This window comes from Lichenostomus cassidix, chromosome 13, assembly GCF_008360975.1.
Source record: "Lichenostomus cassidix isolate B80296 chromosome 13, HeHo_3.0, whole genome shotgun sequence".
NCBI classification, from domain to species: domain Eukaryota; kingdom Metazoa; phylum Chordata; class Aves; order Passeriformes; family Meliphagidae; genus Lichenostomus; species Lichenostomus cassidix.
In genome coordinates, this window is record NC_139494.1 from 7438112 (window position 1) to 7726469 (window position 288358).

Below are 288358 nucleotides of genomic sequence, written 5' to 3' on the forward strand. Positions count from 1 at the left end.
TGAGTCATATTGTCACCAGTGTTTAAATACTACTTCCTTGTTTTCCATCTGGCACGTTGGGGGGATGAGTGGGTGGAGCGTGTGCATCCTTTAACATGTCCAAGTTAAGCTTGGTAGATTAAAGATCCCCGGGGACAAAAAGAGAAGCATGTTGAGAGAAGAAATTGAGGGGAACATCCTTTCAGACAGTGAAGAAATAGAACTAGTTTCCATCTATGTTCTCACACCACACTGGGATGGGATTGATTAATAGGGTAAGAAAGAGTGTTTCAGGTGATTAAAATTTCCTTCATTGAGCCTTAGATGATGGTAATTTATCAGAGAGTTCAGGTTCGTTTTTAGTCATTCTATGAAACTTTTTTTCTTCCAAAACAAAGGAAGAACACTTGAAGAAGGAGAGGGGAGAAAGTAAACACAAATTAATCAAGAGGAAAGACTAAGAGGTAAGAGAACCCCCCTGAAAGCAGCAGACTTAAGTATCAGCTGCTGTAGGTGCTTTTGTTCCAATGCAGTCTTTTAAGACATAAGGCACAAAGATTTAAAAAAAAAAAAAAAAGGGAAATGCAGGAAGGAAAGTGAGTTGAAGATACGAATTTAACGAAAGAGTACATGAAGAATGAGGGTGTATCAACTACTATAATTTGGAGAACAGCTGAATTTTCCAATATCTTTTGTGTATCTAGTCCTGGAGAAATTTAATATTAAAAACTTAAATTATGTTTTTATTTACAGTATTCACATAGACTTAATGTCACTTATTTTAATAGTGTTTTTTAACTGCAAGATTTGTATCAGTGCTACAAAACATATCATTTTGCTTTGTTTATTGAAACTATAATATTAAGACATCATTATTTGGGATTAAACATTCACTGCCTGCTGTGTCTTTGAGAATTTCTTCTCAGGATTGCTTCATGTGAAAGCTTACAGTGGAAATAAACCTCCCTATTTACCTTCATCCAATTAGGGCCAACAAGATTTCTTTTCTCTTTAAGAAAAGAGTATCTAGCTACTTTTTCAGTTTGCTCGGATAGCTGCTTTCAGGACGTTATCTTTTAAGTGCTGAGATATGTACAGGTTAGATCCAGTAGCTGCCATAGAGAGAGATTATAAACTCTCATGGTTACTGACGCACACGGTAATTCAGAATCTCTTGACCTTCAAGTGTGCTGGAAAGCCCATCTGCTTGGACAGGCTTTTGCCTGATAGGGGGCCTCCTTTGTCTAATTTCAGTGTCATCCCTTTTGTCATGTTAACTAAAATAAATAAATTTCATATGCATCCGTGTAGTGTTGTTCAGTGGGTGACACTGTTTTCCTCAAGTCCTGTCCCCAAAAACTTCTTGTAACTTTGAATGCAATACATGTCTGTCTCTGCTACTGACTGGAGACCATGTCGCTAAAACTGTCTTCCTAAATGCAGGCTAAGGGAGAAATTTTGACAATTCCACTGTCATTTCACTCTTTTAATAGCTTTACTATTGGCTGTCCCAATGCATTAATTTAGAATGAAGCTGAACTGAATTAGTCATATCTATAAAAGCTCTTCAGGGTTGCACTTGTTGTACTAAACTGAAGGATTTCCAGCTGGTATGGCAGCTTGTGAGGCTTTTTTGGCAGAAATGTCATGTAATTTACCAATAGGTACAAAATAAGAGTTACTTCCAATTTGTTTTACAGGTTTTTCTACATCAGTGGTAAGTGCAGTTGCTCGAGGAGGTTGGAAAAGATGCTGCTAATACAGTTCCCACAAAACACCATGTTCAGCACCTTGCTGTACCCATCTGACATGGAAAATGGAACGTACCTCAGACAGCCTTTTATGTAACGCTTTCTCCCATGCATTTTGGTAAACAGTTAAAGATAGTAAACCCCTAGAGATGTGAGTGATTTCTTAAAAAAGAACTTCTTAATTCTTTGAGTTGCATATAGAAAACAGTGAATCCAGGAATCCATGCCTGTAACCTTACATGGTGAATGAGAGTTATGAGCCTGAACCATCACCCCTTAAACTAAAGTGCATAAACTGAGAGTTTTTTCATTCAGCCTGGTCAATGGATGAATTCTGCAGTGATGAAAGCAATAAAGAGTGATTTTGAGAGTTGCATGATCTCAGGCCAGGCTTTACCCTTTTTAAATGAAAATCCTTGAATTATTTTTGTTCAAGTATATTATGTAGCTCAATGTTGTGTTAAGGACATTAGAAGTCACTGTCCTTTGGTAAAGGACACTTTGATAAAGGACAGAGCCTTGCACAGGCTCAGATTACAAGGTTTTCATTCCTGATGTGTTAGGAAGAAGGATATTTAAAAGTCAGTAATTATTTTCCTCAACAAAACTTTTCACTTATTCAAAACTGGATAAATAACTTGCCTCCAAAACGTCTCTGCCAGTCAACTAAAAAATGGCAAAATTTTCTACTTGAAAAGAAATCTCCTTTAAAATATGCCCAAAAAATTAACTTAAATATTTTGCCAGTCTATGAAAAGCTGAATTTAGGTATCTTTACTTAATAAAAAAGACTGTCTGAAGACAATAGAGCACTAGGGCCTGAGATATTATGTGACCAAATGGGAAGCACAATAAAGAATTTTAAGTTTTCTCTAGAGATCTAGTGAACCATCTTCTCCACAAAATACAATCTCTCTGCCTTCAGATCCTTAGCAAGAGGTTTTCCCCCTCCCTTTTCTTTATGTGTAGTAAAACGTTGGTTATTATTCTGACTGGATTAGATGTTTTATAGTATGAAATTATCAAATACAATTTTAATTATATCAAAGGGATGTATTCTTTTATATTCTAGTAAAAAGTCCTTAAGTAGCCACAAAGAAATCTTGATTTCCTGGATTTCCAGGTACTTAAATCATAATTCCTACTTTGTTATAAAGATTTAATACACCATATCTTTATCTTTAATTTATAATCTTTAATAATTGCAGTGGGTTTTCACAGATACTAGTCTGCGGATTGCAAATTTGTTCAATTTTTGATATTGGCTTTATTTTTTTCCTAAGAAATGTTGGCATTTTCCAGGGTTCTCAACCCAAAAAACTCCCCTTTTCTCTTTTACAGAGTTTGAAATATTTCAAACATTCAGTGAAAGATAAGAACATGAGATGCTCCATGCATTTCTGGCTTATGTGAAATGAAAGTTTTCCACTTGAAGTAGAGCTCATAAGAGAGAGCTGCAAAAATTATTCCTATTTTTCCCTAGTATCTGATTAATTGTCCATTTCAGGGGTTTTTTTCCTGAATTCACTTCGGGGTTTTTTTTCCTGAATTGACTTCAAGGTTTAGCCTTCCAGTGTTAGAGCTACATTATCTCTTCCTGCACAGTATCTCCACTATTTTCTCTTTTATTTCCATAGTTTTTATCCCCTTGTTATATGCTGTTAAATCTAAGAATATTAAGTCCAAAACTTTTCCTACCAGTAAATGTTTTCTTTTCTATAAAATGGATTCATAGACTGAATTTAACATATCTGCATCTTTTCAAGGTACTGAGGAGGCTTTTGTGAACTTAGATCCAGCATTTCATCAGGCTTAAATATTTTTAGGAGGTTAATTTTGAAAATGCAAGGACAGAGATCAAATTCTGGCCTCACAAAATTCCATGGAAGTGGAATTTAATTCTGCTGTTTCAACTCTATGGAAACCCTTTTCTTTCCCATTCATATATTAATCAAGTTACCCTCATGAAATCAGACCTGAAGCGCACTATGACCAGCCAATATTATAACATAATAGTTATAATTTAGTTTCACCTCTTTCACAGTTTCACTGAAAGCTCATTTTCTAGTAGAAGATCTGAAGTTAAAATGGGTCAGCTGGCATAATAAAGATATAATAAGGTGCTGTTAAAAATACCTGAAAATTTCAGTTCTGAACAGAGCTGTAGGCTTCTTCCTTCCACTTTCACAATATAAATAAGTTATGTTATCCAGGTGTGATGAATATCAAATGATCTATGGAGGAAATCATATCAAGAGACTTCTTTTCTTATTAGAATGACTGCAGGGAATTATGGTCAGTCACTTGAGTGAAAGGTATGTAGGGTAAAATAATAAAATATGGAGATTGGACAATACGTCATTTCAATCAGGTCCGAAAGCAATAAACATACAGGAGCTAAGAAGTCAACACTTGGACTAATTGAGCCTTGAATTTTCCTCCTTATTTCTTCTTATTTCTTCCTTCTGCTGGACACATAAAATCGCAAACATCATGTCATTCTGTGAAAACATATTTATACACTGAGAGAGATATCAACTTTACTTTTTACCTTTAGCATTCACCTTGAATTGTTGAAGGATGTCAAATTAGAGTGCCCTCAGATTAATTTGACAAAAATATTATCCTACCATTTTATAATATTAAATATAACTCCATATTAAATAACCATATTAAATATAACTAAGTCAGTGTTGTTTTGACTTGATGGCTACTAAGCAGATTTACTTTCCAAGGAAAGATAGTCTGATCTGTAGTGCATAAAAGGTAACATTCTGGGGTTTTCCTCCTCATCATTTGTCTCTAGGAAAAATTCCTAGAGCAGGATGAAAAACAGTTTTCAGAACATGCTTAATCCTCTGACTCTAGTGTTTTGATGTGTGTTACATAAATACTGTATAATTCATCATTGAAATAAAAGGGTTATTTGGTACTGTAGGGGCAAACTTTAAAATCTGTTCTGATCCTTGCCTCTGAAAATAATGCTCATATACAAGTGCTTAACAACAACTTCAACCTGCTTTGTGGCTGCTTAAAAATCTGTCCCACAGAAAGTTTACTAGGTTTAATTACTGTTATTAAAGACTAGATGTACCTAAGATATACTTAATTTCGTATTTTTTCTTGGTTGCAACCTGTCTTTTGTGCCCTTTTGTTTAACAGTTTCTTTCTCTTTTTTTAACTCAAAAAGTTTTATTTTCTTTGTTAATTTGTTTTTTTTTCCACAGCCTGAAGAAAACTCTAAATAAAATGGGAAATATTATTAGAATTGTCACTTTGAATCAAAGTTCCCATTCCCCAAAAGCATTTTTAAGGTGAACTTGATTTTTATTTCTCTTACTGAGCTCATTTTATCCAGATAAGAGAGAAAAAGAGCTTGGTGTCTTCTTTTTCAGTTCAGAGTAGTAATAGCTTACAGGAAGCCAAAGTGAAGTTCCAAAGTATTCTGTCCTAACTGGACCTGTGCTGGTGGCAGATCAAGAATGGCAAATCCTACCCCACCAGCTGAACAAATAAAGCTTTATCCAAGTCACTGGAAAGTATTTAAGGATGCCATATGATAGAACAAGTGGTTTATTGCTAAAAAATTATCAATGAGCTGAAAAAATATTTGGGAGGAGGTTGTGTTTTTCTTTTTGTTTTGGTTTTTTTTTTTTCCCCAAAGAAATAACAGCTCTTAATAGAAGCATGTTCTATATGTGTTTTCTTCAAAAGTTGACTTGTCCTCTTTCCAGTCAGGAGGCTGAACCCTCTGTCCTGAGGAAATGTCTGGGTGTGGAGGGGGCTGTGTTTTCTACTCCTGCTCCAACCTGGATTACAGCTCTACAAAGCACATATATCTCTTGGTCTCATTTTCTTTCCTCTCTGAGAAGGTGACTCTTACATTACAGGCTGTTCAACATTTCATCTCATTCTGGCAAACCAGTTGTCTCACTGGTGTAAGTATATGAAATAGAAAACATTCTATCCTTACCCTTTTTGTGTCCTATCCCTTTGTAGATTGGACCTGAGAATGGCCCATTCTTTTTCCTATGTCTTTATCTCTATACCTTTGCCTTTATTTCCTACTACCTTATATTAAGGCAGCAGTTGAGCTTTTAAATGGGAAATAAAATCTCATTTTTGAATGAAAAGGGCCTAAAATATCTGGAAAACAAAGCCTAGGAGAATGTATGAGCCTATTCTGAGGATGTCCATCAATGCCCTCATTTTACCTAAGGCCTCTAACAGTTGCACCTTTGGATTGAAAATAGAGCCCATTCTTCCTGAACAATCAGGGTGAGAGCTGCACCAGGAAATTCACTCTTGCAGAAAGATGTTTGAGATCATCAGTAATGTGGTTCAGGAATGCATCATTAAGGTAGTTGTTAAGGTAACTTTGCAGAATTGATCTTTAAAAACTGAAGTTAATCAGGTATTTGGCTATTTTGAAATGTATAAAAAAAGAAAAAGGTGGGGTTTTTTGGTTGTTTCATTTGTTGGGGTTTTTATCTTTTTTTATGTTCTCTAGCTATATAATAACACAGAATCTAGAGGAAAAAAAAGGAGGAATTACATCGATGTCCAAATTGTCTTGAATGACACCACATAAGACTAAGGCAATAAAAAAGATAGCAAAATAGAAAACCACATAAACATAGCAATTTAGTCAATCCAGTCCAGCTTCCCTCTTCTGTTAATATTTATCCCTTCACAATAAATATCCACAAAAAAGATCATCTGTTTTCTGTTTTCTGGTCACAAATTAATGTTATCTTTTCACATAAATTACCAGGTGAAGACTACAAAGCTCTGGAGTCACAATGGAAAACTTGTGAAGCTGCTGTCCTATATTTTCGAGTGTTACAACACCTACACGCACACTGCCATCATGTTCTACTGTCAGAACACACTAAAACAGTGTCATTTTTAGGGTTATTTTTGCTTCTCTTAATACCAAGGAGAACTGTCCTTTTATTCATTAGTTTTACTTTAACAACCCAAACAGGCTAGCTGGGGGATGAATTCATAGCCCACGTGGGCCGTCTGTTTCAGTGCTTAGCAATCCCTGCTGTCTTCCCTGTCCAGCTAGAGACCTTTGGGGTGTTTTTAATCTTGTCTGTGTTGGCAGGAAGAGCAGACTATTTTCTTCTTTTCAGGCACTTGCTGTGCATATGAAGTTTTATACTGCACCTCTTCTCCCTGTATTAAACAAATTCAGTTTCTTCAAACCATATTATATCTTATGTTTGCAGGTTGTTTATTATTCTTGCATTCCCTGGGTTTGTCTCCAGTCATTCCACCTATTGCTTAAGTTAGACAGTCTGCAGCTGAGATATTACAAGTACCATATGCAGTGAATTGATTACTTTGGTTTTCCTGTCCCACAATGTTCATTTTTCTCTCAGAAGTGCAATATTCTTGATTTTTCTCTAGTTGAGATCAAACACCTGTTTTGAAGAAATTGCCTATTGACAGAGAACTTGCATTTATAAATATCAGATTGCTTCAATAATATTATAATAATTTGTTCTAATCCTGTCTTCTGATATGTTTTTCAGACTTCAAAGAGTGGCGTTGTTTTGGAACTTAATAAATATATGCATTCATCACTCAGGTTTTCATCATATTTTAAGACAGGCTGAGGAAAAGAGCTCTAGCTCAGTCACTCCATCTTTTCAAATAAATAGTCCAATTTTGAAACTGCTAATTTCGACAAAAATTAAAATCAGTGATAGGATTTAATAACAATGCTTGGGTGACCTGGTGGATAAGATTCATAAGGGCTAATGATAGGATAGCAATAATAATTTTTTTATTAGTGGTACATTCTTCACATACTTAACAACTTTACCACTTATATGTGTTTGTAAGGGTCTTGTGAAACAGAGCCAAAAAAGAAGTTAATGGTAGTCCAGCAATAACAACATTGACTTAGGGTTATGCATCATCACAGGCAACATTCAGGTTGTGCTCACAGTGGGAGTACAGTCAGTACTGCAGCAGGTCATTCAGCTGCCTGATCTATCTCTCTAACAGTCTTAGGAGCAAAATATGAAAGGTCTCTTAAAAGTAGCTCCTTAATTCATAAACAGAAATGTTTTGAAGGAATAGATGATAAACGGCTCACTGGTTTGAGCAGTGTCACTTAAGTACGAGTAAAATAAGCTGAACAAACTGCCACTTAATGTCTGATCTCCCTAGACAGAGGCTCTGTTTGTTCTTCTGGATAGCCCAGCATGCCTTAAGATAATACACTTTTAATTCAAATGATGGTAGGCACAGACCTTCAGTCAAAACAAACATTGGGAGTAGAAATGCAGAGTGGTTGGCTGTAGTTCACTTTTCAAATAGGCAGCTGATAAGAGGAGCTGAAGCCAGCAAAATGAAAAGAAAATATTAGAATGGAGGAAACAGCAAACACAGAATATGATGAATTATACAAATCAGCTAAAGTAATAAAGCAAAGGAGGTCATAGTAAAAGCTAAGATTACAGCTACCAGTACTGAATAATGCAGCAACTAAAGAGATCAAAGTTCTCAGCTGTAGAATGCAGGCGGTGTGATAAAGGGAAAACAAAAGTAAGAGAAAAACCTGAGAGCTCACCTCAATCAACTCAACTCTTAACAAAAAATAGCAGAAGATCTCCCAAAGGAAAAGGTCATCCACTGGGATAATCATGGTCTTCGAGTTCTTTAATTAGCATTGAATTGAATACCCAGAAGCATTTCCAGAGTATCAGAAGACAAACGAAGAGAAAGGGAAAATCTGCTTTAAAGTTCATGTGTGATTGTCACCAGTAGAGATTGCTATTTCATGAATTGTTAATATCAAGTGAACATTAAGACTGATTTAAGGGTGCAGACTCCATTAGTTAACAGTTCACAACTGTAATATTCCCAGGAAAATCCTAAGACACAACTAAGATAATATCTCATACAGAGATAATATCTCATACAGAGATATTATGTGCAGGCCAAGTCCTTCACTTTAGTGAATGTGATTAATTATGATTCTGTGAATTCTGACTTATGACTCAGAATATGTCTTTTTTTGCCTTAAAACTCAAGTATGGGTACTGGTAGCTATTTAAAAGTATCATCTTTCCAAAAATAAATAAAAATGAAAAATAAGTAAGGTCATAGACATTACAGTGCTACTGAACCTTTGAAAATGTGACTGTAGCTCTCTGACTCAGGGTTTGAAAGAAAATTAAAAACAAAGGAACTGTAGTCTTTAATAAATACTCAGAAATCTTTAGGGTGGACCTCATGATTCTTCAGTGGGAATATTGGTAACACTACTATATCAATTCATTAGTATTTATTTCATTTTAGTTCCCAGAAACTACTCATACATCAGAGCACCTCAAGCTGGGCACTTGAATGTCCATGGCGAAACAGATGCAGTGTAATGAGGAAGTCAGTGGCCCGCTGGAGTGGCCTGTTAGCCACCCTCAACATGAGCTATGTAAATTGTTGTTCTCTTTATTATATTGGACCACACTGAAGTGATCAGACCATGATTCACATTCATCCTCTCTGGTACTGAAAAGCAGAATACATCCCTTTGAACTGCTCCAAGCAAAGGCAGTGCAGAAATAAATCTGAAACACTTTTGTTCCTGTCCTCAATTTGGTTTTAATCACAGATGGCTAAAGTTGCCTATCGGCAAGATAGGACTTGGTGCCTGGTGCTGGCAGTTTGTTCTACACATACCTCAGATCTGGGCAGGCTTGAGACAAATGGTTCAAGCTATGGGAGGATCAGCAGCATCGAGTGGCACACTGTGCCACAATCCCTGAGCCAGTGAAGGATGAGCCCAAGGTCAGATCTCATTAGTAATGTAGGCAATAGAGCTCTCTTGGTTGTTTCTGCTGCTTCCTGACAGGCGATTCTTTCCCTGGGGAAGCGAACATGGAACTGCATAAAGTATTTACTCTTACATAATTTGTTAACATATTCTTGCCTCTTTAACAAACACACACAGTGTTCTGATAGTTTTGTAAATATTGCATTGCAGGCACAAAAACAAATTTTAAGGTTTGGGTATGTATCTCTAATCTCTGTCCCTGCAGGGTGTCGTACTAATAATGATGCTTGGAGGTTAATTAAGAAAAAGTTAAGCTTTACTTACTTGTGTTCTTACAATTAAATGCAAATAGGTTTAAAAGAACCTGCTTGGCTATGCATAGCTAAATAACACTGACAATCCAATGAAAAAAAATTTATAAAAAGGCAGCTTAACTCCTAAACAAAGAAGAGGCAACAAGCCACCCAACAGGCTGGTTTGTGTTGATTTGCAGGGACCGAAGTGGTGGATAATAATTAACTTTAAATCTCATTCAAAACAATAGATACTAAAAAGTTTTCCATCTTAATCAACTATCTTCCTGGTCATACAACCAGCTAACTGTTCATATTGCCACAGGTCTTTTTTTAGTGTATTCACTGCATCTGGTATATTTTACATTTCTTTAGCTCATTTTTTCTTAAGCAATTCTCAGATTGTTTTCCACTGCTTGTTGAACCTACTCATCCATCCAGACCATCATATTTGAGCTGATCCTGAACAAGTGAAGTATGAATATACGTTCTACCATTTTATCTGTCCTTAAGTCATGATATGTAGCACATTATCCTACACACAATTGCATATGCATGCAAATGTCTCATTATGAAAGTAATGAGAACTAGATGAAAATAAAGCACAGTTTTAATATTCATTAAATTATTCATGTGAATACCTTGCATTAGCAATTCTATCACATGGAGAAGTGTTATCTTAAGAAGTTTCTCTAAGGGAGCATTGAGGCTTTCAGTACAATTTTGTGTCCCTTTTCAGCTTAGTACCCTTGGCATGTGTGTATTCTCATCAAGATAAATCAGACTGTGACTAGGGCTGGGGAATTACTAAATCAGGGTTTTTCAATGGAATTTTCAGGTGTACCAAAGGAATTTTGAAAATCCAATAAAAGGCACTATTTCCATCACATCTGATTCCTGGCTGAATGTGCATGACAGAAAAGGCCTATAAGCATGATGAGGGGCTTTTGTGAATATTAAGAGACCCTTTTGGTGCAGAGGAATCAAATACAATCAGTTAGCATGTGTGAGTCTGTTTGAATGTGATAGGAAAAATGTATCTGATCCACTAGAAGAGTAATTTTGTTCATTTTCTAGATTAAATATAGCAAAATCAGTTCAGAGAGATGTCCGTTTCTCAATTTTCTTGCTGTATGCTTGCAGATTTATTATAAAGTTCAGGCACCTGTGCCTTTAAATGACAGTGAAAAGATATCATTGATGTGAATGGGAGAGTCCAGGGTTTTGCTTCAGTGACAGTCTATTACTAATTATTGCTGAATATTTTGCCTCCAGTTTATGACTCAGAAGTTACAACTGGTACACACCAGACCACGACATCAGAATGTGTTCTATCTATTTAACCATAAATGAGCTACAGCAACAATAAGAAGAAAAGAAATCCTGCAGGTACCTTTTGCTTGGTGTCTTTTGTGATGAGGAATATTCATGACCATTTCACTTATTTCGACACTAAATACAATGAACTTTAGATTAAGCATGAAAGACTGAAACCTCAAACTTAGGTTTACTGTCAAATATAACTCTGAAATGTGCCACAGGCATATCTCTGAGATATTGTTATCATAAAACTTCAGGACCAATTTAATACTAGTCAAAACAAATGATGATTCTGAATGCAACAATTTCACTGTGGGACACCTAATTTTCCTCTATAATAGCTTGGAGACAAAATACTGACAGTATTGGGAAGTCTCATGAGTTTCTGACTATGCCAGATGACAGACTAGTTACTAACCACTGAACCAAGAGCAGGCTGTATAATTTTGCATCCTGAATGGTAGGAGATAACTTACTGAAAAGAGCTGCTCCCAGGAAATTATTCCAGATTGAGGGACCCTGAGTTAAGTCCATTTAAAATTAATAGAAAAGTAAGCTGAGTGGGTTACTAATTACAGTATTTTAATTATTTGAAAAGGGCAGGCTTTGAGAAATTAAGGGAGCTCATCAGAGAATTCAGCTGTGCTGAAGAGCTCGAACTCTTCAGTGTCAATGAGGCTTGATGTTTTTGAGGTTGTTATTAATCAAAATTGCACAGCTTCCCAGAGTTGACTTTACAAACTTTTGAATTTCTTGCAGGAAATAGTTTCAAACCTACTGGGTGAATGACTGCTCAAGAGAAGAATATTACAATTATGCAGAGAACCTGTAGGGAACGGAGAGACAGATTGATCAGCAAACAAATGTGATTCAGAAGTCAGAAAGCTTATTAAAAAAGGTAAGAACTGGCAAAAGAAATAGTATTCTGGTAAAATGAAAACAAATAATGAAAAATTTATGCAGTAAAAAATAATATCTAGCTTCAATGGAAAAGATGTTGCTTGTTTTTCAAGGAAGGCAGAGTTCAAGGGGGAGACAGGTCATTCCATGACAAAAATAATCAGAAGAGCCCTGAAAAGTTGCTACACTGGGGCAAAAATGAAAAGGTTTTTTTTTAGACTAAAAGACTTACTGCATGTTGTGGCATGTGCTTGGTAGGAATTTGTAATGGGTGTTCTGCTTTAGAAATGGATGTAGAGTTTCCCTTAACACTGTGACCCACGGCACAGATCTGTGCAGTGGCCATCTTAATCAAACAGTCAAACAGTGTGATTTATTCTTCATCCTGTCTAGAACTTTAATTTCCTGGTAATCTAATGATCACAGGCTTTTCAGAGTGTGCTATTCCTCAGTGTTCTTGCAGCTTCTCTCATCACTTCTGGGAAACCTGTTTCAAGGGCATTGTAACATCACAGCTATTTCAGGCAGGGAAAGACCAGCAAGGCTCCCAGGTGGTTTTGTTTGCATGCGTCAGCCAAGGGTTCCAACATCTACCTGTTTATTACTTTGATTCCTGGTGTTCATAGATGACATTTAACCTTCTGTCATAACTCACTGTGTGGATGGGTACAGAATGTTCTAAATTTAATATAATTTTATAATATTCTTAAATTCTTGCCGTTTTACATGTTGCATATAGAAAACCTTCCCCTTGTTTTTTTCTGCCTTAATCAGGGACTAGTAATTGGCTTGTGAAACAATTAAGTCCCATGCCCCTGTCAAAACAGAACCTAGAGTTTAACAAAGGCCCTTAGTTGATATCCTTTCTGAGTGTGGATTTATCTGTGAGTTTTAATGGAGTCCTTCATGCTGGAAACATCTTTGGAGACAAGTGAAAATAGTCTGTCAGTTGCCATGGACACATCTGTGTGCAAACCGTATATTCCTCTTTTACTGTCTGACTGCATACTGATATGTGTTATATGGAACAGACTGAGTGTCTCCAGCCCGATTCCTAACATGCACTGTGACTTTTCTGCAGCTCCCTACACAGCTAATTTACACAGCTTGATTTCGTTGCAGTCTGTATCAATTTTGGCAATTTCTTGCGAGAGACGTGGCACCACAAGCTCGGTGATAGCTCATAATAAGCCAGCATCTTTTCTGTAAAGATAACTGTGAACATCATTAAATGAATGCTGTGCCAGGGGGAATGGGTATCCTTCCAAGAAAGCTTTTCATTTATCCTGTGGTGTCAAGCACAACAAACAAACTGTAATCAGCCTGAGCTTCTTGGGATTTCTGCAATTCAGTGCATTCATACATGAGGACAGCAGTGCACCCTCCACCTTCTGGTAGCACCCTAGAAGCCCTAAGCTAAACCTAGTTTGCTATTTGCTTCAAAAATCCAGCCAGATGCTACCATATTGTTTTATCATTTTAACAGTGTTAAAAATTGAGATGAAGGGGTCTGGGGGCATGCTGATGGATGGGAGCAATGTAGAAAATGCATTTTATCTCCTTAAAATTTTTCTATAAAATCCTATTATAAAGGATGCAGGTTATATATGGGTTATACATGTTATAAATCCAGTATAAATAAGAAATGAAATGGAAATAAACTGAGAAAATATTGCTGAATGTCTCTTTAATAAGTTCATTTACTATAAAAATTATTTTATGAGGACATAACAACAGTTTTTTTCTGAAATGTCCAGCTGACAGGTCTGCTGTGCCATTCATCAGACACAGCCTATTTAGTGCAATATGGGAAAAGTCTATGTTTAATTCATATTCATATTTGTTCTGGGCTAACGGCAAGATTCAAGTAAAAATGCTCAGAGCTCTTCTGAGGCCTTTGGAGGGACTGAGGGGTTACATTGGAATAGTAGTGTTTCCTTAAGATTCTCTATAAGCCAGGACTTTAAAGAGGAGAAAGTAAAGACCTTGTGAGCCACATACATGTACAGCAATGCCTCATTATTCAAGTCACTGACTGCCCACATACAGCTAATGGCAGTAATAATCTCTCATTGAAGCACACAAAAGAACAACATTGTTGATTAATTCTACTCTATGAAATTAAAAAATTCATTTAATTGTATTTCTGTAAAGAAAAATTCAGCTTCCAGTACTGAAATTATTAAGAATAGAGAGAAATAAAGAAACTCTCTGTTGAAAAATGGGAGACAATATGCCATCCTCTAGCTCATCCTATGTGAGAACAAGAAGTTTTTATGGTGACAAAGGAGAGTCCGCAGAGCAAGAGGAATGTTTTTGTACTTGCCTAATCGTAAATGATGAGATACTGCAGCCAGCTGGGCTGCTCAATGTTGATGTTGTTGCAATGGCCTCATTAGGAAAATTGAATTGCCATAATGTGAGTATATTTGCCTCCATCTGCCAGGAGATTTCCTGAACCTTTAGTGAGAGCACGGGGGTGTACTCCAAAGTCCAGTGTACTGTCTGACTTGGATCTACCTGCTAAAGCACTGTGCTCTGCTCTGTGGGTCACTGCCACCACTGAGACTGGCACTAACTAGGTTTGCAGCAGATACAGGGAAAGGCTCATGCCAAAGCTGTGGGAAGCTCACATTCCAGGGAGGACAGCAGCATTAGTGACCCTGGAGGCTACAAGTGATAGGGTCATGAAGGCAATAACTCAATATGGCTGCAGTGCTGGGGTGATTTCTGGAAAAGTTTCATTACTAAAGACAGCTCAGTGTGGAAATATCTGCTCCTGGCTGGGTACATTTGTCTGCTTATGGCTTTATACATTTGCAGCTAGAGGTGCTTTCCACCCTTTGCCATTTGGAGCGAGATAAGAGAATCAGATGCCTGCTGCGATGTATTAGAAAAGAGAATGTTCTAGATATGGTGTTGTGATTACCTAGATAAACTGTTGTTAAATTAAGGCAGTATTTGTAATAATTCCAAGACTATGGTATGAAAGAAGCGTTCTGGATTTGTTAGTGCTTTTCTTTGCTGCAGTTCAAGAGCAAAAGAAATCTCTGCAGGCATTTGGGGAGTTCACTCCTGTGGTAGAGCTGGTGTATGGAACACTGCAATCCATACAGAAATCTTGAAGGGCCCCTAAAATGCTAATTCCAGTTCATTATGTTGGGTTTGGAACACAGAAGGCCAGGAAGAGCAAAGGTTTTTGTCCTGTGTATCAGGAGAGGTGGGGAAAGGAAAATGCAGTAGTATGTATGTATCTCTGCTCTGAAGTCAGTAAAGGAAACTGCTAAATAATATAAACAAAAGTACAAAAGTAGTAGGCAGATCTTCAATGAGCTTCTTGCTTCCTCTGAGTGATCCTCAAAGCTTCCAGAAACTCAGTGGGATTCATCATATCCTTCTTCTGCCAAAGCAAAAGATTTACATCAGTTTATGTAATAATATGATAATATTGTGCCTATTAAAAATAGATTGCTACCAAAAACATCTCTCAGAAATCACTCTGTACAGGCTGAGCTCTTTTCATGACATTATTGAAGAATTTTTTGAAAACTCAGATTATATTTTAAAATCAAATGGAATTGTTTCACACCAAAAGTGAACTAGCTTTATAAGTTAAAAAAAAGTCATTCTAGAATTAGTATTTTATAATTTTAAACTTTTCTGGGGAAAAATATTTTTAATTTGAGCTTTTTTAAAATACAGATGAAATTTCTTGGTCAATTAACCATTACTGATGAACAGACAAGGAATTCCTTGAGCAAATTCATGCATAACATGTTGGTGTTTAATTCAGTGCAGCCCTAAGGCATATGGGAGAAGGGATGGAGCCATCTGGAAAAGGGGCAAGGTGGGAACCTCCTGAGGGAACTCCATACTCACCAAGATAAGTGGCTAGTAGATAAGAAGCTTGTCAGCATCGTGTAATTCTACCACTTCAATGCATTGTGACTGCACTGCTTAGAAATAATCATTGGAAGGAAGAGTCAGCTTTACCTACCTGCCCTGGGGTTAATCCAGAAGCAGGAGCAGCTCTCAAGTCCTTTTGTCATTACGATGCAGAACTGTAGATCTCTGAGTCCAAACCAGATCACTGCCATCCTTTTCCTTCCCCTTCTTTAACCACCACTCTTCTCACAGGAGAAAGGATCCAGGCAATGTCTAGGCAATTCAAGCTCCTGTCTCCCTGCCTGGACTGGTTCTGACCCAACTACGATAGGGTTTACAACTGGAATTGAGCACCCAAATTCCACATTAGGTGAGAATGGAATGGTATAGTAGTTATGAGATAAACAGTCTGATCAGGCCAAGGTCAAAAAATACTTTTGAAAATAAACTCTGCCTCTTTTTTGTATTTCAGAGAAATTAAAATAAAATGAAGGACTAGATAAATTGAAATTCATTAGTACTTTTGGTACTTCTTACACAAACTGGCAAACTGGAGGCTTCTCAAATTCAAAATGAAGTGGCCACAATCTCAGAAGAGAGTGATTAAGACATTAAGAGGAAATGTTCTGCCATTAATATATGCTCACATGTCTAACTGCAGCACCTGTTTTTAAAATGAGTATTGGTGCATAAAAAAGGGGAAGAAGTGGGGGAAAAAAACCCTTAAGCAATATTATAAATACTGAAATTTAAAGAAAGAGTAAGCCTTGAGGAAGTTGAGAGGTTTAATCAAACATTAATCCCTAAAAGCAAGCAAGAAAAACTCAGATGGGCTGAGTAGTAAGAATAATGTTTATGTTATAACTGCAAGGAGGGTGAAAGAGGGATAAAGATTTCCCTAATAATGGTGATCAGAAGCCAACAGCCATCTTACTTTTCAATGATGCTTTTGTTTGCTGACTTCAACCAATTACTGGACTGGTGTCGATATTGAGAAGTAGATTCTATACCGGTATTCACCAGCAGAAGAATATATCCTTAGTGCTCCCACAGGCTCAGTTTATTGAATTTCAGTATGTATATAATGTTGCAAGGGTACATTTTCCATAATTTTATATTCTATTTTCACTGTTTTTTCTTTTCTTAAAAGAAATCTCAACATCTTTTTATATTCACTGCCTCTATCACATCAGGTTGTCATGGTAATGCTGCAAAAATATTCAGAATCACAAGACATTCATGAATCATTCTAGCCAGGTTTCTGAAATTAAAGTTAAAACAAGTAACTTAAAAGTGACCCTGATGCTCATGTTCCACGCCCTGAGATTGGTTTCCAGGACCAATTTACAGCTGTATGGATATACTGTGCATTTCTATGTGATACAGGTGCTCATACACTCATTATATTTTAGGGGTTTTCTTCCCTTCTCCCACACCATCCCCCATTATTAAAGAGAACAAGGTTTAGTCACAGGTTTCTTCAGTCCCAACTCAGTTTCTGTACAAAAGACAAGCACCAAAAGGTCATCTTGTCTCCTCTCTCCCTGGCTGCAGGCATTGTCAGCAGTGCTGTGCTCTCCTCACAGACTCTGTAGGTCATGGAGTTTCCGTGAACGGATGGAGCTTCAGCTTTACTGGAAGTCCCACGGAGACATTGTTCTTACTGCTTTTTTCCTGATGTCCCACCTGAGTCATTCTTTCTGAAATTTATTGCTATTATTTCTTCTTGTGTTCTACCAAGTGACAAGAAGACATTGCTCCTTACCGCTCCCCAGCATTCTTTTATAAGGCTTCTTAAAATATTTTCCTTGTATCTGTTCAACTCCCTGTGCAAGAAATTTAACACATTTAGGACCTGCTTCTAAATCTTGTGTCATTATCCCTGTTCTTTCTGGGTATTTCAACTGAGAGTGCCTGAAATCAGATCTAAAGCATCAGCTGGAGTGTTTTCAATGTCAGTACAAGAGCAGAAAAACAACTTCATGTTTGTTACAGATCTGTTTCTATATCATAATCCTGTGGCTGATTTTACCTATTATCATGGCATATGTTCAACTGAGGCTCCATAATAGTCCCTAGTAAATCTTTTGCAGAATTGTTGCTCACACTGGCTTTAACGTGCCTTAAAATTCTTGCTAGGTATAACAGATTTATCTTACTCTTTTGAATAGCATCTTTTTTTTCCAGACCAAATCTCCCTTTTGTCGAGATCAATATGAGTTCTGAGCCTATCTTCCTAACTACTGGCAATCTCTACTAGTCTGCAAATTTAATAAACCTGATCTTTATTTTGTCTGGCAGGACAATATGAAATTATGGACTAAGAAAACGCACTTGTGAAAACCCATTCCCATGCTTCGCTTTGCTTTGACAATGCTTATTTGTTCTTTTTTAAAATTAAATGGAGAAAACCTCAAAATTACAGAGGACTGGCTCCAGTGCCTAAGAATATTGTATATTGTATATCTGCCAGCCTTGAGTTTTACTGAAAATAGGATTTAACATTCCTGCATTGCTCTGAAATATGTGAAATAACTGAGGCTTCAGTTTTGAAGAATTGCTTCAGATGTGGTAGCATGGAGCTCCAAGGGGGATAGTGTGGAGAACCAGACACTTTCCATGGTACCTGCACTGCCCTGGTCAGTCTGCTCTGGCAATCTGAGCTGTACAGAGAAGTGAAGTTATTCAGGCTGCTAAGAAAATAAGGAGCTTTTGAAATCTTTGCTTTATGACTGTGAGTTCTACAATGTCCATGAAGTGAAATTCAATATATTGTAACACAGACTTTGCCAAGCTGTATCCAGGAGAAAATGTAACACTTTCACAATCTTCTCTGTCTCAGGTGTCATCTACAGTAGTTTAATGGTTTTGTGGCTGAGTCAGCTTTTCTTTCCTCTTGTCCTGAGCTGTATAAAAATCTTTTACGCCCACCATGGAATATGCATTCCCTTTCAGCACAGTATCACATGGCAATATTAATTTTGTCTTAACAGAAGGAGAAACATGAGTTATTCCCACTGAAATTAGGAGACCCCCAAGTTATTTCTGACAGACCTGTGGGATGTGTGTGGCAATAGAACATAGAGAATACAGCCCAGTGTGCTGCAGGTGCCTGCAGCAGTTATAGCAGAAAATTCTGAAAACCAAAATTTAGAATAAACATTACAGGCTCTGATGAATCACAACATTCTTTCTAAACCAGGGTCAAAATAAGTGCTTTAAACATAAATGAAGGTTAGTTTGAAGTCAGAAAGGATGAAATTACAGGAGATGCTGAGGAAACATCACCTATTATGTTCAAATTAGTTACAGTTTTCAGCACAGCTCCTGAGATGTTCTTTTCCAGACCAGGTTTCCATTACAGTTGAGTTTGCCACTTTTCCCATCACTGTTTTAATGATGTTTTTAAGAAATCTTTTATGCAATCCAGTAGAAAATAGTTCAGATGAACTAATGAGCTGCTACAGAGCTCAACTATTTCAGAGGAGCCTTTCCTATTGTGCTCGTCTGGAGGAGTCCTTCAGACCTGTGCTGGAGAAGCAGCTGTACCTTCAATAAGGTTGTTTTTCCTGTTGCTGTGTTCCTGTTGTTTTTCCTGCTGTTGCTGCTGTTGCTGCTCTGCTCCTCTTTTAGCCAGTTCACTTTCTTTTTGAATGTGCATGTGTGCTTTGTTAGTCTTGAACTCTGCTCATGGTGTGACTCAGGATCACATGCATATTGAAATGCTGCTACTTCTTTATAAGGTTGATAGTCTTGCCTTTAACTTCGGTGAAAGCTGCTCTGTTGACTTTTTTTGTGGATCTATTGCCAATATTTCATATGTTAATCATCCACTGGAATGCCAAGAAAAATTAACTATAGAGGAAAGGAGATTACAGTAGATGAAAAGCAGTAATTATTAGCAAAATTATGTTAACTTGCAATTTTAAACCTGAATCACAGCTGATCAAATGCATTTATTTGAAAAGCAGAAGAAAGCTTTGTTTCTTCTTTCTTATTCAACATTCTACACCAATTTTGCAATTTTTGAACTATATTGCAATTGATGGTTTCTAAACAGTATTTGATAGGAGTCTAAATTGGAATTAATAACTTTATTATAAGTGGCATGGTCCATGAGGAAAAAGCTTCTCAAAAGGAAAAAAACTCAGGGGACATCACCATCTTGTAAAATCTGCATCATGTGTTAATTATGTTTTAAAAAAAAACCCACCCTGATTTAGAAACAATTCAAGAAAATAAAAACCTAGACACAAAGTTTTAGTGCAGGCTTTCTTAACCCACTCCTTCATAAAGAGAAATTTCAGTTTAAGACTCCAGTGGAACAATCTTTATGAGTTTGGTTTTTTTTGTGTGTATTAACACAATGAATAATCATTACAGCTGTAAAATACTGGGAAAGGCAGGTGACACAAAATTAATTGTTTCTGAATGTTTTAAGAACATAAACTTCTTTAGAGAATGTATTAAAGATGTTGTAGCTGAATGCAAGTCTCCAAAATACGTGATGTAATTAATTGAATGAATTATTGAATCAACATCTCACTAGGATGTCTGATGCTAAAGTTGGTCCCTACTTACCATCAGGGAAATAAATGAATGCTTTCTTTAACAGTTTATTTTAAAGTATGTGTAAGTCTAAGTAGACTTATTGAAAATGTGCACTATCAAATAGTTATAGTTAAAGAACTGGCTTTTGATGCATATAGAAAGGCTGGGATTTAAACAAAACTGTGACAGGAAATATGTAAAATTATGTGGAATCTTGATCAAAACACATCATTCTCTTACCCAAGAAAAACTTCTACTCAAACTAAATAGGAGTGTATGCAAAAGACATTATAATTTCCAGAAACCTATCAAATGTATTTATATACTCCATGAAAAGACAGGGAAAGAGGAAGAGCAAATTGAGAGTTCAAGGACTTTTGAGTGATAAATAGCAAGTAGTGCTGTTTTAATAGGATTTTATAATTTGTAAATTAATTTTGTAGTTAATATTATGCATAATATGCATTTGTTTTGTAAGCTTTACCTTAGTTGCTTCATCCACAGACATTATCTCCATCAAGTCCAGCTTCTCTTTCATCACACGTTGCTTCTACTGCTACTTGGCCAGAAGTACAGACATCATCATTTCTCAGCCCTAAGATATGCTTCTGTTCTAAATGTCTTTCTTGCTTCCATAATCCTTCATTAATTTAATTTGCTGCCCTTTAGACTGTCCTCCAAATGTCAGCCTATTGTAAATTTCTTGTTATTTAACAGGTGAATTTGGGATCTCTGATATTTGCCATGCTATAAGCTTTTTTTCCCTGTTCTCTAAACTCTGATTTCTCCTGTTTAAATCTATTAATATGTCATTAACCTGAAAGCTAACTGAAAAAGAATGAAAAAATATGTTATGCTATATTCCAAATACTGCTGTGTGCATTTATATGAAGAAAAATTATGCTACTTATTTTTAAAATTACATAAAAAATGCACATAAAACTTCAATTTAAATATTTTGTCAGGGCAGACCAAAAAAAGAGGCAAAAGCACAAGATGAGGAGACTAACAGGCAGTACCTCAGAGGCTGAGCAATTCCTGACAGGCAGTTTTATTTACTCTCCTGACAAGAGAAACAACAGCCACCAATGTCATGATACTTCCAGAACATTATCTCCTTGAAGGGATATAAGCATAGCCCTGATATATTTGGCCAAGTATTTAGCTAAAATTGCCGAGAGCAGCTGTAAATGTCTTCAATTTCAGTGATTGGTAGTCTTTAAATGCATTGCTATTTTGTCTCCTCAGTGGAAATGGTTTGTTCTTTCAGCTCCCCAGTGAAGCTGGAGCTGATGTTTTTAAAATTGGGCTGATTTTTTATTATCCTCTTTAAAAACAGGTTCAAGACCCTACCTGTGTGAAAACTCACACTGACATCCCAAATTCTGAGAACGTCATAACCTTCATCTCACTTTTCTTATAAGATCCAATTTGGTGGATAAAGAGTAAAATACTTCAGTTTTCCTGCATATCCCCCAAAACTGACCTGCATTTGCAGTGGTTTATTTGATTTGTTTCTTGACTTAAAAGTTACCCTTGATGCCATAATGTCGTGTCTTTCAACCAGACCCCACAGAACATTTTCGGGTATTCTGGCATAGCAAAGGATAGGTTACATCCTCTCTTCTGTTTGCTGGTGTGTGGCAAGCACAAACTCTTTCCCATGGGAATTTTTCTCTTCTTCTTCCTGTGTTCTATAAACAAAGATAAAGTTTGGATGTTATTGAAACAGTCTCTGGAAAGACAGGCGGTTCAAGCGTGGCCAATCGGCCTAGGGGGAGGTTTTGAATTGGCCCAATCTGGACGACCTTTTGAAAGTCTATATATTAGAATGAAATAATAAAATCACAAATTTGCCATATTTGACACATTCTGGTTCTTGCACTCTGCTAGCAGTTCAACAGCAACACCAGTGCAACATGGCTTCAATTATTTATTCATATATCCGTAAATTCAGCTAACACACAACTGAGTTTGACCCACTGGGTACCTTCCACAAAATTACTGCATTTTAATTGAAAACAATCAAAACAGATTCTTCCTTCTTATCTAATTTTTGAGGCTTTGGCAGAAGTTTGCAGAACTCTGCAAGAAATCTTTTCATATGGTTTCCCTTTTCCTTTCCCCTCATGAATGTTGTATTCAGCCTCTGAACTGATGCAGAATCTTTCCTCTGCAGCAATGAATTATGTTCTGGACTTAACGGACATTAATGTACAGAAATAAAACTAAATTTGGGCACAAAGAATGAAGTTATAGTAAACATTAATTTAATAAAAAATATTAAAATTTGACACTTCCAATATTTCACAAGAAAAGAGCCAAGGAACACGACTGTAGATTCAGTATTTTCTAAAGAGCTATAATAAAGTTAGCTGAGCACACAACAGTTACAAATTTGAAAACCCTTGGGGAGCTGAAAATGTACATTTTCCATTTTATTTTAGCATTATAAAATGTAAATGTTTCAAGTGAGCTGCTTAGCTTTATGTTTTCACCAAAAGCCTATGGAAAGCCTCTTACTCTGTTGCAATTAAATTGCTTTTAGTATTGTGCGATTAAGAAAAGTTTTCTTGCTTGTAAGTACCTCTTACTAATGATTTCCATATTAAAAAAATAACTTTTTCAGCCTAAGCTTTACCTAATTTTCAGAGACAAGTTATCTAGCAGACTGCATGCATATTTTCAACATTGAGAGGCAAGATGCTAAAAATTGTAAGAAATCAATTTTGCCTGCCTGACTTGGAATCCTTTCAGTGTGGGAGGATCTAACTTTATTCAGAATGTGCTCAATACCAGCCCACAGAAATCTGGCTTGAAAATAAAAGTTGCTTTAAAAAGAAAACCCCACCATAAATATATGTCTTTCTGTTTAAATTTATAAGATTCAACAATATAGATCTGCTTTTGTTTTAGCCAAGAAAAAAGAATAAAAATCAAAATAATAATATTTCTCAAAAATTTTGCTAAATGCATTGCAAAGCATTAATTATCTGGCAAGCCTTTAAGGGTCTGATCCAAGCACATTGAAGTGAGTAAGAAAGATACTTTAATGTTCTTATGCAATTCAAAACTCACAGGATCAATTCACAATATAGATCAAAGATTCTTTGGGATGTTTCAAGAAGTTCCTCCCTGTTCCCATCCCCCTTTTTCTCTCTATGCTTTAAGCTTACTGCTTTACTTTGCCTTATTTTTCCCCTTTTTTTAAATGCAAACTGATGATTCATGGTGAGGAATAAGGATATACTTTATTCCTCTTTAAAATGACAGCACTAGATTCTGAAACCCAGCGTAACTGAGAGTGGTGTACTTGAACAGAATTTAAAAGCAACTGCAGATCTCTGTACTGTGCAGTGGTAGGGCTTTTTTGGTGGTTTGGTTTTTTGCGTCCCACTGCCTCAAATAGTCTAATATTTTTATTGCCAAATATGATTAAATTAACTTTCTTACTGTTGAGGAGAAAATGAGGATAAAGCAGAAATGCAAATGGAGTGCTTTCTTCCTTTAATTCTAAAGTCAAATGGGGATATATTAAGAAATGCTGCCTGAGTTTCTGATTGTTGGTTTTTACCTTTCTAATATTAATGAAGAATATTTTATAGAGCTACTTTCACTCTCATCACATCATTAAATTGTGAACCTTGTGGAATCAGCATTTTAAAATTAAAGCCATGGATTTGGATACTGAAGCATTAATCCATCATAGTCTATGTCCATAGACTGGGAAATTCATTCATAAGGAGCTCTAGAAAGTAAAGGGTCTTGGGTTCAAGCATCTCTAATGCTCCTTCACCCAGTCACCATATTCCTGTTGAGATTTTCTGTTTACTTTTATTTTAAAAAACTGATATGATGGCACAGCCTTTAGGTTTCTGAAAAATACTGTGGCCTATATGTCTCATTTTATCCTCCCTGTTCTGTCGTAGCAGCTGTTTTATGGTATGCCGAATAAAAAAAAAACCAACTTGATTAATAGAATTGTCACGATATACAAAGTGCTTGGCAGAAAGAAAGAGTTCAAGAGGATACAATCAAATTTTCATGAACAATTCTTTTTTCCCTCAGATTAGGGTTATTTTAATTCCACTTCTACTGAAGGGTAAATAATAAAATTACCAGATTGTGCCATTCCAGGGAAATTCTGTCTGTTGCCTTTGTGTACCTTTAGTCTTCTTTCAAATGCCAGTATATCTGAATGTCACAGGCAGAATCCTCTCATGAAATGCCACTTCAGCAATTATCATTTGCAAAGAAGTAGGTGCAGAGAAGGAAATGAAAACTGCAAATCAGTTTGGTTTTATGTCCTAATTAAGATTTTGATCAAACATCCTGCTATTTTTCCTGATCCCTGCTGCTAGATAGAGAGGGCGAAAAAGCCTTGATGTGATTATGGGGAAAGGCTCTTCCCTTGGAGATTACAGAAAGGAGCAGGACCCCTGCTCCTGAGGGACTGAATCCCCTGGAATGCCAGGCTGCTGCATCCCAGGTTGTCCCTGGTGCAAACCCCCAGCTCCCAGCCTGGAGCCTGGCCTGGGGCTGTCTGTCCCTGGACAGCACTGACCCATCCTGCTGTGCTTTAACCCTCCTGCCTTCATTATCCCTTCAATTCTCTTCTCCTACCATGACACTGCATGAGAACACAACCCTTCTGAGACAGGGGCTCATGAGACGGTGGGACTGACCCAGCCTGACTTTCTTTCTCTCACACCTGGAAATCCTGACATGATCAGAGATCTGCAATTTCCCCCATATTTTTACTTCCTCCACATACCTTGTAGCACATGATCTTTGAAGCTCCAAGATTTAAATTTGGATGGTCCTCAGTTGCCTTAGATTCTTTTATGTTCCTCAACCCAAATATTCAGACACAGCATCAGCTTTCATATCTCTCCTCACAACAACCTATAAGATTCAGTAATTATGTTATTTTCAGCTTCTAAAAGAAAAGTATAAGGAGGTTAAATAGAAAATTCACTTGGATTAATTATATGCTTTTAAAACTCCCAGCAGTAAACAGTAATAGGTGTGAGGATTTTGACAGAATTCCAAAGGGCAGAATCTCAGCCTGCATGTGCAGTCCAAGGTCAGGTGGTAAGTCTGTGATTTACATGCACACTCTAATTTCTGGACAGGACTTTCCAATTCAGTAATTCCAGCAGAAAACTGGAATTAAGCCACAAATATACCTGGCAAGTGAGGCTAGTTACTTTGGCTGGAACTGATGCAGAGGACCTCATCTATTGAAAGGCAAATGCTCATAGTTAGCAAGAACAAGCAAATTTTCATGTTCTGTTACTTAAAATTTGTGCACAAATGCATGATTTTATGGTAGCCTTTCCTGACACCTGATGTTTATAAAATCTTTTGGAAATGTATTTCACTGCATTTGTAGTTCCCCACTGATATATTTCAGCTGTGATAACATTTCTGAGATAAAAATGAAAACTTATCTGAATAAGTTTCTGTTTAAAAGCCACAATAATATTAGGACATGCTAAAGAGAATCTGGTAGAGGGGCTCTGAATGAGTATTGCCCATGATTGTACAGAGTCAAAAAACAGCTGCTCTGTTCTAGTAGAGCACTAACAGGTTATGCTAAAAGCAAATGTCCATTTTGTTGTCCTGGGTCACTAAAAAGTTACAGCTCTGGCCAGAACATCCTGTCCTGCTAGTTTATGATACTAGACTGTAGGCTGAAGTCAACAAACCCCCAAAATCTCAAAACTGAAGCTTTGAGACTTCCTTTCAGTATCAGAGTCCATAGCAAGCTCCATGTGACGTGCTGCAAATGCAGACCTGAATCTGTGCTCAGGTCTGGCACATCTGCAGGGATGGAGGAGGAAGGGAGTTCCCTGTCTCTGTAATGAGACCAAAACAAAGTTCCCAAGTCTGGAACTCAAGGCACAGCTTCAAAGTTCTGTGTTCAGGCTGTGGGAGGCCAAGGATGCCCAGTGCATTTGACTCCTGTCATTTTTAAACACAACCATTTCTGTAGATCAGGGCTCATAGCAATGCTGTGGTTTAAGACCATTTTACAGCAATTCAGAAAAAAAAATTGGACAACTTTAGCTCTTGTTTACCCAGAGATGAAAGCAGGAGATCTATTGATGTTGGCAGTTCCATACATTGATTAGAAAAGGACCACTCCATTTGTCATTTCTTAGAAGTGGCACAGGGCAGATTTGTCTTAGTCACAGTCTGGTTGGATAATGTGACTAAAAGCACAGCACATTAGAATATTCACCCCCTTAGAGATTTTATGTTTTCTGGACCGTTTTTAGTGTTAAGCTATATTTAGGATGCATTTTACTGTGTATTCATGAGGATCTGCTGATGTATATGAGGGTTTTGCCCATGTACTACATTTGAATTCATTAGGAAACGATTTTCTATCATTTTGAAACTATCAACAAACAAAAGAATTATAAAAGCTATTTAAAATTTATTCATACGTCGAATCAAATGAATGCTACACATGAAACCACAATAAAAAGGTTATTTACATGACTTTTGAGGTAAGCTATTAATTTGCAAGTAAGTGTCTCCCATGTGAGGCTTTATTGTCTATTAGAGTGGTGAAATAAATAGGAGAGATATTAATCTAAAAAGATTTGAGGTTAATACCGGCTTGTTGCTTCTTGTAGAGTGTTTATAGCAAATAGCATGCCATTTATTAAAAACTTTAAATAATGCCTTTGTACTGTGAAAATTCAAATTATATCTAGAGTTTCAATCACATTGTTATCAATTACTATCAATAATTTATATTTCAAAACCCATGGGAACAAATGTCATGACAAGATAAAAGCAATCACCATGTTTGTGAAGGTATTTCATTCCAACTTATGCAGAGTGCAATACATAGTTTGAAGATCTAGTCTTATTTGGCTTCTGAAGGGGAGATGTTCTTTCAATAGCAGATAATTTAAGCAATTCCTTGAAGTGGTCATTTTTCAGCATCAAGCTCTCAGTTGGACTTGGCCAAGCTTTTCTAAGCAAAATAATGCTTTAAATTTATTGATGTGACAAAGTCCCTTTGGAATTTATATATCTAATTTATATTGGAGTACTGAGCCATGAGTATTCTCACACCATAACTGAGTGTGCTTTTAGATTCTCTATATGCTGTAAGTCACTCCTATATATATCAAATATACAAAGACAGGTCTTTTAAAACTGTGGCAATACCCTCATTTGGCTTACGTGGCTCATTTGGTAAAGGATTAACTGAAAAACAAACAGCATTCCTATTTTAAAACATTGGTCTTGACAAAACCACAAAATATCAGTTTTGTTTCCTGAGTTCTAGCAAATAATATCCTTACCTAGAAAAGGAATTGCACTGCATTCGACTAGAGATACTGGCATTTTATTCCGGCAACTTGTTTCTATCCACGTATGGCAGAACTTCATGAATAGTAAGTCAGATTTGCTTTAAATTTCAGAATACTGAGTACACAAAGCAATTATTTCACTCCTTCATTGCATTACAAGCTGCAGTGATAGCAAACTCACCTTACCGCAGAATGAATATGAAATATGATTCAGTCCTATCTAGAGCTGAAAAGTTTGAATACTTGAAGTATTCAAGTTCAACAGGAACTTGCATATTTTATATAGTTGTTCTGAGGGTTTTTTGTATGCTAAGAGAATATTTTCTCTGAAATGAAAATAAATGGACTGACAAAAGTGCCTGATAACATTCCAGGCATTGTATGAAATGTATTCCATCCTGACTCACTGCAAAGCTTGTTTGTAGTCCCTTTGTCATGCCTGTTTAGGTTCTTGGCTTATCTACCAAAGCGTTCAATCTGTGTTCCAGTTAATACCATTAGTGGTGTGGTCATGGAGATGTGGAGTTGCAGCGGGATTCTTCACAGAACACCTACACTGTCAGTCTGGTTTTTTGTTTTGCTCCTAAGATCTACTCTCCTAGTGTTATGGAGTCTGATTTGCCCGCAGGGTTCCCTCCTGAGCAGCTCAGTGTGTCTGGCAGTCTGCACAGCTGCCCACAGAGGCTCCAGGGCTCTCCAGCAGTGCCCACATTACTTTGGCTCCCCCTGAGCTGGTTTCCTCAGAGCAAAGCTGCTCCAGAGTGCTCACACACCCTCCTGCCTCAGAGCTGGGCTGTTAACCACCCACTCAAAGAGCCACCCTAAACAAATATTTTTACAGGCTATAATGGGGAACCCTTGCAATTTTAAGCAATTGACCTAAATAAAAGAGCAAAAGAATAGTTCTCTTTTTTTAGGCCATGGGAATGACGTGGACACAGCCACAGCTTCTCAGGAAAATAATAACTATAGGCAAGGTGAGCAGAAGACCATCAAAAAAAAAATTGCTCTGGCACAATGGACTTGATAAACCAGATCTCTTCAAACACCTGGATCCCCCTCTCTCAAATTTTCCTTTTTGAAAGAGAGAAGTGAACTCTCTGCTGAAGTCACACAGTTGGATGACAGCACAAGCAAACTCTCTGACAACCTGAAGCTGCCACTTGACTCAATTTCACTGAGAAGCTGAGAGAAAATCAGTAATGTTATTTGGTCAGGCTAGAAGAGGCTTGAGACATGGTTTTAAAGTAGTTAGGGATTCAGTTAAGGAGACACTGACAGTTTTGATACCTGATGGAGAAAAGATTCCAAAGAAGGGCAAATAGAGTATCAGAAACAGATGGATAGAAAATGCCACTAAGAGAGTGCTAAAGTAACTGAAGAGCATGAGGGAGAAATGCAGCTATTAGTAGGCTGAAGACAGATGACAATTGCTGAATTTTGAACTGTCCATGAAGAAGAAAAGCCTAAAGACTGTACAAGGGTTAATGATATGGATATAGACCTGAAATGACGTTGTAGAAATCCTATTGCCAGAGCCTCTAAAACAGACCATTATATTTCCATGAGAGTACTGTTTGAAATGCACCAGAGTACTGAAAGAAAAAGTTGAATTTTTTGCTAGATGTAGAGTAGTATATGAGAAGCATCAGCTTATAATGACACTGTGACAAGTATAAACAATGTCATACTAGTGAAATGAAATCAGTTAAAGTCAGTGGGACAGTGTTGGATCGGAGTCAGGCCCCAAAAGTACAGCTGAATTCTAAATCCCATTTTGAAATATTCTAGAAACTTAAGAAAAGCCAGATTCATTGGACTGTAAGTTACATCAACACTTTTAATGTGGGAAATTTCCAAATTATTCCAAAAGTAAATGGAATGCTTTTTAATTTATAAAACGATTCAAGATATGATTCCAGTCACATAAGTCTGCAGAGTATGAGACTGGAATAAATTAGGTTAAATTAAAGAGAAATTTTAAAATGGTCCACATTCCTTGACATCCCAGAGATTTGTCTTGCTCCCAGCAGCCATTCCTACAAGCTGAGGCTGCAAGGCTGGTGTAAGGGATGCCTGGTTACAGCTTCTGAACCAGACAGGGGTACACAACCCATCCTACTCGGTAGTCTGCTTTCCAGTTACTGTTATCCAGCTTTATGTAAGGCAGCACAGTGTTGCACACTTAGACACTCTCTTTTCTCCAATGAATTTGGGGTGAAATCCAACTGTCATGGAAACTGCTGTTGAAATCTAAGGTTTATATGCAAAAAAAAAAAAGCAATATTGTGGCAGAATGAGGAATTTTCCCTTTGGATTCCTACTATGCATTAAACTCATTAGCCAATGCTCACATTCTCTAACACTTGCTAGTTTCAAAGCTGGGACATGTGTAGGAATACTACCTTTAAATTCTTGGTCTAAAATCCAGATAGTTATGTAGTCACTCCAGAGTTATGAGTTCATCCAGAGTAAGGTCTGGATTTTTCCCCTTTCCTCTGTCTCTTTCCCCCCACTGATTTCATGTACTGTTCCCTGGGAACTCATAATTTTCATTGCCCAGTTTCTATATCCCATTTTAATGCTGGCATTAGAGGCTCAGCAAGACTTAATCATTTCTACAGTAGTTGGAGCTGGAAGAATGGCTCACTACTAAAATCTGACAGCTGAACTGTCCTTTAGAAGTGTTTGTTGCTTCAGACACCTCAGTTACCTGCCTGAAATCAGTATTGTGAATGCTGTGCTTTGGTCCCTATTGCAAATCTGCTGTTTTCTTCTTCCACTGCCATTAACAGAAGAACTTGGCTTCCATCAATCAAACCTGAGACAGTCTGGAGCAGAACACTTAGAAACCTTGGAATGGTTAAATGCCTTTTGGCATTTATGGTTGGAATATTATGTCAGCTACTAGGCCACTTTAGAACCTCTCATTTAGGTGCCATTTAATATTGCATTTAGCTGTAAAAATAAGTCATTAGTGAGCAAGACATTGGCACTCTGTGGCCTGAAATTCCTTATGCAGGAATATTTTCAACATTTTTAATTGTTTCTGAGTGACTAATAAGGGTAATTGTATTTCCATTTACATTTCCACTGTAATGAACCTGTTTATCCTGTGAATTCACAGAACCACAGAATAAGCTGTGACCTCAGTAGATGCTATTAGTAATACACTCCTTCACCATATTTATAACTGTGAACAATTCTTACTATTCTTTTATTCTTTTGCTCCTAATAGTCTTTTCTGTATTATAGACGAAAAAAACCAACAAAAACTTCAGGACAGTAAAGTTCAGCCATCCACATGTGACAACGCTGGAAACTTTGAACCAGTTGTTGGTGCAGATAAGACCAGGCAGGCTGGAAATGTCATTGAAATATGGCCATTGTCAGTGTGACATACAAAGATACAAGCTGAGATTTTTTTTTTTTTAATCCCTGCTCTTTTTTGAAAAGTCTAATATGGATGCACAGATTTTGCCAATAAAGTCACAGTTTATGCCACAAAGAGCCCATTTCTATCAGTTATATTTTCCTCCAAATAATGCTTTAGCTTAGAGAAGAAATAAAGCTACTTCAGTGAAAGAGATATGGAAAAAAGATGGACAAAAATTGAAACACATTTTAGACAAAGAAACCCTTTTTTCCTCTTCCAACAATTTCTGTGTACTATATGTGTGCTTAAACTGTTCTAGAGCATGTATTTCCAGCAGTTCTCCTATGGAATCAAAAATGGATCAAAAATGTTAGGTAGAAGGTAAGATGGGGGAGCTTCAGGAGAGTAGAGAAAGTTCCATTTGAAAGGAATGCAGAAGTTTTAGTACAGAAGTTTTCAGGCTTTATCTCTGCTGGCAGCTGTGATATAGAAACACAGTGGGAACCCATAATGAAATACCTTTAGGGGTGGAACACAAACTTCTGTGGCCATGGGATCAGTCTGGCATTTCTAATTCACGGATGAAGTGCTCACACTTTCTGTCTCTCACGTGGTTGTGAGCAGTGAGCAAGGGAAGCTCTTTGTGTCACAGCTGAGGGGAGCCAGCTGGCCAGGCTTGGTCACTTGGGCGTCCAGAGCTTCACGTGCATTCCTAAGTCTGACGCAGCTGAGCTTTCCACAGAGAGAAAATCCTTGGGTTGGGTCTTGTGACAGCCTTCAGTGTCTGGAGGCAAAAGTCAGTAAGAACTGAGTGGGTTTTTAGAAGGTATAATGTCTCTGTCAGTGCTTCACCGAGTGTGGAAGCATAATGGGAACATTTTAGCTGCTTTTCTGTCATTGTGATTGGACTCCAGTCCCCATTGTGCAGCAGCAGTGACTTCAGTAGGTGCAATTTTACTCCATTTCTAGAGTACTTATCTCCAAACTGATAATGCAGAACTTTTAGGATGATTTTGTTGGCTCATTAGATCCTCCATGCACTTTACTTCATCTGTAGCAGCCCTTCTGACAGAGATATCTACTTGTTCAGGATGTTTTTGTAGTTACTCCTTTCTCTCAAAATTTTGCATGAAAGCATACACATATACAAGTAATTTTTCTTGTACATTAAGGCCATAATACTTTTCCTCTCAGCTAGATTTGATAAAGTAGGCTCAGAATTTTTTTTTCAATATACTTCTTGTTTGACAACTGTCTTTTAACGTTTTTTGACATTTCCTATGGAGTTATCTAAAGAAATGTTACATGAAGTCTGAAAACCACCCAGCAGTTTCTTGCTACCAGGAAAGTTTTCTTTTCTAGCAAGTTCTTTTTTTCAGGGACTCATTTTATTTTCAAGTTTAAGGAGTAGAGAAAATGAATTCTGAACAAGTTGAAATTCCATAACCTCCAAGGTTGTATTTGTAACTAATTCTGCTTCAGTGCTTTCTCATTTCCAATTGGCCTTCATCAATTAAACTAGTCAGTACTCTGTTCCCTAATGATTTTTTAATTGAAATGTATTTATGGATTTATGTCTTTTCTAGACATGCACAAATGAAGCCTTTAGTCTGTAGATTATGTGATTTTTACTGAGCCCTAAGGATTTCTAATTTCCCTCTTCATGTGACCTGAAATAAACCAGACCATAGTAGATTGAAGCATAACTGAGGATTTTGCTCTTTTATGTTTAATAGATAGATGTCAAGATATGATTGAATATTGGATTTCAATTCCAACAAGTCTGACAATAGACCAATTTCCTTTCTGCTTAAATTACAAAAGGATTTCCTGCAAAATAAACTTACTGAAATGTTTAATTATCAGTTGAGTGAAAATATGTAAGTTTTAGGAAATCTCTACCATAATACTTTATTAAAAGCTGATGAATTTAATGTGTTTTTGTGAGATATTTGGGGTCTGTGTAAACAACAATGCACAACAGTTTAGAGAAAGTGCAGCCTTCCCTTCCCTTCAGGAATGAATTCCCCACTTGTGCAAAGAGTTCCCCATCCATAAGGGATATAAGAACTTCTTCCTTTGTATGCTTTCTAGTGCTTCCAAGGAAATCTTTTGGCATAGGATTCTTACACAGACATGAGTTGAAAAGATTTCCATCTCCATTTCATTTAAAGCTGTTAGGATATTTGCATAAAATTATGAATTGCATTCTCTTCTTTTGAGAAACTGCCCATACCACAGGATGGGAAGAGCTGACTCACTGTTCTAATTATAAATCTAAAGACTAATTAACCTTCCATGACTAAATTAAATTCCAAAATAAAAAGAACAGACAGAAGCCTTTAAAGAAAGTTTTAAAGCCCACTAGAATATAAAGTACCAAATATATTCTGGAGGCTGTTTTTGAATATGACATTGATGAAGTTATACTGTATTTGAAAATGGTACATGCAACACAGGCATGGGAAACAGGCACTGAGGGCTTCCCAGCTGGGGCAAACACTGTCACAACTCAAGTGTTGTACTGCAAGGAGCTCTGTAAATCCATAGCAAAACACTTTCCTGCAACATTTTTTCAGATCAAGATCTGTTTGTTCATTAATTAAAATCAAAATGGATTCATCCTATTTTTCCTTTATTGGAGGGGAAACCCCAAAGAACATCCAATCCCTGGCAACATTTTTTCCTAAATTAAACAAAACTGCCTTTTTGTGGCAACATTTTTGAGAACTGGGCTACGAAATTCCACTTCCCTCACTGGAGCTGAATCAACATCATAAGTCCAAAGAGCAATAAAATTTTCAATCTGTCAAAAAAAAGTAAATAGACCTGATTCTGAGTGGATTAATAGAAGGCCATTTGTGGCGTATTTTTGTAAGTACATATTCCAACAGAACCTTAATTTTAGATTTTAGTAAGTCTCTGAAATAAGGTCATGAATAAATTAATAATGGGTTGAATGATTACTTCATTGGTCTTGTCTCCAAGTTTTTATTTCCAGAGATGAGCAAACACCAAAGATGTAATGCTTTGCCTCTGAGCCACTGCCTGTCCTGAGTACTCGATTACTTGGAGTGGATGTTCTGCATGATTCCTCTGGATAATTTGTTGTAGGACTGCCAGACAATATAGATTTTCCCAGCAAGGAACTCATGTGGGAACAACTCAGAAAAATCACATTCACATTGCTAATCCATGACTTTTGGTGAGTTCTTTAAGAGTCAGACATCGAGAGGGAAGGATTGAATATTAATTTTGCTGTTCTGAATCAGTACAAAGCTTTGGTGGCATTGCGATTCTAAGAATGTTAATGGCCACAAAGGGTTAACTTCTTGAATGATTTGGCTCAAATATGTGATTCTGCTTTTCTGATAATGAATTTAAATGAAATTTTGAGATTTTTAGTAATAACTGTTGCAGTACAATGGGCTGATGTTTTTTTTCTGAGCTGCTGAGAGATCCTATGAAAAACCATCTTTCCACAAGTGTCAAAATCAGATACTCTTTACAGAGAATGATTTTTTTTAATTAATGTGGACAATGTAATGTCTACTGCTGAGTACTGCTTGGGACCTTACACAGTGTTGTAACCATGACCATTGCAGTGTTGTAAGAGGTTGAGAGTAGGCACTCCTCAGCTGTGGTTAGGACTTCCAAGTCTCAATCTGGAAATCATGGGTTGCTTCAGTATTAGTCTGCTGTGTTGCTCAATACCTCAGAAAGTCAAATTAATAATAAAAATTCATAATTTTAATATAGGATTGGAATAACAGTGATTACAACAGTCTGAAATTCTTTTGCATTGGCTTTCACACACCTGAATTGTATCAGAGAAAAGCAGAAAGAGAGAATTCAAGCAGGTGACTCCAATGAAACATTAATCCCACCTGACTATAGAGGGGAGGGTAATTGGCTCTTTAAAAGACAAACAAACCAGCCAACCACCCTCTGCTGAGTTTAATGTTCAGGAGGAATAGGAGAGAGGAAAAAAAAAACAAGCCGACAGTAAATTTGTATTAAAAAAAACCCAAAACTATATTAATAAAGAATTGCACGAACTCTTAATGTTACAGAGGAGGAACTATTGCTTAACAAGAGCTATATGTAGTCTAATGTTTGTCTTTCTGGAAGATACTTCACTTGCTCGAGAGATAAGGTAAGTCAAGCAAAGTTTCTTGAGAAATTTTTAGTATAGACTGTTAAGAATCCCAATTTTTTCCCTGGCTTTTGTTTAAAAGGAGGGTTCAGAGTATCTTTATTACTCCAGGGCTGGTACCAGATGCTTGTAAATGTAGAGTTAAAGTTGTTGAAATACTTGTCTTTTGGGTATATAATACTTTCATTTTGGATAGGAAAATAATGTATAGATTTTCTCAAGTGTTTCATCAGAGCTGCAAGTGGAGGAGGCTAAATGCTTTAACTCATCACACTAGCTTATTTTACCCTATTTTCTTGCTTCTTTTCCATTGTGTGGTGTCTGTTCTTGACAACGTTCTACATTCCTTGCTAGCAGATAGTGAGTTAACAGTTGGCAGAAGCTATAAAGTATCCTATGGGTGGAATAGATGTTTATTTCTCATGAAGAAAACCATTGTTTGAAGAATTTAGTGCAGTAGCAAGAGTTCCTGCACAGAGAATCCTTAGTTAACTAATCTGCTAGTCCTGTGCCTTGGGGGTCTTGTCCAGTTACAATCTTTTTTTCAGTGTCCACATTTTATGTATCTTGTGTACATATAGAAAATGTTGGGTTTTTTTTTGATCGCAAGCAGAGGCTCCAACTAGTAAAAAAAAATCCAACCTAGTAAAAATCTAACATCCTTCTAAACACAAGCTGTCAAAGTTTCATTGCCTTTGCTAGAGCTTAGGCTGGGTCAGTCTGCACTGAATTTGAGAAAGAATACCTGAGCCCTGAAAAGCTCTGTGGGTGCATGTATGTTAAAATGTGCATTTATCATCAAGGTTGTACAGCAGCTTTACTCCCCTCTGGATGCTCTAAGCTGTGACTGATGCTGGCCAGAGCATGCTGTGTTTCAATAAGCTTTGCTTGTAACCTGCTCAGTGATGACTTCCCATTCATCTGCAGGATTATAGGATTATGAAGCTGATAACTTCTCTGAAGCAGCCTTCACTCAGCAGAGCTGAGAGCTACTTTGACTGAAATGCTGTTTCCTAAAAGGGATAGAATTTGTGGTCTGCATGTGTAAGGTTTTTTTGCATCAAGCTGTAATTGATGGGAGGCTATATAACTTGACAGACTTGGAAACACCTAGTTACCAAAAAGAAATGTTGTATGTGTGACACCAATTTTTTTCTTTCTCATTTTTAAACAACAAATAGAAATTAAATATTTAGGGATGGGATAGTGAAAACTTCACCCTCAAAGACACAGAACTTTTCTATTTTACACCCAGAAAAAGATATTAATTTATTTTGGAAATTAGCATAACTGGGAAAAAACCTACTATGAAGTGGAAAAGGAATAAATCTTAACTGATCATATCTCCAGCTTGGTATGAAGTAAAGGTTTTCATTTTATGTCATTGCTTTATATTGCTAAAAATAGCTCTTAAATTTACAACATGTAAACATACAGGTGCATATCTGAAATATTCAAAATTAATAATATTTAATAACAGCTCTTACTCTCTGTGAGTCAATCTGAGGATCCAGCAATATATTCTATTGCTGGACTGAGAAAAAAGGGGTAGTAATAATGTTGTCTGTTTAGCAGCTTTTTTGCTCAGAGCTCAGAACAATGTTAAGGTCAGAAGCCACCATGAAAACATTGCTTTGTCTTTTGATTATTCCATCCAGCTTTTTTTATGTTGTATCTCCTTTAGTTTTAAGATTTTTACTTTTTTTTTTTCCTGTGGTCTTGGTGGTTCAGAAGCCACTGGGATGATGCAAAATAGTGAGCTGAAATCTAATGTACTGCCTTGTGCAAACCATCCAAACCATCAGAGAACTCAAATGTTTACTTCAAGTGCCTGTGTTAAGAAAATGTATCTTAAATTTTTTTAGCTCTTAGTCTACTTGAACGTACAAGCAATTACAAACAATGGTCTGAGAATTTCATATAGTAAAGTCTGCCATGCCCTCTTTGCACTCAGAATGTACCATATATTTGGAAAATGTCTCCCAGGCAGTTTCACGAATAGTTGTTTTTTTGAAGGAGAGTGTGATGGGAGAGGAGAGAGAAAAGTTTTAAATATACACTTAAATATTTAACAATAGATGTTATAATCTCACAGGATTGAATCTGCAAAACTTGGCAGGAAAAACTTCTTGTTCATACTACAATTACTTTCATGATCCCCTCTGCACAAAAAATAGTTTGCTAAAGTGTCTGGTTGGTTTTTTTTTTCTTTTCAGGCTGGTCACCTAACTACTATTCTCATTTTGTCATCTTACACATCTCATATATTGTTCAGAATATGGTTCTCTTTCTTCAGAGAGTTTTTCCATTTAAGTCACTCATTTGTAATCATTTCCATTATGCTGCACAAATGTGCATGAAATGCAGCCTATGTAAAAGTAATGTTTATTCAATTACTTACAAGGCACTGCTCTTCACTAGAAGCATTCTCGGTAGTTTCAGTAACTACCCAAATGTGAACTCAAGTGAAGTGAGATTCTTGCAGAGCCCTGGCTACACTATGAAACAACAGTAAGTGACAAGATTATGGCTGTCAGTGGGAACTGATGACTTCATACAGCACACACTACTTAAGTAAATCTTTGGCAACATTCTGTGTTTTCCCAAATGAGCTTGGCATTTCACTGCCTCTGAAACACTCATGTTTTGACAGTGGCAGCTGGAAGGAAATGAAGAGACCAAATCTTATGCTATAGGTACTGTTGAAAGGCATGAACTCTAACTACAAAACTGTGAAAAACACAGGGTACTCTTGTAGCACGAAAGTACTTCAATGATTGATTTGGCGTTCAGAACTGACTGAGAGAAATATTTCTATTGTTGGATAGTCTCCATTAAAAGGCAGAGAGAAGACTCACAGCTAGAACCATCTTAGCATAGGATCAAGATTACAAAAATACTTTAGCTCTCCCATGGGCATAGGGAGGCAGTTAAGTGATGCATCCTTTTCCTTTTCTAGCAGCACTCCCACTAAATTATCATCTGTAAAATGTGGTGTAGATCAGATCATTGGGAAAGAATACAGTATTTTCTTCTAAACAGCATTAGTTCAAAAGAACTGTTTCTCAGAAAAATGAAGCACTTGATGCTTTCTACTAAGAACTTGAAAGGCAAGATGCTATAGCTCCAGGCTTGAGGTCCATTAACTGGGATGTAGGGGTCACTTACATGCTGCATTTAGCTTTAGATATCTTACTGGTCAAGCAGATTTTTTGGAGGAATTCTACATGAGATTGTTTCAATATTAAAATGATACATACTTTGCCTTAAGTTAAAAGATATTTACATTATATCATACGTACTTATGTCAATGCAAACCAGTTTTGTAGGCCTCTGGTATTTTTCCTCCAAAGAAAATGCTTTGCTGGGTATCTGAATAGCAGTTTAAATAAAATGAAACATGTTTAGCTTACTCTATAACACTTTATTCACCATGACAACCAGTGCATTTCTATTTTATTGCACCTGACCCTTTCTAACCTCTATTCATCATAGTATTGTTCAAGAATGAGTTTATATACATACTATATATACATAAACACTGTTTGGGTTTTTTTGTAAATTGCATTTGGTAACAAAGCACATTCTTGTGGGCATTGAGATATGTGAGCCCAAACTAGTATATGTTTAAGGCAATTTTGTTGGTTTGCTTGTCTGATGAAATGGAAGATTATTAAGATTCAAGGAAGGCTAGAGAAACTTAGCAGTTGATCTGCAGAGATCTGAAAATTAGATTGTCAAAATCAAAGCCTGTTGTGAGGCTTGGCATTTAAACAACTTCAGTGGCTCCTGTCATGTATTAGAGGAAAGCTACTTCTTGAAAGGTTAGTGCAAAGGCACTACATGGCATGCCAATGTGATTTATTTGGTAACAGGAAAAATCTCAAGACAGGAATGGGAACTAGTCATTCTACTGAATGAATTATCTGCCTTTTTCTTGATTGAAGCCTGCTGGTAAAGATTAATCATTTCATACTGAAAACACACATTGAGTGAATATCTACTCCATGGAGACTTATCAAAACCAGTTAAGCTATGTCTCATAAATCCCAAGTATCTGCAATATTGATGTAATATCAAAAATGTCGGTAGGTGTTTTTTGTATATGCTCTGAAGGCATTAGTGGCATGGGTTTTTTTGAGCCATGGTTGGTATTTTTCCTTTCTTAAGTGAGTTGCCTGCTAATTAAAATTGTTAACTGGCACTCATTTTTCTTGCTAGATAAAAAGATGCAAAACTTATTTCAAATAACTGAGAATACAATTGCTTTAGCAAAAAAAAAAAAATTTAATTCTAAACTTCTCTTTAGAGGCTAATGCTGAGCAATACATCTTTTCCCTAGGGGAAACCACAATAGTGCATAGGGGCATCAGTCCATCTTAACCCTCTCTCCTCATGTTCCACCCAGTTAGTAATTTACTCACGATCCCAAGGTCAGTAATGAATGTGTGTTTAGGAAAACCTTCGTGACTGTAAAGTGGTCATAGATCCTGAGTGTGCTCATTTCCCAAGTACCTTAACAAGCAAAACAATTAGAAATACAGTATCTTTCTGTTAGAGCCTGCTTGCACTTCAGTCAAAATTGATGTGATTTTAATAAATGTGTTCTTAGGTGAATCTCTTATTAATGTAATTTTTAATACACTGGAGCTGAACAGTCTTACAATTTCTTGATATTTAGCTCCTATTTCTTCTCTCAGGAAGTAACATATTTTCCTGTCAGTGAGCTTTTCCCTATATATAGCCTGCATTGTCTTTGACATAATCTAATGCTGCTGTTTCTAGTTATGCATTGTGTACCATACTAAATAATCCATTCCCACTTGGAAGCTAATAGCCTAAAGATATGTTATGCCTGATATATAATTCATTCTTAGTCATCACTTACCCAAACAAGTAGCTTGTGGTGTTTTTCTGGTTTTATTTTTTAACCTCCCTTAATCCTCTCAAGAAAAAAGTTGGTTTTTTATTTTCCAGCTTACTTATTTTTTTTCCTCCAAACTTCCTCTAGTTTTTAATGTGTCTTTTTAATCAAATACTGTCAAAAGTAATTGAAATGTCTTCCAGAGTTAAGAGAATATCCTTCAATTTGTGGTAGGCAGTTTGAAGTCATATCTTTGCCTTGTTTTGGAGGCAGATTACATGGCCCACAGATGCTAAATTTGCTGTCTGTCATTACTTGTAAACTTTCATCTTGCAATATGTCTGCTTTGACTGGATATATACACTGAAAATTATTTCCCTTTCAGAGTTATTAACTTACATTTTTCTCTAGTGGCTCTCCTTTATACATTTCTTTTTTAGAGGCCTCAATGCAACTCCATATGAAGGCATAAAACCAGATATATTTTTGATGGTCAATATGTTCATCCTTCTTTTAGAACACTTGGAATTTAAGGTGGAAGCTGAGTTGTCATTTTGGCTTTACCTGCCAAAGACTGAACATGCAATTGAATGATATGAAAGGTAGCCCTGTGTTTTGGTTTGGGTTTTTTTGTAACAAATTATTCTAAAATGGGGGTTTTTTTCCAAAACACAGAAATGTTTTTGCTTCAGATACTGCACATTTTCCTTCAAAAATATTTCAGAAGTTGCCCACATATGTCTGGTTTGATCAGCATATTTTATTTAACAAATAACAAATAGCAAGGATGATTACTTACTCTGTAGTGTGGGGCTCTTTACATGAGAGCTGCAAAGACAAAAGAAAAGATATAAAGAGCTGAGGAATATTTGAGTTTAAACCAATGAGGCTCCTTTACACTATTTATGAAAAGAGTAATAATTCTAAAAATTTAAGATATTGAGACCTTAACACTAAAAGACGGTGGCTCTGGTTGGCAAAGCCCTCATCCCACGTACTTGGTATTTTGTCCCTATCGGGGTTTCACTCTGACTAAATGCCAGGCAATTTGACTCTCCTTTGCTACAGAAAATAACTGTAAAAATACACACTAATCTCATGAGTTAAATGAGATAGGACTCCTACCAGTGTGCTATCACAGAAGAAAAAAAGAGGGCAAATAGGCTCTAACTTAAAGTTGCAAAAAGTGATTTAATTACTTAATAGAGTTGGAGGATAAAATGCAAGGCAAAAATAAACTTTTCATACGTTATTTTGTTCACTCTCCCCCCTTTCTCTTACAAACTCATAGTATTCACTCTTTCTTCTTTTACAACTAACAAGCTCAGGTAGGGAGGCAGAGTGTGAGGTATTTAGTTTACAGAGCAGATTTATAAATCTATTTATCACTACAATTCTTCTACTACAAATACTCTTTATTTTTACTTATTTCTCTCTCTCTCTCTCTAGACAGTTTTTTCTGCTCTCACTTCTACTCTCTCAAGAAGCAGTCTCTCTGCTCACCCCCCTTTTTTCTTTCTAAACTAGCAACATGGGCAGGGTAGAGGTTTTTTGGTCAGTTCAATCAGGGAGAGGGGTTCTCTACTTAGCCATGGGGTCCCTCCCACAAGGGACAGTCTTCTGGGAACTTCTTTGGTGTGAGTCCAATCTCACGAGCAACATCCCACCTGAATTCTGCTGCAACCTGAGTCTCTTTGTCCATAAGGTGCTGTGCAGACTCTACTGAGCCGAGGCCAGGCTGCTTCCATCCCAGGAGCAAGGAAAAGGCCTTTCTCTTCCTTGCAAGGCCTTTGCAGCTTTAACTTTTCGATGAGACTCCCACTGGTTTACAGTCTTTTCCAAGCATCCACCTGCTCCTCTGGAGTGGGCTGTGGGTGGATTTCTGCATCCTTATGGACTCCATGGGCTGCAGAGGGACCTCCTGCCCCCCCATGGCCTTCACTGTGGCTAGCAGAGGGTTTTCAGCTCCAGCACTGGGAGCCCCTCCTCCCCCACTTTCTCCACTGACCTTGGTGTCTCCATGCTGTTCTCCCTCCACGTATTTTTACTTCCCACCACCTCCTCCTCTAACTACAAAGAAGTGCGTGCCTGCTTGTTTTGATTTCTTCTTAAATATGTTTTCACAGAGGCGTAACCAGCACCTCCAATTGGCCCAAACTTGGCTGGAAGCATGTTCATCACCTTCAGAGCCATCAGAGATTGGCTCTGCTGGACTTGATGTAAAAACTTCCAGAACTTTCACTCAGGACACACAGGAGCCATCTTTGTGCCACTCCCCAGCCCTCAGACACTTCCCCAGGTCTACCACAACAGCCTCTGAGGAGTCCAAATTTCTCTTAGATGTTAAAAAATACTTTACTGATGTTTTGGGCCAATCAAAACCACCACAGTCCCCTACAGGTATCTCCCTGTTCCCTGTGTCTCAGCAATGTTATCATAACTAATGCTAACAATAATTAGATGCATATGGGGATTCAAAAACCATTTTATGTTAGCAATTCACAGGAAACCATTCAAGACTACTGAAAGGGTTATTTTGTATCAGATATGATCAGTTAAAAAATAATCATTAAATTTACATCTTTGTAACCTGGGTACTTTGAGTTAGGGAGTTACTTTGGTTCTTTTATGCCTTTTTTCCAGGACATTATTCGCTAATTGTTCATTCTTTCGTGCACATAATATGTAAGGATTTGTGTGATCCCAAGTCAACAAACATTATCTTAAGTTCATGAAAAGTCACAGATGTTTGGCTAACAAGGTGCAAATTTAGGAAGTGTCAAAAGTTTCTAATTATCTGATGAAATTATTTTGGAACTGAACCTCTGAAGGAAATGACCACTGTGGTAGGTTGCTTATGTTTATATGTGAAAATCCAACAAATTATCAGGTTTCCTCTGCCTGATAACAACAATCCTATCAGAGCCTATCAGGTTGTCTTGAATGCCAAGCCTGATAACAGTAATTACTCATAATCCAAAAATCATTGGAGGGCCATGCTGCATAATAATGGAGTTTTCCCTAGTCTTTTGCTCTAAACATATAAATACATGGTTTGTGTGTTTTAGAACATGAGGCAGTTTTCAGCATTCCAGAAAATCCAATATGGGGGTTTTTTTTAATATCTCATATTCAGCGTAAAGTGAAACTTTCTTTTTTTCATACATTCTCACTGCAAACACCCTTGTTATGTTCATTGAAGCAAAACCTTTAAAGTGTTGAAAAGAAACTTTTGCACTAGGAAAGAAAATTACTCAGGTTGCTCAAATTTGTGTTCTGTATGTCAGGACTAATTAATTCTCTTTCTGGATTTGAAAAGTTTACTGTAATACTAAAATTAATGGGCAAAATGAAGTGGGTTCCTCATTATATTAACAAGGAAAGACTTGTAACTTAGATCAGCATGACTTTACAAGTTTGAGTTATGCCTTTACAGGTTAACACAATCTGTAAGAATTATCTTCTTATCTAGGCCTTCACTTTTCATTGTGAAATTCCTTGTGCAAATAAGTCACATCAATGCAAACAGGTCTAAACTGTTTTCATGCTTATTCACATCCTTATTCATATTTAATGCTTATATACACAAAATGAGGGGTGAAAGGCAGTGGAAAACAAGATTTTCATTCTATAGAAATATTACTATTGTGGGGGAGATAAATAGGAGAACTTATTCCTCCATTGCTTTCATTGACTGTTGTTTAGCAGATGGAATCTTAAACCAGTGTGTTGGGTGGTTCGGGTTTTTTAATGCAATTTGTATTTCCTCTATAGAACTCATTGCAAACTATATTCTGTCAGGGGGAAAAAAGAGTTTGAGTCTTTCAGTAAATATATACAAAAGAAGTTCACCTGTGGCTATAAAACCATGATCTGGATGCATCCTCCATCTCGGGAATTGCTGCACAATCAATGCACACAGAGAGAATATACCGGAGATGAATCACTCCTTTATTGACTTGTTATTTATGCTCTTTGCCATCTATTATTGATTCAGGTGAAAACTAGGTCTCACTTTTTTTTCTGGCAATTTTTGTGTTCCTTACAATATAAATACAAAGTCATCTAGCTACACTGTGGTGATGCAATGGTATTAATCCATGAATTTGAAAAGAAGTTAAGACTCAGAGATCTGAGCTATTGAGTAGAATGTTAGCTTTGGTTGGAAAAGTGTGAAAGAAAATGACTAATAGTGGCTGGTGTGTCACACAATCTATGTGAGGATTTCAAATGTGTCTAAGGACCTAGAATTTAAGTCCAGTGTCCATATTGGCCAGATAAATAGAAATTAATGGACATGGAGATGAGTACAAAAGAAGGGGAGAGCTGGCAGAACATGAAAAGTGTAGTCATGGCTCAGAGAAAATCCATTTACATTCGGTGAGCTGCCAATAAAGTTGGCATGGAAGACCCAGCTAAGGTAGTCTGGTTTGAGTGCTGAAATACATTCTACAAAGTTCTCCCCAACAGAACCTCTGGCTAAGCTGTCGCAAGACCAGAAAAGTCAAGTGGTCAAAGGATTGGATAAAGAAGCAGCAGCACAGTGAAAAACTAATGATCAGTTTTGTTGGGATGAAACGTTCTCAGCAGAGAGCCACTGTCACCTGTGTTAAAGGGTATGACTGACAAAGCATGTAGCAAAGAAAAAAATCTTTCACGGTGAAGCAGAAATGTTTCCTTTCCCAGTAAGAGCAAGAGTCCTCAAATAAAATAATGGCTAGTAGATTCAGACCAAAATTAAATTCTGCTTCATGCAAAGAGTAGTTAAACTGTAGAAATTTCTGTTAAACTGCCACTGCTGGGGAGCAGAGCACCAGTGGACCTCTGACCCTCTGGCAAAGCTCTTCTTAGGTAGAATAATGCCAAAAATGGCATAGGGAGGGGAAAATTACTAATTATCAATTTTCCTAATTTTAAAAGAAGGAAGCATCCTTTAAAACTCCTTGCATTGAGATTTATATCTGCCAATATAAACTTTCAAAGCATAAGCTATGGATCAGATTTTTTTTTTTGGCACTGTAATGATGTCTGAGTAGTTTATCTTTAGAAATAATCTTAACTACTTGTCATGGCCAAACATGACTTGATTGCTGAAAATTTGCACTTTGTTTCTATTCTTGTGGACTCTATGATATTCTTTTAAGTCAATGCTTATTCTCTTCCAGTCTTTCTGAGATTTTTTTTATCTGAGCCTTGGATTTATTTCCCAAAGTTTGATTTTTTATTTTTTTTTTTTTGTTATGGATGCAGTGGTTGTCTCTACATTGTCTCTAAAGCATTCCAGTCCCCTCTTCATTAAGAGGGAAGATCAGGCCCCTTTTTGGGATAAGTTTGCTTCTTTGTGAGGATGTTTTCCAAGTACATATCATCTCAAGTCTAGCAAACATGTACCAAGCGTTTCTGTTGGACCTAACTTGAATTTAACTGTGAGGAAACACAAACACAGATGTCATACATAGTCATAAATAGTTTGTTTTCATGCTAAGATACATCTTTTCTCTGATTTCAGGACCATATAATACTGTAGCTTCTTTATATAAAGTTCACTGTGGTATGTTTATATCAGCCTTGTTATTTATTTGCTGCTTCATACACTGTTTACCACAAGGAATACAGAGGAAACAGTAGAATGAATATTAAAAATTGGCATTCTTTGTTAACTGATGAGCAACTGCTCTGTACTTACATTTTTAGTAACTAACCCCTGCTCTAAGAGGTTAATTTTCAGTGGTTTTCAGGGCTTTATTAAATACGATGGTTGTGTAGAACACTATTCTAAGAAGGCTTCTTAAGATTTAATTGAAGGTATGGTTCAGCTAATTAGTGACCATATTTGCCATTTTTAGCTAAGGAATCTGAGGTTATTAAAAGGAAAACTGTTAACTTTGTTACAAATAGTTAGGCTAACTCAGTCCAATTACTCAAATCCACCTGTGTTGCAATTATTTCCTGAGGTTATACAGTAACCTGAGAAGTAAAATTTATTTTCCAGTTATTGATATTGATCTAAACTCATGTATTTTCATACCTTGCATTGTTATAACCCTGGCCTTGGAAGAATCTGAGTTGTAAATGTCTTGAATGTTTTTCAAAGATTCCTTAAATAATTGGATAATGTTGAGTAGAAAAATTTATTGCTTGATACAGTTAATTTTTCTAGTTATGTTCACCCTTGGAGCCTGTTATTACTTATTGTGTCCCAAATCTAAGTAATCAATTCCACTAAGTGCTTAGAAAGATTTTGGTCAAATCTGACTAAATGCTTGCAACTAACGATAAAATTGTGACAAAGTATTGGATTTTGTTTGGTGTTTTTTTTAATTTTCTTTTAAACCTTGCCCTATTCACCTGAAGAGAAGAGATGCATGTTTCTCCCCTAGCATCATATATAAATGTATGTTTAAAAGTTATCATCGCCTTAAGTATAAAAAAAATACATACTTAAATAATTTAGACAAGCTGTTTCCAAGCTGTAAAATATTCAAGTGACTTAGGCAAGTTCTAGGATCCTGCAGCAGCTGATGGTGTTGTAATGTGACTGAAGAAGAGCAGAACCACATAATGCCACTGTAAGTGCACACTGTGTCTGACCAACTGTGGTTTCTCACTTTCGAGTTCAGGCGGCACGCCCCGAAGCCACACAGAAAGGGCGAGCCGCCACGCCGCCGCACCTGCCGGGTGTGCCCTGGTAGAGAGGCTCACTGACCGGTCTGCGGAGTCCCTGGGGGACGGAGGCGAGCGGGAAACGAGGTGGGGCAGAAGAATGTACAACACGCAGTCTGCAGGCTTCCAGGGATTTATCTGAGGGTCTTTGGGTGAGGGTCCAGGGACGGCAAGAAGGGACGGAGAGACGGGGATGGGCTGAAGGCTGGAAGTCCGGAGGCTGCGGGCCCCGAATAGCCAGTGAGAAAGGGTTATATGGGGAAGGAAAAGGGGAGTGGTTTGGTGCACAGACCAACCGGGACAGTCAGAGGGAAGAGGGACAGGGACACAATTCAAATGAACCAATGATACACAACTCAAGAGGGAACAAAGGAGAAGTCTCTAGAAATAATTTCTTCAACCGCAGGGGCTCATGGTTGGTTTCCACAGGTCTCCAGGACCTAAAGAGTCCAGGCTGTCACAGCCCCCTGCAGCTGGTCTCTTGAGCACTAGAACTTGCAGGCATGCACCGCAACAACCAACCATCCTAAAACCAATCCAGTTCTCCATCTCCCAGTCTGCTTTATTCCGTTCTTTTGCTGCAGGTGCAAAATGAAAAGACTTAGCAGATGACATTGATCTGTTGTTTATCACACAATGCTTTAAAGTAAAACAGTGAAAAATTGGTGGTGGTCACTACTTTAAGCTGTGTGCCCACTCTGTAAAACACTAACTCATTGGTTCCAGAAGAGCTGTATAATGAAGTGGAAAATCTGAGGTTCAAGGATAGTAAATTACACCTGGGAAATGCCAATACAGCAGATGAATTGTAATTAGGGTTTTAAACTCTGAGCTAATTTTAAATAAGTCATCTGTTCTCCACTAAAACTTTTTGCCTTAACATCCTAATGGAATTGTTATAAACACACAGCATGCAATTCAGGAAGGTAGAACTATTTGTACTTTGTTGATAAAATATGCTCCTGTGTATAAAAACAGTGCAAGCTGTCAAGCAGCAAATGCTGCCATTTGTCTCCTTAGCGCCTGGCTAATGATCCATGACAGAAATATCTGAGCTGAGTGATAACTGTACAGTGATACAATCAGGTGTCATGGCACAAATTTCACACCAAGGGCTTCAGTGATGTGGTTTAGCCACTTTGCTGTTGAGGACTAACATTGAAAGGACTTTCCTGTCCAAATAAATTTGTCTGGGTGACAGAAACAATTTACAAAGCTCTAAATGTGTTGTTTGGCCTATTATTTGTAAGATCTAACTGTGGAATATTCAACATAAATAACATTCTGGAAGGTATCATTAGGAGTGTGTCTGATTTAAACCTGCCTATAAAACTCCATGATTGATGGAGAGGAGTTTTCTCCACACTGTTCTGTCAGGCAATAAAAGGTAACCAGATATGGCTCATCATGATTTTGAGATGCCTCTGATACCATGTTTGCTTAGCTTTCTACCCAAGTTCTTGTCACCTCTCAGAGACTAATAAAGCTTGTAATTAAGTAGTTAATTTCAGAAGAGCAGACTCTGCCAGAGGATATGACTGTGGTGGAATAGCCTTCTGTGTATGAATGTTCTTGTTCAACGAATGACTTTTTGGAAAAGGAAAAAAAACCCAAACAAAAAAGCCACACCCAAGACTAAGGAAAGCCCTCAAGTCCCACCCAGGCTTGTCTGTGTTTTGCTAGAATTTAATATTTTAAACAGTATTTTCTAGCAGATTTTGAAACAGGCCCTTTTTAATGGTAATCCTGTGACAATCCAGCATCTCATCAGGGACAGCACTGCCAAGCTGCTTGCTCTTGAAGACAGCACTTATAAGGGCTGTGTTTAAATATGCCAAGCAGACAAGCTTGACCCTTTCAGCCACAATGATTACCTGTTCTCCTGAGATAACGCTGACAAGTGACTGAGTAACAGAGGCCAGACCAGAGAATCAATTCTGTGCTAATGAGCATGCAAGGCTATCAGGGAAGCAAGTAGCACACAGTTGGTTAAAGACAATATTAATCTACTCACAGTGAAAGGAAGGATTGATCCTGACCCTGTGAAGTGTGTTGTCCAAGTTAATTTTTTTGTGTATTTATTTTCCATGTATTAAAAAATTTTGGTCTTAAAAGTTATGGCATCCCTGAATTATTCACAAACAAATTTGTCTTCCATGCATCTTGGTGGAGCTCCTGCAGTTCCAGAGTATAATCTTTTGTTGTGTGGACCAGTATAGACTGACCAGAGATATTACTGTCAAGTTAGTTCCTAAATTAATAGCTTGGTTGAGAAACATCCCTTTCCAATAATGAGGATAAATGAAGTCCTGTTGACCAGCTCCATTTGTACTACAGTGATCTTAGACATTAATTCTTTCCTAGACAGTGTGAAGGAGATCTAGATGTTGTAGACTGACATTCCAAAGTTGTGGGATAATTTAGTTTTCACTTACTTTCTTGTAAAATACCTCAGAGTGCATTCATCTTGTTTGTGCTCCCAGTTCATACACCTGTATTATTCTCAGAAGCAGTTCCAGTATTCCATCGTGACTACCGAAAGATACAAACAGTGTAGGTCCCTCTGGGTGAAGGGCAGGCTGCAGATCATGGATATTGAGGGAGTACAGAATGGGGCTCTCTGCAGGGATTGTTTCTTGATGTTTTCAGGTGGTGTTTGCATGTACATCTCTAATAGAAGATGGGAGACTACAAAGAGGGATTCAGTGCATAATAACACTTCTTGTTTCATTTGCTGTGCCGATCCCCACTCCAAATCTGACATGCTGATTTTTCTTTGGCAGTGGTCAGTTTCTAAAAATAATCACAGCACCTGTCTCTGAACTGTTGGCAGTGCACTCCCACAGTTCACCTGCTTAATTGACTCATGGCTTCCTTGTAAGGTGAGAAATAACCTTGCTTTCACTAATCATTGGTTAAATCATCTTTTATCTGTGATAAACTTTTATTGCCTTGACTGAAGGGACAATGACTTGATTTAAGACCTAGAAACAGCTTTCCAGCTTTGTGTGTAGTGTGGTGCTGTGAACATAACTCAAAAGTGCAGTCTGTGAATGCCGAACAACCGACTGCTATTATCTCTCATAAACTGACATAATTAGTCTTGCAAACATATCCCGTTGTCTGTTAAATACACATTTGTATTAACAAAAGTTCCAATTATCCCTGTTTCCCTGGCTTGTAGCCTCAACCATGGCTTTAGGACATGATCTTGTTGAAGGTCAGGGATAAGGTTTCAGAGAGTGCAAAGATGCTTGACCGTAATTCAGTTTTCGCCACGTATTCTTTGTTTCCCTGCTATCAATCCAGTTATTTTCAGCTGTGTTAAGCAAAATTATGCATTTAAAAGTTATTTCATATGCTTGATTTCTGTTCTGTTTTGTTTGTTTTTCCGAAACTTCAGATATATGGAATTATAGGGGAGACAACTTGTGAGTTGTTAAGATCATTACAGATGTTTAGAGAATTATAGAAACATTTAATTTACTTGGAACTGTTTAGCGCAGTGTTCCAATCACAGATGGGAAATCTGGATTTTGCCACTCTACCATTACTTTGCAGTGAAGTGGGCAGGAACCTCCCCTGGTGTGTATGAAGAGCACGAGAGGCTCTCTGCCTATGTTTTGCAGAGTCACCAGTGCTTATATAATACGCTATTTTAAAAGAGCTATCAAGATAGAGAAACAATGAGGACAGAAATCTTTTTTAAATAAAGAACATAAATGGCACAAAGGGCATAAATGGCATAAATGGCACTTTGATGCTCTCAATCTGCAATTTGAGGTCAGTTAGCATGAAGTGCATTCATCTCCCCACTGTACTGCTTCCCTGTCTGTGCCTTCACTTAGATCAATCAACAGTTGAGACACAATTCTCACAATCTTCAGGCAAATATCACCTGCACCTCTCCAACATCATGCATTTTATCATAAATGTTACCCTGGAGGTTTTGTTAATCCTTTACAGCTGAGCAAACCAAAACCCTGTGGACCAAATATAATCAATTCAGTGTTACAGCTTTTCCTCTACTGAGTCAGAAAGCTTCCCTCTATGCTGCTGATGTAGCTGTTTTCTAAATTTAAATAGGGTGGTTTCAATAGCTGAATAAGTCCATCTAAAAATATCTCCTGGTCCTAGTTTCTAATCTACTACTTATTAGATCTGTATACAAATTTATTTCATTATTTTGAGGGACCAAAGAGGGAAAATGGAGCAGGTGTAGAAATGGACATGACACAACAAGTAATGGGGAGAATAAAAGCTCTAGAAATAATGTTTAAACTATTATGCCATAACTATTGGTTAGTACATTACCCTCAGCCATTTTTCTATAAAGGAATAGGAAAAACCTGTTTAATGTTTGTGTGGATGTAGCAGTCTTAGTGCAGTCTCTAGTGTTGAGTGCTGTGCTGTGTGAATTGGCTTTGAAGCTGTTTATGGGGCTTTGAGACCTCTGGTAGATGGATAGGATCTAAGGTCATTTGCTGCAACACAAGAGTATTTAGCAGGACAGGACAGATTTCATCACTCTAGTAAAACAGAAGGAAATAGTTACTTCATGCTTTAGAAATTTATCCTTTACATTTAAAGTTAATGATTTGTTTTAATTTATTATGTCTCAAAATTGTTAAAGAATAGGAAGGGTTATTGGAGAAAGTGATGTTATGGCGTCTCTGCCTGTTCTCACCACACCTGCAGACAAAAAAACAATGTTGTGGCTAGTACAATAGGAAGAGCTGAAATTCAGATAATCCATGGAGTTGGTTTAACAGTTTGAAAATTGCCTTCCAGTAGTGAAAATGTAGAAATGCACGTAACACAACCCTTAACAAGAAAATTGCTTTCTGTTGACTGTTAAGAGTCAGCTTGGGCACATCCCCCTCACTTCCTCTGTCTTGTGCTCACAAGTGTTAGGGACTTCATCCCATGACAGTTGCACTTATCCCAGCCCCAAAACCCAGATTCCATGATCAATGCATCTGGAGCTGTGCAGATTCAGTATCTCTCTATACTCACTGAATGGCTGCAAGCTTTTTACTCCTGCTGTGAGCAAAGCTGGTTTGCAGAGGTCAGATATAATTTCATTAATGTTTTCATCGTGGTTTTGGTCACAGAAACCAAAGATATTGAATTTAACTCTATTTAGAGAAAGCCAATGTATTAGGCACCATAATATTACTTCTTTAGAAGCTTCGATGCAATAACAAGTAGTTACAGATGTCCAAGCACATTAAATTGCATTTTCTGTATTACAGAGCTTTTTTAAAACATAAATATTTAAAAACCTTAGTTAAATCGCTACTGAAAGATAACTTTTTTTTATAACTAAATTTGTTGCTAATAGTTTTTTTTCTTCATTATAAATAATTTTAACAGGTATTTTCAACATAAAATGTTTCAAAACTCTCATATTAAACTATGTTCAACTCTAACTTTTCCGTTTTTTTTTTTTTTTGGCTTACACTGTATTTCTGCTTTTAAGTACCTGGAAATAGAATGTGAACATCAGAATTTACTCTTTCACTTTGTCTCTCCTGTTAATCCAATGAGTACAAAAATCCATTATTCCTCATTTCAAGTATTATCACTCCAGGAGACAACCTAAACCAGAGAACTTCAAATACTTCTGTAGCTTTAATCTGTGAAAGAATTATACTCCCTGGCTATCCAAATCTTTGTTCACATTTCCCATATTGTGGCAAAAGGGATGCTGTGCCTCTGCCTTAATAATGCTCACTGCTAATGAAGGTGTATTTTGGGTACTAATGTGCCATAAAGCCAGGGGGTTGGATGTGTGTGTTTCAAAATTATTTTGACTTATAGGAGATTAAGAGTTGCAAAAAGTGTACAAATCAACAATAGAGCTAACCAAATATGGAACTTGTAGGTAGTCAAAACACTTGTTTACACAAGCTGACTCAATTCTGATTTGAAATATATCATAGGGAAAAAAAGCTTTTCATGGAACATTCTCTTTAGTCCAAGACCTGTGGTACTTTCTGAGTAAAATGTGCTGCCTGGGAGGTGGTGGCTGGAACTGATGTGCCTTCAGCCAGTTTTATTAGAGTCTAAAATAAATAGCAATGTTGAGACTAAGTAGCCCTTGATATCTATTTGTTGTACACAAAGCCATTCATTTTGCACCTCTATTTTCAACTATTGACTTGTTCCATGGAAATATTAGCTGACTTGAAGGTACTCCTGGGGTGCATTTTAGATTAATCACCTTTCTCAGATGTTTTGTAATTCTCTTGACAAAAATAATGTTGCATGCAGAACATCATATTTTTGTTGCAGTGTATCTGTAAGAGACATATCATGCAGAAAAGGGGCAAGATAATTATTCAGCTCTAATTGGCAACAGTTAATCCCTAGTTGAAACACTGAGGTTTTACTTTCCCTCCAAAGTTTAAGAAAGCAATTAGATTTACAATAAAACAACATAAATAAGATGGAAGACAGACTCTGTGAAGGAATTTGAGTTCACATATGCTCTAAGAATGATAAAACTCACTGATATTGCACGCTCACCATCATTTGATGTCAGTAGGCAGCTTTAAACGAGGGGAAGAGGACAGTGATGCAGTAAAGTGAACCATCAGGATGCCTATTTTGCTCATGAATAATCATAGAAAGCTATCTGGGTGTTGGTCATGTGTCTGAAATGGACAACTGCATCAAAGTAAATTCCCAAAATAGTGAATTTGATCATTTGTGTCAAAAAAAGAGTCATCCTGCCCTTGGAAACCAGACTAAAAAAGAAAACTATCTTTGCACTTGAGTTCCTGTAAAGGAAGAATGAACCCAATCTAAAAGATATGAGAAAAAAGAGAAGGAGAGAAGTGCCAGTTGTGTTCATTCTTTGCACATCAGATTTCTAAACTAATCTTTGAAGCAACACTTGCTTTTATTCCTTCTGACTGAAGCTAATGGGATGAAAATAGCTTCAGAATATACCATTTCTTTTCCAATTTCACATATCCTTTATTAGACAGCTATGACCTTCAAGGCTCCAGTAAATATTTTTTGTCTTTTAAATTTGCCTTAAAGCAGATACTTAGTTTGGTGTCACTCACCACTACATAGAGCATGATGATTAGCTCTTAATTAGTTAACACAGGAATATGCAGAATGGTACTCATTTGAATAAAGATGCTGACCTTTTTCAGCCTGCCTGGAAGGGCAGTTTTGGTTGTCTGTTACTTGTTACCCAGATAAAATTCCTATTTGGAAAAGCAGAGATGCAAATGGAGGTGGTTTGTTGGGAGGGTTTTTTGCTTTTTTTCATAAAAGAAGTGACAGTGCAAGTTGCTCAGAGATAATCATCTCGAGCGGGTGTGGGTTGGGGTTTTTTCCCCAGTATTCCAGTGAGGAATTGTCCCAATTGAGTGACCACATTTCCCAGCCTCTTGCTGCTCTGGGCTGGCAAACAGGGCCTTCTCAGCTTGGCTTCTCAGAAACTCAGATCCTTCTCTTCTGCTGGTTTTGGGTTGAGACCTGAAACCATTTCCCAAAACAAACCCTTGCTCTTTTTATTCCAAGCAGTAATGCAATGCCAGTGAGGGCAGTCCCAGGGCTTGCTCTGGCCCAGCCAGCAATGCCATCAAGCCCAGAGGCAATGCAAATGGACTGAACAGGTGGTTCTGCCTGTTTGAAATTCAGCTGCAGGGAGTCCTTCAAAAGTAGAGTGCAGGAGAAATGTAAGACAAAAAGTGCTGAACTTCTGGCACATTCCATAAATTCCTCTAACCAACAGCAAGCAAGGCACAGAGAATGGCTGTTCATGAGTCCGAAAGGATTACCCTGGGGGAAGAGGACAGTTTCTTCAAGGTCTTCATTAGCAACATGTAGTTTTTCTCGTTCTACCATATACACAAATTTAGCATAAATGATTGTGCTTTAGTAACATTTCTCTATTGTGCCACATACACACCTCAACCCCCCCCAAAAATATCCTTTCTAGAGGCCTGACCCATCAGCCCTTTCCTTCAGAATATTTTTCTTAGGGTTTATATCAAGTGTGAAGCAATCCTCAAGCCTCTCTTGCTTTCATATTCTGTAATGACAGCTTAATTTCACTGAGAGTTATATTCTGTTTGCAAGTATGCTGTAAACACTGAAACCTCATTTTCCAGCAGCATTTGGATGATTCTCTAGAGGGATATCGTTTTCAGGAATTAGACTGACTTAACTGCTTTAGTAAAACTTGGTTTATATCTCCTAAATAGGTAATGGTCATTCAAATCGCTCGCAGAAGTATCTGATGTGTGTTGTAGGCAACAGCATGAAGTGCAGACAGACCCATTTGGCCAATCATTAAATGCAAATGCATTAGTTAATTTTCTTCATAAGTAAACAGAATTTGTGGGCTGAGAAGCTTAGAGTTTATATTGATGTTATTTGATTAAGTAGTCTATTTTTTTGAAAATCAACAGATACACCTTGCTTTGCTACACTGGAGATAAAAACCAGGAAATTATTCTGAAGAAAGTCTGCACATGCTTCAAGCTGCTCATAAGCTGGTTTTTAGTACACTTTGAGATGCTGTATGAATAACAGGATAGATTTGGGCTCTAGACTCGAGACAGCAGCAGAGTCCATGCTGTGGTTATTGCAACATTACAGTAATCAAAGCACGATTCCATGGGCTGAGAGTAGCAGAGTATCCCACTGGCTGCTGAGGGGAGCCAAATGCTGGGAGCACACTAAAGGGATTGCCCAGAAATATCTGGGAGGTGAATAAATGTGTATTAGCACCAACATGCCTTGGATCTAGAACATTCTCCATCCCTCTCCCTCCAAATTATCTATGAGGACAATGCAATGAAATATTTCAATGATAGGAGTGAAGGGTTGGAAGGAAAGCAAGGGATCCCTTTAACTTCCCTTGAGAACCAAATTTCTCATTTGAAAATAACTGCCTTTCTGATAATGTGTTCCACCTGAGAAGAACTTCAGAACTCACAAAGTTTCTGAATAATTCTGTCTAAATATTCTGTATTGTTACTGGTTTTATTAAAAAAAAAAACCAAAAAAAACCCAACACTGTCCCTTGAAAACAGACGCAAGTTAAAAATACCCTATATTTTTTACCAGTTAGAAAATAGTTCCCTATTATTCCTATTATTGCCCAAATATTAAATACAGGGGTTTTTTTTAAAAAAAAGCATGCAAGCCAGTTCTCCAGAACTGTTTTTCCTTGATAAGCAAACAGGATTTTACTCTAAGTTTCTGAATGCCTAATCCTTCCTATTATTCATTATACTCTCTCTGTTAGGGATAAAAAAGGAGAAATGCATCCAGTTTGTATTCAGAACACAAATTGAAGTGCATAATTAGTAAAGCTCAGTAATGCTGATTATCTTAAATAGCTGTCATGAAACAGAGTATGTAGTCATCTAAGTCTCTGATGCCAAATTCTGGGGTTGTTTTTCACATTTTTCTAGGCAATGTGGTTGTGTGTAACCTATTCCAACTGGGGAACCTTGTCAGCAGGTACTTGGATGAGAACTTATGCAGCATAAGGATGTTATTTCAGCAGTATTAGAACATAAATACCTCTTTTGCTCTGTCTTGGATTTATCCAGCCCCTCAGAATATAAAAAGTTTTCGCAGAAAAGAGCAGGGACGTAATTTCTTGGGCCACAGTGGATGGCAGGGTCTGTTTTCCTTGCTCTGATTGGTTCAAGAAAAGGATGAAACAGCAGAGAAAAGGAAGATTAAAAAATACAACAAAAAATCAGGTAATTGACCTGGGTTGGTTTTTTTTTCTGTTAGAGCTTTGGCTTGAAAAACCTTTATTTATATATGATTTCTGGATTGGTTTGTAGTCATGACTTATATTAAGGGATTTTCCCGTTCTAATGATATTTTTGCCTGTCCTTTTGTTCTGTCATCCTCATTGTTTCTTCCCTCCCAACCCTCTCTGGAGTGCCTAATTTAGGTTCAGGATGTACACAGATGCTGTCCAGATGAGCAGAAGTACGAAATGCTCAACAAACAGCAGAAATGCTCCAGTGTTTCAGTCAATGGTAGCAATGGTAACCCCTAATAGGGCAGGGAGAGCTCACAGCAGCAAGAAAGATAAGTTAATTTGGTGTGGAGGATGTGCTCCCTTCCACATTTTGAAGGTAATGTCTAATGTTTCATAATTCTGACTTGGTCTCATGGTTCAGTGCGCCCCTGCACAGGCACAACAAAGGTGTCCAGCAGCAGATTCTCAGTTTGGTGTGTTTCTGTGTGAGGATGTCTCACCAAAACCTGGCAGACGAATACAGGCTGTTTCACATGTGATTCTGTGGAGCTTTGTTTTTAACTATGGCACATGAAAACTTCTCCTGTGAAATGTTGTAGAGAACAGTTTCAAAAGTGGGTGGGGACAGATAAAAGAATGGGCTAATGTTGGTTGACTGGAGTATTTTTTCAGTCTAGAAAAGAGAGCTTGATATATGAACTGGGCCAAATTGTGCTTACTATTACAAGAGCATTTTCTTTCAGTTTTAACTTTATCACTGACATGTTACACATCTCTCAGTATTAGCTCTACACATGGAAGGATTAATATAATGGGAATCATGTCAGGGCATGATATGTCCTTCATAGATGTCATAAATATATTTCTTATGATGGTTCTATTCTTTCTGGGCACAAAAATTTGAGGAGGGAAAGTAAGGAGAAATTGGTAATGTTCATTATTTTATTCCTTAAAGCATATGCTCAGCCCTCTGTAAGCAGTGCATTCAGCTGGAGAGTCAGAGGCATTTCACAGTGATTGATTGCTTTTGCAAGTCTTGAGCCAAATCAAACCAGGCAGTTATGCATCAACACATTACACAGGGCAAGTCTGAAATTTTATTGTGTAAATTTCAAACAAAGCAAATCTGTTCCTGGTTTCATGCTAATAAAAACAATCTCTGCTGTGGGATGTCTGCATTTTGATTTTTTGTGTGGTTTTTTTTCAAGGGATCTAGTTAATGCTTTTGGTAATTTGTGCCACTGAAAGTAAATTTTTTTCCTAAAGTTTTGAAATCATAAAGTAGTATGAACTATTATATGGTATCTGCTTTGAAATTTTAGTATATCATGCTGTACTATAGTGAACTCTAATTTTGTTTATAGCATTTGATTATCATGTCAATATACATCCAGTGTAGAAGAAATTGGCTGGATATCAAGCAATAAATTTTAATAGGTTCACCATCTGCATCATTTGGTATAGCATTCAGTGATTTTTGTCCTGATGTGGCAAACAAGTTATCATTCTTAGGCACTGCTGCTCTTCAGTTCTGCATGACTGAGCTAACTGCATGTTGCTCAGTCCCTGATGTCTGATCCACACATTAGAACAACCTCTCAGAGGCAGACATGACATGAAATACCAAAATGGCACAGGTAGACTCTGCAAGTGCTGCCATTCCCAAAATCTGTGCTGTGTTCAGAAGTGACACAAAAGAATGTATATCAAGAGCCAGTTGCCTGATGGCTGTTTATTAGTGGTGTTTAGGGCTTTGCACAGACTGAAAAATGTGAAGTGATAGAAATTGTGTATCATGATCAATAAACCCAAGAAAATGGATGGGATTGTAGTGCCTGTGTCAGATAGTCTCACATTTTAGGGTAGAAACAAGCCCAGTTTGTGAGAGTTTGAGCGAGGGACACTCCTTGGCAGTGCAGTGTGGTCTGAAATCCCTGATGCCCTGCAGGGTGCTGGGGCCAAAACAGGGTTTGAAGGCAGCCATGGCAGACAACATCAGCACTGATGCTGTGTCTATAGCAGGCATCCTGAGGAGCTCCCTGTGCAGGATGGTTTTGTCTGTTCTGCATCAGCACTGGTCCCTTGGCTCTGCCTGGAGGCCCTCTGGGGTCCTTATAGGATGTTGATGCCAACATACCTGAGAGAAAGGAAGAATCACCATCTCTTGTCAATGTCCTTGCAAACTGTGTCTACCTACTGCCCATGGCCAGCTGGCATCTTGCAGCTTTCCTTTGTTTGCTGTCAGAGGGGGAGTGCATAACCTCCTGGGGAAAAAAAAAGTCATTAAACAGCCTGAACTGCAAATCTGTTTCTCCAGATTGAAGTAACCTTTTTTTTATTTTTTGGTGACCCAGCACTGCCAAGACAAAAGGTATATGTTTACAAGTCAGACAGTTATCCACAGTGCTTTTCTTTGTTCTTAAATAGACAGTGTAAATTCCAGCTGTGATGCAATGAAAGGGTTAGGTTTTGATCTTGTAGCACTGAAGGGAGTCAAGTGCAAAGAATTTCACATGATTAATACTATTGAATAATTTCTTTGTGTTAATGAAGAATAATAATAACACAACTCATTCTCCTAACAAAAGTTTTTGAGTGGCATAGACATATACAACATCAAAGAGATCTGCCACAGGTTGATATAACTCACTAGGATCAGTGTTATTTGTTCCAAGCAGGCACATAAAGAGATCCAATTTTTTTTCAGTTAGATGGGAAATGAATCTTCATTTAAAATTTTTACATACACAATCTGGTATCATTACATGAAGAGCCAAAATCTGCCAGTAGCTTACACCTATGAGTTTTTCCTGAGGTCTAGAGCCCCTGTAGATTCTTCATGGCAAAAATATATTCCACTGTCATCATAACACCTTGATTGCAAGTTCTTGATAGTTAAAAAGTTGAGTGAGCCTGGTCCTATTAATTCCAAAAATCGAGCAAAGGGGTTGAATATTTTGCTAGATTTTAAGCTTCTAGTCTTTCCTTTTCTCCCTGCTTTTTCATACTCTGGCCAAAAGCAGTATTAGGCAGTAATTACTGTTATTTGCTGTGAGAGGCAGGGAAGGGGGACAGATAAAATCAAGCATGGACATGGCAACGATTTCTTCTCATTATGCTGATGACTGCAATTCAGTTTCTGTTGCATGGTCCTCTTCCTTTTACCTTAACTCCTTGGGTTCAGTTTTGGAATAAGAATATGGGGGATATATATTTTTTTTAATTGGGGTTTTTTTCTTCAACATCATGTTTTGGATTTAGTCTTTTTAGTATGGCTACTAAAGATGTTTTGGGGAATCTTATGCAAGCTGCTAAATGGTCAAGATTTTTTTTTAAAAAACTATTTATACTGTGGAAACATGTACAAGAATGAGCCATTTCCTTTCTGCCCACTGTGCTAGGTAAAAAGCAAAAATCTGTCTGAGCTTACAAATGCTTAATAAAAATTCTTCATGAGTAGGATATAAACTGTAATGATTTAATTGGACTGGTAAGAATATAATCATGATATTTTCTTAGTTAAGAGTGTATGAGAGACATCTTGGATCAGAGCTGCTTCTGAAATGCTATATACCCATGATGCTTTTAGAAACAGGAAAATTATAGTTAGCACTCTAAAAATGGCTCAGTTTTGTCAGGCTGGGAAACTTTTTCCCACAATTGTTACTTACAATAACTTACATGTACAAACACTAATCAGTTTTGGCTTCTGGATTCTGCATAAAATATTCCATCTTAGACACTTCATCAGTGCTGACTCTACCTGTTTTTAACTTGGGGAAAGTAATTGCTGCTCCTGGCACAGTTTCCCTGGGGCTAGGCTCCTGCATTTAAATTACTGACTTGCCTAACTCTTGGTGGCAGATACTTGCAGTAGGCAATATTAGCAGTGCAGTTGCTGAGTACCCTTCTGATACCATTCTTTTTCTAGAGATTGGAAAATTCATCAATTAATTTCATGTAAATAAGATTGAGTTGGCAGGTTCTCCAAAATTAATGTTTTCCTATTATCAATATGGAATTATTGCTTAGATCTTTAAAATCTGTCAGCTACAATGATAAGAAAGAGTGCAAGAGAGTGGCAATCTTGGTGAATTTATGTACTTCACCTAATTTGAGAACACTTTATATGAATATTTCACATATTCATGTTTCTTCCTATCTGAGCTGTATTTTTTTTATAAGGAATTTTTAGTTTCTGTCAGCAAATGAGCTGACAACAATTTCCAGAAGATGATACTCTCTCATTTCTGTAGAGGATATTCTCACTCTTTACAATTACTCACAAACTTCAGCTTTCAACAACCCAAAGGAATAAGCAAAACAATATAAAATTTGATAGAATGCCCATTGCAAGGGTGTTGTAACCTCCACCTCAGTGTGTTTCTCTTCTGTGTCTGTGTCACAAATGTCTGTCTCTCCTCAGAATGAGAGACTCCTCAAAAATAAAAATGCTCAGAGGTTTCTCTCTGGCAGAATAAACAATGACATCTATTTGACAGTCAGCTGCTGCATACTGTGATTAAGAGAAAATGCTCATTTCTCATGAGGGTGTTGACTTTCCCCCAACTTTAGCTCATATGCTTGTTTGCTGATTATATTCTAATGTGCTGAAATTCTTTTTCCCAGGATTTCTGTATTTAGAGATAGTGGCTAGGAGAGGGGGGAAAAAGGCTTACATGTTTTTTATAAAACAGCAATTAGTTGTGATTCTCTGCTAAGATACCAGTGGGAGTTCTTTGGCATTGAGTGGCAATTCTTATCAACATAACCTGGTCCTGTCATGCTTCGCTACTATATTCTTTGTTTGCACTGATGACTTTTTGCAAGGTATTTACAAGAGAAGGAAAATGTAATTGTTTAATGTAAGAGAGAGGCACCAGTATGAAATATTGACCAGAGGGGCATATAAACATGCAGTTGTAAATGGTAAAAGACTTGTGAAATAGTACCAGAAACATGACAATGCTTTCAGAAGAGTTGTAAGTGTTCTTGCTGAAAGTAAAAAATGGTGAAACACCAGTTTGTAGTCTTATGGTCAAAGTGAACTTTGTGGCTTTCTCTTTCCCTTTCCCTTCTTTGGGAACTTTCTGTGTTTCCCTTCTGTGAACTTTCTCTTCTTTCCCTGCTCAGTTCAACAATATTCAATCCTTGAAGACTTAAGGGAGAAGGATTTTGGTTTACAGAGAGGCCCAGTACAAAACTGAGAAGCAATGATAAATGCTGCACTGAAGTAAACATGATTTCCTGTAACAAGCATGTGTAGGATTGCTCATCCTCGTGGAGCCAAATAAGCCTTTCACAGATCACCAGCTAAATTGACTTGCATCAAAACCACTGATTAACACAGGTACTTTTCGTTGTGTTTAGTTGGATGAAACATTCTTACTCTTTTCTTGATCTGCAGAGAATTTTAAGAAAAGTCTCTTATATAAGTAGAAATTTGTTGAAGTGATACATGGTCGATGTGCATATGTTTTTAGGCAAAACATAACAAATGTAATGTAAAAGTGGATCAAAACTTAAATAAGCATGTTCAATATATTCCTTGGAGAAGAAGGGGAGAAAGATGAGGTAGGATCAAAATTCACATTGCAAATTCTGCTGCAGGGCTGAGGTGCAAGTGCAGCACTGACTTTGAGATGCACAGATAAATCTCCCTCTCTTAGGCTAGAAAATGTCCCTCTGCTAAATGGGCAAGACAATATATCTGTTCAAAACCTTTTTTCAGAATAACTTTGTCCACTCAAAACATGGTGGGTTGGTGTTTTGTGCAGTTTTGTTTGGGTTTTTTTATGAAATGGCAGCTGAGAGAGAGAAGTTGTTTTGTTCAAGATGTCTCCCAAAGAAAAGGTTTTGTGAGGAATCAAAGCAGGAAGCAGGCGCATGATTGTTATAACTATATATTGCTCTGTAGTTCTTTCATCTGGGAGATGCTAAATTGGAAATAAATGAACTCTTATTGCTGTAGTTGAAGGAGATTCAGGAGTGTGGGGCATACCTGGGGATTTTTTTCTCCTTCTGGTAGGCTGGAAAGGAGCAATGTCTGCTAGCCAGACGAGAGCTGAAGGAGCAAAGTCTAATATTACCAAATTGAAAGAACATCTGCACTTCAGAAACAATGGCTGGTTTGTGTACTTTGTGGTAAAAGGGGGGGGCAATTGCAACTTGAGACAAATGAAATTCAAAACTTTCAGCCTCCCTGTCCTAAAAGCTCCCAAGCCCAGCACAATGCTCTGTTTGAGTCCAGTGCTGTGCTTTAAAGCCTGTTCAGTGTTTCAGGATGACTAGTTTTCTGAATGTTATCTCTTAATCTTGGCAAGAGTTTAAGTATAGCAGGAAAGGAAAGAGCAGTGATTTTGGTCATCTTGGTTTGACATATTTGAAAATGAAATAATGTTGAGGCAGATCACAAAAATAAAGGCAGCTCTGCTATGTTTTGTGTGTTTACAAACTTGTGGAAAAGCCCTAAGACAAATAAAAAGCCACAAAAAAATTAAAAACTCAAGGCACCAGTGTTGCAAGTGGTGAAATCACTCTTTTGGAAATGCATCTTAGAAATCAACCTGTGTTATGTTTCCAATAAATGATGACTGCTTAACTTTGGGAGATTCCTCTGCCTTTGCTGCAACAGCTCTGCCCATTCCAGAGCAGCAGGCAGTGACTATGAGCATTCTGAAGGTGAGGGATCCTGACTTGCCTGGCCATAGTGCTGCCTGTGGAACTTTATTGAATCAAGCTGTTAAAAACTCTTGCTTTTTGTTTGAGAGATCAGAGTCACCATTTCATTCTGGAATGCTGTTGGGCATATCACAGATATGCCAGTTCTATGTGTCCCCATGGTGTCCTTCAACATGTCATGAAAACCCTTCAAGCAGTTCTATCACCCACAACAATACAACAAAATTAAAGCGTGTTTTCATGTGTTTGTTTCCAAATATGCATTTCCCTTAGGAAATTGTGTATGGCTGACTGTTGCTTAATTCCAAAAAATATATATTTGTCTGGGCAACAACTGGAACATGATACTCAAACTTGCTGTAGGTAACTGAAATAATGGTAAGACATGAATACTGAAATAGCATTGTTTTATTTTATTTATCAGTCATAAACAATACAGACAGGCGGTGAAGGTTATGGGAAAGAGTGAGCCAGAAAAATCAGTGGTATAGTACAGATGGATAAAATATTACCTGTTTTCTTGTATGAGATAAATTTTCTGTGTGCCATAACAGTGTAACTGAACACTTTCCCATGATCCATTAGAAATATTAGACAAAACATAAGGGATAAAAAGAAAACAAGAATGATTTAGAATGAATTGAACTTAAGGAAATCGGGCTAGATTTCCCATGTAATTTTCTGCAACTATAAAGTTATGGTTTAAAAACACAAGAAAAAACTTATAGCAGACTGTCTGATTAATAAATTGCAATCAATTGCAATGCCTAATTACCTCCTTAGGAGGTTTGAAGAGATAGTAATGGATGAAGCATGCTTTTCTCTCAGCATGAGGGGAGCTGCCTAGAACAGCTTCAAGGCTTAAAATAAACAAACCTTTGCTACAAGTGAGAAAAGGACCAAAGCCTTAAATGAAAAATGTGCAGCTGATTTTCTTGTTTGAATCAGGCAAAGCCAAGAGCATGATGTTTGTGTAGAAATAATTGAAACAGTGGTTTAGAGAGAAATGTCTTCAAATTTCTCTCATAATCCCAGTAGAGTTTATTTTTCTGTACAATATATGGGAGTGGGGGGAAATTCGGGAGTGGAGTATTAGGGAGTCCTTCATGAAGTTTGATATATGCGGTAAGTGGCTTCTAGTTCCCTGTGGTATAGATGGAACTGTTCAAGGAGTCTAAGCTCACAGTCCCAGAGAAAATATCATCAGGTTTTTAACGTCATTCATTGTATGCTTGCTCTATAGGAAAAAAACCTCCAAGTTTATTCTCTCTTGTTAAATTCAACTGGCTTTACCAACACTTTCTCTTTTTTCTCCTTCCCAGCTCACCAAAAGGGGAAGTTCTGAGCTTGAGAATAAAACCCTACTTCCTGTGTGGTTTAAATTTACCTGTTTTGTTTTGGCTTTTCCGGCAGCTTTGGAGTAGATGTGGGCAGGTCTCTTGTGATTGACTCATTTGCAAACAGAGAAAACAGAAGTATCTGAGTGCTCTTTGGCACAGCAGTCCAGGGGGCAGCTGCTGGAGGCTGCTCTTGAATGCTATGTGTCTTCTGTATGAGACAGAGTTCAGTGAGGTGCAAGGTTTGAGCTTGGAAAAGGAAGGAATAAGAGGCTTATAAATTATAAGAGAAATCAGGGATGTAAGAAGAGTGAAAAAGCCAGGTTAGGAGGTTTGTAAAGGTGATAAAATTATGGGCTCAGTCAGAAGAGAAATGGGAACAGGAGAGAAGCAGTGCTTTGTGAGTAAATACAGCCTTGGTGTGCTCAGCTGTAGGCAGATTTGTTTTTTGTGTCTTCAGAAAGATTTGATGGAGTTAGAAAAAGTGCAGGGAATGGCAACTGAAATGTGAAAAGATGTGGACGCTCTCTTGTACGGAAACTAAAAAAAAAAGCTGGGACTCTGCAGTCTGGAGAAAAAATGTCTAAAACAGGGGACACAGCCAAGGTTTACAAAATCATGAAACTAAAGTGAATGAAAAACTGGCATTCATCAATCCCTTGGTGCTAGAACAAACATGGACTGGTGGCAGGTTGGTTTAAAACAAAGGATGTACTTTTTAATGAAGATGTTTGTGAATTTAATGGACTGTGTTGTCACGACAGGCTGAGGTGGCAGCTGAATGGTATTGGGCAGCTGATCTTCTGTTCTACAGTATCAGCAAGTAGGGGAAGGAATAGGACAAATTTCTTCTGTAAGAGAACTAAATTAGGGATTGCTCATTAAAGAGAACCTTGCAGCAACGTGTGCTCTAGATCCACCAAGGCAGCACGATGGGGTGCCAGGGAGCAGCAAGGCCGGGGGTCTGAAATAAATGGAAAAGCCTCTTGGTTCTCTTAATTACAAGACATTTATTGTAGGGCAATATCCAGAGTAGACCACAACACCGAGCAATGTCTTACTCAATAGGCCATTCCTTCTGTTCTTGTGTAAGAAAATGTGGCTTAATTTCTCATAAAAGGTTACCACGAACTGTGAAAGCTTTCTTGCCTAGTTAACTTTGAATGAGAGCATATATTTTGACACATCTGCTCCTTTAGAGCAGAGCCTGGGAACTGGATCTGTTTCAGATCCTTTTCTTTCAGTTCTAGTAAGTTATCTCCTTGCTTCCAAATTCTGAGTGCACCCTGATTTTTTTTTTTCTTAATTTTCTAAATTCCTTGAAAAATTCCACAAGAGTCCTTGCTGAATTTTTAATTATTTTTCAGCAAGCTGAATAATTCTGGCACATTAAATCTGCAGTGATAAGCATGGATTAAAACCATATTTAAAACATAAGAGACTATGCTTTTTCATCCTAACGGGGGTTCTCATGCCTGTACAAATCAGACCCCCTTTTCCTGCATCCAGTGCTAGCAGAAGATGTTGAAGTGACATTATATAAGGCAAAACATGCTGATAAAAAACAAAGAACACAATAAGTCAACTTGGGTTTTGAAGAAATTCTTATTTCAATGGAATAAAGATTCTAATCATTATTTACCCTGTGCAGATGGAGTATATGACTTGTATTTGCTTTTTCCCAGACAAAGATAGAAGTTAAAAAACACTAAAAACTCGAGCCACACATAGACATTGAATAATGGCAAGAGTTAAATATTTCCTGAAATCTGTATTGATGTCTCTGACAATGAATCACCTGTCTGCATCTTGCCATTTGAAAAGTTTTTGCTTTTCATAACAAACTTCTCCTTCAGCATTTTCTGTTTGCTCAGATACCAACCATTTAAACTTTCAGCCATTCATCAGGTTTGCCATGTTCACTCTATGAATGCTCAAGTGCACTTATTATGTAACTCCCCAAAAAAGCCTTTTGTAAGGATCTGTTAACAGATTACCTTTTTTTCCTGATACCTCTCACTGTCTTATCTTGTCAGAACAGCTTTACGCTCTTTTTGATAAGCTTCCTATTCAGGACACACAAAGGATCCTGCAAAGCTCTATATATTGCTTACATCGCAGCTTTCCCTGCCCCATTCTCTCTCTCTTCCAGAAGCTCCCTTTAAACCTTTCCCCTTACCCCTACTCACACTTTTTAATCTGAAATCTTGATTGGCAAAATATTCCAGCTAAAGAATTGATGGCTCTGTGCCCAGTTGTCATCTAATTCTTCTGTCTCCTCGCAGTGCTGTCCTCTGTCAGAAGGTCACACTTCTCCCAGCTCCTCTGCTGGTTGTAGTGAGAGGAAAGGAAGACAGAATGATTGTGGAGAAAGCTTCCTGGAAATAACTGCTCAATAAATGTAGCCAAGCACTACATTTATAGGAGAGGAGGAGGGAGTGTTGGATTTTATTGCTTCTTCTCAATAGAGACAACAGTAGGTTTGAGCTTTGATTTTTTTCTCATTTTTTTCTCCTTTTTTTTTTTTTTTCTACACCTCTTCACATTTAGTTTGGGCCAAAACTACATTTTCAGATTTTGCCAGTGTTGCTGTAGGTTTTGCTTCTTGCAAGGGAAGGGAAGAAAGTTTCCCCCCCTCGGATTTGCTTTTATCCCTTAAACTGGGGAGGTATTGTCTGACTGGGGAATTCAGCTGTGTCTCTACTTTCAGGAGCTGTGTTTCTATATCATGATGAAGTCTCTCGTGGCCAGTGTAAATAAAAAGTCACAAATTTATTTCACTTTCAACAGGCCTCCACATGGTATATTTTTTCTTCCCTCTCAACCCTAAATAAGAAAAACTTGTGTGGATAAAACAATTTGCTAGAAAAAGCAGCAAAACAATGCATGTTTCTGCCAAACTTGTGATGTCAGCAATCCGAGGCTGTGCAGGGAAATGTCTCCTGGCAGGCACCCAAGGAGTGCACCCTAAGGAAAACTCAGAAATGTTTTAACACCACACTTTTCAGATGATCAGTATGGGGCATCAAAGCTTAAAGCAGATATCTGTGTGCACTTGCACATGTATTCTGAATGCTGCTAAAATGAGCTCCCTTGTACTCATTCACATACTTCACTTTGTATTTAATTTTTGCAGAATATCTATTGCTTGTATTTCTAATAATAGTTTGTTTTCTACTCTTTTAATGGATACAAACTGTGAAATAAACCATGGACTTTGATCATTTGGTTTTTACTTTGCCAGAATTTGGAAACCAATTTATAAATATCTAAGCAGATGTTGGGAATTCTTGGAAAGAAAATAAAAAATTCATAACTTTCCAGGCTGCTTCTCATTTTATGAGAAGTAAAAGCAGAAGAAAAGGGCATATGCATTGATCCTAATTTCAAATAAACTTATAAGAGATATGGGGCAATGTAAAACTACATGCAAGGTATTTCTAGCAAAATTAAATATCAATATATTAGATGTTATAAGAATAAATATTTTAAAGCAGGCACAGATGCATTTAATCAAGACTAAAATATGAACAGAGGAGAAAATAACAAAATTTTAATGAGATCCTGGGAAACAGGTGGAAGAGAGGAGGTTGCTAAGGAGATAGTATAATTTTTGTCAAAAAAATTAACTGAAAATATTTTTTATTTATTCAATTCCACAGAAACAAAAAAAGCATTCAGCAGATATTAAAACTACTAATTGACTTTAAAACAAGATAGATGGCTGTAAAGAAAGGGCACAAATGGGAGGCAGTGGCTTTTCACAGGCACTGATGACACTGAGCTGCAATATGCAGTTTTCAGTGTTTCAAGAGACAACTGTTTGCAAGGAGCTGAAATGGGACAGATCCACACTGAGCAGAGGAAAAACAGACTTTATGGACACTTAAGTAATGAACTGCATTGAGGATGTTTAGGATGAGCTCAGTGAATTGTCACTGAATTCCTGTTGTGATGGATATGGCTATTAGCCTTGCCAGCTTAGGCAGGACTGAAAGTTTGCTGATGCCTGGAAATGCTGGAGAGCTAAACACCATGAAAACCAACAGTGACGCTCAGGATTGTGTGGGACTCTGAAAAACGATGACAGAAGATATTAAATGATCATTTAAGACTCTAAAGGGATCATTAAAAAGCAATAGAGATGCTAAATAGAACTTGGATTTCTGCCTCTCCTCTCTCTCCTATACCATGAGATGACAGAGGCATTTAAGGCCAGAAATTATAATGAACAGATGCTTTAAATTATACTTTTACAAAGATGTGTGAAGAAATAGATCTTCCCAATCCTAGTAATAGGAGCTACTTCACATCTACCCACACATCAAAACTGTGATTAACCCTGCACCACCCCAAACATCTTCCTTGTTCCAGCTGCCCCCACTTGCTGCGAAGCACGGGGTGGTGTTTGTTTTTTAAATAATAAAGGCACAAAAAGCATAAAGAAAGAGAGAGAATTCCATAAACTGCCATAACCTGTTGAAAAGATTGACTCTGAACTGAAAACACAGACAGCTCCTCCACCATCTGTTATACCTGGAGATATCTGGCATGTAGCTACAGCAGCGTCAGGTGGAAAAGCTACAGGAGACATTCTAAGGTCATAGGTATGATAAAAACAGAAAGACAGGATGCTGCGTAGGTGTTTGGTGCCAGAAATGGTTTCCTGATAAATACCAGTTTGAGGGGGGAGAAATGAAGGGACTCCCATAATGCTGAAAGGAAATAGAGGGATTAAGAAGGAAAAGGGAACTTGAGGCTCTGAGGTGACACAGGGACAGCTGCCAGCTGCCTGGATGTTGACAAGGGAGGCCGCTGATTCCTGCAATACAGACTGAGAGTTCTAAACAGCTTCCGTGAGGCATTTGTAGAAATTTAAAGGTCTATGAATCTCTGGGGACTTGGGCTTGGCATCTACTCATCAATGACATGCTACCAATTAATTTAGCCACAAGACAGCCAGTTTAATCTTTTGTCATTGAGTGGGCATCCTGAAAAAATTAACTATTCATATTCTCTCAGTCTGCTGCCATTTGAAGCAAGCTCTGTATTTGTTTAGAAAGCACTTGAACAAACACTGGCTTGCTTTACCTGTGTGCTTGAGTTTGGGATGTTGTTTACACAAACTTAGGGCCAGACCCCATCTTAGGGGTAAAGGATAAGGTCATCACTATATGCCTAATACTTGAAGATATTGAATTACATACATTACAATCTCTCAAAAGGAAAAAGAGGGCTTTATTTTAATAGTGAGTTCATCAAATGTTAAAATAATTCCTTTAAATTCAATAGTAGTAACAGAAGAAGGTGAATTCTGGAACATAAAGTAGAGGGAGAAGCATTGTAAAGCTGAATTAGAAAATATGAAAGACGGCAAGAGGGAGAGATTTATTTAGCTAGAGTATTTTTCTGACTAATAATTACATTTGAAAGGCCAAAGAACACACACTCCGTATGGTCTCTGTGATTGGAGAGGATATGAAAGTATTTGGAATTTGACTTGATGAGTAATTTCTAAATGCAAATCTGTAGTGGTAGAAGCTCTCAAATTAGAGTGAGGTCAGCTGGGCTCTACTAATTCACACCAACTGTGAAGCACATTCAAATTAGTTTCCATCAGCTGTGAACCTGGGTAAAAGCTCATTTTACTGGCAGAAATCTCTGTGGAAAGGACCCATAAGTCAGCAACAGACAGGTAGTAAGAAAACTGTTTTGATCTAGTTATGGCAGAATTGAAGGAACCTGGGCTTATTCCTGCAACCATGTAATGGTTAAGAAAATCCTCGAGAAGATTTAATGCATGATTATGCAAATTTTACTTTGGTTTACCAGAACAAATTTTCTTTCCATTCTGTCCTAAAGCACTTGATGGATGAAGCTGGACAAATTTTGCTTTAGTAATCAAGTAGTCTTCCTAGATTTGCTGCATTTTTTTTTCATTATACCAGAGTAATTTTCAAATATTTTTCTCTGAATGTGATATTTTTCTTAAATCTCTCCTTTTGTTGTTTGTGTGTTGCTCTTTGTAGGTTTAGGAACTCTGGAAAATACTCTTTCCTGTTCTAATATTGAGCACTGAATTACTTAACTTGCTGAATTAATGGTAAAGCAGTTTGATTCTGTAATACATATTACCTGATTTTTGTTCTGCTTTAAATCAGTTGACTCTTTCATATGAATATTTGTACAAATATGGGAATAAACAGCCAGATACCCTTACTGGCAGTAAAATCTGGTGGGGCTGTTTCTTGTGGAGGAAAATATCTGTAAGACACCTTCTGATTTGTTTCGATCCTATCTGTTCTCCCCTTTGTTCTGTGTAATAAAACTTGTATCTTTATTATGTAAATCTAAAATTACTGTGTGATATTACCTGAATTAGCTTTTATCCTGCTTAGGCCCTGATTTCATGTAGAGAAATGGGTAGGTTTTCTTCTGAACTCTCTGATGACAGAGGTCAAATCCAGAGTTTTGGGGTGATTGATTTGGATGGACTGAAGGTGCAGTGATTTGTAATCCAGCAATGACCTTCTCAGGTTTTTGCAGACATTTTCAGTTGTGGCTTAATGGCCATAACCATGCACTAGGAACAGCAGGGTGTGGGTTAATTTTACATTCATTTGACACCGTTGAAAATGGATTTTTATGTAATTAAGGATAAATATGCCACAGCAAAATAAATATCATAGTATTGACATCAGTGAGCCAGCTGGAACTCAACCCTCAATGCTTTGCTAATATTCTGTATAGGGAAGCTTGTTCAGATAAGCATTCCTCTTATCTCAGGCATCATCTAAGTGTTGTGTGAGTCACAAATTACCTACCCTCTTCTGGGGCTCCAAGGAGCTGCTATCTCTTGTTCTCATTGATTAAGACTAGGAGGAAGTCTTGGCATCACTGTCTGCATGAAAAGGGAAAGAGAAGAAAACACAAGCAGTTATTTCAGTTTGCAGAATGGAAGAATTTTGAAAAGATTTATGTAAAAGTGCAAACAGTAATAATCCAAAAGGAACCTCTGAACTTTTCACTCATAGCTGCTATATGTGGGTGTATACTTGAAGATTAAAGGCAACTGCTCCAATGTACTTTTTGCTTCATCACTTTCTTTCTTCTCTACTCAACTTTCTTACCTCATGCAGAAAAATGAAAACCCTGAAGTGCTTTTCATAAAAAAGGCCAGTCAGAACAGATCACAATTGCAGTGCAAGTAGTGTTTATTTAATTTGATTTTCACGTAGCCTTCATCATCTACTATCTTTTCCATTCTCATTTCCATCTGGAAGGCTGGGAAGGCAGCTGGCTTCCCAGCAGACACCAACTCCACAATTAGGGAGCTGGCATGCAGCTCCTGCTTCCCTGTTTGTGGAGCTTGTCTGCCTTGCTGGACCTCGTAGCACTCTTACCCAGTCTGATCCATGTGCACTGGGAAGCTGGCTGCACCTACCGGCCCTGGCTCAGGAACAGGAAGGGTTCAATATGCTCTGCAACAGCAGAGACATTGTGTATGACCAGGAATTAGCAAACATATGGACTGGGGTGATTTGAAGCCAGCTTGCTGGGTTTTCAGTACTCGTGTTGGGTATTTCTTTGGGGTGTGCTCAGGCTGTCTCATCAGCATGGCACAGCAAGGTTTTTCTTGTCCTGCTGACTGTAAATCAGAAACATCCTCCTGAAACTGTTCCTTGCACACCTTGCTGGTGAGAGGTTCCACACTGCCTGTAACCTGTGAGCAGCAGTAATCTTTGAGGCTACTTTTAGCCTGTTCTGTTGTTCTCATCCTCTCTGTTGCTTTAGGTTTGCATAACTCAGAAATAGTTGGGCTTTAGGTGTTGCTAAAGATGTTTCAGGTGTTCAAAGCCTCTTGAAAGTTTTACTGCATTTTTCTTGCTTCTCTGAGAACCAGCAGAGCATGATCTGTAGCTTCTTGTTCTGCTGTTGGCTTGCCTACAGGTTAGAGAATCAAAAATTTACTGCTTGAAATTAAGGGAGCTGCATGGTTTGAAATCTAGATGTGAGTAAACAAAACACAAGTGATAAGCTTAGATAACAGACACACCTGGAGTGCGACTGTATTATATAACACAGTATCTCCCAAGCCAAAAAATTTTCACAGAAATTGAGACAGAGGTTATTTTAGAAATTATAATTGTGCCTCTCATTGGAATTCCTAGTTCAGCAGTTTTATTTCTCTTTTCTAGCAGCCTATGTCCTTTCCTTTTCTCCTCCTGCTTTCCTGTGGTATTGCAGAGCTGTCCAGCACTCTGTCAAAGGCACCAGATTCAGATTTAGGGATTTCTCTTACTGACTGTGCTTCTCTCCCTCAGCCACATCCATCCCCACAAAATAGTTTGGAGATCCCATGGCTATCCACAATATCACCAGCCCTGTTACCTTTGTTATTGAACCAACTGAGATTTATCCAGTGTTCCAAGAGAGGAGCTCCCTACTCCATCACAGAGAGAGCATTTCCTTAGCCCTAAAAGTGTATCATGATGGAATCTGCCAGGTGATGATGTTAAAAGCTAAACCTTTTGGTTTTACTACATTTTTGACTCAATAACAATTGGGAGCTTCATGATTTTGCCACCTAGTAAATCCAAGACCAAATTTAGACTTTTTTTCCATCTTCACTTTCTGGAGGTTTACAAGAGTTATCTAAAGAGAATACAACATTTGTACACATCAGTTACTGACACCAGTTATTTTTATCTTTTGCTTTTCCCAGCAAACAAGGCTTGTTATCTTCCTTGCACAGAAAAGAGCTGCAGTCAGGGGAAAGAGCCACCTTGGAAAATTCAGGAGGTGCCAATCTGCATCTTCCAGCTGCCCTATAACCAGATAGGTCTGATCCAGGGATGGGTGACTGACTCCATCCTGCAGTGTTCAGCCTTGCCTCACTCACTGTCCTTCCAACTGTTTTACCTCTCCATAACAGGAGCATCTTTTGTTGGTTTGTTTTACAGTGAAGGGGGAGTAGAAAGAGGGAAGATAGCAAGTTGAGTCTAGAATCAAATCTCAGTTAATTTTGAGCACTAATAGAGACCATTATGCCACTAAGGCCAGCTACTCTTTAAACAGCGTAGGTGCAGATGGGGGTTTTGTGTTACAGCGGAAGTCCTCCTGTGCAGTGTTTAGTTTTCAGAGCATCTGATCTGTTTTCTTCATTTTCGACTCTGCAGAGCTAATCTACAGCTAAAATCTTAAAATAAATATTGTTTCATTTAATCATAGTGAGTAAGGTCAGAACCAGTTTCTGTGGCTATTTTATCACTTCTGGAAAGTGTAATGAAATGTAACATATCAAGAAAAACTTGTTAAAATTATTATATCCTTGGTGACAATTTTTCCAACTTATTTTTCTACACTTCCTGGAGCCAGGGGTCACCAGGTCATTCTCATTTGACCATGTGAGCAGGTCACACACCAAGGTGTTCTAATCTTTTTGTGCAGAAGCTGGTTTTAATCTCCTTCATGGCTGAGAAAGAGCTGGAGGGGGTTTGCCACATCCTTTCTGCAGACATGCTGTGTGTATCCTGCAAGTGGCATCCACCTGGTGTTAGGATCAGTCTGGTTAAGTTTCTGGCTGTTGCTGCCATCCTCCAGCTTTGATATTGCATCTGCTTAGCAAAAGGAGCACTCCAGGTGTTACTTGACTTCAGATTTTGTTACAAGGTTTTTTTCATTGTCCTGTTGCTAATTTGAATGTCTTGGCCACATTCCAATGCAAGTAATTACATTCTGTCTGTCTAATTTTCCCTGCAGTTCCCATTGCAGATGTTATTTGTCACTGCTTGCAAGAGTGACGCTGCTGTGGAGTTTCCAATGCATATATGGGTAATGGAGAAGAAAACTGTGAATGGAGTCCAAAAGGAGTTTGCCTTTCTCCCTTTGAGATTAAATATCATATTATCATATTAATAATCTGGTTTTGAGTGGGTAAAAAAAAAACTAACATATTTGGGTCTGATAAGAATGGTGCCAAAAATGGCCTACAGAAACTTTAGCTAGCAATGTGTTCTTTATATCAATTCTTTAATTACCACAAACAAGCTGGATGTAGAGTTATTACATTTGTGATCCAGACGTCCAAGATTTCAGATTCCTGTCTAGTTTAAACTGATAGGTCCCATTTAATTTGCCTTAGTGCAATTGCATTTATATCAGATAAGACCACAACTTTCTAGGACTCCACATTCAGTTTTCATGATCTCTGTAGCCTCTGCCCTTGAAGACCATGATCTCTAGGAATTAACTTTTATTTCACCAGCTGCATAGTAGAAATGGATTAATAACTATGTTTCAGCCATCACAGAGGTTCTTTTACATATATCTGGGTTCTGGTATGTGAAATAATTCAGGAAAAATTACCTTTAAGGTGATGTGGGAGATCAGTAGGCACAGAATATATCTTTAAACCTTTATGAATTTGTTGGGTTATCTTTCTTACTCGTGATTTTATATAATTTATCATGATAATGTTTAATATGGTCAACATTTATTATGATCTCTCTAAATTAGCTTGTTTTAAACAAATTATCTTTTTTGTCTAGATTAGTTTAATCTATACATGTCCTACAAGTGGTTAAATCTGAATAAGCAGACATCAGCAAGGTGTAGTATGGCTTCATGAAATTCTATTAAAGATGCTTCTCTAGAAGCTTCAGAACTTAGAATTTACTGCAAGCTTAAAAGCTTCAGCCTCTTGCACTAAACATGGTTTCATTCCTGTCGTTTCTTAAATTATTCTACCTGTCTAGATAAAGAAATAGACTGGTAAACCTTAAACATCTGTTTAGAAGAGGACAGAACAATTTTTAATTTTTTTTTCATATTTCTCCTTGAGAATGGAATATATTTTCACTTTTGCCATAAAAGCCATTTTATACCTCAGTGGCACAAGAACAGACCTGCTGGCTAATTGACCCTATGTTATATAAGGTCTGGGGGAAGACAAGGCATGTAGAAATTTGGCATAGACCAAAAAGAGTCCTGATCTGAGGGAGTCACTTTCCCACAGGTACTTGGGATGTTTTCTTAGTAGCTGAGTCCACACAGATCTTTCTGGAGTTAACATCCACCTGCTAAACAAAGCCAGGATACTTCATATCTTTTCACGTTATATTTCATTTAATACATGTTTTGGAATACTTTGGGTTACCTTTCTGACTCCTTAAAAATGGCACTTCTCCAGTAGTTATTTTTAATATCTGTTGTTCAGATAGCCTTTGGAAAAAAAAAAAACAAAACTGATATAACCACCAGAGTTATAGAAGTGTTACTGTATCCTGCTGTTTGCTTCTGTCTTTAAAAGATGTTTTTTCAGCAATACCATGTCAATAGCTAATTCGAACTACAGAGGGAAAGTGCCCAGTACATGAACTGTGCTGGTGTGTTCCTGTACCTTCTGCCAGAGCCAATGTCTCAGAAGGAAATATAGTACTTGCTGGCTTAAAGGCTTACAGGAGCAGCCTTGTGCTCCTTGCTTATGTAAGTACTTGCTGAGATACTTGTGATATAACCATTCTGCTTCCCAAGGCATTAGCTGTTCTGCTGAGGTGATATTGCATTACATTGTGGCATGGAATGTTTCTAAATAATAAAACCAATATAATTTTGGTAGTCTTCTCTTGGATATTAGACTGCTCTACAGGGTATTGATTAACATATGAGAGTGAAGCCCAACTGGTTGCTCAAGCTCCCCTTCTTTGCTGTTTTAAGCCAGATTGTTTATATCTGTAATTCAATGAAGAACTTGCATAAAATTAAATCCCTGTGCCTTATTAGTTTTCTCCTGCACCTGAAAGCCCTTGTGAGAAATGCTTTAATTAAAGAAGCATCACCATGGCTTTAGTCTCACTGGTTAAAACTTTAGAATTGACATGATATTCTTCCCTGCTCTGTAAAGAGAAAGGGAGAATAAAAAGTGCTGAGAGCGAGACAAGAAAATATTCTCTTCCTTTGTCAAAAATGATAGAACAGATTTGCAGCAAGTATTGCTTTGTACTTTTGCTCCTAAACATCCACTTTCATAAAGCACAGCTCATGTTATTGCAAACAGCTACTTTGAGAGTGAGGATATGTGGGTAGATGTTTGCCATTGTTGGGTTAGGAGATCTCACACCTTTCTGTGCCATTTGTATTATAACTGGAATAGTGCCCATAAAGTGTTTCTGTTCTCTGTAGCCATGGTTTGTGAGATTGATACAATTTAACTTTTGTCAAACAGGTTTACCACTCACTGGGTGAGCACAGTACTTCTGCATTAAATATTTTCCTCACTGTATAACACAACACAGCTGAATTCTACCCTGGAATAGCATCAGCATTCTGACTCAGTCCTGCAAAACCCCAGAAAGTCAAAAGTAGGACGAAAATTAGCGTCTGAAGTTTCAGTCTTTAACGCACGCCAGAGTGCAGCTAGATACTCTGAAGTGGGGCTGATGGCTTTGAGATGAGACACATCAGAGGGTTAACCAGGCTTTCAGATTTCTGCCCTATTCCAGCCAAGCCCTCAGGCTGGAGTCCTGCAGCAATGGAATGTCCAAGGCTGTTTTGACTGTGTAGATAACCAGCCACAGCTGACAGAGAAAGCTTCACTTTCTAGCTTACATCTTTTATTGCTCAGGGCTGATCAAATAAATACACAGATTATAGGTGGGAAATTATTCAAACTATTTTATTTATTAAGTGATCAACCCTGGTATGTTCCTAGCTTGAACAAGAGTCACAGTCATACCACCTCATCCTTGAGACTCAGAACAAGCACTTTGCTGTGGTGTATAAATGATGTGAGGCTGTGTCACTCCTGTGCTGTGTTCAGATCCTGGACCTCCCTGTTGGACCATCTTCCCTCTATTGCTGATCATGAGTTCACTGTAGCATTCCAACAGAGAGCTGTGCTGCAGCCGCAGTGTAGTGAATTAATATTTGCAAAATATATATGGTAGGGGCTAGCAGAATTGATGCTCCACAAATTTACTGTCACTCTTCAGCTTCTGTTTTTAAGGAACAATTACAGCTAAGGTACTTTCCAGTTATGTTCAAGAAGATAAAAATGCAAAAAAAACAAGGGGGGGGAAAAAACCTCACACCCAAACTGCTTCCCCCAACCTGTTTTACTATTTTTTTTTCTAATTAATTATATCCTAGTGAAAATTTTAACTGTAAAATTTCTTTCTGTCATAGCATCATTTAGACTTTCATTTGCTATTTTAACAATTTCCTCTATAAAAATTGTGTTTGTAGTTGTATTCTGGGACAAAGATCACTATATGATGGAAGAGGCAGTTTCCTTTCTTGGTAGAGTTGCTATGAGACTTTATTAATTACTGTTTGTAGATAAATCGGAAGTTGCAAACAGAAGCTGGTAGGGATCAGCAGGAAACTGTCATTTTTTGGTACTGTAGGAAATAAATCCTGGAAATACTGTTCTCTGCTTATCTTGCTATGGACAAGTTTGTGGGATTTGTCCCCTGAATGCTCCTGGAGCAGCAAAAGAAGTGTGTTCACTGAGGCTGCACTAAATGACAACAGTTATGAGCAATTGTCTTGAAATCATTCTCACAGGCCATAGCTTTCAGAAAGATATCATATTGCATTTCTTCAAAACAAAGAGCCCCAGTAATTATTTATCTTTATTTTACCAGGCTGGTTAAATGGTTCAGTGGCCTGATTCTGGGAGAACAAAGCCAATGGAATAGAAATGTAATCATATATTTGCACTACAGTTTGGCCATGCTCTGAGTTTCTAGAAAATTTAATGCCTGTTAAAAGCATCCATCCTGATGCATATGCAAACAGCTGTGGCTCTCTTATTGTTCTGAAAGGTCCTATTTGTCATGGTACTGTAAAAATATTCCAAAAAAACCCTAGACAAAGTTCTGCTCTCCAGTGCTCTGCTGGTGTTCCATCCATTCTCAAACTTGCTTGGCCATTATAGACCAATGGGTGTGACAAGAATACTCTGTTTTAAAGCTACATATAGTCAGTAGGTGTCTTTTTGAGAAATCAGTAGAAGCTAAAACTGTGCAAGTTCTGTCTCTGCTACAAAGGATTTTCTTTCTTAGTACAAATAGCAGAGTATTCAATGTGCAGATCTGATTAACTGCATTGACTGATGCAAGCAGGCAGCTCTATTCACATCCTAATCATTCACACAAGACTTCTCAGAACTCAGCCGGGGCTTATGTGAGCACATTCATTGATCTTTGATGGAGACCTCAGTTAAGAATTCTTGTTTGATTAGTAAAGGAAAATCATTGCTCCTGGCTTTTGAAAATCAAACTGAATATTCTACAGTAAGGATGACTTTACAATCCACCAGCTTAAAATGGTGAAAACTTCCAAGTTTTTATAGAAACTCACTAATTTGGAGATATTTATATGACAGGAGACTTCAGGATAGGCTGTCAGTTTTAAGAACCTGCTGTTCTTCCTACATCTTGCAGACTTCACCCATTTTCCAGAGCCAAATCTCCTTCAGAGTCCTCTCTTTTTTCCTTTCTCTCAAGCAATCTAATAATAGGGTTATCATTTCTCCAGGATTTTTTGGGAGGATGGGGCAGAGTCTTTTTTTTTTTTTGTTGGTTGGTTGGTTTTTTTCCTAGACTGTCTCTGCCTTCTTCCAGAAGTGTTTGGACATTGCTCTCAGACACATGGTGTTATTCTTGCGGGTATCCTGTACAGGGATAAAAGTTGGACTTGATGATCCCTGTGGGTCGCTTCCAGTTCAGGATATTCTATAGTTCTATGATTCTTATTTTGAAAAAAAAAAAATGGAGAGGTTTGTTCAGCTTTTCACACTGTAAAATGTATCTGTTGGGTTGGGTTTTTCTTCTTTTAAATACAATACTATTAATATAGTTCTGCCTAGTTAATGTCAGGGAGCAGAAATTTTTTGGTTATTACAGCATTAACTGGGTTCTTTTGTTATGAGTTAAATTCCCCAGGGCTCTGAGTAGACAATAACAAGTTAATGTGAGGAGGCCAACAGTCCCCAAAGTATTTGCTTCCACCCACCAGCTTTGGACAGAGAACTCCAGTGTAATATCATTAAAAAAAAAAAATTAAGAAAGCCCTTGGTGTAACATTCTTGCTGAAGCCCACACTGATCCTTCTGTGACATGCTGAAATGTGGGATAGCACAGCCTGCCCTTCTGTAGGGCCTCAGCAGCCACGCAGATCATAACCTCCCCTTTATCTCATTCCTTGGGCCAAGAACCAGAGAGAAGGAGCTGTCAAGCATTATTTGAGCTTGGCTTCAGGGGAATGGGGAATTCCAGGTGATGAATTGTTTGTAGCCACAAATAAGGACTTCAGTCCATTTAGCATCTTTTGCTTTGCTTGATAGCTAATAGATAGAACAGAGGCTAAAGATATCAAACTTCTCAGCTCCTCCTTTCTTCCCTCCCAGACACAACACACCACTTTATAAACAAGGGGAACCTTTGCAAAGTATCCTAAGTTTTATCTTTAGCTCAACTGTTCCTTCTGGGCCTCTCAGGGGAAAAAGAACTTTCTTCTTTTGTTATCTCTGAACAGCTAAGGAAGCTCTCTTCAGCCCTGCTTTGCTTTCACATTCTAATAAAGTAAATAAAGCAGGAATAACTTGTGAGTCTGAACCAAGTTTGTCTGCCCTTGCTAACTGTGGATCAAGGTTTCCCTTCAAACAGCATCTTTTCTTGCCAAGTGCATGCTCCAAGGAGGTAAGAAATTACTCTTGTTACCTTCTTATTTCTGTTTGTCCTGGTATTTAACTGTGGAAGTGCCAAGGCTGGTACTCTAAAATATGTGGATTTTTCCATGTCTAGAAAGGGCTTCCTTTCTTTTCAGGGTGCTCCAGGTCCCCCAGTTGGAACTGAACATGGAGCTTTATTTTGCATTTTGCAAAATGTTCTGGGTTTCCTTTTACTGCAACTTGGTGCAGCTGCTTAATTAACTGTTTCCAAAATCTAAGAAACTATCAATCTTCATCCCAGCAGGAACTGCATTAATGTTCTCAGCAATGAAAGGCAAACAAGATAGTGTGTCACAGCAGGATGCCTCTTTCTATAGGGACAGATATTTCACCACCTTATTAATAGCAAAGTTTTATGGGACTAGTATAAACATAGTTATGTAGAAAAGGGAAATGGTGTTTGTTAATTTATTTTTGAGGTAAATATTTATATTACTTAAAAATTTTCACAGATCAAAATCAATGATGGCATCCCTCATTCAAGGAAATTACTATCACAGAACACTGAGGATTTGAATTAGATCAGAAAGACAACACTTTCCAATCAAAATTTAAAATAGGCTGCAATGGTAGAAATATTGTTTGGGGGGTTTTAAATTAAAATATTACTAACACTTCCTCCCCAGACATGTAACTATTTGGACTAGTGGTATAAAATAAGAAGTCTTGAGGAAGACCTTAGTCATTACTTTTAAATCCAAATAAAGTACTTCAGTAATCTAATACTGTGAATCTTTTTAACAGTGTCAAAAAATCTTCCATTGTTTGTAGGTAAAACACCAAGTTCTTTTTTATTAGTATTATTATTTAATTCATAGGAGTCGGTATTCCATCAATTCCCCAAAAATATATTCTCTGGGGCAATTCTACTGTTTAAAAAAATGAAATAATATGCAAATACCTTCATAGGCTGTCATATTTTTGTGTTCAGTACAAACCTCTGTATTCTAAGGAAAATTTCTGCATTGTTTCAAGCTTCCAATGGTTTAAACCTCTGTAGCCAAATTTTAATCAACTTACTATTTAAAAGAAGATCAAAATTGGGCTGAGGTCCTCCCAGTTGACATGGTTGTTCAAAAATATCTGAGAAAATTTTCCAGAATATTAAGAATAGTCAGGGAAATTATGACAAAAAATGAATTGTTTTCTCTCCTATGGTGACAATTGTTTCCCTTAAGTTTACTTTTTCTAGACTTTTACATTTCATTTTCCGTAGACCTGATCCTTACCATTTTTGGGAATGATAAGGAGGGTACAAGGATCCCACTGTTAACTACAAATCTAATTTATTTGTATTCTCACTATTGCAGAGGAAAAAAAAAAATCAAGAGACTGTGACTCTTTACATCTTTTTTATTTCAGGCACCCCTGGCAATATGGAAATTCCCCTTTGCCCCTTTAGTGCAAGCATAAAGGCTGAAGTTTGGAAGGGCACTGTGTTTGTGGGATTGCCCATGGAGCAGCTGAACAATCCTTTCATTTTATGGTGGTGACACCTGAGGCACCTGGGGTGGGCAGCTGTCCAGCCTGCCCCAAGCTGCTGCCCTCAAACCACAGCCTGTGCTGCAAGCACTGCAGCCCTGTTCAAGCCACCAGAGCTTGGCATCTCTAAAAGTTGTGCCAGGATGGTTTCCTGTGCATAGTAGTACTTAAGGAAAAAGTATAGGGATTCTCCCTCTTCATTCCAGCAAGGAATCTGTTTTATCACTCATTTCTGTCATGTTAGAGGTTATCTCCAAGGTGAGTCTTTGCATATCTTACATTAAATAATATTTGCTGGTTAGCACCTAGAATCGATTTTGGGAAAGCCTTCTTTAGATTTCTTGATAAAGTATTAAATGGGAAGTGCTTTATTTTGGTTAGGCTACCTTTTTTTCTTTTTTGTGGGCTGTTTTTCATACATTGCAGTTTTATCACCCAGAGTACATTTGTATGGGTTTCAGGACATATCTAGCTTTCGGCTTACTGGTATTAACTCTGCCCTTTTGAATTCAATTGGAATTGGCTAAATGGATTAAGAAGTAAAAATCCTTACCTTAAAACCAGCTTAAGGCCAAGGAATGAAGATTCCTGATTCTGCTGGTTACCCCTGACACACTTGCTTGCCTTTAGCATTTCAACTACTCAAGATGAAAATCTTAGCAGGTGAGAAGCAGAGGCAGTTTGCTCACTATTTGCAGATTAGAAGCTTGATTTTCAAATTGCAGCTGTATAAGTTGTAAGCTGCAGAATGGTTAGGAAAAGCACAGTCTATAGATGACTTCTAAGCCTCTAAGCAGTTACAAATTCCCTGAACCAATTCTGATAACGAAAATCATTTCCTGTAGAGTAGTGATGTACACTGACTACATTTCACCTTGGCTTCTTACTGCAGACTGTAGTAACAAAGCAACTTTTTAATAAATTCAAATTAACCTAAGGCACACAAAAGTATGATTTAGTCTAGTCTCAAAGTGTCTCTCTTCATTCATATGTCGCAGGTGCTGTTTCACAACAAGCCACATGTTAATGATTTTTTTCCCAGTATTACCTTTGAGAAATGATGAAAATTATTAATAGAAACTTGCTGGGACAAAGTTATTGGACTGAGAGTAATAGGAAATTACCAGAGCTATTTTTTGTTTAATTTGTGCAGCAAGAATTTGTTGCAAGTTACTTTACTGAGATCTTGCCTTAAACATATGGATAATTAAGACTATTTTGTGCAAGTTTCAGTTCCCCTATCATTATGATGGTTATGATATAAAATAAGGGATTACCCAGAATTAACTTCCTGTTGCCATCTACTTGGCTAAGACCAGGAAACCAAGATATGATAGATCTTTTCAGTGGATGAAAAATCAGGTGATTAAAACTCATTTAAAAAAAAACACGAAAGCAAATTTGTAAGGCAGGAAACCAAAACATGGCTGTGGTTAGACAATATAAAATGATTTGGGGACCCTTCCACCCTGAATCAAAAATGCTGTGGCCACATGATGCAAAGCCCCAGTGTGGTGTGAGAGTGTTCTGCTCATTCAGATTGATTCAGGAATTGTGATGGGTTTATTTCATAGTGGCTAGCAATGTCAGACTTGGTATTCTCTGCCATTAGCATAAACTCTCCGTTGAGTATTCTATTCAACTTTATAGAAATCTCTCTAAATTTCTGTCAATTTTTAGAGAATAATGCATTTTTATGTTTCTTAAGCTCTTTGGATAGGACTGTGTGGTAGGAATACTATTATCTATAAAATGTTACAGGTTCAGCCTCTAAGCTACATAACATTCTGTTAAATTCCTTAAAGGCTCAGTGAAATGATTTCTGACTTAAAGCCCTATGAAAAGTAACAGAATATGGCATAGCAGCTTTAGAGGAATAAACTCCTCCAGGTTTGCTTCACATGAGAGTTTTGTGCTTTTATATTCTTTGGCCGTAATTGATTTTTTTCCAAGACTTTAGGAAAAAATAAACACCAAAATACCTGTTATAACAATGAGTTATCTCCACATGTCTGATATAGGGATGAATTTCTCCGTTCTATATATAAATAGTGTGCAGTTTTCTAGAATGCCTGCTTAAGTCATGTTGACATTATCCTATTGGCTTCATTGGACCCTGTAGGTGCATTCAGTTCTGCTGCAATGCCAGTGAAATGGACTCTTGGGGTTAATTTGGACAAAATAATTTGACCTTAAAGAGATTTCTAGAGAACAGTATTTCACCTTCACTCTCTGCCTTGGGAAAGAGTGGTTGAGCTTTAAATGACACTTTGAGATTGGTCCTTTTTCTCACCCCCTTATTATCTAAATAATCACTGCATATGATAAATTGATTGATAGTCACTGGGTTTAATCTACATGAGACTTTATGACACTTTGAAGAACTTGATTTTATTTAAATATAGAAAGCTTCTTTCTATATTTCTATTTATTTATGGTAGGTTTTAGTGTTTATCTGAAGTGTTATTTCAGGCATGAATGATTTCTCCTTCTTACTTGCTTTGGTGCCTACATTTATATCAATATATTTGTTACTGAGCAGTCATGTCTCTGACTGTGAAGGCTTTGCTGTCAACAACTTGCTGCTCTGAGAGCGATCCAATTTGTTTCCATTATAGATGATGGCACAGCCAAACAGGAATTTGGTTTTCTGTTCGCATACAATGCACAGGGTACAGGAGTGACAAAGTCTGAAGGAAAATGTAAGGACTTGGCTGCAAGCAGAAGAACTTTTCCCAATGTGTGTGTAGCCTTTGTTTCCTGAACTTGCAGGGACAGAGCATCCCTGGGGTTTTATGGTGGTTTGCAGCGTCCCCAGTCTGTGAGATAGAGAGAATGAATGTGCAACAATGGTCTTGTGTCCAAACTGAACTGAACCACTGATGCCTGCTTATCTCAGGAATGGATTTATTAGATGTTATTTCCTTGATTTTAAGCAATTATAAAAGGGGGAAAACAAGTAACTGAGAAATGCTGAAAGACAGTGAAACATATTCTAATGATTTTCTGACCTTTACCTTGTAATACAGCTTCTGTAGATCTCAGAGCTTTAAATGTGTGGGTCTAAAAGTAAAAATTAATTATTCTTCTTCACCATTTTTAACACTATAGATTAGCAGGAAAAATTACTGAGGTAATTTGAGTGTGTTGACATATCAATTTCAGGTAGTTAGTGTGAATTCCAGTTTCTCTGAGTTCATTTCACTCTTTCAAAGCATTTAAAAAGTTTATTTGGTAATGATTTTTTTCATTCTTAATTAGTGGAGTTCAAAATCTCTGTAGTTCATTCCTTCAAATTCTCAGGCTAACTAACATGTTCATTGCCATGTGATTGAGCTCAGCTTGAAAGAAAACGCAAAAGCACTAAGTTGTGCTCCTTTGAGAGAAATCATTCCAAATGATGTGATACTTAGAATCATATCTTGATGCTCAAAACCACTCCAAAAAGTTAGAACCCAAGTGTTTAAAATCTCATATTTTCACTAGGCTTTGTGTTCTTTCAGGGAGTATCTGCCCTGATTGTGGAATCCCCCACACATAAAACATGGTTATTGCTTTTTAAATGGCACTGATCCAGCAGCCATGTGAACAGGACACACATTGTCATACATCCACACATGAAATTGTGCATTTAGTCTGCCAGGACTATTCTTCCAACCTGCTCTTGCTGACTCTCATCACATATCTGATTCCACACATTTCTTTTCACTCAATCTCTGATAATTCTATGTTTTCAGAGCTATGAAGAGTTTTTTTTCTTACATTTGACAAGTTTCCAAAGAGGTCATTACTATAAGAGAAGACAAGAACCTGGACTGTTGGACTCTTTCCAAAACTGTGCTTTACTTGAACAAGTCATTTGTTCGCTCTTCAGCTTCCTCTAAAATGAGCATAACTTTTGTTAACATTGCAGAGAATGTCAGAAGAATTCTATAAGCTCTATATGAGCTCTTTGTGCAAAAACTCACAGCACAAAGAAATTGTATCTGAATGCTGAAAACTGACTTCTGTCCAGTTTTTAGCACTATATGATTCTTTGATTGATCTATAGTAATGCAATTTCTTTTGATGGAATAGAAATCGTTGAATGGAAATTATTTTAGAAAGATCAGAGCTACTTTTGCTGGGACCAATTACCCATTAAAGGGGAAAAACCAGCAATAAAGGCAAACCCAGAAGTCAGTGGATTATTTACTTTTAATCTGTCTGATTAGTCTATGAAAAATATTTTGGTTTGGGGTTGGATTTATTTTTTGTTTTAGGTGGGTTTGTTGGGGTTTTTTTTGGTTATTTTTCATAAAAATGTGATGTAACACTCTACTTTCTTCAATTGCTGTTTGAAAAATATTGGATGAAAATTTGCTTGCCCTCTGTTCCTTCAGGCACAAATTATGTTTTGTCAAAGCAGACATTTGCAGTGTCTTGAAGAATTGTTTCTCAGGCCAAGTTCCTCTTCATGCTCTTCTACGTTTGCAGAATGAAAAGACGATGTTTTACTTTAACAGCATTGGCAAATCTGTTACAGAGATGATGAATTCTCTTCAGCAGCCATCAGTGTAAATTGATGTAAATCAACTCCTTGAAGGAGGCAGGGCAGTTAATTTCAATAGAAGTGCAAAGTTAAATGAAACCAAACAATCTTTATTTATGCAATGATTTAAATTGGCTTATTGGCAAAAGCCTGTATTTGTAGTTATCACAGTTGCTGTTATAAAAAAAAATTATGCTGGCTTTTGTGCATATCAAGGCTCATTAAAATCAAAAAGAAAAATTAAGCAGGAATCTATAATGTCCCTTTAGAGAATTTCCAAATTGCAGGAAGATTGAGAGCTGGGCTTTATCTAGGACTCCTTGATAGGATATTTTCAGAGTTTTTAAGCTTATATATTATATTAGTAGCTATATTCAATTTTCAGTGGATCTGAAAGTAAACTGTCTTTAACAAAACGCTTCTCTGAAAATTCAGATCTTTGGTTTCTGTTTCTGCTTTCTTTCACCTGGCTTCTGCTTCCTCTGGGAAGTTCAGTTTTATTCTGACATCAAATCCCTGGTAGTTCTCTAGAGTTTGTACACAGCTTGTTAATACACTCAGTCTAGGACTGTGGTGTACACAGCAGCACCAAACCAATTTTGGTTTTGGGTGGTCATTCCAGTCTGATCTGGATCCCTGAGGGATCCATAAATATGGTCTCTTTTCATGTATGTGATGATGTCAGGGTTTTCCTCCTCTATTATTCTGTGGAAGCCAAATGAAATTATAGACACTTCCCAGCTTCTGCACTGAGCTACATTTGCAGGCCATGCTTAAAGTTCTGTCAGGAGTTTATACCAAAACAAATTTTATTACAAGAATACTGTAGTTCTTTCTGTATATCAGAGATATGAAGCTTTAAGCTTCATGGGTTTAGACTTCTGAGATGGGATTATTAACTTTTTAATAATTTGGTCCTCGATTTCCATTTTCTTTTTAGAAACTGTAGTTCATTATGTTTGTCTTAAATTGCTTCCTGCATTAGTTTTAATCTGCCATTGATGTTGGATATTTAAATTAAAAATCTGCCAACTTTCAACTATAATCAAAACTAGATATCTTTTTAAGGTTTGGGTAATTTATAGAGCAGGTAATTACATTTAACATTTTGAAGTTCTTTTAGGTTATCTTTTGGAAGAGGTTATACCTTCAGTGTGCATACTAACAAGCAACTTAAATGATTCATAATTCATAATAAACCAGCTCTAGCCTACTCAGGATTTCTGGTACTGATTTGCTCAAGTTTGTGAGCTGAGAATACACAGATCAAACCTTTGCTTGTAGCTCCTCTTTCCCCACCAGTGATGGTTAGCAGAGTGATGTTGCTTCTTATCCTGCTTGCTTGAGCTCTCTATATTTAATTTCCACAGCACTGCCAAGGGAAGCTAAAGGCTGTTTAGAGGACTGGGGTAGGTCTATTTGTTTCCATCTACTAATTTGTTCTGTCCTGTTAGTTTTCTTTATCTTTCCTGAGTATTTGGCAGGGAGCAGACATGAATTTGACTGTGTTCTGTTGAACAGCCGCTACTGCCTCAAGCTGTTTCAGCAACTCACCTTGCCAAAACACTTCCTCTTTCCAGTTTTCTGTCCTTGAAGAAGGAAGGAGATATGAGGCACAAATTGTCCCCTGAGAGTTACTTTGGGGCTAGCTGGATTGGTATCACAAGGTGAAATAGTTTCAGCATCCTGAAGCGGGGCAGAAAATGTTGAGAAATAATTAAACAAAAAATATCCTGCAAACTTACATAAGCTCAACCAAAATGGTTTTGGTTTCTATTACTGCTGTCTCATCAGTGAATCTTTAAATTGCAAAGTGTTGCTTGAAACAGAAATTTATTTAAATAGGAACCATATCCTAACATGCTGCCTTTAGTTTTGATTTAGTAACTGTACTATGCTTAGAAATTTATCACAACTGATTTTACCTTGCTACCTGTTTCTATCTGAAAAGTTCTCAAAAGTTTTTTTTAAAAAGTCAGAAAATACTCAATCTACCCTTAGTAGCTGGAATTCTTCCACATGTTGGTAACTTTATAACAATAACTATATAAATAACTATTTACTTTACCACCTGTCAATGTCTTGGACTTGTTTGAAAATCTTCTGTTTAAATATTATCATCTTGCCCCCCAGACCACAAAATCCTGGTTTGCAGGGAGAGCTAAATTGTTTCATACAGGTTAAGATTTAGGAATTTCACAAATGCAATGGAAAATCTACAGTTATTTGAAACTATAAAATAATATATTTTATATGTGGAGTTTCTGAATCATATTTTCCCACCCTGTCCTGCAAAGAGAGAGCTCTGTCCAAAGCATGTCTGCTATGACCCCATGAGAGCCTCATTCCTCCTGCTGTGTAATTTTTGACGTGCTGTCTAATGTGGGAGACACTTTAATGAGATCTGATAATTAATTCAAACTCAACTGCTGAAAATGAACAATTGGTAATTAAGTGAATGTGATGTGATGACTAATTAGTTGATGTAACAAATAGCCAAAATGCAGTTAATTTTTTTAAGCAAATATATGAATTGTTTGAGAAAATGGTTTGTAATACAAGCAACAAGACTTTGCTCTATTATTTTTAATTGCAATCTCAGCTTACTCAAGAATGACTTGCAATGTTCCTAAGGGAGCCTTCAAGGTCAGACTCCATCAAAAGGTAGATTAAGTCTATCATTACATGTTTGGCCACAGAGATAAAAACAGCCAGCTTTTTCCACCTCAGTTACTCTATAGTTGTTCTCAAATTTAGAGTTTATTCCCTATGCACAGCATGGAGTTGCAAGCCATTAAGAGAATTCAGTCTTTCCTTGTAACAAACCATTATGGATTTATTTAAAAGTTTAATCATGTTCCATCTCTTATCCCAGTTTCCATAATTTTATCTTATACAGGCAAAAAAGTGCATCAACGACATAATGACTAGCACTCCACTAGTAAGAAAGCATTATTTGAATGGTAGTCACTGTGCATGTAACAGAGGGTGTTGTTGGGCAGCTTCTGCTGGCTGTTTGTGAGCAGCATTTGATTGGAAATGCAGCCCTGGAGCAGGAGGTGCTGCCTTTGCTGGCAGCTCTGCCCAGGGGCACTTTGGGGACCTGGGGTACCCCTGAGCACAGGCTGGCTGAGAGCTGCTGCTGCTGGGGTTGTGGATACTGATGTGCAAGCAAGGCCTGTAATGGGAGTCGAATTAACTCACCCACAGAAAAAAAACTCATTCATTTTCCTCCACTGAAACAACCGTGTGGTTCTAGGGAGGAAAATGAAACTGCTAGTGATAGGTTACATTTTGCATTCAGTGAAATTAAATTCTCTCTGTTTCAATGTAAAAACAGTTAGGGATATACTGGGTTATGTTGCAATAACCATTCTCAGTGTTTTGCTAAAAGAAAAGGATTGGAAACTGTTTTCCTAGGGACTCTGAAGCATAGAGTAAATGAAGTCTCAGCTTCTTGTATGAAACAGGAGAATTCATCATCTTTTGGGGTTTTCCTTTGGTTATTGGTTTGTTTGGGGTTTTTTGTCTTTCCCCAATATTTGTAGAGCACAGACTAACAAACCAAGCATGGCACAAGTTTCATGTGTATATTATAGCACAGCTGAATAGCCTGGAACCTTAGGAATGCCCCTTCCTTAAAACTGGAGATGCTGGTGCACCTCTAAAAGGCAAACCCCAGCTCATAAATGTGATGGTGTTCCTCATATTCCGAGAGGGGAATCTTTTCAAGTGAGCACAAGATAGGATCAGAATCTAGACAGTAAGAACCCTGTGTGATAGCAGAGACTTCAAAACAGAGCACAGCCTTTCTGGTAGCAGCATGCATTTTTCATCTAGATGCTCAGGGAGAAAAATGTCTGGTGGCAGAGCATTTTTGGTTAATAATGAAAGTGGAGAGGTTTTCACTTGCATCTCTTGTAGGAAAAGAAACAATTCAGAATTGAAAGGGATAAATGCTGAAGAAAAATGCCTTAATTAACAGACTTGGTTGTTATGTTGTTTCATGGGGTGTGAACTATCCATTTCTTTGCTGTGTATTTTTATTGCTGTTATTGCTCAGGAACCCACCACATTATGCTTTCTGTCTTGTTACTTGATTAGACTTAAGGTTTAGTGGAGCTAATTGTTCTAATTAAAGGAGTGATTCTGTTAAAAACTGGCCCAGCTTATAAAATGATACCAATTGCAAACCTGAATGGAGGAAGGATCCCCTCAGCCTGACCATCTGCCTCTCTGCAGAAGTCAAACCCACATAAAGCACTGCAGTGTTTTAGTCTGGTGTTCACCCTTCCCCAAACAACTGGATCTCTAAAATGTGTTCTGTCTGAAAAATAGACCAGAAATGTCTGTTACATCTGGGGCTAAAGCACACAGGGCTTGGAGGGGCATGTGGGGCCACACTGCTTTAACTGCAGAATCTGGGAGCATCATTTGTCTGGAGAAGAGGCAAGACCATGGTATGGACAGAATATACAGATATCATCTCTGTCCAGAGAAGATAAAAATTGCCTTCAGAAGAAACCCTACAGCCACAAATAGACTAGAAAAAAGGCTTTGAAATAGAAATACAAACTTATGGCAGAAGAGGTTTCTTATGCTGTTATATTTCTCTATGGCATGCAAACGTTTTCAGGAGGACAAGTGATAGCCCGTATACATAATAGATCCCTCAAATCGAGCTTATTGCACAGGCACAAATGTCAAAGATCTTGGACAAGGCAGAGTTTTGTGTGAGGTTTGTGCTAAAGGTAAACCTTTCATACGAATATTTTCAGGTTTTTTTCCAATAGCTGATTTGGACTTTGCTGTGAATTCTCTTCCATGAAGAAACTGTCTGCTGCTTTTTGCCATCAAAAGTTCTAGTTTTAAAAGTCAAAAATACTTGTTATACTTCTGAATACTTATTCAGAAAGCAGAGCTTTCTGAATCTGAGGCTGAGTCCAATCTTTTGACCACTATTGCCAGTGCTTGTGGTCACTGTCCCTTTCAGAAAGGGAAAAGGACTCAAATTCCACTTGCTGTGGGCATTTTTGATTTAGGTAAGAAGCCTTGAACACTTTTTAAGGAAGAATTCTGGTTTTTATGCATATTTCCATATATGAACTAAATAAGCCTCTCAGAATGGCAATTAATTAAAACTTGTTTTTTACAAAAGGATCAAGGAATGAATGTTAATGGTTAAAAAGTTCTATAATAGTAAAATCCTTTCTTCTTCTTCTTGCTCTACTGAAGGAAAAAAACCCCAGTAAATTAAGTTTAAATGTTCATCAGATATGGCATGCACATTGAGCTTAGTTTCTACTGTAAAATGTAGTTGGTTTCCAGCCATCTAGAGGGAGGGAAAAAAAGAGCTTTAGCTGTCTTTGTCAATTCCTGTCTTTTTTCATTTGTGGAATTTTGTCATCTCCCTCTGGTGGCAAATGTCTGAAATATCCATCACAGAGCTGCTGCCGGCGGCGGGGGAGAACCCTGAAGTCTGTTCCAAGGTGCACAACTGAAATCAGCAGACTTCCAGTCACAAATCTGCAAAGCACAAAATCTCTGCTCTCAGGAGCACAGCTCTGCTGGGAGAGAGGATGAAATGTAGGTTGGCCTGAGAGCTGGGATTTGCAGTTCCCAGTTTGAAACAACATCAGAAAATGGCAACAGAGGCTCTTGCAACACAGACTGAGGGATGGAATCCCAGACTTTCACATTGCACTAAACACTGGCCTGCAAGTCCAATAGTCTCTATCAAAATCAAATATTAAACACAAATTCTCAGAAAGGACAGATTTTGAGTACAGGAAAGTTATGGATTCCAAAGGGTAATAATTGGACCAAGAATTGGCTAGTTTTTTGCTTTTCAAGACACAGTGATAAGAAAAACACCACAGTGCTTCCTACGCAGTGGGGTTTGTGCTTGAGTAATATTGTCTGCTAACAAAGTTTTTGGTTTTGGTTTGGTTTTTTTTAATTGATTCTTCTGTGAGAGTCAGAAGTAATAGCACACCTTTGGTTTTCTTGTCTGATCACTTGCTGCACCTTTTTGACTGTATGCTAATACCACAATATTGCAAATACTTCTCCATTAAAACTATTCCACAAACTTGGAAGTCTACCTTAAAACTTTCCAGCTGATTTAAGGAGCAAGTGATGTATCTACACTCTGCCTGTCCTGAATAATTTAACAACTGAAGTAGTCTGGCTCCCAAAAATCATAACTTGAAACAGTTGTTGAGTAATCTGCTCAGCCTGGCTGTATCTCTTTTTTCCCCTGGTCCTAGGTATATATAGCTGAATGTATCCACATTAATACTGCCTTTAATCATCAGTCCTTTTTGTCTTTACAGTTAATTTGTGTGTGTAGAATATAAGTAGGTGTTTGATATAAATAAACTCCCAAAAGGGAACCAGATGCTGAACTTTATAGCTGACTAAACAGAACCACTGAAAGGTGATATAATATGCTTGGCATCTGTGAGTCAGCATTAAGATGTGCTCCAAATACCATTGCAAACAGTGACAGTTTCTGGATATAAAGAACTCAATGTGCTCTCATTAGCGCTGCTGGAAATTGCTCCCAAGGGTTGTGGTTCTCACTCAATTCAGATCACTTATGTAATTTCAGAGTATGAACTGTTTCAGGCAACTGCAATGTTCACTGATTTTCGCACTGCTTGGTGAACTTTCCATTTAAAGGTTTCCCAGCACTGGGTTTAGAGCTAATGCTTCAAGTTTAGTAGTCTTGAAGAACTCCTGAAATGTTAGATTAGAAAATGCTACTGACAAGATGCCCCCTGCCCTGCTTAATGATCTGAGTGAAATAGCAGAGACAGAAGCAAAGACAGTCTGTTGGGTCAGGGCCCTCATTCACCCGAGCACTCATCTTCATTAATCTTCTGTTTACATTGTTGGAAAAGTACGTGCTGCCTGTGAAGTGAGATAGCTTCATAGTCAGGACGGATATCTGATTCCTGGCCTGACTGTCAGTGGAATTTAAATGTGCTTCCAGTGTGGGAATGTGTGAAGCCCCAGTGATTAGAGAGTGCCTGGATGTACAGCAGTGACTCCCTGCAAGTGCTGATCACCTTCAGTACTGAGGTTTTCCCTACCTGGGGTAAAACTCACCAGGTGAGTTTTACAGAGAGCTGATCCACCCTGAGCTGAATTCCATATTTAAAGGAAACTTTCACCCAAGTCCTGCTCTGAGTTTTCACTGTTACCAGCCACCCCTGAGCCATGCAGTCAGTGCTGTGCTGACAAGCTGTTTCATGCTACTCAAAGAACACAAAAGATGCTGAACAGGGAAGATCCAGTGGGCAGGCTGGCCATAGACAAGCTATGCAACTCTCCTCCTTTTAAAAACAAAGTTCAAGCTGGCACAGAAGTCCTGCCTTCTATGGCTGATTGGGTTTTTTTTCCGACAGCTGGGTAAAGGAAAGATTGTGTGTGTTCCCAGAGCTCCATGCACCCATGCCTCGAGGTACCTGGCTGTAGCTGAGCTAGGACTGGAGATCTCCATGCCCAAGGCACAGAACATGGAGCTCTCACAGTTCTGCCCTTACCCTGCCACCCTCCAAGGCTTTAAACAGCTGCTTCCTAAAGAGCAACCTTTGCAAAAGACTGAACCGAGGAAGGGCAGGTTACAAATCTACCAGTTTTTTATCTGAACACACCTGGAGAGCAACGTAAATAAAACATTTGCAGGTTTAAGCCCTGATGTAAACTCAAGATAATCATAAAATAAATATTTTCAAACATGGTAAGGGTATTTGAATGCAGCTACTGTGTTGGTGAAGCACTTGCCAAATTTTTTATTGTGACTGATTCTGAAATAGGGAAATCCATAGCCTAGATTTGGAGGCAGAAGGTTGAGGGAGTTGGCATTTTTTTGTTGTTGATTAGTTGCTTTGGTTTTGGTGTGGATTTCCAGACATTTTAAATACAGCCAGTAATAGCTGAAGTGGATAAAATCCTGGTCTTAGTCTGCAAGTTGTTAATCTAATTCTGACCTATTATTCAGAGGTTTTGCAATTAAGGATTCTGTTGGACAGTGTCTCATTCTATGATGGGCTTTATAAAGTGCAATAAGTTAAACATTAACGTCATTTTTAGTTCTGTAATATTGTAAGAAGCAAAATTCAAGAAGTGCAGAAGTAGAAATTTGATTTTTTTTTTCTACGATTCTGTCATTTAAACATAGTTTATAGGGAGGATCGGCAGAGGCAAAAGAAAAGAAGATTAAATTTCTTTCTTCTGAGAGGACAAGCTGGAATGCTAGTGAGGATTTAAGCAGCATTTTTCAACAATGCCCTCATGAGCACTGGGAGAGCTCTGGGCAGAGCTGTGCTGCTGACTTGCACAGGAGGGCAAACAGGTGCTTTGGAAAAGCTGGTGGATAATTAATTGCAGGGTGATAATGAGGTACTAGTTTGGTTCTCAGTGGTCTTTTTCTGACAGCAAACTCTTGAGCCTCACATGATGTCAGTGGGCTAAGATTGCATAGCCAAAGAATAGAGGTAGGACCAATTTTGCAGGAAGTTGGTTTTGGTTTGCCCCAAGTTTTTGCTTAGTAGTTTTTGCTTTTCATTTGAGTTCAAATAGCATAGCAGCTGCAACACCTCCACAGGACATATCCAAGAGTTATTTTTCTGTTTTGTTAACCACAGCCATTGGTCTGTGTAATTTATATTGTGGCTTTGCATTTTCTCTCTCTAATTACAGCCAAGTACATAAGGCTTTGCTAATCTCTTCGCAGGGATTTATAAAATGCCCTCTGTTTTCCCTTGTTGCAGGTTCCCAAGCCACATATTTGGCTTCATTTAAGGGTTTGGATTGACCCAAAAGATCAAAGCAAAAGACATGTAATTCACCACGATCATTTTGACTTGTGGCCAATGTTTTATAAGTTGGGAATTTCCATGGATGCAGAAGGGATATAGCTTCCCAAATCTCATTGACATTCAGAGGGTTCTGGACACACTTTAAGCTTCTTTTACAATCCTATGCTGAAATGACCCAGCTCTGTTTTCCTTTCTAAATAAATACGCGTTTCTTAGTTTATTTTTTAAATTGATTAATTCTCCATATTTAAAACTTATACCTCCATGGAAGACACTACTCTTGCTGACTCTGAGTGGTGTTGACAGCCCAGTATAATCACACATGATAGCAAATATCTACTGGGGTCAACAAAAGTTACCGAGCAGGTGATTTACAGATGACTCCCATTCCCTCCAAAAATAAGGGAGTAAGATGGGCCTTAGAAAGCAGAGCAGAAAATCTTGGGTTTCTAAAAATGTTATCAGTTTTCCTTCATGATGTAGTCAGCACACAGCTAATTAATTCTACACCAAAAATGAGTTTCTGTCTTCCTAAGAAACTTTATCTTGAAGAACATACTCAGAGCTTTTACAAAACATTATGGAATTGTCAGCATTTTCAATGGAAGAGTAAAAAGCAAAATGCTTTAAAGCTTAGCAAATTATAAGTATTTGTCAGTGTTATTAGATCCAGCCCTCCTTCCACCATTTTGGGAATAAAGAGCAGTGACTATTTTGAATAGTTGTTTATGATCATTAGTTAACTGATAGCACTAATTTCCCTGACTTTTCAGTGTTTCCTTGACTTTATAGATCATGATTGCTGAGCAGCACTCTACAGTGACAAGAGTCAAATGTCGTACTTTAATAATTCCTATTAATCTGTGTAATTATGAGAACAAAATTAATAATAATTCCATCCGTTGTTTAAATATTTAATGGGTTTTTAGATTGGAGTATATTAACTTTGTATGATTGTGAACTGCTTCAAGTTTTTGCTAACAAAAAAATGCAACTTCTGCTAAGTGCCTGGACAAATGTCTGTGGGAACACAAGGACAAACAGCAAAACCTGAACCAAATGGGATTTCCTTTGTCTTCACTTTTGTTTCCACACTGTTGAACTCAGATGTAGCAAACCTGAGAATGAAATCAAAGTTGGTGATTTCTCTGCACCCTTCAGTCCTGGAGTGATGACCAAGAGGGAAGGAGCCTCAACCTCCCTTGCTCCTGATCTAGAGATTTCAGAGGAGGGGAGTGGATAACTAATAGTGCACGTGGTAAGTGATCTATGAGGAAGAAAATCAGGAATTACTTGAGTCACACAAGTTTTGCTTTATTTCTCAGTGCCACTGGGGTTGGTTAGTGCCTGGGGATGGGCAGAAAATTTACTGTGAGGTTTTCAGTGATTTGCAGGCATCCAAATTTTTAAAATTGAGTCAGAATACAAAACCTGGTTCAGTTATTGTTGCCTTGATTATATGACAATGGCTATCAATAAAGTCATGATCCCACATTTTCTAAAGTGGTAGAACAGGAAAGGAATATCTCAAATAGCAAAAACTGAGATCCCATCCCTAAGTCCTGCAATGAGGTGCATATTTTTATAAAGTACTTGCATAGGTAGTAAACACCAAAGCAAGTATCTTTGTGACAAGGGGGAAAAATAATTGATGACAATGTCTATTTTCAGATGAAGAATTTTCATTTTGTACAGTGGCAATCAGGGTTGTGGTTTCCTTCTTACCCAAGTATGAAGAGAAAGAAACAAAGTGCACATGTCAGTAATAGTAAAATAGCTTGAACTTCTCAGAAGCCTATTGTTTTTAATTTCAAGTAAAGGAATTTAAAAAATACTTTTACAATTCTAAACTTAGATATGATTAAGACTGTAAATTGCTGTTGCCCCTTCTGTAACCTTTGGTGTTCTCCCTAGTATTCTTTTTTTTTTTTTTTTTCTTTTTTCAAATACACTCAATTTTATGAACTCATTAGTTTTCCTGTACTAATACATTTTCCTTATCTTCTAATTAACCACTGCTCCCAGCACACTTATGATGGCACGCTCTCATCCGCTCTGGCTTCTCGTCCTCATTTCAGTGCAGGGCTTCTGCTACAGTTGGCACAGGTGATGCTGTGACCCTGCTCAAGCTGTCTGCTGCTTCCTTTTGCTGTCTTTCACAAGTCTACCAGTTTCCAGTTCAGCTGAGGCAGAAATCCAAGAAGACAGCTGCTAGAAAATGTTCCTAATTAAATTTGAAAGGGGCTTGAACAGGTAGATAGCTCCAAAAATTCCTTAAATCCTTTCAGTTTTCAAAACTTAAATTAGAACCATTCCTTAAGATTTCAGTTCTGCACAAATACAAGAGCACTTTATAGCATTTCATGTTCAGACATTTCATGTGTCTTCCCTTGTAATCACTCACTTCCCTTTCTCCTGTGGCTTCTGGCATGTTGAAATAATTGGAGGTTTCACCCAACAGTAACAAAACAATGTAAAAAAATTAAATAAATAAAAAGGAAAATATTTTTAGTCATTGTCATAATCTTTGGCCTTAAATTTATCTAACCAGTGCTCATAATCTTTTTGGTTGGTTTTATAACTCCACCTGATATTTTATATTTTTCTGCAACTCTCCATTCTTTTACAAAGCTGTTTTATTAACAGATTTCGTGGTTTGGGTTTTTTTTAATGTCATCTCTGTGCAGGTCTTTTTTCAGTATGAATCCATGTGAAACACTGAAGTTGATGCTGAAGAACTACTGATAAATTAAATGACAGCATGTACAGCTAGAAATCAGGCAGTGACTGATGTCTTGGATGTCTTTCTACATGACTTAGGTTGTGTAAAGGCTATTCCTGTTTTTGCAGCTTTCTGCTTGTGTTTGAGGTTTTTTAATCTGAAAATCTGTTGACAGAGGCTTGAAAGTTTTCTACTAATGCACTGTTGGGACAGAAGAGTATTGTACTCTAACCTAGAGTGAGCTCTTTGCTGATGAACAGGGTCAGAGCATGGCTTTGGAGTCTGGTAGTTTGAGGGCTGTTGTGGTTCTGTGGTCACTGCTGAGGCCACCTGCTAACAGCACATTGCCAGGTACCCAGAATTCCCAATGCAAGGCACAATGCAGTGCAGAAGAGATGGAAATATATTAGCAATGCAGTCTTTGGTAAGAAGTCCTGCAGCTATTTTACTACTGGGAACCTGAAAGTATGAGATGAAAATTGTAGTCCTGGGCACCTTTCATTTCACAGTGCTTCAGATGTTGTAGTCTTCAGATACACAGGACTTGCAGAAAGATGAAAATGGACTTTTAGTGTAATTAATATTAGAGGTTACTTAAATATAGGAATGGAGCTACAATATGCTTTTATTATATTGCTCAGTACTCAATAAGTGTTGGGATCTTTAGCAACACTTGATATATTGTGTGTTTAGCAATTACACAAATGCCATCTCCCATGCTCATCACTGAGTTACTAACCCCAAAGGATATATGCAACTTTTCACTCATTTCTAGAGAATTTTCTAGAGTGGGGTTATTAATTTCTCAGATTTCTGACTGTGAAGCAAATGCAGCTTGAGGCTTAATGCGCTGACAGTGTTTCCCCATTTTTAAAAGTAGTCCAGCTGTCATAGTTACAGTGCAAGAAACCAATCTGCCAAGCTTAATGAGAGTTTCAAGACTGAGAAAAGAAGTTGAAGTCCTTGGAAGAGACCATTAATAAGAAATTGGTTTAAAAAGGAAAGGAAAACATCTTGCTATTCTCTGGTCCCATGTTATTATGGCGGAGGTGTGGGGGTCTGCAAGCATCTCTGTCTTAGAAATTCCAGTTGTCCTTATTTTCCTTATATCAGATATATTGGGGTTGTTCACATCTTTAGACATGGAAAGAGACACAGCTTCCTCGGGACTTTTATTCTCTTTCCAGAGGGCTGCAGGCATGGCAGAGGAGTGCTTTTAGCAGTGACCTTTCATCACACCAGAGATAATAGTATGATGTTGGTTAATTCACCGCTGTGATGCTTTAGGCAAATGTGATGGTTGGAGAGGCAAGAAATGTATTTGGTAATGTCATCCTCTGAAAAAAAAAATATTATAAGGAAATGCTTTATTATCATTGCTCACAATGGTGGCTTTTGGTTTTCAAAATACCAACAATATGTCAAATGCTTTCAGGAGAACTGTAAGAACAGCTCTTTCCTCAAATAATTTACAGTCATAGCAGGCTGTCATCTGCTGGTGTTCATGTGCATTTTCCATTTTTTATTGCCCTTTTTCAGAGAGAGAAAAAATGAAAGGCATCAGAATGTTCTTTGTTGTCAACTGAAGAGAAAAAAACAGGAGAGGAGGGCTGCAACATGAGTAGGGAGTTGTTATTTATTTGATTTGTTGAGGGTAAAGTTCAGATAATTACCTCGAATGTTGCAAAGCTTTGCCTGTCAGCCTTGATATATAATGAGAATTTGTTGGTAGACATCCAGAGGGAAAATTGCTTTGAATTCTTGCATTGAATTTTACAGTGTGCTGTTTCTGTGTGAGGGAATGAGCAGTGATTCAGCGTGGGCACATGTGCTGAGCTGTAACCCAAACCTGCCAAGCTGGGGCAGCAAGAAGTGCCCCAGAATCTGTGCCCAGGTGGAGTCTGGCCATGTCACTGCTCATCAAGCACCAGCCCACCTCTTCGTGATCACTCTGAGAACAAATGCATTCCTTCCAACTTCATGTGACTGATTCTTCTGTCAGGCTTAAATATTGCAGTACAGTCATCCTGTTGCATATTTTAGGAAAAAAAAAACTGCTCAGAGCTCTTAAATAATCTAATCTTCTCCATTTGAGTACTTCTGACAGATTTTCCTTTCTTTGTTGCTTCAAAGTTTCACAGTGGTTTACTACATACATTTCTTTCTGAAGATTGGCAGTATATTAATACTGTGTTTTAAAAATAAGTTGGAAAACTTCAGCTTGACTCCTAATTGAAGCTTTACTGATCCTCTCTCGGTATTCATTTTGCTAAAAATATAAATTAGTTCTCGCTGGGTAAATTTCAGCCATTTCTAATCTTTCTTTCTAATTTCTGTATTGATTTGAATTAATTGTTATTCCAGGATTGCAAGCTCTTCCCTATGACTGTCTAATGACTTTTACTAATGGTCTATCACACTTGCTTTGAATTTTAATGATTCAGGGGATGAAGAGTTTCAACCATCATTGCTGCCTAGGAAGGAAATTTGTTTTCCTTCAAATAAAAATAAAAAGGTTTTTATTTGTTAGAAGTTCTTGAATGTGCTGTTCTTTCTAAACAGCAAAAATCTGGGTTTGCTGATGGTGTTTTGATTTTTGAGCTTACATTTTCAATATCTTGACAAAGTCACATTTTCACGTGAGCATTATCCTGAATGGTCTGAGAGATCCTGATTGGAATCAAGAATTGATATGATTTATCTTGCAGTTTGCGTGATTTTCTGTGCGATTATCTCCACATATCCACAATTTTTCATTTTCAGGTTAGGGGGGCATGGCAAATTCTCTTTTCCCACTTTGCAGAATGCCTTTCCTACTTGTGCTCTGTTGCCTGTGTAACTTCAAGCTTCCCAGAGAACATGTCAAGTGTTCTTTGGGGATATGACTTACCATAACAAGGTCATGGTTTTCTGAAATCTGTAATGTAATAGAAATATAACCTTCTGCCATCATATAATCTTATTGCTCGGCCAACTCTCCTTGAGACCAGATTTTGTTGCCCTGGTAGATGAAATAGTGAATTGCAGTTCAGGAGTAAATGGTGTGTGGCTGAGGCAGTGAATTCAACCATCAGCTGGGGTGGGTGCTGTTGAGAAAATGGGAGAAGCATTGCTCTGGCACACTGAAGATTGTAAATCTAATAGCCAAATGTTGCAAGTTCCTTTCACCAGTGGTAATTAGTTTCAAAAACACGATTGCTTTACCACACTAGAACTTTTAGAGCCCATTACTGTGGCCCTTATTTTTTTTCCTGAGCAAGATTCTGCAGATTTTTATGGGGACTAAAGAGTCAAGCTCTGTTTGCTTACATAAAAGCACAGGCTGACAAAACCCCCGTATTTCTTTTTCTTAAGGAAGCAGATGAACAAAAGAGGAAAGAGCAGGAGAGGGGGCAGGAAGAATTGAGAGAGAAAAGTTAGACACAAGTGTCAGATGGGAGGAGACTTTGGGAAGACTGGGATGGGTTATGTTGCCTTTCTTCCAAGGAAGATTTAAGATTTAAATTTAAGATTAAGACCCTTACTGTCTTAAGTACCGTGTTATATTACACCAAAATTCAGAATTTCAGCAAATCCCCTTTGAATGTTTATTGCAAATGCAGTTTATCCCACAGCTCTGGGAATAACAGGAACAGAGCTAAGAAGCCCAGGGGATTTTTGTATCTCTTTTGTTTCTGGGGTTTTCACTCTCTTTTATTCACAGAACAATGAAAAGTGCTAAAGTGTTTATGTTTGTGGAGAAACAATCCTGAATATCTTGGCATAACTTTCAAAACTGGTGAATTCAGTGAGGAGCTATTCTTCATAGCAAGTTACAGTTATCTCCTGGGTGACTCTGATAATCGAGATAAATTATAAAATTATTGTCCTGTAGAGTTTGATTCCTAAAAGTATCACAGAGCACATGTTGTATGCACAATTAGGGAAGGTACAGGTAATCTGCCTGGTATATCTGCTTCCACTCAGAATTTCAGTGGTGTTTTCATGCAGCCTTTTAATTAAGTTAATGTAAAACTCTGTTTTTAGGACCAGTGATAAGATGATTTATGTGCCAGTATTTCCCAGTGTTTGCTCTTGAGACAGAAGACTGATGGTTTAAATTGTCTGGAAATGTTTCTTCCTTTTCTGTGTGACAGTTCATTAACAGATTATACACAGAAACATCCTTACTTACATACAAATCACATTCATCAACAGATATGTGAAACATACATTTAATCCCATTCACTTGATGTACACAAATAATCCATAAAGGTGATTTATTATTGCCACTTGCTTTATCTTGCATGATCAAATGATAATCAATAAGAGCTATTATTCTTTCAAGTCAGAGATTTATAGACCTTGGTCATGGGGTAATAGCCAATATGCTCATAAAAATCAGTTTGAAAAGCCTTTACTTCTACATTCATGTGTCCTTGAGACACAACTACCAGGTTGGCTTCCATATCATGAAACAAAGTGGATTATAATAATCTTAAATCAAAGAAATCCAAGGGAAAAATGGGTTTGTTAACCTAGCAATTTATTTCTTTTTCCACCTGTATCCTACTGGAAATATGGCTACTCAGCATTTTTAAAACTGTACAAGCAAAACAGGATTTTCAGCACTTCTTTGCTTAAGATCTCTTATCCCATGGAGGTTTAGGCCTTGCTTTATAGTGTGTCAAGCTCAGCCCTGGGGCTTGCAGACAGCTCAGAGCAAGCTGATTTCAGAACTCTGCCTATCATATTCATTTTTGTTGCAGCAATTTTGTACAGATTACAACTGCAACTTGCAATTTGCTATCCATGTAGCAATTTACAAGTTGTTATAGTTCCTGTGGCTTTAAAATTTGTCTTACCTCAATATAAATAATAGTGAAACAGTTAAACTTTTTAACTTGAAGTTGCCTTAATTCAGAGTCATAGATAAAATGAAAAGTCACTTTTTTCTTGGGGCTGTTGCTGCCTGCAGACTCAAGTTAAAGCTGCCATATCCATTTACCTTATATTTAATTGCTAGCTGTCTTTATCTTTGAGGAATCTCCCTTCTGGATTCCCAGATGATCCCTAATTCTTCATATGAAGAGTTGACAAAAAACTCTGTAATAATAACGGTTAAAAAAAAGCTTTTCACCTCTTCAACTTTAGCCACAAAAGTATCACCTGTGGTTTAGCTTTAGGATTAAAAGCTTGGTACATATAGGTTAGGGAGTTGACAAATCTCTAAGTTCTCAAAATTAAGAGATGCACAAATCACCTGGGAGCAGAACACTTCCCATGTTCTTAAAAATATTCTTAGCCCAGCTTTGTGCATTTTAATAAAGCAAGGTAAATTAGAGTTCATGCAATGTGCCTGAAGTCTCTGCTTTTCTCAACACTGTGCTTGACAGGAATGATGATATTTTGACTGCTGAAGTTTCATTTTGACTCCCCAGGTGGGAGGAGAGTACACTGAGAGAATAGTTCTAGTGTTTCCTTCCTTTTTGACACGCTGTGGTAGACAGTTGGCAAACTGCTGTTATATTAATCCTTCCACTGCAGATTGTAAATCAAGTTTAGAATGGTGTCTGTACAACAGCAAATTAATTGCATCCTATCTCTGTGTGATGGTAGAGGCATTGCACTGTGAGAGCATGTGAGGTCAGGGCCATTAAAAAGTCCTAGTTTTTGTGGACTTTTATTTATACATTATTTATTAGAATTATATACTTGGATCTATTTAAAGCTGTCATTTGGCTCATCATTATAACCTTAAAGTGGAGATTTCCCACTGAAATGATAAATACTAACTTTCTTGAAGAAATTTGAAGTTTTTTGAAGATGAGAGTCTTATCACATAGCTGTGTCTAAACCACCATGTTCAAGTCATGAAATTATGCAACCATTAACAAGTGCTTCTAGGTAATTAACAAATGAATGGTTAAATTAAGTTACTAATCAGCCAAATCACATCTTTATTTTTCTTTTTAGAATGTTGTTATAATTACCCATAAGACATCAACTGAAGGTTTCATTTCAACTGACAGCATTTTTTTCCTCTTTACATATACAAACTGATTAAAGTTCTACTTTTATTCTAATAGGTAAATATTTCCTTTTATTTTGCTATCTGTTGCCTTATCAAAGTGTGGTCACAAATCTTTTACTTTTCCTTACAGTGTTCAAGAAGTGTTTGGACAATGCTCTTGGGCAGATGGTGTAATTTTGGGGCTGTCCTGTGCAGGGCCAGGAATTAGATTGAACCATCCTTGTGTCCCTTCCATCTTGGGATATTCTATGATTTTCATTGATTTTATATCATTTGAGATAGTGTGTATATGTTCTACTCCTAGGGACACACCAAAGTGAGTTTTAACACACAGGGGAGAAGGAAAAGTGTGAGATCTTTCCCATTTGTGTAAAAACCCCTGGAAATTGCTGTGGATTGTTCAAACTTCTCCACAGAAATGAATCTTTCCAGCTCTACCTTCACTGGTGGATGAGATACAAAACACCCATTGGAATGCAGAATGACATCTAAGTTACCTTCCCTGAATTTTGATATCTGGAGATAAATCTGCCTCTGCCAGGATTAGGACACAGGGAATAAATGGCTTGATTGTAGCTCCTTTTCAGACTGGCTTAACCTTGAGGTAACAAGGCTCTCAAATTGGTGAGCAACCAGTTTAGGTACCCAAGAGCTGCAGCATTTTCCCACAGCCACACATGTTAAAGCCTCACTGTTCTTCCACTGCTTTTCATCTGAAGAAACACCCAACTTTCAAAGTTCCAGAGGATTTGCTGAATTTTCCCCATAACAGACAACTCAGGCAACTTTCTGGCTGGGACCAGGTCATCAGCTGTTTAGTTAAACAACCGCAGATAGTTGTAAAGATATTTCTTCTGTGGTAATTTCTAGATGACAAAAATATTAAATAAAGTACCGGTATGTGTTGGATGGGGTGATAAGTTGAGAATCTGCAGTGATTGCTTCCCACCAGATGGGCTGTAAGTAGGTTGGAGTGCTGGCAGCTGATATTTAGGATGTAATCTGAAGAAAGCAGGAAAGTAGAAGCAAGGGGCAAACTGTAGAGTGGAAATAGAAATCAACAGAGCAGGAAAAATAAGGAACCTTGATAATATTTTCCTGCAATATAACAACTGCAATTCCTAAATCTCTTTACTCTAGGGGAGTATGCTTGTTCCACAGTTGATGAGTGAGATATAACGGGGAATATTTTTACTGGAGAACCAGAGTTGTCCCACCACGAAGGGCATCCTAGTTTGAAATGTGATATGGCACAGTGTTGTTACAAAAACTAGCCAAAGTCCATGTCTGGAGCAACAGCTGTGTTAAACAAACTGCTTTCTGCAAGGGTAATACAAATTTCACATTATTAGCGTTTCACATCTCAGTAGCATGATGTGTGTGTCTTAAGGGGCTTGATGTCTAATGTGCAGCTCTAGTTCTTGTTTGTTTTTATTAATTTGTTTGACAATTGATGTTATAGCAGATTTTGTCATCTACTGTACTAAATCCTTTGGAGCCTGGTGAAAAAGAGAATACTTGTCCCTGTTCGCTGAATACAGCTGATTTCTTCAGGTTCTCCAGGGAGTACATGGAGGCAAATTTTCACTTTCAGCATCTGTGTGTTATTGCTGGCATCTGGCAGCCAGTGTGCCCATTGCTGGTAATAAACAAGATGCAAATATACTGCTTAATTTGTAGACTACTCTCCCTAGTTTGCTTCAAGCTTCCTCTTCTACCAGATGTCAGTGAATTTAGGAGTAATGATTTGGACTAAATGGAGTGGTGATTGCTACCTGCCAGGGAAGCAGCTGGGAGAAGTATAAATATTTTCCTTCCATTTTAATACATGTTCATCTTTCATGAATGTTTTTTCTGGGGTTAAAGATGTGACTGATTCATTCCAGGTCTGTATGGTCACAACTGGGGTATTTTTCAGCCCTCAGCTGTTGTTTACTGTAGCTTTACCATGTCAAGATTATTGGGTACCATTTGCTCCATCGGCTGAATTCTCTTCTGCTACAAATGCTCATTAGCAGTGCTTTCATGAGCATTTCTCTACTCTAGGTCTAAAGCAGTCATTTAAAATTAAGTTAATTTCACTTTTCAGGATATTTTCTGTGTTTCTATTCCATTTCCCCAGGAAGATGGGCTTCTCTGTACTAAAGAGGCAGCAATCTGGTATGCCATACCTAGACATGATTAGCAGTTTCTCTTCGGGATCTCTGACTGGCTAGGAAAGCAGGTAAATCCAGCCTGGCACCTCAGAGCCTGTCTTCTTACTAAACCAGTTGCCTTTTGTTCTTTCTAAACAAGTCTTGCACCCACTGGAGGGTGAGTTTTGCAAGCCCTCCATGTTTCAAGAATCTGAAGAACATCTAATGCATATGAGGCTTAGTTTATTTATAAAATTAGTTAAAAAACATAAAAGAATCAGAGAAACAGCTCCAAACTGACTCACATGCACAGGATGGAAAAACTTTACATATAATCCAAGATATCCTGTGCAGTTTGTCCCCAATGAAGGCTGGAGTTTGGGTGGGCTGATCTGTCCCTGTGCCTGTGTTTGGGGAGTCTGGAGTGATGACACAGCTGGTGCTGGCTGCCTTCCTGAAATCTGCAACCCTAGCTGTACTGTGTTAAAAAGGTCAGCACCAGATTGGAAAATGATGGATGCTTTGGTGCTGCTTCATGTCATTATGCTTTGATCAGAGGTAAATTAATTTGTATTTTAGGCTTATCCTTCAAGTTTAAGGCTCTACTGATGCTATTGAATGATGTGTCACCAGATTTTTTATGACAGTGGTTTCTAATGTCTGATATAAATAAATCCAGCAGCCCAGGTCTGTGTTACATCTTGCTTTCTTCTTGAATTGTTTATACCTCCCCTTACAAAATGAAGAAAATTGTTTCATCTTCTACTACCAAGCAAATGTCGTATTAACTGAGCATTCTGCAAAAATCAATCAAACATGTCTGCATATTTAGGAATAAATAGATGATAACTCTGGAGGAGGTATATGTATATACCTTCAGAGCTGAGAGAGAAGGAGGTGCAGAGGGGACAGGCTTTTACTCCATGTGAAAACTGACCTTTTGTCCCCTGCATGAAGCTGTGTTCAAGATCTCTTGTTATGTATTTGCTCTTTTACAAAAAGGAATATTAAACTTTGAGTTGGTTATTTTGCCAATTGCTGAGAATAGGAGGCTCCAGCAAAAGAGGCTTTTACCATATTTGTGTATTTTTTATGATGCATGGATGATATGGGTTTTTTATTGTCTTTGTCAGTGCCATTTACATTTCAAGGGGTGAGGGTTTCTTTGGGGAAAAAGCATGAGTGTGGCAATTTTGTCCTGGAGTGTTTGGTGACATTTTGTGTTTCATTTTTCTTATGGAGACCATTGAAATCAGATGTGTCAAAAGGAAATATCTTTTTTTAATTAAAAATTCATATTAATTTTCTATTAATTCTCTATATTACAGTTACATGTTTGTGGGTATATTTAACACAAGGATGTGTTTGTGAGTGGCATATTTATGAAAGAAAATGCGCAGCTCAGAGACACGTTAGGAAATAGGAGAAAAGAGACTGTGATAGATACAGTGGATCACATCCAACATTTTCAGCTACTGCTGAACACAAGCTAAGAAGCTTCCTATGAAACACATGACTGTTCTGAGCTTATGATTTTCTATATTGATAGGAAAAAAATCCTGTAAAATATTAGTTTTTCTCCTGCTGTCTTACCACATTTCAGTAATTGCTCCTGCTTGTGTTTGTGGTCCAACAAAGTTTCTGTGATGTAGCTAGATCCTGCCTCACTAATGATCCTGGGTTGATTGATCTTAGAACTGAGGAGGAAACAAGAATGATCATAGGAAATTTGCTTTAAGGGCAGTGCTGAAGGGCAAGGGATGAGCTATATGACACCTGGTTATAAACAGCAGGTACAGAAGTGATTGGATTGAAAAATAGCAAGGGAGTAACTCAACAAATAGACATTTACCAGTGGATTCTTTACTGAATCTTAATGGTTCCATTTGCAGTTATAGAATGAAGTTAATTATTGGTACTAACATAAATGTGATCTGATTAAAGCACTGCATGAAGGAAACACACAATCTTTCCATTCAAAATGCAGATTTTCAGAAAAATTAAAATTGTAGTTATTGGTGTAGGCCACAGAGTTACATTATTGCTTGTAGCCATTGAACCAGGACAGAAAGTCTTCTTTCACCTCAAATTACCAGCTTGATGAAGGAATTACATTTTGTATTTCATTTGGGGTTTTAGATCAAAAATTCTTCCAGCTCCATATCTTGTACCATATGAAGGAACTGAATGAGCTCATTTTCTGTTGGTGAATGAAAGAGGGTGGTGAATCTAGAAAAAAAAATTGGCTTTGTGAAGGACTGCACTGGAGAAGAGTTTATAGACAAAGTAAATTTGATCTCAGTCAGTACTCCAAAAGTTGTGGGATTCAGGCAAATTCCTAGCTCTGTTTCTATAATAAAGTTAAGAACTACCTATTTCTAGTCTGATTTCTTTGCAAAAATGATCTGCTTTATGATGCATAGCACAGTAGGGATTTTCTATTAGGGCATTTAAGCAGGATTTTTAGTAATGATCTGTATTCTCGTGCTACTGAAGTAAAGTAAGGGTAAAGTAAAAATTGGAATTAAGAGCTATATAGAAAATCATAAAATGAAAAGCCCCTGAAGAGTTTGTGGCATTTTCCCTCAGCCTCAAACTTTCTGCAGAGGTTTTTCTATTGCCTTTGCATGACATCTGGGAAGTCACCATTTTCCATTCAGTTCATAACCCCCAGCAGGAGCCCCTGGCATGGCAAGAACTCCTAACCTGAGTCAGTCATTCTGGAAAGCTCAGTGGCTGCTTGACAGCCCACCCTTCCCACAGCCTTGATTACTACAGTAATGCATATTCACTGTTTGGTGTTTACTGCAACAGAAGCTGTAAAGTTTCAACTTTTATTTTTAAACATATTACAATGAAAGGAATTTTTCAGCCCTAGGCTGGACATCTGTGCTTAAGCCTTGATCTCAGCCACCGGCTGGACATCTGCACATTGTTCCTTCATCTTCAGCAAAGACACTTATTAATCCTTATGGAGGTGGGATTTAGAGCAGAATGCAGCTCGAGGATCTCCTCCGCTTTTTACAGTGAGGTGCTGTCTTCTCGTTTTATTAGCCTTGTTCCCCATATATCCGTTTATAACAGCTAAGAAGTGCCTTCTACTGGCAGTCTTGATTTAACTCACTTCTTGGTTTAATGTAAAAGTTGCAGCAAACCTGTTAATGGCACAGAGAGCTCTTACTGATTTATATTTTCTCTCTTGCCAACTGCTGAATGCAAAGTGAAGAGGAGTAATTCCTTGGATTTAAGGGCATTCTGTATGCAAATTTCCTGGAGGAAAGGAGAAGAGATTTTTATGCAACACTTAAATTAAGGGCACCTTATCTTGTAAGGTCTATGCCTGTTTTCAGTTTTCCTTAGACAAGGTTTTCCTTGGGCAGATTATGTGGCCTGGTATAGTCTCCTTTTATCCAGTTTCCATTCTTCTTCAGCCTAAAGCACATTACTGTGACTGCATCACAGAATCCAAAATGAGGGGCATGGAGGAATTGCTCTGATACTTCCAGATCAGTTTTGTCTCCATTCCTTCCATTTGCCACTTCGCTCTCTCTTTCTCAGATGTATTTATACTGTTTTTCCAAGGATCCTCCTATGGTTTCACACAGCTTACATTGTCTCCCAATATAGGGAAATAATGCTAAAAACGCTTTCACAAATGTTGGCATGTTGTCTGGATTAGATTATTGTTTCCATGTCAGTTGAATTCCACGCAAAATAGTAGCAAATACATGGTTGGTTTCTTGTAATGCCACTAAGATGCCCAGAGAAAGAAGCGAGTAAGGTGTTTGGTAGTTTTGGGAACAATTTTCACCATCTTTATATGTGCACTTAGGCTCAGCATTCTCAGAGAACCAGGATGCTCTCTGAGGCCATAGAAAAGATGTACAGCCGAACAAGAGATGGCAGATGTTCTGGTTACAAATCATTAGAGAGTCCTTACAGAGACTTTAAATAGTCATGAAGGCTGGCTGGATACAGGCTTCTTAAAAGTCTAACTGTTTCGTATTTCAACGATGCTGCTGGAAGCTGGAGGCACAGATTAAGGGTAGTGACTGTCCCTTAGGGAAAAATTCTCAACTTGAACTCTTCTCTGCTCCACAGATCCTAAGCTTGTTGTGCCCTTGTTCCATGCATCAGGCTTGCATTAATCTTAGAGTCCCTTTCTTGTTTGGTTGTTTGATTTGTGGGTTTTTTAAAGATAAGTCCTGCTCCCTGGACCAGTTAGGAGGCATATTAGTTTGTTACTGCGCTAAATGCTAGAATCCACAACATCAGGTTTTGAACTCTGATATCCTGCTGCAGAAAAGGTGTGGGATACCCTAAGTCTTTAAAATCCATGGAGTTTCTCATGGTTAATTTGATGTCACCCAGAGCAGAATCTCTCTGAATGTGTTTGAAAGAAACACAAGACGAAACGTTCCCCTCTTCCATTAACCTCGGAGGAACCAGCCAGCATGACCACAGAAGCAATGCTGCAGGAACAGTGTGGCTCCTGCTCAGCCAAGGTTTCTCTCTCTTTCTTTTGAAGGCATGGCAGTGGCCTTCACAGTACACTGTATACAGCCTAATTTATTGATTTGGAGAAAAGTCTTTGCAAAAGTTCCACTTCACAGACTTCTGCTTAAACTGAAAGCTGCAGCTAGCCAAGGGAGGACATGAGAGTGGATACAGAGGATAAAGACAGCTAAAAAAAAATTGGAACAAGCAATTGCTTGTCAAAAAGGCTCTTCTAAATTGGAGAAAAGTATTAAGTAGGGCTCCCAAAGGGGTAGTCCTTGAACATAGTCAGTATTTAATGTATATACGTGACTGACAGGGAGAGTGAACTAGTTAGTTGCTTATTAAACTAAATTTGGAGCAGCAGAGGATGTGGAACAAACAACAAAGGAGACTTGAAAGGATTCCAGACTTAAGTATGAGCCCTGGTGTATTAAATGAGCTTTAATACAGACAGATGTATACCACGATAGAGCAAACAGGAATAGTGCTCTAAACAAAAAAAATCACTTAATCTATAAGAGAATAAAGCTCAAGGGCTAACTTCTACAGCCTAACTAGAAGGGTTCAAAGAGCAAACAGCATGTCTTTACATCTACAGTTTCCCATTGAATTAATTGATTCACTCAAGTAGCACCAGATTTTTGCCATATTTGCATACCTGATTACTTGGCCTACAGATTATTCTCAGTGCTTTTGCTGAAATTATTTCAAAGTATTAGAGAATTGATTTTGAGGCAATTCTAAGCACTGAATTTTCAAAACAGTAAGAGCAATTGGGGCAGTTCTGTGGTAAAAATACAGGGGTATGTGGACTTTCTCCAGAGGCTGTGGCAGCATTTTCCAGCTCTGTCCTCAGCTACATGTATGTGCACAGTTCACATGCAGCTCCATCCCTCCTTCTGTAGGTGTATGGACAGTGTTCAGACCATTCTCAGGGACAGCAGAAACCAGCCAGGCTTTGGGGCAGTGGGTACACATCATCGGAAAAGCTCTTCCTCATCTCCTCTGATGAAAAGACAATAGGATAAATTTAAGCATCCTGTTGCCTCAATCTGACAGAACCTTGCAATCCTTTATTGCTGGCACAAAAGGACCTGTAAATCCCAGGTCCTTGTCCTTTTGTTACAGCTGGCTCCTGTGAGTTACATGCCCCACTTTGCAGTATTTCATTTTTACACAACCCAGAGGAGCATTGAGAGCCATGCTCCTGGAATCTGCACAGAACTGCAGCGCTACAGTGCTGCTGGCCAGGTGAGGTTCCAAAGAAATCAGTGCAGCGAGGCAAAGCATTTTATTGCTGTTGGTAGTGTAATTGTATTTTATTGTCTTGGCTGTCACCTTGGACAGCTTTGGTGGCTCTGGCAGATGTGGGTTAATCATGGTTACTGGGGCACATACAGGGTTCTGTATAAATTACTGCCATCAGCTTGGAGAGGGAAAAAAATCAATAACAATTTCAGATAATTTTATTTTTGGTTTGGAAATGGACTGGCAAGAGGTTTTGGTAACGATTTAAATTGCATCTTAGAAATGCTTTTAATTATGATTAAGATGGCTGCTAAATTTAACAAGATACAATTAAATACCAGTTTATTAAGTTTGAATTTGTTGCTGATTAGTGGTTACGCATGATGTACCTTTTTAATGTTCCTTAATACTGAATAAATGGTTTGGATAATCAATTGGTATTTAATGTATTAATTTCTATCTCAAAATGCAAAGAAAAGCATGCAGTTCTGAGCTGTGCATTATTTCTGCCCCACCTATTCCAGAGCTGAGCTCTTGCATCAAGCCATTTAAAGAAACTGCAGCAATTGTAGAACAAAGCTTCAGAAGCTCATTGACATAGGGATTTTAGGGTTTGGTTGGTTGGTTTGTTTTCTTTTTTTTTTTGAAGGCTGCTGTATGACTTGGGCATGGCTGTGTTGCAAAGACAGCAGAGGTCACGCAGAGTCAAGGTGGCTTTAGCCTCTGTCCACCCTGGGCTCTGCTGAACAGGATCCAGCTTAGCCTTAGCTCTGACACCTTCACTGCTGCCCCTCAATAACACGTTTCAAAATATTTGTCATCAAAGTGCTGTCAATAAGAACACATCTGGTGCCTTCAGGAAATCCAATTTTAATTTACTAGCTAGATGATTTACCAAATGTCTGGTTTGTTTTCTGTATTTTCAGAATTTACTTTTTTTAATGGAATGTTTTGGAGTGCTCTTGCTTGAAGCACACAAGCTAATGTTTTCAATAATTAGTGCTTAACACACCACTTCTTCACAAGCTGTTGTTAGCTGTGTTACTTTCATGGTGGTTCAGAGCTTTTTGGAAATGTACTTTGTCCATACACAGGGTTTTCAGCACTGATAGTTTAAATTCTGAATAGTGGTGCAATTTAACTTTTCAGTGCAATTAATTAAGAGCAATCAGATACCTTACTGTGAAGTCTCAGTGCCTACAAAGCTCATGCTTGGGATAGGTGGTTGTTCCAGCTTGATGCTCTGCCTCATACCATAACAAGGACAGCAACATGCATTACTGTAAGGACAGGCAGTTTTAGATTTGTATTTGCAGAGCAACAAATGTCACAAAACAGCATAAATAGAGATTGTTACATCCACAGAAATATGATGTATACTTGGCTTTTCAGTATCTTCTTCAGCTCTCTTGCCACGAAAAGCATCCCACTCCCTTTTACTGAACTAGGTCAGTAATCAGGAGAAAAAAACCACTTGAGCTCTTCTCACAAGAGTCTGTTGAATGGCTAGTTAGACCTTGAACTTAAAGGGTCTCATCAAATTGTTGCGTTACTTATAAGCCCTTTAGGAATTCTGGCCTGCCTGATGCTCTGAATGCACAGAGTGCAGGTAGCAGCTTTGGGATGCCCTGCAGAGCAGAGCAGAGCAGGGGGAACCTCTGGAGTCCTCTCTGAGGTCTGCAGCAATCATGGACAGAAGTTCCTCTGCCCTTTGACCACAGTCATCTTCGTGGGATTTTGTTCTTTCTTACTTTTAACTACTCGTTATTAAAGTCTCATAGAAACTTATTTTAGACTGTCAAGTAGAACTACATATTCAAGCATCCAGATTTAATCCTCTGAGTAATAAAATAGTAAAAACAGGAACACATATGAAAAAAAGAAATAAAAGCTTATGCATAGTTACCTTATACTATTTTGACTATCAGAATGATCATATTGTGTTCTTGACTAATTCTGCTAAGGGGCTTCACTTTGGTTTACAGCTGCCTGAAAGCTTATCTATTTTATTCCCTGGATCTATCAGTCAATCCAATAAAAGGTACATAAGTCCCTATAAATATGGCTTCATTTACCTCCTTAAGTTATTAAAACTACATGAGAACAGGAACTACAGTTTCATTTAAGGACATTTAAGATCTTTTAAGGATGTGTAAGTCATAGGAGTAATGTAGTCTTTGTAAGGGAGGTGACCAAATTTGTTTGTTTTTTGGTTTATGTGATGGGTTTTGGTGTTTTGTTTGCTTTTTAAAAACCTTTATTTAAAATAAATAAGTAAAAAAAACCCATAACAAGAACAAAAAGACACCTTAAGATAGATGCCTTGATTTTTAATTGAAAGGATAACTTTGATCTTTGGTCCTTGCTCTGTTACTTGGTGTTTTTCTCTGAGCTGCTTTTTAAACCAGTGGTATATAATATTATTGATGTCTGCTTTGGAGAGAAGCTTAACATGGACTTTTTTGGCATGTCATTTAATGAAAAATCCAAGATGAATGATTGTGTTAGGAACTGGGGGACTTGAGTCCCACAGATGAAGCCAAAATGCCCTTTGATGTACAGCCACCAGTGCCTGGTGTGGTGCTGTCCTTGAACTGCAGTGAAAGGAGTCAAAAAAAGCCTTGGGGGCAAAACTCAAAACTCTTGTTTAAGCAGGAAGGCTCTGTAGTTGCTTTGTAATGTAATCTATATTTGGACAAAGTCTTTTGCTGTTTCTTGGGCAGAGTGCCCAGAGCAGAGATATCTCTCCAAAAGAACAGCAGGTGGTATTTGGGGTATTGCCTTCCTCTTTTCCTATTGATCTTCTGTAGGCAATATGTCATTCTCAGGAACATAAATCCAAAACTCTCATATAAAGACTCAAACTTCCTTTGAGTCTTTATAAGCTCTTCAATAACTGGTGCTGACAATCTGGATATTTCAGATTTGGAGAGTGTTTGATCCTTTCTTTTGAGCTATACAGACAACTAAAATTTAATATTTTCTGGAGAACTTCAGCTCACAGAAGTATGCTCTACAGGATTTGGTTTTTTTTTTTTTTTTAGGGAGGTGATCTAAGATAATTCAGGCTTTGAGATTCCATGGATTTCATTTTGGGGAACCCTGAAGGTGGGAAAATTACTGTAACTCTTTAGAGAGTTGTGGGAAAAGAGACCTCAAGGCACTGCTGCACAAGGAATAAGTAACAAATAATCAGATGGGAAAATTATCCTTCATAACTGCTAATAGAAATGTACTTCCCAGCTTTATTTCCTTTAATCAGCATATAGGGACTATTGCAGTCTACATATTTTGTGACTTATTTGCATTTCCAAAGCCAAGTTGCTCTGCATGCAAAGTGTCCATCTGCCATTTTTTGAATCTCAGACAATTCCAATTTTATTGAAAAATTATATCTTTTTTTGTTCCTTCTCTTTCTATTGTGTTCCTTTTATAGTTGTATTGAGGGAAATGAGTCAAAATCTGAACCATCAGAGCTGTTGGAAGGAGGGAAGGATGACTGATTAATTTGGCCCAGACAGGTAGAAAACATCTGTGATCAGTGGTGCAATTGTATTGCATCTCCTGCTGTGTTTTCCTCTTTTTAACCACACTGCCTAAGGTGTTCCCACCAGATAATTAGAATAACATCCAAACATTTTTTCCCCACAGCTTTTGAAAAGGCAGCAGCATAGCATCCCACCAGACAGATTGGATTTGATTGCTATTCTTAGGTTAGAGAGCAGCAAACCACGAGACAAGAAAAGCTGGGAAGTTTGTTGTAAAATTTAAATCAGGACTCCTGTCCTCTTTCTGAGATTATTTAACCTTGAGCTTATTCTCCTCTGATAAAATGATCTCTGATGTTAGAATCACTGAAATAATCATTGATGTCACTTAGTCACAAGACTGAATTTGCTGGTACATTAAATATGTCTTGCATATGTGGTTTTATCTAAGCCTCTGAAGAGAAGGATGACTGCAGCTGGAAGGAAATGGCTTTTTATTTGGTATGGTTTAGATGTTCTTTAAGTAGTGGGATTCTCCCCAAATCTGATGATAAGCAAAAGCAATTACTGAATTAATGGGAACATTTTTGAAGTCTGTTTGCCTACAAGATTGGTGCATGTTTCCCAAAGAGAGCAGGAGGGGTCACATGTTTAACACTCCCTGTGCAGCACAGAGTAAGGAGAGTTTGGCTGTAGAGCAGAACAATTAGATCAGTTGATTTTATTTATAAAATATTATTCATTTGCCTGTTTATTAGTGTAGGTAAGAATTTCTAATGCAGAGAGACAAATATACAAAACTGTAGGAAGCTTTTGAACATTCAACAGGAAAGAGGTTTGAATAAAAGGGTGCTTTGCAGTAAGGGCAGATTAAAAAGCCAGGCAACGGAACTGATCTCTGTACTTTTGCCTGACTCTTGCTCTTGTTTGAGAGAGAGAGACAAAGAAAAAAATGGTCGTTGCTTCTGTTAGACTGGCAAGATAAAAGAAATTACCTTTTATTTCACACATTTTCTGTTGTGTAAGGAGACAGGCTCATGCCTAAAGTCTCTGTGAAATAGATTTGAAAAGACAGGCTTAGTAAAAATCTAGGCTTTTTGCATATCATCAAACTGTATTATCTCTCCATCAAGTCTCTTCTAACATCATTTCTCCCACAAATAGCCCTAAAAATGTTTCTTCTTTGCAGTTGTATGTGTTAGGTGCAAATATTGCTTTTCCTTGCTAAAACAGAGCTGGCTGTTCCAGACTGTACTGAGATTTAAGCTGAGATTCATGATGTCTGGGGAAACTTGGTGTCCTCAGATGTCTCAATACCTGGAATACAGAGAAGGGAAGAGTTTAGTAAAAGACTGTTAAATTTACATTTCTTTTGTTTCTTACCATGGAGTAATGGAATGGTAACATAAAATATTTTTTTAAAGACAATAATAAATTCTTATGGTTCTACTGCACATTGTACTCTTAGCACAATATATTCTTTTTAGTCTTCTACTTAGTGATCATATCCACATCAACTGTATTTTGTATTTCATGGCAAAGTATTCTGCTGATTTTTCCATGATTATAGATGGATAAGTTGTGAAGATTCAGATCTTAATTCTCAGCCAGATCAAAGAGTCCTCTCTTCCTTTATAACTCAAAGAAGGGTTTTCCTCTCTTAGAAGATCCCACTTGATCATTGCTGCAATCACATGATCACATGACTAAATAAAATCTAACATTGCCATCTAGTGTCCAAGCACTGCGATATTACACCTTTTTAGCCCAGTGGCATCAGAAAGCCTTTGAGTATCACTCATAACTGCAGGGTGCTCAAGTGATAGAAATGTTGGGTTTTTTCCAAAACCATCCTTTTAGGCTTTTTTTTTTTTCTTCAAAGAAATAACTTCATATCTAACATCATGATAATGCTAAGAGTTTTATAACGATGCTGAGAATCTCAGCTGTTGCGCAGTTTCTAAAGGATTGTGTTCAGTATTGGAGTCAACTGGGGTAGGAAGCACAGAGAGTGAACTTCTGTCTGTGCTCTTCCTCTCACTGTTCTGCTGGAAGTTGTTTGAACAGTTGACACACCAATGAACTTCTTACCACAGAGTCTGATTCACCTGGGGGAAAAATTCCCTTGGAGAAGGTGTCCCGGCAGTTCAGTGACAGGAATGATCAAAATGACCTTAATGAAATTGGGAGAAAGGAAAACTGTTCAATAAATCATTTTCTGTCTCAGGGGATTTTTTTTTTTAATAATGTGTACAGGACACATTGGAATAAAAAGAAATATCATGTTTTATAGGGGAAAGTCCATTTCTTAGTAGTGTCCCCAGGAGAAGGACCCATTGTCCCCTGGGCTTTGAGCACCCAGTGTGAGCAGGCGGAGAGTTCTCCCCTTCCTGCTTTAGGTGCTTGGGACATAACTTAAACATACAGAATGAATAGCACAAGTACCTCTTGGAGAGATGCATTGATTTTAGGTCTATTCACTTCTTAAGTAAAATGAACTGCTACAATGAAAGCTTCTCTCAGAATTGCAGCCTGATAGCCCCAAGCAGACAGTCAGGCTGCATGTTTATTTACTGCTCCATTGCACCCCCATGATTTATGCTTTCTCACATTCCACTATTGATTTTTCTGTTCTGTCTTTCTTCAAAAACAAATATGAAGAAGTTCTTCGTGAGCCAAGGTTCCTTAAACCACATTTTGAAGAGCCTTTTCTTTAGGGTCTCTCTTCCCAGCCTTTAGCTCAGCCTTCCTCCTGCTGGGAACATCAGCAAGGCTCCAGCCATGGACAGTGTGGAGATCTCAGCTGCCAGAGTTCCAGAGGAACTGCAGGACACCCCACAGCCACAGTCTGTGATGTGATCACAGGTGATTGGCTTAACTTTATTCCTGGAGCTGAGCTATAGGAAAAGCTATTTTACCTGTATTTTAGAAGACTTCTTATTACTGACTTTTTACCTTCACAATCACAGAAGATCAACAGATGTCCACAAAACCTTGTTGGATCCCCTTTTCTGTAGTCAGGTGGCTGTTACTTGTGCTCAATACAGTCTCAGTCTTTGAAATTCAGTGTAAAAACTTAAAACTTTGACTGGAACATGAGGAATTAAGTCAGGTAGGGTTGTTAAGATGCCTTTAGAGCTTTGCATTTCTTTGGTTAAGAGAAACTTTGCTTTTCTACAGTTTTGTGAACACATAAATTGCTCCAATGAATCTTTTATGTTTACTGTCTTATTTATTGCCCATGTGTTTTTGTTTCTAGTTTATGCTCCTGTCTAATGAAATAATATAAGATCTAAAAAGATAGCCAAATTTGCTAAATCGTACTGAAAGCTTTGCTCACATCACTTTCATCATGAAAGTGATTCTGACTGGTTTTGGTCTATTGGTTGGTTTTGTGGTTTGGGTTTTTTTTTCCCTATGTGTGTTTCTCTTTTTCCTCTTCATTGAAAACTAATGAAACTTCTTTTAAGCAAGTATCATTTTGTAGGTTTTCATTGCTGCAATATTTAATATTTAGTTCACATACGAGTGTTGTTTAATTGCAGTGTGTACAAAGTGCAGGAATATAGACAAATCAGTTCTGCTAATCTTCTATACAAGGAGAATTTTGTTTACTTAATATAAAAGGTAAATTTTGCCTCTTACAGAATTGGAAGCAACTTCTTTGTGTTGATAAAGACTATTTTATCATTGACTTCCTTTTATACATTAGCAATATCTTCGCATTCCTCTGGACTAGAAGTTAGTTCACACACCCATGCCGTATGGAGAGTTTTTTTCTCTTTCCAGCAGCAGGTATTGGCACTGGAAGGGTGAATTTATTCCTCCAGAAGTAAAGATCTTCCATTCTCAATGTCAGGCAAGTTGATAAATCACTGTAAGCCAGGGGTTTGTGCTCTGAGCTCAGGTAGCGTAGATCATCCATACCTAGGTGTGACTGCCATAGCTTTTTACAAGCCAGAAAGACCCCCTGGGACATACAGGTTCAGACATTAGTTGGAAAAAAGGGACATGTAAAATGGTGACATCAGCCAGTGAGAATTTTCTATCAGAGGTCAGAGAAACACGACAGGGAGGGAGTTCACATGTGGAAATGGGAGAGCTTCCCATGGTTTCTCCTGTCTGCTCCACACGGAGCTCTGGCTCAGACCTTGTCCCACCCCACCACAGTGAAAGGGACTTTGATTCCAGAGGAGCTCATTTCCCTGGAGACCAAGGAAACAGCTGACCAGCCCTGCACGTGTTCTGCCAGGCTCTGATCAATACCAAACCGATAAAACAGTGCTCTAAACCAGTGAGATCATTTCTGTGCTGGCTATCCCAGCAAGAAACCACACATGGTGCTCTCAGGAGCTCTGCTGGGTAACCTGTGCTGTACCTGGAGCAGCACCAGTCCTTCATATTGTGGTGCAGTCAGAGGCACGATAAATAGCATGTGAATTAGCCCTTCACCCCTTGAAATAGCTACTGATTCTCCTCCCAAACAAAATGATATTAGAATTGCAAATCATTATGAATACCATCAAGCAATCAAAAGCTAATACAGAAATGTATGCAGAGATAAAGCAGATATTGTGTTTGCAGGTTTAATGGAAAATGTCTGTTAGTTTTGTAGTCATGCTTTCATTTTATCTCCTTCTCAGGCTTTTTTGTGATGAAAAATCCCAGCAGATTGATTCATAAAAATTGCTATTCTCTGGTCATTTTCTTTTATAAATATCTATTACAAGTTAGAGTCCATTTCTATTTAAAATCTGTTTCACAAAAAAAAAATTGGACTTACTTTTGTACTGTTTATCTTAGAGAAATTGGGATTACCTATTTTACAATTAACTTTTTTTTTTCTGCTTGTGATATTTCCTGTCTCTCAAACAAGCTTTCAATATGACAGTGAAATGAAGAAAAAACATATTTTTCCCCTTTATCTGAAATGGAAAAGAACTACTCTAAAGCTATTTTAACATAGGTACAGCCATTTAAAACTAATAAATCTCTAGGAAGCAAATGTTAGCATCATTTGAGGAATGAACAGTTGCTGTACACCTGGTTATCTGTTAAAAAGAAGTTAGCTAAATATTTGTCATTTATGAAGGCTCATTAACGTATACAGTGATGTAAAAATTATTGCTTCTTTTTTAGGAATTGTTTCACCCTTTCACTGCAGAAAAAAAAAAAAAAAATATATATATAGGTCGTCACTGTATACTATTAAAACTGCATAGCATTCCAGCACAGTAAAATTTTAGCAGTTACCCTTTTCTGGAAGTGAGAAAAAGGACTGCAGCTCTGTAAAATCTCCACCTTTTAACTAAGCTCTCAAACACACTATTTTCATCAGTTAATCTGCCCAATTTACATGTGTTTTTATAACTGATTTTCACTGATTAGATTCTTAACAATAACTTCTAAACAAAGTTTTCTGATAGCTGTTCTCGCAGAAGTTAGTCACAGCATTTATTTAGCAATAACTATTGTCTCTTTTCACTGAACTTACAATAAGGACATTTGCAGCTGTAACAGCTTAATTGTAAATGTTTCCATATAGCACATTACACAAAAAATCAACTCAGTGTTCCTTTTAAGACAATCCTGCTTTCCTTACAGTAGTTTGAGTATTTTTATTTCCAAGGTAATAGTAGTTTTGCCTCCTTTTTTGATTACGTTTATTTCTCTGATACGTAAAAAGTAGAATACCCCATTAGACTACTCACAAACCCTTCTGATTTTTATTTGTAGACTTGTGTTAGAAATAAAAATAACAGCTTTTATATAAACATATTCTTCGTAACAGCCATAACATGCAACTGTGTTAGTACAGTTACTACAGCCCTGGGGCACTGGGAGAGCTTGCAAATTCTCAACAATAGCAATTGATAATTTGGAAGAATCTATTTTCTGCTTGAAAATTCAGAGGTTGTGGTACTTGGCTTAAATAAATTTCAAGTTAAGCTGCTGTTATTTTCTCCTGTTTTCTGTGTGATTGTCTCTGTCTGAGGTCCTTGATGTGGTCTCCATCTGGCTGCCTGCTGAGCATTTGCTTTCCTGAGGAGCCTTCAAAGTTATTCCCTTCTGCAATGCAGCCACTTGTTTTGCTTGACCAGACTGGTTCAGATGTTTTTCTTCAGGATTCTTTCAAAACCTGAGACATGGGTCAGAAATTAATAGTCATTAATAAAGTAGACGTGAGAGATATTTATATTTAACAATGCTTGATCACTGCAACTTCACATTGCTCCTGAGCTGGCAGACAGTAGTTAGTGTGAATCACTTCCACAGGGGGGGAAATGTATTAAAGTTGTGTTAAAAATTACCCTATGAGGGCATTATTTTACAGTGATTTTGATCTTTGTGATGCTGTGTTAGATCCTGAGGTTATAGAGGAACTTGGCTGTTTAGGGAAGGAAAGGCTGAGACCAAAGAGCTGACAGGAGTCAGTTGTGGTGCAGACAGCAGCCCTTGGCTTGGCTCACTGAGGCAGAAGGTCCTGCATCGCTCGCAGAGCAGCTGAGCCACTGAAGGAGGTGACCAAGCTAATGGAAGATGAGAGACTTGGATGGGGTATGAAACTAGGATGGGAAAAGAGAAGGGAAAGAGGTACAAAGCATTAACTTTAGCAAGATCAAGCTGTAAGGTAAGACAATAAATAAAAAGCATCAGGGAAATAACTTGCATTAAAATTAATGCATCTCAATTATGGCTCTGTTTCATCTGCTTCTGGTCATAACGTTTTCTTCTTCCTCCATCCATCCATCACTGGGTTTCATAATCTCAGCCTTTCAGAGCTATTCTTTGATTGTTTTTCCTCAGGCTAGATCACAGTACATAATATTGTCATTTATTCTTGTTCAAAGTGTTCTTCCAAGCTCTTCTGCTGCCTAGACCCACTGATATGACCAGCTCAGCACTGTTTGCTTAGCATTTGACTGGGTCACAATCATCCAAACATGATTTTAAAGGATATGACTGATATGAGCATTTTTCTTGAACAGGAAGCAGTGAGGGAAGGATGCTTAATGTACAAATAACAGGAATTAATTAGCTGGTTTAGTCACTGTGAGAACTGAAGGTACAATGTTTATAAACTCTATACAAGCTCTATGTTTCTGTAACTCCTGGCATATAGTCTGAGAAATGGTTCATCTGTTGAGGTGAAAATGATCACCTTCCAGAAAGAGGAAAAAAGGTGACCTGTTACTAAGGGTCTGGATTTGAGACTCTGGAGAAACCCGGATTACTTCTTATAGTGTTGGACAAATACTTTTCTCACTGTAGCTCTACAGCCATCTTTCCTCATGGCCTTGTTTTTTTTGTTCACTGAAATTGTCCCCCTGTTATTGACTCTTGCACACACATGGTCACTAGCAGACTTGGCAAATCTGCAGCAGAAGTGACATCTGATCACAGAGATAAACTCAAAGTCTTCCAGGTTGTAGATGTAGAAGGTGCTTGTTCTGACCAACACAAATGTTGTTTAATTTACTGAGCATAAACTCAGTGGTTAAGTTGAGAATAATCTTAATTAAAACCTGAAAGGAAACAAAAAACGGAGAAAGGAGGCATTGCTGCTAATTGCAGGCTGGGCTTGTTTTCGGCATTTTTATCAGAGCTTTTGTCCATCCTACTCCTGTCCTGTCCAGTAAGAACATGATGGTGATGTTATTTGAGGCCAATGAGTCAGGCTGGTTACATATCTTTTCCCCCATAATAGCTGGAAGCCACCAGAAATCCTGTAGTGGCTAATTATGAAATTATCTGTCTCTAAGGAAAATTTCTTCATAACTGCGTGAGCTGACTTATTCCCTGGAGGAAGAATGTTTTATATTTCTCGTATAATTATACAAGGGAGCTTAGAAAGTGCTAAAACAAATTCCTTTTTTAAAATAAGTGGATATTAGAAAATTATAAAATCCATTTTCAGCTTTAGACACAAAATAACTAATGTAGAAAGCAGACACAAGGTGGAAAAAACTTCCAGAATATTTTCTTTTATTTGGAAGCGTGAATGTGAATTGAATACTCCCCCTCTCAGAAAGGGTTATTAAGAGTGGATTTCATACTGGGTAGAATGGGAAAATCAAGCCTGGCATTGCACAGCCTCGCCCATGCTTAGTCTCAGGCTTGCTGAGTCTAACCCACTCCAGGCCTGCACCAGCAGAAAAAAAGCCATTTTCAGCTGATCTCAGACACAAGAGTGTGAAAAAAATCACAGATTCTCCTAGCTATAAAAACTCTAGTAAGTTAGTCAACGGTGATATAAGTTAATTGAGCATCACTGGCCCACAGAGACCATATAAAAGCATAACCAGAGCTCAGTCCAGACCTTCTGTGCTTTTGAATCTGTCAGTTTGCATAGCATCCCACACTTTGAGGATGGGCTGAAGTTAATAATTGGTCTAATTAATCACCTACTAAAATTGTGCCACTGTAGCACAAGGGAGGTGTGTGCAGAAGGGGCACAAGGCAGTGTTGGCTGTGATTCCGAGAGGCTGTTGTTAACATGAAAACAGAAACCACCCCTCACTGTTCAGCCCTGGAGAGTCCCAAGACAGAGTGAGAGCAGCCTTGCCACCCCAGTGAGCAGCAGATGTTGAAGAGAGTAAAACTTTCCAACTGCTTTCATCCTTAACTTGAAGCTACTTCTGTCGTTTTTCTCCCCAACCCCTTCCCATGTGATAACCCTGGCTAGAGTGAGGATGGATCAGGGCTGATCACACCAGTTTGGGGTTGTTTATCCAGGCCTGGGGCAAGAGCCAGGAGCTCATTGTGTCTCAGAGCCAAGGAAACCTGACTGGTGAGCAGCACTACAGGACAGAGGGCTCACAAGGCTGGGACAGAGCCAGGCACAGAATTCCCTGCACAAGCAGGTGAAAATGAAATATCGTCTAATACTAAAGTCTACTTGTGACTGCAGCCAGGAATTTATGGTAGGAAGGAGGTATGCAGTCTTAAAAGCAATGGAGTATATATATAAGAAAATTTGATTTGGAAAATGAAACAACACCCACTTAAATGTCATATACACAGCTTAGAACAGTGTTTAACTATGATGAGAACAATTGAGCTGATAATGAAAAGGGTGAAAGCCTCTTCAGCAGGTTTCAGCAAGTACGGGGCTATCAAAATGTTGCTTTGCTTTGCAAAATGTTAAGTTGGCACACATGAATTATTTAAGTAATTCTTGAAAGCCAAATGTCTGCAAAGGTACTGAGGTTGCATGTAAATTCAGAAACACAAGGATGCTGCTGGAGACAGGTACAGTGCAGTGGAGCATAAGAAATGCAAACTGAATTGCCAGGCATACAAGCAGCATTAAAGAAATGTATTTCAGCTTCCAGTCAGTGAACCCAAACATGTTGTACATTATGCAGACTGCTTAGCAATTTGCATAATTATAAACTCCCCTTGAAACAGTAAACATAACTGTAGAATTCAGTAATACCAAAAAAAAAAAAGCAACATTAATATGAGTTGCTTATTTGACTTTTTAATTTTTCAAGGGTCTTTGAAAACACACAGGTTTTAGAACAGGCCAAATAGAGACTTTTACAGTAACAAGTAATCTGTACTGGAAAGAAACGGAGCATAAAAATAGAAACTTTCTGTTTAATATAAAGCAGTGATCTTGTTGACTTTTGAAGCTGTTTCTGGTAAAGTTTTATTTTACAGTTTAGATACATCCTTAAATTCCTCCAAAGAGTAATCCATTAAACCACAGACTGCCAATATATGAGGGGGTTCAGAAAAGATTATCTTCATTGCTGTGGCTGGCAGACAATATGATTACATTACAGGACTCTGCTGTGGCTGGGGAGCAGAGGAGCTGAATTAGCAGCAGAATACTAATATTGATAGTACTTCACAGGAGACTGCAGAAGAGCTCTTCCACGGAGATTCAGGGAAGAAATATGGAAGTTTAAATATGAAAATGAAAGAATTCTCAAGGAGACAGGAGTTAAAAAAATAATCCTTTTGTTAACAAAACAAGAAGAGAATACTGCATTAGGAACTTTTGTGAGCTTTATGCCTGGTTCATATTTTAAAGAAAGCCTGGTTTGGGGAGCAGTTAGGGAGTGAAACTTCTGCCTTGGAGAAAACTGTTGTGCCCTGAGGGAACTTGTCCTGGGGTAATTTATGTCATAGCTTCAGGTAGATTTGTCATGTTTTGTGGAGAGAAGATGCAGAGTGACCCTATTAATGCAAAGGCTGCAGAGTCACTTCAGCCCCAGAGTTGGGTGCTAAATCTCTAACTGGGAGGCAGCCACAGGAACAGTGTTCTGGTGATGCTGCTCAGAGCAGCCTTTCTGAGGTTCCCTGCTCATTCTGGCTTGGGCACTAAAAGATGGATGAGGGGAAAAAAATGCAAAGATGCAGTGCTCAGAGAATCTAAAGAGTTCTAAAGAATGAGTGGTATGTTGGTAGAGCTGATGTATCACTGCCCTGCATGTTTCTGTCCTCAGCAATTTCATTTCTGGGCTGTTCATGTGAACTTTGAGACAAGCAAAGATGTGTTTGCATTTACCTCTGTGAGCATTCTGACTCATCCTTCACCATTCCCTGCTCCAAAGCAATAACCTCCTTTATTCCAGTCTTTTAAAAAAGCTTTTAGAAATTAAATAATTAAAGCAAGCATCGAGAAAACAAACAATTACCAAGCAAAGAAAACAAAATTTATAAGCTTCTATGCAAAGGAAATAATTACCCTGACAGAGAAAACCACTTCTAATTTTTTCTAGCGAGAACAACACAACAATAAGTACTGTGTAATCTTTCTTGTTTTCTGTTCCTAGCAAAGAGAAAAGCTGCTAGCTCAGGCAGACCAGGATCCAGTTAATTTTCTGTATCCTCAAACCAATTAGGCAAGTTGAGAAATCAATCTCTTTCAGACTGATGCCTGAGTATTGGCTGTGTGGGTGGGGGGTGATTGTAATGGCTAATAGCAATTTCTTTCTGAAAGGTGGGAACATTAATGCTGTATTTTGTCCACATGTGCAATAATCTTGTCATTAAGACAAGATTTCCAAAAGATTTTCATTTTGATTACCCTTTTTACAAAATTGTTGGAGACTCCATTCTCTTTATTTTTCTTATCTATTTACAGTCTTCCCATTAGTGTGACCACTAATGGGATTTACCTGCAAGTGATCACTAACTGACTAAATCCACAGTTTATTTATATGGTAATTTCAGGAGGATTAGGAAGGTGTGGTCTAGGAACACATATCAATATTTGAATTCTGTTGTATTTTTGAGGCTTAATTTGGACCACCAGCTCAGCTGCTTGTTCCTCCCACCTTTTGTGGATAAAGTACTGTGTAAACCTTGCACAGATTTAAGCTTCTGAGTTATTGAGCACAAGTTAATGCAGACTGTGAAGCTGTAGGGCAGAGGCTACCAAACTTCCTGACCCTGAATGCCATTTTCTAAATGATTTAATTGTTTCTAACAGCCATATCCTTTTTCAAATCTCTCTGTGCCCCTTTATTTTACAGGCCAAGACCTTACACCCCATTGTCCCTTTACCCATCGCTGTTCAGAAACAAAGGTAATTCTGGCAGATTGCTGTTATTACATTGTATAATAGAGACCTCTGGGTTCTGTTGAAGAGTGAAGCTCTAGCTGCTCGTTAACAAGTATGAGTACTTACGGTTTTGTCCTATTTTTTTTGAACTTTCTCCCTGTTTCAGAGATGCACCAATGTTTGAATAACATTGTTCTGGGACTGCCTGTTCCCCCTTCCCCAGCTCGTGCTGACCTCAGGTTCAGCAGCTTCTGCTCTCTCTCCTGCCCTTCCACACCTCTGATCACAAACACCTTTGAGTTACTCTGCACTCAGGCAGATTTTTCCCCCATGTATTGCAGGCAGAACCCTCCAAGCAAGTGCCCTAATTTGAGGTTATCTAATTCCATATGATCTCAGTCACACTGGCAACATGCTTTTGGTAGTTTCTCCACCAACTGCACAACTGAAAATTATCTAGCATTCTCAGCTGACAAAGGCTAGCAGACTTAGGTGAGATTTTGCAGGTTCTGTGCACAGGTAAATAAAAAATACAACCTTTATATTTGCCTAAGAGCACATGTGATGTATTTGTTCTTTGGCTGTGCCACTTTTATTCCTGCCTGGGTTTTGGTGCAGCATCAATCTAAATAAACCAACCAACACCATGTTTTCCCTCTGTTCTTGCTTTCAGTGAGCTTTGCAATAATTTGAGTAGATATCTCGATGTATTGGGCCCAGCTGTTCAGAGGTGCAGGCTGGGCTTGTGTCTATCTCCACCATCCTCAGAAAAATTCTTTGGAAAAGTGGAGAGCCTTTGCTAGGCACCCAGAGCCTCATTTTGTAATAAACTTTATGTAATGAGTAAACCCAAGGAGGTTGTTTTCAGTGTTTTAATAGAGTTTATGTGCCTGGATCAAGCAATGTAAGTAAGAACCAATTAAAGAAATCTGGGTGTTTTCTTTAGCATTCTCCAGGGTGCTGTCAACAAGCATATTTTGCTGCCTGCAGCCTGTCTGTTACCAATTGTTACCTTTTACCACAGATATTCTTTTATTTCCCTGCCCATTGTTTTAGTTACTTCATGAATAAGGAGAATTTAATTTGCCTTAATCTTAGAGCTACTGCATTTTTAAGTAATTGCAACTGATATGGGACTATCAGAGCTCAGCATATTATAATATGTATTAGCTGCTCCAGCTGGCTCTTGTAAACAACCTCTTTCAGTAATATTTCATTTCTATGCAGCTGGAGGTTTGCCTGAGCATGCAGTATACATATTTTAGCTGAGAATATTTAAAAGTATGTTTGAAAAGCAGAAATTCAGGAAGTTAGTTCTTGCATATACTGGGCAGTGTTAATGTTCCTGTCACACTGAAAGAATTTTTCAGCCTCTTATTTAAAATTAATTTGTGGATTTGTGTCCCGCAGAGAACCTGTAAATAGTCTGTTCTGGCTTGGACAGCAAACCATCAGGATTTACAGAAGATGTTTTTAGGAGCAAGCAGGGATGTTTCTCCCAAGCCATCCCTCCCTATGCTGCATCTCTCTGCCTCTCCTCTTTCCTCTGTGCGAAGTTCTTCATCACCATCCTTTGGAAGAAAAGGCACTGAGATCCTCACAAGTGGTCTTTCCACACCAGGTGTGGGTGGGTGCTCTTTATTATTCCTTTTTCTAACTCATTATTTTTGCCAAAAGGCTGCTCAGGCAGGTCTGCTAGGAATTGCTTATAAAACCAGCCAGCACAGAGAGTAGAGAGCTAATACTGTAATTTTCTACCTTATCTGGAGTTTAATTAGCCAGAGAGAGATTTGGGGAGCTCTGAGACTTTCTGAGCAGCATGGTCAGTAGACTGTGGGCCTGTGTGAGTGGATGCTTTCAGGCCAAATCATCCTCTGATTTCCGTTTAGTCAGGTGTTCTTTTTATGGTTATAAAGAGAGTGCCAGGTTTTACAAATATTAAGGCATATTAGATACACACACCTCCCCTCTCTTAATTAGCCCATTGGCACACTGTGTGAGCTCCTATCAAAGCACCTGAGGACATGAATCACTGCTTTCAAACACCTTTGGGAAACAGCCATAGTACTCACAGCTGGAAATCTGACCTTTAGTAGTTCTTAAAGTGCATAAATCATATAGCTAGAGATGTTCTAGGTGTTATTGAAGTTTTGCAGGATCTCAGATTTTATTGTTTGTCTTTCCATTATTTATTTGTTCTTTGTGCTTACGTGGTGTCTGGTCAGAAACTCTCATTCATTTACAAACATTAATGGAACTGTTCACCTCTTGCTGGGTAGGTTCAGATGCAGTATGTGCTTCAAAATTGCTCCTCTTTCATGTCTTTTTGAGTGGTATCTTGTTTCTGTTCCTGTGTCAGACCTGTCCAGGACAGAAAGTGGCAGGTGAAGGTCTTCCCTGCAGTGATCCATTCTGCATCCTCCCTCTGCGCTGTATCTGCTGTGGCTGACTGGCAGCTGGCACAGCCACCATTTCCCTCAGACCTCAGAAAAAGTGTAGGTGATGTGACAGCTCTGTTACTCCTACCAGTGGTGTGATAGTGCCAGGAAATTAAATAACGATGTAGACACAAGAAGTGAGAATACAAGAAAAGTACTGATACTGACTAAGTAGAAAGTGCTGTCAAGGTAAAACCACTTGGGAAAAGAAGCACATTTTCTCTTTCTTATATCTTTGTATTATGATAATCTCAGGAGACACAGGATCTGTAAAGAAGAAATTGCCTGTTGTGGTTATATGAGGAAAAGCAGTATTGTTGCAGTGGTCTAGTCCTGAGCTTTTGACAGAGTTTATTGCCTGCATGTTGTTGAGAGTGACCAAAGCAATAGCAGGCAAACTGGTTCATTTAATAAAGTATGAAAGAAGTCTTTGGTAGTGTAATCTGTCCCAGAGGATTATTGCAGGGTTTGACTTTACTAGAAGATCAGTTCTTACATCTTGAACTTTGTAGGCAATGTGTTTCATGAGCTGATTAGTGGGTTTGTGTACCTCCAGGACTAAAATACCAAATAGCTAAAGTTCTTGTACACTGTGGTTTATTTTCTTTGCTGTTTTAGTTAGCAGCAATTCTATTTTTTGACTCTGTCTTAGGGGAATGTGAGCCTTGAAATTGCTGTGGTTTGTGCACAAGGGTAGCATCTGCTTTTGCTGCCTGGGATGCTCTTCAAGGAGTGTGTAGGTTTCTGAAGGTCTGGTTGGATTCTCAGTGCTGTCCACAGCAACCAAGTAATTTGGATATAATTCAAGCACACAGCCTATTTGTGCTTCTGCTTTGCAGTTCTTGCCAGGTGAGTGCGAGTGGCTCTTGCTGCAGAAGTTTTGGAAGTTTCCCAGCTCAGCCCTGGGTCACTGCCATGCAGAGCAGCCAGCAGGAAGGTCCAGGTCAGTGTCCTGGCTGAGCTGAGTGTCAGCAGTGCCATGAGGAGCAGGAGGTGCCTGCCTGGGCACATGGGCAGTGACCACAAGTGCTGACCTCTGACCGAGGCTCGGGGATGTGCTCTGCCAAGCTGCTACTGTCTGATCTGCCAGTGGTTTTCAGTCAGTGCTGAGCTGGGAAAGGCGAGCAGAGTTCTCAGGAATACCTGTGTGCTTTGGGAGCTCATTTCCCATGGAACAGCACAGTTCCCAGCGGGATGCAGATCCACTTTGGCTGGCAGGCTTTGCTGCACCTCCTCAACATGAGAGCTGTGAGAGGCAGAGGCAGCGAGGCCAGGCCATGAAATCTGTGTCTCCACGGGGCTCATTAGCTTGGGCTCAGTGCTTTTAAGCACAGCTCCACAGCTCTCTGCACTGGAGCAGAGTCACAGCTCCTGAGTGCAGCAGATGGGAGGAGAGAGCTCCGTCTGCAGACTAAATAACAAACAGACAAACCTCAGAGCCACACTGGCATATGGGGTGCTGATCTTTGAGACTGTGATGCTCTGCTGACTCCAATAAGTGAGAAAAATTGAAAGCATACCTCTGCAATTGTACTTGTGTACAAGGAATATTTAAAGCTGAAAATAAATTACCAAATGAATGGGACAGGTTGCCATAATCATCTGATAATTCACTGCTGCTACCTGTCCAGCCTACAAGGGAAGGACTATTTCAGGTGTTTCTTTGTGTCTCCTAGCATGAAGAGTGCTTATATCACACAGGGTGGTGTTTCTTGACCTTTTATGTAGGAAAATACTCATTATGTGAGATTACATCCCCAAAATCTTCATTGTCTGGGAATATAGTAAAAGATCACAACTAGGAAATCTAAAGATTCAAACTTTTCTAGTGTCTTTTGAAAACCTTTTGATGACTTCTCCAAAATACTGGTCAGCCTGGAATGCTGTTTAGAAGCTTCACATTGACATTTCTTTTCTTAGAAAATCCTGCTTTTTTCGCTCTGAGATAAATATCCTATTTATTTCTGTAGGTTTAACCACGAGCAATACACAAAAAGTTTCTTTGTTTTTTTTTTTTTTTAAGGAAAAAGAAAGTTAACATTTTCTTTAAATTAATTTTAACACAATGTTTGTCTGGGGAGTTCAGGGCTTTGTCTTTGTACTGATGACTACTGTGAATTCTTACAAAATACAGCTTCAATTTGGCATTTAGTTTCAGTAGATAAAAATAAATATTTTAAATATCTCCATTACTCTTATGCTTAATTTGCACTTAGCAAAACTATATTAACGGAAAAATAATTATATGAAAGAAACATTTCTGGATCAATAACCAGATTTGTAAGTAAAAATGTGTTGCTATGACTGTTTCTAACAAGCTCCTTCTTATATATCTGCAATGTTTTTTTCAAACTGACTTATTTGCTCTTTGATGTGATAAAAAACCCTGCACTTATTTTATCTGAATGATAAATTATTGCAAGGAGGGAAGAATACCTTGCAATGAAAGATACCAGCAATGCTCTTTTCATTACTGATTTCTTGTGATAAAGATCAAGAAGTGAGAGACCTATACATCCATTTAGATTATTAATTACTTTCCATAGAATAACCTTCACATTTGAAGGTTTGTTTCAGCTACAGCTGTGAAATTCCACAGGTTTTAATCACTTTTTCAACCACTTGGATCAGAACAAAGTGTTCCCCTCCTGTGAAAATTTTTCCATTTACAGTTGTATTGTACGTCTTTATTATAAGCAAAGAAAATGTTTTTCCAAATGGTAAAAGTCCAATTTATGGAAGATGCGACAGAAATTTCTTTTCCCTTATGAGAATGGACTTTAATAAATGGGGGGTTATCTGTCTTATCATATTTCCTTATTTGATTCCTTTTTTTTTTTTTTTCTATAGCACAGCATGCATTTGGGAGTGATTATCTAAAAAAGAAAAAAAAACTTTTAGAATTTCTTAAACTTATTGCTGCGTGATGTCCATTTTAGAGATGGCTTTTCAGCCTCAGTTTTCAAAGCACGGGAACTTCCTACAGCGAGGAGTGGGCTGGGAAGGCAGAACTGCTTGGCATCCAAATCTGTGGATAGCAGCCCAAGAGCTGTGCTTGGCTCCTGCCCTGGGCAGCCAGGGGAACTTGGGACAGGCAGTGCAGGAAGATCAGGGATCAGGGGGTCTCTGGGGACTGAACATTCCTGCTGTTTGCTCCCTGCCTGCCACTGTGTGACATTCAGGAAGGATTAAACTTGAGAGAAGCTGATTTCTGACATGGAGAAGTCTCTGGTATTGATAATTCAAAAGAGGGGAGAGGCTTTTGGTTTCAGACTACCACCTATGGTCACATCTCATATGTGTGACTGCATGTTCTTGTTTTCATGTTTCAAGGTCTAGAAGAGAAAAATGGCTGAAGCAGGATTAAAAAGTGTGAGAGACTCTGTGTGTGTGTGTGTGTGTGTGTGTACCAAGATGCATCAACACACTTGCTGCTTTCTCCTCATGGCAGGTCTGAGCAGAGCTCTTAGGAAGTTCCATTTTGATTGGCAATATGCATTTTATCTTCATTATTTATATTGAGTCTTGCCTGGCAAGAGTGAGCTGTCCGTGGCTTAGGCACAGACTTCCCTGCAGCATCACTGAGAGCTCGTCTCTTCAGTCAGGATGGAGTTAGGAGTCTCTCCTGCTCTCCCGTGACAGGCAGAGACTGATGAAGCCCTGGGCATTACTGCAAGGCTCACATTAGCACCCTAATGGTATTTATTCAGGGTCTGGTGGCTCAGTAGAATATGGCTTATCAGTCCAACATGATGTGGTAATTGGGCAAATAGTAAAACTGAAAGTTCCTCTTGCATTCCTCTCTTGACACTGAGATGATCCTTCATCCAACAGACCCTGTTCTAGTCCTTCAGTAATGTTCTCTGCTATTTTTCCTCATTTTCCATCTCAGCCTGAGCATTTCCAATTTTGCAGCTAGTTTCCCAAGCCCAATTTTCAAAACATGCTGGAGCCTTTATAAGTGTATAATGGATCTTTCAGCTCACAGTATCTGCTCTGCCAGGCTGCTTTATAACTTGGTACTTCATAAATCACTTTGGAACACCTTGTACATAAAAACACTATCTGAAAAAAAATTCTGTTCATTGTCTTGTTCAGGTGAATTACCACAGCAAGGAATTTCTGCCACAGGGGTTTTTTTTGTGCTAACTTTTAAATAATTTTTGTTGCCTTTCAGGATGAGTTGATGAAGGATAAAGAAAACAGACAAGCCTTGTATACGCAGCCAGGATGTTCTCATTTAAATTATCTGACTGGGTAGAACTTGGAACATTATTATTGAATGTATCTAGAAAGGTGTTTTTGAAAAAGAAATCAATAATGTAAAATATTTTTAAACTATCATATTTTAAATACAGATTAATATATTGTCAGAAAAGAGGCAAATAATGATGCTGACTACTAAAACCACAAAAATATCGGGAAGCTCTGGGGCACAATGAAAATCTGTCATTACGCTCGTCCCTTGAAAACCATTTCATAGTGCTGTTGTAAATTCTATTTACAGAGAGTGAGGAGAGATATGGGAGTCTGGAAAATTGCAAAATGTGTTTTAAGCATCACTGGACAGTAAAGTGATTTTTACCACACTATGGAATAGAAGAGCTCGAGTCTTTCTGAGAGACACTGAGGGCACGTCCCTTGAGTAAGAGAATAGGAATGAGGTCATCATGTCAAGATGGGGAAAGCAATTAAAAGGAGAAGAAACTGTTGAAAAGCTGTAAGCAAAGCTTGACTTAACAATGGTTGCACAGAAGGGAAGTTCAGGGCAGTGCTAGGCTGTATAAGTGGTAGAAGATAATCTAACAGTGAAGAAAAACAAAGTTGCAGAAAGGTTCAGATAAGGCTACAGACTCTTTTTTCTCACCACACATTCTGTTTCCTGGAATGTTTTGCAGTCCTTCAGGCAGGTGCACAGTACTTCAGTAAAGCACATAAGTGCTATGAAGTAATGAGGACAAGGTAAAAACAGATGTAAAGGGTTTTGCACAGAGAATGTGGAGTTTTATCCTTTTTCAAGTAACTTCCAAGGCAACATCACCTTGAATGTCATGGCTGGATTACATGACTGCAGATCTATGCAGGATAATATCACTGCTAGTCGACAAGGCTTCTTTTCAGATTTCCAAACTGAAACTAGGAAAATATATAATCTCACTTGTCCTTTGTGACCCATTGCTTTTTGACTAGTTGGGCAGAATTATGTTTATCACAGACAGCTTAATGACCCATAGTTCTAATTTATAAACAAGAAATTAGTTTTATTAACAGGGTGTCTGCAGAGCACTCTCTAGATTTCCCTGCCTAGACCTTCTGCCAATCAAATCATGGTGGCATATTCTGATATATATTCTGATAGCACTTGTCACTATTTATTTGTTTATGCAGTAGAAATGCAATGCCTGGAATTATTACCCTTATAAACAGGAGAGCAGAAATATTTGTATTCATTTTTGGCTGACATGAAATGTGTCCTTTGGTTTTGTATTTGCATGTGTGTTTTCCAAGGGGAAAAAAAGAAGACTTCTCAAATGCTCGTTGACCCAATAGTTGATGCGTAAACAGGGGATGGCATGTTCCACTCCAGTGAAAAGAAAATCTGTGCAATTATTATTATTATTTCAATGAACTCCATCCTTGCTCACAGTGGCAAGTAGCCAGAATCCATTATGTGCCACCATATTGCCTTTTGATTAATTGCTCTTAGTCTCACTATTGTAAACGGTATTAATGTCTCTTGAGACGATAATTGTGTTTGCTGCACACTGGAGCATCTGCTATACAAAACTTAACGCCATAATTGCTTTTTTATTTAATGTGTCTCTTTGGTGTTTTGTATTGATGGAGCCAACTTTGAAACGGCCTCTTTGTAACAAAAAATGAGCAGACTTTGGTGCTTGTCATTTCCTTCACCTCTGGAACAGAATTTTACACTTTTGTGATGGTGATAATGATTTCTCATTTTTGTGGATTTTTTTTTTTCCCCTGGAACTACACATATGAGGGATGTTTTCAAAATGCTCAATCCCTATATTACACTTGAAGACAAACTTCTAAGATGGTAACAGCATTTCTCTTTGCCAAGTGGAACATGAAAAAAATTAGAGAAAAAATGTTGGTACAGATAAAAAGGTCATTGTTTCATGTAAACCACTCACAAACACGAGTCTCATACTATGACACAAGTGAACTCTGAAATACAGGTAGTTAAATTGTTCTAAATGTAAAATAATTTTAAAAATTTTAAGTCTTTTTGCTTTAACCTGTTTTGACTAATTTCTATAGCTAGTTAAAAATAAAGAATAAGTAGCAATTCCTGCTACTTGCAGAATTGCAAAAGAAGGGGGGAAATAGAATAACAAACCCTGCAGGCTCCATTGTTTTATAAAGTAGCTCCTTGTCAGCACCCTCAGTGCTTAACCTGTATCTGTGAAGTCATGCATATGTCTTTGTCAGTTATTTATGTTGTAAAGACAGGATCTCAGATGCAGCAGTGTCTTTGATTTCCACATTGACACTTGAGACTGCAGTCCCCCATGGAATCTGGATGCAACTTCCATTAACATGTGTATTATAAGCAAGACTTTCTTTCTGTAAGATTTTTAAAAAAGAATTGTTCTAGAGTTTTAATGAGATTCTGACTTGTGTATTAACAAGCTGTTACACATTTTGGTGTTCAACACTTTCTCAGAGGCCTTTGTGTTTCTGAGAGCTTTTACAAAGAAGAAACTGTGACTTGAGTCTAGAATGGAGCCATAGGGAGAGATGTGACTAGATTTTCTGTACTAAGGATGGAGAGGAGAGCTCTTCTCCTAGGCTGCTGTATTCCTTGGCTTTGCCAAACTTTGCTCATTACTTATCTAGAAAACAACACACAGTGATTTCCCTGCTCTGAGCTAACTGATGCTGTATTAAAGTTGCCTCCTCCCCCTGCAAATATTTTTGTTGGGGGTGCTGCTATTTTAAAGACTGGAATTCCCCTAAATCATAATCAATAGGGGATTCTGTAGGACTGGTCCATCAGAAGTGGAAGATCCAGACTGATGCAGTTTCCTTTTTTCCAGCCATCCATGACAGCAGTTATCCTGTTAATTGAGTACATGAACTAGGTACTAATTGGTCTTGCATTTTTCATAATGAGAAAAGATAGACAAAGAAACATATTGTAGCTCCTTTGGGTAATTGAGAAGGTAATGGCAATCTTTGGGTCTAATTTAACATTTTCATTTTTCTTCTGTGTAGAGTCTGATTTACTGGTAGCAATTGGATTGTGTGTTTCACCAGTTTCTGTCAATATCTCTTTTTGTTCCACACTGACAGTGAAGAGCAGCAAAGTACAGAAAATCACTGACAGCATCGAGAGCATGCCCTTTAAAACTATGGATTTTAATTAGGCATTGACATCTGGTATGGACTGTGAATGCTTATTTGCACACACCTGCAGGCTATTTGATATGAAGAAATCCCAAGTACCTGGAGAATTTGCCTGCAGATGGAGTTTAGTGATTTAATTTAATATAGCAATTGTGAAGAATGTATTGAATGTATAAGTATTGTAAAATTTGTGTGCCACATAAGTTCTACATACTTAAAAGCTGTTTATTGTATAAATAACGTTTCTCTTTCCATCAATTTTCATAATTGATAGAAAGGCAAAGGGACAATCTTGACAATATTACAATCTTTGAGAGTAGAAAAGGTTTTGTTGAAACCCACCTTGATTTTTAATAAGACTTACAAAGGACTGAAGGGGATATCCATGAAGAAAATACATTGTACAGCAAGCTCATTTGGGCTAAGATGTGCCTGAGGAATCCCTCATCAAACAGACAGAGGACAGCAAAGTTCACTCAACATTCATAATTACTTTAATGTTCTGGAGTTTAGTTTTAGTCACAGACTTCATATAAAGAAACATTCCTAAACCTTAGTAAAAACAACTGTTTTCTCCTGCCTGTAAGTTCTGAATCAACCACAACATTGCAGAACCTTGAAGTTAAGGATCACATTAACAATTTTCTATAGCAATTTTGAAATTTTTCATTGAAGGATGTACTATGACTCTCCTCTGTTCTCTCTTACCAAAAATTTCTCTCAAGAAACGAGAACTGGGGACAAGACCCTCTTTTGTGTTAGATGCTTCTTCTGTTTAAAGTTATGTGCAGGTGTTCTTATTTTTCTCATTTTTCTGCTGCTTTCAGGCAGAGGAAAAGGCTGGGAGGGGGGCGGGGAGTGAGAGTGGATTTAATCATGTGTAGGAAAGAAGAAGAAAAACTTATTTTATTACCAGAAATACTACGTGCTCTGATTTTTAAACTCTCCATCCCTTTTGAGGTACTGCCTGTCCTTGCAGAGGATTGCTTCAGATTTGCATGTTCTGATCTCAAAGATGCAGCACAAAGTCACTAATGTCACCCCTCCAGCCACTTCAGCAGCACATGAGGAAAGGATTCATCCATGTGAACTGCAGCAAATGCTGGAATTGTGGCACTTGTGCTACAAGACCCTTTTCCTTTTTGGTATGCAAAATCTGACACATTGCTGCTGGGAGGAGGAAGCTTCAAGCTCTGCTATGTTAGAAACTTATTTAGGTCTTGATATATAGCCTGGAATACAAATCCTTTGATTTGTTCACCTTTGGGCATCTCAAATAAGGACTTGCAGGACACCAAAGCATCTGTCTGGAGATTAGATGTATAGTCTTTTATAGGTTTGTAGCACCTGGAAGAAATTATACCTTGTGATTTATACCTGGTTCCCAGTTCTCTTGTTTTCAGCATCTCTATCAGAAAAAAAATCCATTCCATTCATGGACTCTTATTTGCTTGGAAAAAAACCCAAACCAACCCATACACCACACACTGCAGTAGTGTCATGAGTTTGTCTCAAAATATTTGGACTAGGCACATGTGATAAATCAAAATGTGAGCTTGCTGTCAGCATATGCAAATTTCTATGGATTCAATAAATTTAAAAAAGAGAGAGATTGGAATAGGAGAAAGTGCTTTACCTGAGCAGCATCTCTTCCATACAAACCATGAAGGAAAGGTTTGGAGGGACCAGAGCGTGTCCCCTGCTGAAGAATTATCATCCCACTAGCTATGATCTACTTTTACAGCTGGTGAAAAGCAATGACTCTAAACCTTGCTTCCTAATTGCTCATTTGGCAACAGTATCAGTATCTTTCACTATAATAATAATCACAGGCATAAATGCTGCATCATCAGTGCCTGCTAATAAGGAAATGCTGCCATGCCCTCTGACCACCAGACAGGCTGAGGGACACCGCACTGATGCTGTTAATTTGCTTTGGCTACAGAATATTCTAGGAGCATAAAAGAAGGGCTACACCAGATTTATTGGGTTTTTTAGGCTGGGTTTTTTCTTTTGTCCCCCATGCAGTCTCTGTCATTTTGCCCAAGTCCTGAAGAGTAAATATTCCTTTACAGTTTCTGGCCATTTCACCAAGAGGATGAGACACTAGGATTGCGCTGAATGTATTAATTAATGTGTCACACTCAGACCTTTTCTCGGGGTCCTGTAAATCTTGAGGAGCACAAAAGCAGTTACAGTAAGAGAAAAGGGAACCTTGGCTGATGTGATGAGAGAGGTTGTGCTTTAATATGTTCTGAGAAGTCCACAGTGTTCTGCTGCCTTTGCAGGGCTTCTGTCAAACAAAATAACTAAATTCGGTCCAGTCTCTTCAACCAGCACATTGTTATTATTCCTGTATTTTCACTAGTTTTTCCTCTGCTATCTTCAAGTCACACCTCTGTGTTATTAGGGATAATAACTGGAAAGAAAATGTAAATGTATTTGTTTTCCTAATAACACAGGAGGTGATACAATCTGGCAAACAAGCTTTTAATATATTGCTCAAAAAATTAGTATTTTCTTAGTCAAATAAATACTTTAAAAGTCTATATCAGGTTTTTTATGGGTTTGCTATTTCATTTCTGAGTTAATGTGGTTTATAATAGCATCAGAAAGAAGTGTTGATTTTTGAGGATGGGTACAAACTGTCTCAAACGCAGGGAATTAATGCATCTTTCACTGCAGGCCTTTTCACCTGCCTTGTTAAATTTCCTGTAAGAAATAGTGGGACTAACAGGACTAGAAACTTGAGTATGGTCTCATCATAAGTAGGGAGATCCTCCCTACTCTCATCAGAGTCCCTGATAGCTTCCTCCCTAAAATATTGCTCTTTTTCACTTCGTTCATTCTGTGTCATTCCCTCAGCTAATTGGGCAGTTTTAACGAGGTCAGTCAGCTTGTTCTCTGTATGTCTGTCAGGAGCAGAGGTAGATGTACAAATGCAAACTGAAATATGTCTGATTCGGTCAGTTTAGTCCTTGGCTTTTTGTCTGGTAGTGCAAATTGGGCTCAGTGTCTGTCACACCAAGCTCTGAAAAGCCAGAACCACACAGGCACAACTGAAGAATTGTCCAGAACCAACTGTGCACATTTTATCCATCTTGCAGTTGGAACTCCTCCTTGGCAGATCACATACTTATTGACTAAATAATTGTTTAATGAGGAGAAACAGCTTTTCTTTGATCTAGAAATGCAGAATACCCTTTCCAAAGCAAGTACATGTGTTACTGAGAAAAGAGGGAAGCACTCAGTGGTCTCTGGATGTTGCAACATAATACTGCCTACATTAACAGGATATTAATTCAAGATAAGTGATGGTGGAATTGTGGACAGCAAATTCTTAGTAGAAAAAATTGTCTTTTTGTGTACTGGCTAGTACTGAAAAGATTCAGAGGGACTTGCTGTGTCGTGAATGAAATGGCAAAAGATGTTCAAGACAGGTGTGGCTAGCACAGGCTTTTCCCATGAGAATTTTTTTTGTGTTTTATAAATAAAGATAAAGTTTGGATGTTATTGAAAACAGTGTCCCAAGATCTGGACGGTGCAGGCCTGGCCAATCAGGCCTAGGGGGAGGCTTCCGGCCGACCAATCTGGGTGACTTTTGAAAACTCTATATATATGATGAAATCAAAACAATAAAGGTCTTTCCTTCTTGCCACTGAGAACGGAGTTCTTTACTCTGCTAGCTGCTCAACAGCAACAGATAGGTAGTTTAAAAAGCATCAGAAACTGGTGCAGATCACACACAGTGCTGTGGCAGAGTGAAAACTAGGAAGGGTCTCCCAAATACAGCGAGTGCAGGCACTACAGTGCTATACTGACCTTCCCAGTACTGGCAGCAGGCATCCATGGGGACAAGACACTGCTAATTAGCAAGGGCACATGTCTTCATGGGGACAGAAAAGATAATGGAGACATATATTCATGTCCAGAATTTAGAAACTTATTCCTTTGCTTCATATTGCATTAATTTGAAATACATTGTTTTTCCTTCCCATTGGATTGGAACAATTTCAGGAATAGAAAAGAGTTGGCAATGAGCGCCCAGTGTTAAAATAATATGTTAAAATCAATGCCTGTGTGAAGAGTAAGCACGTCAATTCATGCTAGCGTTTCATATCTCGATCATTCAGATCTCTTCCTTCTTCTTGTTGGGTTTTCAGCCATTTTCTGTCAGGTTTTTTGATTTGTTTGTTTTTAACCTTCTTGTTCCCAGCCATCAGTTCTGCCCAGCAACTTTATTAACGTTTGGCATTTCATTTCAAAGGCTAGACTTGTACCTTCTGGGTCACTTTGCGTCCCCTGAGGGAGCCTGCCTTTCCCAGGCTAAACACAGGCTTGTCACTGGTGTCAGCTTCAGCATCACTGGCAGCTCTGATGGGCTCTGCTTCCCTTCAGCTCCTGTAAGGCTGCACTGCTCTCACCCTCAGGGTCCATGGTAGCTCAGGAGGGTCATGATTGCTGTAAAACAATGGCCCAGGCAGCTGAGTGCCTGAGAGACAGGGATTGCTCCACAGGAGAATTGCCCTAAGCTGTGTGATCATGTGAGAACCTGCTCAGCCTCTGGCTACCACTAGTGGAAAGTTCATTCATGCTGTTGGCCAACATAGCAGACTTTGTAAAACTGTAAGCCTCGGTTTGGTTTGGGATTGTGGTCCTTCTGATATAGAAATTCAATTTGTCCATCTTATTCTTCTGCTACATCTGCATGTTATCAGGCTATACCTGTGTTCTGCAAGCTTGTGCTGTGGAGAAAAGATACTTGAAAGTTAAAAGGTTTAGCTCTTTCTCTTCTGAAGGCTTGTTTTAAAATCCTGGTTAGATGGAAAAACGAAAACCAACATGAGTAACCCCAGAAATTTGCCATCTCATCTCATCCCATGTGTCCCTCTCAAAGCCATTTGAGTTCTCCTGATGTTGGCACAGATTTTGGCAGGTGCCTGAGCTGCACAATGAGAGTTTTGGTAGGTCCTGTGCCATAGGACCAGCAGTGGGGGAAGAAAGCAGGAGGCAGCAGAGCCTCTTGTGTTGTTACTTGAAGTGCTGTCAATCCCATGAGCAAATCCACTCCAGCTTTCCGGCTGCTTCACCCTTCCATGAGCTGTTACTCTGTGTCACCAAAGGATATTTCAGGAACCAAGTCAAACATATTAAAAATAACTATCTCCTATCATTTACTTTTAAGAATTTACATTATTTTGAGCAGCAATTACTGGCTGACTCAGTCACTGGCAATGGAAAAAGTGTCATTTTAAGTAACTCAGGCCAAGATTTGAGCAAGAATGAGACTATTTGATAAGATGTCAACAAGTAAAGGTTACAGCCTTGTCAGTAATGACATTACAAGTTCTCTTGTGCTCTGTGCGAACTGTCATAACCTTTAAACGGGTTTCAGCAAGATGAATTGCTTATGTCACATGAGGGGATGGCTTAAATCTAGACTGGAATAAATGGGAAGTTCAGTAGGCTCTTCTTTCTCTGAGATTCTAAATCATTCAAATATCTAATAAATAAATACAAGCTTTCATAAAGATTGTAGTCAGTTTCTTTGACTAAAGAACCTGACTTTGGGGCTTGAAGTGACATAAATTAATTTTAATGGTACTGTGTGCTGTGCAGCTTTTTACTTTTGAGTGTGAAAATACATGATGCTGGGGTAGTTAGATGTAATTAAAAAACAAGATGTTTAGTTTATTGTAGAATGGGTAATGCTGTATAGAGTTGTAAATGTGGGGTCTATCTGTACATGAGTTTTTGAATAGCAACAAACATCTTTATGCAACAAACCTTTTCTGCTGTTGGAATAATTCCTCAGATGACCCCATGTCTCAGTTTGACAGACAGGTGTCTGCTGAGAGAGGTTGAACCCTCCCTTAGGACAGAGAATGTGATTTCCCCTCCCTCCGAATTATTTAATTTGGAAATCAAGGACTTTCAGGCAAAGATATGGGAAAAGGAATAACAGTTCTTTACTAGTATCTATAAACAAGCAATAACAATAACAACAACCATCAATAGAACCGGAAACCAATAGCAGATGACTTTCCCGTGCAGTGTAATTACGGTCAGAAAAAAAAACCCCAGCAGGCGGCGCTGTTGAGCTCCCAGCCGGGCAGGGCAGGTGCGATGACTGCCGAGTGGCTGCAGGATCAGGTCAGCCTCAGGCAGCTGGTAATGGCGGGCAGGCTGAAGAGCAGGCAGGGCAGCAAAGCAGCTTGGAGCAGCAAAAAAAAAGCCAGGGCAGCAGGGGCAGGTGCTGGCTCTCTCCCGGCTAGCTAGCGAGGTAGCAAGGATTTCTGCAGTCACAGCAGACGCCGCGGTCTCGTGCGGCAGAGGGCAGGGGCAGGCGGCAGAGGCAGCTGGACTCTCCCGGCAGCTACTGCGAGGGAGCACAGCCCCGGGGAAATGTGCACTTCCCAGTAGGAAAAACATTGAATCAAAGCTCACCCAGACAGGAGAAGAAAACAGGGCACAGTCGAATTTCCTCTGGTGCCAGCCAGAAGCAAGGAGCAGCCTCTCTTCCCGGTGTCCGAGGACGAGAGTCAGTGTTCCAACGGCCGCTCTTCTCTTCCCCTGCCTAGCCCAAGCACACCCCTTGTCTCTTCCAAAAGAGTTGATGGCTCTAATCACCCAGCTATTTGTTGCTTAGTAACAGTGATGGAGAAAAATTCCAAGGCATCCCCCAACCTCCGACACCCCACTAATCAATTTTTAAGAGTTCTGTTCTTCATGTGAGTGGAAGTCTACATTTAATTTAAAAGTAAAAAGAATATTCATTGTGTCAAAGATTTCTCCTTTTGAATGGGCAGAAATCCCTCCAGAACATGCAGAAGTTAAATGTATAAACAAATGGCTAAATTCATATGTCTGATCTAACCACAGAGAAACAGTGCACCAGATGGTGAAGGCTCTGCAGAAAAGCAGTTGTAATTCACCCTTCGTGTTCCTGAGGGTATTGGGTTGAACAGCTAAAGCCACCTCAGAAGTGAGCAAAATTGGCCTGGGAGAAGGTGCAGTCAGCACTCCAAACGGAATGTGAATCAGCTTTGCCCAGAAGTCGGAGGATTCTCTGAATCATGAAAGTTGCTGTCTCAGAACCAAGTGTTTACCCAGAGCTGTTCTGTGCAAATAGTCAGTGGGATCAACATCACCTGGAGAAGCATTGAGGGGCTGATGGAAAAGAGGTGACAAACATAGCAGGATGGGCAGTTTTGGCCAGTGCATGGTCACAGCCATTCTCCTGTAGCTGTTCATGTCCATAAAGGACATAACAGTACTTACTATTTGTCTTTGTTAACAACTGGGCCTTTAGTCTTCTTCCTGAAAAGTGAACCATTATTTTCTTACTCCTGATGTAAGGTTTACTAACTCCTGCCTTGCTTGGACATGAGAATGTCATTGGTGCATTTTCTAAAACATTCTCTTTGTAAGGCTTTTACAACCTATTTTTATGTTTGTACTTTGATGTAAGCGACCTTTTTTTCTACCTAGCTCATAATACATGAAAGACAAAAAGAATATATAGGTACAATAATTGTCAACTGAGAATATTTGACAGGGAATGACAGGCTCTTTCCATAAAAAAAAAACCACAAAGGTTTTCATTGGTTCGCCCCAATCGAGCTCAGAGACACTTCAGAGACCAAGTCAGAGAAGTGGGTATTTGCTTTATTCGGAGCACCGGATGTGTGGGGATTGTTTCCACCAAACACACATACCTCAGTACCCCAAAGACACAGAGTTATAGGTAAAATCATGAATATTAATTACATTCTTCAGGATAGGAGTGGTTATACAAATCATTTCTCGGAAGTCATTAATATCATTAGTATGTGCACCATGCATGCTCCTGGTGGTCTTTGGATACCCCCAAAGCCCCCTCCATGGTGTCGGTCCTCCATGGGATGATTCAGCGGTTTCTGTGCTGGTTTCAAATGCATGCTTAGCTGATAAGCCATCAGGCCAGAGCTGTTACCTACAATTTGAATTTGAATTAAGAGTTCAGCCTTCAGCCCTGGCGGCCACAGACAGGTGCCTGTGCTGGTGGAAGGGGGGGCAAAAGCTCAGAGAACCTTTCTCATCATATAGACTTATACTAATCTCTTTAACAAATTGTTCTTATATTAAAGATTTTGCAGCTAATACATGTGCTACATCTGAAAACAGTCAGACACTTTAAAAGATCTTCATCAAGTTATCATCTCTTTATGAAAAATAATAAAAAAGAGCTTTTTTGTTTCTAAAGGTATTTCATTAAAATGTCCAGCTTGATAAATCTCCTGTAGAGAAAGTGTCTGTAGTCAAGATAATAATGACCAACTTCTGTGACAATCGCTCCAGATGACAGACAAAAAGTGGAGAATCAGCTGGCAGTGCCCTGGCTAACATTCCCCACAGCTATTATTCACTTTTTCTGTCTGCTTCATCTATTCTTGTTTTGCTGCTTTACATACATTGACTTGTTGCTATTGTATCTCTTGAGGTGTCTTCTTTTTTTCCCCCCAAAAAATCCACATTTGTCCTTGGTTTTGTGCAATCCAAAAATTGTCTTTATAAGCTTTCTATGTTACTATCTTTCAAGCCTCATCTAAAGAATGAATTCATGCTCATAGATCTCATTGTACCTTAATGTTTATTACTTCTTTTTATGGTGGAGGAAATGAAATGTCTTATCAACATCTAACTTTAAAAAAAAAATCTTTTCTAATTATATCCATTCTTTTCATAACAATCACCCTCAGGTCATAGAAGTTGTCCTTAAGAGTGCATCACCACCATAATGTGGTGCAGTGTAGTGGAGGTTTCTGGTTTGGTTTTCACACTGAGATGTGTGTGATGTTATCCAGCCAGAGCAGGAGCCTCGAAGTCCCTGTGCTTTTCCAGACTGCTGTACTTTTTACAGAAATTAATCTGGAGTACTTGAGCAGCATGCATAATGTGGCCTTCTTTACATCCCTGCCATTGGCAGAGAGAAAAAATAATGAAACAAACAAAAATCCAACCTTATTCCCCATATTAAGCTCCAGTCCTGCTCATGGATGTCTCAGGAGCTGAGCTGTTAAACTGAGCCTACCCAGCTGAGGTGTCCTGGCTACTGCAGCTCAGGTGTCTTGGGGTCCAGAACAGCAAATATGTTTCTCTCTGGAACCACTGACTGTGCAATTTGGCATTTGTAGAGTCCTCCTCCTCAAAGTGTGGTTCAGATGGGGCTGTCTGGATCATCTCAGTAGTTGTTTGAGCTCTGAAGACATTTGATCCCAGTGTGGGGGTGATTATCCCTTCCCTGTGGCAGTACTGACAGTTTTCTGAGCTTTTGCTGGAGGTTTGCAGCAGTCTGTTTGCAGACACAAAGCTCAAAGAGCCCTTTGCACCATAACTCTCCTTGCCTACCTGCCCTCCCCTGCCACTGCCTGCTCCCAGCTGCCTTTGCTCCTTGAAAAAAGCCTCAGGCAGGTGAAATCCCAGGAGACAGAGCTGCCCAGGCTGAGGAAACACTGCCTGTCTAGTTTGCCAAATTAGTCTATAATAATTATGTTCTTAAACTGGTCCGTTTTCATGGTTAATTTGGCTGGCAGAAAATGAAGAAGCTATTTTTGCAGCATATATGCACCACATGAATATAATTACTTGGAAGCACTGCAGAGTCCAGGATTGAATGCTTTTTAAAAAAATTTTCTAATGAGCATGAGCAGGCTGTGCTGTTTGCAGTTGCCTGGGAAACTGAGATGAGACCTTTACCTGGCTCTCTCTGGTACCAGAGGAGGAATATACACTAATTCTGATGTTTGGGCTTTACCCTAAAGTATTTCATGGAGATAGGAAAGGTCAAAAAAACATCTTTAAGCCTGCCCTTCCTGCATGCATCTGAGACAATGATCAAGCAATTGATCCCTTTCACAGGAGAGCTGTGTGTGACTGGAATTGAAAGGAGTTGGTTCCTTTCACTTCTGTGTCTAATTGGGAATTCTGTCCTGTGACGAGAGGCATGAGGAGGCACCTGGGTGTCTGCTCTGGGTGTGACTGGACTTTGAGAAGTAGCTCTGAACCCCAAGCATGGGGATTGCCAAGTGTTTTCTATCCCCACAGGCAGGAGGTCTGCAGGAAACCTCTCCTGTGGGATCCCAGTCCCAGCCTGGGGTGCTGGGCAGGGCTGACTCTGCAGAGCATCCAAAATTGTCAGTGCAGACAATGTCTGTCTGCCTTCACAGTGCTGCTTCCTGCAGGGAGCACATCCTCTCTGTGCAATTCAATGAGCTGCTTGAAATTTCTAAATTACTTGTGTCCTAGTAACCTTGGAGACTACATTCCTCCTACTGCTACAACAAAATTGTTAGAACCGAAGTTTAGTGGCCTTGGGACATGCTGTAAGGGTGGTTTATCTGGATTCTTGGAAAAGGGGGTGGATTTGAAGGTGAGAATGGCAGCATTGGTACATCTTAGGTCTGGTAAATAGGAAAGGCAACCCAATCCCTAATGTTGAGATGTATTATACTGCAGATGGCTTGTAAAAATACAGAAGAGAGGTAAGAGACCATGCAGGGGAGGGATTATCAAAAAATCCCACTTCTACCAGGAGGTGGAAAAGATGGATAAGCATTTTGAGAAATATTAATTTAAATTTTACATTAGTTTGTTCCTACCTTGGCATTTATGACTGAAATAAAGGCTAGGGTATTATTAGCTATAAACATGCTGGTTTTTTTCCTGTGGAATAGTCAAAGAAAATCATTACTCAATAATTATGCCAGGATGGGCTATACTGCTAGAGCTTATAGTAAATCTCTCTGTTGACAAGTTCAGTGGCTGCCAAATAGACACAGAGGCCCTGAAGTTATTGCTGCCTCTTTCTGCTGCAGTATGTCTCACAGGGGGTTTCACAGACAAGGACTGAGAATATGAAGTGGATTTTAAAATCCTTTTTTTTTTTTTCAGCTGTGGGAGAACTGAACAGGGAGCCTGAGATTTTTCTTCTAATTCAAGATCTCAATTTGCCACTTAAGAATAAAATCCCTTTTCTCTAAACGGACCAAAAGAACTGTTACTCTGAAACATTCTTATCTGTGGCCTTTCTGAACTACTTGATCTGTTATTTAACCTGGCATTTTTCCTAAGTGCCATTTTCCATCTGTAACCATAAAACTGTGATTGTGTTTTCCAAGTTATTTCAATCAGAAAGTGTGAGTAAAGTCATACTAGATAACATGAAAAAGGCATTCTTTTTTCTCAGGAGGATGAACAGAGTCCATGTGTGACATAAATCCACTGAGACACAAATCTCCATGTCAGAAAAACAAATTGGAGTCACTGTTGTCATCTTCCTTTATACACAGCCATGTGCAATGGAATTCTTGCTTAAGAGGGCCTTTACTGAGCCTTGTGTTACATTTCAGAGCAAGGGAGCTGTGTGCTTCAGAGCAGCATGGATGAATCCATTGACAGATGCCCAGAAAAAGGCAGTGGCAGCAGCTCCTAAGACCAGCCTGTGTCCAAGTTCACTTTCATTGCTCAGAAGCACCTTTTCCCTCTGCTCTTCTGCTTCTGGAGAGCTTGAGCACTGAAAGGGCTAGTAGGGAGCACAGGTTTCATAGAGGAAGCAGGAAAAGGTCAGGAAAGCTCCTGTGGCCATTCTGTATCTTCCTTTGTCCTACATAATCCATTTTCTGAATTCTGTGTGGAAAACAGCAGGGGATGTATCCTGCATGATCCCTAAAAGGGCATTTGTTTTCTGCCACCTGTGACTTAGAAGCACTGCTGAAACTCAGCCTCTTGGCTTTAACTTTCTTCTAACCATACTTGGGCTGCTGTCAGGTGAGTGATGGTGAGTGACTAAGGTAGGGCAGATTTGTTCACAAAGAATCTTCCTTGGGAAAGTGGCAGATTGTCAGGAACTTGAGGCTCCATCCTGGGCTCTGTTGAAAATTGCCTCAGAGTTTCCCAGCAAGAGCCACACATTGCCAAGAACGCTTGAAAATAAGGCTTTACTTAGAGTTTCCTGATCTCCTGAAGTGTCTGGCAGTGAGCTCTGCTGAAACCACCACCTGTGCAGCAGACAGGGACAGCCCTGAGGTGCCCTGTGAGCTCCCATGCAGCTCTGAGCCTCACCTGTGACATCTGGAGCTCTTCTCCAGCACAGACTGACAGCTATACCAAATGCTGCTGCCACTGCCAGCCACTCCTGTTCCTGGGGGCTGAAACACCACCTCCTGCCCAGCCACATCCACAGAGTGACCTCAGCAGGGTTTGAGCTCTAGGGCTCTGGATGGCAACTGCTAATGGAGAGCTTTTGGAAGTTTCTCTTGCAGTGCCGGTAGCAATTTTTTGTTCAAATGTATTGCTTGGCTACAAGTCCTTCTTTGCATTTGAAAGTTCACATAAAAACGTAAATTGACTTCTCTGGCAGTGTTGGCTGCTGAAAGAATATATTGCTTTACAACCAGGAGCCTGAAAATGAAAATGTCCTCTAATGCTTTGTTTCCTTGCTACTCACCCTGTTCAAACACTTGTGCCATCCTTTAAAAAAATCTACTAATAAACAGCAGCTGGAATAACTGATGCAGAAAATCACAGAACACAGCATTCTGCATTTATTGTTTGTTTTTCAGTGGCATGGACACTGTTAGTTTTAGTGGACTGGATAGCAGTTCTGAGCAAACTATGTAACTTTACTGCATTATGGCTTCTTGCTCTCCTTAAACTAACTTTGCCATCACAGTTTTTAAACAAGGGGTCTCTTGAAAAAATTAGTTCATTTCTGTCAGTGATATGATGGGCAGGAAGGAGGCAAAGTACAGAATGCACCATGTCTGGGGGGTTGTTCAAGGAGCAGGGGAAAAGATTTCTGCCAAGAAATTATGGGAGTTGTACTGCTGTTGTTTGAATAATTTATCCAATTTGCCTGAGTGGAGCTGTGGCTCTTGTTTACTGACAGCCAAATAACAGCTTAAAACCCCTGAACTATTTATTTTGCACTTATTGGGGTGTGGGAGGTTTGCTTCACCTAATCCTTATCCTTACTACCAGTCCTGTGGGAACAGCTCACCCCTGGAATGCAGCTCAGAAATATTGTGCTCTAAGCTCCCCTCGGAGATTCACATCTCCATTGCCATGCACTCTGCTCTCTGCCAAAGGTGGCCAGGGTTGGTCTGGCTGGGTCTCTTACAGCCATCTCTTGTCAGGTTTGGGGTCACCAACCCTTACTAGAGCACCACAGAAATGTGTTGCAGTAGAAGATGGATCTGCCTCAAAGCCATCAGACAGAGTTTTCACATATCTGCTGTGGTTTTAATGAAAAATTCAGAGTTTTCCTTTTGCTGACTATTTTCTTGTCAAATCCTGATCTGAATATATGATTCCTGATTAGCTGTGTCCATTAACTGAGCTTTCAATTAAACTCACATTTAAAAATTTAGCAGTCAATTTCAAAAAGGCTGGGTTTAGTTAAATATAGTGAAAATGTTGTCAAAGGAGTTGCATTAAAAGCATTGCAGCTAAATTCTGAATCAAAACAAGTATCATGCTTTCCTAAATATTAATTTTGATTAAATCACTGACTCCAACAAAACAGATCTGAATCATTCTACTATAGCTTAACTACTTTGTGTTGGAAATAATGTAGGTGTCCCACTTCTGATGCAGTAGCTAATTAGGTAAACAGCCCTAAAACATGTATTCAACTGGTAATTAAAAATAAGAGCACACTACACATGACAAATGAGAGACATATCTGGCTGCAGAAAAGTTTGCCCTTTATTCTGTACCTTTTTCTGGAGCATGAGTGGATTCTACAATGCAGAGAGAAGAAAGAGCACATTATTCCTTCCCCCATCCATTTTCTACTACCTAGTACAATTTCAAGTGGCTCTAGAAAAACAAAAAAATAAGTTACTCGAACAAAAGACTGTAGCTTTCAGGTCATGCCCACCTCTTCTAAAACACCTGCATTTTGTGTCTGGCTCAGTTCTGTGAAGCAAGGAGGGCAGTCTGAAATTGGGGAGATTTCTAAAAATGTTTATCCGTTTAAACTCTGGAAATCCATTGAGCTACAGTAATAGTGGGTGGTGCTATTTTTCCAAGGTTTTCTGGGTATTGAGGAAATTGTTATTTGTCCTTTGTTGGATAATTGCATCTTCTACATGTAGATACTTAAAGCATTGACCTTGTGCACCTATTTTCCTAGGCAGTTTACATAATTAGAAGAGAGAGGTTCCCTGTATTATCTCAGATTCTCTCAAATCAACCTTTGCAAGACTCTCGCCTTTCCCTTTGCCTAAAGGAAGATTAGAATGTGAATGTGGGCATTTTGTCAGTGAGTATCTCCGTAGAACTATTACCATCATACAGCAGAGCTGGTACCTTTATCAGACCTCTGGTCCACGTCTGAGTTTCTTTAAGAAGCATCTGTGGTGTCTCTGTCCTTGGAGATATGCAGAGCTTGTGCAGGCAAGGCCCTGAGCAATCTGATCTACCTCTGAATCTGGCCCTGCCCTTGTGTGGGGCATTGGATATTTAGGGGCCCTGGTGACTGTAAATTGCTCTGTTCCACTAAACTCAACAGCTCAGGACAGAACCTCACAGGAGCTTCCTTTCAAGCTCTCCAGTTCAGAACAGGTTCATCCCCTGGAGCAGGAAATTAAGGAGAATACATAAATCTTGTATGTTTATAAATGATACAACTATTATTCTAATTTGGATAGCAAGGAACATGCTCCCAGTGTATTACATATTTTCCCTTATGAATTTCTGGGTTTTACTACTGCTCTTGGAGATCTAACCATTCCTTGAAAGATAAAGTGCTCAGAAACCAGCAAAAATCATTTACAGTCTGTCTAGTAGGTCATGAGGGAAACCAGTTGAGGATCTTGGGAGGATTTTGCTTGCTCTAAGTTTGAAATGGTGCTTGAACGTGCTGGATGAAAAGAGCATCCTGGATAGAGCACTAAGTATGTATAGTGATCTGGATGGGCTCCCAGGGCTGCTTTCCCAGCCCGTGTTGCTAACATGGATAACACTCCTGTCTCTTCCAATGAATAGCACAGTGTGGAGAACGCAGTGGTTGCAGGAAAGCACACTGAAACCATGCGCCAAGAGGATTGTAGAGGCCTGCTAAGTGCTGAGAACATCGTTGAGAGTGTGTCTTGTCGAAAAGATCTGATTCAGTTGGCACTTGTTCCCAGCTTCAGCAGCATGTCTGGAAACAGAAAGCTGCTGTGAGTCAAAGCAGGGATGCAGGCAGAGAGGAGCAGCAAAGCACTGTCTGCTGGGGCTATCAGCAAAGTGTGAGCTTCCCCAGGGGCTGAACACAGAGAGGTTGGAGGGAAAGCCAGATGGCTGCAGTTCTTGCAAGAAGGTTGATATGCCAAATAACTTTTTACATATCTAACGTGTGAAAAGGGATCGGCCCTTGACTTCAAAGTAGCACAGTGTTTGTCACTCTGCCTGATGTTTTCTGGCTTTTCTCTGGCTTTTTTCCTTTGCAGACAGCAGGGTTTGCTATAGCCATCCTGTAAATAGCTCACGAGGTACCTAGTGCTATCTGTGACCTGCCTGGCAGTCCTGCCACTGCAAATGGTGGGGATATGGTGTTATTTAGATTGGCAGCAACTGCAGTGTTCAGAGTTATGTGTGTCTGGCTGAGTTCCAAATGGATAATTATATTCTGCCTACCTAAAATTCCCCCTTACAGGTTTTTGAAATCCATTGCTCAAAGCTGCTTTTATAATGTTGCTATCGCTCTTAATTGGTAATGGGCGATACCATCCCCGCTACGGGCAAGTGCACTTCAGTGACAAGTGAGGTGACCTTGTACACATTGTAGTGTCCCCACCATCAATTGCAAATCCATGAAAAAAATATAAGTTTTTCCTGCATGTCTCATCCCAGCTGCCATCTCCCCAATGATACGTTTCTTGTACTATTTAATTGTAAAGTAGTTGCCTCTAGTTTATTGAAAACAAAATTACTTTTCCAAAGTTTTTCTATCATACAGCTAATTTCTACTGTTTTAGCAACAAGTCTTTGTTACCTTTTTCTTGTGTTTTTAAATTTTTTTTTCACTGTGTGCAAGGCAGCACTGGTCTGTATCCCCTGTGTTGAAAGTGACCTGAAATTCAGTGACGAGATTATTCCAGAACTGGACACCCCCTGTAGTAGCTTCCACACATCCAGAATCTGGCTGTAATGTTGAGTCATAACTTTTAGTCAGACATAATGAAGTAGGACAGAAAGATGTAGATCAATATCAGCACCGTCACTATTGTAGATTTTGTCATTCCCATGGCTAGGCTATCCAAATGGTGCATGAATTCCATTTTCCCATTTCCAGGGCCATCTGAAAGCTGATGCCTTGGAGTGCTTATCACACAAAGCTCTGAAGTGGGTAGTGCCAGGTGCGGGTATTGAAGGCTGGAATTATACATGTTCTCCTATATTTAACTGTAATTAAGCAGACACTTGAGTATCCGTTCATCCGGTTTGTGCTTTTTTAGGCTTTGCCACCATTCAGTAAACACATCATTTTAGCTCTATTCCTCACATAAGGTATGTGCTTGAGAGTGATTAAAAATGTTAAGCTGTGCAAGGTAGACTTCACATTATTCTTGCGGAAAATGTGTTTTGATGCCATTTCCATCCTGTCTCCCTCAGCCTCCTCTAAAAAGGTAAAAAATAAAAAGAAAAAAAAACTTGTTTTAGGAGAGTATGTTCCTCACTGGGAAAGGGAAGAAAGCAGAACAAAACGTGCAGCACACTGGAGAGTTGCAAACTTGTTCTCAGCTTTTGCAGACACTATCCTAATGAACCTTTTACTTGGAGATCTGTGATGTAAATAAGAATCTGCTATGGTCCTGCTAATAGCATCATGTTCCATGTTTCAGTTACCTGTTTATGCTCTGAGGCTTTGGAAAAACAAACAAATAAATGCTTGAGCAGTGCAATGTCCAAAGCCTGGGTTAGGGCAGGAGAAGGTCTCCTGGCTGTGTCAGCCACTGCAGAATATCACAGCTACACTTGCATGGTAGCCCTGCGTTCAGGGAAGACTGCCTTGGGTATCTGGCTGCTTGTTTTCACAAAATTGAACTTATTTGATTCAAAATTTCTTGCTGGGGAAAGAAAAGGCAAATTATGAGCAGGCTGATAACTTCACGTTTCTCTTTGCATCCAGACTACAGAGGAATATGTTACCTACAGCATAATCTTGCAGATCAGAGCAGCAGAGCTGGTTTTACTCTCTCCTATAATTGTTACGAGGAGTCTCTGCCCCTGGCCTCTGGTTCTTGTAATAATTAGGGCATCTGGTTGTTTTAATGCTGGCAGCCCCAAAGCACATCTAGGGAATGACAAAAATTTTCACTGTGCTACAGACAGGGAAAATTCTCCAGCAAGAAAGGAATCATGTATGTTATGCTGTCCATTCAGCCACAATGTATTATTGAGATCTGTATTCTGGTCTAGTGCTTCAACACTATTGTCATATAATTATAGCCCAGTCTGCTTTAGGTTTCATTCAGGTTTCAGGTTATGTTCAGATTTTTTTTTTCCTTCACTTGTTTATCCTACTGGCCTCCTCAGAGCCTTTGGAGTTGTACTTGAGCAAGGGGAGAAGTACTGGTGCTCAAACTCCCGCATTACTTATTTTTTCTCCAAGAGTGTATTTCTGCCACAGGCAGTCCTGTGAAGCAGATTACTTGATTTCCTATTTTGCAGGAGCTGTAATAATGAGGCAAGCAGACCTGTCCAACATGGAGCATCTTCAATCCCAACCAATAGGTGAAGCTGAGGAGATTTATTGGACAGAAATACTGCCTTCCTGCCATTAATAAAATGAAAGGTTTTGGGTAGTGCTGCACAGTTATTTCTCTGTGTGGATTTATGAGGGCATTCGGGGAGAGCTGTTTTTCTTCTCCAAGTTCCCTTTCCCATGCAGTGAGTGATGGTTGTGCCGTGCTGGCTGCGAGGAGAGCAGAGAGCAAACAGTCCATAAATGTAACTACCTTCAGGAGAGCTCCTGGAGCACAGCAAAGTGCTCTAATGGAGGAGCAGGCAGGCTGGGCAGGCTGTAAAATAAATGCATTGCTACTTAAAGAGTTGTCTTCACTCTGTTTATACCTCACTTGCTGCCTGATACAGAGAGAGTGGAAATATTTTCAGTAGAGGTATCTCAGTCTTAGGCAGCTCTGCTCATCTTCAGCATGCCCTGTCAGTCACCTCCTGCCTCTGTGCCTGTCCTAGTAATCACTGCACAGAGAAAAAAACCTGACTTTGGGCTTGGAACAGCTCCTAAACTTATAAAAGTCATGTATCTAATTCTACCTCTGCCTTGCATACTGTATAAAAGGAAGGATTCTTACTATGTTTAGTTTGTTTCTTAACACTGTATAGCTCAGAGGAAGTTTGTTTAGTTTCTATGGTTCAAGAAGGGCACCTTCTAGGTCCACTAAGAAAGAAAAGGAGTGTTTGTAACAAATTTATGTTCAAAATCTAATCTAGTAGAAAAGTGTATTTTTTTTCATTAAAATCTGTAGATTCTTCCGCTAAGGGCAACATGATAAATATATTGTTTGCGCTAACACATTTCTCATAAACGGCACTGACCTACTTTAGTGCTGTTAGATGTGTAATTGAAGTAAAATAATATGTTAATCTTCCTTTAAATGTGGGAGTAGCCTGCAAAGCTAAAACATGTAAACATAGTAAAATAAAAGAGGAAATAGAGCCCTGAATCCACATTGTCTGTCAGCTGTTTGCCTTTAAAGTATTGTGCTGTTAAAATTATAGCTGTGAATTTGCCAGGCTCTGTGACTTGTAAAATACTCACCTGATGTGGGTCAACCCAACATATTCTTCACAATTCTACATTTTTACAAGCAAACAGTTTTGTGTAAAATCCTGCTGGGATGGAGTCTAAAACTGAGACAGTTGTTCCTGAATTTTTGTCCTTGCTGTGACATTTGCAGTCATTTTTATATTTGCAAAATGGGTGGTTCATTTACATCATCAGCTCTTTACAATGACCACCTGGTTAATGATTGCAAAACAGACAGAGGGCTTTAAAATAAGTGGTAAACTATTTCTTACCCTGCTCTTATATTGATTAGAGACAGAATCATTTGATAGGGCATAATTTAATATTTGAGCACTCTGTGTGGTTTTTGATGCTGTCACTAATTTCCAGTTCAGTTGTGTCCTGGGTGATTAGCTGGGGTTGTGCAGCCTCCCTGGCTTGCCTCTGCACTGAAAAATCTCTAAAATGCATTTATTTTTCTAACTTTAGTATCTGGGCTGCTATTCCTTGGGTAACAACCTATATGCAGCATGCTGTGTGACAGACCTTGAGGAGAACCACCTCATGTTGTACCACTAATCCCAAGAAATGGTCTTTGCCTGTCAGCAAAAGGTGGAACTTCCCATAAAATAGTCTTGAAATTGTTTTTGTTCCTTTCAAATTTCTGTAGGAAATCACCCTGCTTTGCCTATATATACCTGTATTTTCTGTGATTAAGGAAAACGTGCTTTAGGAGAGATTCCTGCTTTATTTCTTGGTGCATCAAGGTCCATCAAGCATCCTGTTCATAACAGGATGGCTAGTGTGGCAATAAGAAAGTCTTGATGAGTGTTAGCAGGAAATCAGTCTATGCATTCTCATGCCTCAGATAGCTACAAAACAAGGAACATCAACAGTCCATTTTTAAAAACAGCTCACTTTTCTCTTGCCAGTGGAAGCACAGCTCCTTGGTAAGGATGTCACAACCAGCCCTTGTGAGCAAGGTTCCTAGAGTGTATGCGCTGCTTTTCGTGCCAGTGTTCCATAAGAAAGCTGCTCACATATTACAGAAATGTTAGATTGTTGTGTAATGGCAAGGCTGACCAATGTGACCTGTGGGGTTTGTCCAAGGGGAACTTCTGAAAATAATTTCTTTTGTAGAATTCACATGGTGCAGTAACAAACCGTATCTTGAGGCGCTGCAGTGCACTGATGAATGAAAAGATGGTGTACTGGGCACAGAAATAGATGATTTTGCCGAGAGACTTTGTCTTCTAACTGCTAAGAAAAGCAGTAAAACCACCGTGCAGTGACTTCTAGTTCAGACAGGTGTAATAGTAACTCCAGATTGCTGTGGTTATCTCATAACCTTCACCCACTCAAGCAGTGATGGCAGTTAATGTTACTGCAAGGACACTGCAAATGTCACACCTTTATTCCAGGCACTGTAACTCCCAGCACCCTGTGGTATGTATAAGTTCACTGTGTGCTCATGTAATGAGAAAGGACAGAGACATCAACACCCAAAACACTCAAGTTAGAGAAAATAATTAAGGAATAGAAAGGGTGAATGAGCACAATTTAAGTGTTTGAATCTGCCTCTGAATTTAGAGGAAAAGAAGTTCCACTGTTTACAGCAAGTCAACTGAGCTTACATAAGATAAATAACAAATAAGTAAAATTCCAGGAAGTTAGACTGACAGCTTCCCAGACTCATAGTACTACCTATTCAAAGCAAAGCTGTAAAACAATTATGGTTTCCATCATCCACTTCAGGGTTACAGCTAACCCAACTCAGTTAATAGCTGCAGAAGATGACTGAGTCAAGTGCCACGTGTAACAGCAGGTTGTAATCAACTTCAGCATGAAGATACAAATTATAATCCAGTCCTTTTAAAGCAAGAGAAGTCAGCTTGAAGTCACTGTAGAAACGTACAAGTAGACTGCTCTGACAGAATCACAACCCTTGGCAGTGCTACAGGAGCTCTTTCACACACTCTGGACCAGTTGTAACACTTCAGAATTTGTTAGGAAATCTTGGCCCAAGTCTCTCTCATGTCAGCACTATAAGCAAGAAGAGGGTGATAAGGCCTTTTTTCCCTTGACTCAAGAAAAGACTCATGACCTGATACAATTTGAGTGGAAACTACTGTATGTAAAAAGTCAGCCTGTAAGGGAAGTCATTTATACATCAGACTCAAAGAGCAGTTATGTTATTAATGCTTTTTGTTGTGTTTGACTTTGAATCAGTCATCTAGTTTTGATTATAAAGAAATGAATGTACTTTAAAAAACCAGTCTTTTAGTTTGCATCAGAAATCAGTCACCCTCAAACTTTAAAGGCAAGCAAAAAATATTTGCTATTTTTGTTCAAACAAACCTTGGCTACAAATCGTCAGAGTGATTGCATGCTTCATGTTCTGCTCTTTAATTACATACTAATTAAAGCCTGAAATTTGTGCCAGTGTTTATGATAGTATAAAGTTCTGCAACCAAACAAATAGCTCTCCCAACAGAAGAAAAAAACAAGTTTTCATGAGTTAGAATTTAAAGTCTTACATTTTACAAATTAAGAGAATAATAGCAGAAAAGGTGTTTGGGTTGGTTTTTTTGGGTTTCATTCATTTAATGCAAATCTTCAAAATGTTTTCACAGTCTGATACTTATCATTCTGCTTTAAAGACATATTTCAGACTTGAGCAATCTTAAGCAGAATTAAAATTTTCTCATTTCCATTGGTTAAGTAGTAAGTAACAACACAGATTATGAAAATATTGACTCTGATGTTGCAACCAGATGTAAGTGAAGATCAGGTTTGGAATTAGATTTATTACATTCCTTTTGGGTTCAGCCTTAACATTTGCTCTTCTGGTATCACTTGGATTCCCTTCTGCCTCTCATTTCTGGGATCAGTCAACTGATTGCTCATTGTCATGATTATTTTGCATTCACAAAAATGACTGCACGAGTCATTTGTTGCAAAGCAATGAAAAAGCAAGCCTAGGGAATCTTCAGGAGGACAGAGGCATGGATTTGTTTTCTATCTTAAGGTTGCTACCTACCTGGATGTTTCAGACTAAAAATAAAAATTTGCCAATGCTCACTCTTCATTTCCTTATCAGATATTTTATTACAAACTTTACTAGAAGCACAGAGCTTGAACATAGATTGGGAGAGGAAGTTTGAACTTGCCAGAGATTCTGACAAGGAAGTGTCTGTAGCCAGCCGGAGGAGATGCTCAGTTGGGATAACAGTCTGTCAAGCCTGAAATAGTCACAGCATGGAGCATTTGCTTCCTGTCAGCCCTTTTTTTTCTTGGCCTAGCCTAATTTTATAAAATAACTACACTGCTGAATAACAAAGAGGTGCTTAATCGGGTCTGGTCCAGTTCTGCTTCTTTGTTCTGGTATTTACATATCATTCCTATGTTCTCTAAATGCAGCCTGAGTGAATGGACTAAAATAATTTTTCTGAAATTTTTCTAGATCTCAGTTTTTTAGTGTGCTTTTGAGTTTCTGCTTATGCTGCCTCAGTGCAGTACATCTGATATTCTGCAAAGACATAGATTCTGACGTGACTGGGTTAATTTCTCTTGCTTCAATTACGTATTTTTCTATGGGGATAAGATGTGACGTTTTCCAAAATTACTTAATAATCCCTGTTTCCTTGCAGAAGGTCTGACTTGAGTCACCTTGCAGTACAAACATAAGCTTTTTCTGTCTTCATGGAGCATTGCCTGTAGGCCACTTCACTCTGATTTCTTGCTTTGGAAAGAGGCAGAATAGTCGGACTAGTTTTAGGCACCTGCAGTAATTTGCAGGGTGAGTGGATCAGCATTTACCCCTGACCCTGTCCTCTCCCACCTCCCCCTGTCACTGCTGCCTGTCTAGTGACTCATTTTCTCTGGAACAAGGTGACATTTCCTAAGGTTAATGTTACAGCTCTGTGACCTGACAGATGGAGGAGCAAGATCACAGAGGAAATGAGATACGGATAGCATAAGGTAGTTAGAAACCTTTCTAGGAAGACTAGCCTTGACTGGTCATACTGTAAATTTTGGTCTTTTATATTTTATTAACATGGGTTTGGGGAGAAACACCCTGTCAACAAATGAACTTTTGTGTTATACTCTTTTGTGGTCTTATAGTTGCTATTGTATCATGCTATTTTGTCTATCTAGTTTATTTAAATGCAAAAATGTGTATCCCAGTTACTCCAGCCTGGGAGAGGATGGCAGTATAGGAGGAGAGATAGGATTGATGGCAATTTTACTAATGTTTTCAAAAGGGAATTAATGCTTCCAAGGAGCATTTCACAAGTACATGTTATTACACATTTTATGCCCAGATTCTTATATAGAAATTTTTGGTGGTGTTCAAGGCCAAGGAAACCTGTGAGCAGGAAGGGGAGATGAGTTGCCTGTGTCCAGTTCGCCCTGTATCCAGTTTGCCCTGTCCATCCTCCAGGAGCTGACATGCTCCTCTCAGGTCTCCAGCTGTTCTCCATGTGCTACACAATTGCCAGGAGTGCATTTCTGGCCTGAAGAGATTTTCTTGTCATTCTTTCCAAAATGCCTGAAAATAATTGCTTGAGATAGAAGCAAGTTTCTGCTGTGCACACATTGTGCACACCTGTGTCACCAGCCCAGGTGTCACTGGACATTTCTCCAACAATGCTGTGTGATTAGGTCCTGATTAAGCTTTCCCTTGATCTTTGATTGACATGGAGCTGTGCCCTAGTGAATTGGCAGTCTTTTTAGCCTCTCTGTTTTTTCTTTCCATTTTGTATAAATAAGTAACTATTCTCTTTGAGGCACTTTAATATTCTGATTTGGAGAACTGAAATTAGAGTCAGCACATTCTGACAAAAACATAGTTGCATAAAAGGTTTTTACATATAAAGGATCTTCTGGTCAGTTTCCAGTTTATTTTCATTTTTTTCTGCTTCCTTTTGGAATTTTTCAGCATTGCTGAGTTCCCACATGAACATCTGCAACATAATTTTCATCCTAAGTGCTTTATAATCATACACGCTATAAATATTAGATTGTCTTTTAGAGGCCACTTCACTTTGATTTTGAATATTAAGTGGAACAAACAAAAAAAATTATTATTCAGACAATTGCTCTAATTTTGGTGTCCTCATTTCTGGGCTAAAATGCAACTACATTCTGCTATTGCTGGAGTTTGAAATACATGGTCTTGTAATTAAGTAGTGTGCAGGACCACTCAGAGAGCTGGAGACAGAGGCATACATTGGATAACAGGTATTGGTTTCTTTTCCACTGGCAAACTCAAAGGACTTCTGAATAGATGAGAGCACAAGGGAGCATTTCCCCATCCTGCAGCAGAGAATGCTTCTCATGTGATTTATTCAGAAAAACAAGAGACAGCTGTGCAAAATGCCCCACCCAGGCACAGATACTGGGCTGGATGTGTGTATTTGCAGTTAACCAAGTGAACCTTTTCTGATTAAATGGGCTTCCAGTACAGTGAGTCTGAAATTTGCCTGACCCTAACCTTGACTTGCCCCCTGATCTGTCTCTCTGTGCTTTCTTTTTCCCCAGGATCTGGGGGGAGATGGCTCCTCACAGTGCTTTACTGGAGGCCACCTGGGTTGTATCTACCCTGGAGGTTACTTTGCTCAAGCTGAGTTCCTGTAGTTGTGTTTAATTGACATTTAGGAGGACTTAGTGCAGTCTGCTACTCCACTGCTGGTTTTAGAATGTTTTGGGCCTAAAAAGAAAATAACTGGGCTCAAAATTTCTTAATACTTTTAAAATGCTAAAAGATGGATTTTTCCCAGCCGTGGAGAGATGGTAAGGATTGTAGAACCCTGATGGTGATGGTTGCTGCAGTTTTCTCTGATTATTGGTGTCTTACGTGTTTTTATTGATAAGGCAGTTTCCCCAGAGGCAGAACTCTATCAAGAAGCAGAGGTGAGCTGGTGATTAATGCCATGTCAGCTGAATGAGTGAGAGGCACTGTTGCACACCCATCTTTTCATTTCCTTATCTGGGTTTCTTTTTCTGATAACCAGGTTATGGAAAGAATGGAGACGAAGATTTCTAGAGCTCAGGAAGGAGTAGGGTCTAGAATGTGTTTACTTTTTCTCTATGAATTACCCTTTGTTCTATTAGGAAAGAAAGAATTGAATGTTTGCCTGTATTTGAGACCTTTCAGGAAGGCTGTTAGCAAAGGTCAGTGGTATAGGTTGTATAGACAGGGTTTTTTAAGCCTATGTATGTTCATGTGGCACAGATTTTTTTTTAAAATATTTTTTAAATGAACTGTAAGAGATCCTATATTATGGCTCTTTTGTTTCAAATTTTTTGTTTCTGATTTCAGAAAGCATCTGTATTTAGGACAGTACCTTCATGTGCAGCTTCAAAACAACATCCATGCCAAGATGTGCAGTTCTGACTATTTCTTAAAATGGCCACTTCTGCACTGGCCTGAGCCTGCTGTCTTCTGTCTGCAACTTTGTTTACTTATTTGAAAATATACATTCACATAAAACATTTTTAGGAATTCACTGCCAACATCCGGCAGCAAGAAAAGCCACAGGAAAAGTCATGAAAACCACAGCCCTGGCTGCCATTTCCATCCAATGTCTCCAATTAACACTTTGCCATTTTAGCTTTGTAAGGGCTCTGTGCAAGTGTCATTTCCCAGTGTCTCCTCAGCTGAAGATGTGAGCAGGACAAATGCAATCCCTGCGTTGGAAGGTGGCAGAAACTGCCTCTGCCTACACTTGTGAAAAGTACAGTGGGCCCAAATGTAATAATAGCCCACTCCAGAGCTTGGGCGTGCTGGCAGCAGTGATATTCCTTGCAGCGAGCCAGATAATTTTAGTCTAACTCTATTTAAATGAGCACACAATGTGGGAGACCAGAGCGAGCTCCTTATTCACAGAGTGAAGCTAAACACAGCATCCAGCATTACTGTTTGCAAGCTGGAAACTTCCTTCTTGAATAATATCTGATAATCATCCTTGTCTGCATGACCTGTATGTCAGCATATGCTGAGAGCACATCTATTTTGAAACCAGTCTTAATAACACAGCTGCAGCCCTGCAGCAGGGAGAGCTGCCTGAGCATGCCTTCAAACTGCTCAGCTCCAGCAAACTCCTGCATCAGGCACTGAAATCTGCTCTGTGCTAGGGAAAGAGCCTTATAATTAACCTATTATTTTGAGATTTTTGGGTTTATTCCCCGAGGAAAGAGCATCTAGTCAAGACATGAAAAACATGTCAATCTAACACAGTAATAGAAGAGTGAAGCCCTGTGGTCTAATGACGTATTAGATTTATGAAAAGCATTTTTCTGTTTATCCCCCACAAAAACAAACTTGCACTCAAACCCATTATATAATTGTTAATCCATAAAACATTTCTCTTGTCAGTTGAATGACAACAGTTTGCACTGACCACCTTTTTTTTGAATGAAGTAGTTTTTTGGAGCTGTCTTTTAGCTCTAGCAACTTTCTTTCATACTGCAAGTATTATAGCTCAACTATCAAGTGCTACAGGATAATTTGAGGCTGTGGTCTGTATCCTGCTAATCAGTTTAACTGCCTTCCTCATTCTCCCCAGTCTCCTTTCCTTTTTTCCATTAGTCTTAACTACACTATATCTTCTCTGAACTGTGACTGAGGAGGAATTTCTATATAGTATCACCAAAAAGTGAAAGAGCTTTCTAGCAGATAATTGCAAAGCAGATAAAGAAGCTTGTGGCTGAAATTTCTATAATACTCAGATCACTTGGTAATGTTTATCTCCCTGCTCCAACCTTCCCCAGATGGCTCTTTTGAATGGCTGCTGCATCATCCGTATAGGGCAACAAGAAGAAACGTTGCTTCTGCTTTCAATTAGGAAATAAAATAAAAAATTTGGAATAATGGCATTAAGTCTTAGAGGACATTTGTGTTGTTTGATGGCTTCTTGCTTTACAGGCAACGTAGAAGTGAAAATATCAGGTCAAAACTTAGAGTCATGTACTCAATTGCAGTTTTTGATGAGGCACACACCTGCATTCAAGTGCTACCACTGCATTTTTTCACGGTACTGATTTTCAAAAATAAGCTCCACCCTGTCTGAAATTTTGCCCTGAAGTTCCAAAAAGCCATCCTTTGAAAATAAGGTGCAGACTTTGCGTTTCTTTGATAGCTCTGAAAGTGACTGTTTTGTATCTCTGCCTTCTGAATTTGTTTTTACATATGCCTATGAGCAGGAATGTTTTTCTTTTAATGTGGATCCCTTTAATAAACAGCTCATGATTGTGTAAAACTTTTTATGCATATGCAGGAGAGACAGGATTCCTTTCTCCAGCCTGGATGCAGAAATCTGCAGCTAAGCATGTTGTTTGGCAGGAATGAGGCACTTCAAAAGAGAGAAAATAATTTTCTTGTTGGTGACTTTCTGGTAGCTTTCTCTTACTGTTAACAGTACCTTTTTTGTATACAAAGGTCTTAAAAAAGGAGCATTTGAAAAAAAATACTTGAAAAGTCTATGTCACAACCCCTCCTTGTTAACAGCATCACCATAGCTCTCTAATGTAATCTGTTTCTATCATATAAGGTGGAGTTTTCTCTAGTATTGGACGAGATGCAGCAATCACAGGGAGAACACTAATTATATAGGCTAACTGTGATAAATTGAGAAGGGCTCTTTCCACTGTTGACACAAGGATGCAAAAGGAAAACACCACCAGTGGTCTGTTGTAGCATCCCTTTGCCAATAAAGGAAAATATTTTCCAAATACTTTTTGCTGGCTAGCAGTTGCAGTACTCACAAATAAAAGATCAACTCAAAGCATTTGGGGATAAAAATGCCAAATTTTATCTACTGCATGCTGGGGTCAATAGTGCTATCTTCTTTCTTGTTTCTAAGTTCTTAAAAGGAAGTTCACAACTTGCATAAAAATGCCTAGAACTTCCCCTTATAGTATGACATATATAAAATATTTTATAATATATAAACATTTTAAAATAAACAGAATAAATATATTTTAAAATAAACATAGCCCTGCCTGAGAAGGCTTGAGCCAGGTAAGTATAAGGTAGTTCAACTGTGTTATGCAGATCTATCTGTACATGTAATCCACACTTGGAAAGAACTTGCCACTGGGATTCCCTTTGTCTCTGCCAGCCCAGTGTGCCTTTCAGCTCTTCTAACAAAAGGAATAAATAATTATCCTGTTCCTCTCTTGTTTCCAAATGTGTTCACATGCTCTGGATGATTTAGGTTATGGATAAAGGCAAGGCCTACCTGTGAAAGTTGATCACAGTGCAGGCTAAATCATGAGCACAGTGACTTCACAGATGTTTAGGACAAAAATGTAGCAAAATCCAACCAAAAATGAAAGTTTCATTCATTGATTAAATACAGGAAGAAAATAAAAGAGGCTTTCAAAACATGAACGGTGGCCTTAGTTTTTATAAGGTAGAGTTAACAACTGTTTATTGAAGTGAATAGATTGCTGTTGTGTTTATTTCATATGCAAAATCCCCTGTAGGAGACAGGGCTGCCAATAGCTTTTCACAAACAGGAGCTGCTTTTTTTTTTTTTTCAGGGTACCATTACAAAACTGTTAAGCAAGAAGTGTCTCCAGGAATAGCACAATGCACTCTTTTTAGTTAATACAAGTTGGATGTTTTAATCCATATGCAAATGGCAAAGAAAAAATTGTTTCATTCCATTGTTCCTCTGAGTTGCCTGATGACACAAGTCACCAAACGGCACCCCAGACCCTACAGAAAGAGTGTGCCAGTGCTCCTTTTGTTGCAAAGAAATTCTCATTTTTCAAAGCTTCCCGATGACATTGTGAATGGTACCATTTTAATTTACAGTGTATGGTTCGCTTCATTCTTCCATCAAATCTCAGAAATCTTGAAAACTTTCTGGGACATCCTTTCTTCCATAGTGTCCTAGGTTGCAATATAGATGTAGTTAAGTATTCTATTACCACCAGCTGTGGGCCGTTAGCTGCTATCACCTGCTAAAGACCCACTCCGGATGACAGGCAATGGGCCATCCGTTAGCTATTATCAGCTGCTAATGACCCACCCCACATGACAGGCAATGGGCCATCAGGGACCCACCGTGTGACTCATGGACTTATCTCATCCCATTGTGAGATGCTCTGCCGAGGAGGGAGGAGCCAGGTGTTCCCACCTGGATATAACCTGGCCTTGGAACTGCCTGAGCTGGCCCTGTCTACTGGGTTCCCAGAGGACGAGAGCTACACTGGATCTTCAGCTGGAGACTAGACCTTCACAGGATCACCACTTCAACTGGACTACTTCAGTTGGACTGCTACTACCACCCTAACAGGGTGTTAGGTTGTATCTGACTTTGTCAGTGCTTTTCCTTGTATTATTTCACTTATTTTTACTTTCAGTCTTGACTTGTGATCTCCCACTGGTTTGTTTTCAAACCAATACACATAGTTTTATGGCAGATGTGCAAAGGTTTTCATGCTTTTGTTATTGCTTCATATTTCAGAGATTTTGATGCAGCTTGTGAGCTAATGTGAGTACTTCATCTACCCTCCTGCACTAACACCACCTCACACATTTCTCATCTCTCATCTGAGTGCAACTGAGTGTCTAGCTGACATATTTCTGTATGGCTAAGTCACCTTTGCTATAAATAGATAGTAGTTTAATCACTTATATGTTGCTTGGCTGGTTTATTCCAAATGCAGAAGTTCAGGAACTGAGATACCTAGACATGTTTTAAATTTTTGCCCATCTCTTGAGACTGTGGTACCTCCACTGAGAAGAGTGACTGAGAAGAGTGACAAAAGTTGGACTGTGGGAAGTAGTGTTTTTCCTAAAAGGAAGAATAAAAGAGGTAATAATCCATTGTAATTTTGTAATGAATATATCTCTGTGGGTGTGTAAACGTTGAGGGGCATCTACCCAAGGAGGGAGGGGACTTGTCCTAGGCTAGATTGCACTGTTTTCTCCAAGAAAGCCATGTGGGAGTTACAGGTGGGAAAACTGTGTCTGCCTTGTTGAAAACTGCCCACAGTGAATCAATCAGTTATAGAATAGAAAGAAAAATGGTAAATAGTTTCTTGAAATTGAAATTTTTTAGGTTTTCAATTAGGGAATGATGATAACAGCATTAATTGACTGAAACTTCACAGGAGACTGGACAATGAGACACTACAAGCTTATGCTGTCATGATTCTATAGCCATAGAGGGGAAATTGCCATGGATATTCCTCTGCATGGCTTACCTGAAGTGACTGCTTCCCCTTTATTAGCTTTTGTGTGTTTAAGGACAGAGGGGTCCTTTTTGTCCCCTCCTTTCCAAGCCTGACAGGTGCTGAGCTGCAGCTCAGCCATGGCTTGTGCTTGTATTTCTCCTCCTGTTGCACGGGGCCAGGGGGACTGAGCACAATGCAGCTTTCTGGCTGCTGTCTCAGACCTTGTCCCATGCAAAGCCTCAAAATCCCAGCCAGAAATCCAGCAGGAACTTAGGGATTCCTTTTGTAGGTAGCATTTCAGAAGTGGCTGACAAAGGGGAGCTGAGGGGAGGCTGCAATAGTTCTAAATGTGCCAGCACTTGTGGTAATCACTGTGCTTAAGTGGAATGGATGGCAAATCCCAAATATAATGGTGTTGGAAAAGTCTGCAGTGCCTTGATCTTTCTCTTTCAGGATATGAATTCTGGTGCTGAAGCTTCACTAACCAGATGAAAGAAAGCCAGCTACTTTAGTAAATGTGTGTTGAAAAAATCCACACTTCACACGTTCCTTCAATGATATCTCTGTGAAAACATAAATCAAACAAGTGTGTAAAATATTCTAGATTTGAGGAAAATGGGTTTTTTCATTTTGAGGAAAATGAAGCTCTTTTAGAAATAGTTGGGACAGAAACATTAAATATATTGCTGATGGAATGCAATATTTTGTGTGGGTTTCCTGCCATACAGAAGATGACATAACACATCAAAGTCCCAGGGAGCTGAAATATTCTTGTAAGAAGTTGGCTGAATTATAGAAAATTGTCATTTTACAGAAGAATATACCTTTGAGTTCTCTCTTCTTTCCTGTTAGGTGATCTGCAAACATTGATGGCACATTTAGGATCCTTTATGTTCTTACTGATTTGAAATACCAAGTTTTGTTTGCTTCTGCTACTTTTTCCCTCCCAGCCCTGAAGTTCACAGGTCAAGAAAGCCATGATCTTGCTGCGTTGATTATGCATCCAGTTGTGTAATTGCCCCCACAGAACGCATGCTTGGTTCTGTGTGGTTTGTGAGGACATCTCTACATTTCCTGCAGCCCATCCATTTGCTTGATGGCAGCGATTGGCCTCTCTCCTCATGGTTATGATATTGTTTGGCCATTGCCTTTCAAAGACAGTCAGGAGGAGAGAGCTGATTTCCAAAGTGAATAAAACTAAGTCATCTCATTCATTTATTTATACACTAAGAAATTTATTAAGATGGAGTGCAGAGAGACCCTCTCTTGAATGTCAAGCAGGCTTGCCTAATTGTGATTTGTGAAGCTTTAGAAAGAGTTTCCCAGGGGAAGATCTGGAAGGCATGGTTCTGTTATGTGTAAAGCCTCCTTAATTAATCTTGTCTGGTTTTATTTTTAGCAATATTCCTGAAACTATTGCTTTTTTCATTTATAAATTTTAAGGGATTTCAACCTACCTTGATGTATCTCAGGTTCAGAATGAGGTGCTCTGACAGGTTGTGTGTAACTCTCTTACCTATATAAAGATATATATATTTAGATATAAATATAGATAGATATATAAATATCACATGGGTAAAGATGTGTGTAGTACAGTATATATCTGGGTCACTTTTCCATCCACTGTTCAGATCTTCATTTAAGTTGGGGAGTTAATTGCTCAGAACAAGGTGGTAAAATTTTCCAGGTGTGCAGCCTTTAACTAGAAAACATGAACTGCACCATTTCACTATAATGTTTTCACTGGGCACTCACTGTGCCTTTTTTGGTAACTACCAACAGTTGAATTTCTGCCTTTTCATTATAAAATCCTTCAGCACCACCATTTAAATATTATACTGTAAGGACTTGCTGGCTCTAAGATATTATATGTTTAATATAACTTTGATTTCAGTCAAAGTACTCATTCATTTGGACACTGGCAGAGTAGTTTTCTTCCAAGACTCAAACATGTAGTATTTTTGAATATAATTAAGGATTTTTTTTCCAAAGGGACTCACACACTCTGTATTTTCCCCAGTGTAAATGGAATGGATTCAGTTGACATATATTGTTCAGTGAAACCCTGAAATTGCACAAGGCCAGTGCCTTTTATTTTTGGTTTGCTTTTGCCCATTTAGTGCCTCATCATTGTAAGGAAGCTTCCAGTTCTCAAACTCCTGCTGTTGGAGTGAGATTTTGCTGTGCTTAGATTGAGCATAACAACACCTACCCTTGTGTGGCTGGAGCCTGGACATCCACTGGATCACATCTGCAATTGTGGATGTGTGGACAAATCAGGAGACAAGTTTTCAATGATAATAGGATTACTATTGGGAGATTTAATTCCTTTATCTCTCCAACCATAAAACATCTGTTGTTTTAGTGCTGGCTGGCATTTTCCTTTCAAATCAGGTTTCTTTGAAGACTGGAAAATTGTTACCTGAGTGTAAATGCAATTAAGCACACGCTGCAGTTCTTTATTATCTGAGCTATTAAGATTCAATACCTGAACCAGTCCCTTTATAAGTAAGAATGAGCAGGAAAAGCATTGTAAGAAAGTCAGACATTTTAAGAAAAATGCCTGAATAGATTTGGTGGCACTTTGAGTGAAGAAAAGGGTAGAGGATTCATGATGGAAAAGCCATTGCTCACCTCTGTTAAATTGGCTTTATCTGTGTCAATTTGCTGTTTTAAGGCACAGAAAATAGCTTTTAGATATTTTTTTGTCCCCAGAGATAGAAATAGATTTTCCCATATTGAAGATTTTGTTGTATCTTTTATTCTGTGCATTCTCTGCAGAACTTCTGTGATCGAACAACAAGCAATGCGCTGAGCAGGAGAAATGGTTTTGTGTTAAGCCTCTGCTTGCAAGACACGAAGGAAGTTTTCCACCAGAATGGAATTGGTTTTCAGCACTTGTCATGCATTTGTCTTTCAGGCTGTGAATGGCTTTGTCTGTGGACTCCGCTTGGTACCGTTGGCAGCGACTGGGAACTCCAAGTCCCTGCCAGGCTCCATCAGAAGCAACACCACTGCTGTTTTCTGTCAGAGACAAACCAAAACTCAGTGTAAACAAATGGAGGATTGTGCTGCCTGATAATGGGAGACAGGGGAAAGACTGGAAACAAGCTTTTGCATTTTATTCTGGAAACAAAATACAGACCACAAAATACACATGGTTCACTTTTTTGCCTCAAAATCTTTTTGAACAGTTTCACAGGTAAAAAAATTCTTTCAATGATCCATGAGATTCAAGAACTCTCTCTGAAAAAGTGATATTTGAGTGTGATGGAGAAGTTCTAATTTTGTAGTTGCACCAGTACTAAAATTTGGGTGATGATTATTTGTTACCAAATGTCACTCTGTCCACACTGGAATGGAGGATTAAATAAGTAAGTGCTGGGAGTTCTTAACCACTGCTGTGCCCAGCTTTCTTGTTTGGATGCTGCAACCATTCTCTTTGTAAAAAAAAAAAAAAAAAAATTTAAAAAAAAATCTTTTTTTAAAAAATCCCCTGGTTTTGTGTTGCATAAACTCTGATTTTTAAGAACACGAAAATAATTCATTGGGTATGTTGAGACACCTATGAAACTCTGTGGATTCAAGCAGTTCAATTTTGATATATTTTTAACATCATGAAGTTAATTGCCTATAAATAGTATATATGTATATGCAAGTGCTAGGTCAGATTTCTTTCCAAGTGCTGATTTGAAATTATGTAAATGCCCCCCAGCACAATGAATCAAGTCACAAAAAGTCCAGGGAATTATCATCATGATAAAGTAAAATTGAAGTTCTATATCCATCTCTAGCTTTGGCATTTTTATTGTGTATACTAGGTTGGCCCATTCATAATTCAACCTTCCATTTGCAGAATCCTTCATGGATTCCTTATGGGGATATTTCCATAATTTCTTGGTTTGTTTTTTAAAGTTTGGCTTTTATTTGATTTTGTGCTTATTTTCAAGACTGAGGCAGTGAGGGGTCATTAAAGACCTTGGAGATCCCAGAGATAGTGTTTGTAACATGAGAGGAAACTGGAGCTAGCTATGACAGTATGAAAATGTATTTCACAGGCTCTTCTAAAGAAAAAATTAGCATCTTGGTTAAGCAGCTAATTAATCCATTCTGGAGAAAGGAAAAGGAGGGTAGAGGAGTGAAATGATTTAACGTTCCTCTGACACAGAATGGGGGTTGTTGATTAAGGAAAGGATATATTCTAACTTCTGACTCTTTTAATTTATTTTATGCCCTTTTCAGGCTGGGCAATCTTTACTTCTTCTTTCTGGTGGTTCTGAACTGGTTCCCACAAGTGGAAGTCTTCCACAAGGAGATTACCATGCTGCCTCTGGCTGTGGTGCTGCTTGCCAGCATGACTCAGGATGCCATTGAAGACTACAGAAAATACCAGTATGATAAGACAATAAACTTCAGTAAAACTAGGGTATACGACAAGTAAGTAAACGAAACAAATTATTTTTCCCTTACTTTTGCTGTGGTGGAAAACACTTCTCTGATTTTACAGCAATTCCCTCACTGACCCTTTAGAGTACTGGAAGTTTGGAAAAACTGTTACAAAATATTTTTTTCTACCTTTAAAAATGCCTTATTTGTCTCACTTAAATCATCTCAATATCACTGAGGCTTTGTTTCATATCACAGCAGTGTGTGCTGATATACAAGTTTTCATTCCAAGTTTTCAGAGCAGCTTGCCAACACACACATCATCCTCTCCTGATAGCAGAAGGATCTGGAGGATAAATGAAACTTACCCAGGTCTGGAAAGGAAAACTGGAGCTTCTTAGAAAATTGGAGAGATGTCTTTCAGACATTTCACAATGAAACCACTAATATAGAAATTAATGATCAACTACATTCAAGGTCAATCATAATCGGGAGGTGAAAAAATGTTCCAGGACTTCCAGTAAGCAGAGAGATCAATACAGCCGGGCTTGGCTTTGGAGATGGTACAACACCTGCAGGAAGCTGTTTGCTCACTACTGACTCAGAAGAAAGAAATATTTTCTCTGCAATTCTTATTGCAACATTTTGATTTCATCAGAGTTTCTTGTCCAAGTACCAACTTGACTTGAGACTGCTTAGCTCGTCACTATGTAATGGAGCAAATAGGAGTTTTCATTTAAAAGAGGCTTAAATATTTCTGTGCTTTCCTTTTTTCACCTGCCCTTAAGCCCAGGACACAGAGAAAAAAGTTGCTATGGTTTGCATACATGTCATTAGCTCTTCTGGCAATTAGCCCTCATCTGTGCTGACATCCTTATGTGTCAGAGGAAGAAGGAAGAAAGGGGAAGAAGGGAGAAGAAAGGGAGAGTGGAAGGGGTGTCTGGGTGAGAGAGGGAGGTTTGGGGTCTGTCAGGGAGAAGGATCAGGCTGAGGAGCAATCCAGGTGCATTGCTTATGTCTGTGTCTGATTCCTGCAAGTACTGAATCATAGGTTTGCTCGGCTTGGGGGGATGGGGTTTGGTTGTTTGTTTAATAATAATCCATGCTATGGTCGTGAAAACAAACAATAGATAAAGGAAATAAAAGAGAAATACTGTCTGTACTGAGGCTTGTAGCAATCTTTTGTTGACATCTGGGATATGGAGCTCTGCCCATTACCTTTGAGCTTCCTGGCAACTCCCAGGGTTGTAAAGTGGTTCTGAAACTCATGGAGTGACCTGTGAAAATTGACTGTATGTTCTCAGCTTTGCCACAGCTCTGTGTTAGAGCAGAGACTCTTCCCGAGAGCAGCGAGTCATGGCCAGGGAAATGGTCTGAGCGAGGCCTGCAGGCATCTGCCAACAGGAAGAACAAACCATTCAGGATGCTTTTGGCACAGATGAGGTGCAGCCGCCCCAGCAGGCTGTAGGACCTGAGCAGCTGAGTCAGGATAATCCCTGTCCTGGGCAGGTGCAGGTTGGAGTGGAAGAGGCAGCCCTGGGCTTCGGATATCTCAACTCTTCTCTCCACTGCTTCATTTGGATTATTGAACCCTTCTGACTTTGTTGGTTTTCACCTTGAAGCTACTTTTTGAGAGGAGAGCAAGATGTCAAGGAAAATTGTTCCAGGCTGCTTCTCTAGAATGGTATGGAAAAAACATTTTTTCAAGGAAACCTGCTGCCGGTGTGGTTCTCCAGACACGGAAATCCAAAATGAGGAGCTGGAGAAGAGAGGAAAAGTAAGGAAAAGAAAGAAGAAAAATGAAAATAAACGAGTGATCATCTCCAATTTGCCATTTGGAAGTAAGAAGTGGAAGGAAAATCCAAACAGATACTATGACTCTAATGAAATTAAGACCACAAAATATACCATCTTAACTTTCCTCCCTAAAAATATCTATGAGCAGTTTCACCGTTTTGCCAATATTTATTTTGTGTTCATTGCGCTGCTGAATTTTGTGCCAGTGGTGAATGCTTTCCAACCAGAGGTGTCTGTGATCCCAATTTGTGTTATAATGGCCATTACAGCCATTAAAGATGCTTGGGAGGACTTCCGGAGGTATAAATTAGACAAAGAAATCAATCATATGGGATGCTACATTTACAGCAGGTGAGCTTCATATAGCTTTTATTACCAAAACTATTGGCTTGAGATCTTTTATCAGTGGTGAGGCTTTTTGTTTAAAATAACTAATAAATAACAGCTGAAAAATCAGAGTGGTTAGGTGAAATAGGGAAAAGTAATGGTCACCGTATATCATCTGGTATTTGTTCTCATAAAAGGGAAAGAATTTTTAAGAGTTTTTGGACTGGCAAGTTAAGTTTGAGTTTCATGATATTGCTGTGTCTATCAGCCTCTTAGACATGCAGTGCACTGAAAATAGGTGCTTTAAGTGCTACAAACAGCTGAATTTCTAAGACATTTTTGAGAGTTTAATTCTATCAATATAAGATAGCACAGAACAGGATCTGTCGTGGGACTTGTTTGCATTCTTAGATGCCAAGAAATCTCTTAGAAACCTGGCCCTTTGAACTACATTTAATTTTATACTCTACACTGTTGATGAGCTTTCAGTTATTTTTTCTTTCTTAGACAGCATGTAAAATGAATCTGTAAAAACACAGTCTAGAAATGAAAGATAATAATATATGCCTCTGTTCAGTCACCTCTAAATGAATTAACTAAATGTGTCTGTGCTCACTTCTTCAAAGTGTTTCATAACTTCTTTCTTTGGAAATTCAGAAGTTTGAAAATGATGTTTTATTGTAACAAAACTGTTCTCTCAGCAAAGTTGCAAATGACTTCTCCCTGATAAAACATCACATCTGGGAGTCAGAAGTGCAAAACTTTCCATCTCTGTGAATGTGCCTGGCACCCCTCAAATTAACCAGCTGTGCTTTATACAAGGTGTGCTTTCACGAGTGAGATCTTGCAGAACTCTGGCTTTTATCACACGGGGCTGTCATTTCTGTTTGTTTCTCATGCATGTGTTTGTCAGATTTTGATTTTTATATCCTGCTGATTAACCAGGAAAGCAGGAAACAAATGCTTGTTTAGGGGCTAAACTTGGGCCCACATATAGCTAATGAGTTGCCAGAAAAAAAAACCTTCACTGCTCTCCTTGCCAACTTTTCCCAAAAAGCAGGCATTTTACACAGTTCTAAATATTGTGGATGTATGATCCTTTCCACAGTGAAGACTGACAATAATTGTAGCTCTTTGGGTAGGTGGCAAAACAGCCTCTTTTGCCTATCCTTGAGATTGCAATCTCCTTGAATGCAATCTCCTTTAGTTTTTCCAGTGTTGCATTCACCCATGAGGCAGTAGACTATTTGTTAATACTTGTGAAAAGCAGTACGGGAGGGAACAGGTGGGGCAGTAGGTGCTAATGAATAATGTGCAGAGGAATCTTTATTTCCACTTTACGTATAGTAGCCATGTCGGTTTAAATCTGAAAGCCTTTTACCATGGGAACATGAGAAGTAGGAAATACAGTAAAACTTGTTTTGTGTAAGGGAAAAATATCCATCATGGACTTACAACATACATTCAGATCAAGCTATAGCCATGAGTGCTTTGCTATGCAGAAAAACTACATGGGCTTGCCTTAAAATTGGTTATTCCATCCCACAAAAAATATTTGGATCTATGAATCAGTCTTGTCTAGGATCTTGTCTTTCACCAAAGTTTTATGGCCCAAAAAGGTGATGTAAGGGAAAGGAAAATGAGAAGGGATTTAGTCTGTGGTATTCATCCTGCCTGGAAAAAATGTGGGTAATAACAATTGCCATCAGATCAGTCGCTACAGCTCATTATAGTGTGAATAATTTTAATCAGGCTTCCCTGGTGCTTTGGGAAGCTGATATTTCTTGTTCTTCTTGTTAGCTGCAAAGTCATGGAAGAGCACGATGTCTTCTAATTTTCTTCCTTATGAATCATCTGCTGAAAATAGGTAATTTTTTTAACATAGGTGAAAGTCTTTTTGGGACACTGCAAATTTTGCTAATCTTGTGGCAGCAAAAAGTCATTTTTAATAGGGCAAGAGATTTTCCATCCTAAGATGAAATATTACTTAGATTTTTAAGAGGTAATCTTGGAGCGTATATTGTCTTTATTTCAGATTTTAATAAGAACTCTGGCACCTGTTCCAATGGAAATACAAAGGCAAACCAAACTTTTCCAAATGCTGAATGTTCTCCAAAATCTTCTTGAAGGCCAGGGGAAATTCAGTAATTTGCCTTCTTTCAACACAGGGCAAGGGAAATTGAAACTAAATAGGCTGGCCTGTAAACATATTTATTTGAATTTTCTTTTCACAGAGAACAGCTGGAATGGGAAATTTAGTCTGCTGGTCAAATGAAAGAAAAGGCACTTCCAGTAGTGTATTTAAACAATGTTTAATTGAGAAAATGAAAAAAAAAAAATAATAGGCATTAAAGTGTCTTGGGGAGACGCAATAACCTAGCTATTTGATTGAGGAGCTCTTACTTTTGGAACCAAAACTTTTGGAATCATACTCTGGATTAACTGCTGTGCTGTTGGAACAAATCACACAACACCAAATGGAGAGAACAAAAAAATTAAATTGCAGATGGTACAGACCAATGTTTCGATGTCTCCTTTCTCATGGTGTTCTTTAAAATGTACTTTGTCTCCTTTAAAATTTTCTAAGGCAGACTTCCATTATGAAAAACTGCCAAAGCATTTTCTATGATACTATGCTTTATTATCCCTCTTTAATTGGATTTAAATTTCTCAAGTCACCTGTTTGCATGCAACCCTAATTAGTCTCCATCCATATCAGTTAATTATAATCTTCAAATATGTGTGATTTTTATCATGTTAATTTTGTTGCACTGAGACACCTTTTAGTCAAGATTGGTACACAGATTGCTCTTTTCATCTTTCTTGTCAGTTAGTCTCTCCAAACCTACCATGGTTATTTTTCTCTGCACTCTCTTCAGTTTGTCATCAACTTACTAACAGGGGCCAGCACTGAATGTGCTACACAAACCTGAAGGTGAATGTCAATGCAATAGTTGCTAAAAGCTATTACTTAATTTTCTTGAAGTTCTATAATGTTTAAGGAACTAATTGATGTGTAATTATTATATAGTTTGGCTCTGATATACCCCAAGGGTTATATCAAGATCTGTAAATACTTCATAAAATCCAGACAGGTTTTTGCATCAATTTCACATTTCTAGAAGATTTAACCTCGTTTTTTCTCAGTGTTTCAGAAGACACTGAGATACAAATGCAAGGGCTCTGCACAGCTCAGTATGCCACAGCAGCCACAAAAACATCAACAGTATTTAAGTATTCATATTGCTTAATTTTAAGAACCTAAATTCAGATATCTGAGGCAGTGACTCAGAAGCCTTGTTTATATGCTTTGAATCATCCTGTGGAGCTGTTGGAGAAGTAGGTAAGCTAACAGGAATCCTAGATGAGGTAGTCTGATTACTCTTTCCATAGAAAGTTCCTCTGTGATGCTTTCAGGCCCCATGGATTTCAAGTAGTTCCTACAAGCATTAATCTCTTCCTCTCGGAGTCTCCTGATGTCGGTGGTACAAAAGATTTAGGCTGGCCTTCACTCTGACTCTTTATCTGCTTAGTGTAAGGTTTTCAAACATTAAAAGATTTTTGCATCAGCGTTAACTGGGTTAGCCCTAGAGCAGTGGTATAAAAAGAAGGAAAAACCAAAGAACTCATCACTGTGTTGCACAAAATCAGAACTGAACAGCTGAAAAGCTGAAAGTGGCTTAAGCTGAGCTCACTGGTTAGAATGAGAATTAAAATATTTCAGTCTGTTGAAGAATTGTAATTCTGTGCTACAATTTTCTCTCTGACAACAATGGAGATTTGCTTGCCTACATGTGATCATATATACGTGGATACTTTACATTTTCTTAGGGAGCTAGGCAGCAAAGGCTGCCTTTCTGTTTGAACCTCCCTCAGAGGCTCTCTTCAGCTGGATTTCTGAAGGAGGAAGATTGCACCTCCCCTGGATGCTCCCCACGGCTGGGAGAGGGACTGGGAGTGACCAGTGGCCAGCAGAGGTTTGTGGCATCTGAAGAGAGCACAGGAAAGGGTAGAGAACATGCTTGGAAACAGGAATGGATCTACTGTCAAATCTCAGAGATTAAAGAAAGAAAAGCAATATTTCTCTGGACCCAGAGACATCATATGCAAGTCATTCAACCCCAGGTGAAACTGAAAGTTTGTAAAGTAGAAAGCAGGATGAGAGGAAAATCCCATCCTGCCAAGGGCACAGTAAGCAGAAAGATTTCTTGCCAACACTTTAAATTGAAGTGTTGTTCAGCAGCACTGAGTTTTCACTTGTTAGAGAGCCTTTTCTTTCTGTTTTATTATTTTTGTTTTCTAACAAAGCATAACTTTAAAGACTAGAAGCCTGCTGGAGGCTTTAGTGGGTTCATTTTATACAAAAAAAAAGTCCTAAAGTCTGTGTCCCACTCGAAATCTCACCACAGGCAAAATTGCAATCAATTTTCTTGGGCATAGCAGTATCAAAGCTTCTACAGCTCAGTGGTAACTTCCCTGGGCATTGCAGGAATCTCATCAGCTGGAGGCTGAAGGTCTCCTGAACAGCTGCATTGCACTGACAGCCACAAAGCATGAACTGGGGTTAGTTGCAAGCTGCTACCCCCTGCCTCATGTCCAACATGGGTGTGCTGTTCCCCATGTGGGACTGTCACTGGTAATGGCACCCTCTGCTCTGTCACCCCTGTAATTCTGTATGTACTTCACGTACTGTGAAACCTTTGTTCCTAGTTTAGCTGTGGAAACCTGAGTTAACAGAAGGTTTGACTGAAGGTACAAACAGTGCCTTCTGCTTGAGGCATTCTTCAACCTCCCAGTGAGCTGAGAAAATGTCCTTATGCAGCAGTACACTCAGGTGTGTTATGTCACTGTGACACTGTTTGAAATAAGTGGTTCCAAAATCACGAAGAAATTAAAAGACCTTACATGGAGTGTGATGATTGCATTGTGAAGACTTATGGGACATCATTCTGAACTGACTAAATGAGAGCCAAAAATATCAGCACTCAGCTGGCCAGGCAGCACCACTTGAAAGCAGAAGAGCAGTGAGCTAGTAATGGTTGTCAGTCAGGGGATATTGGTACGGTGAGGAACCTTGGTCTCTGTGGAAGAAAATCCATAAATACATTACTGAAGCTACCACTGGTTTGTGTATTGCTTTATCAGAGCTTTCTTCAAGATCTATTACCTGCCAAGGCATTTAAAGCTGCTTCCCAGAAAAGGTGCAGTGGCTTAGCAGAGAGCAGAAGGAGCTAATGACTAAACATTAAGACCAAATAAATGAGAATCTGTGGTTTTGGCTCAGAGACCTGCAGAATCAGGGCCTCATGGCATTAAGATCCATCCTAACTGTCTGAACTTTTAAAATAACATTGAAACCTGGAGAGTGGCAGGTTTCTACCAGGTGACATCAAGAGCTGCATGGTCATATAAGGATATGACTACCAGAAAAGCTGATGTAGGCTGTGCTGTCCAGAAACTACACAAGTTAATGAGAGTCCCTAGAAACTAATGTTAATGATTAGGGGACATTAAGTGACTGACCTTGAAATTGCCTGCTCATTCCAGCTGGTGCCAGGAAGCATCGTAGAAATACTATTTTGTTCAAGGCAGCAAAAAAAAAAAAAAAATATTTTCCTAAATACAATAATCTAGAATTTACAAAATGAGCCTGGTAAAGTCTAAGCAACAGGCTGTTTACATCTATTTAATTTTATTTCTGCAAAGATGAGTTATAAGAAATCTAAAACTATTTATATGAACGAATAATACATTTATAAAGTTCTGGTACTTACCTCAAGTTAATATAAACTTCAATTGGTTACAGAAGTTGAGCATTGGCTTCTTTTATCATTGAGAGAATAAGTTCCTTGTCACAGCAATAGGCAGTTTAAGCACATAAAAAGAAAGAATCTGTTATTAGCATTTAGGAATTTGGAGCACCAATATGATCTAAGTGTATGTTCTTTATTAGACCTTAGAAAATTTTCACTCCCATTATTTTTAAAAGGTGCTTTTGCTGTCTCAACGCAGTGTTCAAATGCTGAGAGTTTGGGGCTCTGGGGAAAGGCTGGGGCTGGTTCAGGACTGGCTCTCTTCTGTGACATCTCTGGTGCTGCTGTGCTGATGTCCTGGCACAGAACATCCCTCCTGCTCTGGGATGGGATGGTGCAGGAGCAATGACAAACCCACACACTGTGCCACCTTCCTGTGCTGAGACAGGATCTGCAGCTCAGGGACATCATCAGCCAGCTGTGCTCTGACCTAAGCACAGCTTTCAGAATCATTTCCCGTCTGGTCTAGCGCCTTCCTCGAGTCCTAAGTCTGCTCCTTTGCTGTCAGTTTTTCAGTTTCGTGGCAGTAGCTCCTAATAGTGAGGTCATGGCCATGAAATGATCTTTGATGACATTTGTGATGGGTTTGCATACAAAAGCTGGTATAATCTTTGGTAGCTTAAAACTCTGTGAGATTACTATTTGCACAAACAGGCTGTGAAGGGTAAGCAGCTATTTGATTCAACCTGTTGTCCATGCAGAACTGAGATCCCAGAATGTTGGCATTTTTTATAAAACAAGTGGTGCTTGAAGGAAGCTATTTTCAAATATAGCATTCTAGCAAATTTACATACAACAAAATGTAGCTACTTAGGTTTGTCTGTTGATGACACTGATATATTTTTCTAGGTGGATTGACCTGGTGACAACTGGGGGGGTTGGGGGGTGGAGCAAACAATATCTTTATTTCAAACTACAAAGGATCCTGAGACAAAACTTGCAGTAATTCAAGGGAATAAGACACTGGACTAATTGGCTGATGAAATGCTTCTAGGTGACAAAGATTACTGAATATCTAAGAAAATCTGAGATTCTCTGTTCTTTGCTGTGGAGTGCATGTGAAAAATTATTTAATCTTTTCTGGAACAATAATTTTTATTTCCTCCCATTCACCTTCCATTTTGATCCAGTTTTTGTTTGAGATTTGTCTTTATTGAATCCAAGAAAGCGAAATCAAATTGTTGACACAAAGTCAATAATTTATTCAAGTTCCCCCGTGATCTCCAACGGCAGCAGGATTTTTTATGGTCCTTTTTTTCCCAGAAATGACTTCATAAAATCTGTTTAGTTCAGGCATTCTGGTCAGATTTGATGAGTTCAATAACAGTTCTGGCAGACTTCATTTTGACTGTTCAAGGCCTCTTTTCATTGACACTATCCTCTGATGGGCACCATCATGATACCCATTAGCAAGGGAACACTTTTTGAATATGCTTTTGGTAAATTGCCTGGTAAAGGAGAGAAGGGACTGAGGAACTTCTATCTGACATCATGTCTGCAGTGTGCCACAGCCCTGATGCCATACATTATAAAAATCAGATATCCAGATTCCTGCCAGTTGAAAATCACCACATCTTGTTTATTTTATTGGTTCAATACATTTGCCCTTCTCGTATGTTTCTCATCAAACCATCTTGGATTTATGAAGCTCCTCTGTTTGTCTAGCAACCGGAGCTTGTGCTATGAACTTTAATCACTGAGCAGAAAATGGGCAGGGTTCCCAGTTACAGGGATTGCTGTAAAGAAACTGCTTTGTCTGAAAAATCTTGTTAGACAGCTAGGCCAGTGCTGCCATGGGGTGCACCAGTTTCATTGTGAAGTACTTTTGTTCCTTTCATCCACTGGCAATTCCCTACAAAGCTGTAGAAAAGCTTTGTACTATGGGAAATTTTTATTCTTCAGACTTTTCTTCTTCAGATGAAACATTTTTTTCAGGAGCAGAAAATGTGTGTTTTTACCAAATTGAATACCCTTTGGGCTAGAGGGACAGTCAGTTCACCTGAATGCAGGTCTGGGAGTCTAGCAATCCCTGAAGTGTAGTCCCTGTGCTAAGTAAGGCTTTTCTTCTGATCTCAAAGAGGTCATCAGGCTTTTCTGACTCACTGTCTCCTCTGTAATTAGTGACTGGGCAGAACCCCAAAGCTTTACATGTAGTGTAGGTTTCATAGGGAGTTAGTGAAAAAAATATTACAAATCTGTGATTTCTGTGGATTATTTTTGCTAACCTGGTTTCTTTCAGCTGATGTGGAACACAGCCAGCTGGGCAAGGCCCTTCTATAACATTTTATGAGTGGACAACATCAGAAGTGTGTTCAGTAAACTTCTGAATTGCACAAGAGCTGACGTACAGAGAGGTAGGATCACCCTGCAGAAGCCACAGCAAACATTATATGCAAACTATAAATGGCATCCAAATGTCTAGGATGGCAAGACAAGGCACCTACTTCCTCTAAACTGATTTTGTTCTTTCTCTTTCATGTTTTAAACAAAGAAGTCCTATTCAGAAGGTTTTTGGCATGGAAAGGATTAGTAGTTATTTAGTTGATTTTTTAATATTAATTTAGTATCAGCTTTGTAGAGGATTAAATACTCAGCATACACTTGCTAAAATACTTTTCAAATAGAAATTTGGCTAAATTTTTTTTAATGAATAGCAGCATCTAATTAGCTCACAACAAACCTCTGTTCTTCAGTGTGGTCCTGTACGTCTGTTGAGCAAAAGAAAAAGGACATGCAGGTAATTAGAGACAGACAAAATAAGAAGAATGAAAAATTCAGGAAAGAAAAATTATTGTAAGTAGAAAAAAAAATGCTACAGCCCCATCATTTAGTAAGTGCCTCACAGGCAGCAGTAAGGTGATTCCAATAATTAGGTTGGGGTTTAATAAAAAATGAATACCACTGGGAAATGCGCAGAATTTAACTTCTTGCATAACCTGCACAGGTAGCTGTCAGCTGAGGTTGTTTTGCAGGTAAGGACATCAGCCAAGGGAGAGGTTTGTCTGGCAGCACCGTGGCTGCCTCTGCTCTGCACAAGGCCAGCAAAGCAGGTTAGCAGGAAGCAGCCCTTGGCCTGTCTCTGCTTCACTGCTTGGATGTGTGCTTTGAACTGAGGCAAAACACTTTATCTGCTCCATCACTGCTCCCTTTCTTCTGCTACAAACACTTCAATGAAATGCAGTATTCTCCAGGCAATAGATGAGCATGATTAAAAACTTAAGACTCTGAGTCATTACAAAGGGGCTTTCATTGTCTGCCTGGTAAAATATCATGAGCATTTTCCCTCTCACAGAGAAAGGCATAGATGATTCAATTATTCATATTGAAAAAATAATTTCCTCTCAAGGAGTTAGAGGAACCAAGCCATTGTTGGCCATGCAGTTTTCCCATTAACTAATTTTAATGCTTACTGCACAGTTTTCAGTTTGCTTAGATGGTTAAGAGCAGTTGAAGGATTAATTATTGAAAATGTAATGTCAAAATGTCTGCTATTTGCTGAACTTAGTTTGTTGATGAAATAGTAATTTCTTTTCCTTGAACCCCATAGGGTCTTTTTCTTTTATTTATTTTTTTTTCTTTTTCTTTTTTTAATTTAGAAGCTCTTTGTTTCTTACTTTAACTTTTCCATTAAACTTGGGCTCTGGTTGTATTTTTTTTACTTAATACTAAGGGGTCATTTGTCAGCTCTTCTACCTTTTGAAGTTGTTTCTGTGCACTAAGCTTGAGATCTGTAATTACCTCTTGAGAGTTACAAACTGGAAAGACCTGAAGCAAGTGTGGATGAGGTATCAATTTGCTTCTTTCAGGATCTATATGCTGATACTGGAAAGTATCTAGGAAATAGTCACATGGTCAAAAACAATTAATAGGTTTTGGTGAAGTATCTAAATTTCTTCAGTAAGATACTCAAAAATATCCTTGTTAGTCTGAACTGCGTTCTATATTTTGTAGTGCATATTATGGTGCTAGTGCTAGAAGGAAAGAGAACTTTTGCTGTCAATTTTTTTATTCCATGTAAAGATTTGATTTGAATGTGACATATGGTGAAGTGGTGCTGTGGAAGCATCTGAATCATTAATTTCTAGCTTCTGTGCTGTGTCCTTTAAAAAGCAAGTCAGTTTTCCCCCACCCTCTGTCTTCTCTGTTTGAAGCCCCACAGCCCAGCAGCCCTGCCTTCCCAGTGTCACTCTTCACCCCTGACATGTTTTTAACTCCACAGGGAGGAACACGCTTACGTGGAGAAGTGCTGGAAAGATGTCCGAGTGGGCGACTTTGTGCAGCTGCAGTGCAACGAGATCATCCCAGCAGACATCCTGCTGCTCCACTCCTCCGACCAGAACGGGATCTGCCACCTGGAGACTGCCAACCTGGACGGCGAGACCAACCTCAAACAGCGCCGCGCGGTGATGGGCTTCAGCAGCCAGGTGAGAATGGGACAGCACAGCCCGTGGCACGGTGTCCCCGGCTGTGACCTTTGTGCCACAGCACAGCCACCACACCCAGGCACTTATTTCTGCATGGGAATTGGAAGAAAGCTCGTGGTCCCCTGCCAAAGCATCCCTGGGTTTCCTTAGGGATTCTGCATCTCCTAGGCAGGTGGAGGTGTGGCAGCTCAACTGGGAGCTGCTCTAAGGCACACTGGGTGGGAAAAATTTAAAGAATGGGATCCTGTGTAGGAGTACATCAAGCAGTTTAATAGGTACTCAAGGTAAATTTTTTTTTCTTTTAAAGTTATATGTTTGACATCACTTTGAGATTCAGTTTGAATTCTTAAAGTCACTTTTTTTTTTCCACAGACAGTATAATTTCTCTTTTACAAACACTTTACTGCTATGTTCTCTTGGCTTATGTTGGATAAACCTGAAGTAAACAAGAAAACATGACTTAGGGACAGTTGTTAAATTTTCAAGCATCTTTTCAAACACAGCAGGGCGATGTTTTTCAAATAACCCAGAACAAGTTTAAGGAGATGTAGCATATGAAAAGGAATATTATGTTTCATTGGAATCACTCCAGCAGATAGGAAATCAGAAAACCTCGCAGGTAATTCTAGGATTTACATCCATGTATTTAGCAGCTAGTACCACTGCCATTAGGAAGATCTTTTGAGGTTACTGATGTGTGGGACAGAGCTGCCAGGGAGCAACCAGACTTATTAAATAAGAGCATACCATTTCCATGGCCAGTTGGGATCAGGTGTTGCAGTCAGTGTTATTTGCTCGTTGTTCAAATGTAAATCACTTTGCAAGGACAATTAAGAGCTTTCGCAGGTTGTGGATACCATAGCACATAGCACAGGCCTTTTCCAGTGCCTTCCTGTGACAATTAGGGAGAGGTTTTGTTCTTGAGAAACACTGGACATTTTTAATATGTAGAGATTTAGCAGAAAAACAGTACAATGGCTACTTAACAGTTTTTAAAATGCTGCATTTTTGTCGTGTAGTCCTAATTTACACATTAGGTTTTCTGGTTTTGGTTTTAGAAGAGAACAGGGTTCTCTACCATCACACAAAATGCAAACTTTTACTTCAGTTGTTCATAATATGAGGAAGTCTTCCTTTACATCAGAAAATGCCCATGTGCTAAACTATGCCCCAGACTGGTGATTCTCTTTAGACTTTGAGTTGTTATTTAGATAAACTGTATGCCTGGGAGTGTCTATCCTTAAGAACTCCTGTTCCAATAACAGTGGAATGCAGCTCTGGCCGTGGTGCCAGGCAGTGCTGGGAAGGTCAGAGCTGACACAGCCACCTGTGCCACCCTGTTATTGTGGTGTGTTAATGCAAACAGAGCACTGGACACAAACCCAGTGTCTGCAGGATCGCACGGGAGGGTTGCAGTGTGCCACCTTCCTCCTTGTTCTTTGAGCTCTGCTTGCTCCTGTGATTTATGAGCTGCGTAAAACCCCCTCAGATGTAATTCTGAGTGACTCTTTGAACAGGGAGTAAATGCTGGGCTTAGATCTTCAGTTTAGAATACAAGAAATAGGGAAAAAACTCTTTACAAGAGCGTGGAGGGACAGGACAAGGGGAATGGCTTCACACTGACAGAGAGTAGATTTAGATTAAATATTGGGAAGAAATTCTTCCCTGTGAGGGGGGTGAGGCCCTGGTAAAGTTGCCCAGAGAAGTTTTGGGTGCTCCATGCCTGGAATTGTTCAAGGCCAGGTTAAACAGGGCTTGAAGCAACCTGGGATAGTGAAAGGTGTCCTTGCCCATGGCAGAGGTTGTAACAAGATGAGCTTTAAGGTTCCTTCCTAACCAAACCATTCTGTGACTCTATTATATGCTTAGGAATGTTGAATACAACTATCTGTAAAAGACTGAGATAAAGGATTATTATTTTTTGCGTTTTATGACATTTTCTACCTTGAATTTTCAAACATAAAATTCTTGTCATCAAAAGAAAAAATTTGAGAGAAGAATCATTCTTCTGTACCCCTTTCTATCTAGAAGCCTTCTAGTTTTCTTTGTTAGCAATGAACACTGCAGGTGACTTTTGTGTCTTCCTGTTCTCCTGTTGTACAAACACTTCTAGCAAAACCAAATATGAGCTCATTTTCCTGTTGAGTTCACTGAGTTGAATAAGATTCAGCCGAGGTGAAAAATCTCTCTTAAAAGAGATTCTAAAAATAGTCAGCCACATGAGTCAGAAGGTATACAAAATGCCCTTATATTCCCGAAGCTTTTATATTTCCTTCAACAATTTCTTTATCATATTCGCTACTATTTTGTACTTATATATGTGTACAGTAAAAAAAAAATGTGTATTGTCTATGAAAAAAAGAACAGGAGAGAGAAAATAATGTAAAAATTAAAGCACAATGCTTGCTGTGGAAATAGTTGGGAGGCCCAGCAGGATATTTGATTTCCAAGTTTCCTAATGGAGGATTTTGTGTTAAGTGAGCTTCAGTTCTTTTAAAAATTCTGTGGCACAGCAATAATTATTGTCTTTCACATTTCTTATGTCCCATTTTTACTACATTTTCTTAATTGAAAATCAAAATTCTGTGTATTTTTTCAGTTAAGAATAAATCACCACTTATGGCAGTCATGCACCTCTCATACTGTCTGCTTTCTGGGCTGCCTCATGGAGTCCAAACCCCAAGCCTTTTCCCAGAACACTGAGCAAATCAAGGAAAATTGTGTGACTCAGTTCAACTCCAAGCTCTGTATGAGCCCTTAGCCTGAAAACTTTGTCTCATTTTGTCTCTCCCAGCAGTTTGGGTTTATTCTACTGCCTTCCCTCTTCTGGATTTGTTAGTTCATTTTGGGGATAGGTGGTGGGGATTTTTTGCTGTTAGTTTTGCTTTTAGTTTTATTTGAATATGACACATTCATTCGAATGTGTGTCTCTTACTTTATGATGATACCATTCTGGCCAGTAACGTTAAGTCTCCTAACATAGCCAAAAATCCTGGTAAATCCTGAAATTATTTTCATTTGAGCTTGCTCTTGGTTGACTACTGTTTATCTTTTATTTATAAGTAATCTGAACTATTTAATAGAATCACAGAATCCCAGAATGGTTTGGGCTGGAAGGAACCTGGAAGGTCATTTTGTTCCAAATGCCTGCCACAGGCAGGAACACCTTCCACTATGCCAGGTTGCTCCAAGCCCATCCAGCCTGGCCTTGGACACTCCCAGGGATGGGGCAGCCACAACTAGGGTCAGTCTGTTCCAGGACCTTACTGTCCTCACAGGGAAGAATTTCTTCCTAATATTCCATCTAAATCTACTCTCTCTGTTATATTCACTTTAAATGAAGACAGATGTTTTCACTAATTGGTTTCTGTGATGTCTTGTCCAGTGCACAGCATTTCTTCATTTAATTTAACCGATTGTTATTCCAAAAGGGGGAAATAGCCATTCTGAAGCTTTGCTGAACGAACTAAAATAACTTTGTCTCTCCTTCTAGAGCAAGTGCTCCAGCACTGGTGGTCTAAATCAAGCTTCTCTTAGTGTTTAGTATTTCAAGTATTCATTGCATTTAACAGTCATTGTTGATGTGTTTTCTCTTGCAGAATACTTTGTTTGAACCCGAATTTTTCCAAAACACCATCATCTGTGAAATGCCAAACAATGATCTCAATAAATTCAAAGGTTACATGTAAGTACTTGATACCGATACATTTTGGATTTGAACTTTAATATTAATCTTGGAGCAATTGGATGGAAGGAACATATTTTGAGGAAATTGATGGTTGTCACTATTATCTCTTCCTGGATTCAGAAATCAATATAAAATGTAGACTTGGACTCTGTTTTGTGGCAAGGCAGAACCAAGGCTTGGCATTGCATTTGCAGTTGTTTCATATAAATCATTCTCACAAAGCTTCAGCTCTCTTCAAAACCTAGACATAAGCTCATTTACATTTGACCTGATGGTTAGACTAAGCTAGATTTTAGATATAAATCCTTCCTACTGTTTAAAAGTATCCAGCTGCATGGCTCTAGGTTCTTCACAGGAAAAAGGTGTCCAAGATCTAATATACAATCCAGATTTTCTTCTTATTAGAAAGGTAGAAAAAGCAAATAAGCATGCAAAAGCCTACTGAACCAAGTGTTAGGCTAGTAAAAATAGGCGGGGTGGGTTTCTTTTTTGTCTTTCTTCACTAAATAATTCTGGCACAGGCATAACAGCAAATTCAGCAGATTTAACCCCATTCAGGAATTATAAGACCAAATTATATCCCATGGCTCATGTCCTAAAATTCTCTTACCCTCCAATACAGAGCAGCCTTTCCCAGGGCCTTCTGCAGAGACGTCAGCAGTCCACGCTGATGGCCACAGCCCAGCAGAGAATTCTCCAAAACACCTACTGCCCCTGAAAAAATGCATGGCCCATTGTTGTGCAAATAATTTAACAGCATGAATGTGCCAGAATCCTCACCCATGCCCCAGCTTTGCTAGGTTTGCTAGCAGCTAAACTAGGAGTTCATGGCTCTGCAAGAAGCAGTGAGTGTTGCACCTGGAGTAGCTGCAAATAGCAGGATCTCTGACAGAATGAACCAGAGGGTTCTCTCCCATTAGCACTGACCATGTCTAATCTGGTTTTGAGGTTGTGCCCTGTAAGAACAGTGCCTCTAACAGCAATGCTATTTCTCCTCTGCTGCAATATCTTATAAGGGGAAAAGAGGTCAAGTTTGTATTGATTGCTGGCTGTGGTTGTTGGCTTCAGGGACCACTGGGTATAATCTAAATTGAAGCAATCCTTCCAATTAGCCTGCTGCAATACAGCAAAGAGCGCTGAGATTATAGAAATGCAGGAGATATGTCACAAGAAAACACACACAAATACACACCCTTAGGACCCAGGACTGGCTTCAAAATATTCAACTCTCAACTGAAAGTCTGTAACAGAAATCTCCTTGGTGAATGCCTATTATCTCACCTGCTTGGTGGAACATGGAATTAGCTGCCTTTCTCTCCCTGCTTGAGGGATAGAAGAAAGAATTTGCTGGGGAAAATTACTTGCTAAGAGTTAGTGGAGTTTCTGTCTTTGGTCTGCTGAGATTTGAGCTATTTTGTAAACACAAATTACTTGGAGCAAGCTACCTTTTTCTCCAAGAACCCTTAATAAATTATTGAGGCTCTCTTGCCTTGCTAGAAAATAGCAGGAGTGCTCTCTGCCAAAAATGATAAGAAATAACTTAGTGACATCCATCTGACATGCATGATCACAGAAAATTCTGTTCAAGGGGATATAAGAAGGCTTCTATTAAATGAGTTCCTCAAGGCTGAATCTAGATTCCAAGAAAAACAGATCTCTGGAATTTTGTTTTTACAATTCTAGCACTTGTAGGTTGTTGGCACTGACACGTTTTCCCTTTTCTAGTTTAAGTTACATAATCATGTGCAGCTGCACTTGGGCATAGCACTGTACTTACCTAGCCCTGAGAGAGCTCCTAGCCTTGCCCTTCTTTTGAGAGATGTGGCTGTTTACTGGTAAATGAAATGCAAAACACCAAATAGCAAGTAGAGACAGGTGAGTATTCTAGAAAAAAAAACATCTTTTCCCATCCTTTCCCACCCTTTTCCCAACAAAACAAGACAAGGTTTCTGAAATAGCAGCTCTCAGCTTTGGTAAAGCTCTCAAGAGGAACCTCTTGAGACCAAGTGCACAAGAAAAGCTGTGGGCAGGGGTAGGGGTGTGCATTCATTTTCAGAGGAAAGAAACAGATTTTCTGCCTGATGGAGCACTGACCTATTGGTTTTCATCAGTTTGTTCTGCCAGCAGAAGGACCTGGTGTACAATGGGGCATCTTTAGCCAAGATGAAGTCTTCTGTCCAGGGTGAGAATGAGGAGGAGCACCTCAGCCTGGAGACTTCTCAGGTGAACTGAGGTTCACGAAGAAGAGAAGCCCTTTGGTGGCTGACAGAGTGACAGAGGCTCTCGCAGATGTATTTGTCTGAACCTCTGCTCATCTTTCTGAAAAGTTTTCTTTGTAAGAAGTAGCAAAATGACTCTTGGTTTCTTTCATGAGATACTGAATCTGCCAAGGAAAGCCAAACTTGCTTTGTATTGGCATCATGACACACACACTGTGCAAGTGGCCTTTCAAGGGGAGACTTGGACTTCTCTGTAACTTTTTGAAACAGATGTGCACACAAAAGTTTTGTTTAATGTTCTATTAGAACAGAAAAATTAATTGCTCCATTTGATTTTATTTCTTCTAGGGAGCAGCCAAACCAAGAACGGGTTGGATTTAACATTGAAAGCCTCTTGCTTCGTGGATGTACAATCAGAAATACTGAGGTTGCAGTAGGAATTGTTATATATGCAGGTAAGATGTCATTTTTATTTATGTAGACTGAGAATTTCCCTGTAAATATCCTTAAAGAAATAAATATAGCCTAATATTGCAACATAATTTGTTTTAAAAACTGGTAGTGCACAGAAAAATTGTATAACTTTTTTAAAGTAAAGTTATTACTCATCCATCTCCAAAGCCAGCAAGTCTTGCACTGGGTCTTTGGCAAATGACAGCACCCTTGTGCATGTCAAATATCTTGTAAAAATATCCAGACAAGTAAAAAATTGCTAAGGTGAGTTTAACCCTCAGCTCTGGCTATATAATACTAATTCCATCTGTCATAAAATCTACACAGCTGCCCTAAGGGAGGTCTCACTGGCTCCTCAGGGTAGCGACTGGCACAGCTGAAGATCTACACAGGAAAAGAAAAACTCATCTGTGAATTTCATTCATCCATTCAATCTGTGCCAGTGGCAGCACGCAGGAGGCAGGGAGGCAGCAGCTGGAGGTGACAGAGAGGCAGCAGCAGCACAGGTTTGTGCTGACATAGACACAGTGTGTCCATGCAACCGTGAATTTCATGCAGGAGACACATGGACCACGAAAGACAGTGTTGGTGCCCTGATGAAATGCAGCAGTGCCAAGTTCAGCAGTGGGTCAGTTCATCTGTTCTCAGCAGCTTTTACCTTTGCAGTGTTACCACTGCTTTTACTCAGTGAGCATGATTTATCATTGGCTTTGCCAGCTGTGCTCTCCTCTGCTTCAGAGGGTATCAGCTACCCTTTTATTTGTAGATTAAATAAAAGTTAATTCAGACACAACAATTAATCCCATTAGCTATTGTTATCCTTCCAGTAGAGTTATATCAACTGTTTTACATCTAATCAGCAGTGAGGGGTTCAAGGTTGAGCTGCCTAAGAGAAAAGAGAAGTCACATCTTACAAGAGTCATTTAGCTCAGATTAATCTCCATAGCCCGGAACAATTTACCTGACAACAGACTGTTTATTTCACTGCGACGCAACTGGACTCTAAATGTCTATAGCTCCATATGTTTCCAAGGTAGCTTTGCCTTTGTAGGTCTTTCATTGCCTGAACCCCACATGTAAGAGGTCCCCACCAGGCAGAGGAGTAGAGCCAGAGCCAAATTCAGCACCCTTTTTGGGAGTAGCTGCTGCATAAAAATCTCAGTAGGGATCATTCCCTGTATAATTGGAGTAATTTATCATCCCTTCTCCTGTTGCAGCTCCTAAATGTCTTCTGTTTAGCTCAGATTTCCCAATATGTTCCCTTGACCACCAGCACAGATCCTAATGTGGATCTCCACTAAGCTGCCAGTAGCAAAGTTTGTAATTTTAAAGTTGTTCCCAAGACATAGTGGTTTTCATCTCAGTAAGTCTTCAGATCATTTTCCAGCTGAAGTCTTATTGTTAATGTCAGCATAAAAGTTTATTCTTTTTTTCCCTAAAATTAGACTGGCTTCAGTCAGTACCAGCTTCATTTCTAGGGTTCTTTGACATTGATTATACTCTGGTTTTTAATCACGGTCTGTGACCTTTTCTGAACAATCGAGATCAGTCACATAATAAGATGGCACATTTTCCTTTTTTATAACTCTATTACTTCTCAAACCTTCGTTCTAATGGAAGCCTTTGTGAGGAATGCAGCCATCACTTAGTGCGATTGCTTGGCCTGTGCAATTCTCATTTGACCCTAGGATAGTTATACTTTTCATGGCTACCCAGATTGTTCTACACAAAGCTATAGCACTAAAGCACAAAAATGTCATTACAGAGTGATAGCCAAGGTTTTCTCATTATGGTTGGGACAGCAGTAACAATTATGCACTTTTCATATACTAAAGTACTAGAAAGAAGTTTTAGATGAGCCCCTCAATATCTAGAAATAGAGATACAAGGTACCATTGGGGTGGTAGGTGAAGCGCTGCATTGCAAAGCATAGGAAAGTGTGAGGATTAGAAGAGAAACAAGTAGTTTATTCCCCATATTTCTGGTTTTCTGTTCCTTGCAAGGTGATATCTGTGTTACAGAAGTGTCCTTTTCCTGATAGTCACCCAAAGTGGAAAGGAATAGTAGAACTGATATTTGGAAAGAAGCTCTTCAAATTTTCTTCATGAAATAAATTCATCAACACTTCCCTGAGTGTTTTCTGGGAGGGATTAGAGGGCTTTGGCTTGTTTTGCTTTCAACACAAAACATTCCATTAAGCCTGACATTAAAGAAAAGTGAAGAACAAGATTCACACAGCTGCTGGAGGAACAGGAATGAAGCAGCAGTTCCTCCCCTTCAGTGTAGCTTGGTTCTTAGAGCATTTATTCACCGGGGGGAGGCTTGGGGTTTGTTCTCACCTCTGCCTGCATGGGAGTGAACACACATCTCCTTCACAGGCTGTGCACTGAATCCCTGCCTGAGTGGAACCTGTGGGTTTGTACTTACATTGGAAAGGAAGGAGCACTGGTAGTATAAACTGGTCCCACTGACACAGCTCCAGCTTGTGTAAATAATTCGCATTCACTGGAATAGGAAGCTAGGAGCCCCAGCTCTGGGGTGAATGTCCTGAACATAAGGCTGGAGAGTAATTTTCTCTTGCTCTGTTCCTAAATAAACAACCATTGATGTAAAACTGGAATGAGTCCAGCAGGTGTGATTGAACTGCACCTAACTTCTAGCTTTTGGGTTGAATCACTTCCCTAGAGAAAGCTAAAAGGCAGCTTGGAAAACAGCCCTTGTCAGACACATCATGCACATACAAATGAAAACTAAATATGAGTCTGCAGGGTCTGTATTGTCCAGAAAAAGCACTGTAGAAATAAACATAAAAGATACCATTTAATATAGCAACAGATGGTGTCCAGATATCACAATTGTGGAGCCACAGTTTAGATAATATTAATAGATCTGAAAAAGCAATTTCTGCTTCTTGATACCTTGCAGCACTCCTCTTTTTCAACTGTAAGTAGAGCTGCTCAATTCTAATTCACTGAGTTTAAAGATTGGAGTTTCTTTTATTTCTCATCCTACTGTTTTGTCAGTACTTTACAACCAAATAGTGAAAAGCTAAATATTAGTGTTTTCCACTGATGGATCTGACTTGTTGAATTTTTTTTTAAGTTAATATACAAAAAGTATCTAGTGACTTTTAAATGGCTGCCGAAAAATATTCAAATGAAGGTTTCAGGAACCTGTATAGCACCTAAACAGTTTGTAAAATACAAAAATATAACACTAATGTTCCTATTCCTTTTCTTCCCATGGAGATTTGCCTTTTGAATATTTATATAGACCTTATGATCCTACTAAGTCTGCTGTCATTGGGACAGAAAAATGTATGTGACAGCTGAAACCTGTGATGTAATGAAGGTCTTCAGTAAACTTCCAGATTTAGACTCTGATGCATTCAGACAAATGGGAAGATGGGCAAGAAAAATTCTGAATGTTAACATTAGTCATCATGCTCTCATTTTGGGAGAAATACTTTTCTAAAAAGCAAACCAAAATACAAAATAATACATTAACATGATGATACTCATTTGTGTTTTGAAGGTCATGAAACGAAGGCCATGCTCAATAACCGCGGTCCTCGTTACAAGCGCAGCAGGATAGAGCGGCGGATGAACAGGGACATTTTCTTATGTGTGGGACTCCTGTTTGTGATGTGCCTGGTTGGTGCTGTAGGTAAGAAGCACTGACAAAAATCTTTCTCCTAAATGGTGATAAAAATTGATCTTATAGACATGAGTGAGATCTAGAGCTGAATGCTTCTGGGGTCTTTAGGCTCCATGGTCTTTCCAAGAGATGAGTTAAAATAGCAGATCTGATCAATCCAGATGAAGAAAACTCATCCATGGCTATAAATGTTTCAGATAAGACTCATCCCCACTATGGTAAAACACGTGTAAGGCATGTGAAAGCCATTCTGTGACTGCATTATAGGAATCAATATTGGCCAGCTGAGATCTTCCTTCCTGAGAGCTTCCTGAGGGGATGTTTGCTCCTTGAGCATGAGAGCAAAAGTAAAATGATGTTGCTTTACTTTCATTTCAGTAGCATCTTCCTCTAATATGTTGGGAGTAATATTAGACACACAATTTAGAACCTGTGAGCTGTTCATAATTAATTCATTCAGTTTACAGCCTCCACATCTTCCTTCCTTATCAAAAGCCCCTTTACATCAGGCTGAGAGATGGAATAATTTTCTAGGTTGGAATAGCCTGCATTTTTCTTGGGTCCTTGCAGGTGAGCACGTGTGAATTGAGTAACTGATGTTAACTGGCTAGAGTTTATTGAATGGCTAATCTCAAAAATATCATCTTCGCTGCATGTAAGCAGCTGCTTGCATTCCAGCTCTGATTGCAGTCTGTCCCAGGCAGGCCAAAATTAATAGGATCTCATAATTCTGAGGAAAGGTCCAAATTTGAAGTCCACTCACTTTTGAAGGGGCAGTGCTTTAAAGATATAACAGGGGCTCCCATGAGCTTCTTTTCTTTTCAACTGATTTTGTTTCAGTGATAACTTGCTTCCTGCTACTGCTCTGATTTAGCGACAGTCAAATCAAATTTTCCTGCACCTGCCCTGGAGGTATGTGATGTGACACCCCAGCCAGTCATCAGTGTAATACCATGGGAAGCAAGGGCCATCCAAAGCAGATGAACAATTGAACTGACTTAATCGCTTCTTTAATTTTACTGCTTCATGTTGCACTGGGCCTTTTTGGCACCAAAATGGGATTTCAGTTTGACAACTGAGCTCTGTGTGAGGGAGAGAGAGACTTTATTTTCCTTGTTCCCTGGCTGCTGTCATGAATATTTAGAGACTTGTCTTTGTCGGGTGTGTAGGGGCCTTTGAGTAATAAAGTCCTTCAATTTAAGGTTTGAGGAAGTCTCAGATGAAAAAATCAGTTCTCAAAAAATAATTTATCTGCTCAGGTTAAAAAAAAATATAGTCTAAATGAAACATGTAAAACAGTAGCAAGTCCATTAACTTTCATCCATCCAAATGTCCATGAGTTCTTGCTTTGCAGCCTTGTCTGAATGCAGAGTTCTAGGAGGAAATATCAGTGGTGGACCAGTTATCAGGATTGTTCTTACACACAGTGGCAAATTGGGGTAAGAAGTGGCTTGTAGAGCAGAGTTGTCCTTGTTCTGATATGACTGTGGTCTGAAGCAGCCAGAGAGCATTGCTGAAATAATTTGAATATCTTTGGCAGCATTTTAGCAGGCAGATGCTTCACAACAACTGTTTGGTTAGCTGGTGCTAATGGAAGTTTTATTGGAGCTGGATACATGAAGTGGACTAATAGAGGATTTTGGCATCAGGACAAATGACGCAACGAGGGAAACCAAGTTGTTTGCCTTAGCTCTGTGGGAAGTTTCTGATGATATAAATTTAGTAACCTCCTTGACAAGAATTTATTTCAATAAGGACTGCATGGAAAGTGGTAGGAAAAATAGTGATGGGATGTTGTCAAGTCCTGGAACAGAGGTTTTGTTGTAGCAGTGCAATAGTATTTACTGGTATTTAAAACACAGAGGAAGAAGCAGTTGGGGATATGATTTAATTGAAGGGATGCAAAGAAGAGATGCCCAGACTGAATTTAGGGGTTTTGACAACTGTTAACAAAGACAGATTAAAATGAAGAATGGGCAGAGAGAATAAGGAATATTTCAGTTTGTCTATGTACAAAGGTTCTAAGGTTCATTTCTGTGAGAGGAATGAGAGTCTGCAGCACTGAGGATTTTTATGGGTAGGTGATAGAGAGGGATTCCTCCAGCAGGAAAACAGAATGAGGAAAGATCTGTGCAGAGCTAAGAGCCACGGAGGACACCTGGTAAGGAGAGGTGAATGAAAATATCTCTGGGTGCTTATTTCTCACTAGTGTATCAGCTATGTGCATGTGCTAGAGAGCTCTGCAGGTGCTTTGCATTCTCCAAAAGATTTGCAGCATTGCTCGGGGTGAGTAGCTTTGGAAATGTTTGATTACCAGGGCAGTCCATATCTGCACATTTCAGAGGCTTTGTCACTTGCCTCACTGCTCAGCCAATCTCAATCTCGTGTCTCATTCCTGCAGGGCATGGCATTTGGACAGGAAACTTTGGGGAGCATCCACCTTATGATGTCCCAGATGGGAATGGCAATTTTTTGTCTCCAGCTCTTGCCGGTTTCTACATGTTCCTGACAATGATAATCTTGTTGCAGGTAAAAGACAAAAACCTCTCTGTTACCTTCAAGATAGGAGTTACTCAAAATTTAGCATAATCACTAATGAACAATTACTGTCAGCTAACAGCTGTGCAGTACCTCCTTAATCCTATTTGAAAATATTTTCAGCAGTGTTTCAAATCATCCAAGTGTGAAATAATGTTTCTTTTTCTTTTTTTTCTTTTTAAATGCAGATTTTTTTTCTTGCTATTGAAACCCCACAAGCATATAGATAGGAAACCACATGTATTATATCTTTAACTCAGAATAGCTAGCAGATTAAATGAAGAGGATGTTTACATCCAAATGTCAGCTTTTTCTTTCCTGCCTATATCCAGAATTCCAAAATAAGAATGCCACTTAACATCTCAGAAAAGCAGTGAAAAAAAATTGCCAGTTTGCCAGTGGGGAATAATAACTAGGTATGGTTCAGCTAGTCTAGGAAAGAAGCTAAATTAGAAGCAACATACTTGTATATCTGAGTGTTATTAAGCCTAATTGGGCGAGAGCATTTTATTGGGTGATGAAAAAATTACATTTACTTTCAGATTTCTTGATGTCACTGCTGAGATTTAAGTGGACAGAATTTCTTTAATAAGAACAAAATCTGAATATTACTTTCAGAGCTGCTCAGAGATTCCTTGGGGATTAGTCTTCATTACTGAAACAGAATATTTGTGCATCTTAAGATTTCATTATTTCAGGGCGAGGAAGCTCATGGGTGGGAAGTGTTGTGTGCAAGGTAATTGTTTGTGAAACTTTTCTACACTAAGAGTTAGTTTGTGCTACTCCATCCTTTTGGCGTTTCAGAAGGGTAAGGGTGAGCATGACCCTTTGTCCAGAAAATGTGTTTTGTGAGGGCATCCTCTGAAAGACTCATCTTGGAATTTGGTACTGGCGGAATTTTGTCTTAAGTTTGCCACTCATTATCCCTGCTTCTCCACTGCTACAGTGTGCAGGATTTTTTTTCTCCCATGAACTATTATTCATCAGTCTTTGGGAATAACTGTTTCTTTGGAAGTCATTAGTATACTTGTGCCAGGACATTGCTGATAGAAAGCAGTAAAATTTGTCTCACCCCTCACTGAAAATTTCAACTCTCTTTCAGGTTTTAATTCCCATTTCTCTTTATGTGTCAATTGAGTTGGTCAAATTGGGCCAAGTCTTCTTAATTCACAATGACATTGACCTGTATGATGAAGAAGCAGATTTGCCCATCCAGTGCCGTGCCCTCAATATTACTGAAGACCTTGGACAAATCCAATATATCTTCTCAGACAAAACTGGGACACTGACAGAAAACAAAATGGTATTCCGGCGCTGTACTGTTGATGGAATTGAGTTTTCTCATCAGGAAAATGGTGAGAGATTCTTTTTTATGCTTACTTTTTTTTCCTCTGAGCAATTAAATTGTATTAATTTAAATATTAATACTTAAACCTACTGAGCCCTCTGATTGAAAGTAGAGCTTTGTGGATTATTCTCTATTTTGTAAGGGACTCCTGTTACAGAGATTCACAGAAGTGAAGGTGTTTTAAATGATTCAGGAATCAGATGGGAGAGGTTTTCCAGATCCCCCTGCAGGCACCTCCAGGATTTGCCCTGCATTCAATACCCACTCGTGCACTCAAAGAGAACATTTTCATTTCTAAATGAACGCCAGCCAACCTTTTATAAGCTCACAAACTGGTATTAGTTAGTAATTAAACTCTGTGGGGCCAAAAGTAATTACCATAGACTTCTGTGTGATATGAAAATACTGATAGCCTTTTCCTGGAGTGGATCCTGGCTGCAGTCTGGATCTGAAGGATCTTGGCACTCACTGCTCTGAATTCAGGGTTGACTCAGGCCCCTTCTTCGTCTCTACTTTCTCGCTCTATGTAGTGGAAAGGATCTTATTAAGCTGGCAAGCAGCTGCCAAAAAGATGTTTGTGTTCTGTGATGGAAAACATTAGCAAATTTGTGAATTACCATATTTGGCTCTCCTGTTCCAACTGCAAAAAGCAGCTGTAGAGATGAAACATTAGCAAAAGCCCATAAACGTGACTGATCACTTTGAAAACACATTTTTATTTTCTTGCAATAATAACAGTGGCAGTCTCCAGAAACCTCAGTGGACAGTGAAATTTTTCTGGTGCTAGCTTTTGCAACATTTTCGCTTTGGTTTAGTTTGTCACAGGATTTTTAATTGATCAAGGAATTCCTCCCAGAGGTAAGGTTTCATTTTTCTTTCACAGCCAGGCGCCTGGAAACGCACAAAGAGTTGGATCTAGACGATGAGGTCTTTGCAAAACTTCAACACTTCACTCTCCCCCCCATGAATCTGGAGAGACCAGCCACTAAGCACAGCACCATGAGGCCCCTGAGGCGCTGCCAGAGCGCGCGGGCGCGATTCCAGGGACACACCAGGAACAGGTCTGTCGGCCGCCGCGACAGCAGCCAGTCCCAGGTGGCCTTCAGCAGCCCCATCGTGAGTACCCACAGATGAGATAACACCTTCTGAGTTATCCCTTCTGCTCCATTTGTGATGGGAAGCCAACAGGTAGAGAGGAGAAATCCAACCCTTGTTGGAGATAAAAGAGGGAAGGGGGAGACAGCGTTGGAGTCCTTGACTGGAGCCTGCAGGCTGCAGCAGAATCTGCTGGATTTTAGATCTGAAACTTCCCAAACTCTCACACAGCCTAATTAAAGTCAGGCTGTTCTGCGCTTCTTGAAATTTTTTTAACACATTTCAGACAAGGCTTTTGTGAACACTAAGAGAAGGTCATACACTTTCAAAATTAGAATGCCAATTAAAATTAAAGGCATGGAAAATCCTTCCAAATCTTGAACAAAAAAAGTCTAATAAATGCAGAATTCTCAGAACTTTATTTGCTGCAGTTGTTGTTTATTATAAGATCCTACTTACCTCATTCAATTCCACTGTCATGTAGTCAATACCACTCAGAACTCCTACTTTTCTTGGAATATGGGAGTTCTGTCAGTTGTTATCCTAGCATATTCCAGCCCAGTCATCATAAGAGGCTGAGAACATCTCCATGGATTTTTGAGAACCCATGAGTCATGACTTCTGAGAACTTCTTATAGGTCACAAATATTGAAGGGTGATAAAGAAATTTCTTAGCTGTTTATTTCCCAATTACATTTTTACTGCCAGGCCTCTTCTTTTTGTTCTGTAAATAAACTTTTTTTTTTTTTAATTCACTGGAAAAGCAATATCTGAGGAACTAGTATCAAATATCTCTTTTGCAGCAGAAGATTAAGTTGCTACAATGGAAATAACCACCCTTAGCTCCTCATAGGTGTCACTCTATCTGGATAAATTGTTTAACCCCCCATGACAACCATGAAGATGTAGAAAACATGGAGACACTTAGATATTGCCCAGAGCCTGCCCTGTATGATGTCCTTTAAATGACACATAGGAGAATCCTTCCTTGCCAGCTGAGCCAATTTCCTATGAATAAAATGGGGATAATAATTTTTTTGGTGTCTCTATGGTTCCTGCCCCTTGGAATTTATATCACCTCGTCTGATGTATTTTTGCTCTGATACAAACCTGGAGCATCCTGAGTACTCCTGGTATACAGAGAGTGTTTGTGGGCCTGTGTGTCTGTCAGCAGTCAGAGGTTCATAAGAAAAATCCATCTTTCAACAATGGAACACGATAGAAGAATTAACATTTACTCTCTCTGCCTTTAGGGGCTCTTATGAATTAAGAGAGTGACATTACATTTCCTTCTAGATGTAATAGCTCCAATAAGTAGTGCCTTGCTATTAGAAGCATTTTCTGAAGATTTCCATTGTCCTATGGTCATCAGGTTTTCATGTCATCAAGTAGAAGAAAAGCTATCAAGTTAATGAGGAAACCTTAAAACTGAATGGCTCCAGCCATTCTATATCATCAACATTTTCACTAACAAAATTGCTAGCATTGAAAAGGTGGCAAATTTAACTGATCATCATCATTAGTGCTGTTTTAGTCCGTTTTCTTTTTTGCCTGGTTAGGGTTTTTAATATGTGTTCAGACTGAAAATTCAGGTCAGCACTGTTTTCACTTAATGTGAAAAGGAAGATGAGAAAAACTTTTCTGATAAATATTGTTCTCTTTTAATGTTTTGTTTTTAAAACCTGTCTCTGAGGCCACAATTTTCCTTACAATTTTCGATTTTCCCAGAGGAAACTTTTAATTTCAGAAAGTTGCTGCTGAAGTGAAATACCCAGTAGTGCATTGTCCTTTTTAACAAGAACTTGCAGCAGACATTGAGGATATAGGTGGAAAAGAAATTGAGTGGGATGATGACAGATAGGAAAGGCTGAGATCCATATTTAATAATTTGGTATTTGTGATGTTCATTTTAATTGTGGCAATGCATGTATAAATTGGATGGATAATTGTGCAAAGTGTTGGTAAGAATCTAATGTTTCATGTTTCAAATTTAATGGAATTCCCAACATAATTGTTTGAATAGTTGTATCTGCACATATATGTTCTTCCTTGGAATTGTCTAAATTTGGGATTGTTCTATGTACAAAGTGCATTATTGGCACAGTCCCATTACCCACAGAACTGCTGCAGTCGACAATATTGTGACAGAGTATCTTTACAACCAGAGCTTTCTGCAGCAGGGAAAGTGCAAGCCTTCTTCCAGCTTTGGATCTCAGCTGAGCTGCAAAATGAGCAGTAGATTTTTTCTGCAATTATTAGGATCAGTTAAGAACCACTTGTCGCTTTAGCAAGCAGGAGATGCAGTGTAACATATTCAGCACAGCACAGCTGAAAATGTGCTTGGGTGACTTCTGTTGCATATTTACAGAACTTGGGAAAACTGTGCCAGATTGAATGAGGTGAGGGTAATAGCTGAGATGAACTAGAAAGCAGCTAAATAACTCTGGCAGTCCCTTAAACAAGGCATCCAGAACTCTTGGCTCACAGGAAGTTGTCTTTTCAATTTGGAATTCCTTGTTAAATATGGCCCTGAATCAAATCCAAACCAGATTCCACTAACATGAAACTTCCATTAAAAGTAATATTCCCATAGCCCTACATCAAATTGAATTGTAGGTAAGTGAAATTGTTAAGTAATTTGGCTTGCAAATTTAGGTTTGATTAGAAAGAGTGTGATAGTAGAATTACAGAAACATTTCAGGAACAAGTATGCATGTATTTATTTATTTATTGCAAAAACTGAAGAAGAAAAGTTTGAGAGCACTTCTCTTTCTGAGTGCAAAATGAAACTACTCTGGAAATAAAAAGTGATGCTGTGGAAACTAAGCCATAAGCACAAAATGTTTTCTGTTGAACTAACTCTCAGCTTCCACACTAAACTGCGAAATCCCAAGTATGCATTCATGTGGAATGCTCTTTAATTCAGGAATCAGCAGTTTCAAAGTTAGGGGATACAGTACAGATAATTCTTGATTTTTAGTAGTTATCAAAAGAAATAAAATTCTGAGATCATCTTCCTTTTGAAGATGCATTTCCTTCTAATCACCTAGTTATGCAGCTTTTGGAAATATATCTTTTTTCCCTAGATATTAAGTACAAAAAGCATTTATCTTACATAATCCTAGGTGTAAATTCAAGAGGTCTATGAAGTTGCCAGTTGTTCCTTGAGGACACGGGTAAACGGGAATAATCCTCACTGAGTAATTTCTCTTCCAGGAAAAGGACGTGACTCCGGACAGCAGGCTGCTGAGGCGAGTGAGAGAAGCTGCCCTCCAGACTGAAAGTCTTTCTCCTTTTATCCATACAAAGACTTCCACATCCCTTACTGACTTTTTTCTTGCTCTTGCCATCTGCAATACAGTCCTGGTATCCACAGCTACTGAGCCAAGACAAAGGGTAATCTAACTTTAAATTCATGAGGAAAATGGATTATGCTTCCATTTAACAACACAGAACAGTGTTCAGTGAAACCTGAAATGGTGAAAAATGGTTTCTTTGGGAGTTCTCCTCTAGTTGCTTTACCTTTCGTGTATTATCTACTGCTTCCCTGCCTGTGTATCCCTTCCTAGCATGTCTTTTTATGTTTGATGAATTGCTATGGCTACCACAGGATATGCACTTTTTCTTTTAGGTTTTTTATTATATATGCTGTAAGAAGTTTGTTGAACACACTGGGTTTTCTCTGATCTGCCAGGCAATTGACAGAACTACAAGGGCTTGATTTCATCTCTGCTTCAGAGGTAGAGATACAAATCACCATCAAATTTGGATGCCAACTCACATATGACTCCTCTACTGAATTCTTCCACCACAGCTAAATGGCAGGAGAGGGGAAAGAGGGAATTTGCATTTATTGTTATTATCATTTGGATGCAGAAAAGTAGAGAGAGGTTTTGAGAAATATCTTGCAGTTCACATTTATTTCTTTTTAACCTTAGTTTTTCTCATATTTCTAGGTCACAGTCCCACCGCCAATAAAACCTTCGGGAATCACCCTGGAGAAGATTCATCAGATATTTCAAAGGCTAAAATTAGCAAGCCTTAGCCAATCTTTTTCATCATCTCAGTCTAGTTCAGAGCTCGGCGCTAGCTTCAGCGCAAAGAACACCAAGGAGCCTCTTGCTGTGCTGGAGAGCTGTGACAATGATGACGGCAGCAGAGGCCAGGAGCTCCAGGACAAGGGCAGCACAGACATTGGCAGTGCTTCCTTGGATGAGGTTTTTAAGTCTGTGACTAACAGCTCTCTGCCAGCAGAGTTTTGTTACGAGGCTGAGAGCCCGGATGAGGCAGCTCTGGTCTATGCTGCCCAGGCGTACAGCTTCACGCTGGTGTCTCGGACCCCTGAGCAGGTCACTGTGCAGCTGCCCCAGGGCACACTGCTGACCTTCGACATTCTCTACACCCTGGGCTTTGACTCAGTCAGGAAAAGGATGTCTGTGGTGGTCAGACACCCTCTAACCAAGGAGATTGTTGTCTACACTAAAGGTGCTGACTCTGTAATAATGGACCTGTTGGACGACTCTGCCAGAGGTGATTAGCCAGGGAGATATTTCTGTGGTGTCTCCTACAAAGATGCTTGCAGTAGTCTTTTCTGCATGAAATATTATATCTATGCATTAGAAATATAATAAGCAAATAAATAAACTTTCTCTAGTGTTTTCCTGTCAGAACTGAGGTATTTATTTAACCTCAGTTATGCTTAGAATATGGAATGGGCTAATTAAAATTCACTGATAGCACTAACCCACGTGGATTGTGTACTCTACAATATTACTGTCACAAAGGCCTGACCATTGCTTTTCAGGTTGTCAACAAGAGTGCTATAATATAAACAAACAAACAAAAAACCACCAGTAATGTTATTTCAAAGGAAACAAGGATCTTTACCAAGATTTCAGCTTCTGCACAGCCAACAATTTTGAGCTTTTAAAGAACTTGCTATTATAATGCCCACTCTTTTTTAATCTTAATGCATTAAATTTAAAATTATATATGCTTAAAACATTGAATCTTTTCCTTGTGTTTCACAGGTAACATTAGTGCAGAGAAGAGACTGAAAAGAATAAAAGAAAAAACACAGAAGCATCTGGACTACTATGCCCGTGATGGACTGCGGACTCTGTGCATAGCTAAGAAGGTGGGAGAGTGTTGCGGTTTAAAGGATGTTGCAGCAGACTTTACCCTAGAGCTTCTCTACCCAGCCCAGTTCAGCGCTCCAAACCCTCTGTCCCAGGGCAGACACTGCGCTCTCACCATCCGGGGAGCCATGAGGCTAGCTCTGGTTCGTCTGCTTCCACAACCGGCGGTGATAAAGGAGGCGAGGAGGGTCTATGCGTCGTGTCCATGGAAGATGTTTATTCACATGGTGCAGCAGAGGCCAACGACCTCCCCGAGGCAGAGATGCCTCAAGGGCGAAGGCCTCACATGCACAGCCACATGTGGAGCATAAACACACGTGGAGCATAGACCGCAAGATGGTGGAGGGTAAGGGGTTTTATAGGGAAACAGAGAGGGGCAGGGACAGCACACAGGCCCAGTGACCTCTGGGTACAGGGGAGGTACAGGGGCGGAGTTAGGAGTACAGGAACCAATAGGGGAAACCCGAGGGAGCGGCCAGGGCCACGTGGGGTTAGGGTACAGGAACCAATAGGGAAAACTGGGGGCGTGGCTAGGACCACATGGAGTAGGGAAGGCAGGACAATAGGTGACAAGTACAGTCGTTAAGAAAGGGGTGTGGGGAACTTGCAGCTATTATCACAATAGGAGAGCACAGCCTAATATTATTTACAGCTTTGCTCTGTACATATCAATAGATTTACTAGAAGAATATAATGGTTATAATTCTGCTTCAGAGAACCAGCCAGATATAGCCCATCTTTTTGTCCCTCTGTTTGCTTTGTCTGGAGCCTTTTTTTTCCTCTTTTTCCTCAATGTGACCAGATGATGGATTTTTAGTCAGTCTCAAAACACTTATTTCTGTTTCTCTTATGGTAACTCTAGCTGACCTTCTCTACACTGCTTCCAAGCAAGACACAAAGAGTCTGCAGAGCAGCCAACCTTTTTCCTTTTTGCTTGGCATTCAGCTTTCAAAAACCTTGCTCTGAGCCTGAGTTAATATATCTTAGTGTCATACTTTCATACAGGAGTTGTCTATGTGCAACAAAAAGGTCATATTCAAGCTCTGGAGAAATGTGGATCAACCCTCAGAAACTGTGTGCTCCCACCTAAGCAAGAGTTGTGTGAGCAAGAGTTTCTCTAGGTCATATTATTGAGTCTCAGCTGTAGGTCATTTGTACAAACTACTTTTTCTTGCAGTTTTCTCTTGGAAAAGTTTGAGTTATTTTGAAGATGATACCCTACCTTACCAGCTTGGATAGGAGTTAAGTCTCTGTGATCCAGAATGTTGGCATTCCTCTCGCATTTGAATTTAAAATAAACTCTGTTTAAATTGTCTTATGCAGGTCTTGAATGAAGATGATTTTCAAAAGTGGGCCAATTTTCGTCGGGAGGCAGAAGCTGCAATTGACAACAGAGAGGAGCTGTTAATGGAGACAGCACAGCATCTGGAAACCAAGCTCACCTTGCTGGGTAGCTAAAAATAAGAATTGTCATTGTGTGACACACTTGCTCGCCTGTGATATTCCTGGCAATAAGAGAGACAACAGCTTATACCAATTTATATCCAAAAGTCCTCCTCTGAGGTTTGGAAATCTCCGGGCTAGGGAGATACAATCCAATGACAGTGTCTACACAAGTTCTCACACATTTTGGGCAGCAGTAACTTTGAAAAAGTGTACTGAAACTATTGTGTGCCAAGAGCAAAGAACACGATCATCAGCTGTTACTATGGCCCAGCTGACACAGTAAATAATGATGTTCCCACAATTCAGTTGCATGTCCATGTCCTTAGATAACCCTATAAAACAGTATAAATTAACTTCAGGTTTGAGCACAAATTCCAAGGGAATTTTGGTAATTGAGCTGTATTATAACACCCAGGAACTTAAGCATGTAGGCGTTTTGCTACTGAGTTCTTGCTTTTGTTGCATTGTTGTGTGTGTTTTGTGCACTCTGCATAGAGATGTTTAATGTTAAAACTTACATTGATTGACGTGTCTGCATCATTCATCACCGTCACATCTAACAACATCATTCTGTCAAATTATGGAGCATTCTAGTGCTTTCTGTTCTACTTTGTTTCCAAACATTTTGTTCTTAAGACTTTAATTTTTGGAGTTGTTTCTTTCATTTTCCCTGAATACAATTTGTGCCTATACTTCGTAATCCTGAATTTCTGTGATTGCAAGCTATTAGTGTTATGGCTTCTCATAATCTCTCCAGTGATTTAAAAAATTAGAGCAATAATGGTAAATGCCATAAACAGAACACATAAGAGGTAATGTAGATCTTGTCAAAGTCTTTTACCCTTGCCAATTACTAAGGCTCTGTGTGCTTTCATGCTTTAATTTGCAAAAACTGTTCCCTTAGCTTAAATCGATACCTATCTTTAATGTACCACAGTTACAGCATCTTCAAACTGACCTCTAGTGGAAGAGATAAGGAGTATTGTGACATTCACATGGTGATTTACCAACATCATCAGAAGGAGTGTTGGCATCTGCTTCTAAGTTTGTGCATTTTCAAAACGAAAATGTACTGTACTGTTTCTTCTGCCTTTGACAGCTGAAGCATCTGACTTGACAATAGGGACAGCATTCATTTAAACAGTCAAAGTTCATCTTTTCTGGTTGCTTTGACAGAACTTAATGTGGTACTTTAAAAATGCATATGGTGTTGATTCCTCTGCCAGAGCATTGTCATTTTGGATTATTAGGAAGAAATGAAATGCATTGTTCTAGCAATGAGCAAAATGAAGAGACAGAACTTGATTGGTGACACATTCAGACCTTAATCCAAATGCAGATCCTGTGCCTGTGTTTATTTGCTGGACAACACCTTGGCTTGACTCTTGATAAGTTCAGGAACGTGACTGGAAATCAAAGATCTTTTCTTAAACAAGAAAATAGCAATGTGATTTTCAAGCAAAGTAAACCTTTTCTCTTCTTTTCCTTTTTGCCCAGGAGCAACAGGGATTGAAGATCGGCTGCAAGATGGAGTACCTGACACTATTTTGGCTCTCCGAGAGGCTGGGATACAAATTTGGGTGTTGACAGGAGACAAACAGGAGACAGCAGTTAACATTGCATACTCCTGTAAACTCCTGAACCAAAGGGACACTGTCTTCACCATAAACACTGAAAATAAGGTGAGTAGAGAGAGACAAAATGCACAGAATTTGCTATCTTGCTTTGTGTCTTGCAGTTTGGCATTGCTTTGTTCTAGACCTCACTAAACACAGAACAGTCAAAAAATCCCACAGGGCATTAGGCCAGAAACTCTGTGGACCACACAGAACAGGATGAATTGAAATAAGACACTTATGCAGAGTTTCATTCAATTAGAATATACAGACTTTTCCAAATGAAAATATTATTTTTAAAAATTACCCAAATTGCTAGCTATTACCTGAATTAGTGGTTTTAGGAGGAAGGTAATATGCAGTTTAAGTGCCTAATTCCTTAATATCATGGACATCTGGATTTCGACCTTATAATGGAAATTTCAGTTTAACCCTAGGTGATATCTGTTAGACAATATTTGGAAAGTGCTGCATGAGTCAGCAAGGAAAAAGTATGAAGGTGCAGATTTAAGTAAATTCAGAACTTTCTAGTTGCATGTTTCCTAATAGGATTAGACTCAATCCAATCAGAAATTTATTAGCAAAAAATGTAATCCAATATCTCTTTGTTTAAGCAGGGGCCAGTTAAAAACACAGTCATTTTCTTGACATGCCATGGTGGCACACATATTTGTTGATGTGCACAGATATTCCCTGTATTTCTATGGGCATGAAGAAGGGCAGGCAGTAGGCAAGGCAAACATAGCCCAAAATGAGGATAATCACTTCAAGGGCAGGTCTGTCAGCTCCTGTGAGTCACTACAACACAGTGAGCAATCTGTGGTGCAATCTATGGCTGTTCCTGACAACATCTGAACAGAAGACAGAAAATAGAGACGTCACTTCTGAAGAGGGTAAATACCATTATGGATGGTGAAAGTAAAAGGCTTTAGACAAGCCAACCTGACTTTTGCTGGATGTGGAGCAATATAAGCAGAGTACCAGGAAAATCATACCTTAATGTCAGAAAGTGGAATGGCCACCTCTGTGCACAGCCTCACATTTCATCCCTCTGGGCATGCAGGTGGGGCAGGTGGCTTTGTGGGATGGATTATGGGGACAGTGAGTATAAGCACCACGGTTAAACCAGACCATTTGCTAAGAAAGGTCAGCCCAGACCATTTCTAAACCCAAAAGATTCCAAAATTCCACTTGTGATGCCCTTTCTGCATTTTCTTGCTGGTGACCTCTTACTTCCCATAGAGCCCTGGAAGCCCCTGACATGCCCCCAGAGCAGCTGCTGCCTTTTTCTTGCTCCTTTTTCTTCAGCATCACTCACAGCCCCCAGTCAGCAGGAGCAGGAGGCACAGAAAGTTCAGCCTTTCCATGGGTTGGCATGAGGGGGTGGAGGGCAGGCAGGGCTTCCTTGTGTCACCAGACAAGTCACCCACCTCACTTGTCTCAGCTTTTCTCCCCACAGAACCAGGGTTACCAATACAAGCCTGCTTTTCTCAATAAAGCCATTATGAGGATTAATTAAATATAGTTAAAATATTGACTGCATAGAGCAGTGAAATGGCCTACTTTCTCACTTCTTTTGTCTGCAGCTAGTAGCTCTCCAAACAAAAAAAAAATCCTATGCAAATGTCTGTCTCTTTCAATGTCACGGAAATAGAGAAACAAGCAAAGATGATATGGAATCTGGCATGGAAAACATTCCTCGCTTCAATGTGTAATTTCATTTGATATGCATATCTGCTTTAACGGGACGCAGAATGAATATATTTAGGATGGAAATTAGAAGGTGGTTTCTGCCAGAGCAGTGATGCTACAGCAGGACCTTCCTGGCTCCAGGGAATGCCAGCATGGGCTCTTCCCCACGGCAGCCTCTGTGGATCCAGGCTCAGGAGCAGCCTGCACACACCTGGGGGTTTGTGGGAATCCCCATGGCTCAGGGGGCACTGGAGTATCTCCACAATAAGATTTAGTTCCTTCCCTTTCAAAGTGAAACCAAAGACAGACAGTTCTGAAAGAGGCTCCCAATAGCATCAATGAGGAACACAAATAATATATACAGATTATTTAACCAGTTCACTTTGCTGAAGTTAGATATTGAAGTGGCTTCACTGTGAAGAGCCTCTCTTTACCCCCTGAACCCAGCAGATTATTCAAACACTGAAAATGAAATATCTTCCAGGAAGATGCAACATAATTAGGTAGCTTGGGGGATTTGTTTCAAAAGGCAAGCCAAGGCAAACCAGGAATTTCCACTGCCATTTTTGGTTTGTTCACAGAAACATGATGCTTCTTCAATATTTTTTAGAGTTTTTAAATGTGCAGGCTAGATGCAGGTTTTTATTAGATGTCAGAGGTACATTTGATTCCAGAACCTCCCACTTAAGTGTAATTTAAATCTTGCAAACATCCTACACATGTACCTTATGCTACACAAAGTGAAAATAACATTTTAGAACTGAATCATCACTCAATAAAGCTGACAGAAAAGGTAGAAAAAGGAATTATTAGCTCCTTAGGTATTCAGGGCCATACCATTGAAGGAGGACTTTCAGTACTAAGAGGGAGCAAAATAACTTTGAGATCATTTTGGGTTTTCTCTGATAGTGTTGAGCCAATTTAGGAGATCTGGATGGGAGAGATAAGAGTGCTCCTCTTAAATCTGTTTCTATCTACTAAAAAGTCAATTCCAGTTGTTGGTGTCTAAAAGGGGACTTGATCCAAATGAGACAGATTTGCTAAGAGGAAGGACTTTGTTTTTGAGGCACAGTGCTAGAAAATATGAAGTTTTATTTCTGTTCCAAATTGTTCCGCATGCCTGATATGTGACTTATAAAAGGACAAACTCTGGAAGTTACTGGATAATTTTGAAAATATGAATCTCTTGTTTCTCTACCATAGTTTATTTTTCATGGAAGCCAATGCTGCAATATCTCACATCATTCATATCAGAACTAGATTTTTCAATCTCCTTTAAGAAGAAAAAAAATAAGGATTTTTGTTTTATTTTCTGAACTCTCAGCATAAATGCACATGTACTCCTAATGTAAAGATTATTTTATTTTCTTTTAAAATAATTCCTTACTTCAGTTGACTAGCAGATAAAATGTGCAGTGTTTTCACTGAAGGATTTGATAACATCATTGAAATAATCTCCAATCAGATGAATCAGTGCGTTTCTCAGACAGTTTTCCCTAATGTTTATCTGATAGGCTGAAACCCACTGGCATGATTATACAAACATACACTTGGCAAGGTGCTGTACTGTAAAGGGAGATGGAGATAACTATTTCTAGACCCACGTCTGTTTTCTTACAGGAAACTTGCGAATCCCTCTTGAATTTAACCCTGGAAGAGGTGAGGAAGAATTACGAGTTTGACAAACCACGGAGGAAACTTTTTGGCATCATCCCAACATCTTGCTCAGCCTCTGAGGCCCCCAGCCCCGAGTTTGGGCTGGTGATTGATGGACAGACACTGAACATCATCTTCCAGGGAGGGCTGGAGCAGAAGTTCCTGGCGCTGACGCAGCACTGCCGCTCTGTGCTCTGCTGCCGCTCCACCCCTCTGCAGAAGAGCATGGTGGTCAAGCTCCTCCGGAGGCAGCTGGGAGTGATGACCCTGTCCATAGGTACCTCCATCTGAACCCCAAAGGTTCTTTCTTTAAGAGAAATGGGTGGAATATATTGTAGTGGCTGTTTTTTTGTGCATCAGATACATGCAGTGAGGAAACAGCACTGAACATTCTTTCCTGATCAAAACCCATTTAAAATTCCTTCTTCAGCTTTCCCTAAGCATATCTGGCCCCTCTTAAAACAAGATGAAGGCACTCCAAATTCAGAATCAGAAGCAGTCCCTTTCATGCACATCAGTACAAACACAAGTACACACTCCCTCTGGAATGTCCTTGCTTTGGGCCTGGAAAGCACTCAAGAGTAGTCATTATTTTGTCTTTTCATAAAGCCCTTTTCCTGTCAGATTTTCCCAGCTAGTGAAAACAGTTATCTCCAGAGTAGTATTAAGCACTGACTCATTTTTCTTTTACCTCCAAATAATGTGAAATGCTTTGAGTTTTCTGCCTCACTTTTGGTAAGTGATGCCACTAAAATCCTTACAGAATTGATTTAGATGACTTCAAACTAAAAAAATACACATCTGTGAACCAAACAGAAAAGGAAGAGCCTGTTGTATTGTAAATTTTTTTGCTTTGCCTTGCAGTTCAAAACATAAGCTTTCAGCCTTCAGCTTCACTTACTTTACTTTACTTTACCAGCTAACCTAATTTACAATCTCCACACAGCAAGCAGCAAGCATGGATGTTCTTTCCCTGGAAATTTGGTTATGTATTCAACATATTGCTGCAAGTTGAAATGAGCAAAATAATTCCTGAAACTGACTTGTTACATTGTCATCTGCAATCAAATTTGTCATAGATTCAGAGAATTCAGTGAAGTAGGGTGTTGCAAAGTCTGTTCCCAAGCATATGGAGCTGGCCAAACAGAAACACAAAGTGGTGCAGATGTAGATGGTGTTAGGGTGGCTGTGTCACCACCCAGCTAGTCCCCATGTTGGGCTTCACCCTGGTGGAGCCAGGTCTCCTAAAAAGGGAGGATATTCCTACCCAGATCAGAGCCTGGAGGTCATGATTGCTTGATTCCAAGCATCAGGTCTCCTGATCAAGATCAATGGTAGTACAGAATAGCTGAAATAATCGGCATAGCTAGGATTGTTTCCTTCTGATGGAGGCACTCTGTATTAAGCACTTTTATTGTTCCCTCCTGTGCTCCCATTCTAGGGGATGGTGCAAACGATGTAAGTATGATTCAAGCAGCAGATGTTGGAATTGGAATATCTGGCCAGGAAGGCATGCAGGTATCCTCTCCATTTATTTCCTCTCCTCTTCTGTCAGGTAGTCCCTTGCGGCTCAATAAGCTTCATAGCAGCCCTACATGCTCAAGTGTCATCTTAAAAATGCAAGTTGGCATCATAAATTAATATGCACTTCATAATTATGGGTCCAGCCAAAAAAAGAGGGTTTGGAGCCAACAATTAGCACGCGTGGGTAAACCTGTGTTTGCTCATGAGCCTGGAAAATTAGCAGATGTCTGTCCAGTGTTAGGTGAGCATCTGGTTTCTGAATCCTCTCAGCTGCTGCATTTCCAGGTTTTGTGGATTCTCTTCCACTCTTCTGCCCTAAATCCTTTCCCATGCATCCCCCTTCCACATTCTCCTTAAATGGAGAGTTCTGCAGAGATAGAAATTTCCAACAACGTTCTTGAGGGTTAGTTTGTTGGTTTCTTTCTTCTACAATATTCAATAACAGGAAATTATTTCAATGTCCATGTTCAAATTCCATTATACAGAGTGTGAAAAGGATGTATTGTAAATGACCTTCTCTTCCTTTTCCCAAAGGCTGTGATGGCCAGTGACTTTGCAATATCCCGATTTAAGCACCTCAAAAAGCTCCTTCTTGTCCATGGACATTGGTGCTATGCTCGCCTGGCAAAGATGGTGATTTACTTTTTCTACAAAAATGTGGTAAGATTATAAAAATTATGAAGCTTTCATCCTAGCAAATGTTGATTCCAGGGCTGGGGAGTTCTTTGGTTGCTTGGTTTTGGTTTTTGCAGGTTATACTCTTAATTTTTATGAAGCTACGGTTTGTGTTTCTTCACTTTGCCGGTTCATAGCATGCCTCTTCCTTCTTAGCAAGTGCTGCTGAGAGCATTGAGGAAAATATGGGCTCTAAGTGTATTTTGAAAAAGCATTATTCCAGAGGGGAAAAGGACTCAAGGCTTAGTAACTTTATATGGAAACTCAAGAAACTTTATTAATAATACCCATGAGCCTCAAAATAAAATTTGCATAAGGAAGATCAGATTATTAGTACTTGAATGTAGAAGATGAGTCTGCACTATGAATTGCTTGCCTGTGAAACCTCTGAATTTTTATAGGAATCACTTGCAAGTAATGATGCAGTCATACCTGGCATTTTTATTAAAAATTTAATGTATATGCAAATGAGCTGTGCATTGAAGTATAATGTAAAGTGGAAAAAATGTGGTAATTCAGTTTCTACAAGACTAGGAAAACAAGTCCATTTAATATGAAATACAGTCTGAGCATGAAAGGCTATTTACTTAGAATTCAAAGTATGTGTTTTTTGTGGAGTTTTTAATAATTTTGAATAAGGATTACTTCTTATCACTATTGAAATTTCTAGTGAAATGAACACTTCCCCTTTTTTGATTGGACATTCTTTTAGAGTTCAAAGGATATGTATTTGCAATGTGAAATAGTTCTCCAGACTGGGATGCTGCTGTTCTTTTATCTCTGCAGTAGCATTATGGAGCAGCAGGCCTTTGATTCTGCATGGACAATGAGTTTATAAAAGGATTTTTAAATCTGCTGCTCAGGGCTGTGAACAGTTTACTTAATTATTCTCTGATACGTTCTTAAAGAAACCTAATGGCTTTTAAGAAGCTGTATCACAGTGGATCACTGTGAAACAAACCCTTAAGATATATTGCTTTATGCAATGAAATGCTGTGCCCTCAACCAAAATTGTGTCTTTTTAGGAGAGTCTGTTAATAACCAATGTCCCACATAAACTTCACAGGGGGAACTGTGTGTTTGTATTTGCTTCTCCCCAGTGCTACGTCAACCTGCTCTTCTGGTACCAGTTCTTCTGTGGGTTCTCAGGCAGCAGCATGATAGGTTACTGGCAGATGATATTTTTCAACCTCTTCTTCACCTCAGTGCCCCCTCTTCTCTTTGGAATCCTGGATAAAGATGTTTCTGCGGAAACACTCCTAGGTTTGCCCGAGTTGTATAAGAATGGACAAAATTCAGAGGTATGTCACGATTGCTGAAATAACTCCTTGATAATTCAAAGGACCACAGGTTTTTTGTTTTAGGAAGGAGGGAAGGAAGAAAAGAGTTTAGACTTACTTGTTGAAATGACAGGAGCCCAGCCTTCTGTCACTGCAATAATGCACCCCACTCCATGGGAGTTGTGACCCCATAGGTCACTAGATAAGTTTAAATATGACAAATAGTCAAATTAAAATGGCACAAAATAAGTGTTTCAATAGAAGAAATTATTTTTGACCAATTTTATAACTCTAGAAAGAGCCTTGATAAGAATTTGAGGAATAAGATCCTTTGGGAAGGGATGGGACATTGATGAAATTCAGCTTTTAAGACTCTTGGTTGACTTGTTAATATTCCTACAGTCTATCTTTACTTAGCACAGGGAAAATGGCTGTGCAGAGATAAGCCTTTGGTTTAATCAGCTGCTCAGGAGGCATTTACTCATGGAGGGAGACCAGTAAGCAATAATCAGTAGTCTGAATAGAAGAAAAACAAACAGCAATTGTGTTTGCAGCACAGGTTAGATATGAATGTCCCATCATAATGACTGTGATTTATAAACTCCTGCAGATATACAACCTGTCAACTTTTATTATTACAATGCTGGATGCCTTCTATCAGAGCCTCATTTGCTTCTTTGTCCCCTATTTGGTAAGTAACAAGCTCATTAATATTCTCACTCTCCTGTCCTCCTGAAAAATTGAGAATTCAGTTCTGAATGGCCAGGGTTCATCACAATCTCTCTGCCTGTTTTGTAGATGTACAAGGACTCTGACATAGATGTGTTTTCCTTTGGAAACCCCATCAACACCATCTCCCTTCTGACCATTCTCTTGCACCAGGCTCTAGAAATGAAAACATGGGTATGTGTTTGACCTGTCCTGTTCACAGCACTGTTGGGTTTTTGTGAACATAGCATCTTGTGTAGGCAAGCAATTCTCTTTCAGAGTCATTTACCTGAATTCTGGGTCACAAAAAGTAACTAATAGGTGCATTGAACTTTCACAAACTGCCAGAATTGGGTATTAGTACCAGGTTAACTGTTTCATGTGCACAGTGGCAGAATTTGTCCACCATATCCTTGGACAGGACAGTACACAGTATTTGCATACCTCAATATATGAGGACATGGTACTTAGAGAACTATATTCACTGTTGTTTTCTAAGTTCATTTCTGGCTGTTTGTCCCGCTGCAGATTTCAGGAAAATGCACTGTTTGATGCATCCCTTCCAACTGTCTTTGTCTCATCCTGTCTCACACCCAGTCAGGATCTCACAGGCATCACTTCATTTCTTGCCCTTGTTCTTGCAGACCCTGCTCCAGCTGGTGGCAATGATCTGCAGTGTGGCCTTTTACCTCATCTTCTCTCTGATCTACAATGCTGTCTGTGTGCTGTGCAACCCTCCCACCAACCCTTACTGGATCATGGAGAGACAGCTCACAGACCCCACCTTCTACTTGCTGTGCCTTATCACCCCCATCATCGCTCTTCTGCCAAGGTTGGAATGTTTTCCTCTCAGTTTTCCTTTTGTGGGTTGGTGGACATGTGAGTGAAGAAACAATAACGATGTGTTCAGCTACGTGATTTGTCAGGCACGTGTGCTGCACAGGGATAATTGATCAGTGTGGAAGTCAGATGCCTGGGTTCAACCTTCCAGTTCACAAACCATTCGTTTATTCAGTTATATAACCCTAGAGAAGTCACTATATATCTTCTGCTTTTGTTTTCACATCAGGAAAACCTTTCTTTCTGGGGTGCATCAAAGTTTACCAGTACAGATCTGCTATGTAATTGTTCACTATCATAAACACAATGTTGTTAAGCTGATCAAGACCATAAGCAAGTCTTTGAAATATTCCTTTATGTTTGAGAGTTGCTAAATATATTCTGGTTTTTAAGCACATTACAGTGCATTACCAAGCTGAATTTAAGAGTGTTTCTACACAAAAAAAAATTACTGCATCTAGAATTTTAGTTTACTTTGTGTTGCAGCAAATCAGATATGTTAAAGATAACTTTAATTGAGACCAAATAATATTGGGAGAGGAGTAATTATTGTGATGTGTTGCTGAAAAAAAATGGTTTAAAAAACATGATGATTCTGTTCCCATATACATATATGGAAACTTACTACTTTTGGTGTTCAATACCTTACTAATTCTTTTAGCAGATATGTTTTGTTTGAGTTGCACCATTTATTTCAAATCTTTATTCGTTATTTGCTTGGACATTGAAAGAAATGGGTTAGTTTGACTATCTTGCTAGTTTCCTTCTCATCCTAATTCCCATGCAGTAGTGCAGCACACTGATATTACAAAGTTCAGGAAAATATTTTTAGTATCTGATTTTGTGAGTGCTTTAAGGCATTAGAATCTGAGCATTAACTTTGCCTGAAAAGGAACCTTTCAAGACTGGATAGTATTTTTCTTCAAATTATTATTATTATTTTCCCATTTGAGTTGAGATGCTCTTGTGAGTTCATGTTACATTATATAAGTTCAGATCAGAATAAACAACATAGTTCAGCAAAGTCTCATGTCTTCTAGGCAGGGCATCCTTTTCCAGTCTGTTTTGCTCTTGTGTGATTTTTGTTTTCCTATCAGCCCTCATTCACAGTGTCATTTTTGACCCTGAGCTTTCACTGAGAGCCACATCAAACACGTGGTTAGAGAACTCGTGTCTCCATCTTGGGAATTCAGCACACTGGAGATCCTTGCTGCCTCAGCAGCTTACTGAGATTAAGGGTTATATCTTCATATCTTCAAAGCTGGAGAACTGTTGTTCCTTCATTTAGGTACCCCAGATTATTTTCCACAGTCCATCATTTGCAGAAAATCCAGCCCCAGTTTCTGCTACAGCTGAGCTGTGCCAGCAGACCACAGCAGTGGTGAAAACACCCGTGGCTAAAATGCACTGAATTCTATGTTCCATTCCATGGTCCATCTCACTGTGCTGCCTGCTCCCTATCTCCTCACTTGGAGCCTTGAGGTTCTGGTGTCTTTCAAAGAGGTTTTTTTTAATCCTTGCACTGCTGGGTTCTTCCCCTCAGTCCTGCCTTCTGTTCTAGCTGCAGCACTCAGCTAGAGTGAGGAGATCTGGCCTGTGCCCTGCCTGCTCCAGGCTTTCCCTGGAGCACTGTCTGGCAGTGCTTTGCACATCTGCATCTCAAAACTGCCTCTGTACTTTGATTCGGGACACAAACTACACAGCATTAAGTACGAAAGACCTCAAGTCTGAGAAGAAGAAAGGGGTCTGAATTTCCTGTTTATTCATTGGCAAGGGAAGGCACTGTGTCTTTTGGAGGATTCCAACACATGATTATTGCTCCAGCTGTGGAAGGCAGACTGAGCTCTGCCAGGACATCTGCAGAGACCCAACAGGTAATTGAGTCTCACACCCTGCAGGGCTGTGGGAAGGGCAGGAGCAAGAGAGAGCTGTTCACAGGATGGGAGACACAGCTTCCCATCCCTTCTCTGTCCTCCTGTCTGGTTTACCAGGAACTTGCACGGAAGATACAGAAAACAAGCTGGGGGGAAAGGCAGAGGACAATATGATCCACACTAGATCCACACAGACAGCCCTGGGCTCTCCATGCTCTTAACTGCACACCAGAGCTGAGATTCTGTGGGACTGACCAGCCTGAGCCCACTTTTAACAGACTTTATCAGTTTTAACAGACTCCTGCTCATGCAAGCCTGAGAAATCCATTGCCTTAAAAGCCCTTTCTGTACTGAGTGCAGCTTGTTAGCCTTTTTAATCTTGTTTTTCTTGTTTATGCATACATTTAGCAGCAGGATATGAGGATGGCAGCTTTTTCAATGCAATTTCACGGAGTTCCCATGTTTGTTTTAAAACACTTGTTGAGGCCACCTATGTAAAGGTCAAATCCTAATAGCAAGATGCTTTGAAAGAGACTTTTGTTTTCACACAAAGCTGACATGGCATGGAGAGAGGATGTATGCTCTCTCACAGCATACAATATTTAGTTACATAAGTTCTCTATCCTGCAAAGGGCAGGTAGGACACTTTCTTGTTGCTGCTTTCTGAACAAATCCAAAAGATGAGGTTTTTATTTTCTGGTTTTCTCTTATCTAACAAATTAAGATCTCTTCTTTTATCCTGTTTTAGCAGTATAAATATAACCTCAATATTTTCAACTATTGCATATCTTGGTGAGATTTTGTCTGTTTTTCTTCACTGTTCAGCAATCAAGTAGTTATAAATACTAAATAAATTATCATATGTATATATAATTGACTCTGTACAGGTCAAGGTAAGTATATAGTTATGCTGTGTTAAGATCCAGGAGTCTTTAAGTCTTTACATTAAGGTCCAACTTTCATCTGCCAGGTTATATAAGGTGTCTACCAGATGTCTGTAGAGCAATAGAAAATTAATATCTGGATTTGGGATATGTGATGCAGATTATGGAAGGAGCCCACTGGTAAAACAATCCATTCTCTTCCTCCTTCATCAGGTTCTTTATTTTTGCTCTACGAGGAACCTTTGGAGCATCTCTGGCTCTGAAAGCACAGCAAGTAGATAAACTTCCTAAGGGGCAACAGGATCTTGAAATCCAGAAACTGAGATCAAGAAAAGAAGCTGCTTCTGGGGCACCTGTGGCATCACCTGCTTCTAATGATTACCTTGACCAAAGCATCAGCCAGTTATGTGTGTCACCATTTCTACACCCAGCAGCAGCAGCTGTGCCTCATGGGGACACAGAAAATCAGGGACTTTCTGCCTCTGAAGGGAATCCTCTCAGCAGACAGGCACCTGAGGAAGGCTTCTACTTCTTTAATAGGTGGGCAGAGGAAGAATCTGCTGCTCCAGACTCTTCAGCAGGGCCTTTCTCTGGCCATCATCCCCTTGTACCCAGCAGGGAAACAGCTCCTGGGCAGGAGGGTGCCCAGCCAAATAAAGATTATCCCAACAACTTTAACTATGGAAGCCACCGGCGGTCAGTGAGTTCAGTGACACTCTGAAGGAACATTCAGAAATGGAACTCACAGCGCATGTGGGGAAGGACACCACAGAGAAAATGGAAAAGTCTATTTATGCTTAGCCATGATTGGGAAATTGGAAATTGGGAGAGAGGCTAGTGCACTGCTGTGCAACAGCAACTCTAATATGCAACTTTCCCTGAATGTATCGTTGTCTGGGTTTGTCGTTGCATGAGTTGTTGTTCTTCCTGGTTTGGTTGTGTCAGAGGAACGTTAAATGAGCATTGCACAGTTGCTGAGAATTTCACAATTACCTCCTTTCAACAACTATTTTTGTAACCCATTCATAGGGAATAATTGTACATGTGAGGTTTCAATATTATGCTATTGAAGTAATAGAAAGAGAATCCATTCTTTATTAAACCAAGTCTTAAAGCAACTCATCCCACTCTAGATTTTACTATCAAAATCTTAAATAGAACTTGCTAACTCAAATATTATAATTCTGCCTGAAAAAAAATTGTTACCTCCAGGTACTAAATGTGCTTTCAGAATAACAGCAATGGAAAGACACTAAAGAATATTCCAGGTTTTAATATATGTATGTTATGCATACAACAATATCAGGTCTATAGCCTGTTTTCACTGAAGAGTAAGCTTAGTATTTTTATGCAGGTAGTGGTTTGACCTGATACTGTTAAGACAAGGACAAATGAGCTTATAAAGAAGAAGGATACAAATACTGAACTACAAGAACTGCCAGGATAACTCAGTGATAAGTGGAGTCTACTTCTTCATACCTACAAAAGTAGACAGATATAAGAAGTCACATTCACGGATTTATGTCCTAGAATTCTAAAGTTGTCCCTGATTTTTCATCTAGAAATTCAGTTTCTTTCTTCCATTCCCTGTACTATTATGTGGTGCTGCCACATTCAATCAAATATAAATCATGCTCCTCCCCACAGTTGGTCACATTCATTAGTTGATGGATCTCAATAATGGAGATTTTGACAAGCCATATATGAAGGTCACTAATCACATTGCAGTAAGTACAGAGTGTAAAATGATCAAAATATGCATAATATGTTCACCCTTTTTGGTATCTCAGGGCAACAAGATGCAGGAAAAAAACATAAGATGTCACCATCATCACTACTTATTGCAATGCAATGAAAGGTGACTTTGGTATTTCTTATAGAAATGTTGACTAGTAAGACCATTTCCCAAGTTTTTTTCACAATGTGGGATGAAATCTTACCTAGTTTGAAATTCAAGCCATCTGCACTTTTGTGAATCTACCACTGTTTCTGACTTCATAGGTTTTTAGCCTTTTTTTTACAGGCTGTATTTAGCTATTTACTACCTATCACAACATGTGATCTGTCTAATAACCTATTTAGCAAATGCAATTTAACTTCTCGGTGTTATAATAATTACTGTAGCCGAAGTCTTCAAGTTCTTACTTTAAAGCAACTCAGGCAAAATTGAGCAGCATATCTGCCACTGGGATTTCTGGTAGCCAGAGCAAGATCATATGTAGAACTCCATTTGTTAAAGTATTAATTGTCAGCTGTAAAACCATTCAGAAAGAGATTTTTTGCATGATGAACAAAATGAAGGAAATTAGGTGTAGCTGAGATCATTGTTAATGGAGTCTGAGATTGCTCAAATGTTTGCTCACTAGCTGGGAATGGATCTGGAGTGACAAGACTGAAGTTCAAGCCTTTAACCATTCAAAGCCATATTTTTACATTAAACAGTCCATTTCCTTTGAACTTAAAGAAGATGTCAATTCCTTACACACTTTATTACAAAATGTGAAGTGTTTTATAGTAATAAATGCAATATGGTCATGACTTGGTGTTGTTGAGGGGACAAGAACAGCGACAAAGGAGTGCTTTTCCTACTGTCATCCCTGAGCAGCAAACTCCTTTTTTCAGGGCTGCTCCTCTGTCTAGTAGAAATGCTTATCAGAAGAAGTAGGTGATAAATTTATCTGAACATGCAAGGGGCCAGACAGGTTATATTTAACCAAATCTGGAAGACTTCCTGAACTGAATTCCAGTTGTATGCGTTCCTGAATTGAAAGCCAAGAGTTAATTTTATGTTTTCTCATCACAGTTTCTGCAAAATTGTTCTACCATGCATTTTGCCCTGACAGCTGGACTTAGGGTCAGAAATGGCAGAAGGAATGGTCCTTTGGAGAAAGAGAGGGAAAGAAGGATTGATTAGAACCTCCAACAAAATAACTCCTACAAGCTCTTTAGTGATCAAGTTCCTGCTATGTCAGGGAATGAAAGAAGTGGAACAGTCCTTTTCTAAGCAGCTTCTAGGTTTTAACCAAAAATAGTTACTTCAGTTAAAAGAAAGAAAGAAAGAATCCAATTTTGTGTGGCTGCCTTAAGTAATTTTATAGCTAAACCTAAAATATGTTGATTCTATTGTGTGGTAGGTGACCACAAATGGTCCAATGGATGAATTTATCTGGAGAGTTTGCAACATAGAGGAAAATCACCCCCTGGTATTCTTTGATCCTTGAGGAGGGAGAAAGCTGAAATAAACAGAAACAAAAGGCAGCACCATGCAAGGCTTGGCCTCTGCAATCCAGCTGGCCCCAGAGCTTTGCGTATCTCCCCTGCTGGCTGCAAGTGCTGCCAGCCCTGCTCTAGAGCAGATGCTGCCACAGTTCAGGACCAAATTCACTGCTCAGCTGTGATCTTCCCTGTGCCCCTGGCTATGCACTTACCATGAACTATCTCATGTTAAAAAGATGGTGAACAGGCACTTACTTCCCTTTGATCATGAGGTAAATTAGCTGAGCATATCCATCCTTTTGGGAAGTAAGATCAACAGAAAAAGCTTTTTATTTTCCAGTGGAAGTAAGCCTACAGCAAGACAGACAGTCCCCTAAGGAATGTATTTGGAAGAGGGAAAGTGTATTTACTAAATGGGTTATTTAGACCTAACTGGATTTCCAAGGTAGCTTTATTTATTTATTTCAAGACATATTTAATAATACTGTCAAGATCCATGTTCCTTGAATTCTAATGTGAATGCTTCATAACAGAACAGATGTCTCACTTTTTAATGTATCCTCTTGTGATATCAATATTTCATACACTTGGACAATAAAACATTAAAATTAATGGGGGGATGTGTGAAATTACTGCAATCTTTTTATTCTGGTCTATGATATTATTATAATAATGATACTGCACCTGAAGCAGTGCTTTGAGCTATTGTCTTGGTTTGAAAGACAGGTGTCTCCCAAAAGAGGTTGAAACCCTCCCTTGGAACAGAGAATGTGATTTTTCTTTTTTCCCTCCCTCCGAATTATTTAATTTTGTAAATCAAGGGCTGTCAGGCAAAAGTATGGGAAAAAAGGAATATCAGTTCTTTACTAGTATCTATAAACAAACAATAACAACAGCAACCACAACTAGAACCAGAAAACCAATAGCAGATGACTTGTGAGCTGCTGAGCCTTTTCCTGTGTGGTGTAATCACGGTTGCAAGCAGCAGGGGCGCTGTTGAGCTCCCGGCCGGGCAGGGCAGGTGCGATGACTCCCGAGTGGCTGCAGGTGGCGCTATGGCGCAGGGTCAGGTCAGCCTCAGGCAGCTGGATGATGGCGGACAGGCTGAAGAGCAGGCAGCCAGGCAGCTCGGAGCGGCAGAAAGCAGGGAGGCAGGGTCAGGCACTGGCTCCCTCCCAGCTAGCAGCGAGGTAGCAAAGGTTTCTGCAGTCACAGCAGACGCTGCGGTCTCGTGCGGCAGAGGGCGGGGACAGGCAGCAGAGGCAGCCGGACTCTCCCGGCGGCAGCTGCGGGAAAACACAGCCCGGGGAAACGCGCCCTTCCCAGTGGGAAGAAAAGTTGAATCAAAGCTCACCCAGCCAGGAGAGAAGAGAAACAGGGCACAGTTGGATTTCCTCTGGTAGCAGCTGGAAAGCAAAGAGCCAGCAGCCTCTACCCTCAGCGTCCGAACCACGAGAGAGCCTTCCCAGGGCCGGCTCTTCCCTTACCATGCCCTGCCCAAAAACCTAGCGTTTGTCTTTTACAAAAGACTTGATCGCTGTAAACATCGGACTATTTGTTGCTTAGTAACAGGAATGGGAAGAAATTCTCAACCCCCGACAGCTACCCAGAGCTGTACCTGAGTGACAAACTGGAGGTGGCATCTCACAGAGGGGAGCAGGAGCTGACCTGCCAGGTCTGCTGGCTGACTAAAAGATGCAGTCCCCTGCTGCTTGCAATGGTCACTGCAGAGCCATCCCTCATGCTCTCAACACAGGCAGGTTCTGGGCTTTTGTAACATGAGGTGCAGGGAATGCAAACACAGATATACACTTTGTTCATGTCTGTCTCAGCATGGCAAGTTGGAGATGTCTCTTGATAATTATAGCTGATTATCTGCCGCACAGCAGCAATAACTGTGCAGCCTAAAACCCAGAACTATTCAGGTGGGAGAGAGGAGGGAATCCAGTTTGCTTTCTTTTCTTACGTATCTCAGTTTTAAAACTGTGTTTTGTGCTGGAGCACAGTGCACAGCTACTTTTCCCAAGGATGAGCTGCATATATTTTGCCACTTTGTTGGCTGATGCTGCCATGTTTAATTCATTTGTTTGATTGCAGTTTGAGGTGGTGTATGAGTACCGAGCCATGTGCTTTGGGGGTAAGGTGACTGCAGGCAGGATGTGGCATGATTAGGTACTTGTAAGCAGCACTGATGAGTAAAAATATAAACGTGGAGACAAGAGACTCTTGAAGATAATCATCACAGAGGGTGGCATGTAGAGACACGACCAAATAACATTGAAGATCTATAAAGTACTTTTGACATTGCCAGTGACTGGAACTTGCTGCAATTATCAGTACATGAGACAATTGCAAACAGGACTTGCTGTCTGGCTCTTTAATATAACACCTGCTCATTCTCATTTACGTAAACAAGGCTGGGACAGAATGGAGTTTGAATGATTATTTTTCAAAAAATGTCAGAGGGTTTTGTTGTCTGCAGGCATTGAAGGCAAGGGTTATTCACCCACATTCCCAGAGCAGCTGCTGAAATATCCTCCCACCTCCAGCCATTCTTGGCATGTTAGTGCCCAGAGAACTCTGTGGTTATTGTGTTCTTCAGCAGGAGAGCAGAACCCTAAAAATTATCAACATAAAGGACTAAAGGGTCAAGGTTTGGCTCCACAGAAACTGAATTTTGACCTTCACTTCCCAGAAACCAGGTCATGCTGTTGCTTTGTTGTTGTCATTACTGTTCAACACCATAAAGCTGAGACAAAATTTTTATGGGACTGGGAGTGGAAGCAGTAAAAATATTTGCAGTAAGTAGCCAATACAAGGGAAGAAGAGTCTAAATACAGATGGTGCCTGCCCTTTTTATGCTTGTATTCCTCCCTGTTTTACTAACATTGTTCTATTTAACCTCAAACAGATCATTTAGGGAACTTCTGTACATTTATTGGTTTTATTCAAACAAGGACAAATGTAAATCAATAGACTGCAGGCAGGTCAGCAGAGCTCATTTGAAATCAGCTGGATTCAACTGGAGTTTTATCGGTTCCTGTCTTGTTTTTGTTAATACTTTAACTCCAAAGACTTTTGCCAGGAAGAACATCTACATATGCTCAATCTGAATGGTTCCTCTTTCACAATATTTAGGCAGCTTGTGGCCAATAATGTCTAAATCAAGAACTGAAGAGCAGAACAGACTCTTCATTCTGTTCCCATGCATGTGGGATGGAGTGGGATGTGGACTAAGAAGCACCAAGACCAGGAGTGCACTGTAATGATAAAGGAAGAACATAAACACATCCAAGACCTTCGAGAGGTTTCCAAACAAAATTTTTCAGCTGTTTTCAAGCATTGTTCAGAGGTCACTCAGGGCTTTAAGTGTCCATCTCACATGTTTTATGAGTAAAACAAGTAAAGTGTGCATCCATGCATATTCTTGGCTATGTGCAGAGCACTGTGAAAAACAGCCACGCTCTTGCAGTAGCTAAAATGAACTTGCTTTTAATCGTGTTTTGAGAGGAGGTAATGCTGTAGAGATTCAAATGCGATTTCTCAAAAATTTAAAATGTATATAAATTCTGGGAATCTGTTCTTAAGATCCTTTGCTCCATTTCATAATCTTCAATTTCACAGTAAAGAAGGAATATAGTCCAGAGACATCAAAGAGCCAGAATTGTGCTTGCAGCTATTAGTCTTAGATGGAAAAAAAAAACCCAAAGCTAAAATTTAGAGCCCAAGGGATTCTAACTCTCCAGCACTTTTCAATATTGGAGTCCAAGCACACAGCAAATAAATATTTTAAGTCCTAATACTGATTTGGAAGGCAACTTATTTAAAAGGAATGTTCTGGCACCATGTGTGCATTTGACTTGCATTCAATTAAAATTTAAAATTATTTGCAGTTTCTTGAGATTACTTCACATAACTTATTTGTCATATATTTTCCCAAAATCAAACAACAGTTGACTATCTCAAGAGAGAAAGACAATCTGTGTCACCTATTTGTCTACCCAAGTCTTTACTAACAAGAAAATAACAACTCAAACCCTGTGAGAAATGAGATTAGCCCTACAGTGGGGCATGCTTGAGGAGAACCTGCCTACTGGAGTTTTGAAGATCCATCCACTATCTGTCATCAAAATAAAGTTTTTCTTTACTTCTAGTGTATAGAAATATATCACAATAATGGTAGGGATCCAGAGAAAGCTCGTATGCTGTGATAAATGACAAGACTTCCATGGTGTTCAAAGCATTATCAGAATCCATTTCATACCTCATCTGTTATTATAAGCATAAAATGTGAAAACGTTCCCCACTGCTGTAAATGTCAGCATGCTGGGGGCAAATGCTTTGATTTTCTATCAGCAAATAATGTTAAATTATATAGTGTTTAATCATGCTTGGTGAGAGTGATGAACTTTAAGGAATGAGTTTCCAATCACTCCATCTTCAGCTCTCTTGAAAATGGATAGCATCATTTATAAAATCCTGAAAATAACTTCTGTAGCCTTGAGGTTTCCTGATGGTTCAAGGCTGATGGTAGAGCACTAAAATACAAACCATTCAGACATCAGCATTACTATGATGGAGGAAATCAGGTATTTGAGCACATAATTTGAAAGTTAACTTTGAAAATCAGAAAAACACTGTTTTTCTGGAACCTCCGGGCAGTGAAATTATCTGCATTTATAGAAGAGTCTACATTACCTGGTATGACACATCCTCAAAACCGTTGATTTCTAAATAAAGTATTTCCCAGGCCAGATTGTAGGTGGTTGGAAGGTAGGAGTGCTCCACTGGAGGTCTGGGGTTTTGTATGTGTGGAGAGTCCCACCTACACTCCCCACCTCCTCTTTCCAGAAGGAAAGGTGCAGGTAAAGGCATGAGGGAGATGTACAGGGGTTAAAGAATATAAAATTTCAAATCCCACAGACACAGTGGAAGGTAATACTGGTAGTATCTTAGCAACCAGAGAAACTACAGGAAAAGATGTACAGGGAAATCAGCTGTAGCCTATCTTTGAGACCTCTCTCTAGTTTATGTGTTTCTGAAACTGGATTTTTAATCACAGCATTTGAAAATATTGGATTTTTTATTGGAGGGCTTCATCATCTTTGGTTTCTGCTGAGGGGAGCTGCATTTTTATATTTGGATCAGCTATTACTAATTTATTAGAGCAATTTCATTAGCACATGCCAGACTTGAAGGGCAGATTGGAAGAGACAGTAGAGTTCTCTCATGAGAGGAGGGGTTGGTGCTGTGCTGGAGAGAGAACCCTGCACCCTCTGGGGTCAGTGGCAAAGCCTCTGTTCCTTCAGTGGCAGAAACAGGGCTGCATGTCCTGAGAAACAGGAAAGTTTTTTATGTGACATCTTCACCCTTTTTCCGGGTTAAAGTGGCTTCATCACCGTAACTCCAGTCTAGGTTTTTGGGATTTCTGTCTCATCCCAATATATAGCAATTGATAATTCTTTTTCTAAATCATCTGAAATAAAGAGATGTATTTCACAGCAGTCAGGGGGCTTATGGCAGAAGTTTTATCACAATGCAGAAAATTATATGAGATCAGTCCGTTTTCAAAACATCTGATTTCCACACAGTGCTTTTGTTATAAAAATGCGGAAATGTTGAAGGAAAATGGAATTTGCAGAGTTAGTCAAATATTAGGATAATAGATGCACATAAATGCCAGTACGTTAAAGCTTCATATTCACTTTGTTGCTCTTTTATTGTAGGAGTTTCAGCATCTTTTGCTTGCTTTTATTTCTATCATCATTAACCTTCATGATAACAACCACAAACATCACAAGTTTGAAAACTATTTCACTGAAAGTATGTCCTTAAATATGTTCTTTTTCTTACATATAATAACGTTTTATTCTCACACTGGAAAGTTATAATTGCCTAAGAAAAAGAAGAAAAAAGATTAAAGTGCAAACTAGTTTGATAAAAAGCAGATATCCAAAGTCAATGGTTTGTGGGCAAACCTCTTCTTTGCAATTTATTTTGATCTGCTTACTGTTCAGTGATAAATGCAAATCCTTCTAAAGATTGACAAGAAATAGGAAATTATCCAGAATCCCCTAAATGCTCACGTTCAAGAAATATATTGTCTGCTTAATACTCTTTATCTAGCTCTAATCAATTGTCTGTCAGAATCGAAAAGATTGTTTCAGCTCACAAAAGGCAAACCAGACATTTTATTTTAAAAACGTTGTTATTAGCTTGTGTACAGTTCTTTCTTTGTTAAGCCACTCATGGCTCAACTGTGCTAAATAATCAGACATTTGGGAAGAGGAAAATTAATAATTTGACTGTATTTCTGAAAAAGACACTGTACATAAATAGTTTTGAACAATTTCCAGTGAGACTTCAGCTCTATGCACTAAAACCCTCTGGTTGTCACCAACAGTAAGGTCTTATAGGTCTTGTTATTTACTGAGCATTCATCCCTCTCCAGGGCTTTTTGTTTTGGTACCTGACTTGGAGCTGGCTCAAGGGCAATTTTTAATTAGTACCTTGAGGTTCAGAAGTTGCTCCCTGCTCTGTCCTGAGCCCCCCAAGGATGGACTTCCCTCAGCACAGAGGTGCCAGGGTCAGAAGGATGCAGGTGCCAGCAGCAAAATGGATAACGTGCTGCTAAAAGAGAAACAAAACAGGCCTTGGGAAATGCCTTTTTCCAGACCTAACTATGCAACAAATGGTTTAATAGCCTCTCCCTCTGCAGCAGCAGCACTCAAACAAAACCAGAATGCATAAATGCCTGAAACCCACCGAGTGAGGCTGCCTTGCCAGCCCGAGCAGGGTCTGGCCCTGGACAGCTCTCCCGCTGGAAAATAAACCTCCTTTGGGATTCAGCAGCCACAAGTGGCACTCAGGGATGCTGACAGAGCAAAACACCTGCCAGGATGTGGGTGCAGCCTCTCTGTGGCTGCCCTCCAGGTCTGTGAGAGGAGATAATAATCCTTTGCTCCACCTGGAGCAAGTGACAGGAGAATAAACAGGTTTTCCATTGTCAGTGGCTGGGATGCTGGCAGAAGCGGGGGAATCAGAAGAGGGCAGAACATGTTGGTCTCAAATGCAGAGAAAAAGCAGATCAGATTTATCAGGAGAAATCCCTACTATTGTCTTTAACCTTATGAGAACTAAAAGCAATTATTTCAAAGGGAAATCTGAATACATTCACAAAGTGGGTATTTTAAACACTAATTTCAGTAGTTAACACCTTGGACAATAAACTGGCATTAGCTTCTTGCGCAAGTACAAACATTTATCAGCACTGCTTCATGTCCTGCCAGTCTGGCAGCTGACATCCATGGCATTCAAATTTCTTTAAGTCTTTCCAGTCAATATTAACGAGACACTAAATACTCAGATTGCACCTGTCCATTAGATTAAATTGACTAGTTAATTGCCTTCACAGCCTTTTGAAGAGTGATAAGCAGCTGCTTTGGACAATGTCTTGAAGATTTCTTGATTATAGCCTTTGAATCCATTCTGGGAGGCGGCTGACAGCTGTCCTCTCTGGTTTGGAAACAATCGAATTAGACTGACTGCTAACAGATGATGCTACATGAGAAAGCTGAAGTGATGGGATAGCAGATGATGCCTCAATCCCTTTATCTGAGCAGTAAGGGAGAGACTGGCTGGAGAAGTTGGTAGGAGAGATAAGCACTGTGTGAGTACCTGGAGAGCTATGAGCTGCTCAGTATTACTGACATGGTCTTAATACAGAAGACAAAAGTTTTCATTTTAGGTAATTTTGAAATTCTGCTCAGGGCAACAGGCAGGTAAGCAAGGGGTGTCATTCAAACTGGCATACTGATCCAGCACTGTCTCTTCCCCGGAAACTGCAGAGAGTCCTGTTTTTCAGGTATTAAATACTGAGCATTAGAGGTGAAAATATCAGGCCTGTCATGCAAGGTACAAAAGGTCTTCTTACATAGATGTCGCCAGAAGAAAAAGATATCCAATAATTGAGAGTTTGAATTGTAAAATAATGATAAATATTCCCCATCAATTTTAGTACTATCCAGGTAGCATTTTATATTTCACTTTATTTTTTCAGCAGGAATGACTTTCTGCAGACTTCTGCTGCACCTGCAAACACAGATTTTTTTTCCTGCTCACCTCTGCTGGGAATGATCCCAGGATTTCCAGAAAGGCAGTTCTCACCAAGCAGTCAAGCAGGCAGCAGTGTTACAAATAGTTTCCTCTTGGCCAGAAGCTAAGTGTTTATATTTATATTTATATTTATATTTATATTTATATTTATATGTGTGTGTGTGTATATATATATGTATAAAATATATATATCTATATATATAGTATACATATGGATCTATGAAGAATGGATCGAAGGCAAATGGCTGCACAAGGAGGTTTGCTAACCCCAAATAAATGTGAGATAAGTCCTGCTTAGCCCACAGCGTGTTTTCTCTGGACTCACATTCAGCCACAACCCTCCAGTGGGTGCTGAGTGCCTGTAGCTTCCTGAGCCCAACCTAGTGCAGGGGAGCAGAGATGAGGTAGAAACTTCAAAATGAACTCACAGTGGCCATAAGCAAGGACAGAGGCTACCAAGTTTTGCACTTTGCTCTACATTTTGACAGGTTTCTCTTTCTGGGTCACTGTTCCTTGCACAGATGCAGCCCAGATTTATGTAAGTTTTGTGAAATGAGGTCTCTCCTCATTAATTTTCCACTTGCAATCCCCATCTACTTCTTTGCCTTCTGCTTCTTCTGCTTGGATGTTTTCCTTCTGCTTCTTATTTCTGAAGGAGGTATCTAGACATGAAAAGCAAGAACAGAACGGAGCTGAGCTAATTAGTAGCTGCTTTAAGCCATTGTTTACCCTGCACAGGAACACATCTCCAATCAATGCCAATTTGGATCACAAAAATGCTGCTAGATAAGAGACAGGCCAAAGCCTTGGAAGCCCATCGACAGTCCATTTTCAAACTCACCATTTTGCTTCAGAGGAGTCCCACTGAGAGACATTTCGCAGCTCCATAGGGTCCTGCCTGCAGGGAAATTGTTAGAAATACATTTCTCACCAATTCTGGATAAGTGAAAACAACTTGTGAACACTCAGGAGTCAGTGCAGCATCATTACTATTTCTAAACAGGGAGGAATGAAATCAGGAATTGTTTGTTTTAAGAAAAAGAGAGAGAGAGAGAGAGAAAATAAAGGGGAAAATTAAAAGGGAGTTCGTTTTTTCATCCTTTTCACAATCATAAAGCTCTAATAGGAGCTATTATGGTTGCAGCTACTGGGAAGGAGCCAGAAAAAACCGATTCTTGTTCTGGTTGAGGATCCCTATTGTCAACATTGACTCATCAATCCTGGCCACACAAGCACAGAGCGCAACACACATATATGTTTGTTTTGGACAGACTGGGTTCATGTGGCTTTGGAACTGCTCTGCCTGCATGTGGATGAGGTTGCAAGGATGCATTTCAGCTCAGCTGTTCTGCATTTCAGTGCAGGCAGGAAAACAGGAATTAGCTACATCTGCAATAAATGCAGTTCAGTTTGGAAGTTGTGAAATTTGTTCTGTTTTCTGGATCACTGTGTGAATGTTTTTGCTCATGCAAATATATGAATTTGCTCTGATTTCCGTGAAAACAACATGGAAAGATTTGCATTGGCTTTATGAACTAAATCACAACTGGCAAAAAGTACAATTTGAGCTTGCTTGCATTTCAGAGCAAACCTACAGTGTGATTTGCAGAAAGGGAAAAAAAAGCCTCTGTCAAAATGAAAGCAGGATGTTTGGTTGAACACACTGCATCAACATTCCGAGCTCTCATTTGTTCCCAGACTGAGGTATGACAGTGTCACCTAGCAACTTTTGAAGGGCATTCAGACTTGATGGTGCTGAACTCCACAGAAAAGCCTATAAACACATTAATTTAAAAATTAATACTTTTTGTGAGTGTCAAAAGCATCACATTTGACACTAAAGAATTAACACTGTACTGGAGGAAAGGAATAAAAAAATAATTGTCATGCTGGCAGTTATTTAGTGGGAGGATTTAACCTGAGTAACCATGAAATGCTGTAAGTTTGGAAGCAAAGGGGTGCATTCCCAATGTCCCTGCTTTGAAAGGTGGACACGCACACCCATAACAGTTATAATAAAAGCTAATTTAGGCTTATGATAATTTGTAATAGGGTATGTGGAGCAGTCCTACATGAGGCAGGTCTAGGCCTTCCTCTGCACAGCTGAGAAGACAAAGTGTCCCTTGCAGTGATTTTCTAGGTTATATTTTAATTATTAAAAGCTTTCACAGAAGAAAAAAAAAAATAGGGAACTTTCCTAAGAATTTTCAGACTTGCAATGCACCAGGGCATTTACAAAAAGTAGGGGAAATAGAAGTTCTAGAAAAAGAGATAAACAGGGGCACATTGTAGTGCATTGTCTAGTTATTTGTGATTTCTCTTCACCCACTCAGCCTCTGCAGGTGAATTTTCTGGTCCCTGCAGCCTGGCTGTCTCTGAGTTTACACCTGCAGCTCTTCATCACCCTCCAGGTCACGCACAGGGACTGCTCCAGGGTGGGGAAAGAGCAGGTGCTAATGGGATCTGCCTCCAGGCTTGTCTGAACAGGCTATTCCAAAATAGATCTAAGTAGTCTACAGTGCTTTAAATCAAATCTGAGCCTGAAAAAGAAGAATCAGTTGGGGAGGGTGGGAAAAAAAAAAAAAAAAAACTTTAATGGCAGCAAGAGTGGAAAAAATATTTTACAAGAATTCTTTAATGGTTCTACCCCAAAATCTATCCTCTCTGCTTTCCTGCTGTCTCCTGTGACCCTTGGGCTTAACCTGCACTCAAACTGGGAATCAGCAGGATGGATACCTGACTGCTCAGGAGTGCAGCTCCTCCAGGCTCAAGGAACCCATCCTTTCTGCACTGTGTGGGCAGAAGTGATAACTTTGCTGCCTTTTTTTTTTCTTTTATTTCTTTTTTATCCCCATTTGATAGAGGGGCAAACATCTCCCATGTGCTCCCTTGCCTGGAGTGGTGCTGGTTTGTCATATGGGGAGAGGAGAAGACCCAGGCAGGGCAGCCCAGCCCCACCTACACCCCAAAAGCCAGACAAGCATCAGGGCTTTATTTCTGTTAGATTTGATTTCTTGATCCTTGTGGTTATCTCATTGGTACATCCAAGTGTAATAAATTACAATCAGTTTAGTTCACGAACTGTTTGAAAAAGGTGATAAGTCTTAAAATTGCCTTTCCTTTTATTTTTCTTTTTTTCTTTCTTTCTTTCTTTCTTTTTTTTTGCTGTTATAAAAACGAATCTTGTTAGGAACCCTGCCCAACCCCCATGAGGCAGATACAAAGGAATTTGGCTCAGGGGCCATAAAAAACCTCCCCCTGTGCAGCCCCTATGAGGCAGATACAAAAGGAATGTGGTTCAGGGGTCCATAAAAACCTCCCCCTGTGCAACCCCCACGGAGAGACCATCCCAGGAGGCCCAGTAACCATCACCCAACGCAGAGCACACCAGCCCAAGACGTCTCAACAGCCAATCAAGGATTCATGAAGAGACGCCAATCAAGACATACGGGGGGAGTGGGGTACTAAAGAGTTATAAAATTCAGTCCTCTGCAGGCCCGAGGCGCGGTGCATAGAGATATGCTTGAATCTCTGCCCGTCCAGCGCTGACTTGACTGATATCCGCTTGCTTTTAATTAATAAATTTTTTTTAATTGAATCTACGTCTCTGATTGGATAATGAGGCTAAATTGATAACACAAGGGCCAGGGCAGATCTCACTGACCACTTTGGCACCAACCAACTTCTTTTCTATACATTGATAAGCACAGCTGCCAGTCACACAGGTTTTTCCCTTCCGAGCTGAGTGTCAGAGGAAAAGATTCCCAATTTCCTTGATAAATTTGTCAGTGGCAGTGGCCAGGCAGTCTGACCATGAAGGACACAGGAAAAACCACAGAAAAATAACATGATTATGCTTTCTGCTGCTTCTGGGAAGACTCTGTTTTCTTCATTCTCTGAGAAAATGATTGCAGCTGGACGACCTGAAAGGCTGGCTGGCAGTCAGGCCCAGGCTGCTCAGCTGGATGGGCAGCAATGGATGGCTGCCTCTGCTGCCTACTGACCCAGGACAAACAGACGTTTTGCTAAATGTCATTGACACAGCTAGTCCTCTTTCAGCAGCCTGAAATAAATCTCACATTTCATCATTTCTGCTCCAGCATTCCTGGTGCTGCACTCATCCTGCTCATGCAGGGCTGAGAGCATCTCACCCGTGCCCTGCTCTGCACAGCCCCAGGGAGACTCAGCAGCTGGAGAAAAGGAGCAAGGAAAAGAAAGGAAGACTGAGGAGCTGATTCCTCAGTGGGGCAACAACGTTCTGTGTTTTGCAGCACAGTCAGTGGGATGGGGGACTCTGCTGTGCCCCAGAAGGGCTGTGCAGGCTGTGTTGAACACAACTGGGACAGCCCAAACTCAGGGCAGGACTTTTTCACACCAAGCTGCCTCAGGCAGCAGTTTGAGGAATCCCAAAAATTCCAGCAATTCCTCATGCTGGACTGGCTTTGTGGGGCCACCTGGTCTGAGCATATTTGTAAATCCATGGGGCTGGACCTTCCCCACGCAGGAAGGGCTGGCAGGATCAGACTTATGGGAGCAGATTTCACTCAACAAACATAACTGAGGACACTGATTATTCCTTGAGTGCTCTGTAATTTTAATTTCTACCTCCATCACCCTCTCTGCCCATGGCTGCAGGACACACAATCTGCAGACACTCCTGCCTGCCAGGCCTGCCAATGGGTGAGGGTGGCAGTGTTTAGGGGGTGTGTAGTACAAGATAAAAGTTCTGTTATTACTACAATGGTTAAATATGAATTTATTTCCCCTTAAAAACATATGTATTGCAAGGTCTGACATCAATGTCTACATATTTATCTATGCTGCAGCATCCCCACAGCCTCATAAAACAAAAATTTTATTGAGCAGTTTTTCTCTTAGACTGCCTATATATGTAAAACAAATATATATAATGACTGATGGTAATTAAAAACTAATTTTGGCCTTACTGCCTCCAGCCAGAACATTTTGTACTCCACCAGCTTGGATGAAACCACACCAGATCAGTGAGACAATTTGTATTCATAACAACCCTTTTTCTCTCCCTGTTCTGTCCTCAGCTCCTTTCCACAACTGGGTATTTTTCATGAGACAACATAAGGAACTTGTTTTCTCCTAAAGTCACCAAGCAATTCAGATTGCACTGCAAAGAACTGCATAGGCAAAAGCCTTGCTGCCTCCAAACTGAGTGTGATAAAAAGAAAGTGACACCCCTGAAGAACAGCTGTTCCCACAGGATAGAGGGATCCTGTCATCTTTCCATGCTCTCCTTAGGCAGGAGCAGCCTGGGACCAAGCAAAGGGCATCAGAGCAAAAGCCTTTCCAACACACAGTGGCAAAGAGCTCCCCTTGGGGTAACCAAGAACATAACAGAATCCAGCAAAAGAAACAGGAAAAACAGTTTATTTGATTTTTTTCTTTCCCTGACAAACTAATTAATCACTGGGGGAATCCATCAGTGTGGCATTTGATCTGGCTTTCCAGAGTTTTCAGTTCCACCTTCCATCTGTAGTAAAACCTGTCTCTGCCTTTTTATTTTTTAAAGATTCCCCTTTTTTACTTCACCACTCTTTTCACTGACAAATAAAATACAACTTTCTACTTCCTTCATCATTACTTTGCTCCAAAGCTACTGGAGAAAAGTGATACTGAAACAAAGCTGAAACCCCGGTGGAAATTTGGATTTCTTTATCAGAGAAATGTTCCCATTTAGGAGACAGATGGAAATAAGTTTGATTTGTTGTACAAATATATCACAACCCACGGGCTTATGAGGTGATGAGCTTCAGTTTAATACTTTACCCTGTGGTTATGTCACAAGACCAGCTACTTGCATTTCATCTCATTGACAGAAGAAAAGCAGTAAGCATAAGGAATGCAGAAAATAATCAGCATTGATTAAAAGATTGGTGGGTGGAAAACAAGGTGGAACACCCTGAAAAACCCTGAAGGGCCTGGCTGACTGCACTGGGAGGTTCCTGCAGGCTGATGTGCTCCAGCCACAGGGTGGGAGTGGGGATGTCTGGAAGACACAGGACACCCAACACAACTTTTTCTCCAGGCATTGTGTGTGCAACCGCAACAGGAGATCAATTTCTGTTCTAAATGGTTAAAAGAACTCTTTATATTAATCAAATAGATGCAGATTATGTAATTTAGATGACTGGCAGCTGTAATGGGCTGTAGAAAGATACTCTGCCAGCTTAAGTAGGATTGGGAATGCAATCAGCTCTCAGAGCTGAAGGAAGAGCTCGCAACTGAGGCTAAAAGCACAGAGATGAGACAACTCCCGTTGAGAATCCATGGGCTAGCAGTGGTGGGGAGTTAATGGGTCTTTCTAAAAGAAACCTCTTATTGATGTCCCCACTTCTGCTCCTAAAAGCAGGGCTGAAATTGTAGGCATCTAGTAACTTAGATCAATCCACAGTTCCTGGTAAATTTGCCTTCAGTGATGGAAAAGGCTTCTCCCTTCTCCCCCACCTAAGATCAGCATCCATCTGGAGGGTCCTGCCTGCAACTGACTGTGTTTGCCAGCATGCTGACACTGCATTTCCACCCAGAGCTGATGCTGGGCTGGGCTTGCAATCAGGTTACACAGAGGCAGAGGAGAGAGTCTCTGGTGAAATTGCTCCGAGAAGGAGTTTCTTCTGGCAGCTGTTCCTGCTCTTGCACACACTCCTGTTTGATCCACCTCTGGGCAAAGGCACACAGGCTGCTGTAAGCCGCCAGTGACAATCAAGGTCATCCTTTGACTTTGACTTGAAATGGTGTTCCTGTGCTGATTCAGTCCCCTGAGGACGTGAGTCACACTGTGGGTGGCTGAAGATGACCAGACACCGGCGGATGAGCAGCTCCCGTGTCTCTCCACCTTCCTGCCCATGCACCTTGAGGCGTGGGACTAACAACCTTCGGGAAGCACTGCAGCTCCCAGGAGGGTGCAACACCTCTGGGGCTTAGCACAGGGAGAGCTGAAAGGGAAGGGATCTGTTCAAGGCATTGTTCAGGTGGGAGAAGAGGGGAGAGGGAAAGAGGGACGCTGAATGAACATCAGCTCAAAAGAGATGAATAGAGCTGGACGCTGTGAGCAATCCTTTTGTCCTTGCAGAGAAGATTCCTGCTGTGGTCTGTGTTAGGTAACTTCTGGGGATGAAAAGCTGTAGGAAAATAGCATTTTATGCCAGAGAGGAATTACATCTTTAGCCACTGCTGTCCCCATGTACCACAAGGCACAGAGATGAGGTCTGTTCCCTGTGTCATTCAAGGCAGTGACCATCTTTCCCTGAGGACTTCACTCAAGCCATTTTGGTTCAAGGACCATCCACAGGACACTTCTGCAATTCTAGCATCCCAACATGGAGTTCAGCTGAAGCATCACCCTGTATTTTACAGACCCATATACAGAGAAAGGTAACCGTCCTCCAGCTTACGCCACAGCACATTGGGGTTTTGTAATAGAGCAAGAAAAACACTTAAAAACCTCATATTTTATTGAGTTACCTAATACCAAATTAAGTCGGCATTTTAATGTTGTTTAATTAGTTAGTTTCAGGATTTTTGTACACCAGTTTATAATGTTGGGAAAGGGGCCTTTTACAACATTATACATACAAATAGTAAACTGTGCAACACAGATGCTGTCACTTATTGTAATATTTTAAGTGAAGAGGAAAACCCTCTGCTTGGCTTCTAATTAGGTTTATTCCGAGCAGACACAAAAATAAAGATTTACTTTTCTTTTAAGTAAATACCATCTGCAATATATTTCTATACCACAACCCAGTGGAAAGCCTTTCTGCAGCTTGCTTTGCTCCTGCATTATCTTCTTTATGGGAGAACGCCTGTTGACAGAGCGAAGGGAAATGGGCAGATATGGCTGTTTGCAGTGTGGCTCTGACAGAAGTGTGTCCCCAGCGTGCTGCAGTCACCCTCTCTCTCAGGTGTGTTTCAGGCCAGAGGTGCCCTTGGCCTGATGGCAGGAATGTCTGCCTGGGACCCTTTCTGTGCCACTCGGCACTGGGGAACAAGCAGGGGGACTGACCCACCGTGGGGCACAGAGGGAACCACAGAATGACTTACCCAAGCACACACATGCCAGTTTTATCATTATTTGAGCAATGTGAAAGCAGTAAACACTGCAGGCAGCAGCCAAAAGCACCCAGTGCCTCTTTACAGCCAGTGAATCTCAACACTCCACACAACCACGGAGGCTCTGCCTTCTGTAAAAATGCAAAGTCTGAGTGCAATAACCCCTAATACTGGCTAATTTATTTTCCCATTCCCATTTGTGTTTCCAAAGCGTAAAAGACACCAATGTAAATGCCTAACGCTCAAGGAGTCAGGCCACACTTGTCACTGTTTACTGCTGCACAGTTTGCATGTACAAGTTTAGCCCCAGCAGCAGGGTAGAGAAGCAGGAGGCTTCGTTCCATGTCAGACCGTGGCAAGTCACTGTTGCCCTGGGACCAGCAGCTGTCGGGAGGGGTGAGCAGCTCCTTGGAACTGCTGGCACCAGGGCTTCTCAAAACCAGCAAGCCTTCAAGCTCAGCCCAAGGGCAGAACAGCAGGACTCGCTGGGTGCATGGCAGGCACCCTCTGCCCATGAGGGTGGCACCTTCCCTCTGTCGTTGTGGCAGCTCAAGTATCTCAAAAACATGGAATCCACACCATGCTGCTGCAATACAACCCCAGAAACATCGAATCCAGACCATGCTGCAGCAGTGCAAGCCCAGCACGCTGCAGGCTGAGCTTTGGCAGCAATGGAATCCCTCTCGCCCTCAGCAGCATGGCAGGCAGGCACTGACCCTCCCTCAGGGTTCACCTGAGCTGTATTTATCAAAGTAAAACTGCTGCGAAGGAGCCCTCTCAACTCCCTCTCCCCACCTTTGCAGTGCAACAGGAAACCAAAATATAATAAATTATCTCCCCCTGCTTTTTTTTTTTTTACACTGGGGGATTTTTACATCTAAAGCTCCATATCCGTTACTCCTGAACGGGTGTTTAAAATGTACCCAAAGCCATGCCTGAAGCCTGGTGACAGATCGAAGGGCTCTGCTCCTGCACGTCAGACAGCGTGGGGAGACGAGACACGTGCCTGTCATCATCTCCTCCTATTGCAGCTGTTGTATCAGTTCAGCTCTAAATCAAGCAGAATCAAAACCTGGAAATACATATTTTTAAATGTTTATTTCATCTTTTCTCCTTAGTTTTTGTTCTTGGGGAAAAGCATGGAGGAATGGGAGGAAATTATGAACTAAAGTGCTTCTTGTGCTCTCATTCCGGGTAAATAATTTTAATTCACTTTAATGAGCTGCCTTTGAAATTTTGGGCTGTCGGTCAGTGTGGCTGAGGCACACATGAACATCCCTCCTGCCCTGGTCCCTCACCTCCGAGCCACAGGCAGCTGCATGCCAAGCCCAAGGTGCACAGCCAGCCCCAGCACTGCTGCAAGGTCCCACACGTGGAGCCAATTGCTCTGCTGGCCAACACCAACCTGGGGACCAGGGGACTCTGTCTTCAGTGCCATTCACCCATTGTCAGCTTCTCATAGAGGTCAGCCCTCCTGAATCACCACACAGCAAGCTGCAGACAAAATAATTAGCTGACAGACATTTTCTTTTTAAGAAATCTTGTAGCATTCCAGGTAGCTCTACTTTTCTCGTCTTATTAATTTTGCTCTGGTTAAATGAAAGCTGATAAATTAGAGCCTGCTGTAAGACCCAGAGAAAATTAGGTTATGTAACCTCTTTTTTATTTATTTAGCATGATATCAAAGTTGTTTCTTATCATTCTTCAGGTACATTGTGCTGAGGAATAAATTAAACTGTCTATTCAACAAAGAGGAGCTGATTTTTCTACTGCTGCTGATTTTCTCTCTCTTTCTCAATTCTCACTCTATTATTAGGGGGAAAAAATAACAAGCTTAGCCAAGGCCAGCGGATGCCTTGCAGCTTTGCGCATCGCGCCGTGCACTGCTCACACGATCCAAGTGGTCCATCTATTGGGCTCTGCTCGACACAGCAACCACCAAAGTCAAAAGTACAATCATGCTTTTCTTTACATAATGACTTGCTGATGTTGACAAACGGAGTGGCAGATGTGCCCTTTTTAGGGCAAGATTTGTGCAGAAATCAAAATCACGTAAAAAATTTCCCCGGGTGGTTTTTCCCCTCTCCAGCTCCTGCCTGCTCTGCTCCCACAGCCCTGGCTGTGCTGAGCTCCTGGGGAGCAGCCAGGCTGGAGCTGCAGATGGGCCCTGCTCCCCCAGATCCCAAAATCCCCAAATCCCGGGTGCCAAACCCTGCTCCTGATGGTTTCTATTGTGTCTTGAATTGCTTCCATTGCCAAGGGGGTTTGGGTTTTATATATCGTGATGGGAAGAGCCAACAAGGATTTCTACACTCCCAAAACAGACAGTAAGGAAGGAGAAGGGGGAGGGTAGCTGGAGACAGAGGTACCTCTTGTACCTCCAGAGGTACCTCCAGAGGTACCCTGCTGGAAAGCCAGCAGGGCTGTAGGGTTTGCTGGGTTATGGGCCCCTCTGGATTTACCCCAGCAGTGCCAAATACAGCAGGATGAGCAGCATTCAGCACCTCTGGCTGGCACTCACAGGAAAAGCTAAGAGCTCCCACCAGGCTGGGAAGAATCCATCAAGGAAAAGCAGGAATGAGCAGGGAGCAGGGTTTGGGGTGCTGCAGAGATGTCTCCTCACCGCTGTCCCTGTGGCCGCAGGCTGAGCTGCCTGACCCCTCTGCCCTGCTTCCCCCAGTCACCCCAGAGCCAGTGTGACGGGGTCATGAGAGCCTTGCCAGCCCCTTGAGCCATGTGCAAAGCACAAAAGTACAAAAAATCCCTAAGAAAATCCACCTCTGCCTCCTAGAATTCACAGTCAGCAGAGCAGATCTTCCAGAAACCACCCTGGTTTTGGGGAAGGCAGCAGCACAGCCGAAGGTGACTTGCTCAAGGTCACCAGCCCAGCAGTTACTGGTGGCTGCAAGCACCACAAATTTAATGTGGTATCTGTCATTTCATGGCTCCATTTTCCCAGGGGCAGTGAGGGCAGCAGTGTCTCAAATCCCCCATGCATGCACAAGGAGAAGCCCCTCAGGACAGGCTGCTGTTTGCTGCCACACAAGGATGTGTGATGCTGGCTCCGACCAAGGCACACGGCAGTGTGTAAATCCAGTGAGCAGGGGCAGCAGGATGTATTGCTGCCTTTCTGCTGGCCTTTGAATTATGAGGCAGACATGGGTAAAGGGATAAAAGGGTTTTACCCGGATATTTTAATGGGATCCTAGGTGCACAGCTCTTCAAATGCAGAACACACTGAGATGCACACCCCATATAACACGTATACAATTTTTATAGACCTTATAATTTAGCATACCTGTCTAGAATCCCCAAGAAGAAACTTAATAAATTAAGCAATGTCCCCCTACTCTAAAGAACACCCCTCTAAAATGAGGCTAGAGACCAGTTTACAAAATATGTTCCAGAGACAAGGTTTCAAGGATTTAAACAAGGTTGAAACCTCAAATTTTTGGTAGCATGGAGCTCTCTGGCCTCCTGCTGTGGATGTTTGGTCTTTCTGCCTTGCAGAACCCCAAAACTAAGGTAGAATATCAGACTACAAAAATTACAAGCGTATAGGTTAAAGGTACAGAAAATACATAAAGGGTACAGAAATATATAAAAGGGTATATAAAATATATAAAAGAGTATAAAAAAAAGGCAAAAATCATCAGGCATCAGTAGGGACACCTGTGTGCATGGGCACATTTGGGGCTCTCCCTGGGCACTGCAGGGCATGGGCAGGGCTGTCCCACAGCACAGCACTGCAAATATGGAACTGTTGGAATCACTCATCGGGACCTGACCCAGCAAATAGATGAGCATTTGCAGCAAGGCCCCGAGGTTCAGCTCCTGAGCTAATGCTCTAACTGTTTGTGTTAATCTCAATTAGGCAGAAAAGTCTATACTTATTATAATTGCCAGCTTTCTATTTTATGTGTGTAAGGGCAAGAGAGAAGTCAAGTAAATGTGTGGGTCACACTGCTGAGAGAAAGCACTGAGTATATGGTCACAAAAGTCCTTTTGTCCTTTTTTTCAATATAAAAAAGGGCTAGTATGACATCAGGGCTCCTGCACATGTCAAGACTCTGCCTTCACTGGGTGTCGTGGTGCTGTTCCACAAACACCAGAGACAGCAGAAGGTGCCACAAAGGTCTCACCAACCTGGAACCTTCAGGGCATCATTCCAGCATTAAGCTGGAGGAGAGTTGGTGTCTGGTTGTGAAACCAGGGGAATGAAAAGAAACTGGGGGCAGGGGAGAGGGACTGGGGCACAAGGCAGGTGGCAAAATAAAACTGAATTGTTGAGGAAGGATGGAAACAAGGAATGGGAGAATCCAGTTGTTTCTCACCCCAAGATAAATGATACCAGGAAATTTTTCCTAGAGCATAGCAATGGAATATCATGGGACAGAAACACTTTCTGTATCTGTGGGTGTTTACATGTGCTGTGGGGCATCAATGCAGCAAGAAATGGCACTAACAGGTAGTGATTATCAGTATGACTTTCTTATCCTGCTTCTTCTTCACACCTACTGGCCTTAAAATGGCAGTTCACCCATTCAGATTTCACCATTAACTTTGGAAGTTATCAGGTTCGTGCTTATATAAAGGCTATGAAAGACTTCAGTTCTTCTGTTTAAATCAAAAATAAAATCAATCCTTTAATTTCCTTTTCGCTTCTTATTTTTTTTAAATGACAACAAAACTGTGAACACAGGTAGGAAAATAATTGATGCATTCTAAGAAACTGTCAGGTGTGAAAAATGCTGAAGGCTCAACAACCCTATTAATGCTATGAGAAGGTGTTAGACAGCAGATTTATGTAGCAGCACCTGCACAGCACAAGATATATATATGACAGAAATTAAGACAACAAAATTCTGTGCAACCACTCCAATTTTTTTCCCTCTAGAATCAGTGCTGAAATGCAGCAGCTGCCAGAGGGGTACAGGGCAGGTGCACGTAGACAGAGCACCTCATCAGCAGTCAGTACCCCCCAGGCAGTCCCATAGGGGTTTTGGGAGCACAGCTGCAGGTGGCAATAAAAGGGCAGAGTTGTCTCACCCCAAAGGCAAGTGGGTCCCTCTAGTTGTGCTCCTTTGTGTATCTGAACATGAGCACCCAAAAAAAGTCAGGTTCTGTTTGTTTTCCAGTATTTGTAACCAGGCTTAAAGAGCTGGGGACACTTTTCAAAAATGATCTATCTGTGCTGCCTGTGGTGCTCCCAGAGGAGATGGTTTCAGTGATTACCTCTTTCCCTCTCCCTACCCTAACACTGTGTTCTTTATCATGAACTGCATGGTCTCCTGCACTCGTCAGGTTTAGGGAAAAGGCACTTTGTCCATCCAGCTGTGGATAAGCCCACTGAAGAGTATCTGGTGTGTCAGTCTATAGATAAGGCACTGTGACAGAAAAACAAACTTTTCTGTAATAGCCTGAGGTTTTTTCTTTTAATCAAAAGCAAAACAAAACCCCTGAAATTCATCAATTTCCCATCAGAACTGAAAATGTACTGACATCCTACAATATTGCCTTTACATTTCACTGTTCTACTGACATTTCAGAAGTTTAAAATGAAAAATTAGCTTTCAAAAAGCAGGGTCTTCTTGATTAGAAAAACTTGTTGAAACTGTAATGGAAAGATCAGAACAACTTCATTAGTCTTCATTAAATAAAATAAATGTTATTTCTATTCCCTTCACATACAATCATATATTACAATTATTAATATTGCAGAGATGTTCCTTTTGTTACAGCATTTAATGTATAAAGCTGCAAACCTCCTTGCATGAAAAACAACTTATGATCACTAGAATGACACGCAGTTCATCTTTTTTACGTTCATTAATTTTCTGTAAATAGAGCGCAGTCGCTTTGCATTGTTTGCACTAATGGAGAGCTCAGAGCAGTTTACCCTGTTACTACTTATCATTCATTTGGGCGATAATTTTAAAAAGCTTTTAAATTAAAATGATAAAGATGGTTAGGGGGAAAGATACAGCCTCTCAGAATGTCTCAGGCATGATAGATTATCCCAGCAAAAAAAGATGGTTCTCATTTAAGGAACGTGCCAGAGCTGGCTGCACCTCAAGCAATTGCATCTCAAGCAATTTTTCAAGCCCCCCAGCTTGTTTTAGGCATCTTGCCCAAATCCATTGTGGAGCATAATTGCACCAACCTCCTGCCTGTGTCCCCCCAGGGCTCAGCCTCACCCAGCTGGTGCCAGGACACCTGAGAGCACTGAGGGGTGGCTGGGCTGTGACGAGTGACCCAGGCAGCTGCCACCAGCACAGGGGTGGTGACACCTCCAGGTAAAGCCACCACAGCCCCTAGCATCTGTCAGGGAGGAGTCAGGGCAGAAGGAGTTGGCACAAGGTACAGATCCTGGCACACTTGGAACCACATGTGCACCCTCTTTTATACAGGTCCTGCTCATGAAAAATACCTGTGTTTGTGATGAAAACATTGCAACCAAGGTACTGAGGGCAGAAGGCACCCCTGCTCCCTTGGCTGCCACCCTTCTGCAGTGCTCACAGACTCCTCCAAGCCCAGATTTAATATGGGCACTCTGCACTGCATGTCCCAATGCCCATGGGAGCTCCTCAGTCCCACACAGTGCTGGTGGCAGCAAGCAGCTGGGACAGTGGCTTTGGGAATGCTCCTCTGGGAAGCTTCTCCTCAGCTTGAGTTTTTTTGGGTTTTTTTTCAGAGATTTCTATATTTCTGGCCATAATCCTTAATTTGTGTTGCTAGCTAGGTGCCCACATAGCAGCCAGGCACTTTTTGAAGAGTGAAGACTTGCTTAAAATAATAGAAGTAGAGATTACAAGTTCCCAGCACGCAGCCAGGCAGGTGAGCCTGCTCTGCCATGGCAAGAGCAAAGGCATGGATCCAACAGGCTGATCTAGATTAGAAACACTTTTTTGTTTGTTTGTTTGGAGCTGTGGGACAGACAGTATCAGTTTGATGTGTTAACTCCTCACCCAGCATCTCCCTCTGGTCCTACCAGGGCTTCAGTTGCCTGCCAAAGGGATTTGGGATGGGTAGGAAAACCTGACCAGCTCTGGGGAATGGTTTCATGGGGCTCTGAGTCAAGAAGCATGAGAAAAGGCAGAAATAACCCAGAACAGTTGTCCATAGGGGAAATATGTCAACTATGGAGGGAGCCTAACAGCCTGGTTAACATAGACATAGACTTTGTGGGTCTAAAAAAATAAAACACAAAGCAGCCAATGTTTCCATTCCTCCTTTGAGCAGTCCCTCCAAGCCCTCCCAATGTATTTGCATCAGAAACTCAGCTTCAGGTGTTGGCACAACTCTGCTGCTGAAATGAAACCAGGGTTCTCCACCTGAGATGCAGAAGTGATCACCTCAGCCTTGCCAGTATGTCAAGCCCTGCAGCCTGATGGCCACCATGCAGAGGAAAGAAGGGCCAAACCCTATTGCATTGAACTTGGCTCGTATGCCTCACTCAATATACTTTAAATATTCATTTTTCCAAGCTTTCCAGCCTGTTGACCAGGACACCTTGTTCTTCTGGTCACCCAGATTACTCCTCCAATTTTCCATCAGCTCTCCATCAGCACTTGCTCTCTCATTACCATGCCAGAATTGTTATTATGTCAGCGTAGCTTGGCAATTGCTTAACAACAAATAAAACTCCAGCAGACAACCCAAACAAGTCTCATTTACCAAAGTATCTTTTGTTTTCCTTGTCTCTTTTGTTTTCCTTTTTTTCCCTGCTAATACATGCAAGACTGCTGCAACTTCCTCTGGGTAACAGGCCTGCTTTGACTAAACTTCCCAGGCGTGAATGTTGCGAAATTCATTAACAAACATTAAAAAAAATACCAATCTAGTCAGTAGCATGTTCCCTTGTCGTCTGTAGATGCTGGGAGAGTTTCCTGTGATCCTGAAAGAGCTAACACCAAACACCATGCAGTCAGCTGTGGAAAACCCTTTATACTTAGGTTGGATTCCAAAATCATGTGCCATTCCAGCATCTGGATGATGAGAATTCTTCCATGCATTATGTAGTCACTGAGGCACTACTATAAACTACAAACCTAATGTAAATTTCATACGCAGTCATTTGAAAACTGCTATTCTGTGAGCTGGGCAGAGAGAGAGGATTTGGTCACCATTCCCCATTTTTTGAGAAAACAGCGAGACTATCTTCGGAGTAAAAGCAGGTCAGAGTTTATCATCCAACATCTCTAAATCCAACTCCTTTCACTCCTCGTTTCAGCAGATTTAATAGTGTGTTTCCATAGAAAAATACAGAAGATACTTCTCAGCAGTAAGACAGTGAGAAAAACCGGATGTTATTTGGTATCAGTAGTAAATGGAGTTCATCATAAAGCACTCAAGAGAGGATTTTGCTCACAGTATTAGATTTGGGCAATGGCATATGGCATATCAAGTGATTAAGACTCTAAACTGTACAGTTAAGGCTTGCTCATAATGAAATTCTTGAGAATTTTTCAATTAATGGGAGAATTGGGCCTCTAATAATCTCCTTAAGTAGAATATATCATGTGTCATGATCAGCTCTACAGCAAACAAGCTGTCCAGGCATTTGTGTGCCCTTGGAGTGCAGAAGAGCGTAGAAGGCACAGGTTCCTCTTTTTGCTGGCACAGGCAGAGCCAGGGGCAATGGCAGAGCCAGCCAAACCCCGGGGCTGAGCAGGGGGAGCTCCCCGTGTCCCCCAGAGCCCCCAGCACCCTGTTTGCTTTACACAGCGGGCATCGGGCATTTGTCATCCTGGTTTTCTGTGCTTGTCCAAATTCCATGCGAACGTCTCCATCCCTTGGAGCCCCGCTCCAGCTCAGCCTCATCCTGCTCTTTCATTTCACCAGCAACTTATAAATTCCTGAAAATTAGGAATTTTAATGGGACTGCTGATTCAGCCTGAACTTTGCTGTACCAGCACAGAGCGTGTTGAAAGGATAAAATAAAAAGACTTTACAAATTCCAGCTCTGTGTGCCTGATGGTTTCCTCTAGGGAACAACCTGGCAAGCTATCTGACAATACACATCCAGAGAAGCTCTCAGTTTGCCTGTGTGCTATGCATGCCAATGAGCTCTGGAATAAACAAGCCAAGTACTAAAGTGGTGTATTATTTATGCATCATCACATCCATCTATACAGAAAACCGGCCCTAAATTAAAAAAAGCAGGTATCTATTGCCTACATGCTGCCTCACAGGGAGAAGCTTGAGGGAAGAAGGCAAAATTTCAGTAATAAGGGCTCTCTTCCTCCTATCAGTAAAAACAAAAGGCCTGTGCCACTGGAGCAATGTTTATGCTAGCAAATACCCTGAGGTGTTTCACAGAAATCAAGCTGCAGAGAAAAAATTACCTAAGATGAGAAAAAATTACCTAAGATAATAAAAATTCAGCAGCTCCCCAGCTGAAGGCCAGGTCTTGCTGCATGTTTGGGGTGAGGAGTGAGGGGTGAGAAGAGTGATGGGTCAACTCTTTTAATTTTTTGGAGTCCACTAGATGAAATTATGTCCTCTGAACCCTGAATGCCACACTTGGCTCACTCAAATTCAAGGACAGGAGCAGTTGCAGGAGGGAAGGTGCGTGGAATTGGCTGCAAGCTGCAGGAAGACATGTTTGGAGAAAACTCCTGCAGCAGTGTGAGCTGGGAGGGAACCACTCATTCAGAAACCAAATGATTTGCAGGTAATTTTCCACCACCTGTGGTTCCCTGCTTCTGCTGCAGCACAGCCATGCCAGGGCATGGCAGCCTGGACAGAAATGTCATCCCTGGCTCTGTGCCCTGAGGAGCTTCCTGCCCTGGAGCACAGAGTTGTGGTTTCACTGTAAAACCAAGCAGGGCAAAACTTCGTGGCACTGCAAAACCAGGCAGAGAATGAAGCAAGGGCTTGTCTGTCATGATGGCAATTTGTGTGGCTCTTCTGCATCTCAGCCAGGGCTCTGGTCAAAGATCACTGAGATCACTCTGCGCTGGAGCCACCACAGGGTGCTCATGCTTCTGCTTCATGGTGCTCACTGTGTCAGAAAGAGCCAGGAGGATCCTGAGACTCCATCCCCCAACTCCAAACATCCCTGACATCCCACAGACCCTTTAACCATTGGTCTTAGCACTTGTGATGTCCATGAAAGCTCCTGAGCAGTCTGTCTATCCATGGTACAAAGCTCAGAATGATGTTCCCTGGGGTCTGAGGTAATGAAGCCTTAAGCCACTCTGTGCTACTGGAAAGAGTTGGCAGAGGGCAGAGCAGTATGAAATAGAGCTGAAGAGACTAAATCTTCTCTGGCCAAGAAGTGATGGTGTCTCTGGAGAGCCAGCTCAGGAGACTGCTGCAGGTTTTGCATGGTCATTCAACAGTGTGCAAATCTCAGAAGGTTTCTGGTCACACACATCCTTTTGAGGTTTTCAGTTATGGTGTGACAGAAGGTAAGGCTGGCGCTATTTCCAATGTTGTCAGAAGCCCCATGAGAATTGTCTCCCACCAGGACCCTCTCTTTACCATTCTGCTCAGAAACCAGATATATTTGGGGGGGAGCTAAGGAGAAATGATCAAAACTCTTTTCAAACTTCAAACTTGGTTTTTTGTACCAATTATGAATGAGGATTGAAGTTGGCTTTTGTTTTATTGATTGAAAAAGGGAGTGATGGATGAAACATTGGAAAGGACGTGAGGTTTTTGCAGAAGTGCTCAGATATGATTGATTCATATCACTGAGATTCAGAAGGCTAAAGAAAATCTATACAAAGGATAGGGAGGGGTTTTCAGATCTCAGGCAATATCAAGGCCACAAATGCATTACTGCTTTTTGAACATGAAAAAACACATACATTGTAAGAAGCCTTTGGAGTCCAGCATTGTGAGCTGAACTACTCTTATTAGAGATTTTAGACTTCCCCTCAGAGTATCTGTCCTTCATTTCATCATCCTTTTCATTGTAACTTAAGAAAAGCAAGACATAGGAAATTCACAACTTATAGCCCTGCCACTCACTGTTCTTTGATACATCTTCCAAGTCCATCTATTTACTCAGAAAGATAAAGAGACTTTTGATAGTCAGTAAAATGTAGAAAACCCAGTCCCTGCTGTTAGACAGTCCTGGTCCTTAGGCCAGGTTTGTACCAAGGACTGACCAGTTCCTGGGGTCTTATCAGCAATCAGACACAAATCCCAACCTGATCCAGATCCTGACCACCTCCAGCTTTGAATCCAAATGTCTCACAGGCTTATGACTTTGTATTTTCTTATGTGAGTGCGTTTCACTTTTGTGTAGTCCTTTCCCCAGCACCATTAGACTCTCACACCCACATACAAAAGGACCTGGGCCAGCAAAACCCCATCTGCAGCTGTGTGCAGCCACAGCAGACTTGAGCCCCCACTGCCTGTGGGTTTGCTGTGGCAGGGCTGTGTCACACCTGACTTTTCTTTTGACTAAGTTTTTCAGACAGCTAAGTTTTAAGATCGATTTGATTTTCTGCAAGTCTGCTATTTGGCCAGTCCTCTTCCCCTTGCTGTGCCCCTGGAGGTGTTTGCCAAAACCAGGCAACTTTGGAGAGAAAGAGAAGTGTTTCATAATGTTTCTCTAGAGCTAGATTCACAAGTTAGTTGCACAGTTCCTCAGCAGTTCTCAATAGTTATTTATAGCTAAAATTCAGTAGTTAAATCCAATTTACAGTGCAGTGCAATTCTAGGACAGGTAAGATTGGCTGGATGGGTCTTGCTCCAGTTAATGGGCTGAAATGTGAGACTATATCTAAACTGAGCTAAACAGTGACATTTATGTCTGCAGGCATCATATCTAGTTATGACCTTTGAGGTTTCCTTAGCTGAGACATGTGGGACTCAGGCTGCCCACGACAAGCTGCCAGCTGATCCTTCCATGCGGATTTCTCCAGCAATTCAGTGCCACCAGCTCTGAGAACCCCAAAGCATTTCCCTGCCTTTGCTAAAAGGGTGGCAGTGGCAGAACCCATTGGCCAACAGGCAGTGCCGCAGGCATCTTCCCACTACTTTTGATCCTCTCTCCACAGCAATTCCCTTCAGATGGTTTCAAGCTTTCCTGCTGCTCACTTTCTTTTAACTACATCCCTCAACATCAATAAAAAAGTGTTGACAAGTGTGATAAAATTAACGTCCAGCAAGTGCCTGAGAATATGCTAATTTCCTTAGTATCTAATAATAAAATTAAAACCTAAGATGGTTTCATCCTTTCCAGCGCATTTAGACTGAATTTCTTTTCCCACTACTTTGGCTAAGATACAAGGCAGATGATGTTCAATTTGGGCGATAAGGAACCAAAAGAGAGTTGTTTTTCTGCTGCTGGCAGTCTGGCAATCACTGCAGCCCCACGGGGGGAGCTTTCCTCATCCCACATCTCTGGAGAAATGCCCACAGCATGGAGCTCCCCCACTCCTGGGGGCTGCAGGAGCTTTTGAGGCTCTTTGGCCCCGTTGCAGGTATGCAGCACGTGTCAAAAGGAATCACAGCGATCCCTAAATTCTTGCAGAGGGTCTGAAGAGCACCCACTCAGCTTCCAGGGGTGCTGCACCCCTGCCCATACTGCAGGAACACCCAGCTTGCTGCCCACATGCTTGCAGCACTTTCCAGGCTCCCCCACAGCTCAGCATCTTTCACTCCAATACTTATTTGCACTATCAACCAGCTCTGACAGCTTAAAGCAATCAGAGATTTACATCAGGAGACTTTAAATATAGAAGTAATTTTGTGTAAACTCTTGCCTTTATTGCAGGAAGGAGAAGGGAGGGAAAAGCCTTTCTTTTTTTAGACTTGGCAGGAAACAAGCAGTTAAATAAGTGAATACTATAAAATGAAAATCTCAAAGTGATTACAAATATGAAAGGAGTGAGCACCAAACTGAAACAGCCGTTTAATCAAGATAAAGTACAGAAATCTAGCAATTGGCCTCTTTCCATGATCCTGTAGAGATGTGCAGAGGAGGCAGCTCGATGCAGCATCACCACTCTCAGCTGCTTGGCTGCTGAGTGCCCAAACCCCAAAGTCTCCCACCCTCTGCAGCTTTCCACATGCAAAATGCCCTGCTTTATGGATCCCCTTTGATGTGAAGTGGCTTTAATTATTCAAAAACGGAAGTAAAGATGAAAAAGCAATTGCATTTTAATTGCTCTAATAATGGTAGGAAGCTGCACTGTGACTTAAATACTGAAAGGTGAAGATTAACAGTTCGTTAAAATGCTTCTCATACAGCTTCTTTGTATTTTCTGCCTGTCTTCCCTCACTCCATAAACACTCATACCAATGTACACCAGGTTTATTCCTAAATGCCTGAGATAGCTTGGTCTGTTAGTCAGTGATATCTGCAAATTGCAGCCTTTTACCATAAGCAATTTTAAGGTTGAGGAATTTTCTTGTAATGTACCAATACCAGACTTCTCAGCTTGAGATATTTGCTTACCTCAAGCACCCACAGACTGGGCAACAGCAGCCCTTTTGGGACAGGTGACAGCAGGGAGAGGCTGCAGGGGTGATGTTGTTATAGGATGGGGAAATCCCATTGTCCAGCAGCCAGCTCCCACTGCCTGACCAGAGCATGGCTCTGGTGCTCCCTGCCATGGGGAAGCCAGCATTGGGTTTCCTTGTGATGTACAACTGGCACACAAAATCCCAAAAATATTGGACTGGGAAGGCAGGGCATTAAAGAGGATTTGTTTTCTCCTCACTTTTATGTGCTCGGTATTCTAAAGTGTAGGTGGGGACAAATCCCATCAGCCAGACACATCCATGGGAAGAAACCTTGACAGTTAGCTTTGGTGAAGAAGCTGCAAGTCCTGATCTAGGCTGACATTAACAGCACTTTGGAAATTAGTGTGAAAGTCACTGCTTGATACCTGTGTGTCACCTCTGAATGTCTCAGTCAATTGTTTCTCCTTCTGCATGAGGAAGTTTTCTGCTTTTGTTGCCATGGCTGTCACAGCAGCAGCTTTAATTCCTCACACCAGCTTCCCACCACAAACCCGAGCATCGTTCCTTCTGGGACTGCACCAGCCGGCAGGATGGAGTCAGACAGAATGAGCTGAGGAAGGGAAGGGATGCGAGTGGAATATAGAGTGAGGCTATTGACTGGATGTGCCAGCCAGGGGCTGGAGCCTGCTCCAGATGTGAGCTGAGCAATAACGAAACCCTTACACTTTATCACCTTTTAAAGTGCATGCAGAGATGTCCAAGCAATTGCTTTCAGTGACTGATTTCAGGCAGTCATTAGCCTCATAGAGAGAATGACACACATAAATACATGGGCAAGGCTACTGTGAGCAGGAGAAAAGTTATCAAAAGGATTTTTAAGAAACGATGTAATGTATGGGTGGAAGTGAACATCACTCTCTCTCTTTCTATTTCTCTTTTCTTTCAATGGTTATGATGCTCAGCACGAGTTCAGTAGTGATGGAGGTTATGCAGCATTTCCACAAGCAGTCCAAAGAGAAGTCCTGATGTTATAAAAATTTTATTATTGGGGGATTTCATTTATGCCAGAAGAACTGATAATTCAAATTACAAATCAAAATGGATGCAAATTTTCCTATTACCTTGACTAAGATACAAGGCAGATGATGTTCAATTTGGGTGACAAGGAACCAAAAGGGAGTTGTTTTTCTGCTGCTGGCAGTCTGGCAATCACTGCAGCCCCATGGGGGGAGCTTTCCTCTTCCCACATCTCTGGAGAAATGCCCACAGCATGGAGCTCCTCCACTCCCGGAGGCTGCAGAAGCTTTTGGGGCTCTTTGGCCCCTTTGCAGGTATGCAGCACAAAACTAACTGCTAATTTAAATCAAAGTGAAAATAAGCCAGATATTGGGTGTCTCAGCAGACCCCTGCTCTGCTGCAAGCTGGACAGACCCAGTTGCCCCCAGGAATAAAAAAAGACAGGAATCATAAGTCACAATGTGGACCCCTCAGGTGTACAGGAGACTTTCAGCCCTGCTGGTGCTGTTAGCCCTTGCTGCAAATCTGAAAGAGGGTGAGATGAAGCTTATTGAGAAAAGCTTTTACTAAGTTAAAGGCAACAGTAAACATTATAGGCACCCTTCAGCTTCATGTAATGGGAATATCTCCATAGTTAGGGCTGAATTGCAACTGGCATTCAAAAGCAGGAAGAAATTACTGTAGCTCATATTTCCATGAAAGAAAATCATCTAATGAATTAGCATATGTTGCTGTGAGACAATTTCCCATTTCAGAGGAAGCCAAATTTTGTGCACAAGGCTTTAAAAATAAAATATTTTCCATTTTTTGCAGAAATACTCTCAAATGTTCCCCCCCTTAAAAGGTTCCCTATCTTCCCTGCATGCCACTGGGGAGTCCTGCCCAGGGGAACCCCCTGATTCCTGTTGCAATATGGAAATTTTATCCATCCTCCTAACTTCTTTCTGAGCAGGGGAAACACTGAGGAAGCCCTTTGTGGGCATGTGAACATGCAGCTGCCCTGGGGAAAGGGCTGCTATGCAGCCAGGCTGGGAGGACAATGAGCAGCAGCCATGCAGGGAGAGCTGAAGCCCACCATCAGCAGAGGGGCAGACACAGAACCACACCCAGAAATGTCACCTCATTTCTCCTCAGAAAGCCTGGTGCCCCACAAGGCAGAGATGCTTTATGCATAAAGAGTCACATTACTAATTTAGCATTGGCTCCACACTCCTCAGCCAGGAGCCAGCACAGCCCCGTGGCAGCCTGGAGTGCTGTGAGCTGCTCTGGGCTCTGAGGACTCACAGCTGCTCCCCTCCCTCCTGCCCTGCTGCAGCCTCATGCTCTGCTCCTTGCAGGATAATTCTGGGACAACAGGATACATCGGACCTGATAACACATCGACACTCTATCGATCAGAAGGAAATCACGTTGATTAGAAGGATGCAGCACCTCTCCTGTGAGGAAAGGCTGGGAGAATTGGGACTGCTCAGCCTGGAAAAGAGGTATCCTAATTGTGTCTTTCCAGTACTTGAAGAGAGGTAGAGAGGGACTATTTACAAGAGCCTGGAGTGACAGGACAAGGGAGAATGGCTCCAAACTGAGAGTAAATACAGATTAGATATTAGGAGAAATTCTTTAAATCCAGATTAGATATTAGGAGAAATTCTTTATTGTGAGGGTAGTGAGGCCCTGACACAGGTTGCCTAGACAAGCTGTGGCTGCCCCCGGATCCCTGGAAGTGTCCAAGGCCAGGTTGGATGTGGCTCTCAACAATCAGGTCTAGTGGAAAATACCCTGGACCACACCAGGCATTGGAATGAAATGATCTTTACAGTCCCTTCCAACCCAAATCATTCTACAATTCTTTAATTCTCTGAAATAGGGGAGATGTTGCCAATGGCCACATGATCTTGAAACCCCAACTCATACCTGTCTTCATGCATCAAAATTACCACCCCAAGAAGTATCTGTGCCACTGATTTAAAGATGCTTTGAGCACAGGCAAGATTTTATCCCTCTGCATGTGGTTTAGACCCATGTGGCTGGGCAGATAAAGATAAAACCCACTCATGTGCTGTGAGAGTATTGTTTCTCTGAAGCATATTTCATTACACCCTGAAATGACAAATGATCTGTAATAATTGCAACATTTTCCCAGTCACCTCAAGAAAGTATGCTGATGTGATCCAGCACAGCTGAAAAACTGGATTCCATCTCACAAAAAACAAGTTTTTTCACAAGGTATTTGTGCTTCCTGCTCCTTCTTCAAATACAAGTAAAATAAATGCCTTATTGTTACCATTAAAAATTCAGCACCTATATTGTTTAAGCCATATATTATGAACAAAGTGCTAACATATTTTAAAGTAATGAAACAAGCACAGTACCTACAGTGAGGCCGTTGCACTGTTCGTGCCAACTGCAGTAGAGGGATAAAATTATAATTGTGACAAGGGACATTACTTAATTTGAATATTAGCTCTATTAAACAGGAAATAGTGACTGTATCAGCTCTACAACACCTCTGATAAGTAAGCTGAAGAAACTGTTTTGTAGGGTCAGTAGTTAAAAACAGAGCAGAATAATCCTCTCATTGCTGCCTTCATGGAAAGCTCCAGAAGTAATGTGCATTTATGAGAAAATTTAACTGAGTCTGTGGAAATCTATTCTGTGAGAATTTTCCTTTCTTCCGTAGTAGTTGTTTGGGTTTTCTTTTTGGTTTCAGATCATGAAAATGATTATTCAGAGGGAAAAATAGGATTGTACAGATGCCACTGTGCAAACAGTAATTTTCAGAGGATAAAACATTATCATCAGAAAACATGGCAATTTGAGTTACAAGTGAGCAGACATGGAAATGTGTCAGCAAGAGAACAGAGACAAGCTCTGAGGGGCTGAACCCACCTGTGGCTCTGCTGTAGCTGATGGTGCTGAGCAGCTCCTGCAGGCTGGCAGAGCACACCAAGGTTTCTAACAGGTTAACCACAGCAGGGATGAAATTAGCTTCTGTTTCCCCTTGGCTAGAGAAAGCTTCCTTGAGGCTACACAGCCTCTGCTAAAGGATAGTTCAAAGGGCTCCATGTTACACCAATACTCTGTAAGTTCAGCTCAACCATCTTGAGAGAAGTTTAAGACTCTTTCTAGAACTGCATTCACCTCATCCCTTTCCATTTCTAAGGCAAAGACCCTTCCAAACCCCATTGCAGTCTCAGCCTCAGCTGGTGACCCTGCTCTACAGCTCACACACCAGCCTGAGGCCTCATTTCAGCCCATCCACAGGCAATTTCAGTGCAGGCACAGGGGACAACTTTCACAGAAAGCGTCATCAGACTGCCAGTGGCCTCATTAGGCAGAGGGCACCTCAGTCCCCTGACCAGGGGAGCAGCACATGGGCCATGAACAGAACCAGGGCTGCCCAGGACACTGCAGGGCTGGGCAGGGGAAGCTCCACTGCACTGGCAAAGGAACCAGCAGAGAGCAAGGTTAATTAGTTCATACCTTAATTAATTTGACATTCCTAATGGATGTTACAGATATAGTCCTGAAGCCTTACTTATCTGAAAGGGCAAATTTATTATGTGTCAAATGGGCAGCATATGTTTCCCCAGCCAGCTGTGCCCAGGTGTGCACAGAGCTCCCATGAGCTGTGTCAAACTGGCAGAAGGCATTCAGGTCTCCAAGGCACAACCTCTCCTATCCAGACTGCCCATTATTATAGCCTGACAGGCATCTCTACATGGGACTGGGGTGTGCTCTGCGTGTGCTTGTTTGCCTGTGTGTGCACACTGCTGGGGTTTTTTGTTGTTGCTGGAAACAGTCATGTTTGAGTCTACCACCTCCTCTTCCATTCTGCTCCCTCTTTTGCATAGGAGGGAAGGAGTTGCTCACCACCTGCAGTGAAACCTGACCTTGGGCAGAGCTGCTTATTCTGAGTTCCATTCCTTCCCACACTAGGCTGCCAGGACAAGTGCTGCTCCTGCCAGCCAGACCACAGCTCCACTGGCTGCCCTGATTGCCATCCTCCCGAAGCACAGGCACTCACTTCCTTTAAAGCAGGAGTGGCGTCTCACTGAGCATGAAGAGATGCACATGGATTTGAAATTAATCCTTTGGACAAAGGTCTGCAGGAGCAGGCTTCTGTCCCATAGCACAGTCTGAGGAGGCAGACTCTGACATCCTCTAAGATATCACATTCCCCACCAGAGCTGTACTCCAAAAGGGTTTAGCCCCAGAAATTATCAGATCGCTGTGCTGAGCCATGTGCCAGGCTTCCCAGTGACTGAGGAATTGTGGCTCCTTACAGGTGGGTCAGTGGTGCCCTGGATGTGTATTTTAGCACTAGGCAGGTGTCCCCTTCGCTTCACAGAGAGATTTGAAATCCAGAGTCAAGAGCAGAATGGAAGAGGTGAAAGAATCACACCTGAATGCTTCCAACAACAATTAATAGCAAATCTGGGCAGCACACACACAGAGGGCTTGGTGGCATCCATGCAGAGGAGCTGGTTTGAGCCAGAAAGCTGGACTCCAAGGCTGTTGAACCAGCTGGGAATATTGATGTGATTAACAATGATTTGATTTGGAAATCAATGTGAAGGAGATTGTTTGCTTGCTTTGTCCAATTTAGTCCATGAAATACTGGCTTCGGTACAGGGAGAAATACAGCCAAAGCAGGAAGGGGATTTTGAGGAGGGGTGGAGTGGGGTGTGTTTGTTATTTTATCAGACATCCGTCTGGATTCTAGCTGGTGAAAACTTGAGCATTCAATCAAATGTTTTATGTGTGTCTATAATAATCCGAACAAAGGAGCAGCTGACAGCTCACGATCATTTAAAGATAGAGCAATTTGGGTTTAGCAATCTTGTGACTGCATTTTCTGTATCTACGTGCAAGGCTTCCTAATAGTTATGTGGGTTTTGTTGCAGTTAGGCTGCAAATGAAACACTATGAATTTAGAGGAAATCCAACACAAACACTAAGTCTTTAAGAGGAATATTAAGGAGCATTCTCCTGGGTCACAGAGCAGAGAGGCTATTAAATGTTGCCAGGTATAAGAGGTTGGGCTTATATTCTAACCCTAGGAGTGATAATTCATCGCAGATAATTTGAATTAGAAAGGAGAGAAGCATTTTTTAAACTTTAGTCACATTAAATTGTCTTCTCTGGAATCTGCTTCTGCCAATAACTCTTGGGAGCACTGCAAGAACCCCTGGATAAAATTTTTGTGGTGTGGGCTGGGAAGCAAACTAGTAAGCAATTGATAAATGATCTCTCCTGACATTAATATGTTTTTTCAAATACATGAAAAGCTCCGTGATGAAATCCCAGAGCCCATATAAGGGTCTCATAATGACACATTACTTTTGCTAAGTAGCCACTTGCTCCACAGAAAGCACCATAAAATATCACACGAGGAAGAGCAGTAAATGTCACACCAGAGGGGAAAGCTTGTCATCTTAGTATTGCCCTTGGGAAATCGAACCTCCTTAAAATCAGCAGCTTTCTCCATAATGATGTAATTATTTCATTATTCACTGTGGGAAAATGACGTTGTTCCCACCCCCCACCATCCAACAGGTTACTCAGATTCCCATGAAATGTTTGATCTCTCCATTTAGTTCCTTTGGAGCTGTAAGGCTCTCCCTGGGTTGAACAAGATTAGCTGGCTAACGCTCAGTGCTGTAAGAGAGGGAAATCCATGGAATGCAGGATCAGGACAGCCATGCCTTTATGTGGATCCTTCCACAGGCACAGCCAGCATGGGCTGACAGGGCTGCAGGGCACAGACCAGGTTCTGCCTGCAGCAGACAGAGCTGCCTGCTGATTCCCATCCTCATGGCTTCCAAGGCAGCACCTCTCTCCGGGTACAAATGAAGGTGCTGGAGGCTGGGAGTTCTGCTGGGCAGAGAGCTGAGAATGGACCTAACAGTGCAGAAAGGAGCAGGACTGCCCAATGGCTTATTGGAGCCACTGGCAATCTTGGATACACTCTGGTGAGATCCCCTGCCATCCTCAGGACCAGCTTCTCCATAGTAGTTGTTGCCCTTAAAGTCTAAAATTTCTACCTTCTCAGAAAGTCATCATCCTTCTGATCCAGTTCCTGACCTGATACGAACAAAATAACTCCTTTTGATAGATGAAATCACACCTACAAGATTTCTACCACCATTTTAGTATGTCTGTGTAGGCCTGGACTCCTCTGACAGAACAGTTTCATTAGCTGAAGGTACCTCAGTGCCTTTAAGCAGTGGGACCTCTGTCGCTCTGCTTTCTATGCCAGCACATGTTTCCTCTTTAAACAGCTCAGGAAAGTTGAAATAACTATGGACCAAAGGAGGTGCCAAACTATCTGGGCTGACAGGGCTGCAGGGCACAGACCAGGTTCTGCCTGCAGCAGACAGAGCTGCCTGCTGATTCCCATCCTCATGGCTTCCAAGGCAGCACCTCTCTCATTTTGCACACAGAAAGCACTGAATGGAAACATTCATTATATTTGGACACCGGGCAATACCAACATAATCCAAAGAAAAGCAGGACAACAATCCTGCAGTGAAAAACATCACGGGCAGTGAGGCTGAGCCCAGACTGCAGCAGTTACCAAGTTAAAATGATCAGAGCACTTTGGGCTGTGATCGCCTTACACCTTAGACACTTTTCACTAACCTTTTTTCTGCAGCTGAATTCCTCACGCAGTAGACAATTTAAGTAGTGATTCAATTCACTGCAGTCTCCTCCTGAGTCATTACTGAAGCAACTCTTATACAAAGGTTAAGCATTTTACATAAATGGCTCTACCTTGCCTGAGATGGGTTGCAAACCCCAGTTGGTCACAACCAGACCTTCAGACAAAAGGGATTTCAATTCTCACAGGTAAGATCCATTTACATCCACTGATGCATTTTTATTTCAGCAATTCAGTTCTTTCAGCCTCTTTGTGAAAGTATTCAGTGAGGCTCTACCTTTTATCATGTATTTGTAATATTTAATCATTTACTCAGATAAAAAAGACCTAGATGATTTGGACAGCAGCCATAGATTTCCAAATTTAAAAAGAAAACAAATACCCTTACCACTAAAATTATTAACTAATTTGAGCAGTTCTTCAGTAATGGCAGCAAAGGAAACTTCTCTCTCTATCTCCCGTGTGTGGAGAAGAAGCATTTTTGGTGCTTCTGTGCATTGTGGAAAGGCAGCTCTACCCACAGGAGGGCAGTGCCAGGTCAATCGTTTCTATTTCTGTAAAATGCTCTCCCAGCACAGCACCTGAAGAGCTGCCTCTTTCCTTTGATTTTGTCAGTGTGGATGGAGAGTGGCAGACAGGCAGTAGCAGCCCTCACAGCACTCCATGGTGACAGGGTCTCTCACTCTGTGTCCAGCCCGAGCCAGATAAAAGCTTTCCTTAGCTGCAGTACTGCCCCGAACATCTGCACTGCTAGGGATGCTCAGCACTGGGTCAAGGTTCAGCCCTGCAGACAATTGGCTCAGTATTTAGTCCAGCAGCCATCTAGACTTCTACCCTTAATTCCAACTCATTCTGAGCTAATACCACTACTGCCTGTGCAGCAATAGCTGAGCCAAATCCAAACTTTGTGTGTGTGGGAGATAAACACTACACAGGCTTGGCTTGCCTATTAAGGTGTTTGCCCTGTTGTTCCTACTGACATCAGCAGTGTTGACAAAAAGCAAGCAATGCATTTTAATAGATCTGAAGAGCTGTGTTTGGCTTCCCAAGCAGCTCTGCAGGCAGCTTCACAAAAGGGAGCGACACGCTGCTACAGACCAGGCATCTTCAGGGAAGGGGGAAGGAGATGAAGCAAATGTTTCTCAGGTTCAGATCAGCAATCTTCTGTGCAAACAGACAATCCCTGAAGCAAAGGCAACCACAGTGCTGTTTTGATTAAACATGCCTGGGACCACTGAATTTCTCTCCCTGCTGAGTTCTAGAAAGGAATGACAAATATCCAGTGCCAGTCAGTGAAAGTAATGGTTTTGAGAACACCCCCTTACTGACTTTACCCCTTGTTCCACTACCACCTGTAAATTCTTTGCCAAAACTAGTATTTGTAAAATAAAATTATAAAAACATGAAATGGTTTGGGTTGGGAGGGACCTTGAAGATCATCCAATCCCAATCTCCTGCCATGGGCAGGGACACCTTCCTCTATCCCAGGCTGCTCAGAGCCCATCCAGCCTGGCCTTGGACACTTCCAGAGATGAGGCAGCCACAGCTTCTCTAGGCAACTTGTGCCAGGGCCTCAGTACCCTCACAGGGAAGATCTTCTTAACCTCCAATCTAACCCTACTCTCTCTCAGATTAAAGTCATTCCTCTTGTTCTATCACTCCATGACCTTGCTCAAAGGCCCTCTCCAGCTCTCTTGGAGACCTTTAGTCACTGGAAGGGGCTCTAAGGTCTCCCTGGAGCCTTCTCTGCTCTCTCAGCCTGTCCCAAGAGCAGAGGTCCTCCAGGCCTCAGAGCATCTTGGCGACCTCCTCTGGACCCACTCCAATAAGTCCATGACATTCCTATGCTGGGGACCCCAGAGCTGGATGCAACATTCCCCACAAGAGTGGGGCAGAATCTCCCCTCACCTGCTGCCCACGGTGCTTGTGATGCAGCCCAGGGCATACTTGGCCTTTTGGGCTTTCAGTGAATATTTCTGGGTCACGTTGCTTCTCATCAACCAACACTCCCAAGTCCTTCATCTCAGCTCTCAATCCACCCTCCACCCAGCCTGTGCCTGTGCTTGAGACTGCCCTGACCTACATGCAGGACCTTCTACTTGGCCCTGTTGATGTCCATGAGGTTCCCATGGGCTCACCTCACCAGACTGGCAAGATCCCTCTGGATGGCATCTCTTCCCTCCATGTACACAGCACCACAGCTCAGTGATTGCTGAGGATGCCCTCCATCCCACTGTCCATGTTCCCAGCAAAGACCTGAAACAGCACCAATCCCAATACAGACCCCTGAGCAGGCCACACTTTCTCCTTCACAATTTCTACTGATAAAATTACTGGCAAAGATTCATTCTCTGTTTCCACTCTCCAGAATGCTCAGCAGACCCTTAGCAACCTCGATGTCCCACCCGATGCCCACCCTCCCCCTGGCACCGCTTTCCCCTCTCCTGTTGCAAGCAGAAGGCTGATCCTTTGGGAAAGTGGGAGTGCATCCCCGCGGATCCCATTCCCATCCCTGGGATCCCATCCCTGCGGATCCCATCCCCATCCCCAGGATCCCATCCCCGCGGATCCCATCCCCATCCCCGCAGATCCCATCCCCGCGGATCCCATCCCCATTCCCATTCCCGGCCGCACACTCCCGGCTTTGCCGCGACGCTCCTGCCCTCCCGTGGGCAGAGGGAGCCTCGCACCGTCCCTGCTCTTCTGGGAAATGGGGAAAATCCCCGAAATCCCCGAAAAACCCGAATTCCTGGGCTCGCTCCCACTCCCCGCACGCTGCGGAGCCTATGCAGCGACACAGCCAGATGGCAACGCAGAGCTGCCGAGGCTCCCATAAATATTTGTTTTGCTCAAGTAAATATGCACGTTTTCAGATTCTCAGCCAGATTTGAAGAGTTTGCATCAGACAGCTCGGCTTTCTCACAAGATTTCTTGGACCTCGAAGGGGGTTTATACGAGCTGGTTTTATTTAGCAGAAGTTCAGAGAACTCGTGGGTTTTTATTGTTCTTTTCCCTGCGGATATGAGCTGCAAGATTAAGGGGAAAATCACTGAAGGAAAGTAAAACCAAACAGTGGAAAGGCCAGAGCTTGTCATATGTCTAACCAGGAAGGAGTAGTGAAACTTTAAACACTCACTAAGAAATTTACAGAGATTGCAAAGTTAGTAGCCCACCAGATTTAGCTGGAGAGACCCTATGAAGTGATGGAGAGTACCAAGGTTTCAAACTCTTAATCTATTAGAGAAGGACTAGATATTTTGGACACTTCACACTGTATCTGAATAAAGGCAGCCAGCTGGGTGTCAGACAGATTTTTAAGGCTCCTAGAAATATTTGCACATTTTTTGAAGTGTGAGATATCCTGCTGCAGCTCCACCAGGCCATCAGTGCAACAGGTAGAGCAATGTGAGCAGCCACAAGCTGCTCTGGCAGCAACAGCACGACTGAGAGAGTGCTGAGAAGGCGCAACAATTCAGTGGTTTCTTCAAACAGTTTTTGAAAACAGCTTTCATAAATTGTAGTTCTCCCTTCCAGTTGAGAGCTGTTGTTAGAATTTGCGTCCACATTTCAAGTAGTGGAGGGAATTTCTTTTTCAGTGGGAAACTATAGAACAAACCAAACATTGTTGGTTCCTTTCCAAACTGCTTTTTTCCTTGCATTATAGTTTTGTAGCTAAAAGCACTGAATTGCTGAAAAGAGTTAGATCTACCTACATCTTCTTGTCCTAAAAAGTGACAGAGAAAATTCCAACTAAAATGAAACCTAAGCCAAGGTGTATTGCCATCTGCAAGTTAATTTATATAGAGCACAAATCCTCCTGAAGCAGATTAACCCAACATCACTCCCTGTCTTTGGTCTGCTAATTGTGTTCACTTTGTCCTACTACTGAAAGAAGCCAATTTGACTTTAAAACCAAAAAGCAAAACAGGAAAGCATAACAAGGTGTGCTAGAGCTTCTAACACAGCTTCTTGGCTGCCTCTATGCAAACTGTAGATAATATTTCTTCTTAAGTCGAAAGTTTTGGCTCATGGTCTGACTGCTTCAGCACAATGTCCCAAAGTAGATGGTGCTAATGTTATTTCAGTCCAGTTTGGCACTGATCCTGCCATCCTCACAGCATGGAGACACAGTGGAGCCCTGTGTGTCTGCCTGCTGCATGTGGCATTTCCCAAGAAAGGGAGAAGAGCTTTAATCCTCAGGGCTGCATAAAATCCAGTGGAAGAGAGGGTGGACATGACTGGATGGTGTCTCTGCCGCTCTGTGCCTCCAGCCTCTTCCATGCTGTGCTCATGAAGGATCTCACTGGCACTCAGTGACCTCAGCCCCAGCATTCCTGAATGTTCACCTCCATGCCAGAAGAATGCAGGGCTGCCCCTGCCACAAAGCCTTTGATGGTTCTACCATGATCGGGAAATTTTACAACATAAAGCTGCCCAAGCCTAGATCCAGCCCTGAACCCAAGCCCTGCATGTCCTTAGTGTCTGTAAATGCCTCTGAGCACATGGCATGAGCTAGACTAGAGGACTCCTTAAGATCCCACACAGTCTTATTTCCTTTGATCCTTCTAATTTCCTGTTGAATCAGAAAATTCCCATTCCAATACACATATAATTCCAGCCCCTTTGGCAGATTTTTCCAAGCTCCATTAGAGCTTCACAAACCTAAATAAAGTGTAGTTGGTTTAGTGCAGTCAATGGACCGCAAAGTTCCATAATTTAATTTAATCTCCTTTTCAATTCCTCTTCCAGATCCCTGTCTCACAATCAAATATTCTCCTCTGTCCTGGGACTCTCACCTAATTACAGCAATAGCCAAGGCAGATGGATCCAACACTGGAAGTCCATTGTACCCAGAGGAGAGTGAGACAATGTCATCCTCCAAAGTGAAGAATGGGAGGGCGAGAAGGTGTTGAACATTTCACATCTTTGCCTGTCTCCTCTAAGATGTATTCAGAGAAATGTGATCAGTTCAACCCTTTTTTTCTAAATATTAGAATAAACAAACACAAAAACCTTCTTTGAATACCTTAAAAATGCACCATCATTATAACCTACTGAGAGGCATTTCCAAAAATGAACATTTCACCTCCTAGGTCAGGAGTAATCAGACAAAAGGTGCCAATGCTCAGTTAGACAAACCTGTGGCACCCGAGGAAAGTGCCTGCCCACATCTCAGACATCTCCCACTGCAAGCCAGTAGCTTCAAACCTGCCCAGGAAAAAGTAAAAACAAACAAAACCTCAAGATTTATGGGGCAGTCAGTCACCTACAGCAGACAAAAATCCCATCACCAGGAGCAAACATCCCTGCTGCAACACTGGGAGGTGCCTAGCAAAAAGCCCTTGCTGTTACAGCTGTAATTACATAAATCCCTTCGATGCATTTGTGTCAAAGCCATTGATCAGGAAAAAGCATTAATTAGACCTAATCCACACTTCGGAGGCACCAGAACGTATCATCACAGCTCCAGGGGTTTAGGGCAGCAGAGTGTGTGTCTCTGCCAGGCTTCCTTAATTTTATCTGCACGATTTTGAGGGTGTGAAGGCACAGAGGGAAGAAAACAAAAGAAAAATAGCAGATTTGCAAATTTAACCCTTCCGAGGTGAGTTGTCTGGGAGGTTAAAACCTACTGGAGTTGTGCCTTGGCAAACTGAATAATCCCCTGAAAGTTTGTGCCTTTGAGAAAAAACATTGAATTATCATGGAGGTACCAAAAATCCAGCTGCAAGCATATCTATTTGTTTCTTTCAGAGCAGGCAAACACCAGACAACTGAAGGGCAAAGGTCTTAGGCCCTGAAGAGTTAAAGCAACCAGAGGAATCTTAAACAAAAACAAACCAAACCAAAACAACAACAACAACAAAAAGAAGAAGAAAGAGAAAAGCTAAGCAGCAGCTCTCACAACAAAAGTGCCTTTCCAAAATTAATGAGATTTTGATAACCCCCCATTAAAAATTGAGTATTTCAATTTTAAAATGTACAAAGAGTAAAATCCTCATAAATATCCTATTAAAAAATTTCTGATGCTGTTTTAGGGTTTCCGCTGAAATACAGTGCATGAAGGTTGCCATAGCTACAAGCAAATTTTTAAATAACAGTTTTTCATCAGAGCAGCTGCAGTATCCTACAGAAATGAGGGTGAAGTGGGGAAGCTGGAAGGAGTCTGACCAAATTCAAGCTCCTAATCAAGTGACTCCAAGATTTTCACAAACACAGCTTAGAAACTTTTAATACGGGTTCTGGTTTTCAGAGAAAATACGCCCTTTGTTATTTGGCAGCACCCCAGCAAATGCTGTCAGCTCTGCGGGAGATCTCAGTCAAGAGAAGAGCTTTGTTTTCATGCTGGAAAACATAAAAATTTCCACTGCTAAGCCTCAGCCTGGTGCAAGTCCCCAGGCACAGAGGGATGTGCCATGCACTTGGTTCGCTCTGAAGGGCTTTCTGAATGAACTGCTTGACTGGCAGCAGAGGGCCTAAAAATGCCCCCAGAGCCACAGATTTCTGTACACAGGAAAAGCTCTTCCTTGCCTGAGCTTGCACAGGAAAATACAGAAAGGAGGAAATGTGAAAAACAAGTGGAGCTGTAAAAGGTGAGGCTTTTGAGGAGGGGCTATGATTTAGGTGGTCCTGCCCCCAGTGGGGTTCAGAGCTTGCTGGGTTCAGGAGGCTGTTTCTTCTCCTGTAGGATCTCTCCCTGGCTGGAATAGGCAGAGCAACGTTCTGTGCAATGGTGTGAGCAGAAAATGGCCACTTCTGCACTGTGGGCACCTGTGCAGGGGAGGGCTAAGCTATGGACAACCCCAAGAGCATCCTTTCAACCAGCAGCATGAACTATGGCAAAATTCCTAGAAAACCCCAAATAGATTCATTTTGTGCCCTCAGCCAACTATGTCCCTGAGTCCCAGTCCATAAAAAAAAATATATATATATATATATATTATATATATATATATATAAATGAAATTTCTCACAGGTATACCAGGAGATTTAACTCCACCACAACAGTAATTGAATTGCTATCTATAGAAGGTAGAAATGCTTGGCTGGGTTTGTTTTTTTTCTAAACAACAAATTAATTATCATTATTTAATACACTGTTATGAATCTGAAAGAACCATCCCAGTGATTATTGTTTTTATACAAATTGCTTCATTTATCTATGACTAAGAGGTGCCTCCACAGCACAGTGGAAGTGCTGCCTGGTGCTTGGGTGGTGATGCTTGAAGGCTTATGGTGCTCTGCCATCACCTGCACAGCAGAGGACTTTACAGATATAAATCCATGTATACAAATCTTCTGGGCAAGGTAATTTTATTTCAAATTTGATTTTAAAATGTCCTTCACGTGTTGAAATAAAACAGCTTCCTTTCCCGATGGTTGTATGCTTCTTTGCTCCAAAATTCTTGGGGTAAAAGACAAAGAAAAACAAAGGGCAAGAAAGTCAGAAAAAAACTCTAAAAACAAGTCAGAAACATGAAAATAAAAAAACATTATCATGGCAGATTCTTCTAACAAATTACATTTTTTTAATAATTCCAAGTACTCAAGGAAGTGTTCAAGGCCAAGTTGGATGGGGCTTGGAGCAGCCTGGTCTAGTGGAAGGTGGTCCTGTCCATGGCAGGGGGTTGGAACTGGATGATTTTTCAGATTCCTTCCAAACCAAACCATTCTATGCTACTATGATTTTATGACTCATAGGGGCTGAGGCACTTTAAGTACTATCTTTAGCACAGAATACAAGGAGAAAAACAAAAAAAAAAGGTGGAGAAGTCCCTCATTTTAGAAACTAGGTACTTCATAGCAGGCAGAAGCACCTCAGTGCTTCAGTGAGATCCTGGCACAGCCTGTTCAGCTGGCTTTGCCCAACACACCTCTCCAGGTCAGCAGTAAGTGATCAGAAAATGGAAAACAAGGATAGCTACCAGAAAGACAACCTAGCAAATACCCTTTTTAATGTAAGTTTTAAGAGTGTCTCCTTGCCAGTGAGAAAATAGGCTAGCACAGCAGAGTGAGGGAGGGATGCCAGTGAACAGAGAATTCTGTGCTGGAGTGCATGTGTCCTGTCTAAGGGACAGACCTTCCTGGATATCTTTAGGCATTAACTTCTCTGATGTAGAGTGTTTTTAAAGGAAAGAGGCAAGATTAAAAAAGCACAACCTGCTGTATGGTTGGGCTGCCAGAAAAACAGATTGTGAGTCACTGCCAGCCAGTGACCTTAGTCAGCATATTGTGCCTCCATAGCTCCTCAGCCCTGCTGTCTCTTCCCCAAGGCAGACGAGAGCTTGTCAGAGCTGTACAGACACAGGCACACTCACTCAGTGAAGTGCTATTTCTCTCGAGTCCTGGTGCAGACACCAGGACTACTGAACCTGACATAAACTCATCATTTTCCTGGAAGCAAAAAGGGATGCTAGCCAAAAAGATGAGCCACAGCAGGCAAGAGCCCCCTTGTCCTGGAGTCCCAAGGGGCAGGGGGTGCTGAGCCATCTTCAGAGGAGCATGCAGTGCACAGCCACTGCTTGGAGTGCCTGAAATGAGAACAAACACCTCTGCAGCCTGCCTGAGCCTCTCAGAAGCATCCACTGGGCAGAGCCTCTCAGAAGCATCCACTGGGCAAGGCACACATGGGATAAGGAAGAAATGCAGAGGCTTCAGGAGAAGATGATGGGTGGGAGGCAGCAAAGGGAGCCAAAGCAAAGTCAATGCCACAGGGCACCTTCTCCCCTCACCTGCAAAGTGAAATACATCAGTACCTACAGAAGTGGTACTGCTGCAGCTCCTCTCTCTGGGCTGCTTTGCTGTTTGTTTCCATTCTGCTTTTGAAGCAGTTCATGAGGCCCTCCAGCTCATGAGGTTTGCTTTTTTTTCACCAGATTCAAGCATTATCTTGAGGCAAGGAGAACACAATCCTGAGGGACAAGTTTAAAAAAAGAAAATAAAATGAAAAGGAAAAAAAAAGAGAGAGAGAAAATATACACAATATACAGGGGAGAAAAGCAAAAAATGCTAAAAGAGAAATGCCCTGAGAGAGGCAGGGACAGATCAAGGACCAAGAAGTGGGGACAGAACATCAGTCAAGGGAAGGGAAGGCAGCAAACCACACAAGCAGTGTGGTGACACTGGGCATGCTCATAGCAGAAGAAGTATGTAGGTGTTTGTCCTTGTTTGTTTGTTGTGAATAGCAAGCAGAAAACCACAAGTGAAGAGCAACAAGCATGCAAGAGAATTCAAAGCGTCTCCATTTTAAGTGTTTGGTCTCTCAGTTTGTTCATCTGCAAAATGTAGGTAGCCTTGCTGGTCTGCCAGAGCAGTGCCAGGGACATATTGATTTATTCAGAATGAAATAAACAGAGTGAGATCTGTGAATAAGCACCAGAAGGTGCCATAGTTCAGTTTGAAAGAGACATCGAGAGTATATCTTTTTAGGAAAAGCTTTACTTGTGCCAAAACCAAGTTTCAAACTTATACCAGCACTACCCAATTTAGCTGACTTCACCTGAACACTTCTGCCGAGAGGAAGAAAAGCACAATCAAAAATCAGAATTACACTTTGGAATGAAACATTTGAAGCAACAGCTAAATCCTCCAGAAGAGATGTAGAAGAAATGCCCCAGTTAGAGTGAAGCAGACTAAACAGGTATATGGTGAGGTAGCAAAATCATACAGACAGAAGGTAATTGGTTTGAAACCACACACTAAAAATACTTTTTATTGTGCTGGGAAGGCACAACACTGTCAATAGGACAGTCTGGGACTTGAAAACTTATCTGGTTTAAAGGTGTCAAGAACATCCCAAAAGAAGATGCCTTGTCATGAAGGGCAAGCAAGCTTCAAAGGCAGCTACAGTAGCCTGGAGCTAAGGAAGAGCACGCTGAATGGTTGGTCAGGGCAGGGCTGAAAGCCAGGCTGGCTTTTGCTTTCAAAATAGCTCTGTACCTATTCATTTTAATCTGGTCTCTCACCCAGCAGCAACCATAGAGCACAGAAACATCCAGGCAGCTGTGAGAGGAAAAAGGTTTGAGAATAATGAACTCTGGGAACAGCTTTCCCATCACCATTTTCCACATGAACACTATGATCAGAACATAAACTGGCTCAGGACACAAATACCATCTAATCTTTCATTACACAGGGGCTGTGAGACAGTTTTCCAGCATTAAAGGCCATCATTCCTGGAGAGCAGGAGCCCAAAGCTGGACAGAGGTTTCCTGACTTGCCCTGGACACAACCAGTCATGCACTTGGGGAGCTTCAGTGCCATGCAGACATGGCCAGCAACTTTTTGGTAGTGACATCCCATTTGCAGCTCACCAAAGGTATGGTGACCTGGTGTGTGTCTGTGGGGGTGAGGAACCAACTACCACTCTGGGGTACACACACAGCTCTGGCCCACCGAGGGACCCCTGGTCCCTCCTGTGAGTACAATCACAGGCACGAGCCATCATCAGATAACAACAGCCCTGATGTGCCCCACTGCCTCGTGACAGTGACTTGTTCACCCCTCTGTGCTTTAACCACTTAAGCCTCATTTGAGACAACATCAATAGTGCTGTTATTAGTTCATGGCTAGAGAAAAAGAAAGCATTACTTACACCACATTGTTGTTCCATCACAGAGATGGGTCTGCAAAGTCTCCTGTATTCTCCATTCCATCCATGGCCTTGCTGTCACCATGCACACATCACCTCCTCTGCTGCATCACTGCCCAGAGGTTGGGCTTCACAGCCAAGGAAGTGGATGAAGTTTTGCACCTTCAGGCACCTAATATCCTCCACACTGCCTGCCTCAGACATACTGTAAAATGTTCCATCTGTCTCTCTTCTTTTGCAGATTTTGCTAACTCCGGCCTCAGATTTCATTTCCTCTTTCTGACAGAAATGACAGAGGAAAATAAAAAGTAAAATTTCAATATCGTCCTTTGCTTTTAAATGGATATTCCCACAGCAAAATGGATATTCCCACAGCAGGAGTTGGTGGGACTGGTGAGCTCTTCCAAGAGCTGTAATTTCTAGACTGGTGAGCACAATACATCTCAGACAACCACAAAGAAACTCTTCAACCCCCATGATAAAAATTTATATGAAAAGTACATCAGTATGAAGGTACATCTGTATCCACAGGCAACAGTGATTATATCTGATTATTTTTAGTGTAAATACATATTCAGAATGAAAGGCACGTGACAGTTTTAAGCTACTTAGCTGAACACGCTGTTCCTGCACCTGTGGGATTTTAGCATTTCTATGCTTTTAAGAGCTTTGTAACAGAGGGATAAGATCAGTGCATTATCCACTTTACTGAGTTGGGAAAAAGTAATTTAGAAGGTGTTATTACTGCAGAAAAGAGGTGAAAAGCTCATTGGTAATCATAACTCTTTGCATGCTTAAAGACCACAATTATTTTCCTGATCCCTGAATGAAAAATTTTAACACAGGTCCTCCAAGAAAAAAACATCAACCTGTGACTTGAATGAATTCCCCTACAGAGGGATTTTGTGTCACCAAACCTTCAAACTGCACACACATTGCCATCACTGGTTACACTGGAAGCTCCCTAATCCAAACACTCTGGGAGCACATTACCACCCTCAGGAAAGGAAATCTGTGTTTATATAGTGGGCTGGTGCCTGGTGCAAATATTCACTACAGTCACAATTTTTGTTGAAAATGGGTATTTGGCATAGGACAAAGCAAAGTGCAGAGCAGTGGTAGTGACACAGGAGAGCACAGCAGATTATCAGTGGGCAAACTTGGTGCTCAGCCCAGGAACATCCAGGGTTTCCATGGCCTAAAGGTGCTCAACACAGGTGTCCATGGGAAAACCCCTCAGCAATGTTTGGGGACCATCATCCAATCAACAATATCTCAATTTTTACATATAAATATACATAACCTTGATAACAATGAGGGAAAGAACCAAGCTAATCAAACAGCACACAGAGTCTATGAGCTCAGAAGAGATTCAATCACCACACAGCTGTTTAACATGAGACTTTGCAATGAGCCCTCCCTGTTGAAATGATTCACATCAGTTATTCTTCCTCTCCTGCTTGCACTATCACCATCCAGAAGAGGCAGCGAATGATCAAGAGCTTCTTTGATCTCCTGTGTATGTGAAGAGAGAAATATCCAAGCTGAAGAACTGAGCCCCATGGGTCTGACAGCAGATTCAATTACAACCCATGGAATTCAGTTCTCAAAGCTGAGAATAAATGACACTCATTTCCAGGCTGTCCCAGGGCTCGGCAGTATCTCATAATCCTGCTGGCTCTCTCCAGTGCCTGGCCTTCTTCCAGGGCTGTAAAATAAGAGTGAAAACTTCACTGCAGCCAAAGCAGCTCTACCCACACTGTAGGTCAGAAGCAGAATAATGGCTCCAGGACATATATTTTGAAAAATAGGCTATTTTATATGTTCCTTTGACACCAGAAGTGGTCACACACATAGGCACAATGTGTCCTAACACATTGCAGAATTCCTAGTAACAAGAAAAGAAATTTACAGCCAAGGAGTATAACAATATAACATTTTGCATTTTTCTGGAACCCTTTGAGAATTTTGAAGAGCTTAGTTATAAACTTCCTTTTTTTTCTTTTATTTTTTTTTAATACAACAGAGACACAGAAGTAAAATCATCCAGAGTCACACAGCAATCTTGTTAACAAAATAATCCAGCTAGAAGCTCAAAAGAAAGAAATCTGCCACTGGTGCAGCCCTGAAGAGTTGTCAGAGTCTGGGTGGCAAAAAGGCAAGTAGAAGCCTTGAGCATCACAGCTGCATGGTTGTGCACTGACACAAGTTTGTCAGATGTGACAACCTCATCCCTGGGTGACAATCTCAGCCAAAGGCAGGAGTTCTGGACCACAGATAAACACTGCTCAGACAAACTGGAGATCAAAGCTGACATCTCAGGCAGGAAACACCTCATCACTTCTGACAAACCTAACAGAAGTCACAAGTTTCATTAAACTACATACCCCAAACAGGGAATTTTTGAGGAAAAATAGATTGGATAGGATGTTGGATGATGCATTCATCTCTGAATTAGATGTTAGGTGTGTATAGCACTATGTATAAACAGTGTTGGGCAAGTTACAAAAAAAAAAATTAATTTCGAATTTATTCAGAATGCTTTAAAAACACTTCTTTGTGTTCCAGTGAGATGAGGTATCAGAAAATAATCCCTTCATTTCAATGAAAAGAATATTTGGTCTGTAATAAAATATTTGGAGGTCAAGAGGATTTCAGATTAAATCCTTTAGCTTTAAAAAATAAATTTAAGAAAATTTACTTAACAGAATGGTTCAAATAGAATTAATTATTTTGGTTTGGCATTGATTTTATTAAGTTATAAGTAAGTATTTCTTTGCAGTGAACAATCCTTACTATCACCCCATGCCACTTTTCCAGTACATCAGCCCCACATGCAGCCCCAGCAGTGTTGGCAGGACAGGCAGCAGTGTGCCCATGTCTTTACAGCTCTAATTGTCTTCTCAGGCTGCTGAACCAGTCAACCAAACAGCAGAAATCAAAAATATGCTTCTTTAACTGTTTCTCTTGCTGGGAGGGAAACCTCTGAACAAACACACTTGCAAAGTAACTGCCTTGTGGTGCCCACAGCCCAGCTCAGTCTTACCCATCTGACACTTGACCCTGTGAGACAGGAAAGAAAAATCAAATTATCATCTTGTTAAGGCCCTCAAATAAGACACATCTTCATCTGCAACTTTGAAGTAAGGTATTGTAGCATTAAATTTTGCTTTGATGTTTGATTGGTCAGTGGGATGCTGCTTGCTAAGATCCCTGCTGATGTTAAAAGCAAGACCTTCCCCAGCAGTGTGGCCCTTCTATGGCAATCCCCCTTCCAATCCCAAGCAGGAAGAAAATCAAGGTATCATCAATAAAACATCACACAGTAAAGCAGCAAAAAGGTCAGGAAGAGGAAAGGAAGTGTCCATCCCTTAGGACAGTCTCCCCATCCAGGATTTTTACCTGTGTAGGACAAAAGGTCACATTCTCTCTTCCAATTTGCCTGCAGGGTTTAATATCATTGCAGTGCATTAGCTCTCTCTCATGTTAAAAAAACACGATGCCAGTTTCAGCCACATTCTGCTTTGACCCTTTATCAACTTCACATGTGACATTCTCTATCCTTTCAGTGTCATTCCGGGAATAATTCCCTCCCTTGGAGAGCTCATTTACTCAAGGATTAAATTCAGGCATTTGCAAACAAGGAGACAGCCCATAAAATTATATTGTTCTGCCTTTGCAAGAGCAGTGAGGAGGCAAGTCTTTTCAACAGGCCATAAATCTACTGCTTGAAAAAACATTATTTTGTTCTATTCCAGCAAGGTCCCTTAGTACCTCATGGCTTGGAGATCTTATTACACTAGATTTAACAATTCCTACAGGACAGATACTTAATAGACAATCATCGTAAAAAGTTTTACTGCTACACCAAAAGGCAAACCTTTTTAGAGCGATTAAATAATGTTAACTGCCTGAAGATTATTCTGCCATAAGTTTTCTTTTTAATTAAATATGTTTTAACAGGAAAAGAACATAAAGATCCTAAAGCCATCAAGTTAATGCAATGTGTAAATTCCTTGAATTTTCCTTACCATTCCCCACTTTTATTCTCCATACTGCCATTACAACCTTTTTTTTTAATAAAACATGTACGTTTGTCTGAGCATATAACCAAAGGGTGAGATTTTAATGCTTTTTAACCAGTCAATGATCTACTGCAGCTTCACATGAAATCCAGATACTACCCAAATGAGCTCATCATGGGTGGTAATTAATTAACACCGATAAGGAATTTGAAATAATATATGAATATGGTCACATTTCATTAGGAGCATAATGCATCTTCTTCACCCTTATTTAGTAAAATACATTTTCCCCACAGCTGGCAGAAAAATACATATCTTACAGCTACACTGACAGCTGGGTAGTTGAAACAAGAGGGTGAAACGGAAGATGAAGTTATTCTAGAGATTTTGGATTTTTTTTAAAAAAAAGATGAAAACTCAGCCAGAAAGGAGGACAGTGGCACCAGAGGCAGGCAAACTCCGGAGCCTAGCAGAAGCTCTCCAGTTCAGCTGTGCTGCAGGGCAGAGCTGAGGTTTCAGTGCAGACCGTGGGCTGTGTGCTCTGCAGAGCAGGGATGTCCTGCAGGGCAGTTCTGCTCGCTGGGCAGACCTTGTGCAACCCCTGTGGTAGTTCCAGACCAGCCTCACACTGAGAAAACCTCTGCCCAGGGTGGTGAACGAAGAGCTCAACCTTTAAAACTCAAATGTTTGGTCTTCTCCACTTAAAATTTACCTATTTCTTTGATTTCACCTTGGCCCATCTTTTCCCACTCAGCTCAGGACAGACAGCTTCATCTGCTCTCCACAGTAATTCCAATTCCTCCTGAAGCAGCTGCCTGGTGTGCTGGGCTGTGGGGAGCCTGCCTTGCCCTCAGTAGGGTTACATCACCCCAAAAACAATCACACCCTTTCTGCACTGACCAGCTGTCCTTCCATCGCTGCCATCCGCAGCAGAGCAGCTCTGCCACGAACATTGATCCACAAGAAAGTCTTGGCTCTGGTGCTCAGGTACAAGGCAAACACTGCCCATATCTCAACTTTAAGTATTGCTAAACCCTCTCAGTAAGGCTCACATGCAAATTTACAGGCAGAGCATTCACGCACAGAGGATCTTTCCGTGCTCTATAAAGATCATGTTCACCCATGAAAAACCCAAAGGCAAAGTTTCAGTGTGGGCTTAAAGGAAAGTCACACCTAAGCACTGCTCTTGAGCTGAACTCTGCCAGCACCAAAGAAGTCACACCAGACACAGAGGTGCCAAGCATACCCTGCTCCCAGGCTCTCCCCATGGGCAATGCCAGATGAGGAACTGCAGATATTCCTTCTCCTGAATCCTTCAGGATGACAAATGCAACAGGCCCATAATGCCTTCAGCCCTGCAGCTACACAGACACTTTCATGGCTCCCACACCAGAGAGAAAAAACTCTTTTAAAAACATTTTTAAAAAGTCTGGAATGATTAATTCTTATATGAAAAAAAATTCCCATCTCATGATGAATCAGATTAGCCCAAGCACATATTTTGGGCTTGCAAGAAACAAGTGCATTTGTTCCCAAAATGCTTTCTGGAACTCCCAGTTATTTTCTGGCTGCATTTTTAATTTCAAAAGATAGTTACATTTCTATTGCCAATGTCTATGTCATGAATAACAAACATTCAATTTCCTCTGCTGTAGAATTATTCCATTCTGCTTATCTTGAGGTTCAATTCTCTTGTCTCCATTTTAATCACATTTTCCAACACAGTACTCCGTGCAACAAACCATTTTCCTTCATGAAAGATAAAAATGATTGCATATTCCACTTCATTTTTTGACCTAAAACTTACTGGTTGTTCCTGCATTTTTTCACTACGTTGAAGAAAGATTACATGGCAAAACACACACCAGGCATAAATCACTAAGAAAAACAACATTTACACATCAGCCACCTATATACATTGCAGATAGTTAAAACACTAATATCGAAAGTGCAAAATGAAAAGTTTTCTCATATTTTTTAAAAGTTCTTGCCAACAGCAATAATAATAAAGACTTCTAACACTATGTATTATTTTTAGTAATCACTATACCATTTACTTACAGTGTAGTTACAATATAGTATAGTTTCATTTACAGTCAGCCACAATAGGTCACAGCCCTGGAGACTATTTCAGCAAGCTTTATGTATTGAAAAACACAAACTTTTGTGGGCTCCATGTTCTGGCTTTTTTAAATATATTTTCAGATGGCAGGATGAAACTTTGTGTAGGAGAATACAAACAGTCTAAAGCACATACTTTGCACATTGACCCAAGTGCAGTAAAAGCTGTATTAACAGTGCCCAGATGTTGTAAGAATTTGGAAAGCCAGTTTTCAGTGTGCTAACAAGGGCAATGAGAACTGAGACGTTAAAAGCCCTTGCAAATGCGTGTAATTCCATCTCTATCTATTCTTTCTAATTTCAACAATAAAATTTTAGTGCAAACAAACAAGAATTTTCACACCAGCTGACTGAGGACAAAGGAAAATCCTACCTCTTTGAGTAGAGAGCTGTCCCAAACCCAGTGACACATCCTTTCTTGGTCAGGATATCTGAGCACTGTGCCAGGGCAGGGGCTGGAGGTGACACATGTGCTGTCTCCCACATGAGAAAAGGCAGGCAGGGTGCTAAGAATAAGTGTGCAGCTAAACTAATTCCTGATAAATGTAGTGGAATGGAGTGAGCTCAAAATGACTGGTTAAGCTATGGGCTTCAGAAATCATCTAAACACCCAAAAATAGGAAGACAGAAAAAAAAATAAACAGGAGAGAGGAGATGGCCTTTTTGTAGATTGCCATTTCTTATTCCTTCCCAATTTACACATTTTTAATAATTCAAAAGTACTGACATTTCAGCTGTTGAAAGTACACAAGTATTTACAGTATTTGTCACTGCATAACTACTAGACTGTACATAACTATTACAAAATGGTTACACTTTGTATAAGCAGTTTAAAAGCAAACAGGCAAACATCAATTAATCACCTTTTTGTAACCCTCTCATTATTCAAAAAAGGTAATGTGATCATCGCCTAGCAAGGAGTTTACTTGGAGAAGTACACTGTAATAAACACCTGTAAAGTTAGCAATCCATTAGAAGCCAGAGATTTCTTGAAACAGGTTCAATATATAAACACTTAAAATATAAAAGACTGCTGGATTTCTATTGTAACTACAGTATATAACTATAGTGACTGTAGTCATTGAAAATAAAGTATTCTACAAAGACCAAGCAAACTTTCAATACATACATGGTTTGTTTCAGTATCAATGCACTGAAATAAACCAGTGCAATATTAGAATAATGAAACAGCTCAAGCAGTGTGGAACTGGCCACCATTAGTTCAGAGGTACCTGACAGTCTGAGAGCAATGAATTGTGACCTGGTTAAGGCAGCTTAACCCTGCAAACCATTCCCAAGGATGGCTCAGCCTGTGGGCTGTGAACACTGCTGTCAGACCCCAGAAACCAGTCCATGAACCATCGTGTCTAGAAGATAAAAAACTGGGAGCCAGGTTCTGGATGCTGCCAGGGACTGCCTGCAGGTGCTGATGGCTCCTTTTTGGGCATGTGAAATGGTCCAAGATTTTTGTTTCAAAGGGGTTCCATTAGCAAAGGCTTAGGAAGGCTCCCCTACGGCCAACCTGTGGGGACTTGGTGTTGTCCTCACCTCCTATGCAAAACTTAAAATCTTGTTCTCCTCAAACTCACCAGACCTCATTTTAAAGAAAATAATCTAGGTGTTATTTAGATTCAACATGATCACATCCAGAATATATAGTCAAGTATGTTGCCTACAAATAATGATTCCATCACTATAGCTGCCAATAAGGACTTGGATACACAGTGTACATTAGAGGTTTAAACACAGGTTTGAATCCATTTTTTCAGGCTTCTCCTTAATGAATCCCCCCAAGAATGTCCCAGGTAGTCATTGACATATTTGAAAGCTCTGTCTTGCAAAAGAGTCCCCACTGGAACCTTGAGCCCTTGTCCTGCTCTGCAGCAATCCTCAAACTCCCTCTCCCCAGGAGCTCCAGGCCCTGCTTATCCAACAACAAAACTGTTTGAAGAACTGGGAAGCTCTGTCCCCAAAGCAAATGGAGATGGAGTCCAGATAGCCGAACAGCTGCACAAGAGAAAGCAGCTGGAATTGCTCATGAAATTAGGGAATTGGTTCAACAATGATAAACAAAATCTTTTCCAATAATGAGAACTGATGTTCATCCTCTCTTTTGGGAAAACATGGATAATGTGTTCATTTTGACCAAAGAAAAGACATTTTAAAAAGACCAGAAAATTTTATCATCAAAATAATTCACATTTTCATTGCCATTTCCCTCAGAAAAATATTAATCTCAATATTCTCCCAGATGATCATGAAATGCAACTGGTCCCAGTAATGCTCTGCACCAAAGCTGTGGCAGTCAGCATCTTTTTAATCCACTAGCCAAAAAGAAGAAAAATAAATTATAAATTTCATTTGGCTAAACCTGGGATTTTTTAAAATTATTTTCTGAAAATAAAATACATACATTTGAGATACATTACACAATATTTTTTGGCCTAAAACAAAAAAATGCTACTTCTTTTCAGACTATTATTTTTGTATGTGAGCAATGAAGAAAATGAAAATAGGTTTTTTAAAAAGGAAAGTTTAATTCTCAAAATGCTAAAATAGATTTTTTTATTATTTTTAACCCAAGACTATTTGCTGCACTCAACTGAGATTTGTAAATAATTTCAGTTTAGTCAAAACTGCATTTTTCAGTAAGCAGAGTAGTCAGAAAAAGAAAAGACTAACTGCCTGTGTCTAATCATGCTAATGAAGGGAGGGTAGCTGCCTTATCCTGCAGACTCCAGAAACCCTTCCCTGAACCAACCCAACAGGGAATTTGTTGGAAATTCCACCAAGGAAGAGTGGAGATTTCTCCATTCCTTTTTTCCATGCTGTAAAGCAGACTTTTGGATGCTCAGATAAGCTTGGAGCACATACAAGAAATAAAAAAAAATTAACATTTCAAAAAAGGTAAAGGATCAACGTGAAAGAGAATGAGGTATAGCCAGTCAAACCCTTCTGTTGCAATCAAACATTGTAGTTTCAAAATCAGTGGCTTTTGATGAAAAGAAAAAAATACATACATCAATTAACTCACATCCTCTCCCTGTTGTTATTTAAGTGGGTTAAGATGCAGATTTAGAAGAAAAAATAATACACATAAACCATAATTCTAGGAAAATATTAATACACATAACATTCCCACCAGCCCTTATTTCTGAATTCCATTCGATTTGCAATAAAGTCACAACAGCGCTACAAGGACAAGAAGAAAGTCCTGCCTAGTGAAGAGAAGCACTAGAAAAAGTGCAGATTCCCTGACACAACAGTATTCAAAAGTCATTCTAAACTTCTCATCGCTTTAGCATAAATATAACTCAAAATTGCTTCAAAGACTTGATATTCATTATGTTGCTGTTTACAGAATATAAATCCATCAAAGCTGACAGAATTATCCTGTTATAAAACTGGAGGAACTGAGGAAGAATTTGACATTTTGATTCAATCTTGAATGCGCAATTTACCTTTCATGTATACAAAGCGCAGTGGCACTCAGGCAGAAGATAAACATGTTATAAATCAGCTTACATTTTTTTCAGCTCTTACTCACAGTGGAATCCCCAAAATTCATTTTATTTTATCTTTTCCCCCACTCTTCGGCTTTTTCTCTTTCATTTTCGTTCCTCCTCTTCGATCACCACAGGTTTGCATTTCTCATTTTCTATTTTACACCACTCGGCTTTGTTCTCTACGATGGAAAGGCAGACAGACAAACAGACAGCAGGGACAGAGGCAGGACAGCCCAAGGTAACCTCCTCGGACACCCACACTCTGCAGGAGCTGACTGTCTCTCTAAAATATTTTAACTTTATAAAGGGAAGGCAATCAAAACTCATTTGCATGTGGGTTCATTCCATCTCTTCAGCTCACATGTTTATAGCTCTGGAAAGTCCCTTTCTGATTCCCTGGCTGATAAAGAGCCAGAAAGGTAAGCAGCGCAGGGAGAGGTGAGATCAGTGTTGCTGACCTTGCACGGGGGGCTTCGCTGAAGAGCTCCATTCGCCTGGCTCAGAGGGCCCAACTGGGAGATGTGGGTGCTGTTTATCCTTTAGATTTCAAGGCTCAGAGCGTGCATGTACAGCTAAGGACTCAAGGCAGAGAAACCCCCACTCTTGCGCAGGAGGAAGCTCTGGTCAGGCGCTCGATACTTCAGCTTCCTGTCTGTACACTCCGCGGTCTAATCTGGGGAAATCCTGAAAACATTATCAGATGCCTGATAAGCTCTTTAGCTTTCAAGTACATAGTGATTCAGTTTCGGTCAAAACCTCATTTGAATACAGTTTTAAAGTCTAAATAAAAAGTGAGACCCTAAAGGAGAAGAGATTAGACTTGAAGCCTAACATCTCTGGCATCCAAAACAATGTGACTGGTGTTTGATACTGGCATAAACAAATTTGTTTCTCCATACCTGCACCAAGATGGTCAGAGTGTGTGTTCAGGTTATTAAAAAGGTGTGGAATTAGATGTCTGGCTAATTAAAGCTTTTATTTATTCACAAACAAATAACACAGCGAAGCAGCAGCATGGATTGCTTACTCCATTCCAAGGTTGTTCACCATTGATGTGAGGTAGATTGTTTCTGACAGAGAGGGATTGCTTAAAACTCCAGTGCCCACTCCTCCCATGGGCTTTTCTGGCAAAGCTGGCAAGTGACAAGCCTTGTTTTGTAGACTCCTATTTACCAGGCATAAGACAGATGTTTCCAAGCCCAGTTCACAGACTCATCACAGGCTGGCAGCATTTAACCCCGTGGATTTAGCCCTGGAAGAGAAAATCTCCACCACCACACACTAAGCCCCCAACATGTTCCAGTTCAGGTGGGTACTCTGTGAGGATTCACCCACAGGAAATCACACCTGCTCCACTGGTTGTCTTCATCCCAGTCAGGCCAGGGTACTTTTCTAGGACACATTCCAGGAGGTTCTCCTTCTCACACAGCTTCTGAAGGTGAAGAAATGCACTCCATCTATGAGTCTGGAAGCAACGAGGAACATTTTTCCATGTATTGTACGTCTGCAAGCAGCCAGACTATTTTTCACTCCCAATGCAAAAAAAAAACCATATCAAACACTTTCCATGAGAGGTCTGATGTTTTTTTGCTGCACCCACCACAAGGGTTACCACAACAGCATGCACATATATGGATCAGCTACTTCAGAGAGCAGGAAAATATGCAAGATATTTATTGTTAATAACCACATTCCTCTGAGTCAGTACAGAAGCTCAGGCTGTCCATACCGAGGGCAGAAGTATGTACCATCTTCTGTTCCATCCCAGGATCTGGTTTGCAAATCTCCAACTAGGCTAATACACAAGTTACATTTCACTAGAGCAGAGGTTTCAGACACAAAACCACTCACCATTTTAATACCCACATCAAAATATGTAACAACAAAGGCAGATCCATGGACATTGAGTCCAGACCCAGAAGGAAAATAATCCCAAAGTTTCAAAAGCATGTGAAACTGGGATTTTGTTTTTCAGCAGCATGAAAGACAGGCTAAAAAAATACCATATCTGAGCTCTCAGATGCTGCCCTGGGTCACGTTTGGGCACAGAGAAGCCAAGGCTCTAGCAGGAATTATCAATAAGGATGCTTAAATGAATTTGCATGAGTCATTGCACGGGAAGAGAGGAACAGTGATATCTCAGGCTGGGATTCACCTGTGTTTGCAGTGCTCACTGCTACAACTTTCAAAATGCATCCTCACTCTAGCCTTGGATTTAAAAACTTCTTTGTAAAAAACACTGAACTAAATTCATCTATTCCCTGCTGAGCCATACATCCTTGCTGATTCTTTCAGTGAAGATTATTCAAGTTTCCCGTGTCCCAAAAGGCAGGTGCCATTATGTGCATGTGTCACAGCTGGATAACCTCAAGCAGAGAACAGCTGAACAGAACCTGAGTCCCTTAGTGAGAGCAGCACATTCCTCAGTCCTCCACACATCTTCCAAGCAAAAGCAGGGAAGTGTCCAGTAAAGCCAAAACATTGACAGAGGCCTTTAGAGAGCAAGGATGACACGACAGGTTCTTCACTTTGCTTGTGAAACAAAATGCAAAGACCAGAGGAGGGTAGAGAAAAGAAAGCTTGCACAGAGTGGAAGAGACTGGCAGTATGTTGTGCACTGCTCCTGACAGATGACATCAGTCAGGACGTTCATTATCATCTTAGCATCTCATCTGGAAAGTTTTGACTAACTGAATTTCTTTTTTGACAGGAAGTCTAGATCTCAGCCCAACTCAGTGGCTGGAATCTCTTGAGGCAATATTATGTAAGGCCAAGCAAGATAACACTGCAGCCCTGGGCACAGCACTCTCAGAAACCCATGCATGGTAATGCAGGGCATTTTAATGGCTCTACATCCCAGCCCAGCTGCCAGACCCCCTGATAGTTCCACCTTCTCTGCCTTATTTACTGCTCTTCACTGCATTCTTCATCAATAGAAAAGGCTGACTTCCTTCTTTCCCTGAGGAAGATGGCCCTCCCAGAAGGGAAGATCTGTCCCAAGCTAGTTAAAATCTTTACAACAGTATAAAACATGCAGGCATCAGAGATAAATCAGGTTCTGTATATGAAATGTCTTTCACAAAAATACAGCCTTCAGAAAGCAAAGCAGACATATAGTCATTTCTTGCATGATTTCATAAATCTTTCATCCCTGCTTAGAGTATTTCTTTGTGACAGACAGTGAAGTATGAGTTAAGAATTCCAACAGGATCTGGAGCTTAGTCCCATTGAAATCTATGGCAAAATCCTCATTACTTTTGAAGAAACTGGAATTTCTACTTCAATACTCTTAAAAGCAAACTTTCACTTGGGTTCCCATGAGAGGTTAGTTCTGTCGAACTTTTCCTATGATACAGAGCCTTATACAAATCCATATATTATTCTTGACTTTTATACATCTAGTTGTCTGGTTACTTTAAGCTGAATTGACTTACAAATTTTATGAGCTCTCCCTCTGATTTCTGTCTCATTGCTTTAATATCCAATACATTGAAAAGAGCTTGGGCTGACAGAAGAACCGAGGAAATACTCCATAAATCATGCACCTTTCATAGACCACTTTGCACATTTACAAAGGCTATGGTCATATCACAAGCCAGGTAGGATTTGATTAGCCATTTCACAGCCCACTGTGACAGGCACATAAATTAGGACACCGTGCTCCTACCTCTTATGCAAGCATTGAAGAGCTGTCAGGCATGCCTGGGTAGCAGAGTGGAGAGGGGATGGTAGAAATAGCTCTTCTGTGTACTCCTGATGACCTGTGCAGCCTCCAGAATCCAGAGCTCTGCTCGTGGACAGGGCTCACAAAAGAGAGAGGAACGTGCCAAGACAGGAGAGCTGCAGCTACCCTCCATGACATGTTTTCCTAAACTGGGAAATGTTCCCAGTAGGAAATGCCTGCAGAGATTCATACAGAGGCATTAACCTTCCCCCCAGAGCCTGTTTGTGTACGTGAGTGCATGTACATGCACATATTTGTTATCCTAAAGGAAGATTTTTTGCTCTGCAGTTGCACAGAGGGCTGGGGTGTTGCCAGAACAGCTCACAGCCCCTGCAGCTTTGCTCTGTGTCCCCCACGACAGCCAAATTGCCTGTCCTAGCACCTTAAAACCCTGCCAGAGTTGTTCTACTCAGCTTTGTCATGCTCTTAATTATTTTCCTGTGACTGGCTTTGACATCTGTGAAAGCAAGACTCTGAGAGCCAGCGCCACACAGTCAGACCCCACACAAACCACAGCTCACCCAGAGATCTGTCCCCACACCTGCAGCCTGATCCCCAGCTCCTCTCATGCCTCCCTCCCTGGGACAAGTCCTGGGCTTGCCTGCACCCTGCCCTTGAGACAAACAGTGCTCCCTGAGATGAATGCAGCATTTCAACAGGTAAAAAAAAAAAAAATCCCACTGCTGCCCTGTCAGCCAGCTCAAGTGAAAAGAAAATGCTGCAAGCAGGCAGGCAGCATGGTACAATTTCTGCCACAAGCTTCATAAATGGCTTCACTTTGCAGCCAGAAGTTAGAAAACAGGAAGGTTTCAAATGAGTTACTAAGGCAGGAAGTGAGTCAGCCCTGAGCAAGAGGGACAGCAAACAGCAACCCCTCCTACTGCAGACACCCAGCCACGGCCAGGGAGCCAGGCACCCAGAACCTGAGCGAGCCTGAGGGCAGAAAGCAGCAGCAGGGCAGCAACAGAAAGGAACAGAGACCCACCCCTCCTCTCCAACCACAGCCCAAAGGAGGGGAGATTTTATCCATCCAGAGGACTCTTCTAACCAGTCTTCCTTCTCCTTGAAGCCCTAACCACTGAGCCACCAGCCTGTCCCCTCCCTTCCCTGGCCAGGCACACCAAAGCCTCCTGTGCAGTTTCTAAAGAGCCCTCCAGAACAGCTCAGCTGCAAGTGGGATTGCAAGTCCCCTCGAGCATCGTGAAATTTGAACCCTGGCCTCTCACGCACTCATCTGAGTAGTTGCAATTGGAAATAGAAACACCAACACCTCCTCCTCGGCTGCCATCCCACTGTGCCCACATTCCACATGAGAAGAAATTGCTCTGGAAACAGTCACATCAGCCTCCACAGAACAAGGAGGCCAAGGAGCATCTTAGCTTAGGCATAAAGGAGACTCTAGCTGCTTGCCTAGAAACAGATGCTTATCAGGGAATTCATCTGCAGCAAACTGAAGAGCCATAAGCCACCAGTGCCACCAGAGCTCAGCAGCATTATGGCAGGAGTTCTAAGGATCTGCACTGTGGGGATAGAGGCCCCAGTCCTTTTGTAGGCGTACCTCCAGGCACAAAAATTGCATCTAAAAGTAGAACCTAGGTCACACAGGCAGAGTTAAAAATTGAACTCTAGACACTGGGCAGTACTCCCCATCACACAGAAATGCTGCACTCCTGGTTGCAGTACCAACAGGAACAACATTTGGCCTTTGAGTCTGGACAGTCACACAAGCACTGAGACTCTACATGGATAACAAATCCCCCCAAACTTCTGCAGGTTCCTAAACAGGGTAGAATACTTAAAGAACCAGCTGTTCCACAGGTAATGCATCAGGTTCCTAACGTGTTGACCTCTGTTTCAAACATGCTGTTGAAGATATTAGTAGGACAAATGATGTTTCACTCTCTGTATTAATCAGAAAACTAGAATGCCAGTCCTAACAAGGGGGAAAAAAAAAAAGGACTGACAATTGGCTGGGTTCCAGCACTAGAAAAGGCCCTTGCCTCTGTTTTCCCTGATAATAATCTTCTGTAAAGCATCAAATCACTGTAGCAAAAGACTTAAGAGTCACAGCATGGTCACACACACCGTGTGGGGGAACCAAGACACAACTGAGGAAGAATATGAGCTTCCTCGAAGCAACCAGATTGCAATGCAGTGCATTTCCAGAGCCTTCCTAGTTTCAAAAGAAACTCAGGGTAAGGCACGGGAAGTTATGCACAGAAGAAAGCACTTCAGAAGAAGTTGGTTTTTTTCCTTGAAAGAAGCTGTTGTGAACTTCTTATCTGAAAAAAAAAGGCTGGAGCAAGAGTGGGTAGAAGGTAAAATGCAAAATCCAGAACCTAGTTGCAACTTGCAAGTTTTGAATATCTTCCAGTGGAATAATCATTCTTAGAAAAGTGCTATGCTGTTGGAATCAGTTTTTTCCACAGGAATGTTCCCATTCTTGTTTTTGGTTTTTTTCTCTCACACATGAGAGGTCAGCACAGTCGTGGAAGCAGGACACATTACATTTACAAAATCTAGTTTTTTAAATTAAGTTTTTGTGTTGGTTTGAAAACAAACCAGTGGGAGATCACAAGTCAAGATTGAAATTAAAAAATAAGTGAAATAATACAAGGAAAAGCACTGACAAAGTCAGATACAACCTAACACCCTGTTAGGGTGGTGGTAGCAGTCCAACTGAAGTAGTCCAGTTGAAGCAGTGATCCTGTGAAGGTCTAGTCTCCAGCTGAAGATCCAGTGGTAGCTCTCGTCCTCTGGGAACCCAGTAGACAGGGCTAGCTCAGGCAGTTCCAGGGCCAGGTTATATCCAGGTGGGAACACCTGGCTCCTCCCTCCTGGGCAGAGCATCCCACAATGGGATGAGATAAGTCCATGAGTCACACGGTGGGTCCCTGATGGCCCATTGCCTGTCATCCGGAGTGGGTCATTAGCAGGGGATAGCAGCTAACGGCCCACAGCTGGTGGTAATAGAATACTTAACTACATCTATATTGCAACCTGGGACAGTTTTACACAGCAAGGTTTTGTAAGTCAGCTTTGGAATTTGAAGTCTTGGTTTCATAATAATGGGACTCTTCAACTGACAATTTTAAATATCTTAAAAGAATTTATAAGCTCCTTCACAAAATCCAGGAGATGAAATATAATAGGCTCTACTCCAAGCAAAGGATCACACAGCTGCTAAAAACAGCTCTCAGATTGTGTATTATTGAAGGAGCAATGTGATGGGCAACGACTAGGCAACACCTAAACAGCCTTAGGAAGAAAACAGTATGGGCAAAACTTTCAAGCTGAGAAGTTCAGAGAAAAGAGCTGTTTGCTACTGCATATGTTTAGGTGAACAGAACTTGATACACTCCCTGAAAATAAACAGAATCCATCAGAGACAATCACAACCTTTTTCTCCTGCCTGGAGTTCCCACAAGCAGCAGTTACAGGAGCCCAGTTCTGGTTAATTGTATTTTTAAAAGCAGGTTGCTACCATGCTGAATGAAATGCAAAATCCTCTGAAGAAATAAATCTAGCAGCACCTTGTATTGGATTAAAGAACAGGATGACAGGTTAGTTAAACATGATGTTTATTGATTCTTGAAGCTGGAATTATTTTGGTCACCTGGCTCACCGAAAACTGAAGCCCAATAATAGCTGATTCAAGCTTGGTTTTGTCTGGTTTTTGTTCTCATTCCAAAACTGAGTCATAGAAACTTTGAAGAACTTGCACTGAAATAACAGCCAAAGAAATACTCCTATATGAGAAACAGACCTGCTAAAAGCAGATGTTCCCAGATGGGGACAGAGGGTGTTTGTGCCTGCTGAGAGCTGCCCTGTGTCACAGCATGTCCCTCTCAAACCTCATGGTTCAGCAGCTCATGGAGCCTCCACTGTGTCCTTGCCCTGCACAGGGGTTCAGTGCTGCTCCTCAAGGCCCTGCAGGCACCTGTTTGGCACATGGACTGCTCACACCTCCCAGGCCACTTCGGAAGGGACACTGGCCATAACATCCATTCACCGCACAGGCTGGAAGACCTGTGTGTTTGCCCTGCAGAGCTGAGGGCTCCCAGGGCCCTGCGGTTGGGATTTCCCTGCAACAGTCCCAGGGACATCCCTTGCTGCAGGCCAGGCACACACTGCGGCTGTGTTTCTGGGGACAGCTCAGAGTTTACCAGAGAGGAAAGGAGAAGATTTGCTCTTCATGCACCCAGCTCTGCCCGATGTCCCCCGCACTCCGCTGAGGGACAGCTCATCTCCTCCCCACCTTCTGAGGTGCACACACACACTGCAGATAGGAAACACACTCTGAGCAAAGCGAGTGAGTATTGCCAGGGATTTTTGCTCAAACCCACTAACATCAAGCACCCCAGTTAGCTATTTACAGAAGATTACCAGCAGCATCTTTCTTGCTTAGGTGTCGGAAAAAAATTGAGCAGCAGCAGTGGAGAGAAAAGTGACAAACATTAACAGGCTCCCTCAGTGGCTGCGCAGCCATCTCCCTGGCACTGCTCACAGGGAAATGTCTGCCCGCGTTTTGAAGGAAGGGTCAGTCTCTGCCTTGCAGGAAGACAAGGCTCTACAATTGCGGATTAAGGAGAGCTCTCTGACTCGCTGGGATCCGTGTCACACACGGACTGCTCCCCACCAAGAGGAGGGCTGAGGCTGCCGAGCCCGCGGGCACCAACCCTGCCCGGCGCTGCCGCTGCGCCCCGGAGCCAGCGGGGACTGCGGGGCGCTTCTGTCTGCCCGTCTCTCTCGCTGTGTCCCTGTCCCTCTCGCTTTGTCCCCATCCCTGTCACCGTGTCCCCGTCCCTCTCTGCCTGGGCTCCCTCTCGCGGTTCCGCTGGCAGTCACGGTTGCTGCGGCCACACAACCCCTCCTGCCCGGGACTCAGCATCCCTCCCGCATCCCTCTCGCCACCTCCGCATCCCAGGGCTCGGTACAGGGCGCTGTCTCCTAACCCCGGCTCCTTAGTGCTCTGCACTCCTCACAGCAAGAGCTGTCAGACGTCCTCTTACCCCTCTGCTCCTGCCCCATCACAGCCCCACACCAAAGCTCCCCAGAAACTGTTGCCGAGGTCTCTTTGATCCTCCCACAGCATGATCCCTGTGACAAAACTCAGTGACAACAGCCCCTCACTGTTGGTGTGGCAACATCTAGTTCTACCTCCACTGCATGAAGTTTGGCCAATGGGCTTTCCTACCATACATATAGTACACACCTGAGAATGACTAATTTTCAACCCATGTTTGGCAACAGGGTGAAAAAACGCACCAGGAAAGGGGCAGCTCCCAGCAGTACTGCTTAGCTACACTTACTCTGGAGCCTATAGCAGAGCACTTAAAATGATATACAAGGACTTAAAAGAGGCTTTTAACCCATTGGTTATGTATTTTGAGCCGAAGTGCTGAAAGAAAGCCCAGTCTGAGCCACTGAAGAACAACATCTGAAGTCCTCCAAAGGTTCCACCTTCCATATGGTTTATGGAAATAATCTGGCTACTACAAAAAAGCAAGCCAAATTACCAAGAGCTAGAGCCTGCCTCCAGCTCCAGGAACCTCCCTCCAACTTCATTAACTGGGAGAGATTACATCCCCTGTTAGAGGTAACAAAACACCCACCCCAGTAAATTCTGTCCACACTCCTTTGTCATCCTGGCATTCTTCATAATCTGACAGCAGGGACACATTATGGCCATTTTATAACTTTTTCTCCTGTAACTTTGTAGATCATTTGAGCACAACAGGCCCATCATGCTTTAATCTTTTTCCAGACTGCAGTTAGAAGTAAGTTTATCAAAAACACTTTTCTCACCTGCTTTGCAAAGTTATATGCAAAAATAACTGGGATCTGACATGCCTTTAGGTCCCAACCAACCAGTTACTAAATACATACTGTGTACATAACCTGTATATAAACCTCATTACAGACATGTGGAGGGGGTCAGTGCCTGTGTCTCTTGGAGTACAGTAAGTACCACTTCGGGGATACTTAGGAGGGCATTATTGTATTTCTATTACAGTCTTTTAGTAGCACAAGTAAAACTGCAGAAACCCAAAAGTTATGAGATTCATGCCTTTGCTAACCCTAGAGAGATCAATTGCCTCCAGGCTTCTCATGTTTGTTCTTTTTAAACAACGGGAGATAAAAAGCGCTTGGCTGATGGACTACTCCCAGTAG

The 288358-nt window shown here is 40.0% G+C and overlaps 1 protein-coding gene and 1 long non-coding RNA gene across 10 annotated transcripts; one reads left to right on the forward strand and one right to left on the reverse strand.

Moving 5' to 3' along the window:
- The first annotated feature begins 35145 nt into the window (after window positions 1–35145).
- Window positions 35146–218503, forward strand: ATP10B (ATPase phospholipid transporting 10B (putative)). Of its 5 annotated transcripts, none has more exons than XM_085073467.1 (23): window positions 35146–35340; window positions 169544–169825; window positions 170866–171060; window positions 183166–183370; window positions 186970–187055; window positions 189626–189732; window positions 193265–193396; window positions 195789–195916; window positions 197028–197280; window positions 198157–198389; window positions 201585–201764; window positions 202325–202898; window positions 203399–203505; window positions 204830–204956; window positions 206450–206634; window positions 209881–210193; window positions 211358–211434; window positions 211975–212100; window positions 213216–213416; window positions 214006–214086; window positions 214194–214298; window positions 214748–214935; window positions 217915–218503. In XM_085073467.1, exons 2-23 carry the CDS (start codon window positions 169551–169553, stop codon window positions 218420–218422), a joined length of 4386 nt encoding a protein of 1461 aa, XP_084929593.1. In that variant the 5' UTR covers window positions 35146–35340; window positions 169544–169550; the 3' UTR covers window positions 218423–218503. The 5 variants fall into 5 exon arrangements, 4 of the variants coding, with proteins under 4 accessions (XP_084929593.1, XP_084929594.1, XP_084929592.1 ...); XM_085073468.1 differs by lacking the exon at window positions 35146–35340 and adding an exon at window positions 80252–80343; XR_014854882.1 differs by lacking the exons at window positions 35146–35340; window positions 169544–169825; window positions 170866–171060 and adding exons at window positions 172225–173157; window positions 216505–216817 and having other exon boundaries at window positions 217915–217998.
- Window positions 218504–265514: 47011 nt separating this feature from the next.
- On the reverse strand, window positions 265515–282458 carry LOC146431148 (uncharacterized). 5 transcript variants are annotated; one of them, XR_014854885.1, is made up of 4 exons: window positions 268812–274659; window positions 267926–268219; window positions 266950–267129; window positions 265515–265622 (listed from the first exon to the last, which is right to left on the reverse strand). It is a non-coding gene; the product is annotated as an uncharacterized LOC146431148 (long non-coding RNA). The 5 variants fall into 5 exon arrangements; XR_014854886.1 differs by lacking the exon at window positions 265515–265622 and adding an exon at window positions 282128–282458 and having other exon boundaries at window positions 266812–267129; window positions 268812–269087; XR_014854887.1 differs by lacking the exon at window positions 265515–265622 and adding an exon at window positions 278919–279217 and having other exon boundaries at window positions 266812–267129; window positions 268812–269087.
- Window positions 282459–288358: the final 5900 nt, after the last annotated feature.

What these genes read in the sequence shown, in the direction of transcription:
- ATP10B (XM_085073466.1), top strand. Translation starts at nt 172,655, where the DNA reads ATGTCAAGGAAAATTGTTCCAGGCTGCTTCTCTAGAATGGTATGGAAA. An exon ending in ACTTTTTCTACAAAAATGTG is followed by an intron (nt 212,101 to 213,215) that starts GTAAGATTATAA and finishes GCTTCTCCCCAG; the next exon opens with TGCTACGTCAACCTGCTCTT. An exon ending in ATCATCGCTCTTCTGCCAAG is followed by an intron (nt 214,936 to 217,914) that starts GTTGGAATGTTT and finishes CTCCTTCATCAG; the next exon opens with GTTCTTTATTTTTGCTCTAC.